The sequence below is a fragment of the Eschrichtius robustus genome, chromosome 13 (assembly GCF_028021215.1).
Source record: "Eschrichtius robustus isolate mEscRob2 chromosome 13, mEscRob2.pri, whole genome shotgun sequence".
NCBI classification, from domain to species: Eukaryota; Metazoa; Chordata; class Mammalia; order Artiodactyla; family Eschrichtiidae; genus Eschrichtius; species Eschrichtius robustus.
The window spans coordinates 58,543,009-58,831,366 of record NC_090836.1 but is presented as its reverse complement, the minus strand read 5'-3'; the positions used below and the strand labels follow the sequence as shown (position 1 = coordinate 58,831,366).

The window sequence follows — 288,358 nt, the reverse complement described above, 5'->3', positions numbered from 1 at the left end:
CTTCAAAATGCTCAAATGCTCAAAATGATCACTTTTATTGTGGCCACAAAAGTCTAATTCTGGAAGCAGTTTTAGCCCCATTTCTAAATCATTTTTTCTTTGGATAATGGAATAGAACCTTGATGGTTTATTGTGTAACATTATCATATGTACTCAAAGGTATGCCAACATATCTTTCCAACCTCCTTAAAGTATCTGTAAATGAAACCCCTTTCCTTTTTCCATCTCCCTAGAGCTCCATCATGTTGCAAATAGGACTGATTTTTATAATAATAACAGCAACAACTGACATTTACTGAGCATTCACTATATGCCAAGCATTATACTCAGTGATTACAATCGTTTTTAAATTTTAATTCCTCCAACTCTTCACAAGATAAGCATTATTATTATCTCCATATTACCTTGAAGAATAGGAGGCTCAGAGAGATTAAGTAATTTTTCCCAAGTCTCACATTTAGAATAGAACTGAGTGAAAAGCCAGAAATTATCCCTAAGCAAGGAAAGCTACTAATGATGGTGAAATTGGCATGATTTTATCTATGAATCCTGTGTTGTCTTAGCTTGTGTAACCCAGACAGCAGAGCCTGAGGCAAGGAGCTTGTAGTACTTCTACGTGATTAGGGAGTGCATTTCCAGCTGTGAAGGACAAGGAAAGTGAAGCAGAAAAGGAGGAGCCAATATAAGACTACATTATCAAGTTGGTAGCTGTCAAGTGGGACTGATTGTTCAAATCCACAGGCTCATCCTCCAGGAAGTCACATAAACAGCATCTCAAAACAGTCCATCTAGAGGGAGAAAGAGAGAAGAATATACTTACTAGCTGTCTCCTTTTGCAAAAGTTTGCCTCATGGGGCACTAACTCCATGCACTTCAGTGTTTTACATATGTGTGCCACAAGCAGAATCCTGTGGCATTCTTTATCTTGGCATTAACACCTCCCTGGGGTTGGAGATGAGAGGCACATGGTGCAGCCTGATGTGAGGCACTGTCAGCAGGAGCCCATATAGAACTGCTGGTATTAAAACAAGAGACAGATAAAGCTGAGAGGATCTGAGACCTCAGAGGTGTCTGAGACATATGTGTCCTTCTCTTCTGCAGGATAGAAGGAAGCAACTCAGTTCTAGAATGTTACAAGTGGTTGGGATGCCTATTAATGACTAAAACACAGGAAGGTAGTTGGTAACCTCACAAAGACATTGAAGCAAATTCTCATGCTGTAGTCCAGAAAGCAGAGCCTTGAGGCACCTTGGACAAACAGTAGTTACAAAGCACAAAAAGGGTCAAAAGTAGAGAAGAGGAATATAAGAATAGCCACTTAGTCATTAATCCTTCCCAGAAAATTAACCAGTGGGATCCAGAAATTTCATGGAGGTTCTCAAGAAGTGCACCCTCTTTCCTGGAGTGGGAAGTGCAACCAACTATGGTGTGGTTTCACCTGGGTTGGACCATCTGGGTTAAGACCATTGAACTACTTAGAATACCATTGCGCAGTTCCCTGACCTCGAGTCTGGTAGAGTGTCTTGCTCCTATGCAATGACTTCAGAAAACAAAATCCCCTTTGTTTTGAACTTAGCAAGATAATAACAGCCATAAGCCCAGCAGGAGTCTGTGACAGTTAAAATTAGTTTTAGTTAAAATTAAAATTTAGGGCTTCCGTTAAAATTAATGGTAAAAATTAATGGTAATGCCCTTGGTGGATAACTGTCCACAGACCTGAAACCGATCCCCATAGTTCTGGAGGAAAGTGATGTACCTCCCTGATGAGGGAGGTACTTCTGATTGCTAGAGCCTAAGCCACCTGATTATACCCAAGCTACAAGGGCAACTGGGAAAGTATCTGTCATTTTCAACTAATATAGTGGGTGGCAATCTTCGCCTCACAAATTAGAAAAATTACCCAAACATAGGAAGGGGGTTCAGATTCTAGATAGCCAAAAAGAATGTCAGGTGTCCGTACGTTTTTGCCCTCATTCCCTTTCCTGTTAACTGATTCTTTTCCTGATTCCAATGTTCTCCTTGTAGCTAGGTCCCTGATATTTCCTGCTAGACTTCCTTGATAGCTAGCAAAGTCAAAAGAACAAAATCATGCCAGACATAACCCTGCAGGTCTACATAATACTCCCTGCCTGGCCTTCCTTGGTTTGGTTGGTCCAACAGCTGCCCAAGCCCAGAATATATTGCTCTGCATTACAAATCTGCAAAACCTGCCACATGGAATCTGAATATTGGAACCACTAGCAGAAACAACTATGTCACACATAGTAATCCAACTCCCAAGTAGAGTTAAGGCTGATTTATTGTGATATAGGAAACCTGGGTTACAGCCCTTGCTCTCACATCAACCAGCTGTGTGACCTTGAGGAAGTGACTTAATTACTTTGATTTCCTAATCTGTTTTTTAAAAAAAATTTTTAAAGAAAACAAAGAAAGAAAGAAAAGCCGTTGGACTTGGGATAGGGGAAAGAAAACTAACACATGGGAGTACTGATAATGTACAAGGAGTTTTATTTTCAGTCTTTACAATAAGTCTCCTTAGACTGACTACTAGCCCTCCTCCCTTCTCATGTCACCATATATAACCTTCTTATCATTTTAGTGTATATCCTACCACAGTTTTTCTATGCATGTAACCATAGAAAGCATATAATAGTGTTTATATATATATATGTTTGTGTGTATACTTTTCTACAAAAAATGATGGTATCATTCTGCAAGTATCTTTGTGCAGCTTATTGTTTCATTTAACAGTAGATCTTGGAGATCTAGGTAAATAAGTACATAGAGAGCTATCTCATTCCTGTTAGCTCCTGCATAGTATTTCACAGCATAGAGATAACAAGTTTATTTATCCATTTCCCAACTGGTGGATATTTAGCTTGTTTGCTGGTAGCCCACGTTTCTATTCCCAGCTTCTGTAGATGAGTTCTACAGACTCTTTTAGCTCAAAAATTCTGTGGCATGAAGGAAATGAAATGAGTGTGAGTCTGAGGACATAATAATTCACTTCCAAACAACTCATTTATTAGGCAGTGAATTAACACCAAATTGTGAGATATATATGTTACCATTAAAATAAAAGAGCGAAAGAGACCAAGCAAAAGGATCCAAACAGGTCCAAGCAAGGATAATGTCTCTTTGGTAACTAGAGATAAACCAGAGTCTACTTTGTGTTCACTTAACTGTGTGACTCAAGGCTTTGCATGGATAATCTTGATTATAGCAGTTTAGTCCATGATAGTTGAGGCTTAACATGATACCATGCAATATACTGGATAGTACAGATATTATATTTTTAATCCTAATAATTATCCTTTAGAGAAGATAGAATTATCTCCATTTTATTGATGAAACCACTGAGGCTTAGAGAGGCTAAGTAATTTTGCCCAAGGTCACAAACTAGTGACAGGACCAAGTTTCAAACCCAAATTGCCGGACTCCAAAAGTCTGCCTTCTTTCCACTGTCTATCGTCAATTCCTTTTAACCAGAGTTAGTTCAGAAAGACCTGTTCATAAAGAATGGGTTCTCCAAATGTAAAATAGATAGCTAGTGGGAAGCAGCCGCATAGCACAGGGAGATCAGCTCCGTGCTTTGTGTCCACCTAGAGGGGTGGGATAGGGAGGGTGGGAGGGAGATACAAGAGGGAGGAGATATGGGGATATATGTATATGTATATGTGTAGCTGATTCACTTAGTTATACAGCAGAAACTAACACACCATTGTAAAGAAATTATCCTCCAATAAAGATGCTAAAAAAAAAAAGAATGGGTTCTCACCTGCTGTAAAGGCTGTCAACACCCTGTCCTGTGCTTACCTCCTCAGCTCATCTCCCACTCCCTTCCCTGCCCTGCCCTGGCCCTGGCCGTAAGTTACTTAGAGTTCCCCCAAACACATTGCTATGAACTTCTACACATACTATTTCTACACATACTATTTCTACACATACTATTTCTCCTTTCCTGGAACATTCTTCTACTCTTTGTCCAGGCAACTTCTGCTTATCTTTCAGCTCAAACATCACTTCCTCCAGGAAGCATTCGCTGTAGCATCCCCACCTCACACTTGCCCAAGATTAGGTTAGGGACCTTCTCCTAGGTTCCTAGGTTTCTAGGATCTGTGCTTTGTGTTTACTTTTCTTAGAGCACTTGACATAATGAATTATAAATATTTGCTACCTGCCTGTCTCCCTATACCACAAAGTGAGCGCCTTGAGAACAGAAACCACAGCTTATTCATAATTAAATCTCTAACTCTAGCATAGTGTACAACACATGGTACGCATTCAATAAATGTTTGAATATGAAATCTTAGAGTGATGACAAAAATGAACCTGGAAGTGGACTCTTTAGCTCCATATGTGCTGATTGCCCCAAGACGGTCACCTTAGTCTCCCCAGTGCCAGCCTGTTGACCTTCCTAACGCCTCACTTCCTGAGCTTGCAGAATTTTTTTTTCTGCGTATGATAACATGGGAAGATTTGACAGATGGGGTCGGGAAGCCTGGGGTTATGAAAGCCTGGGAACCTTAGAGACAAAGTCTCTAAAGACAAAACAGCCCTTCCTTATGTGGAGTCCAGATTTATTTTATCTACAAAAGATGGTGCATTCCTCCACTCCACATGAAGAAAGAAATGGGAGCTGAATTTTATTGGGGGAAAAAATTAATTGATTGTAGAAAAAAAATAATGAAGATCCCCTGGGAAATGTCAGGAAAATACTTCATTCAGTAGTTTTAAAGAACAAAAATCAAAAGATCCAAACCAGAATGTGTGAAACATAAACAGATTTTGCAGATGATAAATTTCTCCCCTGTACACATTTTTCTCATTTCAGTTACACATCATCTGATGAAAAGAATTTGTTTAGTCCAAGTTTGCCAACACAGTTTTTGTTTTGACAGTTCAAGGAATGTATCAACTTTCTCTAATGGCCTTTGAAGCCCCGAGATGTAGAAATTTGGTATTCTAGACAATGTTTAAAAAGTATTTATGGAACTGGAACTTACAACTTGTGTTAACTAAATATTAGGAAGAAAAAATACAAAGTGGAATCAGAAAGGAATTAACATACACTCCAGAAAGGGTTGACATCTCTGCCTGATTATTCAACTATCATTAAAAATAATAGGTAGTAATAATTATGGCTACCTTTTACTGAGTGCTGACTATATGCTAGGCACTGTGCTAAATTCTGGCAATGCAGTAGGAAGCAAAACAGATATGTCTTGCCCCTGGATAAGTAGATATTATACAGATAATTACACATATATGTATATATAATTATAAAGGTTAGTAAGAAGAGAGTTTAAAGAAAGAATAATAGGGGAGACTACTCTATATTAATAATCAGGGGAGACCACTTTGAGGAAGTGATATTTTAGCTGGGACATGAAGAAAGAGTCAGCCAGGTAAAGAGCTGAGGGAAAACAATTGTAGGCAGAGGCTAAAGAATATGTAAATATCTTGACATTGGGAAGAGCTTGGCCTTTCCAAGGAACTGACAGAAGGCTGTCTATCAGTTGTTTTCTTGTTGGTTCTCAGATCAATTCCTGCCCCTGCCCCAGGCCCTGGAATGCTGGCATAACAGGGACCTGACTCTGCAGGTTGTTTAAGGCTGTCTTGTCAGATGGCTCTGCTGAACAGAGTCAACAAAAGAGACTGGTAGGAGATTGGAAGGTGAGCAAAAGGGAGAAACTAGGATATTTCTATCTCTTTTTTCTGGCTCAGGAAACCCTCTCCAGCAATGGTGGTGTCTCCTCTGTGGCTTCAGAGTTTTTTGGCTTTGGGGAAAACATGATGATAACCCTGTCCTTTGTTTTGGGATTAGAATAATTGACTGGGGACACAATGCTTACAGTTTAATTGTACCTCCTTGTGCACAGGGGTATAGTTGTGGTTAAAATCACCTAGTTGCTTCCTTCTAGAAGGTAATAAGTTTATAAGAAACAAAAAAACTAACAAATTGGAGCATTCACACATTAAAACCCCATCCTTCTATTTTCCCACTAAAAGAGAGAAAAAAATACTGTGACCCATTTCTGGAACAGCTTGCAAAACTATCAAAGTTTTGGTCAGTGCAGCCAAGGTTTTTAACAGTGACTCGCATGATCAGAAATCCACATGGAAACAGCTGTCTGAATTTTTTTTTCTTTTTTGGCTAATGGTAGTGAGTGGAGAAGTCTACCCTTGCATAGGAAAATTGCATGTGACCCAGAGTGAGTTGAGTGTGTTACTTATACATTTATAGTAGTCGTTATCATAAATTGGGCAATGATTCTATTCTAGCATCTATACTAGATACTTTACATATAATATTAAGTTTTCATGATAGATCAAAATTACCCTCAAGATTGTAGTATTATTATCTCCATTCTGTAGAAGAGAAACTGAGGTTTGAGAATATTAGGAAACTTACTTAAGGTGAAAGAGATGGTAACTTTATACAAATTTATATCTGTTTGACTTTAAAATCCACAATACTGTACTACAGTATAGTATCTCCTTTTTGTCAGTAATCTCACAATAGCTCAGTTTCGTGGTGGAATTAAGCATTAAAAAACTGTGGTTTGACTTATAATCAGCTTTAAATACAACCAGTAATTGAGCCAAGACTGCTAATATGTGAATTGGTGGCAATGAGGTAGAAGCAAAAAGGCTGTTAGATCCTATTGGTCTATGCATTTATTGAGGAAGTGAATAGATCTTCAAAAACTTTTTGCTGTAATTGTTGTTTTAAATAAAAATTTTCAGATGTGTTGCACTGGCTCCCAGCCAGTCTTGGATACCTTGGATACCCTTTGAGTATTATGATCAATGCCGTCTTTATCACAGAAGGCACATATGAGGATGTTTGGTGCTAACTCCAACTAACTGCAGTGGTTCTCTGGAGTACTGTGCAAAAATCCCTCTAGGAGTGAATCAGCAGAAAAGAGGGCCTTGACATCTATGGAGTACTTTGGAGTACAGTGGATGCGTAGGGAAATTTATACTTGCCATTTCTACCTTAGCAACCCATTGCTGGTACTGAAAAAATGCCTTAATGCTTTGAGTTTCCTCCTTCTACAGGACTTCCCAGGCCGGTTCCTCAAACCCTTTCAAAACAAGTCATTATAATATGTGATACTGGATGTATGGTTAAGGAAAAATATATCTTTTTTTTTTCCTTTGTGTTCTCGAAATATAAAGCTAGGAAGAAGAAAAGAGGGGAGTTTGATAATGTTTGCCGATAGACCACACACAGGGTGAATGACCTGACACCACACACACTAGACCTGGAATAGCATTTATTCAGAGAAACTTACAGAGGCAGGGAGAGGAGCAGATGTGCAGTTCCTTGTTTGCCAGTTGCTCTCTGGGATAGTACAGAGTGATCACCAGGACTGCAGTCTAAACTTTGGGCTAATAAGCTGCATGCTTAAGGAAGCGCCAGTATCAACTCTGATGCAGTGAGGGCCTGGGGTCCAAGCCTTGTTGGGCTTCCCCTGTTCTCCCATCTCAGCATTTATGGCTGGGGCAGCACTAGGTCCTCTTTGGAGTGAACAAGAGGTCAGGTACAAGTCTTGCAGTCTCAGATGTCTGTGTGTGGAACCTTGGCCTCCAGTCCTGTGCTTGCACCTCAGTATTCTCTCAGGACATTTGCCAAATGGTCCCACCCTGCAGGAAGACAACTCTCACTCTGGGAGGCCTGCCAGGGGGTAGTCCAGAAAAATTAACCTTTACCTCTCGCTGAAGCATAAACCTGAAGCCCTCTGAGGACCAGGTAGAATTGAGAACACCTTGTTAGAATGTTTTGTTGGGTCTTTACCAACACATCAATTGTCTTGGCCTATACTACTTGCATTGTCATCCTATTGATCAAAAGAAATCGATCAAATCAAAAACATTCATTTCATGCTTAGAGTCATTCTCTCCGGCACTTCTCCTGTCTAAATTCTTAGTCACTTCATTATAAGCAAATATGATTTTTCCGATAGCCTGAGCCATCTGTTCCTTTGACTTCCTTTCCTCTGGTGATTTTGTCCTCCACCCTACCTACCCCAGCCACTCATTCCCATGATCATATTGTAAATCTTGTTATTACCAATAACTGCGGCTCCTTTATTGTCTCAGTTTCACATCCCTATCTCTTATCTTTCCAGTTCACTCCCTTTACATTTCAACTTTAACCATCCTTTGACCTCATCAGGACTTCTAGTGTGTTAGTCCTGGTACCTTTTTCCTGTCCCTCACCCCACTTTCACATCCCTCCTTTCCCATCTTAAAGTCTGTGACAACCACTATCATCATTTCTGTGCATGTACAGAAATGCCTCTCCCTCATATTAACTTGGAAAAACACAAACCTGATGAAATCTAACTCTCCACTTACTATGTACAATATATGGCTGAAGGCAGCCACACTTCCTTTTGATTAGCCCCATTTTAAATTCATAACTACAAACATCAAATGGACCTAATGCTGCCTGGCAATATCACTGTATTTCCCTGGTCCATTTGTCATTCAACTTTCTTAAACAACCATTTGCCATCTTTTCCTCAAACTCTTAACAGACTCCCTCCTCCATCTTTGCCCTCAGATGATAACCTTCCTGCCTGCTGCCTTAAGAAAACTGAAGCACTGAGAAGAGTATTTTTTCAGGCCCTTTGCTACACATTTACCCTGTAGCAGCATCTGTACCATATGCATTACCTTCCTGCCTCTTCCCAGAGATGAGCTACCCATGCACCTAGCTAAGGCCAGAACCTCCAGCCCTTTCACATGTATGCAAAGATATTACTCCAGTATATTTCTTCCAGTAAATGTCTTCTCCTTCTCCTGCAGCATTATATTTTTCTTCCTCTCTGGATTATTCCCATAAGCTGCTAAATATTATATTATTTCTTTCATTGAAAACAAACAAATAAATCTCTTGGTCCCAGTCACTCCTACAGCTACTGTCCCATTTCTCTGTTACTTTTAACAGCAAAATTCCTCCAAAAATTGTTTATACCTCCTCTCTCCAATTCCTCTCCTCCCCTTGTGTCTTGAATAACCCACTGCAGTCAGGCTGTTGCCCCCATGATTCCATTGTAACTGCTCTTATCAACTTCACCAATGACTTTTACATGATTAACTTCCATGGTCAGTCTCAGGAGCATTTACCATATTCTTATTCTTCTCTCTAATATATATTCTTCACTTAACTTCCAAGACACTACATAATCTTGGTTTTCTTCACACTTCACTGGTAACTTCTCATTTTCCTCCACTGATTCCATCTTTTTTTCCCAGACTTCTTAACGTTGGTTATTAACAGAGTTCAGTCTTTGGGGCTCTTCTCTTTTCTATCTACATTTACTACCCTGGTGATCTCATCCAGTCTCTGTAAGCTTTGTCAGCATGGGTCTGGGTTGACTTACACTCTAAGGCTTGTTTAGTCCCTAAAAAGGAGTCTTGACTGAATTCTCCAGGTGTCTACTCTGCCTCTCCACCTAGGTTGATTGGAACTTGAACATCTCCCCACCAAGTGCAAGATCTGGTAATTGTTCAGTTTATTCTCTAGTAATTAGGGTTGCCAGATAAAATACAACAGGTACATGCTGATACTCAACAATTATTTGTTGTTTATTAAAATTCAAATTTAACTGGGCATCCTATGTTTATATTTGTTAAATCTGGCAGCTCTATCAATATTTGGTTTTTGCCCATCCTTGTGGAATCTTACCCCCTATATACGCTTAACGTAGAGTTCAATCAAGAGCTCAAGGGACCCCTCTGCAGATTTGTGGAGATCTAGTTCTCTAGGTAATTTTTCATCTACAGTACTCTGTCCTACAAATTCTGCCTTAGCCTCCCCAAATTCCAATCTTTGTCTCTTCAACTCACTAAGAAGACTGTGCTCTATTTGGGCGCCCTCACTCTTTACCGCAGTCCAGAAAGTGTGCCCAAGTAAAAAGCCAGCAGTATTGTAGGGCTCATTTCATTTGTTTTCCTTCTCCTAGGGATTCCAGTTCTGGGCTGCCTATTGTCCAATGTCTGAAGACAATTGTTTATTTTGGTAGTGATAGTGCAGTACCATTTACTCCATCATGGACAGAAGCAGAAATTCATGTTTTGTCTTTTCAATTTTCTGGTGGTTTTCTTTCTTTGCTGTCTAGAAGTTTAAGAATTTTATAAAAACTCAAATTTAGCAAACTTTTTGCTTTCCTTTAATGCTATGAAAGACCTTTTCTAATAAATTACTATTAAAATTTCATCCATTTTCTTTTAGTAATTGGTTTACTTTTTTACATTTAAATCCTTGATTTCTCTGGATTTATTTTGATGTAAGGAGTGAAGGTAGTATACAGGTTTTTGTTGTTGTTTTCAGCTAACTAGAGTAGAAGATTAAAGACATTAATAAATTTGTGGACCCAATGAGAGGTGGATTCTATTTCCCCTCTCCTTGAATCTGATCTGTCTTAGTGATGTCCATGGCCAGTAGAAAACAGCAGAGGTGATGCTTGCCAGTTCTGGGCTTAGCATTTGATAGCAGTGATAATTTCCACCTTAGTTTCTTAGAGCCCTAAGTTGTCATGTCAGAGGATAGATCACCCTGCTGGAGAAGTTGTATGGAGAGGCCCTGGGGCTACCTGGAGAGAGAGGGGAGCCAAGAAGAGCTCAGTCTTCTAGCTGTTTCTGCCAAAGTTCCGGGCATATGAGTGATCCTCTCTTGGACACTCTAGACTAGTTCAGCTGCTAGCTGAATATCACTAAGTGACATAGTCACCACCATGTGGAGCAAAATAATCACCTAGCCACATCCTACTCACATTCCTGACCCAAAAATCACAAGATATAATCAAATATTATTGTTGTAGCCACTCGTTTTAGGGTAATTTGTTATGTAACAGTTTTCCAGTTGTCCCAACAAGATTTTTGTTTATCTTTTTTTCTATTCATTTGAATTGTCGCCTTTATCAAACGCTAAATTTTCTTTTGTAGGCCTATTTATTTCTCAATTTTCTATTATGTTTCAATGATCTTCTCTTTATTATTCCTTTACCAGTTCCAAAGTGGTTCATTATATAGTTTTATGACATATTTACTATCTGGTAAAGTCAATACTCTCTCATCTCTCTTATTTTTGAGAATGCCTCTGTTAATGTGTGCATTTTCAGATGAGATTTTATATAATTTTGACAGGTAACAAAAAGTTTACTATTAGTATTTTGTTTGGGACTAAATTACACTTCAATCTAAATTTAGAAAAAATTAACATGAAATTTAGAGAATTTTCATTTATTCATCTTCTTTTATGAACCTCATTGGTTTAAAAGTTTTTTTATATATAAGCCCTCTACATCTTCTTGGAAATTTTCACACAAATATTTTATCATTTTTGCTATCATAAATAGAAACTACTATTCTTAATTTTCCAGTTTATTATTGCTTGAATATAGAAAAAATTGATTTGTGTATTAATTAGAAACTATTCAATGGCTGAGAGTTCCTGTTTCTCATAATTATGCATTTGAAATTTGCAGGTTTTCTATGTATAAAATTATATCATCCACATAAAATCATAATTTTGCCTTTCTTTCCAAAATCAATCTTTTTCGGTTTTATTTCTGTATTGTAAGCTGCATGAGGGCAGGGATTTTTGTCTCTTTTATGTACTGCTATATCTCTAGTGCCTATAGGCCTGACACATGGTAGACACTCAATATACATTTTTCAATTAAAGTTAATATAGTACAATAATTAAGAGCTGGAGTCAAAGTGCCTGGGTTTGAATCCTGGCTCTACTACTCGCTGGTGTTAATCAAAATTTCAGAAATGGAGACATGATTGAAATAGAAAGGTATTTATTTGGAGTTTATTAGAACTGCACCTTGGAAACACAGATTCAATAAGCACTTGAATTGTGTTCTGCTGGCCTGCAAAATGGAGGAAGCATATAAAGGCAAAAAGCTGCAGGGCCACAGTTAGTTACATAAGTTGTTTGTCAAGAATTATAATTGGAGCTGGCAAGAAGTGACAGTGCTTATTAAGCAAGGATTGGTTGAGGTTTGAAATGGTTGCATAGTTGCAAGGGGAGACCTTGAGACCATAAAGTTGCAGCTGGCAGGTGTTCTTCTGAATATGCCTGATGGTGTCCTTGGGTCTGGTACAGTTCAAAGATATTCAAGTTCTCAGTGGTGCAGGGTCATGTCTGAGACCAGATCCTCAATGGCTACCCAACTCCATTTTTGTGTGCCTTAACTGTGATTACTCCATTATAATTTCAATTTGCCATCATTGGATATGTTACTACATCTCTGAGTTAAATTTTCTTAGCCTCAGTTTCCTTCTTTATCAGTAATTTGGTGTTGCAATAGTATCTACCTCATAAAGTTGTGAAGATTAAATGAATAATACATAAAAACTTCTTAATGGAGTACTTGAAACATAGTAGGTTCTTGATATATTTTTATCTTTCCCATATTTCTCATGTCTGTTCTTAGTTATAGAATACAATAAAATAATAGTAATTATAGTAAATCACATTTGCACAATTAGGAAAGCTTATAGAGTTGCACCATTAAGCATAATGTCATTTGTTGGTATGAGATAGAGATTTTTTAAATATGTTAAGGAAGAGTAGGTATACAAAATCCTATTATTAAGATTTTGATTTAGAATATAAGATTTGGTTAAATTATTTATTGAGATAATCATGTTATTTCTTCTTTAACCATTTAATAGAGTTTATATCACTATAGTTTTTAATATTGAAAAATTATGTTCCTTAGGCATTAGGAACCCAAATGGCATTTTCAGGATTAAGGTTTTAAAAAATATGCTTATCACAAAAGCACAATTTTATATGCTTCCTTAAAAAGTAATAATCAGGACTTACATGGTGGCGCAGTGGTTAAGAATCCGCCTGCCAATGCAGGGGACGCGGGTTCGAGCCCTGGTCCCGGAAGATCCCACATGCTACGGAGCAACTAAGCCCGTGCGCCACAACTACTGAGCCTGTGCTCTAGAGCCCATGAGCCACAACTACTGAGCCTGCGTGCCACAACTACTGAAGCCCGCGCACCTAGGGCCCGTGATCCACAACAAGAGAAGCCACTGCACTGAGAAGTCCACGCACCACAGCAAAGAGTAGCCCCCGCTCATTGCAACTAGAGAAAAGCCCACACGCAGCAACGAAGACCCAACACAGCCATAAATACATAAATAAATAAATAAATTTATTAAAAAAAAATAAAAATAGAAGTATACTTCAAGTTTTCCCCCAATATTTCTATTGTTATTGGCCACAGCTTACTTTCTTTTATTATATATTTTATCATCATTTTCATATACTGAAAATCTACTAAATTTTTTTCTGTAATAATTTCAATTGAATAAATTTGGGTTTTTCAGCTATACGAATATACATCACACATATGGACAACTTTGCCGACTTCCTTTTCTTTTCCAGTACAAACACTGGAAAATTTGTACCTCCCTTTTCTTTTTTTGGTCCATATGCCTTGGCTGGGACTTTCAGAACAATAATGATATATAAGTTTAATTGTGGCCACCATTTGGTTGCTCCAGCTTTAATAGGAATTCTTCAGGTATTTTGCATAAAGTTGGCTTTAAAATATATTAAAAACTAATTTGGAGGGTATGTACTCAAAAGAATTGAAAGCAGGGACTCAAATGGATATTCAGTATTCATCAGTGTTCATAGCAACATTATTCACAGTACCCATAAGGTGGAAACAACCCAAATGTCCATTGATGGATGAATGGATAAACAAAACGTGGAGTATACATACAATGGAATATTATTCAGCCTTAAGAAGGAATGAAATTCTTATACATGCTACAAGGTGGATGAATCTCAAAGGCATTATGCTAAGTGAAATAAGTAAACATAAAAAGACAAATATTGTGTGATTCCACTTATATGAAGTATGTAGAATAGTCAAATTCATAGAAACAGAAAGCAGAATAGGGATTACCAGGGGCTAGGGGGAGGTGGAAGTGAGAAGTTATTGTTTAATGGGTACAGTTTCAGTTTGAGAAGATGAACAAGTTCTGGAAATGGATGGTGGTGATAATTGCGCAACAATGTGAATGTACTTAATGCCATTGAACTGTACACTTAAAAATGGTAAATTTCATTTTGCATATTTTACCACAATAAAAAATGTTTGGAAGTATTTATAGCATTCCTTACATTTTGGAGTAGTTAAAATGATGTGGGGATTAAAGTGGCATCTGTTCCTTGAAGGTTAAAAAAACTCACCTGTGAAACATTTTTTCACATGTCAATTTTTTCTTGATATCTGAAATTTTTTCTTGGATATGAAACAATTGTCAACTTTTTCTGAGGTTACTGGTCTAATTTCTATCTCTTTTTCAAAGAAAATACTGGTAACTTTTTATTTTCCTAGTAACTAATCTATTTTATCCAGTTTGGGGGCTAGCCAAAGCATTCCCTTATAATTCTTTGAATTGCCTTGGTATATCTTGCTGTTTTCCCATTATCTCTTAGTAGTTTGTGTATTCATTAATTCTCCATGTCCCCAGTAAAAAAAAAAAAAATAGGCTTGATAGTCACAGACATACACACACACACACACAAAACAGTTGTGCTTTTCAGTTCTAAAGTTTCCATTTTATTCTTTCTTGTATCTTCTGTTTCTAATCCTAGACTTTCTATTTTTAAAAAGATTTGTTTCACTTATGTTCACAATTGCTTGTTAAAGTATTTTCATGATGGCTGTTTTAAAATCCTGTCAGACAACTCCAAAGTCTGTGTCATTTCCTTGTTGACATTTGTCAATTGTCTTTTCTAATTCAAGTTGAGATTTTCCTGGTTCTTTGTAGGACAAGTGATTTCATTTCTATCCTGGAGATTACTCTCTTTCCTCTTTAATCTTCTTTTGTGCAGGTAGTCATCCTGTTTATGTTTGCATTTGTTAAATGTGGACAATTACAATACACTACACTTTTTGAAATGCTGTTTTGGCATTTCACTTTTTCATACAAAGAGCCTTTCTGAGAAGCCCTGCATACTTCGGCCACCTTCACTGTCCACTTCATAATTTTTTGTTTACTGCTCTTATTTAACTTTTAACATCTCTTCTTTTAAGATCTATAAATATTTTATTATTTATCTTCTCCCACTAAGGGTTGACCCAGGCCATTTTCATCTGTCCCACCTAATCCAGCTATGTTCTCAGCAGCTAATTAGAATATAGGTATTTGGCTTTTTAATATTCCTCAAATCTTTCTGAGATATGAAATCTTGCAGGGGCCATTAGGCTCCTTCACCCTAAGCTCTCAGAGACAGCCTGGGATTCTAACTTCCCTTCCCAGTCAGTTCTTTCCCATAGCCCCACCATCCTTCCTCCTCTAGGGTCCCTCAACTGCCTTCCAAAGAGGATATTTGTACCCACACTCAGTTTAGCAACAGCTGTTGCTAGTTAACTTATTCAGATGGCTTCTTCTAGAAGAGTGATGTAATGGCTTCTAAATATTGGACAGAACTTCTACTTTTGAGCACTGTGAAATTATTCAACTGGCAAAGCAAGCAGTAAAATCAGAGTTAAATCACTTTCTCACCTACACCTAGGCTCTAGACTCTAGAGAAGGAAGGCCAGTAGGGCTACTGGAAGAGAGGGCGGGGAGAGAGACTCAGAACTCCAGACTGTCCATGGAGTGAGAGCCCAAAGACCCCTGGAAAGCTCCACACCTCAAAAAGATTGGGGGGATATTAAAAAGTTAGTTAAATACATATATTCTAATCAACAACTGAACCCAGCTAGGACTAGGTGGGATGTGAAAATGGCCTGGGACAACTGTAGGTGGGAAAAGAAAAATAGTTAAACAATCGTAGAACTTGAAAAAAAAGATGTTAAAAATTCAGTGATAGGAATAATAAGCAAATGGACAATCTCCTCGCTTTCCTAATTTTAAAGTGAACAGTGAAGTTAGCCAAAGTATGGCTTCTCAGAGAGCCTCTTTGTATTAAAAAATGAAAACATGTCCAAACAAGATTTTTAATAGTATGGCATGTTATAATTGTTTACATTTAACACATTAATACTTTTAACATAAAAATGAATAATATGATTGTGTCCTTCAAGAAAAAATTCTAGATTTTATTGATATTAAAAAAAAATTCATACCCAGGATGTAGTCTTCTCATTTTAAAGTGTCTGATGAGCATTCCATTCTTTCAGACCTGACAGTGGAGTCTTTGGATCTGAATATGTAACCTTAATAGGAAATGGAGGCCTTTTACATGGGAAACTTGTGTCAGAGAGGGCCTCCTCCCATCCAGCTGGTCCAGTAAGCAATGTGTTGAGCAAGGTGAGTCTGCTTCTCCCTGTTATGCAGGCAGGAACTTGTTTTAACTGTGCTTCCCTCATTAGGCAGACCAGTGGCCTGTTGGGGGCTGAGTGCATGAGGAAATAAAACTACTATGTAGGACTTGGCCTACAACCTTAAACCTGTTTTCAGGCGGACTACATGACAGGTGATGGAAGGGCAGTAGGAATGGGAGGAGAGGAAAATATTTTTCGGGGAGGAGGAAATGAGGGCCTAAGTCCCTAATAGGTTGAGAGAATGAAGCCTCTGATCTGTAGACTGATGGGTTGCTCTGCTGGGCCTGTGCCTCAGAGATGGATGTGCAGTTGTGTGCGTGCAGTATGTTTATAGGATAGCACTGCAGCTGTCTATGTGTCTTTGTCCTTGTGCCTTCAGCTTCTTGCCTCTGTTCCACAGGGCATCTTAACGTCTGGACGCTGCCCAGCTCAGTCTGCTTTCCAGCCCCCTTCCTGCTCTCCCATCTTGTTTCTGTTAGTGGGCTTGGATATTTGATTAAAGAGCTCTGAGAAAAATCCATTTTTTTATTCATCAACCCCCAAAATTCCTCTGATTGTCTCTGTCCTTATGAAACCTGGTCCCAGGAGACCTGATAACCTGGCTTGCACTGAGAAGGCACAGTCCCAAAGTGTTTGCATTTTAAGAGGCAACAAAGCTTCTTGTCAAACGGAGCAATCTCTAATTGTATAGTTTTAGGCATCAGTAGAAAGACTGTCTTTGGAGAAGTTTGCAGGGAGAGATCTTATTGGTGTTTAGAATTTTAATTTAATAAATAAATCATCATTTCCTATCTGTAAAACGCAGATTACAATAGCATCTATACAAAAGAATTTTTGAGGTATAAAGTGAGAAAGTGCATATGTCTAGCCCCGTGCCACATACAAAAGTAAGTGATTGATAAATGTCTGCTGCTACTGCTGCTGCTGCTGTGGCTTCAATTATTCAGCTCTGCCTCTGCACCGGGCACTGGGCCAGGCAATGGGGAGACCACCAAATACAATAAGAACAGAATCATTCTCCAGACCCCCAGGAACTCAACCTAAGGAGAGATCATTTGCATTTGGACAGCTTAGTTCACTCTCCCCAAAAATGTTCTCTTACATATTACCTCACTTAACTCTTATTTTTTGCCAGGTATGTGTAATTTTCTTAGTTTCCAAGAGACCAGGAGATTCCAAATGACTTGCCCAAGGTCCACACCCAACGTGGAACAGATTCTTTTAAGTGAACATGACTCAAAGCTCTGTCTATCACAGCACAATACATTCGTTACAAATAATCCTTACCACATTACTGAACTCGGGGGCCATGGGAGGGGAGAACCAATGAAACCAAGAGAAAACTCAGCAAAATTTTTTACTCAAAGCAGGCAGCTGAGTTATGGTTCAGAAAGTATGACCAATGTAAGTGTAACATGATAATAGGAAATCATCAAAAATGCTTCTTAAAACTGATTTTATTCATGCTGTTACATTGGAGGAGCCACGTGCCAGTCTCTCTCTCTCTCCCCTCCTCACTTTCTGTGTGTGTGGTGGAGGTTAGTAGAGGGATACTCAGCATGAGTAGACAGTCAAATAAGCTCCATGTTGCAGTATATCCTTCATAAAAGTGAGGACTTAATTAATTCAAGAGTACACCTGTCATTTTAATTATGATTCTGTCAATAAATTTTAGTGCCTATGAGACGTGCTGAAGTGAAATTACATTTCACCTTTCCTGGCAGAGTAATGAAAGAGGACGACCTCTGCAGTCACTGACTCTATTCCCCTTGCTTCCACGTGGAACCTAGATACCAGAAGCCGGGATCTAATTAAATTGTGTGCTTTGTTCCTACATATTTCATGGCTTTTGCTCCTATTGAGTATGAGATCTATTTTTCTATTTAATGGTTAACTGGTTATGGCTAACATATACCATTATATTTTCGTGGTTCATTTTGGCAACCCAAGATTTGATCTTCTCTTAAAGATCGCTCTATTGTTCAGTCCCCTTGAGGGTGGAAAGGTGACCATGATGGTGATAGAGGAGGAGACTGCTGAGGGGAAAGAAATTTTCCAGCAAGTGTAGGGTAGAGACATCTGGGTCCTTCAGCGCGGCATTTGAGGAGCTCTGAGAGTGCAGCCCTGAGCACCACTGGACTGGGAAGTGGTGGCAGTGGGGTCTCCACTACAGAACGCCCCCTCCAAACACACATATAGTGTGGGTGGGCATTCCTGATTGCATGGCTTCAGGCTCTGTCCTGCTGCCTTTCCACAAATTCTGTGAACTGGCTAATATCCTTTAATATGTTCCTTTCTTATTTAAACCAAGCCTAGTCCCTTACCTACAGTCTGTGGATTGCTCTGTAGCAGTTAAAAAAGAACTTGGTAGGTTATACACACTGACATGGAATCCCCAAACCATTATTATGTGATAAAAGCAAAATGCAGTATCACCAAACAAAATGGCACATTTCTTCATGTATGTATACATTTGTAAATGTGTAGAGAACTTCTGAGAGACTACAAATGCAAATGATAATAGTGGCCACCTCTGGGGAAGGGAGTGGGAGAAATAAGTGTAGACTTGTGTCTTTTACTCTGTACACTTTTTCTTGTATTTTTTACAAAAAGAATGTTTTCAAGTATTGTTTATGTACTCAACACAGCAAAACAAAACAGGGAAAATAAAATCAGTGGGCCTGGGACTTCCCTGGTGGCGCAGTGGTTAAGAATCCACCTGCCAATGCAGGGGACACGGGTTCGAGCCCTGGTCCAGGAGGATCCCACATGCCACGGAGCAACTAAGCCCGTGTGCTACAGCTACTGATCCTGTGCTCTAGAGCCCGCGTGCCACGACTACTGAAGCCTGCGTGCCACAACTACTGAAGCCCGCGCACCTAGGGCCCGTGCTCCACAGCAAGAGAAGCCACTGCAATGAGAAGCCTGTGCACCACAACAAAGAGTAGCCCCCGCTCGCTGCAACTAGAAAAAGCCCACACACAGCAATGAAGACCCAATGCAGCCAAAAATAAATAAGTAAATAAATAAATAAATGTATAAAAAAAAAAATAAGTGGGCCTGAGTATAGCAAATAGAGAACAGGAGTCTCCAGCTCATTACCAGCTTGATTCCATTGAACTAATATTATAAGCACTGTACCATGTACTAAATGCAGCATAGATGAAGATGAATAAGAGAAGACCCCTCTGCTGTCAGCGAACCAGACAAACAGACACACAAACAGATAAATACTATAATGTTGTAAGTGGGAGGCTAGCAATACAAAGAAGGTTTGTGGGGAGCCCCCGCTAACCCACCCCAGGAAGCACGAAGGAGGCACAGCAAAGATTTCCTTGAGAAGGTGACACCACTCTCCGAGTCTTGAAGAGTAAGAGAAAAGAAGAGAAGGAAGGATTCAGAGTGCGTTTGATGTTATACGAAGTACAAGCAGCATTATAATTCCCCTCTAGCTCATCCTCAACAAGCTGTTCCTCCCCACAACATGAACAAGACAGCCAAAGAAGACTGCATCAGAGAGAACTGTAAACAAGTGGCAGCACATCAGAGCATTCAATCTGAGACTAAAAAGCGACAGGCGGCACAGGCAGGTCCCAAGGCCAACTTGGAGACAGCTGACCAGGAGTAATGCAGAAACCAAGAGGCTTCCTTGAGGGCAGCATTGTCATTACTACAGTCTTTTCCAGGCAGTGTGTGGGCATTTACTAAGAGTTTACTGTGTTATAAACTCTATTGAGGCCTTTGTACAAAGATCACAGGATCAGGTTGCATAAGCTCTGATGGGTAAACCAGCTAATGCTTCTCTTCCTCACCCTGCACCCTAATACCTGTGACCTTGTCCCACCTTCTTGTTATTGTCTACCTCATTCCTTATTCCTTTCCCTCATGGTTCCTACTTGGGGCTGTCACAGTGCCTTTCAGTAGTCAGGACCTCCCAAAGCCTTCTGGCTAACCCTACTTCTCAGCTCATATTGAACATCCAGACTTTTCCTTTGTGTCAGAAGCCAATCTTGGACACTACCAGTATGACTTATCTAGGTCTAGCTAAGTCTTGGAGCCAGTTTGGTAAAGTCAGCCTTCCAATGTGATGATGGAAGATGATGGTTTGACAAGTAACTCCCTCCAGGTAAGAGATGCATATATATTTTTTAAAATTTATTTATTTATGGCTGTGTTGGGTCTTCGTTTCTGTGCGAGGGCTTTCTCTAGTTGCGGCAAGCGGGGGCCATCTTCATCGCGGTGCGCGGGCCTCTCACTATCGTGGCCTCTCTTGTTGCGGAGCACAGGCTCCAGACGCGCAGGCTCAGTAATTGTGGCTCACGGGCCCAGCTGCTCCGCAGCATGTGGGATCTTCCCAGACCAGGGCTCGAACCCGTGTCCCCTGCATTGGCAGGCAGATTCTCAACCACTGTGCCACCAGGGAAGCCCGAGATGCATATTTTAATCAAGTGTCCAGGGCAAGCAATCTCTTACCCCAAAGACGGACACCAATACATGGGAAATTTAATCACAGTATTGCCACCCCCTGCCCCGCCCCACCATTCTGGTCAGAATGAATCACCTGGGCTGTGTACCTGCTGTTCTAGGTCATCCTCTTGTCCAGTCCAGTTAGGTGCCTGTAACTATCCCCATCCTGGTGTGTGAGCTCCGTGAAGGCCTCCAGCAGTAGAACTCAATGAAAGTCAGCTTGAGCTCACTCATCCAAAAAAATTTTGAACTCCAACTGTGAGCAAGATACTGCTAGTTCTGGGGACAAAAAGAGCTGCTCTGAAGGAGCCAGTCCACTGTGTGTGACACAGTTCTGCTTCCTGCTTTTGAAGGGTTTATATCCAATGGGAGAGAAGAGATGGTTCAGGCATAAATAAGCCCACCGTGAAGCCAGACACATATAAATAACAGTGCTTCTCACATCACAGCAACAACTCAGCTGAGTGAAATATATGGACAGGCCCCTGGTATTGGAAGAACAGTCTTATATTCAAATGGAATGGTGGGGTTTTTTTTCTCTTAATTTTCTATTTTATTATGAAGCATTTTGAACAGTAAAGATACCAATATAGAAAATATCTTTATTTACACCACCTAGATTCAGTGATTATTAAACATTTTGACATAAACATCTTTCTGTTCTTTATAACTATTTATGTACTTAATATTATTTAAAAAGATTCCACCAAGGCATCATGCATCATCAATGAAAAGCAAATTTGCATCACACACTCAAGTACTGCATCAAGATATTTCCCAATTACTTCCATTTCTTTCAAATGACAAGGTCACCCCATTTAGGCAGTCTCTGCCTATATGAAGTCTATCAACATCTTTACTAGGGCCTTGTGCATATCAGCTTTAAATTGTGTATTGGGAAGAGTCCAGTGGACCTATCTGGTTAAGAAATATAAGGAATTCTCAGGAAGGGATTATCTGGTGGTATCATGGCTAGTCTCCCACATTAAGAGAGTGCATTGACAAAAATCTGTCTGTCATTTATGTTTCTTAACATAAATTTCAAAATTTAGAAATTATATATCCCAGAGCACAGTTGGGGTAGAGGCTATACCATTACCCCAAAACAGTACCATTGCCCCAAATAATTCTTCAAAACCACTCAATTTAGCCTATTTAATAGTCCTTTGATATTTAAAATAAAAATGGTGAAGCACTTTTTAGTGGTTAGGCATTGTTTTAGCTTCTTTTAATTCATTAATTCTCTTAATCTTTACTGTAGCTCATAGAGGTAGGTAATATATCCTGAGGCTGTGGATGCTGGGCTGAAGTAAGTAACCTGGCCAAGATGACACATCCAAGAAATGGCACAGGCAGGATTTCAAACCAAATCTCATGGGGCTTCAGAGCCCACGGTATTACATGAAGAGAGATGGCACAGATTTTCACCCTCAAAAAAAATACACAAAACTCATTCCTGCCAAAAATGGTAACCTGAATCTAATCAAGAGAAAACAAACCAAACTGAGGGACATCCTTCAAAACAAGTGAAATATACTCTTCAAAAATATCAATGTCATGAAAGACAAAAGCTGGGGAAATGTTCCAAATAAAAGGAGGCTAAAGAGATGTGACAGCTAAACGCAACATGTTATACTGGCAGGGGAGAATGTTATAAAAATGCTACTGGGACACCTGTCAAAATTAAGCACAGAATGCATTTTAGGTGATAGTATTAAATCAACATCAAATTTCCTGAATTTAATCTTAGTCATTATGATTATGAAGGAAAATATCCTTGCTTTTAGGAGAAACATTTCTTTCATTATTCATAAGACTGATCACTTCTAACATACCTACAGATTACTTGTAATTCCTTTATGAATATCCTATTGTTATCTTTGGGCAATTTAAAAATGAGGGTATGGTATGACTAGATTGATTTCAATTTGTTTTTATTTTTTTTTTAATGGAATTTATTGCCTGCATATTGATTGGATCATGGAACTAAGGAAAAAATTGGAACAACCAGGCTGGAGGAAGAAAGAACTAGCATTTGATAATGTCATTTTTTAAAGATTTGGTGGGTTTCTTTAGTATGAACCCCCCGGCCCTTTAATCATTAACTGCTCTCTGTAAGGGCTATGACTACATTTTACCTCATTAAGTGCCAATTACACTCTTAGTTTTCAAACATGACATTTGTGCCTAAATTCAAACTGTTAAGTTTATACTAAAAATGCATTAGTTTGCTTTTAATTTAAAGCCTACAGACTTCAACTATTTTAGGGGTAAAAGAAAGAAAATCCCATTACAAAATCGTAAGTTAAGTGGCTGTGGTAGGGCAGGGGAGGTAAGCCAAGCCCTGTAAATATAATCTTCTGTGGCTCACCCTGAGGAATATTTCTCCACGAGGCCAGACCTGGCTAAGACCCCTCCTTGGTAGTCCAGCAGTGCTTCTCTGGCACTTACTTAAAACATTTGATCATCTTGTCAGGGACCATCTTGGGTGTCTGCTACCCCATGAACTACGTGTGTCCCAAGGAAAGATACTGAGACATTTCCTTTGATCTCCGTTGTCTAACCTAGTGCCTGGCATTCAGATGGAGGTCTATAAATATTTAGTGGATTAATCTAAATTTCTTTTTTTAAAAAAAGCATGTCCATGTGCACTTATGTGTGTCTCTGTGTCTATATCTAAAAGTCGGGGTTTAGGTAGAATTCTAATAAGTGATCTAGTTTCATGCCCTACAGTAGGACAAAAAATTGGAACCAAAAAAGAGCGTATGTAGTCTGCTTCTAGAAGAGAACATTCACAGCAGCAATAAGTAAAACCCTAACAGAGATGAGAGAAAGAAAACTAGGAAAAGTATGATTCTGGAGGTACTTACTGTAATTTATGTCTATAAGGACAATGCTGATTCACAAAAAGATGATTAGATTGTACTCCATATACTCTGGTTTAGCAGGCAGCAAAATATATAATGTTTTTAAAAGTCAAAAGAAAAATGTTATAGAACATTTAAATTGTGGGAGGTTTTTTTGGACATGTCATCCCTGTCCAAAGTTTAATAGATGGGCAACAGCTATATGTGCTTTTTATTACTTGTTTTTACTGAACACTCATGGTTCCTGCTTTTTTTTCTTTTTAAAAAATTTTTATTGAAATATAGTAAATTTACAAAGTTGTGTTAGTTTCAGGTGTACAGCAAAGTGATTCAGTTATACATATATATAAATATTCTTTTTTTACATTCTTTTCCATTGTAGGGTATTACAAGATATTGAGTATGGTTCCCTGTGCTACACAGTAGGTCCTTGTTGGTTCTCTATTTTACATATAGTAGTGTATATTTTAATCCCAAATTCCTAATTTATCCCTCCTCCCCTCCCCTTTGGTGACCATAAGTTTGTTTTCTATGTCTGTGAGTCTATTTCTGTTTTCTAAATAAGTTCATTGGTATCATTTGTTTAGATTCCACATATAAGTGATATCATATGATATTTGTCTTTGGCTTACTTCACTTAGTATGGTCATCTCTAAGTCCATCCATGTTGCTGCAAATGGCATTACTTCATTCTTTTTTATGGCTGAGTAATATTCCATTGTGTGTATATTTATATATATGTGTGTGTATATATATATGTGTGTGTGATATGTACACACACACACACACATACCACATCTTCTTTATCCATTCATCTGTTGATGGACACTTAAGTTGCTTCCATGTCCTGGTTATTGTAAATAATGCTACAATGAACACTGGGGTGCATGTATCTTTTCAAATTATGTTTTTCTCTGGATATATGCCCAGGATTGGGATTGCAGGATCATATGGTAGCTCTATTTTCAGTTTTTTAAGGAACCTCCATACTGTGGTTCCTGCTTTTAATTTTAAAGCAGATGAATTAGAACATTTTGTATTTCTCCCTTCCAGAAAGATCCCACAAAACAATGAATTACTTTTGTGGCCCTCAACCAAGTTTTGTCAGAAATGAAACACGACTTCCCTCAGGCACCTTTGCAACCTCCCTGAGAAGGGATGAAGGAGATGGGCCACCTCCTTCCCCTCCTCCCACACACACCCAGTCTGTAAACACTGCAGCCGCCTGCATAGCAGAGGCAGGTCAGAAAACAGGGCTTCCCAGCCCTCAGTCCTCTTCTTACACCGCTAGCTCCCGGCCTCCCGACTTCCCGAAGGATGACATTCTGGGTACAAGCAGCCTTTGTCAGTCTCCACTGGCACAGGAAGTAAACACCTGGGAGTCACTGGGGTAACAGATACAGAAGCACCAACACTTGGCCGCAGAGCAGGTCATCCAAACAGCTTCATGGGGTCTCAGTGGGCCTCTGCCTGCATTTCCAGCACAGCACACCATGAAGTCCTTGGCCATGCCTAAGTTGTCAGAGCTCGGAAACAGCTCTCCTGGCCACCAAGTTCCTAATTCCCTTGGCCAGAGGTCTTATCCAGAACTCCCTGACTCTGGGGTCCAAAGCTTCCAGCTTTCAAGGATTCCACGCTGCTGCCCCCAGCCCAACCATTCCTGCTAGCTGGTTCACCGGCTCCCAGTCAGCTCTCAGAGCCCCACCAGGGAAACTGGGGGGTTGACAGACTCTTTGGGTTCTGCCCAGTTTCTCAGTGCTTGGCCCCTCTCTGAGGAATCCAGCCTCATCCTCCCCAGCAAATCCACCCTCTCTCCTTTGCCAGAGGTCTGTGCACTGCAGAGCACTGCAAAAGCCCACTGAATTCGATTTATTTGTCTGTGTTTTAAGACAGAGAACCATAAACTGTTTCACTCATTCACTTAAATTTTAAGGACAAAGTTTGTGAGACTTGTGGGAAGAAAACAAAAACAAAACCTACATTTGGGTCTACATTTTGGCCATTGTTATGAAGAAAAATATGAGAAAGGAAAAAGAAGGTAACAGAAGAAGAGAAAGGGGTCAGGACAGATTAAAAAGACATAAAGAGATTAAGATGGCAAGGCAGAGAAGAGCAGACATTAAATAATTGAAAAAGAAAGGACCATACACCTGCAGACTAGACATACTGATGAAAACAGTCAGAGAGAGAGAGAGAGAGAGAGAAAGCCACAGAAAAACAAAATACTGTCCACAGAAGTATAGCAGTTCCCTGAGGAAAGGTAATATGTCTGTTTGCTGCTCTTTTCTCCAGAGCCAAGCACAGTACCTGACATAGAGTAGATAGACACTCAATAAATAGTTGTTGACTGAATAAATGAAAAAGTGAGACAAAGAAACACATAGAAGACAACAGATAGGAAAGAAGTCTGTGTGGTCATTAAGCACAGGTGGACCTGGGTTCAGATCTTGGCTTTGTATCTTCAGATTTTTGTGATTTGGGGTAATGTACTCATTACTTTTAATAGTTTTGCATCTCGATATCTTAATGTGTCAAAACAAACTATGTTCCAGATATTTCGCTATTTTTTTCCTATATCCAACCACCCTTCCATGCTCTGCTTTGTGTCTCTGGGGCTGCGACTCTGCAGACCACATTCTGGCTTTGCCAACTGGCTGAGAAGGAAGAAGGGATTTGTTCCTCCTGCCTGCTTCCTGTTCCTTTTTAAATGACTAATACATTTTCTATCTCCTGGGTGGATCCTGACTGAAACAGGGTAACACCGACTTCATGGAATTGTGAGCCTAGGTGTAGAAAGCGCTTAGAATATGGCCTGGCTGTATTAACAACCCAATAACTGTGAGCCATATAATACATAGAGACACAGCAGCACATTTGGACAGTAATACTGAAAGTGACACAGATGGGCTTTCATGGAGCAATACCTTACCTTTATGACCTTTGAAGACTTTGACAGGTGTGCTCTGCCTTTACAGCTCCAGGCACAGATAAAGTAACCAAGTCAGATATCATATGTCATTGAATCTAAGACACCATTGATTGTCAAACACACCATTAACTCTGTGTATCACTAAGAAAATAAAAAATCACTACCAATTAAGCTATGGTATATTATAGTTTGTGAGGCTCATTCTGATATTATAAGTATTAAAATGTGAAAAAAAATGTGTGCCTTAGAATTGATGAAACATGGTATAGTCAGCCCTCTGTATCTGCGGGTACCGCAACCGTGGATTCAATCAACTGTGGATCAAAAAAAATTTTTTTTAATTCCAGAAAGATCCAAAAAGCAAAACTTTAATTTGCCGTGTACAGGTAACTATTTACATAGCATTTACATTGTATTACTGTAAGTAATTTAGAGATGACTTAAGGTATATGAGAGGATGTCCATAGGTTATATGCAAATACTACACCATTATATACAAAGGACTTGAGAATCCATGGATTTTGGTCTCCGTGGAAGGTTCTGGAACCAATCCCCTGTGGATAACAAGGGACAACTGTATTTACATTAAACTATGGTGAACTTTAGGTAACCCTTGAATGGATCTATAGTCATTCTTTATTTCTACCTCTATACCAATATTAAAAATACACACACACACACACACACACACACACACACAATTAGGAAAGGTGAAGAAGAAGAAAACCATGTCCTGGCCCTGCATGGATCCTTATTCGAGGGTCCCTGAGGAAGCCAACAATTGGAAATTGGCCCCAACAAAATAGATCTTTCCTTTGGTTTAGTCTGCCTGTTTGTGTTTTTGTTTTTTGTTTTTTAATAGATCTTTATTGGGGTGCAATTGCTTCACAATACTGTGTTACTTTCTGTTGCATAACAAAGCAAATCAGCCATATGCATACACATGTCCCCATATACCCTCCCTCTTGAGCCTCACTCCCACCCTCCCTATCCCACCCTTCTAGGTCATCGCCAAACACCGAGCTGATCTCCCTGTGCTATGCTGCTGCTTCCCACCAGCCAACTATTTTACATTTGGTAGTGTATATATGTTGATGCTACTCTCACTTCGGCCCAGCTTCGCCCTCCCACCCCATGTCCTCAAGTCCATTTTCTATGTCTACCTCTTTATTCCTGCCCTGCAACTAGGTTCATCAGTACCATTTGTTTTTTTTTTAGATTCCATATATATGCGTTAGCGTATGGTATTTGTTTTTCTCTTTCTGACTTACTTCACTCTGTATGACGGACTTTAGGTACATCCACCTCACTACAAATAACTCAGTTAAGTTTCTTTTTATGTCTGAGTAATATTCCATTGTATATATGTGCCACATCTTCTTTATCCATTCATCTGTCAATGGACATTTAGGTTGGTTCCATGTCCTAGCTATTGTAAATAGTGCTGCAGTGAACATTGTGGTGCATGTCTCTTTTTGAATTATGGTTTTCTCAGGGTATATGCCCAGTAGTGGGATTGCTGGGTCATATGGTAGTTCTATTTTTAGTTTTTTAAGGAACCTCCATACTGTTCTCCATAGTGGCTGTATCAATTTACATTCCCACCAGTAGTGCAGGAGGATTCCCTTTTCACCACACCCTTTCCAGCACTTATTGTGTCTAGATTTTTTGATAATGGCCATTCTGACTGGTGTGAAGTGATACCTCATTGTAGTTTTGATTTGCATTTCTCTAGTAATTAGTGATGTTGAGCATCTTTTCATGTGCCTCTTGACCATCTGTATGTCTTCCTTGGTGAAATGTCTATTTAGGTCTTCTGCCCATTTAACTGGATTGTTTGTTTTTTTGATATTGAGCTCCATGAGCTGTTTGTATATTTTGGAGATTAATCCTTTATCTGTTGTTTCATTTACAAATATTTTTTCCCATTCTGAGAGTTGTCTTTTTGTCTTGTTTATGGTTTCCTTTGCTGTGCAAAAGCTTTTAACTTTAATTAAGTCCCATTTGTTTACTTTTGTTTTTACTTCCGTTACTCTAGGAGGTGGGTCATAAAACATCTTGCTGTGGTTTATGTCAAAGAGTGTTTTTCCTGTGTTTTCCTCTAAGAGTTTTATAGTGTCTAGTCTTACATTTAAGTCTTTAATCCATTTTGAGCTTATTTTTGTGTATGGTGTTAGGTAGTGTTCTAATTTCATTCTTTTACATGTAGCTGTCCAGTTTTCCCAGCACCACTTATTGAAGAGGCTGTCTTTTCTCCATTGTATGTTCTTGCCTCCTTTGTGGTAAATTAGGTGCCCATATGTGCATGGGTTTATCTCTGGGCATTCTATCTTGCACCATTGATCTATATTTCTGTTTTTGTGCCAGTACCATACTGTCTTGATTACTGTAGCTTTGTGGTATAGTTTGAAGTCAGGGAGCCTGATTCCTCCAATTCCGTTTTTCTTTCTCAAGATTGCTTTGCCTATTCAGGGTCTTTTGTGTTTCCAGACGAATTGTAAAATTTTTTGTTCTAATTCTGTGAAGAATGCCATTGGTAGTTTGATAGGGATTGCATTTAATCTGTAGATTGCTTTGGGTAGTATACTCATTTTCACAATATTGATTCTTCCAATCCAAGAACGTGGTATATTTCTCCATCTGTTTATGTCACCTTTGATTTCTTTCATCAGTGTTTTATAGTTTTCTGAGTACAAGTCTTTCACTTCCTTAGGCAGGTTTATTCCTAGGTGTTATATTGTTTATGTTGCAATGGTAAATGGGAGTGTTTCCTTAATTTCTCTTTCTGATTTTTTGTTGTTGGTGTATAGGAATGCCAAAGATTTCTGTGCATTAATTTTGTATCCTGCAACCTTACCAAATTCAATTGATTAGTTCTAGTAGTTTTCTGGTGGCATCTTTAGGATTTTCTATGTATATCATGTCATCTGCAGTGACAGTTTTACTTCTTCTTTTCCAATTTGTATTCCTTTTATTTCTTTTTCTTCTCTGATTGCCATGGCTAGGACTTCCAAAATTATGTTGAATAAGAGTGGCAAGAGTGGACATCCTTGTCTTGTTCCTGATCTTACTGGAAATGCTTTTAAGTTTTTCACCATTGAGTATGATGCTTGCTGTGGTTTTGTCATATATGGCCTTCATTATGTTGAGGTAGGTTCCCTCTATGCCCATTTTCTGGAGAGTTTTTATCATAAATTGGTGTTGAATTTTGTCAAAAGCTTTTTCTGCCTCTATTGAGATGATCATATGGTTTTTATTGCTTAATTTGTTAATGTGGTGTATCACATTGATTGATTTGCGTATACTGAAGAATCCTTACATCCCTGGGATAAATCCCACTTGATCATGGTCTATGATCCTTTTAATGTGCTGTTGGATTCTGTTTGCTAGTACTTTGTTCAGGATTTTTGCATCTATGTTCATCAGTGATATTGGTCTGTAATTTTCTTTTTTTGTGATATCTTTTTCTGGTTTTGCTATGAGGGTGATGGTGGCTCCGTAGAATGAATTTGGGAGTGTTTCTCCCTCTGCAATTTTTTGGAAGAGTTTGAGAAGGATCGGTGTTAGCTCTTCTCTAAGCGTTTGGTATAATTTGCCTGTGAAGCCATCTGGTCCTGGGCTTTTGCTTGTTGGAAGATTTTAAATTGTGGTTTCAATTTCATTACTTGTGATAGGTCTATTTATATTTTCTAATTCTTCCTGGTTCAGTCTCGAAAAATTGTACCTTTCCAAGAATTTGTCCATTTCTTCATGGTTGTCCATTCTATTGGCATATAGTTGTTTGTGGTAGTCTCTTAATATCCTTTGTATTTCTGCTGTGTCAGTTGTGATTTCTTCTTTTTCATTTCCAATTTTATTGATTTGTGTCCTCTCCCTTTTTTTCTTGATGAGTTTGGCTAAGGGTTTATCCATTTTGTTTACCTTCTCAAAGAACCAGCTTTTAGTTGTATTGATCTTTGCTATTGTTTTCTTTGTTTCTATTTCGTTTATTTCTGCTCTGCTCTTTATGATTTCTTTCCTTCTACTGACTTTGGGTTTTCTTTGTTCTTCTTTCTCCGGTTGTTTTAAGTGTAGGGTTAAATTGTTTATTTGAGATTTTTCTTGTTTCTTGAGGTGAGATTGTATTGCTATAAACGTCCCTCTTCGAACTGCTTTTGCTGCATCCCATAGGTTTGGGGTCGTCAGGTTTTCATTGTCATTTGTTTCTATGTATTTTTTAATTTCTTCTTTGATTTCTGTAGTGATCTCTTGGTCGTTTAGTAGCGCACTGTTTAGCCTCCATGTATTTGTGTTTTTTACAGTTTTTTTCCTGTAATTGATTTCCAATGTCATAGTGTTGTGGTCAGAAAAGATGCTTGATACGATTTCAATTTTCTTAAATTTCCCAAGGCTTGATTTGTGACCCAAGATGTGATCTATCCTGGAGAATGTTCTGTGTGCAATTGAGAAGAAAGTGTATTCTGCCACTTTTGGGTGGAATGTTCTATAAATATCAATTAGATCTATCTGGTCTGTTGTGTCATTTAAAGCTTGTGTTTCCTTATTTGTTTTCTGTTTGGTTGATCTGTCCATTGGTGTAAGTGGGGTTTTAAAGTCCCCTACTATTATTGTGTTACTGTCGATTTCTCCCTTCATGGTTGTTAGCATTTGCCTTATGTATTGAGGTGCTCCTATGTTGGGTGCATAAACATTTATAATTGTTATGTCTTCTTCTTGGATTGATCCTTTGATCATTATGTAGTGTCCCTCCTTATCTCTTGTAACAGTCTTTATTTTAAAGTCTATTTTATCTGATACAAGTATTGCTACCCCAGCTTTCTTTTGATTTCCATTTGCGTGGAATATCTTTTTCCATCCCTTCACTTTCAGTCTGTATGTGTCCCTAGGTCTGAAGTGGGTCTCTTGTAGACAGCATATATATGGGTCTTGTTTTTGTATCCATTCAGCCAGTCTGTGTCTTTTGGTTGGGGCATTTAATCCATTTACATTTCAAGTTATTATCGATATGTATGTTCCTATTACCATTTTATTAATTCTTTTGGGGGTTTTTTGGGGGTCTTTTTCTTCTCTTGTGTTTCCCACCTAGAGAAGTTTCTTTAGCATTTGTTGTAAAGCTGGTTTGGTGGCGCTGAATTCTCTTAGCTTTTGCTTATCTGAAAAGCTTTTGCCTTCTCCATCGAATCTGAATGAGATCCTTGCTGGGTAGAGTAATCTTGGTTGTAGGTTTTTCTCTTTCATCACTTTAAGTATATCCTGCCACTCCCTTCTGGCCTGTAGAGTTTCCGCTGAAAAATCAGCTGATAACCTTATGGGGATTCCTTTGTATGTTATTTTTTGTTTCTCCCTTGTTGCTTTTAATATTTTTTTCTTTGAATTTAATTTTTGTTAGAGTGATTAATATGTGTCTTTGTTTTTCCTAGGGTTTGTCCTGTATGGGGCTCTGTGCTTCCTGGACTTGGGTGACTATTTCCTTTCCCATGTTAGGGAAGTTTTCCACTATAATCTCTTCAAATATTTTCTCAGACTGTTTCTTTTTCTCTTCTTCTTCTTTCTCTTCTTCTTCTTCTTTTTCTCTTCTTCTTTTTCTCTTCTCTTCTTCTTCTTCTTCTCTTCTCCTTTTTCTCTTCTCTTCTTCTTCTTCTTCTCTTCTCTTCTTCTTCTTTTTCTCTTCTTCTCCCTATAATTCGAACGTTGGTGCATTTAGTGTTGTACCAGAGGTCTCTGAGATTGTCTTCAATTCTTTTCATTCTTTTTTCTTTATTCAGCAGTTATTTCCACCATTTTGTCTTCCAGCTCACTTATTTGTCCTTTTGCCTCAGTTATTCTGTTATTGATTCCTTCTAGTGTATTTTTCATTTCAGTTATTGTGTTGTTCTTCTCTGGTTTGTTTGTTTAGTTCTTCTAGATCTTTGTTAAACATTTCTTGTATTTTCTCAATCCATGCCTCCATTCTATTTCTGAGATTCTGGACCATCTTTACTATAATTACTCCGAATTCTTTTTCAGGTAGATTGCCTGTTTCCTCTTCATTTATTTGGTCTTGAAGGTTTTTACCTTGCTCCTTCTATGATGTGTTTTTTTGCCATCTCATTTTTTTTTTTTTTATGAGTGGGATTTTGTTTCTGTCTTATTGATTGTTTGGCCTGAGGCTTCCAACACTGAGCTTTGTAGGCTATTGGGTAGAGCTGGGTCTTGGTGCTGAGATGAGGAACTCCGTGAGACCTCACTCCAGTGAATATTCCCTGGGGTCTGAGGTTCTCTCTTAGTCCAGTGGTTCAGACTCAGAGCTCCCACTGCAGGAACTTTGGCCTGACCCCAGGCTCATGAACCAAGATCCCACAAGCCCTGGGGTGGCAAAAAAAACCAACAACAACAATAACAAAGTAAAAAATAAAATTAGACTAGGAAACTAACAGATATGTTAGGAAGAATATAGAAATAAAAATATAGATGAATTAACAACTGGAAGGTACATCAGTACCACAAGAGTGTAAAAGAGGAGAGGGAAAAGGAACAAAAAAGGGGAGGGGGAAAGGCCTTGGCTGTGGAGGGCGGGACCTAAGCAAGGGTGAGGTTTGGGCAGTGGGCAGGGCCAATGCTCAGGACCCCCAGGGCTGGAAAAGGCCCTGGGGGCTGTGGGGGGTGGGGCTTAGGCTCGAGGAACAGAAGGGGCCCAGGCATGCCCCCCCCCGCCCCACCATCTCAGAGGGCAGGGGACCTCACCTGGGACCCCAGCAGGCTTCCTGGGCTCCAGTGGGTGGGGCAAATGCCCTCCTCTCCTCTCCTGCTCCTCCGGTCTGGGAGGTCCCCTCCTGCCTGCCTCTCCTGATCTCCCTGGCCTCCCTCCTATGCCCCCAGGACCCACGTGGCCTGGAGGGGGCTTGGAAGGCAGGGGATCAGCCTGGGAGCTCGGCAGGCACCCCATGCCTGAGTGGGCCAGGCGATCGCCCTCCGCTCTTCTCTTGCTCCTCCCAGAGGGCCCCTCCTACCTGCCTCTTCTGATCTCCCTGGCCTCAGGGGCACTGATCCTGTCTGGCCTCCATTTCTTCTCCCCCCTCAGTCTCCCTATGTCCTACCGGTTCACTTTGGGTTTCCTCCCGTCTCCTTGGGCGCCCCCCTCCAGCGGCTGGCAGGCGCCCTAGTGTGGGGAGATGCTAATTCCGTGTCTTCCCACACCGCCATCTTTAGTCTGCCTGTTTTAACCAAGGGCTTACCTATGTCACCCAGCAAAGCCTTCCAGTTTTAAGAGCAAAATAACCTAGCACACAAACCACAGACAAATCAGAAGTTTGTTTTCCGTTCAAACTGAGAAGTAATGAGAACCTAAAATGGAAAGTGTCCTTGCTTATTAGCATGACCAATGGTTTGAACTAAAGTTATCCTCTGTTCAGAACGCTCTGTGGGCTTTTATGCATCATGCTTAAGCTTCAGTCCAAGTATGTTTCTAGAGTATAGTTATAATCAGAAAAACAAGGAATGCAAAAATAACACCTATGAGTCAATGGATTTCCTGCCACAAATAAGTTCTTACTCTAGCTGGCACTGCACAGCCCTGATCACATTGGGAAACAGCCTGGAATTGACTCCACGTCACGCAGATTCAAGACCACCTGTCTCCATATAAAATCATGGACCACAAAAAAGTGATGAATTGATGGAACATAGGGAAGGTGTGAGGAAGCAAAAGAGAGGGATGAGTGTGAAACTGATTGGCACTTGATTTGAAGAAGAAAGATGACTAAATGGAAGCTCTTCAGACAGTTTTCATTGACCGGGGTTCATTTTCTTTAATTTTCACACACTGGTCAAACGGGGAACTGCAATTCATGTCTTTCCCTGCCTCCAGCCTCTGACTTGATCTGGAAGTGGAAAATTGGAGTAGAGCCTTAGCCTCTTCTACAGCTCTGTTCACTCTGTGGGCAACCCTTGTTTACAAATCCTTGCTATGCCTCTCTGTCTCAACTTTCAAATTTTTTCCTAGGATGTGTAAAGAAGAAAATTCATCCCCAACGTGTATGAATATTAGAAAGAGGAAAGTGTGGGCTGCAAAAGGGGGAGGAAAGGGACCTAGTGGACCAGTGTGGAAGTGCTTGTTTCACGGAGATAAGCTTCTCTCTCAGAAAGCCTAAAAAAATTGCTGGAAGAACACTGAGAAGAGGCACGGAGAGGGAGGTAGATTAATCAGGTGTTGTATGATGTGTCCTGTGTATTGCATATTTACTATGTAACTAGCATTGTGGTGGACACTGGAGATGCAAAGGCCAATAAGAGAATTCTAGCCTCTGGGAGCTCACAATCTAATCAATGTGTAAACAATCAACCCAATACTTTCCAAAAATAAAAGCAGAATTGATGAGTCAGGACCCACAAGAATAACAGAGGAGGAAGTTAATTAAGAGGCAGTCACCCCAGGGCCTTTGCACTTGTAATTCTCTCTGGTTGGATGCTCTCTCCTGAGATATCTTCATGGTTCACCCTTTCAGCCATGCTCAGAAAAGGGCCAGCATCAGGGAGACAAGGATAAGATGGGTGAATCTATAGGGTCTGTGGCATCCCTAAGATCTTCTGATCAAAGACCAAATGTACCAAATCTCTTACCATATTAATCAACAACTTCTTTGCTCACAGCACTTACTTTCCCCACGTGTGTGTCAGCTTTCCTCTGTGCTAAATCTGTCATAGGTGATCAGTATTTCTGATCATGTATTCTGATGTAAGGCCCTAACAGAAACTAAGTTGAGTCCTCTCCTTGGTGACTCAATAACAATCATGGTCCCTCTGTGCAGTAAGACTTGGCCCCTGGAGCTCCAGGCTGCAGTTCAGTAGTGAGGCTCTCAGTGGAAGTGAAGGACAATGACATGCTGATGTTGGCTGGCATGGCTCACAAGAACCAAAGGTTAAAGTTTTAAGAATTTTGTAAACCAGTTGATGACACATTTTGTAGCTTGAAATCAGCCATGGTGGGAGTATTGAAACCATAGAAATTAGCCAGCAGTACACAACAGGTCTTCTTTTCCTTGTTTGTTATGTATTTACTAGCACACCATTGCTAAGGATGATCCTTCTAAATTGCAGGGAACAGCTTTGACCAAGTGGTTCCTTTAGCAAAAACAAGACAAAACTTGTAAAAGGGGACAGAGAGCAGTATCCTTCTTGATCCTGACCAAGGACGAAACCCCTCATGTGCTCCATGCTCAACAACTGCCTGAAGCGGAGGTTGGCAAACTTTGTAAAGGGCCAGATAGTCAATATTTTCAGCTTTGCAGGTCATCTGGTCACTATTGCTACTATTCAACTCTGCCTTTGTAGCACAAGAACAACCAAAGACAATGTGTAAATGTTGGGTATGGCTGTGTTCCAACAGAATTTTATTTATGGACACTGAAATTTGAATTTCATATCATTTTCATGTGTCACAAAATATTATGCTTCTTTTGATCTCTTTTCAATCATTTATAATGGTAAACTCCATTCTTAGCTCACCAGTTATACAAAATCAGGTAGTGGGCTGGATTTGGCCCATGGGCTGTAGTTTGCCTAATTATACAAAGTATAGCCCAGGGGCTACACTTTGCCTTGAAGTATAATATTGTATAATATAATAGTGTTGAAGAAGGAAAAGATGATCACCAGGTCTCAATGAATAGAAATAACAACTCTCATTATTGAGTAGTGTATGTACCAAGTGCTACCCTAAGAGATTTATATACATTCACTCATTTAATCCTTAAAATGATCCAAAAATAAACACTATTATTGAGGTTTAGGGAAGAAAAATACCATGACCAAAGTCACACAGTGGGAACATGGCAGAGATGGCTGGGGTTTAGACCCGTTTTTCCCTAATTTGAGACTTGTACTTTTAGCCTATGCCACCCTTGTTTGAAATCCAGGGTCTTGTGTGCAGGAAATAATCTGGAGTACTTACCACCAATTCATGTATTTACCGTCCTTCAGCCAGTCGCTTGCAGCTACTCCCTCTTTCATTCTTTTCTCCCCATTCACAGGCCCTAGAAGCCATTCAGCAAACTTATCCCAGAAGAACAATAAGATGAGCAAAGTCACTTGCAAGTTTATCTTTTTTTAAGAACTCCGTAAAATATGGAAGTAGGTTGAGTAGCACTTGCAATATATTTTCAAAAAATCAGGCTAAAAAGAGGCATCTGGGTCGTGTGAGGATGGAAGTAGAGACCCTGGCTGGACTTTGCCCTTGACTGGGAGGACAAAGCTAGGAGTTTTGCTTCACACCATTTCAAAAAAGGGAAAGAAAACTAATTCTTGAGAGGACAGTGACTCCTGGCGGGAAAAAAATTATTGTATGTGTGTATGTGTATGTATTTATGAAAGTAATATTCGTAAATAGGAAGAAAACACAAATTATAAGGTTAATTTATTCCTGGGAGATTAAATGTCATAATTTCTGTAATTATCTTACCACTACTTTAGTAAAAAAGAATTCAGATGAAGCAAATTTAAAATGTTAATTTTTCATTTTTGTATTTTATTTTTTTGGTGTGTTGGGTCTTTGTTGCTGCACGCAGGCTTTCTTTAGTTGCGGGGAGCGGGGCCTACTCTTCATTGCGGTGGCTTCTCGTTGCGGAGCACGGGCTCTAGGCGCACGGGCTTCAGTAGTTGTGGCTCGTGGGCTCTAGAGCGCAGGTTCAGTAGTTGTGACGCACGGGCTTAGTTGCTCCGCAGCATGTGGGACCTTCCCAGATCAGGGCTTGAACCCATGTCCCCTGCATTGGCAGGAGGATTCTTAACCACTGCGCCACCAGGCAAGTCCTAAAATGTTAATAGTCTTAGATCTAAGTGAAATGTTTCACTATTAACAAAACATTTTTAAATGCCTAAAACAGATAGTATGACTGAATAACAGATTTTTATGTAGAACATAAATAACTGTTTAGCTTGAGTTCTAAGATAGATCAGAGGGATGGTGACCTGGGTACAATTGAGTGGTGTCCTGACAATGATTTTCCAGTTTAGGTCAGCCCTGACCACAGATGATCCTTCACCTGGCCATTAATTTTACTCAGCTTTGTAAATAAGCCCAATCTGTCCTTGCCAATACAACTCAGAAATCCAGGCACACAGTTAAAGGAAACTTTGGTTCAACCGTGAAGACCAGGCTAAACATTCACTGGTTTATGGAGAAAGCTGATTTGTCTCCTTTAGAAGCGAGCTCTTTACATAATAAAATGCCGTGCCTGCTTAACCTTGAAAAAGGTCAAGCTACCGGTGATGGAGTCCAGGCTTCAAACAAAGAACCAGATGTCAGAATGGTAATGATCAAGAAGACGGATGGTATCTAGTACTGCTGAGAATTTGGGGAAACAGGTACAAGCATGCACTTTTGGTGGGAGTGTAAATTGGTGCAACCTTCCTAGGGGAAAATTTGGCGACATGTAGAAAAGCCTTTTTGAAGTCTTTGACTTAGAAGTTCCACCCCTAGAAAGTTACCCTAAGCCAATAGTTGGATAAATGTGTTAGGATGAACAAACAGGATGTTAACTGCTGGCAAGTTTACGGTACTGATAAATTTGAAATGACACAAACGTAGTCATTTAAGAATTTGGTTAAATAATTTGACATATCTACACAATGAAAACCATGAAGCCATTAACTAGAATGATATGGATATATATTTATAGACATGAAAATATAGATGTTTATATGTTGGGAAGTGGGGAAAAAACTATGTGTCCTCTGATTCTTTGTGGGGTGTGTGTGTGTGCACGCACAGAGAAAAAATCTGAACAGCACAATTTTTACAGCAGTTATTTCTCAGCCTAATTTTAAGCTTTATATTTTTCTGTACTTTCTGAATTTTCAGGAATGAGCATGTATTATTTTTTTTAGAAAAAAAATTTACATAAGAAAAAATTCCCTAAGAACTAACTAGTGATATCTGGTTGTCCTCTTCCTTTAGTTTTAACCCTCCAGTTAAAATTAATTCTGATCCTGCTTTTTTCATGACATCTGCTAGTTGGACCTCTACCTCGGGCTTCTCAGAGGTTGAGATATTCAGGCCATTTCCATTTTTTCAGGCCCTTAGCATATATATATATATATATATATATATATATATATATATATATATATATATATATATATATATATATATATATATATATATATATATATATATATATATATATATATACATACAACCTAGTAAGGGCCCAATACCACATCATGGTGCTGTGGTTTCTCTGTTGCCTGAAGAACCAAAGTTCTAGAAACAGTGATTTGGGAGCTGTGACAAGATGACAATGTCAATCATGGGGAACCCCAGTGCTAGAGGTGGACCAAGGAGCATTAGACACCTGCCTATGTTCAGAGAAACATACAAAAACAGATATAGACCAAGACCACACCTGCACTAATGTGGCATCAAGCTCCAAACTGAAAGCAGGAGTTATGTCAACTTTTCTACATAACTGAGAGACTAGGCCCTGCCCAGATGCCACATTTGAATGATTGGGCAGGCAAGGCTTCAGCACTCTCAGCAAGACAGAGATGGATAACTCACAGTGATTTCCTGGGGCAGAACACCAGCTGAGCCAACCACAATAACATTCCTTGTTTTGCCAAATTCCCCTGTAAGCTGGACAGGAGCAGACACTGGGAACTCAGAGTACTCAAGCAGTTACCGTGGGCAACTGAGCAAGGGTGACCATCACGGAAGAAGAAACAAATTTAAGATACTCCAAAGCACCTCTGCAAGACATGTGATCTATAGGTGGCATCAGGAATGGGCACAACACGCAGACGAGTCTGGCAAGTGGTGCCACAGACAGGGCAAAGGCTCTGGAAAACAATTTTGTTTGTTTACTTTTGAACATTCTGTTCAGTAACATCAGTGTCCATGCAAGGCTTCTCCCTTATTTTACTTATAAATTAATTTATGTAATAAATTATGTTATTAAATAATTGTTACATAAGTTAATTTCCATTTATTCCCACCACCACCCTCATGCTCCTTTCACCATAGGCAGTCATTTTAATGTGTTTAGTGTGGATATTTTTATTTGCAGGTGTTTTTGCAGAATGCATAATGTTTTGTGTTCATGGATTTATTTATTTTATTTTTTTTTGGCTGCGCCATGTGGCTTGTGGGATCTTAATTCCCTGATCAGGGATTGAACCCACGCCCTTAGCAGTGAAAGTGCAGAGTCCTAACCACTGGACCACCAGGGAATTCCCCATGGATTTTTAAATTACATAAATGGTTATGTTAAACATCTCATTCTGTTTTCTCCCTCTTCCTCTAAATCACTAAATATTAGCCTATTAATATTAGCTATATGTTGCTATATTCCCTATTGCTGTATGTATATCTATTGCTGTATGAATATATAATCCATTTTTCCTAACTGCCATCTCATGCCCAGTCATGGGCCTCCACAACGTTTTACCCATCTGCTTTCCCAGGGATAGACAGACACTCACAAACAATATTGCAATTAACACTATTGTATATGTCCTCTTATGGACCTCTGTGAGAATATCCCTGGCACATATACCCAGGAGTTATATTGTTGGAACGCTGAATGTATGTATACTTAATTTGACTAAATTCTGCAAGATTGCTTACCAGAATGGCTGCACCAATCTCTACTTGCATTAGCACTGTGTAAAAATTCCTCTCTCCACATCCCCAGGGCAGGAACCATTTACAAGAGGTAGGTCTCCATATGGAGCCCTTTCCTTTTAGATTGTGGACTTTTTGTGTCTTGCTCCCAGACTGAATGCCTGAGCACAGCACTTGAGGAACTCCTGGGAGTTGGTACTGAGAATACTCGTTGCTCGGGCGCCCTAGAAGAAAGGTGGATTAATGTGCCTCACTGCTATTCAGTCATTTATTGAGTGCCTACTAAGTGCAAAGCTCCATGCTAATGGATAAAATCTCATGGGATCTGTACCTTTTTTTGGATTTAGGAATTCGTGGGAAAGAATGACATTAATTCAAATTCCGACAAATAAATAACCACAAGCATGCAGTGTTATGAATGAGAATGTCAGGATGCCGTGGGGAACCTTATCTAAACAAGAATGAAAGTGCCATGACGGAGGGAGTTTTCAATACTGTACCTTAGCTTCCAGAAGAGTACTTGACACTGGTTGGCCCTCATTAAATATTTGCTGAATAAATGACTAAAAGAATAGAAGGTCAAGGTTCGGGTAAGGCCTTCCTAAGAACATAATGTTTGAACCAAGCCTTGGAAGGTGAGCAAGGGTTAGTCAGAGCAAGGTGATGGTGGTGGTGGTAGTGGTGGTAGTACCAGGAGCTCTCCCAGGTAGAGAGTTGGGGAAGAGTACATAATGACAGCAACAACTGAACCCATCTGTGGAAATACCCTCACATTCCAGACACATGTGTTCTGGAATGCCCATCCCTCTTCTCAGCAAAGCTGTTGGGACGAAGTTCTGACCTGTGAGCAGGGTCGTAGGCAATAAGAAACCCTGCAGCCACAGGGCAGAAGCCAAAGTTTCTATACAATAAATTGGTGAATTTTTTTGCAACATAGTGAAAAGAGAACAAGTTTGGAATCAAGAAAGACCTGAATTTAAATTTTCCTGCTCTATCTCTTAGCAGCTAAGCAAACGTGTACGTTACGTAACCTCCTGTTGTTTCCTCATGAGTAAAAAATAGAGATGATGACACCAACTTTATAGGGGCTTTGAGAAAATTAAATAAGATATGTTATATCTATAAGATATATAATAATGATATATTATTATAATGATAACGGCTAACTACTGCTGAACACATTTGCTGAGCTCTTTTTTTTTTTTTTTTTTCACACACACACACTGTATTTTATTTTTACAAGAGATAAATAGACTGACACCAAGCATTGTACATGGGTGCTGAGCTCTTTACATTATCTTTTCTGTCTTTGTGCAGTTTATTTTCCAAGGAAGATTTCACTCGGAGTAATCTGTTTCCTGAGAGAGTTGAGGAAGTCTCTTGGGGTCTCTTGAGAATCTAGTTGAAGGTACAGTGATTAAGTAACTCAGTCCAGATGAAAAGCCAAAAGTTTTCTATCTACTTTTCCCAGGCTCCCTTCTCTTTCTCTCTGCCCCCCGCCCCCCAGTTCTTCAAGTTTTTAACCCTATGATCTCTCCGAGCACACAGATTTTCAAGAAGCATACTAACCAGAGACGAAAGGGATTTATTTTGCAAGAGAGTCTAAATATCTTGGGCTTTCAGCCAGGAACAGAAAGGACTTCTGGCAGTATGGAAACGTGCAGACCCAGGGAGGGAAAAGAAATCCTCAGACACAATAAGGAGCAATTCCTGACCAGATTTGTGGAGACTCCACCCATGCTCTCAGGAAAAGGGCTATGGCTGAATTCTAACAAAGATTCATAGCATCATTATGCTAAAGGAAAATTGCTGAAAACACACACACAAACACACGCGAAATGGGAGGAAAGAAGATGGAAGGGAAAATGTAGATGACTTAGATTAGATTAGGTGCAGTTTACATTAATGAGATGCTAGGCAGGAATTGAGGGAATTGTATGACAAGTTATGAAAATAAAATCTAAAATAAATCTGAAAGAAAATCTATTTTTCAGGGAAGGTATAAAAACTAAAGAGGTTGTATTTCCTCATGAATAAAAGTATATTTCCAGCTGGGAATGATTCTTTAGAACAAATAGTAAACAAATCCTTTCCATCTCTGATTAGGACACTCCTTTTTCTCCTGAACTGGAGCTCCACAAACAGTGAAAGGTGTTTGTGAGTGAGTGTGTGTGTGTGTCTGTGTGTGTGTGAATTACTATCTAGATAAATGTGTGCTACATGTCATACTGATTTTCTGGTAATTCAACACTAATTCCTGGCAAAGCATTCTGGGAAATTCCAGACTTATGAATGCTTTTCTGGAAGGTCACAATCAAGTGTGTAGAAATCCAACTGTATTTCAAACAATTCTTACATTCTTTTTAAAAATCAGGAAACAGTGCCACTGCATTACTTTTTCTCCTCTTCAAGTTAAGTGCCTTTCATTAAACTGCTAGTATTTTAAGAATTTGACCTAATCCTCAAAATACCTCAGTAGGAAATGTGACAAGTGTTACCACTACAATTCTCCAGAGATTAAAAAGAATGCACTTAACAGGTCAGTGGTGGAAGTGAATATAAACACCAAATTTCATTACTCATAGTTTAGTGAGAAATCCATGACATATGATCGTTTTCTTGCCTCTAGAAATCAGAAATAAACTGTGCTTCATTTAACTTTAAAACTTAATTTTCCTTTACAAAAATAAAAGGAAGCTATACTATTAGATTTCTTTTTCATACAGCACCAAATCATTCAGTCAATTCAGTAAAGTAAAAAAGATACAATCTCATTCAGCTGGCATTAAGTAAGTAAAAATAACCTAAATTTGGGTTAGTTAGCTGCAATGAGATAAAAAAGTGCTTCCTCCACCTGAATACTCTTGTTCTTTCCCACACTGTCACTTCTCCAATTCCATGTGTTTTATTTCTGTTCATTTAAGCTAAAGCTAATGGATATTTAGTACTATGAACTACTACTAAAAAATAGTAACAGCAAAAATAGTAAAAAACAAAAAAATGGGCAGAAGACCTGATAAGACATTTTTCCAAAGAAGGCATACAGATGACTAACAGGCACATGAAAAAAATGTTCAGTATTGTTAATCATTAGGGAAACGCAAATTAAAACCACAATGAGATATCACCTCACACCTGTCAGAATGGCTATCATCAAAAAGAACATGTTGGTGAGGATGTGGAGAAAAGTGAACCCTAGTACAGTGTTGATGGGAATGTAAACTGGTACAACCACTGGGGAAAACAGTATGGAGATTTCTCAAAAAACTAAAAATAGAGCTACCATATGACCCAGCAATTCCACTCCTGGGTATACATCCAAAAAAAATGAAAACACTAATTTGAAAAGATATATGCACCCAATATTCATAGCAGCGTTATTTACAATTGCCAAGATATGGAAGCAACCTAAGTATCCATCAACAGATGAATGGATAAAGAAGAAGTTACATATATATGTGTGTGTGTGTGTGTGTGTATATATATATACATATACATATATATATACATATATATATATAGGAATACTATTCAGCCATAAAAAAGAATGACATTTTGCCATTTGCAACAATATGGATGAACTTAGAGGGTATTATGCTGAGTGAAATAAGTCAGGCAGAGAAAGACAAATACCGTATGATATACTTATATGTGGAATCAAAAAATAAAACAAACTAGTAAATATAACAAAAAAGAAACAGACTCAGAGAACAAACTGGTGGTTACCAGTGGAGAGAGGGAAGGGGGGAGGGGCAAGATAGGGGTAGAGGACCAAGAGGTACAAACTACTATGTATAAAATAAATAAGCTACAAGGGTATACTGTACAGCACAGGAAACATAGCCAATATTTTATAATAACTTTAAACGGAGTATAACCTTTAAAAATTGTGAATCATTATGTTGTGCACCTGTAACATATAATAATTGTACATCATTTAACTATACCTCAATTAAAAAGAGAAAAAAGTAGTAACAGGGAGCATGAGGATGTGCCCATCTAGGCTCATTGCCTATAGAAATGGGTATTACTACCATTCCCACTTTACAGATGAGGAAATAGGCTTAGAGAGTGTTAAGTAAGTTGCACAATGTCACAGGCTAGTAAATGTGGAAGAGCAGTGTCCAAACCCAGGGCTGTGCAAAGTTCAGGTCTCTGGTAGGCTTAAAAACTGACCATTTGCTAACTCTTTCTTATAATTAAACTGTTCATCAAAGTATGACCCCTCCCACGCTTATCTGCACTTCAATAAGGACTTCGTTAGAATGTAAACTCCATCAGGGTAGGGACTTGGTCTATTTTGATCATAACTGCATCCCTGGTGCTTAGCAGCTAGTAGGTGCTCCATAATCAGGGCCCCTCTCAGAAGAGCTCCACACTTGGGGTTAACGCTCTGTGGTCGCCATCTTGAAATTCTTAATAATTTTACCTTTGAATTTGTATTTTATGGGTGAAGTCTGATGGGACAATGAAACTTGGGCAGGGCACTTGGAGTCTCGGCTCAGCTCACGTGTAGTCCCAATTCCGGCCACCTCTGCACCTCCTCGCTTCCCTGAGTTCTTGGCTGTCCACTCTCCACTCTCTGTGCCTGGGGTGGGAGCTCGGTTACGTGGTGGGGGTGAGGGGGACTGTGACCCAGGCAGGGGTCTGGACGTGGTGTTAAGCCTGGATACGAGTGGCCGTGGTTTCTCCAGGAGGAGCTTGGGCAGCAGCCATCCTGCCCTGGACCCGCGATGCCACCGCGCATTCAGAGGGCAACTGAGGCGGCAAGGCTCTCGTTCACACCTGATCCAGGTGCCAAGTGCACGCTGGTATGGAGGTTGCAGCGCCTCAGAGGACGTACCTGTCCCACCCAGGGCCCGACGCATCAGGCACGGTGCTGCACAGCAAGTCTTAGAGTGGGGCCCTACGTGCCTGTGAGAATCTGCGTTTCCCCAAGAGCATCCCTGTACCTGAGGGAGCACACATTAAGTAGCAAAATTACATTAAGTAAACATTAAGTAAAAAACACCATGACAGATCAAGAGAGAAACCACAAAAGAAGGAAAAGTTTGTTTTAGTACCTTTAATGCCAATGTTTTCCTGTTTTTTGAATGGGGCCACACATTTTCATTTTGCAAAGCGCCCCACAAATTATGTAGCTAGTCCTGTCAATAATTATGTATTAGGTTAATGATTTGGACTCTTGGAGGTGAATGGAATAAAGCACTAAGATCCAGAAACAGTGGCATCTTGGACCAGGAAGTTCTCCTTTGTATGATATTTTCAAGGGAAAATGGATAAGAAATATACACCCAAGAACTTCTTGACAATCTCAGCTAGAAGGGGCCACTCAGAGACATCTAGGTGATGTCTCCCACATGACAACTGCGGCTTCAATGGACGAATTTACTTGTAAACATTTATTATTTACCCAATAAAGTTTTAAAGTCAGTTTGACTGCTTTTTGGAATGGGTGTGCCATTTTCTAGTTTGGATCCATTTCCCATGACACCCACTGTCTCACATTTGACTGCTTTCACATATTCTCTCACACTCTTGCATGTGAAGCCTCGTCCCTGAAACGTTTGTGTGTTTTATTCCTATTTCCAATATCACATGTAGAAAGAGCTGCCGTGATCCCTTTTAGGGCTGAAATTCTATGAATATGTTACCAAAGAGAGTTTATAAATACCATGAAGTCTCTGAGAGGAGTAATTATTATGGGATGTGATATTTTTATATTTCTATAAATATAAAAATACTGGGGCTTCCCTGGTGGCGCAGTGGTTGAGAATCTGCCTGCTAATGCAGAGGACGCGGGTTCGAGCCCTGGTCTGGGAAGATTCCCACATGCCGCGGAGCGCCTGGGCCCGTGAGCCACAATTACTGAGCCTGCGCGTCTGGAGCCCGTGCTCCGCAACAAGAGAGGCCGCGATAGTGAGAGGCCCGCACACCGCGATGAAGAGTGGCCCCCGCTTGCCACAACTAGAGAAAGCCCTCGCACAGAAACGAAGACCCAACACAGCCATAAATAATTATAAAAATAAATAAATAAAAGATGACTATTAAAAAAAAAAATACTGGACTATGCACTTTTTTTTTTTTCTAGGACACAGTTTAGCCATGGTAGTCTAACTGCTAAAACAAATCAGCCTCAACAATCAATGGCTTAACACAGTAGTGTGTTTGGTTTGGGGTTTTTTTGCACTCATGTCATAGTCCAATGGGGCATGATTTACTCCACACAGTCATTCAGGATCCCAGGTTCTTCCATCTTGTGATTTCTTTATCCTCTAAGTCCTCAGAATCTTCCACTAGTTCATCAGCATTTGGCTGGCAGGTGGGGAAAATAGCACCCCTGAAGGAATGTGAGAGAAGTGTTTAGGGGTCAGGCCTGGAAGGGCCAGGCATTTACATGCATGAGTGTGAGCGAGTATGTGACAGTCAAATGTGAGACAGTGGGTGTCATCGGAAATGGGTCAAAACTAGAAAATGGCACACCCATACCAAAAAAAATTAAAAACCTTACTGGCTAGATGATAACTTGTCTACAAGTAAATTCGTCCATTGAAGCCACAGTTCTCATGTGGGAGATATCACCTAGATGCCCCTAAGTGGCCCATTCTAGCTCCGATTGTCAAGAAATTTGGGGGTATATAATATTTTCTTATCATTTCCACCTACATTCTACTGGTCTGGACTCAGTCACATGGTGCTACTTAACTGCAGGGAAAGTTGACAGCTCACATGAACTTTACCTTCTAGTGAAGTCCTTTCTGAAATTCGGATAGGCATGAGATTTAAATACAGGCAATGGTCAGTGAATGGTCTATTTTTGAGCCTGTCGCCTACATTTGAAATTTGCTCTACCCTAAGTTTAAATCCTGCTCTGCAACTTTACTAGCTGTATGACCTTAGGCAACTTATTTAGCCTTCTCAGCCTATTTCCATCTATCTGTGTGCCTAGGAAAAAAAAGAAACAGGGTTTGCTGCTGCACTGGGCTCATCTTTGTTATTACAGCAAAGATCATGTGGCATTTTCTTTGTATATGTGATGACTGGCACCTAGGAAGTATTCAGTAAATATTTCCCAAATGAAGAAAATAAATGAGGAGGGGTTAATTGTATTCCTTCAGCAAAAGAAAAGTTCTGATCTGGGTAGATTTAAAATGAGAGGGTGTATTATGTATAAAATAAGGTACAAGGATATATTGTACAAATGGGGAATATAGCTGATATTTTATAATAACTACAAATGCAGTATAACCTTTAAAAATTGTGAACCACTACATTGTATGCCTGTAACTTATATAATATTGTACATCAGCTATACTGCAATAAGAAAAAGTAAAATGAAAGGTGGTGTTATTTAGAGAAAATGAGAATTCAGGGTGTTGACTGGAGCTGTTGATTTGTGTTTGTCCTCTGATCCAATGACTAAGTGGAAGATGTGTGTACAAAGTCAATCTTCTCTACCCCATTTATTTTTCCTCTTTTAGTGAATTGCTTTTCTCCCTATTAGATTCCTTTCTGCTTATGTTTGTCCATTTTCCAAAGAATATACCAAAGGTTTTCCAAATTCTGATCTTGCCCTTTCTGTGGTGTCATCAATTGCCTTAAAAACACTTCCACTCTGCAAGACATTAATGGCTCAGCAGAGCATAATAAACTTCAGCTTGGCTTTAGGACAAATGTCAAACAGATACACACTTCAGTGGCACATTTTTCATAAAATAAGCAGTCCCCTAAACTGGGAGAATACAAATGCAGTACCCTTTATCATAGTAGCAGATATTTATCTTGATCTATACACTCGAGTGTGTGCCAGAATTATTCCCTTTGCATTTTCTCATTTCCTTTAAATCAGTTTCATTTTTTCCTCTGAGTGCTCATCCTACCTGTCTGGTGCAAAGTTTCATTAGACATTATTGAAGCCTGAAACTGCTTCCTAGATAAGACAAGAAAGCAGGAGAATTCTTAGGACCCAGAACTGGGGAGAAGGTCTTCTAATCTCTAGTATATCCCAGTTCCTCCTGAGTTCCTCGTTGCTCAAACCAAAGTCCAGATGCTGTCAGCTTCCCTGTCATGCATAGGGCATCTTTGCCTGTGCTCAATGCCTCAGTAGTCCAGCCTCCCAAAGACACTGCGTGGCCAACCTATGAGGAGACCTTGTCTGTGTAGAGGTGTTCAGGGAGTCGAGGTTGGGAGTTGCTGGTGTTAAGGAATACAATCAATGACTATTAGTAAGGTTTGGTGTCACTACTTTGATTAGTGCTAAGGCACCATCAGTTTTACCCAGATTGCTTTTGCAATGTCAACATGGTAACTCTACAGACAGACATCAGCTAAATTAATCTTGCCAAGGAGTACTTTAGGGAGACAAATTTCATAGCTCCTAAGAATCTAAGTTCACACCATGGTGAGAAGGAGTCTGAATATAACCTGTATGATGTTAGAGCAGGAAAACCAATGCCGATTGGAATGGGGTAAGCTCAAGCCCAGCATGAGCAAGGAGCCTAAAGAACCTTTTACCCAACACCCAAACTTGGATTCCTCCAGTTCAATACTCCCACTTGCTTTTCTGCTCCATTTCATTGATCTGTCATAAGAATTATAATTATGTAGTTATATTACATTATTGTTTCCTAATCTAATTATAGTTGTCAGCTCTAAACATGAAAGTAGCAGGAACAGACTTCAGAAACTCATACATTACTTTCTTTACCCACAAAATAAATGTGGCCAATTCATAAAGAGTCAAACTTCCTTTTCAAAAGGATGTTGGATTTCAACCATTACCAAATGTTGTTGTGTAAAAGTCTCACTAAGAAATTAGATTTCACACCCTAGATCACTTGGTAATAGTAATAATAACAACAATACCTTGTATGTGTAGCAAAGCAACTGTACACCAGCCAGTTTGGTCATCATCACAACTCAGTGTAATGGAGATAAAATAGCTTATTATTAATCCCATTTTGCAGAAGGGAACACTGAGAAATTATGTGATTTGCCCACTGTCATATATTTATTAAGTGACAGAAATGGGACCATAACATAGGTCATTGTCTAAAAGCCTTCAATCCTTTCTGTTCTCTGTTTATATGCATTTGACTCTATTAACTTACATTGTTTTTATTTTCCCATTAGCTCAAGGGCAACATCTTAGTAGAACATCTGGATTTAATATTCTTTCCACAAACTCTTTGGAGTCTGTTCATTTGAATAAAGGGTTTATGTCAACAGTTAACCCTTCGGACTGCCTTTCAGGAAAGCAAAGGCAAGACAGTACGGATCTGGAACTGACATTTTTTAGTAGCCAGGGAATAGAAATTACTTTGTATTTCTGGGAATGAATCAACTGCAGTCAAGATAGATCACTGAAGCAACTTTTATCTGTCTTTAAGCACCAGCCATTTCCAGAATCCATAAAGGAAGAGTCAGTCACTGAGATTGTATGTTTATGTCATAACCTTGATCAGGCATCAACAGAATGGAGAAGGTTTAGGAAGTCCCGGATTCTAACATGTTTTCAGGGCCTGGCAAAGACCTGGAGTCTGAGCATAGTAGGAAGACCAAGGGAATATCAGTCTTCTAATTGAGAGAGCGGGTGGAGGGCAATGCAAGGATTCATAGGTAGGTCTATAAACAGGCCTTGTTCAAGGGGATAGGACAACAAGATGGGCGGCACAACAGGAAAATGGCTTAAGCCAAGACCTCTGTCTTGAGCCCCTTATATTCTATTAGGGAAGATATGACCCAGCTAGCAGGTGTTATAGCCAGGACTGCAACATAAGCAATCTAGCTTTAGAGTTCTCAGGCACTTAATGGCCCATGGCATAATTGGTAAGGGCATGAAGAGAAGTGTTAATTGAGTATTACACAAGAACAGAAAGAGGGAGAGAAGCAGGCAGACGCCATTCTGCCTGGAGGGAACAAGGAAGGCTTCATAGAGCGTGCATTTGAACTGGGCTTGGATACCGGGGAAAATTTTGATAGATGGAGAAAAGAATGTGAATGATGGAAAAACCCCACCTAAAATAGTTTAGGCAAAACAAAAATGTTTTTGGCTTACATGTTTGAAAAATCTAGGGATAGTTCTGGCTTTGAGCTCAGCTTGATCAGGGCTCTTTAATAGCATTGTAGGGGAGGAAAAGAAAACTTTTTCCTCTACCCTCCTAGGTTCTCCAGCTGGAGCCCTACAAATTTCACTGACAAAAGAAAGATTAACGAGAGAAAAACAGAGTTTATTAATATGTGCAGTGTGCATATACTTCGTGAAAAAGACTCAGTGATGAGTAACTCAAAGGGGTGATTAGAACTTGGGGCTTACATAGCATCTTAACAAAGAACAATACATTTGTAGAGAAGTGACAAGACAATGGAAAGGTTTTAGGCTTCCAAGGGCAGCAAACTCTGGGAAGGTAAATATAGGAAAACTAATGGAGGAAGGTTTGTTTGTGTAGGTCCATCTCGGCGCCAACTTTCCATCTCTTCATGGCCATAAAACTTCCCCAGAAGAGGAGATTTACGGCAGTCTTCATTTCTCAGAAGTTTCTGCTTTTAGTCAGATAAGGGAAGCTCCAGGAAGGCTTCTTTTGGCATCTGTTGATTCTCATTTTCCTCCAGCTCAAAATAATCCTTGTGCCAAAATGGCATACTTGGTGGTGACATAGCTTTTCCCCCACAGCCTTTCCAGGACCTGGTTTCTCACTCTGTCTTAGCTTTGCTCTTGGCCATGTTGGCGTCACCCTCAGGCAGACCCCCTTCTCCTAGTAGCAAGATGGCTGTAGCAGACCAATGGCTGGGCAGACCGTCTCCAGGACTGCATTCTTAACCACTACACCAGACTTCCTCTTGTGTAAAGGAGCCTAGACTTTATCCACAGGAGAGAGAGTTTGGTGTGGAAATAATAAATAAATAAGTAAATAATAACTTATATATATTATAATAAATTATACATAAAATAAATAAATAAATAATCAATCAATATGTTTCTGTACCCTAATATTAGAGTATATGTGTTCAGTAGTCTGAATTTACCTTCATACTTGCTCTAGCCTCAAGCCACTTTGGCCTACATGGGTATGGGGTTGGGTGGGGACTGAACCTATTTGAACAGGCATCAACTGACAAATGGTTTCCCAACTCAAAATGGTTCCAGAATTCCATCCCCCCCCGCCAAGAGGAAACACATTCAGAGCCATTCAGTGGGAAGCCACAGGACCTGTCAATGAATTCTGGAGGTCCTCTAGTAGCAAGGCAGACCAAGTAATCAAGACTTGTGATAAATTTGCAGGCAAAACAATAGAACCAATTGCTTGAGAATTGAATTTGATGAGTTGAAGTTAGGCTTTGAGAATTTACATTTGTTGAGTTAAAACAAAAACAACAACAACCACCAGCAAAGAAACCCTGTGCATGGCAGGATTCTGTAACTAGTTTCTCTTTGCTCATTTCATACACACTGATTAGCTAATACAGCCAGATTAGCCCACCCTAAAGATTTTTTAATGGCCCGAATTGTTTTTATCCAGTTGTGTGGTATTTTTTGTTTCATCTACAGAGAGGAGCACCAGTCTACCAAAATTTTCTCATTCCACAAACAGGGAGCCACTTAAATGCACAAGGACTCTACCAAGTGCTGAACACAGTTTCTGATCTCCAGTGGGCAAACCAAGGAGGAAGGAATGATTGGTCACTATGGAATCACAGCTGAGAGTAAGTACGGTGGCTTGTCCCCTTATAATATAAAGGGGATAAGACTATGCCACCCCAAATATGCCACTTTGGCATAAGGGTTATTTTGAGCTGAAGGCAACTGAGAAACAGACACAGAACAAAGCTCTCTAGCTTCCGTCCTATTTGCCTAAAAGCAGGACATAAATTTCCCTTCATGAAGATGTCCTCCCTGCCCAACACTCTTGTACCAGGAGGGGTAGAGTGATTCTTAGTCACTGGAGACAACTCTAGACCCTTAGCCCAGAGATGGCACTGAGAGGAATCTGCCTTACAAACCTTACAAAAATGAACAACCCTTATCTTCCATTAGCTTTCTCATATATTTACCTTCCCACAATTTACTACTCCTGGAAGCTCAGATCCTTTTTCTTTTGTCATGTCTCCACATTTATCACTCTTTGTTAAAATGGTACATAAGCCTCCAGGTCTATCTGCCTCTTTGGAGTTTTCGCTTCATTTCTGTGAGACCTCCCCTATTGATATGAAATAAACCTTTTTCTCCTGATAATCTGTCTTTTGTCAGTTTCTTTTTCAGGGCCTCAGCCACCAAACCTAAGAGGGTAGAGGAAAAGTTTTTGTTTTTCTCCCCAACCAATATCACATATTCAAAAAGCTCTGTTTATATCCTGAAAAGGTATATGCTCAGTTAACGTTGGTGGTTGCTTCATGCTCAAGAAATATAAAACATTGGAAGTCACAGATATTATCCTTGATTCATTTCTGGCTAATGCTACTCTTTCCTAAAAGTGGCCTCTAAGTTAGCTTCAGCAGCCTATAAAGCAAATTATCATGATCTCTTTCCTAACCTTTTTTCATATTTAACTTTTATTGGGAGCTTAGTGTGTGCTGAGCCACCAATGTAAGCTAAGCACTTTCACTATCCCTATTTTACAGATGAGGAAAACAAGACTCAGAGATGTGAAATAACTCCCTCTAGGTTACATGGCCTGCATGACTAATTATTATGTTATACTACCTCCCTAGTGATGGAATAAAGATGGAAAGTAGAGGAAAACATAAGAAAGGAAGCAAAGGAAAAGAATCTATAGAAATGCTCTCTTGTTGAACAATGCCTTGCATTTGGCCGGTACTTAAATATTTGCTGGATGAATGATTGACATGAAATAAAAAAATAAAATAAAAATAAAATTATATGAACAGCCAATGAGGCCAGTCTTCTCCTGGCCACAGCTCTTTAGCTATGTCAATATTATCAGAAACAACCAACTGGTCATCCCACCCTGAACTTTGTAAATATTGATTTCCCATCCATTTACCTTTAAGGCATCTTCCTTCAGGTAATCACATGAAATTGCTCTGTGTGTCACATTATGTTTACATCTTTCTCTTCCTCCTCACCCCGTATAATCTAGGTGATAGACCAGCTGGCTGAGTAGGTTAAAATCCTTTTCTGCTCCACTCTTAATGCAGCTCTGTGGTTTTGTTCTATAAGCAAGATTGGATGGAGTGTTTGTGAAAAAGCAGTGAAATCTCTTGGAACAAAATGTGATCACTTTTGCAATCATTCTGCCCCAAAGCACATTTATAAGCCAGTAAGTTCCAGGTTGTTCCTTTCAAATTTTCGTTTCTGTCAGCCAAGCACAGAGCTCTGGAAGATTAGATTGTTTTAAAACAATTTGAATGTCATTTGCTAACACTATGTGCTAATTTCCCTGGGCCAAGCATTTCGGGTTCATTCAGATTAAGGATTTCCATTAGCAGTTAAGTCAAGTCTCCTGTCCTTGACCCTATAATTAAGAGAGATGAGGCTGTGACCCTGGCCTGCATTTCTACATAGGTCAGAATTCAGTCTAATTGCCTGAGGAACCTCTATAAATGTTAATAGAGAACCCCAAAGTTACTTCCAGTTCTCTGAAGAGCAATTTCAAACAGTATATGGCTTTGCTTATGGCCCACAGACTTGCATCAGATACCCCTTAGATCACAAGTTGGCAAATAACATTCTGTTCGGAAGTCTTGCAGTTTTAGAGAGCTGAGATAGAGAGGTCATCCCAAGAGGTAATATGGTCACTCCTGAATGTCCTAAAAGTAGGGGAAGGTTGGTCATGTGGGCAGTGTCACTCTTAGAACTGGGCAGCTCTGTCCGCTGGCCTGGGCCCCACTCAGGTCTTCCTCTGGGCAAACCCCTCTCCACATAGTGAGGGTGTCCATGAAGCCAAGGAGATGTGTCTGCCCTGAGGTCAACCCTCAGCCCCAGAACATCCTCTCCAAATGGCCTATAGCAAATGCCAGCCTCTTCCTTGAGTCTGTTCTCCCAAAGATAGCCATTGCCATATCCACACCCCTGGGCTCCAGAAATGGCCAAGGAGTGGCTACTGGGTAGGCAGGGACAGGGACAGATCTTGGACTTGATGACTGGGGTGTCCCTATGGATGCTCACATAGGCCCCCCTACCTACCCCCCACCCCCCTGTAGTGATGGTTAGAGCTGTTGGTGGGAAGAAAAGGGGAGTAAGACAGGCTTGAGTCCTCCATTTGTACTTTTGCCCTGGGCTCTGCAAATGGCAGGAACAGGACTGTAGGGGGAGAGAGGAGTGAATTAGTTGGATCACCTCAAATTTGCAGGTTAATGAATCTGATTTGTATACCATAACATGCTAGCTCTCTAGAAGTCAGGCTTATGCAAAACCCACCGCTCGTGACGACCTAGAGGGTTGAGATAGGGAGGATGGGAGGGAGGCTCAAGAGGGAGGTGATGTGGGGATATATGTGTACTTACAGCTGATTCACTTTGTTGTACAACAGAAACTAACACACCATTGTAAAGCAATTATACTCCAATGAAGATATATTAAAAAAAAAAAAAACCCACCTCTCAAGCAAGTGGTGCACAAACCGATGGCCAGTTTTTTTGCAACGAGAACCAAAGCTGGCAGGCCAACTGGGATGTTCATGCCATTTGATCAAGTATTCATTCCCTATAGGAAACTCTATATGGAAAGCCAGATTATAATCAAATGTGTTTTTATCAAATGTGGAGTCAGAGGAACGGGAGTCAAGAGCAAGGCCCGGGCTTCAAGTTAATATCCTCTGAGATCCATCTCCGGGTTTGGGGATACACCTGCTACGTGGCCCCAGTGCTTATAATGCCAGCTTCTTAGCAGCTTCTCCTAAGAACAATGCTAAAGACTCACTGACAATTTTTCTGTCTTTGGATCATCTGCAGACAACCCCGTTTGGTTTATGGACCACAAATCCTACCTTCACATTTATTAATTCCAACGATTAATCAAACATTTCTTTTCCTTTTAGACAAGATTTGAATGCACTTTTAGGCTTTGTTTTTCCCGCTTGGAATTTATGCCTTTTAATGTGAAATTTTCAGAAAGAAAATCTCAGTTGATGCTGTAGTGGACTAAATACCAGTAACAAGCCTGGAAGAAAGTGTAGGAGTCTCCCTTGACCATGAGAAGACTGACAACTATATAAATCTTTTGAGAGTTATTTCCATCCCTAGCAAGGACATGGGAAATTTTCAGTTTTTATTAAAATTACTTACCAGAATTTTTCTTGTCATGTCCTTGGCTTATAATCTGGAATAACTTGCGTTGGTTATTGTAAATCATGTTTTCCTGTATCCTGGGTTTGAAAGCAAAAATGCAACAGAATTGGTCTTCAAGCTTTCCATCATCCCTTCCCTGCCAATGCCTCCATCCATTATTACCTTTTCTATTTCTCTAGCCAGAAAGAAACAGACATTCCGGAGTGGTTCTCATTCTCATAGACAGGAATACACATGAAGTCTGGCAAATATGTCACGTGATGTCTCCATCTCAAAGTTTAAAAGGTGTTCTGATGTCTGTGTTCAAGGTCTTATAAGAATCACAGAGAATTAAATACCCAGAGCAGATCAATATGTGTGTGTGTGTATACATGTGTGTGCACGTGTGTGCATGCATACATGCACACGTTTTGATTCCCTTTGTTACATCTGGGGATATGTGTAGGTGTGTGCATGCCTGTGTGTGGTTGCACAGGCACTGATTCCCTTTGTGCTTGGTACTTCTAGGGATATGTGATAGAGGCTGGAATGTAAGTGCTGGCAGATGCTTGACTTTCCTCAACTAGTGATGAGAAAAGGAGGAGTAGGAAGACACAGTCAAAGGGAACCTGATGGTTAAACATGGGGTGAGTGAGTCCAAGTTTTGTGAGCCAGATGATGTGTTTCTGAATGGAATCGATTTTCAGGCTGTCCAAATGTACACGGCATATTTGTGAAGAGAACAGATAACCCCCACTTGATTCTAAAGCTGTCCTCTGACTCAGCGTCCACATTTACACTATGGTAAGATTTTATAGCTCGGAGCATCTAAACAGCTCAGAAAACTCTGTCTAGACAGTTGCATGCTCAAGATTGCCTCCTCCTTTTATTTACATTGTTCTCTCTTCTTGCCTACTTACGAATCTTAGGCCATTGTGGGGCCTCACATCTTGCTGTTCAGGGAGGTTGGGCAGAAGCCAGAGGGAATCAATCTAGATGAACGTGCTGACAGAAGAGATGCTGGCAGTGGAGAGACCTGTCGACCACAAAACCCAGCAAATTCTGGTCTTTGAAGGGGGAGAGTGTGTTTGATGAAAAATGTCCCAATAGATGCAGAAAACTGAGCCCAGAAAACAACAACAGTAACAACATTTACAGAAAATTTAATCATACTTCTAGGCTTGGCAATGAATGATATTTCCGTACAAAATAATGAAAACCCAGAATCTGAATTGCTATAAAACTTTGATATAAATATATTGCAGGATGGGGTAGAAGGTAAGAGAGCTAGAATCCTCATACACTTTAATGTCTAAATTGATGAACGATACCAACGTGTGTGTATTATTTAGAAAAATGGACCCAGTTCAAGAATAAAGAGCTTAAAGAATAGAAAATAGTTGCCTTTGGAGAGTGAAATGTGTATGCGTGAGAGAAATGTAGCTCCAGCAGTAAGCTTACTAGTCCCATTCAACTTCTGAAACCACATTCCTGTATTACTGTGATAAAACAATATTTAAAATAATGGAACTTTGTCCAATTCCATAAATCACAAATGCATTGGGAAGTCAGCATTACTAACTTCTCATTCCCTGTGTAAAGGTAAAGGACCACAGCATTTCCCAGCCTGCACACTCCACAATTTGGAGCCCTCTATGCCTTGCAATCCGAAAACACTGTAACTGAGACAGTGAATTCCCCTGGGCTAGAGTCTCTATGAAGGTCTGTTTTCAACATTCCTGGGTTTTCTGCACACAGAGGCTTCATATACAGGAGATATTACTGATAGTTTTGTTGAAGGAATTATTTGCTAACATTGAAATAATTTGCAATGTGACAAATATTGGCAGTAAGAGGCTGTTTTTTTTTTTTTTAAACATCTTTATTGGAGTATAATTGCTTTACAATGGTGTGTTAGTTTCTGCTTTATAACAAAGTGAATCAGTTATACATATACATATGTTCCCATATCTCTTCCCTCTTGCATCTCCCTCCCTCCCACCCTCCCTATCCCACCCCTCTAGGTGGTCACAAAGCACCGAGCTGATCTCCCTGTGCTATGCGGCTGCTTCCCACTAGCTATCTATTCTACATTTGGTAGTGTATATATGTCCATGCCACTCTCTCACCCTGTCACATCTTACCCCTCCCCCTCCCCATATCCTCAAGTCCATTCTCTAGTAGGTCTGTGTCTTTATTCCCGTCTTGCCACTAGGTTCTTCATGACCTTTTTTTTTTTTTTCCCTTAGATTCCATATATATGTGTTAGCATACTGTATTTGTTTTTCTGTTTCTGACTTACTTCACTCTGTATGACAGACTCTAACTCCATTCACCTCACTACAAATACCTCCATTTCATTTCTTTTTATGGCTGAGTAATATTCCATTGTATATATGTGCCACATCTTCTTTATCCATTCATCCGACGATGGACACTTAGGTAGCTTCCATGTCCTGGCTATTGTAAATAGAGCTGCAATGAACATTTTGGTACATGACTCTTTTTGAATTATGGTTTTCTTAGGATATATGCTCAGTAGTGGGATTGCTGGGTCGTATGGTAGTTCTATTTTTAGTTTTTTAAGGAACCTCCATACCGTTCTCCATAGTGGCTGTATCAATTTACATTCCCACCAACAGTGCAAGGGGGTTCCCTTTTCTCCACACCCTCTCCAGCATTTATTGTTTCTAGATTTTTTGATGATGGCCATTCTGACTGGTGTGAGATGATATCTCATTGTAGTTTTGATTTGCATTTCTCTAATGATTAATGATGTTGAGCATTCTTTCAGGTGTCTGTTGGCAATCTGTATATCTTCTTTGGAGAAATGTCTATTTAGGTCTTCTGCCCATTTTTGGATTGGGTTGTTTGTTTTTTTGTTATTGAGCTGCATGAGCTGCTTGTAAATCTTGGAGATTAATCCTTTGTCAGTTGCTTCATTTGCAAATATTTTCTCCCATTCTGAGGGTTGTCTTTTGGTCTTGTTTATGGTTTCCTTTGCTGTGCAAAAGCTTTTAAGTTTCATTAGGTCCCATTTGTTTATTTGTGTTTTTATTTCCATTTCTCTAGGAGCTGGGTCAAAAAGGATCTTGCTGTGGTTTATGTCATAGAGTGTTCTGCCTATGTTTTCCTCTAAGAGTTTGATAGTGTCTGGCCTTACACTTACATCTTTAATCCATTTTGAGTTTATTTTTGTGTATGGTGTCAGGGAGAGTTCTAATTTCATACTTTTACATGTACCTGTCCAGTTTTCCCAGCACCACTTATTGAAGAGGCTGTCTTTTCTCCACTGTATATGCTTGCCTCCTTTATCAAAGATAAAGTGACCATATGTGCATGGGTTTATCTCTGGGCTTTCTATCCTGTTCCATTGATCTATGTTTCTGTTTTTGTGCCAGTACCAAACTGTCTTGATTACTGTAGCTTTGTAATATAGTCTGAAGTCAGGGAGCCTGATTCCTCCAGCTCCATTTTTCGTTCTCAAGATTGCTTTGGCTATTCGGGGTCTTTTGTGTTTCCATACAAATTGTGAAATTTTTTGTTCTAGTTCTGTGAAAAATGCCAGTGGTAGTTTGATAGGGATTGCCTTGAATCTGTAGATTGCTTTGGGTAGTAGAGTCATTTTCACAATGTTGATTCTTCCAATCCAAGAACATGGTATATCTCTCCATCTATTTGTATCATCTTTAATTTCTTTCATCAGTGTCTTATAATTTTCTGCATACAGGCCTTTTGTCTCCTTAGGTAGGTTTATTCCTAGATATTTTATTCTTTTTGTTGCAGTGGTAAACGGGAGTGTTTTCTTAATTTCACTTTCAGATTTTTCATCATTGGTGTATAGGAATGCAAGAGATTTCTGTGCATTAATTTTGTATCCTGCTACTTTACCAAATTCATTGATTAGCTCTAGTAGTTTTCTGGTAGCATCTTTAGGATTCTCTATGTATAGTATCATGTCATCTGCAAACAGTGACAGCTTTACTTCTTCTTTTCTGATTTGGATTCCTTTTATTTCTTTTTCTTCTCTGACTGCTGTGGCTAACACTTCCAAAACTATGTTGAATAATAGTGGTGAGAGTGGGCAACCTTGTCTTGTTCCTGATCTTAGTGGAAATGGTTTCAGTTTTTCACCACTGAGAACAATGTTGGCTGTGGGTTTGTCATATATGGCCTTTATTATGTTGAGGAAAGTTCCCTCTATGCCTACTTTCTGCAGGGCTTTTATCATAAATGGATGTTGAATTTTGTCGAAAGCTTTCTCTGCATCTATTGAGATGATCATATGGTTTTTCTCCTTCAATTTGTTAATATGATGTATCACGTTGATTGATTTGCGTGTATTGAAGAATCCTTGCATTCCTGGAATAAACCCCACTTGATCATGGTGTATGATCCTTTTAATGTGCTGTTGGATTCTGTTTGCTAGTATTTTGTTGAGGGTTTTTGCATCTATGTTCATCAGTGATGTTGGCCTGTAGTTTTCTTTCTTTGTGACATCTTTGTCTGGTTTTAGTATCAGGGTGATGGTGGCCTCGTAGAATGAGTTTGGGAGTGTTCCTCCCTCTGCAATATTTTGGAAGAGTTTGAAAAGGATAGGTGTCAGCTCTTCTCTATATGTTTGATAGAATTCGCCTGTGAAGCCATCTGGTCCTGGGCTTTTGTTTGTTGGAAGATTTTTAATCACAGTTTCAATTTCACTGCTTGTGATTGGTCTGTTCGTATTTTCTATTTCTTCCTGGTTCAGTCTCGGCAGTTTGTGCATTTCTAGGAATCTGTCCATTTCTTCCAGGTTGTCCATTTTATTGGCATAGAGTTGCTTATAGTAATCTCTCATGATCGTTTGTATTTCTGCAGTGTCAGTGGTTACTTCTCCTTTTTCATTTCTAATTGTATTGATTTGAGTCTTCTCCCTTTTTCTCTTGATGAGTCTGGCTAATGGTTTATCAATTTTGTTTATCTTCTCAAAGAACCAGCTTTTAGTTTTATTGATCTTCACTATTGTCTCCTTCATTTCTTTTTCATTTATTTCTGATCTGATCTTTATGATTTCTTTCCTTCTGCTAGCTTTGGGGTTTTTTTGTTCTTCTTTCTCTAATTGCTTTAGGTGCAAGGTTAGGTTGTTTATTCGAGATGTTTCCTGTTTCTTGAGGTAGGCTTGTATTGCTATAAACTTCCCTCTTAGCACTGCTTTTGCTGCATCTCATAGGTTTTGGGTCATCATGTCTCCATTGTCATTTGTTTCTAGGTATTTTTTGATTTCCCCTTTGATTTCTTCAGTGATCACTTCGTTATTAAGTAGTGTATTGTGTAGCCTCCATGTGTTTGTATTTTTTACAGATCTTTTCCTGTAATTGATATCTAGTCTCATAGCGTTGTGGTCGGAAAAGATACTTGATACGATTTCAATTTTCTTAAATTTACCAAGGCTTGATTTGTGACCCAAGATATGATCTATCCTGGAGAATGTTCCATGAGCACTTGAGAAAAATGTGTATTCTGTTGTTTTGGGGTGGAATGTCCTATAAGTATCAATTAAGTCCATCTTGTTTAATGTATCATTTAAAGCTTGTGTTTCCTTATTTATTTTCATTTTGGATGATCTGTCCATTGGTGAAAGTGGGGTGTTAAAGTCCCCTACTATGATTGTGTTGCTGTCGATTTCCCCTTTTAGGGCTGTTAGTATTTGCCTCATGTATTGAGGTGCTCCTATGTTGGGTGCATAAATATTTACAATTGTTATACCTTCCTCTTGGATCGATCCCTTGATCATTATATAGTGTCCTTCTTTGTCTCTTGTAATAGTCTTTATTTTAAAGTCTATTTTGTCCGATATGAGAATTGCTACTCCAGCTTTCTTTTGATTTCCATTTGCGTGGAATACCTTTTTCCATCTCCTCACTTTCAGTCTTTATGTGTCTCTAGGTCTGAAGTGGGTCTCTTGTAGACAGCATATATATGGGTCTTGTTTTTGTATCCATTCAGCCAGTCTGTGTCTTTTGGTGGGAGCATTTAATCCATTTACATTTAAGGTAATTATCGATATGTATGTTCCTATTCCCATTTTCTTAAATGTGTTGGGTTTGTTATTGTAGGTGTTTACCTTCTCTTGTGTTTCTTGCCTAGAGAAGTTCCTTTAGCATTTGTTGTAAAGCTGGTTTGGTGGTGCTGAACTCTCTCAGCTTTTGCTTGTCTGTACAGGTTTTAATTTCTCCATCAAATCTGAATGAGATCCTTGCTGGGTAGAGTAATCTTGGTTGTAGGTTTTTCTCCTTTATCACTTTAAGTATATCCTGCCACTCCCTTCTGGCTTGCAGGGTTTCTGCTGAAAGATCAGCTGTTAACCTTATGGGGATTCCCTTGTGTGTTATTTGTTGTTTCTCCCTTGCTGCTTTTAATATGTTTTCTTTATATTTAATTTTTGATAGCTTGATTAATATGTGTCTTGGCATGTTTCTCCTTGGATTTATCCTGTATGGGACTCTCTGTGCTTCCAGGACTTGATTAACTATTTCCTTTCCCATATTAGGGAAGTTTTCAACTATCATCTCAACAAATATTTTCTCAGTCCCTTTCTTTTTCTCTTCTTCTTCTGGGACCCCTATAATTCGAATGTTGGTGCGTTTAATGTTGTCCCAGAGGTCTCTGAGACTGTCCTTGGTTCTTTTCATTCTTTTTTCTTTATTCTGCTCTGCAGTAGTTATTTCCACCATTTTATCTTCCAGGTCACTTATCCGTTCTTCTGCCTCAAGTTATTCTGCTATTGATCCCGTCTAGAGTATTTTTAATTTCATTTATTGTGTTTTGCATCGTTGCTTGATTCCTCTTTAGTTCTTCTACGTCCTTGTTAAATGTTTCTTGCATTTTGTCTATTCTATTTCCAAGATTTTGGATCATCCTTACTATCATTATTCTGAATTCTTTTTCAGGTAGACTACCTATTTCCTCTTCATTTGTTAGGTCTGGTGTGTTTTGACCCTGCTCCTTCATCTGCTGTGTGTTTTTCTGTCTTCTCATTTTGCTTATCTTACTGTGTTTGGGGTCTCCTTTTCACAGGCTGCAGGTTCGTAGTTCCCGTTGTTTTTAATATCTGTCCCCAGCGGCTAAGGTTGGTTCAGTGGGTTGTGTAGGCTTCCTGGTGGAGGGGACTAGTGCCTGTGTTCTGGTGGATGAGGCTGGATCTTGTCTTTCTGGTGGGCACGTCCACGTTTGGTGGTGTGTTTTGGGGTGTCTGTGGCCTTATTATGATTTTAGGTAACCTCTCTGCTAATGGATGGGGCTGTGTTCCTGTCTTGCTAGTTGTTTGGCATAGGGTGTCCAGCACTGTAGCTTGCTGGTCGTTGAGTGAAGCTGGGTCTTGATGTTGAGATGGAGATCTCTGAGAGATTTTCGCCGTTTGGTATTACATGGAGCTGGGAGGTCTCTTGTGGACCAGTGTCCTGAAGTTGGCTCTCCCACCTCAGAGGCACAGCCCTGATGCCTGGCTGGAGCGCCAAGAGCCTTTCATCCACACGGCCAAGTACGTGGGGAGTTTCTTGCCTTTTGGGAGGTCTGACGTCTTCTTCCAGTGTTCGGTGGGTGTTCTGTAGGAGCAGTTCCACGTGTAGATGTATTTCTAATGTATCTGTGGGAAGGAAGGTGATCTCCGCGTCTTACTCTTCCGCCATCTTGCCCCGACCCCCGAGGCTGTTTTTAAAGGAATGTACCCTTCCAATTGCCACTGGTGACCATAAGTTTACATTCTAAAGGAAGAGGAAAACAAAGTAGTGAAATAGCAACTCTTGGTTTGAAGAGAAGGGTAATAGCCCCTTGGGAGTTCACACAATTCTTCTCTTGAATTCAGTTGCACTTCTTCGTTGTTTACTTGCACATACCTGGTTTCACAGAAGTAATAAAAGATTTTTATTTCTCTTTGTGCTTACCTTTTAGTTACACACCAGAGGCCTTACCTGAAACTTGAACACTGGGGAGAGGCTGTTCCAAACAAAACTACCAAAGCTCAGAGCCAGAGATTCCCTGGTGACAAAGGCTTTTAAATCCAGTCTAAACGGAGAACTGCATAAAGCAGCAGAAGGGTCAGCTGCAAGAGGTGCCCTGCTGCTCAGCACAGGGTAACCAGATTCCCTGCCGTACGTGGGGAGAGACACCAGGAGCACTACCTTCAGCCAGGTGAACGAGGCCGATTCTAAACCCAACAATCTCTGGGTGGGGTTGGAAAGTTATTCCTGGGGAGAACAATACCAGGCACTGGGCTTGAGGAGCACTCCCAACCTGCATGCCAGGCACCCCATCCGCCAGCTCTGCAGCGCCTGTGGCTCAGCTCCAGGCCCCCTGCCTTTCAGTCCACGCTCCCAGGCTCCTCTGTCTCAAGAAGATAAATGGGGACAGAGATACAGTTTGGTGGCTACTGCTGTCACTGCTGCCTGTGGAACTGTTTGAAATATCAAAGAACCATTACAAACCCAGAGTGGCAGCGAGGGTGTTGAACATACACTCATAATGGACTAGAAATCAAAGGGTCTGTGTTCAGTTATCAGCTCCACTACTTCCCAACTTATAACATTAGTCTAGTTACCAACTAGTAAATGTCCGCTACAAAGCAAAAGCTCCATAATTGTTTGTTAATAAATGTTGAAGTCACTTAAGCTTTTTGGGCCTCTTCTGCTCTACAGTAAAAATAAGGAGGTTGGTATGTTGGTAATAATGATGCCTACTGTTATTTACGGAGCAATTACTGTGTGCTGGGCACTGTTGTGAATTAATTAAATCCTTTAGTTGTCACAAAAACCATATCTCCTTCTAACATACAAGGAAATCAGAGCACAGAGAGGCTAAGTAACTGGTCCAAATTTATTCATTTGGTAAGAGGCAGAAGCAAGAATCAAAACTTCAAAGCCCATGTGCTTACCCACTTTGCTTTTGTCAACTTCTAGCTTATATTATTATTATTATTCTCATTTTGTCAATTGTTATCATCAATGGGAAGATGTTTGATCTCTTCTTGCAATTCTATGTATACTGCCTGTTATTACTTCTCATAGATTGATCCTCCATGTACCCATCAATACTTGAGCCTCCAAACATTGCTGAAAAGCCTATTTATAATCCAAATATGAGAAATCAGGAATTTTGTACCTACCTGTGGATACAGTATAAAGTGAAGAGGGATAGCAAGTATGTTGGATGACAGAATCACCAACCAAAACATGCTAACAGGCAACATAAAGGAGCAGATCTAACAGGATACAAGGACTGGGATTATACATAGCTGTGTACTGCTGAACCAGCTCTCTGAAATGGGAAGACCTGATATGTAATTCCCCTAAGCAACCTTACGGGCCAAGAGCTGAGGTATGCAGAGGAGCCCCAGTCATGTGGGAAGAAAAGCACAGGACTTGGATTTCGATGACTGAATGGCTGTACAACCCTGGGCAAGTCTGTTTACCTCATTGAACCTGCCTCCACTTCTGTAAAATGGGGATGTGTCACGTACCTCACAGGCTTGTCATGAAGATTGAATGGGATGACAAGGAGAATACGTGGCAAACTTTAAAGACTTGCTACTCAAAGTGGTGCCACAGACCGGCAGCGTCAGCATCACTCAGGAGTTTGTTAGAAAGGCAGATCTCAGGCCCCGACCCCAGATTTACTAAGTCAGAATCTGTATTTCAACAGGCTCCCCAGGTTAGTCATAAGCACATTAAATTTGAGAAGCTCTGCTCTAAGGCACCAAATAAATGTAGCCTGTTGCAATTTGGGGCTCTGTTTTCCTTACATATACCACCAATGAAATATAATACGGCCAAATTTCAAGGACTGGGTCTTCTCAAAGGCTTCTACATCCTCCTTTCCTGGGCCCTGATGAGTGTGCCCGGTGTGGGGCTACAGTTGCCACCCATATGACCAAGCAGGTTATTCCTAGAGAGCAGTTCCATTTGCTCAGGAAAGGATCACCTGAGAGAGGCATTGCCTTGTAAAATCCTTGGCCATTTTTGAGTTAGGAGAACCAATAAAATGCAAACCCACATATTCATAACTGTCTCAGCCCTGGGAAAGTTGTTAAATATGAGACTGAAGGGGTGTAGCAGCCAAAGTGGAGTTGAAGTGGATGCTAGTCTTTCCTGCCCAGAGTCCCTGAGAGCAGCAGCTAAAGGAAGCAGCTCAGAGCGGGAGGGCTTCTTGTCATAAATTTGTCTTTTATTAGATCCCTGTTGTGTATGGGAGACATGCAACAGGGTTGAACATGTTAAACTGGGTTGAAAACTCTATCAGCTCCCTACCTGTTAAGAGATCTTTAATTGTGAAACTGCTAGGACACCGGGGGTTGGATAGATAGAATGTAAGGACTCCCTGATGTTTGACTAGTTAGGGGGTTCAGGATATGCTACCCCAAAACATAGCACCTTGGGATATTGAATATTTTAAGCTGAAGGAGTTTGAGAAAACAGCCCAACAGGACTTCTCCCCACTCCGCCGCTGTCCTCCTTTCTCTGAAACACTGGCACAAGAACCCCATGTGAGAGGCGCCCTCCCTACACCCTAAGGAAAGGAGCGTCCTTATCTCAGCAAACAAAGTGACACCACCAGAAGAATCTGAACAAACAGGTCTCACTAAGTTTCCCCCAGTTTACTACGATTACCTCCTGTTCTTTGACCTAAAATATTTCTCTTCAACTGTTCACTCTTCATCAAACCCAGCATAAAAATACTCAGGTTTAACTATTTCTTCAGGTCATTTCCTTATGAAGGCTCCCATATCATGTAAAATGTATACTAATACATTTGTATGCTTTTCTCCTCTTTATCTGTCTTTGTCGGTTTAATTTTCAGACTCAGCCAGGGACCCTAAAAGCGTCAAGAAAAACGTTTTTTCCTCCCTTGCACTAGCTTAACTCCATTTTATATGTATAGATGCACACAGGCATCACTGTTACTTCTTTAATCATCACTGTTACCATCTTCTCCATCTTCCATTTCCCTGGTCAAAGATTAACCAAGTGAACACACAAATTTTAATAATCTGTCAAAATGTCATAATGGAAGTGGAATGATTCCATTTGTAAATCACTATTGACAAAACTTTTTTTTTTTGCATTTCAAAAGTGCAAAATTTAGGTGTCCTAAATTTGGTTTAAGAAACAGTCTCGGGCTTCCCTGGTGGCGCAGTGGTTGAGAATCTGCCTGCCAATGCAGGGGACACGGGTTCAAGCCCTGGTCTGGGAAGATCCCACATGCCACGGTGCAACTAAGACCTTGTGCCACAATTACTGAGCCTGCGCGTCTGGAGTCTGTGCTCCCCAACAAGAAAGGCCGTGACAGTGAAAGGCCCGCGCACCGCGATGAAGAGTGGTCCCCACTTGCCGCAACTAGAGAAAGCCCTCGCACAGAAACGAAGACCTAACACAGCCATAAATAAAATAAATAATTAAAAAAAAAAAAAAAGAAACAGTCTGTTCCAGAAAGTCTATGACTAAGACATGAATGACAAACTAAAACACATTAATGAAGTATTAGTGCACAGACTTAAATAATTGTGCATTGTTCTAAAACTTCAAAGGCTGGAGATCTCTGCTGAATAGAAGTGGATCAGGGGAGGGAAAAATCTCCCAGTTGGAGAAAGTCTCAACTGGAGAATATCCCAGTTGGGATTATGTGCTCCTCAGGAGTTATACAATTCCAAATTGTTTGTTTTAGCTCTTACCACAAAAGAAAATGGAAGCAAGCACACTGGCAGGGCCAGTAGTGCCCTCTCCTTGAGCAGCGATTATCTGGTGTAAGGCATGGAGAGTTGCCTGGGAGGACTTGGCCATCGAGATCCTCCCGGGCCCAGAACATGGGAGAGCTGTGTGTCTCCTGGGACACATTTGCACTTCCAAAAAGCTTCTACATGAGTTGATTTTACTCTACCTCAGAGGTAGGATTATATATATATATAGCACTATTCAATAACAGTTGAAAGTCTGTCAGAAGGTGCCCATACATTCGCATATATTTATTTACATTCTGTTCTGAAATCTACATTCACCTACGATTCAAGCATCTCTGGCCATGGGGTGAGTGCCCAGGGTCTTTTAAATGAGACACAAAGGGGCTCATCCCAGGGAAAGCAAGTAGAGATCCACAAGTTTGGTTCTAGGACAAAAAGTAGCCTCCTAGGAAGTGTTTTTAATAAAGTCCAACTTTCAGATCATCCGCTGATCCACGTGATTCAACCAAGGCTGAGTTCTCAGAAGAGGAGGCTGCCCAAAAAAAGCTACCTCAGCACAGATTCTATGGAAGACAAGCACTCCGGTGGCAGTGGTGGCAGACACAGCTCTCAACACAGGCTTGGCAGAGGCTGTCGAGGTGCAGACACTGATGGCCAGTAACAGCAGAACCTTCAATGGCCGTCTGTGGTATCAGTGGGCGAGCCACTAAATTTGGCAGTGGTAGTGACCAAGATAACTCACCAAGGTACCACAAAAGAGAAAAGGAGAATGGCAGCTGTCACATCACAACTAAGGATGACCACTTTGCACGAATGGCATACCCTCAGGGACTCTGAGAACTATTTAAGATTGAATTTAAGAGGAGTGAGATTGGGGGTGGGGTTGAGTCCTGCACAGCAGGTCACATCAGAGACAAAGAAATACAATGAACTTTTGCTTCCCTCTCCCCAGCCCAAGACTGGTGGGATATGGAAAACAAAGGACAGAATAGTCCAAGTTTGTGGAAGAATGAGCAATAAATCTGAGATTCAGCCATCCGTGCTCACCGAAGGCCCAAATGGGGAACTTTTAACAAAATACCACTATTCAGTTGGCAGCATTTACTACTCAAACTTATAAATTTTTTTGTCAGATTCAATTTTATTTTTGATTCTCTCTTCTCCTCCGGACAGATTGGCATTGCTTATCTCCAGTAAAATATCATATGCCAATTTTAGCACAATTAAAAAATGATAATAAAATAATAAATAAAATGCATCATATGAAAAATCATAGTACTATAATACTGTCATTTGAAGAAAAAGTCAGATTTTCAGCCACCTCAACTACTGCTAAAACCACCGCAGAGGCTGATAAGCCACACGGATGCCAAGAGCACAGGGTCCACCATTCTCCAACTGTGTTTTCTGTTGAACTTTTCCTAATAGAATTCTCATTCATGCTCACTTCTTCATTAATGGATAACAGTGCATTCTTCAAGCTCCATAGTTACGTTAAATGGGGGATGAGAATCATTTCTATCTGTCAGAAATATGGGGATCAAATGAGACAAAGAGGTTTAACTGAAGATATAATTTCCTTCCCTCCCACATTCCCTACTTAGAGAATCTATCCACCACTACCTCCAGCCTAAAAGGGGCAGCCCTACATGCCACATGACCCTCTTACCTGGCCTCAGCTGATTAGATGCCAGTGGACAGCTAAGCCAGGCTGGACCAGTCAGAGTCTCTTTCACAGGAATTTGAAATTTGAGAGACTGAGTCATTTAGCCCTGGAGAGCCAAGCTGGAAGTTGATGGAGACTTGGGGTCTGAGATTACATTTAGGAGTAGCTATAATGGGTGCAAGCAAATGAGTGGACAGAGAACTGGCCTGTAGAAAAAAGAATGAAGTGGCCTTTCAGAGAGAAACAGGCAAGACGCTGTGCGTTCCCCAAAAGAGGAGAGATGGTGGGAGAAACTTCTAGTAACTCTCTAGTTCCCATAAAGCTCAGCTCAAATTTACTCCCTACATTTGGTGTGTAATTCTTCTATATTCTAATATAATAAACCCACTGTTATAGTTTTAGTTTAGTTCCTTTAAGTTTTTGTTGCTTGCAAAAAAAAAAAAAACAGGAGAGAAATAATTGTAAGATCGTAACATGGAAAGCACCATACAAATATGAGATTAATTTTGTCTTTGATTGTCACCTAGGACATAGCAGCCATTAGGGAAAGGAGGAATGGATAAGCAGCCTGGCCTTCCAGGCAAGAGCAGCTCCAGATACCACCTTCCAAACCCTGAAAGTGACCAACACCCTCATAAATAAGGTATCGGGATCTGGAGTCATCTTGATTAGGGCTGAGATTCATCACAATTCTTTTGGCTATATGGCAGAATCCAAATTTAATCTACTAAAGCAAAGTGGAAATGTGTTAGACCACCTAAGTGCTACATCCATGGAAGGGGGCAGAGGGAAGGGGAGCAGATACCAGGCTTGGAAATCTGTCCTCCTATCTCAGCTCCACTTTCCTTTGTGTTAGCTTCATTCTCAGGCGAGCAATCCACCATGATGCTGAGAGGCCCCAGCGGCTCCAGGCTTACTCCTACCAGCTTAACAACTCCCATGGAGAATACCTCTTTGCTTATAGTTACAGTCAGACTCCCAGGGATGGTTCCCATGGGCCTGATTTGGGTCACATGCTTACCACTAAACCAATCGCGGTTGCCAAGGGAATGCAGCATTTTCTTTGCTCAGGCTTGGGTTCTTCTCTGGAGTGAGGGAATGGTGTCAACCTCACCTGATTCACAGGGACTGAAAGCTGGGCAAGGTAATTGCAAAAAGAAAATCGGTGGGTGCTACAACCGAAATAAGGAGGAAGGCATTCCGGGAGATACCATGAGCATGAGCACATGAGACTTAAAAATGAGAAGTAAGCTTTCTTTAGAAAGGAAAACCTCTCTATTTTAAAATGGGCAGAGTGACCAAAAGACTTGTGGGCGTTTGTTACATATGGCTGGCCCTTGCCCACTGCACAAATGTTTATCAAGCCTCTACCACAGAGAGAGAGTGCAAGCGGTACCTTTGGATGAGTCAGTCTCTGTCCTGAGGCTCAGCCTCCTCATCCACAGTCTCATCGCCAGTTCCCTGAGTCATCCCGTGCCCCACCCAACTTGTTTTGCCTTTCCCACAGTTTCCTTGAATCTTCTGGGACAGATGACCAGCTCTTGGAGCCGAAAAAGAGAAGGGGTGTCTTTCAGAAAGAGGAGTGCCTCTCCCGTAAGTAAAGCTGGCAGAAGAGCTGGCTCAGGTGGGTGGAGGTGGTAATTATTCACTTAGCAGTTCCTGGTGCATTTAAAATCAGCTTCTTTCTTTTTTTTTTTTTTAATTAATTAATTTATTTGTTTTTGGCTGCGTTGGGTCTTTGTTGCTGTGCGCGGGCTTTCTCTAGTTGCTGTGAGCAGGGGCTGCTCTTTGTTCCAGTGCGCAGGCTTCTCATTGCGGTAGCTTCTCTTGTTGCGGAGCACGGGCTCTAGGCGCGCGGGCTTCAGTAGTTGTGGCACACAGGCTCAGTAGTTGTGGCTCGCGGGCTCTAGGCACATGGGCTTAGTTGCTCCGCGGCATGTGGGATCTTCCCGGACCAGGGCTCAAACCCGTGTCCCCTGCATTGGCAGGTGGATTCTTTTTTTCTTTTTAATTAATTAATTTATTTATTTATTTTTGTCTGTGTTGGGTCTTCGTTTCTGTGCGAGGGCTTTCTCCAGTTGCGGCGAGCGGGGGCCACTCTTCATCGCGGTGCGCAGGCCTCTCACTGTCACGGCCTCTCCCGTTGTAGAGCACAGGCTCCAGACGTGCAGGCTCAGTAGTTGTGGCTCACGGGCTTAGTTGCTCCGTGGCATGTGGGATCTTCCCAGACCAGGGCTCGAACCCGTGTCCCCTGCATTGGCAGGCAGATTCTTAACCACTGCGCCACCAGGGAAGCCCAGCAGGCGGATTCTTAACCACTGCGCCACCAGGGAAGCCCGAAAAATCAGCTTCTTTCTTAGAAAAAATTGATTCCTATGTAACTGCTACCTTTCTCCATTGCTCTGTTTAAACACACACACGCGCACACACACACACACACACACACACACACACACAGAATACTTATCACCCTTTTAAATCCAGATAGGTCAGATATCTCTTCCTGCTTGAAGCCTCTCCTTTTCCTCCCTTTAATCCTCTTTCTCATTTACCTGAGAGGCAGGATGTATCACCCCTTCCCTGTACTCTCACAGCACAATGCCAATGTCACAGTTACAGCGCTTTTCATATTGTGTGATGGCTGTCTGGCTAGTCCACCAGACAGTGGATGCCTCAGAAAGGTCAGGAAGGATGCCAGGCTTCTGTTGTGCCTCCGCACTGTACTCAGAGTCTGGCAATAGAAAGTCCTCCACAGATGTTAAAGTGAGTGAGAGAGTGAGAGTGAAAATGAGCAAACTGTTACAGAGCTCAGGGGTTGAATATGTGGAAGATCATCTATACTGGAGTATTTCCTTAGAGGTAAATGGCCCTCCATGAAGTGATTAAGAACCTTTTTCTTCTTAACATAATCTTGAGTAGCTTCTCTACGGTAGATAATTGCAGAGACTGCTCCTAAGAGCCAAGAATACCTACACTAAAAGGAAATGATTTTCCGTAATTGTATAGGATGAGAAGCTTGAGATCTTACAACTCACTTCAGGGGAAGACTACAGCAGTTTAATTACTGTCATAATTCATTCAATGTTTGGATACAGTATGAAACATTCATTGAAGACTTTACAATTAATCTGCAATTAATTTAGATACTTACATAGTTGTGCTGTACAGAATAAAATGCAGAAGTATAAATATAAATGATGAATAATAAGCCATAATGGACTATTAGGGTCTGGAATCCTCTAACAGACAATAGACCATTTGACTTTCTAGGTTCTATTGGAAGTCATTTAGGGATGTTTTAGATGTGCTGGGAGAAGAAAATAATAACATTCTGTTATTCCAAATAATAGCAAAAAGTATCACGATGAAAGAGTGAGAGGAATTCAAATCTGTTTCAGTATGTCATCTTGCCATACTCCTTGGTAAATGAGAGGCAATGTTTCTATTTACTCACCTTTCATTTAACAAATGTTGATTGAGCATCCGTTGTGTGCTACATGTTTTCCAGTTGAAGAAGATGGTGGAAGGAAATGTAAGTAACTTACTCTAAGTATGATGGTCTGAAGCTCATTAAAGGAAGTGAGAGTTTCTAACTTCTTACTTACTCTTTCAAAATAATGTCTTCCCAGGGACCATCGTTAATGATTCTTGTACTTGTACACTTTCCACTTTACAAAGAGGTTTTACATAAATATCTCATGTAGGGTCCACAGTAATCCTTAGTGTAGGCAGGACTATTATGGATCCAATTTTGCAACTGGGGAAGTGAAATAAAGTATCCAAGATGACACCAATGGCGAGTTATCGAGCCAGGACCAGGACCAAGTTTCCTGGCTCTGAGTCTAGTTCTTTTCTCAGTTATTCTGCATTTAAACAGGAGGTCAGACTGGTGCAGCTAAAAATGGCTTGAGAATTCAACTCTGGCAAAGACATGTTATCAAGAGTCTTTCTAAAATGTGATCTTGTTTATATTTGTATGGGGCCATGAAGAAATTGAAGGATTGAGATTGTGATCTTTGGCATCCATCCCTTCCTCCAATAATACATCCTAAGAATTGACAAAGACTTTCTCCATTCACAGAATCCAGCCAAGAAGAGAGGGAGCTGTATATGGAACACTGTTGGTAAACTGGAGGTTTCTAAAGCTGTGCTTCTGCAAGCTTTAAACAACCACTCATCACAAATGCACTAGATTTTAAATCCTTGGATGCTTCTTAAGAGCTCAACTGGCTCTTTAGAATCAGACACAAAAATCAGTCACATATGTCCTTGAAGAAATGAAAACCAAAACACTTTTAGCTTTGCCAAGTGAAGTTTTTCCTGAAGTGTTCCTCAGAGTGAGGTTGATATTTAGCATTCTTAAGTGAGCTGTTAAGCCCTGGTGCAATATAAATAGATGTAACTTAGTGGCTGGTGACAGGAGATTCCCCTCATGTCTGTCCCTCTGCCCTCTATTCTGTATTATGACTAAATGGACTCTAATAAATCCTATCAGCTCACAGGGCCTGGTAAGTATAAGTATCACTTACCAGAGACATTAACATGTTAGTGCGTTTTTGGTGGGTCATTATCTGTGTTGGTGGTCTTTTGCAAACTTCAAAGAGTTGTGAAGAAAGGAAAAAATTTCCAAAGGGTAAAGTGATGTAATGCTACTGACTGAATTGTCTCACTGTTGAATTCACATGCTTGTTACTGAACCAAACTTGGGTCCATTCACCTGACATTGAAGCAAAGCCAATCTACTGACAACAGTTGTGGTGAAGGAAAGTACAGCATTTATTGCAGGGTTTATCTGCAATCAAGGAGAATGGGCAGCTCATGCTCAAAGATCCAAACTCCCCAATGAATTTTAGAGAAGGGTGTTTAAAGACAGTGTGAGGGAGAGGGTTGCAGGGTGCTTGATCGGCTTGCGTGCAGTTCTCTGATTGGTTGATGATGAGGTAACAGGGTGATGTTTCGGGAATCTCAACCATCAACCTTCTGGTTCCAACCAGTCTGGGGTTTACGTGCTGGTGGTCAGCATGCAATTAACTTCTTCCACCTGATGGGGGTTTTAGTATCTGCAAAGCAATTCAAGAATAGGGCTCAGGATATTATCAATAGCCCTTGAGGAGAAACTAAAGGTCCTTGACTTTGTTTTATGGCTAAACTATTATTTTTGTCTGCTTGACTGTTTTCCTTTGTTTCTGCATTTTCTCACTTCTCTGATTAAATTTGCTCTTTGGAACTCGGAGAAGGCCTAGGAGGCTAAAGCTTTTCTGTAAACAAGAGGTGAGGGATAAGGGGGTGGTCTGTCCCTGGAAAGGCCCCTTCAGGGTTCTGCTCGGTTTTATCTTGAAGTCTAGTCCCCAGTGTGATGGTATCTGGAGATCTGATTTAGGGAAGGTAATTAGGTTTAGACAAGGTCATGAAGATAGGGCCCTCATGATGGGATTAATGCCCTTGTAAAAAGAGAGACCAAAGAACTTGATTTCTCTATCTCTCTATCTCTCTCTCCCTCCTTCGATATGCATGCATTAAGGACAGATCATGTGAGGACACAGTGGTCTCAGCTCAAGAATACAGCCCTTACCAGACACTGAGCCTGCTGGCAGCTTGATCTTAGACTATCCAGTCTCCAGAAGACTGAGAAATAAATTCCTGTTGTTTAAGCCACCCAATCTTCAATTTTGTATGACAGCCCACTCTTAATAAGATATGTATATAGTGGAAGTGGATTAATTTAACACCAGAAAATCTGGCTCACCTCTTATCCTTGCTTAACCTATTTCTGCCTCAGTCTCCTTATCTGTAGAGTGGGGAACTGTGAGTAACTCCCCTCATTCCCAACATCACAAGGTTCTTGTAAGAATCCAGTAAGAGGAGGTTTGTAAACTGCCAACAGAATTGCTTTGTTGCTCTTCTCTTGAGGATCTTTAGTTTCATGATTCAAATAACATGTTGTTGGGAATCTGCCACTAAAGTTGAAATTGAAAAATTGTGTAGGAACAATAAATAAAAATAAAAATGGAAGAAGAGGTAGGTTAAGAGCTCTACAAAATGTTTTTATTTTTAAATGCTGGAGGTCTGAACCCATACATGCTAATTGTTTTAAGTGAATTTTTATGGTGTGGTAGTTTAAAAAAAAAATCTGACAGAGCTTGAGTTCCTGTATTAGAACTCAAGAAAAATCGTTGTAATCTAACTTGTTATGTGTTATTGTATATTTTATAGTATTTATATTTTATATCATATAGTATTCTTTATGGTATCTGGAAGCTACTTAAATTAATGCACAGAATTGAACTCATGTTATCACAAATGACACCTGTGGCAGCATGTGATATTTCAGCCCAGCTGTTATGGACTTCATTTCTTACTTTTTTTAAATAATTTTTTTATTTTAGGACAAATTTAGATTTATTTTGAAAAATTATGAAGCTGGTACACAGAGTTCCCATAAGCCCCACACCTAGTTTCCCCCATTATTAACATCTTAACATTAGTATGGTATATCCGTCACAGAAAATGAACCAATATTGATACTGTACATTATTATTAAGTCCACACTTTATTCAAATTGCTTAGTTTGTATCTAATCTCCTTTTTTGGTTCCAGGGTGCCCTCTAGAACACCACATTTAGTTACCATGTCTTTTTAAGCTCCTCTTGGGAATTCCTTGGCGGTCCAGTGGTTAGGACTCTGCACTTTCACTGCTGTGGGCCCAGGTTCAATCCCTGGTCCGGGAACTAAGATCCCGCAAGCCATGTGGCATGGCCAAAATTTTTAAAAAACATAAAAAAGCTCCTCTTGGCTGTGGCCATTTCCCAGACTTCCTTTGTTTTTGGTAACCTCCAGAATTTTGAGTAGTGCTGGTCAGGTATTTTGTAGAATGCCCCTCATCTGGGATTGGTCTGATGTTCTGCTCATGATTAGACTAGGGTTATGGGCTTTTGAGAGGAATACTCTTATAGACATTTTAATCCTGTGAATTTGGGAATACTCCAGTAGAAATTCAGAAAATTCTCTGGCACAAGGAAAAATTTTTTGGCCTGAAGCAGCCCTATCCACAGTGGACGTCTAACAACTGGAGAAGTGCTGTAAATACAAAAAGAAACTTACATCAAAGTCTATTCTAGTCCTAACTGATTCCAAGAAGCCACAGATTGCCACAGGTCTGTTCACTATCTTAAATCCTTTCGTTCTGAAGTCTTTCAACACATCTCCTGTAGTAAGTTTTCTGTGGGGAAAAGACTTTCAGTTTTTTATGGATTAGTGGGAAAACAGTATTCATTTTACAGAAATCTCCTTATAGGCAACATTACTCAACTAGATATCTGAAACCCCCATATTATCCTGAACATATGTGAGTGAATAAGAACATGGGATTTATGTGCCGAAAAGAACTCCTGTAACTTGGCTACTGACCAGTATTTACCAGTAGAAGAGTCAAATTAATGGAGTCTCTCCTACACCAAGCCCCTGGGATGTTATTTAAAAAATGGAGTGGCAACTCCAGTATCTAGACTGAGGTCATGCTGGGTGGGACAGGCTGATACTACAATTCAGGAGAACCAAGTGTGAGTTTGAATCTAAGAAACTGGAGGAATCCTGAACTCCCAAGAATTAACTACCTTATTTAAGTTTCTACAAAGGCTGTGCTGTTGGGCTTCCCTGGTGGCGCAGTGGTTAAGAATCTGCCTGCCGATGCAGGGGACACGGGTTCGAGCCCTGGTCCGGGAAGATCCCACATGCCACGGAGCAACTAAGCCCGTGCGCCACAACTACTGAGCCTGTGCTCTAGAGCCCACGAGCCACAACTACTGAAGCCCACATGCCTAGAGCCCGTGCTCCGCAACAAGAGAAGCCACCGCAATGAGAAGCCCACACACTGCAATGAAGAGTAGCCCCTGCTCGCCGCCAACTAGAGAAAGCGGCACGCAGCAACAAAGACCCAACGTAGCCAAAAATAAATAATAAAATAAATAAATAAATTTATTTTTAAAAAAGGCTGTGCTGTTAGTAAAAGGGAAAACAATTTTCCAAATATAGAAAAAATATAAACATTATGTAAGACACATGCATATGCTGTATCTGCAGTTTGGTTTTTACAGTTGATGGAATGCCTCCGTGTGTGAGTGTTCAGTGACTCAGTCCCTTTATTTTATTTTATTATTTTTTTTAAACATCTTTATTGAAGTATAATTGCTTTACAATGGTGTGTTAGTTTCTGCTTTATAACAAAGTGAATCAGTTATACATATACATATGTTCCCATATCTCTTCCCTCTTGCATCTCCCTCCCTTCCACCCTCCCTATCCCACCCCTCTAGGTGGTCACAAAGCACCGAGCTGATCTCCCTGTGCTATGCGGCTGCTTCCCACTAGCTATTTTACATTTGGTAGTGTATATATGTCCATGCCACTCTCTCACCCTGTCACATCTCACCCCTGCCCCTCCCCATATCCTCAAGTTCATTCTCTAGTAGGTCTGTGTCTTTATTCCCGTCTTGCCACTAGGTTCTTCATGACCTTTTTTTTTTTTTTCCTTAGATTCCATATATATGTGTTAGCATACTGTATTTGTTTTTCTCTTTCTTACTTACTTCACTCTGTATGACTGACAGACTCTAACTCCATCCACCTCACTACAAATACCTCCACTTCATTTCTTTTTATGGCTGAGTAATAGTCCATTGTATATATGTGCCACATCTTCTTTATCCATTCATCCGATGATGGACACTTAGGTAGCTTCCATGTCCTGGCTATTGTAAGTAGAGCTGCAATGAACATTTTGGTACATGACTCTTTCTGAATTATGGTTTTCTCAGGGTATATGCCCAGTAGTGGGATTGCTGGGTGGTATGGTAGTTCTATTTTTAGTTTTTTAAGGAACCTCCATACTGTTCTCCATAGTGGCTGTATCAATTTACATTCCCACCAACAGTGCAAGGGGGTTCCCTTTTCTCCACACCCTCTCCAGCATTTATTGTTTCTAGATTTTTTGATGATGGCCATTCTGACTGGTGTGAGATGATATCTCATTGTAGTTTTGATTTGCATTTCTCTAATGATTAATGATGTTGAGCATTCTTTCAGGTGTCTGTTGGCAATCTGTATATCTTCTTTGGAGAAATGTCTATTTAGGTCTTCTGCCCATTTTTGGATTGGGTTGTTTGTTTTTTTGTTATTGAGCTGCATGAGCTGCTTGTAAATCTTGGAGATTAATCCTTTGTCAGTTGCTTCATTTGCAAACTCAGTCCCTTTATTATCCCACTGTAATCTTTATAACTATTCTGTTCTGTATAACAATAACAGCTTATATTTATTTAGAGCCTATCTGTGCTTTACGTATTTTATCTCATTTAATCCTATCTATCTATTGCAGATACTCACTGTCCTCTTCTATAAATGAGGAAATTGAGGCTTAGAGAACTTAAGTAACTCGCTCAAGGATACACAAAGTCAGGATTCAGGACCAAGGCAAGGACTGTTTGGCTCCAGAGTAAGTCTCAGCTCCTACTGGGTTAAACTACCTTTGTGTCCCTAAGTTATTTCGAAATGCCTTTTGTGTCAGTAAGGAACATGTCTTTTCTTAATAGCTCTTGTAATTTCCATCCACGTGGCACGTGTTTAATCACATTTGAAAATAAGGAAATGGGGACTTATTCCTACTGATTACCACTGTCATGGGCGAAAAAAATATCCAGCCGCCTCATCCCACTTGACTCATAGGCTAAACACGGTTCTGGGACCCAATTCCACTGTATGGAGGAGTCTCACCCGCACAGCACCAAACCATTCTCAGACACTAGCGAGGTGTCCAGCAACTCAGCTCGGTTCTCGTACTGTCTCTTGGGGCACAGCTGCAGATTCCACCAGCCGAGGGCTCAGTCCTACAGGATGGCCCCCCCCCCCGCCCACTTCAGATGCCAGATGCAAACCCAGGTTATCATGTGTGCTTCTGACCTACCAGCTATAGATTAGAGTTGCCCCCATCCCCTGCTTTGGGTTTGATTAATTTGCTAAAGTGGCTCACAGAACTCAGAGAATCATTTTACTTACTAGATTCTGTGTTTATTATAAAAGACTGTAACTCAGGAACAGCCAGATGGAAGAGGTGCACAGGGTTAGGGGCAGAGAAAGGGTGAAGAGCATTCATGCCCTCGCCAAGGCTGCCAGTCTTCCCAAATCTCCACGTGTTCCCCAACCCATAAGCTCTCCGAACTCTGGATTCATTACATAGGCGTGATTAATTAAATTATGCCACTGGTGATTGAAATCAACCTCCAGCTCCTTGTCCCTCCCCAGAAATCACGGGTGGGACTGGAAGTTCAAACCCTCTAATCATCACATGATTGGTAGTCCTGGCAACCAGCCCCCATCCTTTTGTGCCATCCAAATGTCACCTCATTGACAAAACAAAAGACACCTTTATCTCTCTCAGCACTTAGGGAATTCCAAAGGTTTTAGGAGCTCTGTGCCAGGAACGGGGGACAAAATCAAATATACATTTCTTATTGTAAATTCCAGTATCACACATGCCAACAGTAAGATAAGCCATTCAGCAGCCCTGCTACCTGAAGCTAGAGCTAGAGTGGCTTGAATCACCATGTCCTAAAATATAGTGTATTAATGAACATTTTAAGGTATAGGAAGGTCAACAGATCAGAAGATGATCACCATTGAAAAGGTAGTTTGTTACAGTTCCCAAGAGGAGGGGACATGCCACGCCTTGGGGGACCACACTGGGAAGCACCAGGGTCAGTCAGGAGGCAGAGGGAGAGGGAGCAACCTTGGGCAGAAGCCTTTATTGTGGTTTCCTCGGAAGGAACAGGTGAGGCAGGGGAAACAGGCTTAGGACTGGCTAGTTGTTGAGTAATCGTAGCAGGCTCTGGGCTATAGGGGCTGTCCCTAGTTGTCTGGTACATGGCCCTGGAGTGATTAGGGCAGGTGGATAGTGGCCCCCAGTACGAGAACTTGATAAAGGAGGTGGTTGAGGTGTGAGCTCCAGATTGGCTGGTTTGTATTTGAAAATCGCTGGTGGGCAAGTTGTTTACTATCATCTCTAGGAACTGGCTAACCCTGGGAGGTGGAGTTCCATGAGGGTCAGCAAGACCCCAAGATGTCAAAACATCAGAATACAGAAAATAAAAGATATAGCTGATACACTCCAGCTAGAGGATTTCCGGCTCTTCTAAGTTGGGAAGGGCATACAAATCTACCCATAAACCAGGTAGAAATATCCAAAGCTAATTCAGCTATAAACAATGGAAATGGGTCTTAATGCCCTGTAAGAGAACCCCTTATATGTAGAGGAAGAACAACAAAACAAATCAATGACAACTGGAAGATCAAATGCAACTATCTGAGCCTAGACTGTCTGGGTTACCTTAAAGGACCTGTCACAAGCTAGTGCTTCCCACGAGGATGCAGAAAGTTAGCATCCATCAAACCTTACAAAGTAGAACTGCAATTATTTTTCTTAAACCCAATTTATTAGCAAGCTACATTCTCTACGCTAGTATATGTAGTGTGCATGCGCGTGCACACACACATACATTCACATAGCAATAGTTTGCCTAAATGGGAGCTCAGCATCGGACGCCACCCACCCCTCCCCCCAACAACACACCTATGGTTATCACAAATTCTCAAGAGTCTGTGTTTAGTGGGTCCAAGTTGACATGGCTGAAATAAGCCTTTTTGTTTTTCTCAAAAGCACTGAGACACATTAAGACAAAGTAAAGTTAAACCTACCCATTTTGACTTCACAGCTTCCTTAGTAACAGAAGCAGTATTTTCAAATCCAACAGTGCTGTTTACTCCAGGAAACGTTTTCCTCATAGTCATGGCAAAATCAAACACCACATTATCTCAAGTTCCAGCAAACACTTTATTCTCCTCATTAATGTCTCAAAACCGTTGGAAGCCAAAGCCTGGAAAAAGCCCTTTGGCAATAAATGTGAATGTTTTACAAAGAGAAGAAAAAAGTTGCAAGAGGTTACAAGTTTCCGTTAACTGTATTTGAGTATTTTTCTTTGGTTAAAGTCCCCAAACAAACTTGAATAAATTAGACACAGTGTCGATAGAAGTAAAAGAAGTAGTCTGTAAAGAATATCCCAGCAAAATAAGGATCCGTTGAACAGTCAGCTAAATCCTGTCAGAACAAGGGGGAAAAGAAAAGAGAGAATGATTAATGTAAGAATTAATTGTAGCTAAAGTTTATTTATTTATTTATCTATTTATTTATTTAATGGCCCATTTCTTTCTCACTGAAAAGAAAAAGAAAAAAAGAGAGCTTACCGGTGCAGCTACCCGGAAATGGTATGCGCTGTCAAAGAATGGGGCTGCAGGGAGCCTCCAAATGTGCTGATATCCCTAAATAATGAATGAAAGAGACATCCATTTCATAACTATATTTTACACTCAAGTTGGAAAGAACATAGGCTGAAAAAGCATTCCTTTGACTGCTGTAGGAGAGGTATTTGTGACAACAGCTTTTGATGGTGTTGCTGGAAAAGTCTGCAGCTTCTGAAGGATGCACAGAAGATGCTGAACAAAGCCCTGTGATCAGAGTCAGCAAAGGGAAACATTCGCCTGTGGCTCATGGCCTCTCTCTCAGTGAGGAACAGAGGCTGTGCCACAACTGTAGGCACACTTCTAGGATGGGGACAGAATGCCGAGGAGCTGGAAAACGTTACCTGTGTCATCTCCTGGGAGACTTCTTGGTGGCTTTGCATGCCTTTGGCTTCCCTTTTACTACGGAAACACATATTTCCAAGGGTGAACTTGCACTGGAAGACTATCAATGGCTCTGTTGTGCTTCAAGAGACAAAGAAAAGAAAGGGCAAATGGAAAAGAAGTTACCAGCTCCCACTAGGCTACATCTTGATAAGAAGAGGGACTAATGGGAACATAACTTGGAAATCCATTCAAAGTTCCAAATAGGCATGTTATTACACAAAGCTCACGGATGCCAATATACTAGTTCACATCTCATTATAACAGAAACTCAATCTCAGATGACTACTGTTATGGACTGAATGTTTGTGTCCTCTCCAAAATTTGTATATTTAAATCTTAACCTCTAATGTGATGGTGTTAGGAGGCAGAGCCTTTAGAAAGTGACTAGGTCATGACGGTGGAGCCCTCATGAGTGGGAATAGTGCCCTTATAAAAAGGAGCCCAGGTCTCTCGCCCCTTCTGACATGTGAGGACATAGAGAGAAGACGGCTACCTATCAACCAGGAAGTGGACGCTCACCAGACACCAAATCTGTTAGTGCCTTGATCTTGGACTTCCCAATCTCCAGAACTGTGAGAAATGAATGTTTGTGGTTTAAGCCACCCAGTCTATGGGATTCTTGTTATAGTAGCCTGGAACTGACTAAAACTAAAACTGAGATAACATATGACAGTCTCTAAAACCTAATCTCATGACTTAAATCACCTCAACATCAGAACTTCTTATCTCCCTAGATCTTAAAATAATTTTTGGATGTATTCCTTCTCTTTTCACTGGCAGCTGAATTTGCTTCCATCTGAAGTTTACAGGATTTCAGATTCTGCAGACTCCTGCTCTGGGTAGGTATTGTTTGAATCAGAGAGGCAAACAACACAGGTAGGGATGTGCAGGTGAGCCCCGTGAGGAATTATAAGCTCTTCAAGCTATCAGGGTGGAAGACCTGTCAGAAAGAATGGTTCTTCTCTGGAGGCTGGCCCAAGAATCATCATCAAGAGGGTGAGATCCATCTGTCTTTGGAAACAATATTTTTGCACAAGTGGAACAACCTACAATCTCGGTTGAGTATGTGTGTTATTTTAAGATCACCCATGTTAGAAAAAAATGGTTCTTAATCTAAAAAGCCTGATTTAGTGGCTCAAGATGACCTTCTGCCACTTCAGGGGATATACCACTTCACTTATTTCCCTCCATCGAAGCTAGGAACGAATGAGGAAACGCTGTTCCAGGTTGCTCAGGGAGTGCTAGAGAATAGTACATTTAGCTTTTGCTCTGCCTGTAAATATGGTGGGTTCTGAGCCATGGAATTTTAGCTGCTTGAAACAAACCTTTCCAAGGCAAGCAGTTGGCTTGTGTCATTAGCTCATTGTAGAAGCAAAGTGGATGAGAGAAGGAGTATGAAGTCTGAGTGAAACAGAGGAAGAGATGGGGTGGGGAGCGGGGAGGGACTGATGGAGGAAGAGTAACAGAGCTGGGGAAGCAGAGGGAAAGTGGGGAGGACAGAGGGAAGGGAGAAGAGAGGAAATGTGGAAGGGACAAAGGAGAAACTAACATCAAGAGACACAAAATAAACACCATCTATCTTCACGGTGAGTATCTCACTGCGTAATTTCTGCAAAAGTCTTAAAGTACCATAATTATTTTAAATAGCTGATAAAATAGATTAAATTAGAGTTTTGTGATTGTGGGAGGAAAGGCAGTCATAATATGAAGTGCCTGCTATGTGCCAGGAAGGGGCAATGTTCTTAAATATCTCATGTCACTGGGGAGGCAGGAAAGTGATGGTTGAAAGGAAGGGCTGATTTGAAGCCCAGCTCCACCACTTACTCGCTATGAGTTTCGGGACAGGCTTTTTGACCTCTCTAAACTAAGTGTTCCCATCTGAAAAGGGTTGTTGAGAGGATTATATGACCCAGTAGTAAACTGTAGAGTGTCTGGCATATAGTCTGTGCTCAGCAAATGGTAGTTATTAATTTCACTGTTATTATCTGTGATTCTCACAGCAGCTCTCCTTGTTATGGTATAATGTCAAACACATCTTACAAATGAATAAACAGTAGCTCAGAGAGGATAAGTGGTTTCCCCAGGATTACAGAATTAGTAAGTGACAGAGACAAAATCTGAACACTGGTCTTCCCACCTCCAAACTCTGACTTCTTTTTTTCAACTCCCTTCGGGGAGGGGGTGGTGTCTGCATTAGCATTGCTCCCAGAAGCTCACAAAAATGTGCAGCCCCCCACATCCAGGGGCCAGGGCCACACTATTACTCTAGTTCCCACCCCAATTCAAAGGGACACAGCCAGGGGCAGACTGAGAGCATCAAACCCAGGGTCACTGTCACTTTGTAGGTATGAGTATACAGCACAGAGCCTTTCCATTCCACTGGAGGGAGCCTGGAAGGTCCCAACCTTCATTTTGAAAACCCCTCCCTCAAGCTGGCCTAACTCTCAACCCAACCATTATTCTTTAACTGATAACTTTCCACCTCCTAACTTATTGATCAAATTGTGAAGGAAATTCAGTATTGTTATTCAAATAATGATAAAAACAGAATTGTCTTTTACAGCTATGCACTTACTTGATTTCCAGAGAGAATTTGACATTGGTGGGTGTGTACTTATTAACAGGAATATGGTAATTGTAATTTCCAGACCTAATTATGGGAAAAAAAATACAAATCAAAATACTCAGGAAAGGGTTCAAAAGGCTTTTTTCTACTTTTTGTATACTGTGTAAACTGTGAAATATTCTATAATACGTAACAGATACAGAAAATCAAGTTTAACATGGCATAGTTTCATGTTTTTCAAAGACATACCTGTCAAATTTCAAAGTGATCTCTTTTGGATCTTACTATATATGAAATATACCACAAAGATTTATGGTTTGTTAAAATACACAGAAGAAATGACAGAAAGTCAAATCCCAGACCAAATGCACAAAACTAAACAAATAGGAAATGACTTCAGTTCCCCTTAAGGAGATACAGATTTCAGAAGACAAATGAGGCAAAGTCCTCAAACTAACAATCCCTCTGGAAAGGAAAATTGGAAATAATAAATACCAGCTTTTTTACAGTAAACCACTCCCTTTTAGGCAACATTAGCAGGAAATATCATGTACTTTCAGAACTGGAATCAACTAAAATTATTATAGTCCTAATTACCATTTAGTAATGGAGAAAACTGCAAGACAGAAATGCTTATACAGACATTCCTCCTGCCCTTGACTAGGGATGCTTGGGGAAAGGGGGGAGTTCCATTGATTCATATTGTAATGAAAACTCTAGCAAAAAGGCTTATTGTATCTAATACAAGTTCTTATGACTGGCCATCCCTTGAATTATATGGAGAAATAACTTAAAACCAGATAAATGGGGAAAAGAGCCAATCATTTTAAATTTCCATTAATGAATATTAAACTGGGTTGTTAAAAATAAGAAAGCAAAAATAAAAGCAATAGATCTGAACTGGGATCAGGAGGGCTTTGTCCTACTGGAGGAAGCTTAGGTAAATAGAATTCATTTCCTACTATGTGCCTCCCAACATCTGTGTGCTTTCCAGGAACACAACTCCTTAGCTAGTAAGTATCCTCATCTTACAGATGAGAAACAGGTACGCAGGGAGAATAAACATCTTGTCAAAGTGCTGGAATTTGAACCCAAATCATCTCACTCTTCATCACATCATTCTACCAAACCAATTATGTCTGTCTCTGACTTTTTCAAGCTCACTGAGCCTCAAGTTTTGTAATGGCAAAATGGGGATAATACCAACCTCATGTGATTTTGTGAGAATTCAATAAGATAATGAATGTAAAGGTCATAAACAAATCATAAAGCACCATACAGGTTATTTTCAAAAGTCAGGACCATCAGCCTGAAGCTTAAGGTACATTAGGCTGAAAAAGAAATAAGGCTGAGAATCCGTAGGATTTGTGACACCAATTCAAAATACACAGCCTTGCCTTTAACCTAGCAGGCTTAAATATTAGCAGGCTTAACTAAACCAGTAAATACTGATCAAATAAAGAAAAAATAACTCCTTATTCTTAATGACTACAACTTGCATATTGTGTTTGCTGAAGCTTCTATGCTTGCCCTCTATGCGTCTAGATGCATTGTTACCTTGATGCAGGCGATACACTAGAGATGAACATTGCTGATAACTTCTGCAGTACCCAGATTTTTTTCTCTTAACTGAAAAGGTTAGGATAAGCTATATTTTTTCAGCAATTAAAATAATGATATCCCTTGTTATTAAAATATACAAATGTCAGGTCACTCATAACTTGGAGCCATCAGTAATGTCTTTCTTTTCTATAAAATTAACTAACAGCTCTGTGCCTATGGTATGTGGCCTCAGAGAGTCAGCCACAGAGCTGCCCCCTAAGCTTTTAGCTTTGGACTTACCCATTAAACCAGGAGACTGTAATCTTTGGAGCTGTGGTTTATTGACATTTGCTAATACCAACCATTTTATGATTCCCTCTTCCACCATACAACAAATGTGTTTTCACTTAAGGAGCAATGTAAGCACACATCGGTTTTACCAGGTAGCATTAGCTTTCATTCCAGTCTCAAAAACCCAGAGCCCTGAGTAAATTCCAGAAACAATCAGGGGATAATGGGGAGGCTTACCCACCCGCACTGGAGGCTTCTACTGCAAAACCGACGATCTATTATTTGCTGGATTTCCATAATCTGAATAGAACTGATGGTTGTATCAATCCCTGAATTGAGAAGAAATAAAGTAAACTCTTCTGCAGAGAAAAAGAGCATTGTGCTCCAGCGCAGGCTCCAAATTGCAGAATGTGAAACAAGAGTTTCCTAGATAAATGGAATCCATTTGCATTCAAATGGGGGAAAAAAAGGAGAAGAAAGGGGAGAAGGCTTTTGTTGTTGTTACAGTAAATTTTAAGAAAACTAAAAAAAAACAAAACAAAAAACAAAAAAACAAGCTCCAATAGACAGCCTCATAACATCCAAAAGAATGCCTGGATCATGGAAGTCCTACTAAATTGAAATTTATTGAAAATGGAGAGCGCAATGTGATATGCAGTCTGGCCAATAAAGAAAGATTCAACAAAAATCAGAAAACAGAAAACCAACTAAAAATTTAGCAGAAGAATAGAAGAAGAGAGCAGGAAGTTCAAATAAATTATTAAAATCCATGAAGATCAACCAAAAGGCCTAGCGGTATGCAACCATTTCTAATGCCTCCTTAATGGTTAGGCAGCCGTCGATTATCGAAACGTAATCCCACGGGTGTTTGTGGCAGAGTGCAGCCTCCTTCCCTGTGCCTTACTCCAGTAATGCTTTCACAGCTTGCTAGTATTCTGCCCGGCTCCACAAAACCAAAGAAGAAAGTCACTTAAATATAAACTTACAGTCGCTCCCCCAGTCAAGGTTGGTTAGCGCCTGTCCTGCCAAGAATGATGTGCTCCTGTCTCCTGAAGAGGAAAAAAGTCTGTCAGTCTTGAAGCTTGTTCGGGATGAGAAGAAACCCAGTGTGTGCCCTAGTTTGTCTCTGTCAGTTGAATGTTTCCCCCACCTTTCAACCCATCACATCCCTATGCCATTTCTTACAGAGCTAGTTTACTGTCACCCTTCTCCAAAAAGCCATCTGTTTCGGACTGAATTATGTCCTCCAAGTTCTTATGCATGAAGCCCTAACCCCTGGTAACTCAGAATGTGACTGTGTTTGGAGATGGGCCTTTAAAGTGATAATTAAATTAAAATGAGGCTGTTAGTGTGGGCCCTAATCCAATCCGAGTGGCATTCTTATAAGAAGAGGAGATTAGGACATGAAGAGGCCTGCTTGCATGGAGGAGAGACCTTGTAAGGACACAGAGAGAAAGCGGCCATCTTTGAGCCAAGGAGTGAGACCTCAAGAAACCAGACCTGGTAGCACCTTAATTTGGACTTCTGGCCTCCAGAACCGTGAGAAAATAAATTTCTGTTGCTTAAGTCACCTAGTCTGTGGCATTTCGTTATGGCAACCCCAGCCGACTAAGACACCATCCCGGATTAGATCACTGCAGCTCACAGCTCCCCCCCTTCCACTGCCATGGCATGTATTATTACTGAATCCTCTAAGTGGTGATCAATCAGTAATATCTTCTCTATCACTGTACCAAAGGGCACATTATCTCTGGATTGTTACTTTCCACGTATCTTTGCCCTTTCTCAACAACTCCAGAATAGGGAACCTCTACTAACATTCTTTGAATAATCTATAACTCCAAGCATAATGTGATCCACTCAGGAAAAAAGCGAGCTTAAGTTAAAAACTGAGCTGCAGCCAGCTGAGGAGAGGGCTCAAATCACTGGTATGGGGCCAGAGCTCGCTTGTGGGGAAGGAAGCCAGGGGAGTGGTTATGACCCGTCAGAGCCGAAAAGGCATTTTAAAAGCAATATTGAAAAGGTAACCACTCAGATGACTGTTGTTAAGGCTATGGGAAAAAAATGTATCTTTTTAAAGTGGATGGTAAAAGCAACCATTTAGTGAGTTGTTAAGCAAACCTAACAAAAGAATTTTAAAGTTTTTGCAGTCAGTTTTTAAATTTGCAGATGTTTTTTCAAGTATATGTACTCTGTATTGCAGTCCTTCATTTTCATTAAATATCTATGTTTTTCAATATAATTTTGGGCAAAACACAAAGATGTTAACCTTATTTAACAAGAGACATAAGTTAAAACAATATGTGCTGCTTTCATGGGAAAGAAAAAGAGACAAGAGCTAAAACAAGTTTCTGTATGGAATTTCAGGGTAGAAAGCAAAGCAACGGTGCAGACTTCTGGGGGTTAGTCGCTCCTAAGTATCTGTCCAGGTTAGTACTTCTCACACTAAGTGGAAGGGCTGGTTCACTTGTCTAGAACTGTGAGCTTTTGGAAGAGTGCATCTTGTTCACTATTGTATCCCCACATAAGGCAATGCCAGGCTCAACTGTGGGACTCACTACACATCTGTGGAAGGATGGAAGGAGGAGAGTCAGGGAAAGAGGAAGGAAGAGAGGAGGGAAAGCCAATCATGTATCTTCTAGAAAAATGTTTCCTCTTCCACACTCAAAGGAGACACCCCTAGGGGATGGGTACAGAGGGATGGTAGGAGTGGACTCGGGGAGCTGGGCTTCTTCATCCTGTTAGCAAATGGGAGTGAGACAACTTGAAGGCGAGGCAAGTTTCCTGAAAATCCTCCCCAGCGTGATGCTTCCCTTTAAGAAGAAATGGACCTTGATATATGGTGATTTTCTAGAAAATTGAATATTTCCCTTTACCTAAAAATGTATGTACTGTCTAAAAGGCCTCCAGATTTCTTGGATTCCAGCTATTCAAATAGTAATTTTCGAGCACATGTCTCCTGCTATGACTTTTGCTTATGACTGCTTCCATAGAAGGCTCATTTACAAGGCAAATGAGGCATAAAGAGAAGGGGAAACCTGACTTCTCTATCCTGTCTGTTTTCTTTCCCTACCTTTTGTTCTATTTTCCTGCTGAATTTTCAGGAAAAAGGTCATTGTAAAGTCTGGCAGTAGAACTACAGAGTTGCCTTACTTCCACAGAAGTGTATTTCTGGGTTCCTGGAGACATAGAACCCTGTGATAAGATTTAGCATCTAATGGGATAAAGTGTTTTTTAACAGTAATAAAAAGGTGAAGTTGAGGAGAGATAATCTTGCAGCTTAGAATTATGAAAATGGCTTTTCAAAAGCAGGATTGGAAATAAATTTTGAGTCTCCTGTAAAACACCTCCACTTTGTCACTTCCCTGAGGCAAGACTACTCAATTCCGAAAGGCTGGTTATTGGAAAACCATAAATTCTCCTGTAGTCATACAGGGGTGGCTCTCATTTTACAAGTGCCTTCCAGCAATATTCCCTATAAAGTTAATATACATTCCCAGTGGTTTCCATCGTAAAGTTGGAGATATATTTCACAGTCAGCAGATGAGATCTCCCCATAAACTAAATTAGAAACTTCTGGAGAGGAGAGACTTAAGATGGTGTCCAACCAAAGTATATCCTGTCGTGGTAGAATGTGTGTATTGCACTACTTGTAAAACTGCGCTGATGGCTGCGTCCCAATACATCTTGGATACCTTTCTCTTTCATGATTGAAACAGGCTCAGGCCAAGAAAAAGTCAATGAGCCCAACCAATCGACGACTGAGTCCTTTAACACGGGGAAACATTTTCTTTCAATCATTGACTCTTCTCAGAGGTCTGGTCTCCAAATCAAAATAAGCATGAATTACAGATGCCTTTTGCTTTGTGAGATTTTAAAAGTCTTTACCAAATCTCTTAAAATCTGTAGAACTCCACTGATGCTTTTTCCCACAGGCTCTTAAGTTTTTAATATCTAACTCTGCTGCCTATTTAAATCTTTATTGGTTCCATAGATTAAAGTCTGATGCATCACACTCAGTTCCTCAGAGTAGAAGGTGAATATTTTGAAATACCCACTTTCCACTTCCTATTAGTCTTACGCAAACCTTTTATTAAGTGTGAGAAGAGGGGATAACCTTTCTGAAAGACATTTTAAGCAACCAACTTAGGCCCAAAGGAAGAATAATGGCTTGAGCTTAGCATGTCATAAAAATGCTGATTTCCCTGTACTTATTTTACTAGTAGTCTTACGCCTCAGGAAGGAGGCTCATAAATGTGTTCTGGGGCTTGGTAAACTATTAGATATTACTCCACATCTCACTGAGAGTTAGTCTAAGTTCTTTTTAATTAAAAAATTTTTATTCTTAAATTTGTAATTGGCCTTAAATGCCTCAGAGACATCTTGTTGAAAAGAATATTTGCCTGGTTTTCTCTTCTTTTGGATTTAGGAACCCTGATGTTATATGTTGCCCTGGACAGAGGCAAAAGATGGAGGAGCACCAGAAGAGAAATGCTTTTCTTCAGGCCCCCAGAAATATCCCACACTGGGCACAACAGCTCAGTGGCTGTAGGCACACAGCGGAATATTACTTAGCCATAAAAAAGAGTGAAATAATGCCATTTGCAGCAACATGGATGGACCTAGAGATTATCATACTAAGTGAAGTAAGTCAGACAAAGACAAATATATGATATCACTTATGTGTGGAATCTAAAAAGATGATACAAATGAACTTATTTACAAAACAGAGACTCACAGACATAGAAAGCAAACTTATAGCACCAAAGGGGAAAGGGGAGGAGGGATAACTTGGGAGGTTGGGATTAAAATATACACATTACTATGTATAAAATAGATAACCAACAAGGACCTACTGTATAGCACAGGGAACTATACTCAATATCTTGTAATAACAAATAATGGAAAAGAATCTTATATATATTTTTATCTCACTTTGCTGTACACCTGAAACTAACACAACATTGTAAATCAACTATATTTCCATAACATTTTTTTTTAATGGCTATAGGCAAAGGGGAGGGGGCAGAGGGTGCTGAAAGGGCTTTCTAGAGCCATAGAGTAGATACTTTCCGCATCTTCTAGAGTTGATCCCAGGTACATGCACACACCAAGCCCAAATAAGTGGAGGCAGAATGGTGGGGACAGGGGACCCAGATTTCGATTTCTACTTTGCTCATAATTCACTGCAGAATCTTACGCAAAGTCCTGAGCCTCTATTTCATCAGTCATAAAATGGGTAAATTGGTATAAATCAGAGATTCTCCTGACCTGGGGACTTTGGAATCCCAGATGATTACATAAAGGGGTCTGTGGTGTTGGCTGTGGACTTGAAAAGTAACAATCTCTCCCATAGATTTGTACCATTTTTCAAATGTTGCTGTTGAATTAACAAAAATAATTCAATTAAAAGCTTAACAGAATTTATAGTTACATTCTCCCTCTACGTACTTTCTCAAATAATTGTAAAAACATAATGGATTCATAATCTCAGGGTCAAAAAGTCAGGGAGCCACTGGTGTAGCTGCTCTCTGACCTTCTATGACTCTAAATCCCCCAGAGTTTTCAAGTTTCCTGAAGGTTATAGTAAATAGAACATTTAAATCCTTTCAGTTTTTTTTCTTAAGTTGAAAGAGGGAAGAGGGAACAACTTTCCCAGTGTGTCAGAGAGCCTGATAAAGCAGAATTTAAACTCCATTTTTAGCCAGAGAAGCTGATAGTTGTGTCTAGGAGGACACAGCCAGACACCTTGGAGCAAATCTTCTTTCTTTGGGAGTCTCTTCAGTGTCTCTCATCATTATGGAAACATAAGATGAGCAGACACTCATTGTCCCAGAGAAGATGGCAATAAACCTTCATGTGGTTTGATAAGGGCTACTCTTCCCAGTATCCCCTTGATGTGAAGAGCTGGTTGCTATAGGAGTGAATTTGCTCAAAGGTCAAAAAACTTTTCGAAAATGAAGATTGGGCCAGTTCCCAACCTCTTCCTGTTCAGGATTCATTGTTATCCACCTCACATGGGTGAGATGGTCTCATTTGAGGACTGTTCTCAGAAAATGACACCAAGGTGGACTCCCAAGGTAAGGAAAAGGTTTACCAGCCACAAGGTTCCATGTGCTTTAAAAAGGGAAGGAAGGGGGCTTCCCTGGTGGTGTAGTGGTTAGGAATCCGCCTGCCAATGCAGGGGACACGGGTTCGAGCCCTGGTCCGGGAAGATCCCACATGCCGTGGAGCAACTAAGCCGGTGCGCCACAACTACTGAGCCTGTGTTCTAGAGCCCGAGAAGCACAACTACTGAAGCCTGTGAGCCACAACTGCTGAAGCCTGCGGGCCTAGATCCCGTGCTCCACAACAAGAGAAGCCACCGCAATGAGAAGCCCGTGCACCACAACGAAGAGTAGCCCCCACTCGCTGCAACTAGAGAAAGCCTGCGCGCAGCAACGAAGACCCAATGCAGCCAAAAATAAAATAAGTAAAATTTAAAAAAAAAAAAAAAAAAAAAAGGAAGGAAGGTTCTGGGGGATTTCTGAGACAGTAATGAATTTTTCCATATTTAAAACTATTGAGGATATGATCACTGAAACTGAAAATTTCTTCCTTCAAATTGAACTTTTATCCTCACTCTGTAGTGATGCATCTGTTCCCAAGTTCAATGAAAAATTGCTTTCATGAGAAAAACACTACAAGCGTTGCCTCCTATAGGTGCGGGGGATAGCTTAGCTTCCTCATTGGAAAAAAAGGGGATAATAACAGTGCCTTATCTTTCAAGCTTGTGAGGACTAAAGGACTTACTCATGTAGCCTACTTATGACGGTGCCTTGCATACAACAGTAATACCTCATTCTGTGGTGTTACTGATGATGGTGATGATGATGATTTGTAGAAGTTATTTATTCAAGCCTCGAATATGAAATAATATCAAAGGAAATTACATTCCTGCCCCCAAACTTCAACCACTGACCATAGTCTACATGTCATTAGTCATCAGGTCTACTCAAAAATATTCTGGCTCATCTTCTTCCAGGCATGTGTTGGGTCTGCACTTCACCAACTGTTTTTAAATTAGACATGACGAATGTCACTTGCTTTGGCCAGTAACATGTAAGCAGAAGTGACTTGTGTTACACCCACATGGAAGCTGTAAGAGCCAGTGCACAATTTGCCCCGTTCTCTTTCCACCTCTATAGAGACTGTGGAAATATATACTGAGAAGGAGTCTCTATCAGCTGAGTCCTGAATGGCATGATGAACAAGATCCCTCTTTTGACCGACATTTGACATATAGAGAGAGTCAAATAAATTTTTGTCCATTAAGCCACAGTGATTTGGGAGTTGCTGTTACCACAGCATCTTAACTGATAAGTCACACTGATATGTATGTATTGTTATTATTAGCATCATCATCATCATCATTATTTTAGACACTTGTTAAAATGTGTATATACAGAAGGAGATTTCTAGAAACAATAATAACTTAGTATACATTGGGATGTATAGTATTTGATCTTACAGAGATAATTACACTTTTAGTCCTTGATCAAGTTTCCATAATTTTATTTATTTATTTATTTATTTATTTATTTTTTGGCCGTGCGGCATGCGGGATCTTAGTTCCCAGACCAGGGATCAAACCCGTGCCCCCTTCAGTGGAAGCGCAGAGTCCTAACCACTGGACCGCCAGGGAAGTCCCAATTTTTTTAACATGAAAATTCTGTTACTTAAAGAGTATCAGTGTGTGTCTGTGTGTCTGTGTGTGTGTGTCTGTGTCCCAAGGAGGAAGAAGAAGAAGATAATCTGAAAGTGGAAGCCTTTTTCAGGGACTTAAAGCTTACCCTGAACTCATTAGAATCTTCAAAGCCTCTTACATTTTTGCCCTACTTGGTTTGGGCAGAGAGCCCAGATGCCACATCATTTTATAAGTTCTAAGTGAGCCAAAAGATCTACCCATCCTCACATAATTACTTCTCTTGTGCTACTATTACTATCTTGGTTGGCAATGAACAAATGAGACCCTTTCACTTGAATCAACCAAAATTTCATCCCTGGGTGGGGAACTCAATATTATAAGTGATTACAAGTTTGTGTATTTGTGTTTTCAAAGATCTTGCCACCCCAAATAGAAGAGTGCAACCATTAACAGACTATCCAAGTAGATAGTGAGAAGGGAAAAACCTCAGGTTCAAAGCACTAGTTACTCTTTGAACATTCTTTACCTGCCCATGGCCTCTGATGGGGCTCCTTCTCCTTGGGCTGTCTTTGCACAGGGCTTGAGAGGACTCTTCTTGTTCCCCAGATGGGACAGCAATAAGTCTCCTGACATGGCAGGATCTCACAGAAAGTGATCTCTGGTACTTGGAAGGGGGGTTGTGCGGTTGCCAGAGATGTATTAGGTGCTGCAAGGCATTGGACAGAGGGGAGGAAAGTGACGAGGTTAACCTGAAAGGCTGGTTCTTCTATTGACAATTCACATGAAACCCAGGCTGGGTTTGAGGGTGAGGAATGTGACGATCTTACCCAAGGGGGAAGCTGTGGGTGGCAGAGCCGGATCCTGGGAGCTGGTGAGGTTGCTGGAGGAGGAGAACAAAATAATTAATGAAAGAGGCCTTCAAGAATCCTTCTCCCCAAAGGAAAACAAGACTGGAATTCTCACCTCGAAGGGAGACTTGGGGTACATCGGTCTTGATCTTTTAAGCTAAGTATGTAAAGGGAGACTATTGTCAAGCCACTGTTAAAAAAAAAAAAAAAAAGAAAGAAAGAAAGAAAGAGTTATGTGGCAGATTTGATGCCCATATATCTCACACAACCAGCTGGCCAGAGATGTCCTCTCCCAGGCCACACAGATGGGAGAGGAGGGGGCGGGCGGCCAGGGCTGACAGAAGCACCATGGAAGCCAGCACAGTTCTGCTTCTCAGCCCTGGTGAGAAAAAGCCCCCAATCTTCCTGGAGCTCAGAGGCTCCCTGGCTACTCCAGGCTGACGGATTTTTCCACAAAGCAGCCCCCTGGCCCTGGCAAGCTGTCTCAGAAACGTCTGTCACTAGTGGAAGATTACAAGAGGAAGCAGGAAGCCTCACTGGAGGCAGCCCTATGCTCCTTGCAGGCAAAACTCAGAGCAGAGTTCATATCCCCCTGGTGGAGGGCGTCCACACTGTGGTGTTGGGAAATGAAAGGCCACACAGGTTTAGTCAGCAGTAGGTGCCAAACCCTTTGGCCGCTTCTGACATCTTCCTGCTGCCTGTCTTTTCAGAGCACAATACACCAAATTGGACAGAGGAAGGAAAAAAGTACAATAAAGCATCCATTTCCACACTACATGACTTCAAAATAATGAGTGTATCTTTCCCCCCAATTATCAGAACTTATATAACCAAAAGGAAGCTTACCTTAAAGGTCCTGAGCTTTGGGAAGCTCTTCCCAATATTGCTCACACATCCAAACACTCAGCATTCTCCTCTTTCGAGGGTGTCTCTAGAACTCTCTCTACAATCCCGCCGTGTGCTGGGCCTGACACAGGGGACCTTACTTGACCTCTTGCCGGCTTGATGTCACATCTAGTTCTCTAGACTCAACTCCTCATTAGTATTGATATCTTGTTCCCCATCAAAGGTAGTGGATTTACCATCATTAAATATACACAAAGAAATGTGCCACACATTTGAATTCTGCTCATGAAGAAAGGATCCCCAGAGTGTTCTCAGCAGCAGCTGGTTACTGCCCAGTGGGCACAGCCCTGCCTGGGAAAAGTGGTGCTGAGCTCCAAAGATGCCGTTAGACAGAATCTGTGGCGTCGCCCTGGCAACTACTTGCTGTGGTCCAGTCTCCCTGACTTTGTTCTCCCACATTTCCCATTTTCTATCTCCCTATTACTAATCCTTAAATACTCTTTCTGATTTGTTTGCCATCTGCATCATTGCATGGCCCGGGCAACTTCTAGGATCATAGAATGAAACGGACATCTGCTTCTTTCTTTAGGGTTTTAACCCTTCTCAGGTACACCATAGGCCGGAAACAAGACAATAAGCCCAATACCTCCCATTTCTGGTCTTAGAGGTCAACAACATTGGAATTCATAAGACCTGATAAGCACATTTAAAAAGCAGTCTCTTCATATCAAAATTAGACTTCCTATAAGCTTTGCATTGGATTTTCATGGGAATCTGTGTCTCTAGAGAATGTTAAGCATGTCTGTGAAAAGTAGATGCTCACACTCTCCTGAGTTGGGAATCCCAGAAGAAGACAAGTTCACTTAGGAGAGCGAGAAAAGTACACCAGCTTCTAATGGGAATTCTATGTAGTGGTGTCAAATACTTGGGGATGCTTCCTGCAGTGGGCAGTAGCAAGTGAAAAGTTAAAATGCTGAGGGGAGAGAAGGGTACAGAGAGACCCACAATGTCTCCTATAACTGAGAAGCTGCTTTAGATCAAGGAACTGGAAGCATCCTTGGGACCATCCCTTCCTTACCCTCTGAGGGTAACTGTATTCTCTGAGACAAGGCTCAGAAGCTAGTCCTTTTCCACACTAACAAAGCATTTTTGGAGGGATAGATAAATACCCCTTCCACCATGTAAATAGACCAAAAACAAGAAGGCGAGGAGGACACAGGAAAGATGACCAGGGCTCAAAGGCTGAGGAGCCATCATAGCAGCAGCACGAGCCTGAAGACCAGAGACCTGATAAAGACTTCTCATCCCAGTAAAGGATGACCCCTCCTCCCTGCAAAGGAGGGATGGCAGTCAAAAGGCACGCGATGCTTGCATAGCAAATGTATTTGCTTTAACTGCTTAGTACATTTGGCTACAATTTCATCATATTGCATATCTTGGGGTAATCTCAGTCTCTTTTGGTATAAAATCCAGAAGAATTCTGATAATATGAATATCCATGGGAGAGTGGATTGTACCTACTCACTCTTTTCACCTAAGTAGATAGGAAGGAGAGCAAGGATTTTGAGAAAGTTATTTGCAAGACTAAAAAAGATACACACACACACACACACGAAAGGCACAGGGAACTGGTAAAAAATACCAGTTGATTAAAAAAAAAGATCATCCTTCATCTCATATTTAAGAGCAGAAAGCCTGTGCTTCTTTTCTTCAAAGTATGAGTTTATAAAGGGCTCCCGTATCTCTAAGCTAAATCGAAGGCCAATGCCTGGTTTAAAGGGCTCCTTGTCTTCAAAGTAAATAGAAAGTCAGTCCCCAGTTCATGTGCGAGAAAAGGAAGATGGGAAGAGAAAAAGAGCTTGACACAGCACAACACTGATGTTTTTCTTACCAAAATGCCATCACAGCAATGAGAGTTATAACCAAGGTCTGGAAAACCCAGTTAGGACACGACTGTTTTTTTCCTGAAAAAGAAACCTATAAAAAATTCAGCAATGAGAAATGAAAAATCAGTGATACCAACTTTGAGAAGGATGCCTGAAGACTCATTCCCCAGGGGATCTTTGCTGCTCCCTTCAGCCTACATCTCCCTCCTCCTCTGCCTCTGAAAACGAAGTCCTTTCAAAGCCAAGTTCTTCCCTTTTCTTGGCACTCCAGGCTACACTCTCTCTTCCCTGCAGGACAATTGTCTGTGCCATTCATTTAGTGCTTATTCTTGAAGTTTTATGAGAGAAGAAGACCTACCAGACAATATACTGTCAGAACCCAGAGGTCCATTTCTTTTAATAGGACACTTTTGAAAATCAAAAGGTCTTCAAGACATAATAGAATAAATTCCAATGGAAGAACTTCAGGCAGCATGACAAATTGTAGAAAAGATTTTTGTGGCATGAAATACTATTAATTACTCCTTAAATCATATACAATTTTTTCCAATGCTGCCACCTATTTTTGAGGACTGTTCTGGGCCTATGTCTTATTTATTCTTACATCCATTCAACAAATATTCATTAAGCACTACTATGAGCAACGCTATAGGGGGATATGAAAATAAGTAAATTACACTCTCTAGGAAGTGAGTGAGACAAACCTTTAGGACTGGTACATGTTGGCATTAAAAACTTGCACATAAGGAATGAGCCAAGAACCATAGGAGAGACAGCTGGGCAACTGGTGAGGAATCTCGCTGGACATACAAGAGGCTTTCTGCCCAGTTAAATATGGTGCTCCTTAAATATGAGTTTCCTACTAATGCAATAGAGAGTATTATGTTTGCTTCCTTCTTGGGGTACAGGATTGGAAGGGAATTGGAGGATGGTGGTAGTTAAGAAATAGTTTAAAATTGGTCTTTGAATTTCTTGGGCAGGTTATCTGCATAAAGAAAATGTTCTTCAATGTAATATCGGGGTGGGGTGGGGAATTAACCACACCCTTTTTAACAAGTACCCAAATTTTAGGGCTATCATAACTGAGTCATCCATAAGTGCAGTAGGAAGCCACTTTGAATACCAAGAAGTGGATGGTTTATACCATTCCTACGTCCCACTGGAACGGTTTTGAGGACGTCCTAATAGTGTGCTGTGCAAAGAAAGAACTCAATGAAATTTGTTGAATTGATTAGAATTAAATAGTATTAACCTCAGGATAAGAGTTTCCCCCTCCAACCTACTCCCCAAAGCTGCCAGATTATTTTAAGTCTCCATGCTTTTGCTCAAAATCCTTTGACCTCGTATAGGAAAATGGCCTGAGACCTGGGGTCAGACCTGGCGTCAAGCCCTGAACAAGTCATCTAAGTGTCACTGATCCTCATTTTCCTCATCAATAAAATAGGAAGGATAAAATCATACCTGCCTACATTTCAGAGTTATTGGGTGGACCTGATTAACAGAGAAATGTTTCTCAAGTTCAAGTCTGCATGAGAATTACTATGGGGCTTGTTAAAAAATCTAAACGCCCTGAAAAATTCTGATTCAATAGGTTTCCATTTAGAGTGAGGTGGGGGGCTGTGAATCTGAAAGAAGTGAGATAATGAAAAGTATCTGTGTTTGCTAATATGTTTAGAATAGATAACTAGTAAGAACCTGCTGTATAGCACAGGGAACTGCAATTCGCTGTACAGTAGAAACTAACACAACATTGTAAGACAACTATACCCCGATTAAAACAATAAATAAATAAATAAATTTAAAAATAAACATACTCATTGAGATGATACATCATTTATTCAGTATGATCCATTTGACCTCTATGTTACTAATTTTCATAATACCCTGAATTGTGGGGGGAGGCGGGCTCTCAGAAGAAGCCTGTGTTTGTTCCTTCCCTCTCTCCCTCCTCCTCCACATACTCAGTGAATTTTTACGCGAACCCTGAGGTCTTTCTCACCTCGCCCCAATCATCAACACATAGCAAGAATCACCCACCTACCTCTTGGAAGTAAAGAAAGAGAAGGAAAGGAGAGGAACCCTTTGGATTGGATGAGACCTTAATCTTCCTCCAGAACGAGCATCATCTTGGCCAGCATTGGCCCAGCCAGGCTTCTCACCACCGGGTAAAGCCCACCAACTGCTCAAAGCCAGCACTTTGCTCATTAAGGCCCCCACCCAACCCAGGAGGACCACTCTCCACCCATACACTTGTGTTTCAATGCTCCAAGGATTTTGGAGGCTTTGAGGAATAAAGGTTACCTAGGGGGTTGGTGTATGGAAGGGAAAGTTAACCTCGGAGAAATAGCCAAAACCTCCTAGAAAGATAGTACAGGGAGAGCAAAACACCACCATTACTTGTATTTTATCAGGCTCCCTGGAAGACTCTGATACATGCCAAAGTATAAGAACCACTGAAATAGTGGGTTTGAAAATACTAAATAGCGGTAGACACTTATATAGCACTTATGTGCCACACACTCTTCTGAGTGCTTTATGTATACTAATTTATTTAACCTCACAGTAATCCTCAACTACTCTATAAGACAAGTACTGTTATCATCCCTATTTTAGAGATGGGGAAACATGAGTCCCAGGAAGGCTAAGTTCCTCACTCAAGATCACACTGCTAGTAAGTCACAGAGCCAGGATTTGAACCAAAAAACACTTGGTTCCAGAATCTGTGCTCTTAACCCCAATGCCATGCTGCCTCCCTTTTCTGCCTGTAAAGAAAGGATACACTATACAACTTAGATATTATTGTTATTATTCAAAAAGTCTTCATGGCTGCCAAATGAACTCCTTAACTGGTGATCCAGAAACTGAGCCTAACTTATATTTTCAGCCTTAACTTCTACTCTCCTCCCTAACAAACTCCCACCTAGTCCTTCAAGGAAGCTGGTGCCAGCTCCCAGACCTTGGCTTGTGCCATTCCATCTGAAACCTCTCCAGCAGCACCTGTCACTTTCTAGCCAAAGCTTACGCCCCCTTGAAGGCCTGGGTCCTATGATACTCCCACGGTGCTCTGAGCCTCTGCAATATTTATCACATCCGGGTACAACTGTTCTTTGTATTCTCTTCTGATCTTCCCTGGCTACCTTAAAGTTCTTTAGAAGGGGCCACATCTTACTCACTTTTGCATGCACAGGGGTGTAACTGTGCCCCAACTCCCCCACCACCCATACACCCAAGACACTGAATCTCTTAATGCTTTAAATTTAGATTGTGAGCCTTCAGGGAATATTTTCAGACTGGGCTGTCCATTCATTCATTCATTTGACAAATATTTCTTGAGTACCTGCTCTGTGTCTGTCCCTGGGGACACAGAGTGAGGAAGGCTGACACAGAGCCTATTCTCATGGACCGTATGTTCTAGTTAATATTCTGAGAAAACTGCAAAATAAAAAGATTCTGTGTGTGCAAGATGGGCGCTACAGAGGTTGCACAGGAACCAAATTGTACCAATCAGGGCCTCCATGGATGTAGATACAATTCCCTCTATCCCCTTGCAAACTGGTTAGTACAAAGAGCACCTTCCCTACACAATATTTTTAGTATTTTGTGTTTATTGAGCAACCTGCTATGTGCTGGGCATTGTGCTAAGGGCTTTCGCTCATTTAATCCTATCAATACTCTTTGTAAGGTAGATATTATTATTATCTCTGTTTCCCAATGCAATTAAGTAAACTTGCCCCAAAACACTTCTACATAAACATTTATCCATGTATTTATGCCTATTGGTATACCAAGAAGCTTGTCCACAGCATAACATTTTAGTAGTTTTTAGTAGAATATTAAACTTTCTAAACCTTCTTAGAATAGTTCAGTGACGTACAACATGAGGAGTAGAGAGTAAATTGGGACAATGGCCCAAACATCAGGTCAGCCCTTAACAGGATATAGATTAAGGTCATAAATATCTTCCTCCGGGAAAGGCCACCTTTGGAAAACTAGTGGATCTGAGGGAGCGAGCTGAGGTTCACAGCTATCTATGAATGGCAGCTAGGAAGAGAGTATTGCAGCTTCTCCCTCACCAACACTTCTCTGCAATGGAGAGGGTGTCCTTTAAGTTAATAAATGATTAACCTTCACCTTTAATGTAAATGTTATCCTATTTGATGAAATGCTCTATTCATTAATAAAGCTGTCACATTTTAACCTTTGCAAGCAAGTGAATACCTAGTCTCCATTTGCATATGTAGTACTAAATATCAAAGGGAAAAGAGGGATTTGAGGATTAACTGACATCCCTTTGAGATCTTCTGGAGACAAAGATAAGGGCCTGAATCGAGTCAAGGCATCCACACAGATCTTGCAGCCCAGGGTCATCTGCTGATGAATTTCACCTGATGGGGACTATGTACACAAAAAGTGGCAGAACAATATTTCTGAAATGAACATGTTCTATACTTATATCTCTAAACTTCTCTTTGAAAAACCAGTTAATATCTATTAAAAGGATAATATTTAAATGCCTGAAGTGCATAAGGATGCCTAGGGAACCCATCAACAAATAAATGAAGAAAAAAATTCCTGATCAATTTTTCTAAAGACTATTTGAGTAGAAAATATCATCTCTGTTCATTATAAATTTAAGTCTATTTACCTTGCTGGTTTTTTTGGGAATGGTCCTTTTTGGAGAAGATGCACTAAGAGCTCTGCTAAATTTGCTTTAAAAAGAGAAAGAGAAAATTAGTTTTGATTCAAATGCCTCTCTAAGAGTTATATGACAAAGGCCCAGGCTGTCACTAACACAGCAGTATGCTTTTTTTTTTTTTTTATTCAGTGGTAATTTAAAAAAGGAAAAGTCAAGGCAATTGAGAGTTCTTTTTGTGTACAAGAAACTTAGTTAAGTATAAATAAATGCATTAAAAGTTACATTTCCCTTTTTCTCAAAATATATCCCAGAAAATGTGCACGTACCTGCTTAAGTAATATAAAAAATAGAATAAAGGTTTTTTCCCTGAGGACCAAACATGGTTTTCTAAATTTAGAAATGGCCAACTTTCCTCCTTAAAGGAAAGGCCACCCTTTTGTTAAAATGTAGCACTTCCTATAATCACTGCTCTTAAACAGATGCATTATATTTTGTTTTATTTTAAAAGCAGCAACAGAAAAAATAAAATTATCACATAAAACAACTGTGTTCCAAAACATTCTGAAAGAAGAATAGGGACTTAAGTAAAAGAAAGTGATGGTTGCTGCTTGGTAGAACAAACCATTCAGACTGATCTAGTTATGGAAAGACCCCATTCTCTCCTTTCTCCAAATTTCTATGGCAATCCCGGAGGTACCTGATTGAGCTCACTTCACTGGCGGAGGACTTCCAACTACTGAGCCGCTTTAGCCTGGCCAGGTTTCTGTTCCATATTTCTAACTCTTCTATTCTTTCTTCAAGGTTGTTGGTTAGTTTGCAGAGCTGCTTCACTGCACCCACATTTTCCATAAAGATCTGGTCCTAAAAATGAAAATAATTCAGAGCACATACAGTTTGAGACCACTAGACAACTGTCCACAGCCCATCCAAAGACAATTGGAAAACTCTATTGAAAACTGCTACATACACACACACACACACACATACACACCCAGCCTCAAGTTCATTCAAGATAAATCTGGGGGCTTGAAATTTAAAGTGGTCTTGCCAAACTTCTGGCTATGTAGTAAAACTGCTTATGTTCAATTTGCAATAAAATGGAAATACGTCCTTGTATTCCAAGAGAGAGCATAGAGCTGAAGGACACTGTCAAGTTTCGAATCCAAAGATTTATTTTCAGTGGCCATTATGCTCTATTTAAAACTCATGTAAAGAAAGTCAGAACAGGCTTCTGAATGTTGATTTGTGTTTGCATCACTAAGTCATAAGGAATGACTCCAGTTCTCCCTGGTAAAATGTGCATCAAATTGCTCAAGTGAAGGAGGGAGGAAAGAAGACCTGGCCTTTTCTCTGAGTTCTCCCACCTGCTAGACGTGAGATCCTGGGTAAAATATAACAACTTCTCTGAGCTTCAGTTTCTTCATTTATAAATGAGAGGATGATTCTTGAGGTGTTGATTTCTGTCTTAATATCCCATAAGCTATTACATGCAATTCACATTTTAGCTTAAACAAAATTTAAAACAACAGCACTTAATTCTTCCTATTCAAAGAAAGTTACTGACATGTCAGAAAGAGCAAGAAAGGAGAGATCAACCAAAACCACAGGGATCCAGACACCCCTTCCCCCACCCACACATGTCAGTTGTCTTGGGAACATGTGTGTCTGTCTCTTAGCCATACAAAAATCCTGGAAAGCTCTCATCAACTCACCCCAATCCCATGACCACTCCTCTTCCCCACCTCCCTCTGTTTACAAGTTTAGAATGTCACGGCGCTCTGTGGGGCTCATAGAGGCTGGTCCACTGTTGTAAAGTGATGAGCTCAAGGCCAAAATAGAAAGACTGTTTTGTGGCTGGGGATCAAACTCAGGGCTGTGTGTCTTTGAGATTCTCATCATGCAAACCAAAGTTTTCTGGGTTTCAAACACTGTAAAGCAACCACTCAGAAAGGATCCAAAAGCTGAACGTTATAGATTTAAGGCTTAGTTCATAGAGTTTAAAGGCATACATACTGGTGTAAAACACACTGGTAAAGGTAAGTATATAGTCAGTTTAAGAATACTCTAATACCGTTATATAATGGTGTATAAATCACTTAACTCTAGCATAGAGGTTAAAGGACAAAAGTATTAAAAATAACTATAGCTTCAATAGTCTGTTAATGGTACACACATAAAAAGAGGTAAATTATGACACCAAAAGCATAAAATATGGGGGGGGGGGGGGAGTAAAAGGGAAGAGTTTTGTATGTGATCAAAGTTAAATTGTTATTGGCCTAAAATAGACTGTTAAATCTATAAAATATTTTATGTAAGCCTCATGGTAATCACAAAGCAAAACCTACAGTAGATACACAAAAGGTAAAGAGAAGAGAATCAAAGTATACCACTACAGAAAATCATTGATTCACAAACGAAGACAGCAAAGAAGGAAGAAAAGAACAAATGAACTACAAAACAGCTAGAAAACAATAAGATGAGCATTTAAAGAAGAATTCATACAAATCTTTCTCAAACTCCTCCAAAAAATGGAAACTCCATCCACTACAAACTCATTTTAAAAGGCCATCATTACCCTGATACCAAGGCAAGATAAGAACATTACAAGGAGAGACAATTACAGGTCAATATCCCTGATGAACATACATGCAAAAGTCTTCAACAAAATATTAGCAAACTGAATTCAACAATACATTAAAAGAATCATATGTCATGATCAAGAAGGATTTATTCCTGGGATACAAGAATGGTTCAATATATGCAAATCAATCAATGGGATACACTCCACTAACAAAATGAAGGATAAAAATTATATGGTCATTCCAATAGATGGAGAAAAAGATTTTGACAAAATTCAACATCCTTTCATGATGAAAACTCTCAACAAATTAAGTATAGATAAAATATACCTCAACATGATAGAAGCCATATATGACAAGACCACAGCTAACATGTACACTTAATGATGAAAAGCTGAAAGCTTTTCCTCTAAGGTCAAGAACAAGACAAGACATGCCCACTCTCCCTGTTTCTATTCAGCACAGTACTGGAAGTCCTAGACAGAGCAACTAGACAATAAAAAGAAATAAAAGGCATCCAATTTGGGAAGGAAAAAGTAAGACTGTTTCTGTTGAAGATGATATGATCTTGGATACAGAAAATCCTAAAGACTCCATCAAAAAATAGAACTAATAAGTGAATTCAGTAAAGTTGTAGGATGAAAAATCAACTTACAGAAATAAGCTATGTTTCCATACACTAATAATGAACAATTTGAAAAAGAAATGAAGAATCCCATTTACAATAGCATTAAAAACAATGAAAATACTTAGGGATAAATTTAACCAATGAGGTGAAACATCTGTACACTGAAAATTATTAGACATTTATGAAAGAAATGATGAAGACACAAATAAATGGAAAAATATCCTGTGCTCTTGGATTGGAAGAATTAACATTGTTAGCATGTCCATCCTACTCAAAGCCATCTATAGAGCCAATGCAATCCCTGTCAAAATTCCAATGGCATTTTTCACAGAAATAGAAAAACTAATCATAAAATTGGTACAGAACCACAAAAGATCCCAAATATTCAAAGCAATTCTGAGAAAGAACAAGGCTGGAGGCATCACACTTCCTGATTTCAAACTATAATACAAAGCTATCATAATCAAAACAGTATGGTACTGGCATAAAAATAGATACATAGACCAATGGAACAAAACTGAGAGCCCAGAAATAAACACACACATACGGTCAGTTAATATTTGACAAGGAAGTCAAGAATACTCAATGGGGAAAAGATATTTTCCTCAATAAATGATGTTGGGAAAATCTGATATTTACATGCAAAAGTAAGAAATTGGACCTCTATCTTACACCACTTACAAAAATTAACTCAAAATGTGTTAAAGACTTAGATGTAAAACCTAAAATTGTAAAACTCCTAGAAGAAAACATAGGGAAAAATCTCCTTGTCTTGGCAACCATATTTTGGACAAGACCAAAAGTACAATCCACGAAAGCAAACAAACAAACAAACAAAAGTGGGACTACATCAAACCAAAACTTCTGTGTAGCAAAAGAAATAACCAATAAAATTAAAAGGCAGTCTACTGAATGGGATAAAATACTTGCAAGCCATATATCTGATAAGGGTTTAATATTCAAAATATATAAGGAATGCATACAACTCAATAGCAATAAACAAACAAACAAATATTCCAATTTAAAAATGGGCAGAAAACCTGAATAAATATTTTTCCAAAGAAGACATACATATGGGCAACATGTACAAGAAAAGACACTCAACATTACTAATCATCAGGGACATGCAAATAAAAACCACAAAGAGATATCACCTCACACCTGTTAGGATGGCTGTTATCAAAAAGACAAGAGATAACAAGGATCTGGAAAAAATCCTTCTGTTGGTGGGAATGTAAATTGGCATAGGCACCATAGCAAACAGCTTGGAAGTTATACAAAAATTAAAAATAGAACTACCATATGAATATGATCCAGCAATCCCATATCTGGGTATATGTCCAAAGGAAATGATATCACTATCTCAAAGAAATATCTGCACCCCCATGTTCATTACAGCATTATTCACAATAACCAAGATATGGAAACAACCTAAGTGTCCATCAGTGGATGGATGGATAAAGAAAGTGTGTGTGTGTGTGTGTGTGGGTGTGTGTGTGTGTGTGTATATTATTCAGCTATGATAAAGGAGGACATTCTGCCATTTGTGACAACATGGATGGACCTCGAAGGTGTCATACTAAGTGAAATAAGTGAGACACAGAAATATAAGTACCGTATAATATCACTTATATGTGGAAACAGAGAATAGATTGGTGGTTGCCAAAGGCTGAGATAGTGGGGGAAATGAGGAAATGTTGGTCAAAATGTACAAACTCAGTTTAGGATGAATAAATTCTGGGGATCTAATGTGCAGCATTTTGACTATAATTAACAATACTATATTATCTACTTGAAAGTTGGTAAGAAAGTAAATCTTAAATGTTCTCACCACACACACACAAAATGTAATTATATGAGGTGATGTGTATGTCAGCTAACCTTATTGTGGTACTCATTTTGCAATATGTAAGTTTATCAAATCATCATGTTGTACACCTTAAACTTACCCTGTGCTGTATGTCAATTTTATCTCAACAAAGCTAGAAAAATTCAGCTGTATGGGAGGATAGTTTATTTACATAAAACAAGATTGGGGCTTCCCTGGTGGTGCAGTGGTTGAGAATCTGCCTGCCAATGCAGGGGATGCGGGTTCGCGCCCTGGTCTGGGAAGATCCCACATGCCGCGGAGCAACTAGGCCCGTGAGCCACAACTACTGAGCCTGCGCGTCTGGAGCCTGTGCTCCACAACAAGAGAGGCCGCGACAGTGAGAGGCCCGCGCACCGCGATGAAGAGTGGCCCCCCACTTGCCACAACTAGAGAAAGCCCTCGCACAGAAACGAAGACCCAACACAGCCAAAAAAAATAAATAAATAAAATAAATTAATTAATTAAAAAAAAAAACAAGATTGGACGTGAATTGATAACTGTGGAATCTGAGTGAAATGTATAAATGTGTTTCATTACTATTCTCTCTCATTTTGTATATGTTTGAAATTTTTCATTAAAAATGTTAAAAAATAAATAAATCACAAAACAAAAACAAAGCGAAAAAAAAAATCTCCTGACAAAAGCTGTTCTAAATTTTCTAATTCTGGTATAGATTTTCCTTTACTTCTAAATTTGTTTTATAAAAATAAGGCAGAAATCGTGAAGATAAGAATGACTTTCTATGGTTCTAAACCATAGTAAATGTCACATGACTATTTACTGTGTTTAGTAGAAAGCCTTATAGTAGAATTATAACTGTAATATTTAGAGTCGGTCACATGGTCGGTCGATGTCCACCCAGCAGTCCAGCACAGGTTCCCAGCCATCATCTCTGACTCCTTCCCCACAGGAAATCCATCACACAGTGCTGTCAGTTCAACATCCTAAATCTCCTGAATCTACCTACTTCTCTCCATCCTCACTGGCACTACCATACCTAATAGTATTTTTAATTTTTCTTGGCAACTGGCTTCCTTCTTTCCTCCTTCTTTTTAAAAAATGTTTGCTTGATACAGTAATTTGTGATTTAGCTCAAACCAAAGCAGACAGTGGAGAATGATATTAATGTCCCCTCTAAACCACAGTCAGTTCTTTCTGCCATGTCTCCCCACAGGAGTTTTAATGCTGCTAATGGCATATAAGCGATGGCTGCAATTGTCCAGTTATGTGTCAATAATGATGAAAAGCCAGCTCTGATTTCTGCAACTCAAATATGCCAACACCATACATCTTCCAGGTAGATTCAGCGGGCAAGAAGATAATTCATGTGTTTTCCTATCTAAGAGGAAATAGAGGTGGAGAGGGAATTTACTACTACCTTCCTGATAGTAATGATGGCCCTGACTTTATGGATCCAATCGGAGGTTACCAAAAAAATTAATTTCTAGGACATGTTATTGGGATTGCTTCTTATTAAAAGACTTCTGATTTCTTGTCCTCTATCATCACAGTAAAGTCAGTACAAATATGTTCAAAAACATAATCTAGAGTTTTCTGAAAATAACCTTTTCAGTGCAAGTGGTAAGGTCTCCATGGGTTCTTTCAACCACGAATGTGCACATAGATGTCTGAGGAACTTTTTCTAAGTGTCCAACTCGCAGATAGAGGTTCGTATTTGTTAGGACAGAGAAGGGCATAAGGCTGGGGCATTTTGAAACGCTTCCCCATCTGACACCCACTGTTGGCTAAGAACTATTTTATAATTGAATCTAATCAATCAACTCTGTCCAGTTATTATTAACCATTTCAAATGGGATCCACTACCTCAACTAAAATGTAGCTTTATAATTGTGATGTAAAAATGATTAAACCAGCTTGCCACCAAAAATTGCTCATGAGATTGGGTTTGGGGGCAGTGGCAACTGCTTCAAATCACATGAGAATTTTCACCCACTGTTTAGAAGACTTGCTTTGGGGTGAGGGGACCTATGGACAGCGTGAGCATGTTTTTTGAAAGGACACGTAGGGCAGTTTGGCAAGTATAAGTGCACAGGAAAACAACAGGGAGGTGTTTGTGAAATCAGAGACATTATTTAGCTTAGAGTGTGTCTCTGTTGAAGGCTCTCCTTTCACATAGCCCCCTTCACACGCTGTGCTCTAATCATATTGAACCTTGTGCCGGTCACAGAGCATGGATCATGTATCCCCTCGTCTCTGGCTGCTCCCTCTGCCTAAACCAGCTGTCCTCCCTCTCCGCCCACCTCCCTTTCACTTGGTGTCATGTTTACCAGTGTTATAAACCCCTGGAGACACGGCCTGCCTCTCGTCCACAGCGGATTCTCCGGCACAGGGCAGTAACACAGGACAGACTTGAAGATTAAATGAGTGAATATTCTCACAGGGGTGATGCATGCCCTGAGGCACTCATAACCTTGCTCTCTGGTGAAATTGAACAGACTGGCCAAATGTCCAGTTTATTTTTTTACCTGAGGTTTTCCTCAGAAAAGCAAAATCTGTATTCCAAATTCCCTTTCCACGTTAGGAAATTCAGGTGAATTAAGGAAAGAAACACTAGTGCTCAGCATCCTCAGTGCGATGGGCTAGTGACTCTCTTGTAACCCGCCACATGGCCTCCACTGATGGAAACAGATGACCGTCCCTTCAGTTCCCCTTCATCCCCTAGGAAACACTTAGACTCTGTAGAAGGCAGTTTGCAAGCTCCTGGGTCCCTTGCAGGACTGACGATAAATGAGCCCCAACGCTGGGGGGGCGGCCAGGCAGGGGACTTGATTTCTCCTCTCTTTGGGAACTACAGCTTGTCCTCTGTCCAAAAACACTGAGTAAGGGTAACAAAGCCTGAGAGCAAAGAATGCTTTGAGAAGTTGAAATAGGCTCTTCTTTCTTTTCCAGTGAGAGTCACAGACTTGAAAATCTCTCCTTGTGGCATCTGATGTTGCATGGACTGATATTTTCATGATAAAATCATGGGACTAAAACAGCCTGTAATTGAGTATTATGAAAGTGATTGTCAAAGGGAGAAAATCTGTCTTTTAGCCAATGGGTGTGCCTGGCAATTGTTTAGGCTTTGGATAAGCTCAGCTTTAGATCTTTGTCCAAGAGTTTATTTGTGGACAGCTCACCAGGCCTTGACATGGATTTAAAAAAAACTAGAATCCTCAAACCAGAAAAGCAGGCTGCTGAGATGGTGTAGGAGCTCAGACTTCAGCTGAACTTCCCACAGATCCCTGGAGGTGAGCTTTCCCTCCCATGCAGAGTTCTCTTGCAAAGACGACAACTCCTGGGCTCATTTCCCTGGATGTTGTATTTTGACCTCTGTCTTAAATGGGGAGAGTACAAGTTCATAAAACTGTTTCAAATTATGTGTTTTAATTGTTGCCCTTTGTTTGCTTTAGAATTCTTGCTTAATTTTTGTTATCTCAGTTTAAATGTAATTTTCTGTGGAAGGGCTTGAGTCCTTTGAGGCAAGTTTCCAGTTGAACTAACACGTGGCACCGTTTATTGTAATTCTTTGATTTCTTCTCTTTCTGGGTGACCAGTGAGCTCCTTTTGAGGGCAGTGTCTTATGACTCCTCAGGGCCAACTCAGTACCTGGCACATGTAGCTCAATATTCAGTTAACGAACAGAATCAATAGTTCTTTATCAAGCACCTATGATGTGCTAACCACTGTCTTAAGTACAGGGAGAAAACAATTAGATAAGGTAGACAGGATCTCTGCCCTCATAGAGCATGTTTCCTAGTGGGGAGATTGGCCAAGAGCAAGTAAACCAGAAGTATATGATATAGTTTTAAGTTGTAATTAGCACCAGGAAGGAAACCATTGAAATAGAAAATAATTGTTACTATCTTAAGCCATTGGTATAGATTTGGTCTATTTTATCTTTGAGAGCACTGGGAAAAAATAAAATAACAGCATCAAGTGGAAAAGTATATTCTCATCCTGAAAAAGACAGGTAAGCCAATGGAAAACTGGGCCAAACAATTCATATAAGGAGAAATCTAAATAGCTAACATAAGAAAGAGATGCACAACTTTGTTACTCATCAGAGAAAGACAAATTAAAACAGTAAGATACCACTTTACCCCAATTAGAATTGAAAAATTTAGAAAGTCTGATAATGTCAGATGTTGATGAGGATACAGAGAAGCAGTCAGCCTCATGTGCTGCTGTTGTGAGCTGGAGCTGACCAACAATCTGACAGCATTTCATAGAGTTAAGGCTGTGTGTATCCTATACCCCACCTCCAGTATGCGTGCCAGAGAAAACCTCCCCCAGATTCACAAGGAGGCCTGTGTGAGAACGTTCATCACTGCACAGTTGTAGTCAGCAGAGCTGGAAGAGGCCATCACTCGAGGAGGAGAATGTAAGGACATATGCCAAGGAATTCCACGTATCAGACTCTGAGCAGATGTATATAATTCAAAGAAATTTAAAACAGATTCAAAAACAACACTAATAATGTTCCAGAAAGCCTGACTATCCAAGGATATATATGAAACACATTAGCGTGGCTGCCATTGTTGTGGGGAGCTGGATGGAAGAGGAAATGGGAATGCAGAGAAGAAAAAATGTAATAAAGAAAAAGAGCAGTACAAAGAAGAGGGTAGTACCTCCACTCTAAAGTTCCAATAATAAAGATGAAAGAGGAAAATCTACTGGAGAAAAAAAAAAATGAAAGGGATTTCACACCTTGAGAGCTACCACTCTAGTTCAAAGTTTCTTTACTTACTCTCAGTGCTCTTACTCAGTTTGAGTAGCTTGAAGGCAGTGACGGACTCTGAATATCTGAGACCGAGCTCAGTAGACTGGGAACTTAATGGATGAAGCCCAAGGGAACTAAACTATACCTACAGGGAGGAAGCAGTTCTGACCTAGTGGCCACATTTCACAGATGAAGAAAAGTCAGCATCATCAGAAAGGGACTGAAGTATCCTTAAAGACTATAAGAAATTACTAAAAAAAATAGTCTCTTTGAAGACTTTGGCATAAGTTCAGCCATTTTAACTAAATTCCACTTTGGTAAATAAAATGTGAAATTCCAGGTACTAAATCAGTGAAGGCCTGAATAAACGGGGCTATCTGATTTCCAAAGCATTGCCACCACCTTCTGACACAATATTTAAATTGCAGTTTTAGATGTCTGGAACAATGATTCTTTTCCCAACATTTTATTACTAAAATTTCCAAGCATACAGAAAAGTTTTTAAAAAATTGTAGAGTAAATGCTCATATGCCCCCAGACGTAAATTCCACAATTAGCATAGTGTTCTATTTCCTTTATCACACGTCTCTCCATCTGTCCATCCATCAACCCACCTTGTTTAAATGCATGGAAAAAAATAAATAGCAATTACTTTTTAAGAAGACATAACTACAAAAAGAAATTTCCCAAGAAAACAATAAGTGGCATATTTCTCTCTAAAATTTAGAAACAAGAGAATTTTCTCCCTGCTGCCAGTGTAAGAAGTTCCTGGGAAAGAAGATGATCTACAAACAGGTGATCAGTTGTTAAAATATCCAGAGTTGGTTTTAATAGCATATTAACTCTAATCCTTCGGCTTGGAGTCAAATCAATCAGTGAGTGCAAAGGGGAATACTAACCTCCTGTGGGGAACATCACTGCAACTAATGAATGAATTTTATTTCCTCTCTTGATGAGAAAAGAAGGGACTTTTAAACTAACTGCTGAGCAGGACCTTTAAAAAAAAAACCCATTTAGATTCTGGGCTGGCTATATGAACTTAAACGAATATAATTTTTTATAACTCAGTTTTTCTATATTTAAAAATGAAAAATAGTATTTGTAAAATACTCTATAAAAAAAAAATAAGTCATTTCAGAGACACCCAAAGTGGTGGTATCTTTGAGCGGCACCTGAAAAAAATTTATTAATGATTAACCATTTATCAGTTATACTATGTTGTGGACCTAAAAGTTGTGGTCCTAAGAAGATTTGCATTAAAAAAATTCATTTATGAAAGCAACTGTTTCATTGGGGGAAAAAGTGATTAAGGTAGAATTTCAACTCACCATACTAAAGTTAGTTTACTGCAGAACTGTAAAGAATAAAATAATTTGTTTTGAATAGCTTTAAAGATGACCTTATAATCCCCCAAACTGGCTGAGCCAAGTTCTGGACAAACTTTTATCTGATGCTGAAATTCATGCTCTTAAACTGGTGTGCCATATACTATCAGGGAATTTCTAATCATCAAAATCAAAGAGATTTTGGTAAGGTTCATTTTCCTCCCATCTCCTCCACCTCCTCCCCATTTCCTTATCGATCCTCTCTGCCCACTTGGCTTTTTGACACTGTGTTTGCCCCCATGTTCTCCTCCTACCTTCACCCAATCCTTCAGCCTTCCCAGGGCCTCTCCTCCTATAGACCCTCCTGGAAGTGTTCTGCTGTCTTTAGCCCTCTTTGTTTCTCATCCTACATGAACTTGAGCGCCTGCAGGGCCAGGCAGGTAACAGGAAGCAGAGATGTGAGGCTGCCCAAGCCCCTCTGGGGGAGTCGCTCCTCAGCACCACGTCACCAGATCTGATATTTCAAGGGAACGGGAAATCCAAAATTTGTGTGAAGATCTCCTAATTTCTAAAGGTAAGCAACACATTTGAAAAATTTTAAAACACTGTGAGGGAAAGATGTCTGCAGGCCAGACTGGGCCACAGGCTTCCCATCTGTGACCTGCGTCCATGACCTTTTCCTTATGAATTAATATCTTCACCCCTGTCTGTAGCTCCCCCTTGACCCCCAACTTCTCTCTCATGTTCCACACTCCCAGTCACCTCTGGATGTTTTCATCTGAATGTTCAGCTGACATCTCAAACTCGAAACTGAACCCATCTTTTCCCCTAGAAAACCACTTCTCCTTCAAACTGCCTTATGTTGATAGAACCACGTCTCTTCCTTTCACTGAGATTCAAAAACTCATGCATTAACATAAAGTCTTATTGAGAACCCACGAGGTATCAGATACTGTTCTAAACAACACAGGGTTGACGAGGCACATTCTCTGACCTCAAGAAGCTCACAGTGCAGTGGAGGAGACACCAAACAGAGAATGACAACACAATGTGATGGATACTCTAGAAGCTGTCTATCCAGAGGCCTAAGGCAGTGTGAGGACAGGAGCAATCCAGCCATCACGGAATTCATTAACTCAATCAACCAAGATATGTTGAATTCCTCCAGTACTCTAAGCCCTGGGGTTAACACCTCATATAAAGTGTTGGAGGTACAGTTTTGAAAAATATAGAAGATTTTTTTGTTCTCATACAACTACCCGGGGAGACTGGCAAAAAACAAGTAGGCAAATAAACAAGATCATTTCAGTTAGGGACAGAAGTCTCCAGGCTGCTGTGAGCAAGTCTGCAGTGTATCCCCTGCACAGAGACCCAGCTGAGGGGCAGGATGAGGTCTGCGCCAGCCAGAGGGAGCTCCTTTTTCTCATTACTGCAAAGGCACTCTACACCCTCGCAGTGGCCCTGGATCTTACAGAGTGAAATCGAGTGCCATGGAGACTCTTTTAGACAAGGTGGTCAGGGAAGGTCTTGCTTTGCAATCCAAATGATGAGATCATCTGAAGGGAGAGTCTTCATGGCAGAGAACAATCAACAGAACAGCTCGAGGCAGAAACAAACTTGGAGTGTGAGGAACAGAAAAAAGGCTGGCGGGGGAGGAGCTAGGAACAAGACTGTGCCTGTGTGTGCAGATACATCATATTCTGAAGGTGTTTGGGGGTTGGGGGGTATGAGTGTTAGGAAATGAGTCAGAAAGAGAAGATTCCATCCAGATTGTGGAGGGTTATAATAATAAGCCAATGAAGAGCCAAAACTGGGAAAGGGAGATTATAGGATCAGAGATTCGTTTTGTTTTGTTTTTAAGGAAAATGATTCTACTGGCAGCTAGCAGGTCAGTTAGGAGGTTGTTATAATAGCTAGGGATAAAAATGGAGAAAATAAAGAGAATAAAGAAGGAATATGATATACAAGAGATAGTACCTAAGTAAGAACAGCAGGACTTGCTGTCTAACTGGACCCCGTGGATGAGAAAAAGGAAGGCTTGGGAGGCCTCTTGTGATGCTCTCCCCACTGCCGCCAGCCACACCCTCAGTCCCCACGGTCCACCAATGTCTTCCTTCCCTTGTCTCTCAATCTCCCCCCTTCCTTTCCATCTGAGAACACTTGCCTAGTCTCCAGATAGCCTCTCTCCTTCCTCTGAACTGATGTGGCACTTTATGCATCCCACAGATTTATTACATCTCACGTTGTAACTTAGAGCATTATTTCTTGTGTACCTGTCACATCATCCTGCTTAGACTGTCAGCTACTTGAAGCCAGGAACCAAGTGTTATTTACCCTTTCATGACTCAAATAGACAATTCCTGCCACATTATGATTGCAGGAAAAATAGAATCAATGAGTAAAAAGTAGCCACATACTAGGTTATGGCAGAGTGGCTTGTGACATGCAGTCTTAAAAACACGCACATCCAGATTATTCAAGGCTAGTGAACCATAAGATGAACCTCATCTTTACATAGACTCGGTTGTGAAGGCAGTTCTTACATTTATTGTAAGAACTGTGAAGGCAGTTCTTACATTTATTGTGTGTATTTTTCTTACACCAAGTACACCTAATAATAATGCTCAGGAAATGTAATTACCTGTTCCCAAATAATCACAGAAACAAATTTTAAAAGTTGCCAAGTAAAGAGATAGATGAACACGCCAAAAAGCAGAGCCCCAGTGGTCGAATGCAGGAGGAGACGAGGGTGTCCACTCTAAGGCCCCCTTGCTCTCAGTATCAGCCCCGAGTCCTTTCACTCTGCCTCCCATGGCTGAGCTTTCACTGGGCCACGCGAACCATGAGAAATTTATGAGAAGCAGTAAATCACCCCGTATAAGAGAAGTTTATCTTGCAAGGTCATCTCTCCTGTTAAGAAGAGAAAGAAAAGTGGCTTGTACCAACTTTGGCTGACATCGCTGATCTCCAGCGTTCACTGGTTGTATGGACAGTCTGTAAAGATCCAGCCATTCTCTTTCCTATTTCGGTACCACGTTGCAAAGTACATGTGGAAATGATACAGCAGTCACGGAGCACAACATTTTAACATTTCCATGTTCTAGTTTGCATTTTAGCTTCAATGAGAATTTCCTTATAAAAAAGAGACATCTGGGGGAAGAGAACTGGAGTGCAGAGGGAGAGACTGTATCTTAATTGGATCTCCACCTGTTATTATAGCACACAAAGCCCGGGAAATCCTAGCGAAGGTCTTGAAAACCAACAGCCCTGGGCGCGGCAATCAAGGTTGCCACGGTGCCCACGTGAATAAGGAAGAGTCCAGGAAAGCAAGAGGTTATCTGTACATCCTTCTTATCAGTGAACAAAGAGCATGGGACAACAGGAGCCACGTACCCTGCGTTCTTAATGAGAGAATAAAGGGTATTCTGGGAAGTACTTATAACGTAGAAGAGGGATATTCCACAGTGTTGAGGATTAAACCAGCAATTGAAGTCTATCCACAGAAGTGAGCCAAAGAAGAAAGCCGGCCTTCGGAGTATGGAGGTGTGGCCTTAGTGACGTCACCATAGATTGTATCACTACAAGATCCTGTTACTAAGAGAATCGCCCCTTTTCCATTCTGGACTCCTGTCAGTTTTACTTATTTATAAACTCAGTGCCCCCTTGGCATGGACTGCTCCTCAGGTGATGAATGAACCTGGCTGCCTGGAACGGGAATGCCACCCCCCGCTTTCCCAGGTCTCTGCACTTGGCTCCCTAGGAATGAACTTGGGGTGTAACCTCCCCTGGGAAAGTGAGGGGTTGGCCCTCGGAACTCCTGTTGCTAATCATCTTGACTGTCTCCCTTCAACTCACCTGGGAACGGGAAGACACTGGGCCAGGGGAGAACTAATTATTTTGCTGAACAGTGACAGTCCTAAGGCCCCGGGCAGGCGTTACCTACACAGGAAACAGAGAAATCTCCTTCCTGAGTGTTCTAGGGAAGGGCCACACCCAGAAGTGATACAGCTGCTACCAGATGAAACGCCAAGAGCCCCACCTTGGCAGCCTGGTGACACACTCCCAAGGCCGTACCCTGAGGCTGACAGCTGTGCCTCTGCTCTTTTCTCTCAACCTAGGAAGCTTATGAAAATGCAAGAGAGTGAGGGTGACTTTATTTTACAAATACCTCTGAATATATTTTATATTTTAGTATATATAAAATAGTTTATATTTTAAGCAAATTACAAAAAAAAAACTTCAGTGTTTTATTCTTAAAAATAAATTTCTGGGGAATTCCCTGATGGTCCAGTGGTTAGGACTCAGCGTGCTCACTGCCGGGGCCCCAGGTTCGATCCCTGGTCCGGGAACTAAGATCCCACCCGCTGCATGGCATGGCCAAAACAATTTTTTTAGTTAAAAAAAGATAAATTTCTGATGGTAACACCTCTCAAGGAAGTGATAGCCTCGGTGTGAGAGACCAAAGAATTTCTTCTGTGGAGGACGTGGTCCTGGGAGACAGGAGGAAGTAACTCGACTTCCGCCACTCGGCCCTTGCGGCCCAGTGAGCAGGCCATCCGGTGCTGTTATCGAAGTATTTGTTGTCCAAGAGCTTGTAGGTAGAAGACTGTGGAAGGGCCCAACATGAAGACATACCCTCTACGTTGCTACTCCAAGTGTGCCTTGCTGACCAGCAGGACTGGCAAAATTGGCTTCACCTGGAGACTGGTTAGAAATTCAGGATCTCAGGTCTCACTCCATTCTTGCTTAACCAGAATCTGCATTTTAATAACTCCCCTACTGATTCGTGTACACTTTGAAGTTTGGGAAGCACTGCCCCGAGGAACTGACAAATTACGAATCAGTCTCCACTCAAACATCTCTACCTACTGCCCTGAAAACCCCATGCCTATCAGCCTTCCCTCCCTCATCAAATATAATAACGTGATGTAAAGCAAATCAGCCGCAGAGTGAATTTGCAAACCTCGCAAAAGATGCAGGGTTTCACAGAATTAATAGACGTGATCTCGGAGAACCACTCAAATCACAACCAAAGCATCGGCAAGCGAGGAAATGGCAGGCTTAGACTCCTTAACAAGCGAAGAGGAAATAATCTACAAGGATGGTGACATTCGAGGAAATAATCTACAAGGATGGTGACATTCCTTCAAAAGAGAATGATTTGAATGTCAAAGAATTCTGACAGGCCCCTGAGGAAAAACGATGAGGCTCATGGATATCTTTGTAAAAATGACCCACTTTATGATTGTGCTGTGAAAGTCAAACATATAGTTTTGTTGAAAAACTGTGCTCCAAAAAAAAAAAATTCAACACTTCACTCAGTCTTCAATCTTTCTAAGGGGAGCACATTGTTTTAATTATAACTTAAATGATATTATGTGAGAGAAATGGCACTTTCGTAAGTTTTAGTTCCATTTTTCAAGACAAAGTCTAATCAGAACTTGCTGTCACTATTTCTCCTGATGTTTGGTCCTTGTTTGAAGGGCACTTCTGCTAAGTGGACTGTCCCAGGGCCAGTGTTCCTCCAACAAGACTCACTGGACTCCAGTGCTTACTGTTGCATAGTCCTTTTACCTTTTCCCTTATGAGACTTCTTTTTGGTACCTATGACCAGTGTGGGATAACTGATACCTACCTACTCCACAACTCAGTGAAGAATTCTTTTCTACTGTCCCGTTTCCCGGTTGGATGTTCCGTGCATTGTGATACCACAGAAGGGGGTTCGCCCGTGGGGTTAGAGCTCTAGGGTAGGTATCTGTTCAGGGTTACCTTATCCACCATGAGGAAGTTCTCCAGCATCTCTCCATTTTCACAGGTGACATGGCCAACCTCCCTCACGGCTCTGGGCAGGATCTCTTGCACCTCCTGGGCGATCATCCCTAGACACAAACACTCCAACAGGTTTCATCAGGAAAAGACCTTTCTGGAGAAAATCCTCCCAGGCCTACCTCAGAATGGGAACACTGACAATGACACAGGATGTCTCTGCAAATAGATGCTTATCCCCCCTCAGCATTTGCTTTGATCTACGAGGCGCTTAAAGCAAAGGAGGAATTTGGAGCCAAGGACCACTAGAGGATTAAAAGTGGGAGTGTTGTTTTCTCCAATCTTTCTTGAGACTCTGAGCCGAATGTTGGAAGGGGTTAAGTACCTTCAGATCCCTGTACATAGACGTGAGGCTAGGGCATCGGATGGATTTTCTTTCTTTTTCTGCAGGAGGGCCCTGCCCTCTGAATGGTCCTTTTTTCTTTAGAATTCCTGGACGAGTATGAACATCACTCTGCACTTCCCTGACCTGGACCTGCCTGTCCTGCCACCTCCCCTCTCTATCTCGATGCTGCCCAGTGCTGCCTCTCATACAGTTTGCGCTGCCATCCGCCCCTCGGCCCTCATCCCATGAGCAAGAGGACGCCAGTGAAAAGAGACAATGTATTCAAAATCCTCCACCAGTACCTTAGGGGGCAGGAGTGGGGATGGGGGTGTTGAGGAAAGATGACAGAAATTTCTTTAACTTTTCCTGTTCTGGTGATTATGGCTTTCACAGAGGACAAGTTAGACCGACAGGATGTTGTCAAGTGCCATAGCATACAGCCTCCAGATGAAGAGGGAATTAGAACTTTAATAGTTGACAATATAAAATTAAGAAGGGAGTTTGTGTGTGTACCTGTTTGATGGGCAGTGTTTATTCCCATCGCAGATGCGAATTCAGGCTTGTAGTCGTATTCGACAATCCTCATTTGGGCTATTCTTCTCAGCTGCTCATTTGTGTCAACCTAATTTAATTAAAGAAGATCAGATTTCACCCGCTTAGATATTTGCTATTCAAATCAAGGCCCAGAGTGACCCAGAGAGATGAAGAATGTTGGGAATGGGATTGTCCTTTCCTCTCGCCCAAACTATTTTAAGAGAAATTTATGTTTTTCTCCTCCAAGAAGCGAAAGTTTCAAGGTCACGTCGGCGGCTTCCATCCACTGACTTATAAACTGAGCCGGGGTTTATATGGCTAAATTACAGGGCAAAACTGCCCTCATTCACTACTCTGGCCTCACTTCTGTCCACTGAGAGTTGAACCGTCCTTCTGAGAATGGGGGTTGATCACCTTGGAGAGAAAAAATTTCTATCCAGGATGGCAAGGTATCATTTCCAAATGAGTACACAATATAAGCAGCTAACAAATACAGGCCGACCTTGTATTTATAAATTAAAAATGCAGTGCTTAGTTTAAGTAACAACCTATTAAGAAGGGGTATATCGTATATCATTGAATTGCTTATGGACATCTTGCTGGAGAAAATTGTTTCAAGTGGCAGTTTGCTAGCCCGGATTACCCATCTGCTGGTCCCTCAAAATCCAGGCTACATTCCTACAGATGGCTTCTCCCCCAGACCACTCTGGTCAGCGATGGTGTCCTCCTTGGAGCCAGCCACTCTTACAGGTAGTTAAAAGCACTCCCAACTGTCACTGCAAGTTCCTCAAACAAAATTTCACTGGGTCCCAGCAAAATGATAAAAATAAAGACAATATAGTGGATTTTTCCTAAAGCTAAATGTGCTGATTCAAAGGCTTCCCTTTTGAGTTTTTTTTTTTTTTAATGAATTCATGGTAATAGCATGATTGATTTTTTTTTTTTTTTTTTAAAGAACGGTAACTTTTTTTTTTTTAATTATTTAATTATTTATTTATTTATTTATTTTTGCCTGTGTTGGGTCTTCGTTTCTGTGCGAGGGCTTTCTCTAGTTGTGGCAAGTGGGGACCACTCTTCATCGCGGTGCGCGGACCTTTCACTATCGCAGCCTCTCTTGTTGCGGAGCACAGGCTCCAGACGCGCAGGCTCAGTAATTGTGGCTCACGGGCCCAGCTGCTCGGCGGCATGTGGGATCTTCCCAGACCAGGGCCCGAACCCGTGTCCCCTGCATTGGCAGGCGGACTCTCAACCACCACGCCACCAGGGAAGCCCGAGCATGATTGATTTTTTTTAACAACCTTATTCCACAAGTAAAAAGTTGGCAGTCCTATGCGGGTCCTTAAATTTTCTTTTAGAGAACATAACTGGATTATGAAACCAGTGGTCTCTTGGCAATTAAAAATATACCGCCTGGACATTCATCCATATGTTGGAGCAACCAGAAATGCTTTTCTGTTGTTTTAAGAAACTCCTGCTTTGGCCCTGAACCCCTCCCTGGACCCACTCTGTCATGTGAGCAGGAAGGTTCCTCCAATATCATAAAGGTTCTCTGTCCTTCACCAGTTTGGTGGGTTATCAAATGTTGTGACTTTGTGCTTAACTGGATAAATGGACTAACTTTACTTCAGGTACTTGTTGGGGAGTCTAATTTTGAGCTCACTGCTGTTTTGATCATTGCTGTTATCAAAAGCTTGGTTCAGTTCTTTCACTCATTGCTTCATTTGACTAATATTTACCAATCGCCTTCAACATACCAGGCACTACCCTGCGTGTTGGAACTTTAAAATGATTGCCTTTTTAAAGTTCATGGTCTAGACAGGCATACAGATTCGTCCAATAAGATTATATTACAATGTGAGAAATGCAGGGTGATGATGCAGTTATGAACAGAGAATCATGGCAACTCCAAGGAAGCACCTAAAAGATTCTCAGGGGACCGTAAAAGAAGGCTTCCCAGAGATGGTGAAGCCCAACCGAGATCTTGGCTTGTTTCAGTTCTCAAACACGCTCTGCCCCTTTCACTACAAGGCCCTTGCTCAGGGCATTTCCCTGCCTCAGAAGCTCTTCCCTCCCACTCCCCTACCTCCGCCTCCCTCCATTTAAAACACCTCTTCGCCAGAGAAGGATTGCTTGACTTCCAGGACTAGGAAGTTTCCCTCTGCCTTATGTGCTAATGGCACCCGTTCTTTTCCTTCATAGCATTAATCAAAGTTATCACCAGACAACTAGTGAGTCACTTTTACTATCTGTCTTCTCCTACAGAAAGAACACCCCATGAGGGCAAGGACATATTTGAGGCCATGATTTTCTGTTCGTCACCACATCACCAGTTTCTAGTACAATTCCTTGCGTGTAGTAGGTGCTTAACTAATATTTATAAAATAAACTAATAACTTTAAGATAGGAGTTAGTCAGGGAAAGATGAAGGGTGGGGAAGAGGGTGGAACGGGTAAGACTAAGATAGGGATGCTGGGCAGAAAGAACACCATAAGCCAAGTCCCGAGGTAGCAAATCCCCTGAAATGCCTGCACAACCAAGGCAGGGTTTGGCGTGACTAGACTGTGAAGATCAAGGTCAGAGGAGGGAGGGCCTTGCAGGCCATGCTAGGAAGGAACAGTCACAATCTCATATTGTCCTGTGCATACACCTGTCACTCTGAGCTCCTTCATTCATTCAACAAATATTTAATGAGTAGCTACTATGTGCCAGACACTATGCCAGGCCCTGGAGATTCAATGAGTTTTTCTCATTTGGAGCTTAAATTTTAATGAAAGTTCCTTTCCCGAGGGTGACGCCTGTGTTTTGTTTGTCTTAGGACCTGCATAGTGCCTGGCACAGTGTCTGACAGGTAACAGGCACCCAAACTTTGAAGGAAGGAAAGAAGGAATGAAAGAATGGAGGTAGTGAAATGGCAGAACAATCCCTGATGCTAACAGAATTGAAGGCAGGGGGTCAGTCAGGAGCCGGCTAGCCTGGCCCTGCACTAGCCAGGCCCTGCCCTGTTCCCCACTCCCTGCACTCTGGGAGTCCCGGGCCCACTTGCCTGCTTCTCATTATCCCCTTGGTTCCTGCATGAGGTCCCATCAGAGACCAAAGCAGAGGCAGTGTCAGTTCCTTTGCTGCAAGGGGAAAGCAGAGGAGGATGTGCCCTTCACTCCAACTGTCCAGGCTACACAGAGGGAAAATGACCCCTGCTGTCTAAGTTGGATCCTTGACTGCATTTTTCCCGAACTCATATTCCTGGACGTAGCAGTTAGGTTCGCTAGTACTACTACCACTGTATTCCAGACAGATTTTTGGCCAAACAAAATTTTGAGGGTTGGCTTGGGGACCTAAACACCTTCTGTAACAATCTTTTTCTAAGAAAATGCTCTTGTGATTTCTAATGCTGTGTTGTAGACTTTCCAAAGCTAAATATAAACTGCTTGTATTGCATGCTCCCTATGGCCTGTACTCTTGGCCCAGGAAAAACACTTGAGGCAAGGACTGTGCCTCCTTGGAATCCTCTACTAAGAACTGTACAAAGGCCACGACTCAACACCATGCCTTGCTCATCAATGTGTGTTAAGAGGCTAGTAAGTGAATTTGGGTGTCTAATCTGATCTTGCCCACGGCAATTTTGGAAAGTTTTGACCATGAATGCAAAGGGCCATCTCTGTCATGCTGCCTCACACCCAAGGTTTCTATATCTTAACTCAAGCCTTTCACCGCAGAGAAGACACTGCAGACCGTGAACTCCAGTCCGTTCAGGAAGGGAGATCTCATTACCCATGGCCCACAGACCGGACTATCAGCCTCCCATCAGGAGCAGCTTGAATGGCACTGGCTCACCCTGAACTTCTGCATTTGGCTTGTGGCCCTGAGGGGAGACTTTGCATGTTTGACTTTCTTGAGCTCTTCGCACATTTGTCTTTAACTAGTACACTGCTTGTGCACTTGGGAGAAATTACCTTTGAGCATTTCACCTTAACTGATCTTTTTTCCCCTGGCTTTTCTTTTTAGCCGTTTGCTGCCTTATTTTCAGCCTTCACCACAGAATTTGACTGGTGCATTCAACGTTCAACTTCCTTTTTTTTTTTTTTTTGCATTGACATTGCTGTTCTTCACGCCCCTTTGGTTTGCAGCATACCCTTTTCACCCTAATTTTGCTCAGTTTCCATTGTAAAAGCTGCATTTCCTCTCCAGTCTATCATCACCTCTGTAAACACCAAGTCTGGGTAAGTGAAACTGCTCTTCCCCGAGGCTGACCTCATTTTCCAGTGCCTCCGTTTCACAGGTTTCAGTCACATCTGCTTTATTGTCTCTGTGTCTTAGATGTGTGTCCAGATGAGCCCCAGAGATCTCCTCCAGGCCTCTGCATGCAGAGTGCTTGCGTGCTTAATATCCGCAAAGCCACCTTCGCTGCCTTGAGCGAGGAGACGCAGAGTCAGGCACGGCAGCAACGGATGTTCATCCTCCCAACACGGTATCAGGCAACATGTTTGGCCACTACAGTTGTCTCACAGCAGCTAATTCAGAAGCCAGCTCTGGCTGCCGTGCATCCTTAATGGGAAATGCCTCCAGTCCTACGCTTGCAATCAGGTCAACCAAAGGTTCACTTCCCAGCACATTTGGAAGAATGGCCTTCTTTTTAAAAGTTGGAAAAACTGAGTCAGAGAGAGGTGAAGATGAAGTTTACACATCTGTCAGCACCATCATGTCTCTTGTCTGTAATGGTGAATGGGATAGACAAGATTTCTAGAAACATGTATTTCATAAATGTGGACAAATTATTAAGGAAAAATATATTAATGTGAAATAATTTAACAGATGAATTACATGTAATTTGCATTTTTTGCAAGTAAATAATAGTAATATCTATTTGCTTAGCCTTATACAGCTAAAAAATGTTTCCCATATATGAGCTTAGAAAAAGCTCTTAACGTGCATGAATATGGGCATTCCCTGTTCACAGAATGATAAATAGAGTCATAGAGCGTGTCTGGGCCAAAGTTCCCGGGCGAGTGGGTGCCAGAATCAGGACTAAAACCCTGCCTTCTAACCAGAGACCAGCTCCTCTTTATTCCCTCCTGCTGCTGTGAGCAGGAAGGGGATACGGGAACTTCATGTCGAGAGCCTGGATTAAGTGACATTTCACTTCATGGAGAAGTCTTCCTAGAGGCATTTGAGAAGTTCTAGGGAACCTTGTTATTTTGAGACAATATGTTTTCTTCAAACCAAGGAACACCATTTGAGGACGTTTAGTGAATGAAGTTCTGGGGAAAGCCCAGTGGTAGCAGGAGTGGTGGTGGAGGACTTTCCCCACTTGTCATCTTCCATTTACATTTAGATAAGGCCTGGTGGAGAACTGTATAGCCAGTTGCAGGATAAGTTTGAGTTGGTGTGATCTGAAACGCAGCCAGTTCCTCTCTTTCTAAAAGGCAGAGGCACGGTATCTAAGACTGGTATCTTGAAATGTATGTGAGAACCTTCTAGCCCTGAGAGTTCCCATCAGGCTAGGAGGTCACAGCTCTTCTAACATGAACCGCAGCTCCGCAATCAGTATAAAAGTCTACAATTACGACCATTCTTTGGAATCCTCTCAGCCAACGAGGACATTCCTTGGCTGGCTTAGAAAAACCAGTGCAGATTTGCACTGGGAAAGAAATGCAGTCTGGAAGAATGGCCAATGATTTACAGATTAAGTTTCCTATTAACTAAGAAAGAATAAGGAAAGGAGGTTTAAAAACCATTCTGCCACCGCTGTGAAAATGTTTACAGGAGAAGCAGTGTGAGTGAGAAGGTGGGGAGGTGGCAGAAGCGCTGAATGGGACACAGAATTGAATGGTGGAACCAGGAGTGACCTGGCATCGTCATCGGGATCCCTTAGGTCTTCATAGCAGTTGTGACTTTCCGAGGTGATTCAGTACTTACTATCTCAATGGGTTAAAAATTATAAAAGACTCGGTGGGTTCAGGCAGAGAGGCACCATTTCCATCTTAGATAAAGACACTGAGTTTCGGCGAGGTTAGGCGTTTTATCCAGGCAAGTCCGAAGTGGATGAGCAGCCTCCCGATTTCGAGGCCTGATTTCTGATTGCCACTAGGCGCCTGCCTCACCACAGAAGGAGAAAGTCTTGACCCATAACCTGGGGAAACGGGATTGCCCGAGTGAGGCGTGAGGAGGTGGAGTTTCTCTAACTGCTCCTCAGAGAAGGATGCTGAGTGGGGAAGACAATGGCTGGCAGGCCTGGTGCCAGGGACTCTGGGAGGAAGGGGCTGGAGAGGTCCAGGAGAAACATGGGCAGGAACTGGACTGAGACAGCGTTTGAAAGATGAACGGGGAGATGGAAGTTCGGAGATGGAAAGGAAAAGGCCAGCTGCAGCAGCTGACAACGGAAAGGCAACGGCCTGTGGAAAATAACTCAGAGACTTCCTGCTTCTGAAGCCAGTGCTATGCTGTCATAGCCCACTGCTCCTGGCAGGTAAGTCCATTCTCTTGGGTAGGAACTGCTTTACAATTTCAGCAGAGATGCCTAACGACTCCAACACCCATAACTGTTAAGCAGCATGTTCGTCTCACACCAACAGGTGACATGGAGAGATGCCTTGTGCCAGGCGTGTCAGGGGCCAGGAGGGCCCAGAACTCCTGACTCGGGTGTCAGAGTAGGTGTCGAAGGCCTGCCCCGTGCTCACCTCCTGGATATTCTGCTTCGCCCGGCTGTCAGAGGGATGCATAATTGTCCCCATCACTTTCATGTTGCCACAGACAACCAGGGCTTCGTCCGGTGCATCTGTGTTTATGCCCACTCGACCATGACAAACAACAGATTCTGGAACTTGTCCTCGCTGCCATAATGCATCAATGTCATTTTCAAATTGCCCAGGGTTGGAGGCCTGGAGAAAATACATAAATATATTACAGTTAAAGTTATAGATGCAGGAATAGATGATCGCTTTATTCCTCAAAGGAAAACAGAATGTTAGCCAAGTCTTTCACTTGAGAATCACATGTTGGATGGGACACTCTGACATATCCGAATAACTGTGACCCCAGGAGAGCCAGGGAGGCTCCCCTATCTGTTCTGCCCCCCACCAGCAGAAGCTCAGCATGTCATGGTTTGCAATGTCCAGTCTCTATATGGAATTGAGAATGTATCAGTTATAATAGGTGGATGATAAGGAAGAAGAAGAAAACTCAAAATGAGTATTTTTTCAGGGAGAATAATAATAATGATTTAAAACCAGAATATTACATCAGAAAATATTACAAGTTTATTAAAGCTCAGATAATTTCAGAAAAACCCTTGCATTTAGCTAGCCCTTCCATAGTTTCAAAACACCTTCATGTTTATGATTTCATACACAGTTGACAAGCAAATGACAATACAAATATATTTAATACACCTCAGCTATTCCCTAAACACAGATGATTCTGACAGAAGAACTGTAACAGCTGCATTTGTTGTGTGCTAATCCACACCCCAATTCTATGAGATAAGACCATTATCTTCCTTTTACTGACGCTGAGACTCTGAAAGAATAAACAAATTGCCCAAGGCCACAAAGTTAATAAGTTCCAGAGCTGCGATTATGCTTCCTTTGATTATTAGATAATGATTCTAACTTTGAGTTTTGTGGTATTGCCTAAAAAACCCCTGGCTAAATTCAGTCTTCAAAGAGAATCCAAGTGAATCTATTAGACTAGAGAAAGTTCTGGAGATTTTACTGTTAAATAAATTTTTTTGCCAAAGAATTCTCCACTGTACTGCCTTCCCTCCTCCCCATTTCCCCGTTGCCACTGAATATATTTCCACATATCTTTAAGTAGGGATCTATGAATCCATCAAAATCCTCACAACGAAATTAATTTGTTTTTTAAATTATGACCTATCCTTCTCTTACTCTCTTGGTATTATTTGAATGTTTTTACCATAGGCATGTGTTACCAATTTACAAATAATAATTAAAAGAAATCTCAAAGTTTAGATCTAAGTTTGGGTTCAGTTAAAAAACTTAGGTGTGTGCAACTTCCTGTTTCATTCCTACCTGTCTGAACCCTGAGCTGCTTGGAAGACTCAACTATTGACACTGGATAGACAAAAGCAGGGAAAGAATATAAAGTAACAACTTTGAACATTATTTTGTGTGAATTCACTTGAACAAAGAGCTTTTCTGCAAGATCCCTAGAGCCTCCTTGGTTGTGAATGGCAAATTGGCTTTGACTCAAATCCTTTTATAGCGAGCAATCAACTAAATCCAAAGGTATGCCATATAAAATGTTGATGTATTTTCCTCTGCTCTGAACATAATGAGCCACTTCAAGGAAACAGAATAGGACAGTGATGGATTTTCTTTTTCTTAATGAGCTTTGGGATAATTATTATCCTGTTTGTACCCTGACAGTACTGGAATGGCAGATATAAGTAGATTCGATTTTGGGGAACAATTACAACCATCTCACTTGGATTTCATCAAATGAAAACTCAAATCCCTAAAACATGTTCAAATCATTTTGGAAAGGGTCACAGATCTACAACGTTTTAAATATAGAGCCCTAAGGAGGAGTCCTCATCAGTAATGGGAAATGTTATTATAAAGTGTGTGAACTTACTTCCCTTCTCTGGTATCCAGAATGTTAATGGGTCAAAGCAAACTGAAATGGAATCACAGAAAAACATTCTGGAGTCATGAAGTTGTGTTCAGATGTGGCCCAATAGTGGTTGATTGCTATCAAACATCAGAATGAATTAAAGTTTCTAAAATACTTTTATTATTTATCCCACAGCCTCATATATTTAGGGAAGACCCGAACATTCTAGTCTATGTTGTGACACAAACTAGCTGTGTGACTTTGGGACAGTTACTTAACCTTTCTGTACCAGTTTTCTCCCCTGAAGAATAAAGATAATAGTGTCTTCTTTACCTATCTCATGGGGTTGTGGGAATTAAATGAAATCACGTATGCATGAACACTTCGTAAAAATGAGGATGAACAGTCTCAAGTTCATCCTCCACACACTCTGCTGTGCAGAGTAACAACCATTCAACCTACAGTCAATGAATCTGCTCTCCTCAGTGACGCATCTACAGAGCTGCACAATTCCGAGGGAACTCTGTTCACAAAGAATGCAATGTAAATGGTGCCCCCTGCAGATGCCTGGAATAGGAAACACTAGTAGTAATTTGAGGCCATTCAAGTTTGGAATGGAAAGCTGGAATTTCTTTGCTTTACCATTGTTCGGGCTTCTAAAGAGGAGTCAAAGAGCATAATAGGAAAGCTTGAGCTGAGGAAGGCCGTTCATAGGAAATTCATTCTTGTACCTTTTGAAAAGACTATCGAAAATGGGCCTAGAAATGCTATCTACCGATGCTACTCTAAGTGTGGTCCACAGGCCAGCAGTATCAGCGTCTCCAGGAAGCTTGTTAGAAATGCATATTCTCAGACATCTCCAACCCACTGAATCAAAAATTGTGGAGGTGGGACCCAGGTATCTGTGTTTTCACAAGCTCTCCAGGGTATTCTTATTCTCCATAAAGTTTAAGAAGGACTTCTTTATGTCATACACTACTTCCATGCTACTATGAAAGGGGTCATGAGTTACCCCTTCCATTGTTAGTAGACGGTTCTGTTGAATCCCAACTGCAGAGTGAAACGGACATTGCTCCACACACTGATCCCTTTGGGTAAATAAAAATTCAACTGAACTCCAGAAGAGGGGTGTGTGTGTGTGTGTGTGTCTGTGTGTGTGTGTCTGTGTGTGTGTGTGTGTGTGTGTGTAGCTCTAGTGTGTTGGGAGGGGGAAGGGAGATTTGTGGTCAGAAATGGGCAAGAGCCAGTGAAAACTGAGATGGTACCTGAAATGGCTCTGCTCTCCCCCAATACCTTGCCATCCTTGCAACTGCATTGCTTCCCTTGTCTCTCCTGACCCTTGGTGTTGGTTTCCCACCTTCATGACCCTGCGGTTGCAGAGCAATAAGGGAGGACTTTTGGGGGACCTGCCCATTTCTATTATTCTGGAAAATAACTGGAATAATTTATTAGTTTTCAAAACTAGGAAACCCTGGCGTGTCTTTGAAAGGCAGACAAAAATAATCATCCCTCCTGCTTGCAACACTTCAAACCAGGTTTAATTATGTGTTTTAGAAGAAAAGTAGAGCTGAAGGAAAGCCTAGTCATTAACAAGGAGAATCTGAAGGAATCCTGCTGGGGAATGCTCCCCAAAGCAAAGACCTGGGAAATAAATCTGTTCTTTGGAGTAAATTTTAATTTCCATTAAATTGGTCAGTTTATACAGTATGGGACCAAAATATATTTCCAAAGCTGTTTTGATTGACAACCCGGATGAATAATTGCTGGGTCCTGCCCACCATCCTCTCTCCAAGGAGAATTCTGACAAGCCTGGTCTCCTGAACCCCTCCTGGAGCCCTGAAATTCATCTACTCCAGCCTTCATACAATTGCCCTTATGTTAACTTCTGCTATGAGGAGAAATGACTCTTAGGTCTCAAAATGAATCTGGATCTGCTGAATGCAATTTGCAGGTCTCCATGTAATGTGGTCAGGTCTTGCGGTGTCTTAATTGTCACGTTTTTCTTCTTCATTCTAGAACTCAAACTAACAGACCCAGACCATGACCCAAGAGGGCACATCTAGCTTTTTTATAGAATGTAGACTGGACTGCCCTCTGCTCAACCCATGACACATATACCTGCTTAGTGCCCTCTAGAATCTCAGGGGCAAGAAGTGTGCTCTGGGGACATTTCTAAAACTCACTGATTCAACCAATAATGCCATTTCTTAAATTCAGTTTTTCTCTTGGTTGGTTTAAACATTATATGATTAAACAAACTCAAAAGTCTGCATTCATTTTCACTCAGCATTTTGGGGTTAGAATGAAATAATATCAGTAAGATACTTCCAGTTTGAGGGGAAGATATTATTACTATCATTTTTTCCTCATTCTTAAGGTAACCCTTGTGTTACCCAGCACACATATAGAATAGGGTATTCTCTTTAGCCAAAAATTATGGCTGGAAGAAAGCCATTGAATCTGGAATGCAATCATTTTTTTAAAATAAAAACGTAGTGAATAATATGATACCAAATCTATACTAATTTTGTTTTTTTTTTTAGTATTCATACTTAACATAAATTGCAGAAACTTTCAACTTCTCAAAGTCATCATTATGAGTGAAATTATTGTGCTTTGGATACGAGAAGGTGCCCATTAACAGAGAGTTCCAGTAACAGAAGGTCCAGGGGTGTGGCCCCTCTCACGATGCTGCTGTGTAGACCTGCACGGCAGCCAAAGTATAGCTTTGCAGGGGCTGTCAGCAGGAAATGGAGAAACCTCAACACCAGGTAAATTATTTAAAGTATGCAGGTGACTAGCAGACTGCCTGACTCAAGCATGAATTCCACAGCTCAGAGAGGCACTTTCATGATATCCAATCTACCCTAACTCTGAAAAGAAAGGCATTGTCTGTCTTTATTCCTTCCTGTGAGGAATCGGAAAAAGTAAGCAACCTAGGTTTCCAGACTTGACTTAAATCGGATTTGTTAGCGCAGCAAAGCAATCCCAGATTACATCAGGTAAGGCGTCAAAGACCACTCTGACCCCTTCTGAGGGAAGGGCAGGAACCTCTGCCTTTGGCTCATGACCAAAGGAGGGGACCCCACCTGCCTTTGCCCCAAAGGAGGCTGTTTTGCCGCAGCTTAGATCAGGCCCCATAAAAACACAGCCCAGGGCGTGCATGCTGGCAGGCACATAGCCGGCCCTCACCATCAGTGTTTTACCTCATTTCCATCATTACTTTACTTCCATTGAAACTCTGAGACGCAGTGTCAAGAGTTCCGCTAATAGATGGCTTATTTTTTATTGACTAGAAGAATTACACAGAGGGTCCTTTGTTTCAGAATAGCTCAAGGCAAGCAAGGGAAGACTCACTTCCCCAGATGGGCAGATCTTGTCCCCAGGCCGAAGTTTAACAGCGATGTAAGTGGACGTGCCCATCGTAAACCATTTTCCCTACTGGAGTGTGCATGTCCCCCTGTGCCACTTCAAAGATCTGTAACAAAGCAGTCCCTCCCAGGGCTGCGAGGCCTGTGGTTACCTGTTACCTCATGCCCCTGGCATTCTCTGTGCTGGCCAGCCTGGCCCCTCACAGATGCAGCTACAGCTGCCAACAGCTTTATGTTTTTGTGGCTGCCAAGACTCCCGTCCACAGCTGTGACCAATCATTCATTCAGCTAAACGTGCTGAGCCATTACTACGTGCTGCGCAGTGGCCCAGATGTCCCCGGGGTCACCAATCACTTTGGGGCATGGAACGCCTTCCTACCTCTTTCCCTACCCTGTGGGCTTTGGGGTCAGAGGAACTGGTTTATAACCCGGGCTCCATCATTTATCAGCTTTGTGCTCATGGATGACTTTCTCTTCCTCCTAAGCCTGAGCTCCTTTGGGTATAAAGAATGTAATGTAAAAATGAAACAATGTAAAATGATGTCATATAGAAATTATTTAGCCCAGTGCCTAGAACATACTGTAAAAACCAGGGTTTCTCAACTGCAGCACTGCTGGCGTTTGGGGAGGGATAACTGTTGTGGGGACTGTCCTGTGCATCATAAGGTGTTGAGCAGCATCCCTGGCTTTTATCCACTAGATGCCAGTAGCACCCCCACTTGTGACAACCAAAACTGTCTGCAGACATTGCCAAATGACCCTTGGGAGACAAAAGTTCTGGTTGAGAGCCACTGCGTAAACACTAAAAATAACAGTATCTGCTATTGCTATCATTATCTTTGTCATCACTGGCAATTAAGAAACTGCATACTTCATGCATTCCACTGAATATGCAAAGTCTACTTACAGGTGAAAAAGCATGTGGGATCCAGAAAAGTCAAAGAACTGAGCTTACCCTTACAATGATCCGTTCAGAGACGTGAGCAGACAACAGGTAGAACTGGTCTTGGTTAGCAGCATACAGTCCGACCACCAACATGAAGTATCTAGTTCAGAAATAGCAGACCAATGCCAACACATCAGGAAACAGAGACATAATTTGTGCAATCGAATGCCACCCGACAGTTAATAGTGAATTTACCCAGATGGGTTTGCGTATTTAAAGATTTTCTCTTCTGCTCTAAGTTGCCCCTCCTGCGAAACCAGAGAGGAGGTGATTCACTCGCTGTTGTCCTGGGTCTGCCCTTTGCCCGGCTTGAGGGATGTGTGAGCTGTTTTGCAGGCCCAAAGCAGCCTTCACTGAGCAGACATCCTGCTGGGGGCCTGGGATCAGCCCATCTGCGCTGGCCTGGTGCAGACCTTACTCTGCTGCATTCCTGGGCCCTCCACACAGCACTGCTCCCGCACACTTGCACAACAGAAAGCCACCTTCCAGGTCCCCTCATCCAGAGCCATCCAAGCCACACATCCTAGGCCATAATGGATGGTGACCCAGCAGGGCTTGCCCAGCCACACAGGCTCCTTCCCGCCCTGATCTGCTCTTGGCCATGGAAACTGCACCTTTCACATCCTCTGGCCATGACTTTAGTCAAAGACCAGAACCCTCCCTTCCGATTGTTATCAAGGCAACGTTCCTCACTGTGATTTTAATTGCTTCTTCATGTGTACCATTAATGAGACATTTTTAAGATTAGACTATTTCTTTCTGTTTTTTTATAAAGCATGATGCATTTTTAAAAAAAATTTTATCAAGAGGGAAGAGAAATGGGAACATATTGTATATGTATAACTGATTCACTTTGTTATAAAGCAGAAGCTAACACACCATTGTAAGGCAATTATACTTCAATAAAGATGTTTAAAAAAAAAAAAAAATTTTATCAGAGTATAGTTGATTTACAATGTTGTGTTAGTTTCAGGTGTACAGCAAAGTGAATCAGTTCTACATTTACATATGTCCACTCTGTTTTAGATTCTTTTCCCATATAGGTCATTACAGTGTACTGAGTAGAGTTCCCTGTGCTATACAGTTAGGTCCTTATTAGACCATTTCTTGAAAGTCAAAATAAAAACTATTCCTATCAGAAAAGCTTTTGCTTTAAGAACTGCATAAAAAAAAAAAAAAAAAAAAAAAACACTTCACCAACTTCTGTAACACTCTGAAGTCTCTAATCCCTAGAGGGCAAGAGTTCTCCCCTTTATCTAAAGCAGGTCAGTAATAGTAGTAATTGTTATGATGATGATGATGATTAGCCATCACCTACTGGGTGCTCAAAATGTGCCATGCACTGGGCTAAGCAGTTTACCTACATTATTTCATTTAGCACCCCGAAACAACCAAAATATGGATATTGTCCCCATTTTACAGAATAGGAAACCTCAGAGAGGTTAAGTTCCATGCTCAGGGTCACCCAGCTAGTAAATGGCAGTATGAAATATTCAAACTCAATTCCCTCCAACTCCAAAACCTATGTTCTAAAACCAGTGGTTCTTAAACTTGCATGCATCAAATCACCTGGGGGCTTGTTAAAATATAGATTGCTGGACCCCACCCCGAGTTGTTGATCCCGTAGGTTCTCGGTGAGGCCTGACAACTTGCATTTCTAATACGTGTCCAGGTGATGCCATCTCTGCTAGTCCTGGGACCACATTATGAGAACCACAGGTATAAATCATTAATGCAAATTTATTTTCTTTTCAAAAAAATGCTACAGCAGAGCTGCAGGGCTCGGGTCATTAAACTAGTGGCCAGCACACGGAATTCAAGAAATGCAGTCAATCCTCAACCCGCGGCCAGCCTTGAGACATGAACATATGGTCCCTCTAGAGGATCAGGGAGAGAATCAAGACAAGATGACTGGGCGCTGGGCAGGAGAGGAGGCATTGTGGGCAGTGAGGATGGAAGAAGAAAGATGTCTAAGGGTAAATGAGATGGGTCAACAAACGGAAGGAGTCAGAGAAGGGAGGGAAGCAACTGAGGGAGGCCCGGCCTGCCGGCTGGTAGGACCAAGAGGATCAGAGGGGCCGCTGGAGGGCCCTGGGCCGTCAGGTAACGTAACCAGCCAGCCTGAGGCATACACACCACACCAGTACCTCTGGTCAGGGTTTGGCTTTCCCTTCTTTCTCATGTTATTTGCCGTGGTTTCGCTGAAGTGTAACCGGCCCAGCGTTACTTTGGTTACCTGGTCGGCCAACAGGTTGATTCTAAAACAAACAACAAAAATACCGAGAGACTGTAAGAGAACACAGAGTCTTTGATCATATGGGACTCATTCTTAGCTCCTCAGGTATGTTCAGTCCCCCGCTCTCATCACACTGTGCAGGACACTGATTTTTAGTAAATTTAGTAAACACTGATTTTAAGTACCCACAGCCTGGTCAGGAATGGCTGCCAGGGATTAATTCTTGAATAGTTAGAAACGTTCATCCAGCAGCAGCTCAAGCCCGGAGTTTCGGACTCTTAAGGGTCACACACTCTCCCACAGACAGGCTCTCTGACCGCGACAACAGGAGAAAAGCTGTTTCACCTGTGCCACGGTTGCTAGAGCACTCGCCTCCTGACTGAAGCGGTTCCTCTAGGTTCCTCACGAACTCCTTCGCATCTCCTTCACGTATTTGCCCTCTCCTGACCTGGCTGTGGAAGGCAGCGTGCTCCTGAGGAAGAGCACACACAGCCTTGCAGCGAGGGAGACCCGGATGCACCAGGCAAGATCAGCGCTGTCTGTACTGCGGCTCCTGCTTGAGCTTCAGGCTGAGCTCCCGCTGGCCTGTCCAGGCTGTAAGACCATCTTCTTCCCCCAAATAGGATTGACTCAGGGTCAAATCATCCCAGCCAAATCAGTCGAAAAGCAAATCCCATTCATTCTATAGGGCAACCTCTTGCTTTACTGCCATATTGCTTTGGACCACCGCATTGTTTTGAATAATCCCAGTCCTGTATGCTTTCTATTTTGGAACCCATTAGGCAATCTATCAACACTGCTTTAAAAAACAAACAAGAAAAAATGAATTGTAAGCACAGCATGGATCCAGAACCTTGAAATCAATTCAATCAGCATCACGCTGATTTAAATGAAAAATTAAAAGGAAGATCTAATCATAATCTATCTCCAGGAACCCAAGTTGTTAGCAAGGTTGTCAGTAATAAATGATCACATAAATAATGATGACCTTAAAGTGGAGCTTTTTATAAGACTTTTTTTGCGATTATTTCAATGTATTTTACCTACTTTTGTTGATAAGCATGTGTTCATAATATTAACATATTATTACTAATTTAGATCCTACAGCAGAATTCATTTTAAATAAACAAAATAAATTTGGCAATAGGCCTTCTTCCCAAAACATTCACAAGGGAATTCAGAAAAGAAATTCTTACTTAACAGGATTGAAAATCTTTTTGCTTCTATCTGCTTGGGACTGTTCAATAGCAATTATTTGATTGGTGGCCTCTACCTGTGTAGAACAACAAAAAGTAATTACTTAATAATTAATTTCTTTATTAATTAAAAAGTTCATTAGTAAATAATTTTCAAATACTTAAAGTTTCCCAAGGCATCATGTTAGGCACTTTGCAGGAGGGGCAAGTCGCTGAAGGGATGTAGGGCACCTTAAAGCAGTGTGTTACTGGTGAGAAAAGAAAGAAATACCTGTAGAACTAAACAAAGAAACACAGGACAACAGAGGATTTCAGGTAAACAGGGAATACAGAGTGGACTAGTAAAACACAGGAGCAAGGCAGCTCAAAGGATACATGTACTCATTCATTCATTCATTCTGTCATTCATTTTATAATTACTTGTTGAGCACCTGCTGTGCGCCAGGCATTGCTCTAGGCATCAGAGGTGAGAAGACGAGACTAACAGAAAGCCCAGCCCTTGCAGAGCTTGTATTCTAATAAGAAGAAACAACAGAAAACAATAAAATAAATAAAATATAGGAATGGCATTTATTCAGTAGTTGCTACAAACTCTTGTTATTAGTGAAGAGAGTGGCAAGGGCCTGGTGAGATCTGCCCTATCATATATGGCTTGTAGGTATTTGCATAGTAACAAGTCTTTCCGGAAAGCAACTGGGCCACCAACATCAAGTGTTTTAATACCGATCGTATGTTCCATGTGTAACCCCTCTTGTGGAATTTATCCTCATACAAGGATGGATGTACCTGGCTGTCCACTGCAGTTTTATCAATGACAATAAAAAATTGGAAATAAACAAAATTTACTATAATACAGGAATTAATACGGTAGTATCTCGATATAATGGAAAACCATATCATCTTTGTAAATAATATTTTATAGACTTTAATATTATATAATGCCATTTTCACAATATAATATTACCAATATGAGATTAATTTTAATAATAGAAAAAAATGAGGAAAAACTAGGCTACCAAGTGGTGGATCCCAAATACGAATGAATTTTCTCTCTTCCTCATACTTTTCTATTATGTTCACAATGGACTCATATTAATTCCATAATCAGAAAAATATACTTTGTTATTGTTTGTTGTTTGTTTTATTCTGGTTTGGTTTGGATTGGTTTTCTTTTAGAGCTTGGTTTGGAGCAAGATCAGCTGATGTGTTCAGCAGTCAAGCCCCACTTTGGGAGACTCAGTGCCTGAGCCCAGGTCAGAAAAAAAATATGCAGATAATGGATGTTCCTCACCCTAAGGAGCTGGATCTGAGGCAATAATGTAATAAATACTCGTTGATCGCTCAGCAGTCATCCTACCTGCTTTCTAATCCCAGCTCTAGCATTTAATATTTTGGATGAACTGTGTGACTTTACTGGGCCTGGTTTTCCCCTCTGTTAAACTAGAAAAGAGGGGGCATTGACTAGATTAGCTTGGCTTTTTTAAGTTAGAGACCTCTTTGAGAGTTCGGTGAACACTATGAACTTACTGCATGTGAAAATGCACCAGCATCAAAAGTAATAAAATAACTACACTCAGCAAAAGAAATGCAAGATTTATACACTAAAAAACTTTAAAACTGTAGTTTGAAGTGAGGTTCTGCCAGATTCTGAGCCCAGGTTTAAGAAATCGGCAGCTTCCATTTCCTGTGTCTTGGAGCATTTATTCTTAGAAGCCCTCCGCCATGCTGCGAGGAAGCACAAGCTGTCCTACAGAGAAATCTACATGGAGAAGAGCCAAGGCCTCCCAGCTACAGCCCCCTGTGAGCTCCTGGCTGATGGCCAGCACAGACTTGACAGACACGTCAGTGAGCCATCTTGGAAACTGGATCCAGGCCCAGATGAGCTGCCCCAGCTGATGACTCCTGAGCAGAGGTGAGCTGTCAGAGCCAAGCCCTGACCAAGTTGCAGATGTGTGACCCAAATCAATGACTGTTATTATTTTCAGTTGCTAAGTTTGGGGATAGATTGTTATGCAGCGACAGACAACTGGAACACTTAGTAAATGCTGGCTGAATTAAATTGAACTAAATAAAAGACTTACCTTAATCCCAAAAGCTTTCAAGTAAAACATTTCTATTGGCTTTGGACCCATTTGGGTTTTGACAAATTTTGGGCTTCCCCAAACTTGGATGTGGATGGTGATCTGAAAATGGTTCTTCTTTTGGCAAACAAAAGCTTCATCTGCTGGTGAAAAATTAAATCCTTTGTCTGTAACAACTCGATAGCCTATATCAGGTCTATGAAAAGTGGAAGCAAGAAACCGGTTTTACAAATATTTTCTACACATTTTCTTTCATGAACAATATTAATTATAATTATACAAATATTTCAGGAAAATATATTGTGGAAAGTACCTTTTGTTATATTTAATCAATTTTCGTTAATTTTCACCAAGGAAATGAAAATAGTATTTCAGAGTACAGCTGGCTCTCTCCCAGCTTTTTATGTTCACGAGGAAGAGGCACAATTCCTGCCAAATGGAAGCATTGTTTCCTCAGCCTGCCTTTTCCCTTTGTGCTCCCTAGACTTTTTTAATTTGACTCCACTGTACAATAGGAAGGCGTAGGCTAGAAGTTGAGAAGTTAGTACATTAATCAGACATACGAAATACCTGGGATAGAATTCATCTCTTTCCTCCTTAAAAAAAAATCTCTAATTTCATCAGCAACACCACACTCAAACGAATGAATGAATGCATATCACTCAGATGAATGAATGTTCAGCCTCCTGGTAGTCATATGGAAAAAGCAGACTGGTCAGAACTACCAGCAATAGCTTTAAACCAGAGTAACCAGAGCCAGTCAGACTACTGATTGAAAACATGTTTTCACTAAAGTATGGTCATTTCCTTTTTATCTTCCTGATCTGATAATAGCACTGAATACCTACTATGCTGTTTACTTCTGCAAGAAAAAAAAAATGGGATGATGGTGGGGTGGCTGATCAGACTGTTGCTTTATTTGTTTTATCAAATCATTTTCAATAGCAATACTTTGTGTATTATATGTTTATTTAAATACTTTTAAATGTTAATAAAAATAAAACCTATTAAACGTGTAACATTATCAAGTAGAGAAGAAAATATAAAAGTTGAAAACTCCTTTGGTAATTTTTTCCATATACGTTGTAGATATGGAACATGATTTTTAATGCATCAAGTTTCCTAAATGTTCCTCAGGAAGGGAGCTCCTTCCTCAGATAACACACAGAGGAGGGCAGTACTTAACTGCTTTGCTAGCTCTCTGTCACTCTGTGAATCTTTGCTTCCTGGGATCTCAATTTGGATGGCTGCCATTTAATGAAAAACATCGAGTTTCTAAATTTTCCTCTAATTTCAGAGACAGAAAATATGAATGGGTCTCCTGGGAAAAGAGGGTTTGTGTTCTTTGCAAGTTAAGCACCTCACCAATGGATCAACTCACTAGGTCACTGATTACCCTCAAGAAGCTGATCAAAGGCCCGACAACCACAGTGCCCGCCAGCAGCAAAGGGAAAGACCACTGAATGAAGGATTTGATAAAGACCACATGTCTTATGCCATCTGGGAACTTTATATTGACTCAGGTTTCTAGAACTAATCTGTAATTTGCTTGTGGAAAGGCTGGATGGATTGAATTGTATACATTTTACTACAGAGGGTAGTAAGAACTATCTTGGTTGAGAAAAATAAAAGGAAATATCTTTCTGTGATCTTCCATGTTTCACTGTCAAAAACTCTAAGGAAAGAAGGTAAGATTTGCAGCTCATATATGAGCATTAGCCCAAAATTTAGGGAGAGCTGTAAGCAGAAACTAAATGAACCCATACAGTTGAAGAGTATTCTGAATCTTAAACACAAATCTCTGGTTATAGAAACTATTCTACCTACCTAAGAGTAGCAATTCTGTTTTTGATATCAAAGGTTAATTATAAAGTCAACTAAACTGGCCTATTAAAAGCTCTTTTTAACACATGTTGTAAATATCATTCCCCCCAAAAAAAGATGTAATAAAATTTTAATCCCTTAACTTTATTGCTTTTAGGTTATTTAGGAAAATGATATTTTTGTAACAAGTTAGACATAATAATCTAAGAAGAGACAAGTGATTTTCTGTCTCAGTGATGTGAGTAGTGAATTCACGATGGCCTGAGTTCTAATCCAGAAGAATATTGCCTTCCTTTTTTGCTTAAGAAAAGTGAATTACGGCTAAGCATTCAAAATAAATCTGCCTCTACACCTTTGAGTTGATACTACTTGTGCTCTCCTTTTTTTCCAGATCAGTGGCGCATAGATTGGCTGTCCAAATAAACTTTAAAAACCTACTCAAGTAAGAAGAGAGATAAATGTTACCTTGAAAACTTGATCAACTCAAATACATACAGACTAGGAAGCATTACAGGCTTCAATTAAAATACTGTGTATATGTGTGACAGTTTCATACCTTGGTTCTCGTACTTAGGATAGAATATGGAAGAATCGCCAAAAAATCATCAAATGAAGGCTGACTCAAAACCAAGATCTATGGATCCTTCCTTTCTTTTTATATTGCACACAGTGGCAAAGATACAAGTTGTGACATTTCAATGAAACAAGTAGCAACTTGCTTCTTTTTGTCTCCTATTAAAGAAACCAACTCCCAAAGTCTGTTTAAATCCTTAGATTTTAGGGAAAAGATTTCTTCCGTCTAGTTCATCCAACATAAAAGTCCTAGTGATAAGTTTTGCTCTTAATGAAGCTATATTTGAGTTTGGAAAATACCCTGAAGACCCTCAGGTTTGTAGCCCAGCGTTTCTCATTTCATATTATGTTTATTAATTGAAAATCCTATTCTTTAACCATTAACACGCTTCAGTGTTTCAAGAAGGCATTTGTAATCAATGAAAATTCTAGAAGAGTTGGGTAGGTAAATTATATCCTAAGGAATAAAGAGAAGGCTTGAAGGATGTTTAAGAGCAATAATGCATAAGTCCACATTTATTTCTTGAAACTATAATGGCATAAGAATAGGATGAAAATTTTCCAGTTTAAGGATATTTTGTATGGTTTGATTTCAGTCTCTTAATATAAAGCCACCATCAGCTATGATCGCTGCAGGCTGTATTGACAATAAATTGACAATACTGATTTGCAGCATAGATGTTGGGGCAGCTAACAATTTAATGTGGCCCCCCAAAAGTATTCTATGGAATTTTTTACTAACTGCAGGATTAAATGTTAATGATTTGGGAAATCTCCATTTTCCAGCTTTTAGTTTAAACTGGGCATGTGATCTCAGAAAGATTCCCTCTTCCTCTATCATTTAGTGGGTAAATTATGAGTTAGAATTACAAGTCTGGATTCCTGAAGGCCAGAAACCCATGTCCCAACAATTTATTGTTAAAATGCAAAATATAAGGAGTAAGACACACTTTCTGACTGATGCATCCCATTTGGTCAGGGGTGGCATCAAAGCTCAAATACTTGGATTTAGTTTTGAGAGTTAGCACTGCCTTTCTCCCCTCATTCTCCAGCCAAGCACAGGGTTCCTAAGGCCACTTACAGTTTTTCATATTGACTGTTTAATAAACTATGCCAAGGAACGCTTCGGTATGGCTGCCACTTCAAAGCAGGAGAGCACTGGTCCACAAGCATCATGTTCTGTCTCTCACTGTCGTGGTCCTGCACTTCGCTGCTGTGACTCCTGCTTGTCACTGCAAAGAAATCGGTGCATTAAATCTTTCCTCCAAGGCTGTTTTTCGTAGACTCACAGACAGCTGCATGGAGCTAATGCATAGGCCATGTATGAGGCAGAGGGACCGTGTGGGGAGTGACAAGTGTTGGGAGGCAGGGGGCATGTGGCTGGCCTTGTTTCCTCATCTGTAAAATGAGCAGCTTGGGGTCAGTGATTCTAAGGTGCCGCGGCAAGCACTTGTTAGAAATTTTTCCCTCAGTATCTATCTACCCTATTTCTGTCACGGCATCTCCTCACTCCCAGTTTGTGTGATTCAGGTGAAGTCCTCTCCAAGCCCAAGGAGGGTAGGGGACGCAGGATTGATCAATCAAACTACAGCATTCACTATTTGCATCAGTAATTGCACCAGGTAGACACATGGCCTAATTCAATCCAAGCAAAGTGGATCTCAGCATTTTAGGGAAGACGGGTTCAAAGATGCTGATTCTTTTCCATGAGGTTTGAACCTATAAGTCACATCCCCAAGAGCTGCTGGCACCATTTTGGGACATGAGGGAAAAGCCTGTCTGGGAATGAAGCCAGCACGGCGGAAGGCAGAGTTGAGAATGAAGGGCACCCAGTCCTGATGGCATGATTTGAGTTCTGGGATCCACTCCTAAATCTTGGGTTACAGGAGCCAGTAAAGCCCCTCATTTTGACTTTTTGTTTGTTTTGTTTTTGCTTAAGGCAGTTGGAGGGTTTTTGTTTTCGTTTTTGGTTTTGTCCTTTGTTTCTTTGTTTTTGTTAATTGCAACCAATACACGCTAATCTATTATAGGTCCCTTGCGGCACCAAGATTCTGTGGTCTCTAGCTTTTTGAACTTAGATGAGTTATTTATTCACTTAGTGTCTTACTTCCCTCAACGGCAAAACGGAAATTGAAACAGGTGTCCTGCCCATCTTGCAACATCACACAAGCAGAGAAAATATCATAATACAAGTGAAAGGACTTTCAAAGCTAATACCAAGATAAAGTAACACAGAATATCTTGTTAGAAGGTAGTATTAACTATATGAAATTGCTACTTTTGTATATCAAAAATGGTCCAATAACAGCAATTTCACATGTGCAAGCCACTATTTTTGCATAATCCTTGCAAGTTGTTTGTCTAATTTGAGTTTGTCTAATTGTACCAAATGGTACAATTCAACCGCAGAAGAAGTTTATGTAAATTCCATTAGGATGTTTGCTGTTTCCCTTTTCTGTGAGCTCCCCTACCTTCACTCATGCCTGATATCAGGAGTGAAAGGGAAATTGTGTGTGTACATAAGATCAGGTGTCGGCTGTAAGCAACAACACAGGATATGACACCAGCTTCTATACAGCGTGTGCACTTAGCCCACAGCTTGGAAAATGCAGGGGCATATGGCTGGTTTTTCCTTCACTCATCTAGCTTTCTTTCTTTATACTTTTATTGAGGACTTCTTAAGTAAATAGCAGAGCTGCTTCAGGTTATTTTGGATCCCAAATGTCACAGAAATTGTGTTTTTCTTGGGGTATCACTATTACCAGTCACCTAAGCAGAACATCTGTTTTGGGGGTTTTGTAAATAACCGTTATGGAAAAGGATTTTCTCAAAATCCTGAAAAACTTTTTCCCAGCTAAGAATACAGGAGGTCAAGGACTTCCCTGGTGGTCCAGTGGGTAAGATTCTGCACTCCCAATGCAGGGGGCCCGGGTTCAATCCCTGGTCAGGGAACTAGATCCCACATGCATGCCACAACTAAGAAGCCCGCGTGCCGCAACTAAAAAAAGATCCTGCGTGCGGCTACTAAGACCCGGCGCAGCCAAAATAAAATAAAAAGGATACAGGAGGTCAGCAATGCAAGTAGCTCTTCATGCCCTCACTCCTCCACAAGTTACCTGGCTCAAAAGCTTTTCAAAACAAACAAACAAAAAACCTTCCATGGTTTGCCTGCTTATACCAAGTTCAGAGAAAGGGAGAAACTAGTTCTTCCATCTTTCCTTCCTCCCTCCTTCAGCGGAGAGAGGGTAAAGGAAGTTCAAGAACTTGGAGTTTGGGATCAGAGGGAACTGGGTTTGAATCACAACTCTACATTTACTGGCTACACAATTAGGAAAATAGTCTAATGTCTCTAGGCTTCAGTTTCACCTGCAAAACGTGAGTAACAGTATGATGCCTCCCAGGACTGTTGAAGGAATTCAGTGAGTCATGTCGGTAAGTGCTTAGCACAGTGTCTGCCACCAGTAAGAGTTTAAACAGTGGTGCCTTTGGTTAGTATTAGCGGCACTGTCATTATCACACGTATCTGTTTCAACTCAGGTGACTCAGTTATTCCTAACAAGCCTTGGCAAATACTTCTGTTCTTGGCCTCCACAGTAACTCTATCTGATGTGAAATAATTAATGTCATGGGCCTGAGTGAATACCAGCTAACTGGGACCCTTTCCTACTCAAGTATGGCAGTAAGGTGCCAGGGGAATCAACCAAAGGTCAGCTCCACTCCTCCAAGTGCTGGTAGGGAGGGTGGGCAGTGGGTAGGGGACATTGTCCTCAAGGATAAAGGTATTTCCAGACCTTTCCCATCACAGCAGCAAGATTTTCGGGGCAGCCACTCCATAGGGCTGACATAGTCCTGGCTTCCCTGGGAGCTAGCTATCAGCTGGTGAGCCCCAGGGATGGCAATCTGGGACCACAAGATTAATGATAATAATAATAATGATATCTACTGGTCCTGTGTGCTTTCTGTGCTGCAGGCGCTGTCCCAGACACTTGGCATAGTTTCTCATCAACTCGTTAACTCATCTTCAAGGTAAGGATCCCTTTTTTTTCAATAAACGTTCATTATTGAAGTATAACATATATGAAGGAGAGTACACAGATCATTAGTACACAATTTGATACTTTTTTATAAAATGAATTATACTAGGTAACTACCACTAGATCAAGAAATAGGACACTTCCAGCACTCTAGAAGACGCACTCATGCCCTTTTCTGGTTACTACCTTCTCCTGCCTAGGAATAATCACTATTCTGAAATTCAACACCATAGAGGAGTTTATAGAAATGGTACAATATGATATGTACTCTTATGTGTTGGCTTCTTTTGCCCAACATCATGTTTATGAGATTCACTCACTGTTGTTGCAAATGGTAGTAGTTTGTTCATTTTCATTGCTGTGTAGTACTCCACTACATGAATATACCACAGTTTATCCCTGATGGCCGTTTAGGTTATTTTAAGTTTATGGTTATTATACCTAGTGCTGCTATGAATATTTGGGGGGATGTCTTTTAGTGGGCATGTGTATACACTTCTGTTAGGTATATTCCTAGGTGGGGAATCACTGGGTCATTGGATATGTTTTAGTAGATGCAGCCAAACAGATTTATAAAGTGGTTACAAGGTAAGGATTCTTAATCCCATTTAACAAATGTGGAAACTGGGGTTCAAAGACCTGAAATAACTAGTCCAGCGTCACAGCTGTTATGTGGAAGAGATGGGATTCAAACCTTCTCTTCTCTTCATGCTACACTGAGGATTTCTTGAGATAATGTAACAGAGGAGAGAAGCAGAAGTATGAAGGTAGCAAACTGCCCAAGTCCCAACTTTTTGGAGAAAATTCACAGCTTGCATTTGAATGTCTTTCAAAATATTTTCTTATACATTACTTTTTTAAAAAGTCTTAGAAATGGGTGAAGTAGAAATTGTGATTCTCATTTGATAATCAAGACAAGTCAGGCTTGAAAAGTCCCCAATTACTGGAGACATGAGACAGATATTTTTCCTGACTCTACTGTGTGACTTCAGCCCATGCACCTCTCACTGTGGACCAAAAGGTAGGACTCTGGGGCTGAAAAACCCTCATGCATTTGAAGTTCAAACCATATGAGGCTATGAGCCCTCTTTTATTTAGAGTTTGGATCAGGTGGGACCAGGAACCCTCTCGTATTTGGGGTCCAGACCACGTGGGGACAGGAACCGGCTGGCAGGAGCCTGCCCAGCAGCTCCATTCTCTCTAGGCAAATTTTACATTTTCCCCCAGCAACCCAGTAATTCTACATTGTGATCCCTGTAAACGGGGTTCTTGGCATCCTTGGCCAAAGTGAACTGCTGGGGAAAAAGTCACCGGAAAAGTCTTACTAATTGATTTAGAACATCTTCCCCCATCTAAATCCTGCCCATAAGACTAACTCCTCCTTCCACTACCCGTATGCCATTTCCCCAGGACCTTTGCAAAACCCTTGGCCTCTGCAACATCAAATATGAGTTCTCCACTGGAAAACTTCTGCTGAAAACATGGCATTTGGATTGGGTCTTTTGTTGTTGTTTTTTTAATTCCCCTGGGAACCTGCTCATTTTTCATTCTGGAACTGTTGTCTGGAGCCAGTTATCTTTAGATGGCTTTTCAGTGACCTTTGAATAGGCTTTAAACAAGGGATGCAAGATTTCCTATCTGTTGGAACATTTCAGTTACTTTTCTATGGCTGTTCTCTGGAGAGGGTGAAAAATCAATGCCCTCTCTAGGGACAGGCCACAGAACATCACCACAGGATGGAGCTTAACTCTGAAATAGCCAGGAGAATTTGAGGAGCAGTCTGGTTTGATGACAAAACTCTTGGAAGGTTTGGGTGACTTGCCCAGTACACTGAGGGAGCTGTTGCATCTGTGGGAGAGTGAACAGATGGTCCCCTCATCTGGCTAGAAATTTACTCAGCTTTCTGTATTTGAGAAGCATAAAGAAGCTGCAGGCAGGATGCAAGGATACCTGAAGAAATTAGAGTAACCATGCATAGGAAGGTGGATGGAGAGCTCTACATTATCCAGAAACAAGGCTTGAATTAGCATTTTGCGTTTCTAAGGTTGAATAAGAAAAATCAAGCAGCTGCCGGCCATGGTGGATACATGCAAAAGATAAGAAGGCAGTAGAGGTTTGGTTTATACGATGGCTGCATGCCCGGTGCGGTGCTACCACAGCATGCCTGGGGGGTTACGATCTGTGGGACATGGCCAAGTGACGTCATCGTCCACTGAAGGACCCTCACAGCCCATGATGGAGCTGAGGCCAGACGTCCTTGAAAGGACCAGCAGGCTCCACGGGACACAGAGGACCAGCTCTTATCGTGTGGCTGTGAAAGGCAAAGGCAGCAACCGGAGCAGGGGAGAAAGCCACAGGCACCTCCTGTCCGGGCAGCATAAACCTCTGGAGTGTAGGGACAGTAGAGGGAGGGGAGCCTCGAGAGGGAAATCTTGGATTCTTGCCAAGCTGATGCATGGGAGTGAAAGAGATATGACTTGGTACCCTGTATTTGGGGCACTATTCTCACGGCCTACATTAAGTATTTATAGTGGCTAATAGCACTGGCATGGAGGATTCTCCTTTCCCCTAATAAGTGTCACAGCGTTTATTCTGGAGATTCAGAAGTTCAAGCCTTCAGGCTCAGAAGCCTCAGTTTGTTCTCAACTTGATCAGGTCTCTAAGCTCAAAACATGGTATGTCCCATGATGTATAAGACAAAGAATGAGGGGGGCTGACCACTTGGGTATCGTATAATGCTGCTGAAAGACTTCTAAAGTGATTTTCCAGAATTTCAAAGATCTACTGGGAACCTGCTAACTTGAAGCAAGTGCTAGGGAAGCTCAGCTTTCTACCTTCCTGCTGCCCTGGAGAAATCCTCGAAAGCAGGGGTCCCCAACCCCCGGGCTGCGGACCGGTAAGGTCCATGGCCTGTTAGGGACCAGGCCGCACAGCAGGAGGTGAGCAGCGGGCGCGCGATCAAAGCTTCATCTGCGGCTCCCCATCGCTCCCCAGCCCTCGCATGAGCACCTGAACCATCCCCATCCTCCCCACCCCCCACGCATGGAAAATCGTCTTCCACGAAACCGGCCCCCGGTGCCAGAAGGGTTGGGGACCGCTGCTCTAAAGTCCTGCTTCTCCGAGTACCTCCCATGAGGCAGCAGCATTGGCATCGCCTGGGAGCTTGTTAGGAATGCAGAATCTCAGCTCCCACCTCAGGCGTGCTGAACCAGAGTCTGCACTTTACCAAGATCCCCATGTTACACGTGTGCACGTTTGAGTTGAGAAGGATTGAGCTGAACGAAGCAACGAGCACACCAGCGGGCTCTTGTAGGCGCTGCCACACGGCACGGCTTCCCCAGGCCTGGAGCCTTGGTCCTCTGAGACACAATTGCCCCTAAAACTGAAGGGACCAGCATCTCATCTCCACCAGAGAGACAATGGCATCTCTTCCCAGGAGCACCTGTATGACCCTACCTAACACTGCATGAAACATTATGTCAAGAGGGGAGAAATAAATTCCCAGAGCCTATCACTGCCCTTCTATGAGAGAGAAACTAATTTTGTAGGGCTACTCCAAGGCTGGGGAAAATCCATGATTTAATGGCAGCGACAGGCCCCGGATTGGCTCACTTGGTCTGGAGTGGTGGTCCCACACGTGACAGTCCCCGGAGTCTTCCAGCGCCTGTGTGCACTTTCTCTTCTTGGTCGGTGGCAATGAGGGTCTAAAATTAAGAACCCAAAATAAGGTTAGGATTCTTCTTTTCTCTCCACGTCACAGTTAATCAACTTTGATTTCCCAGGACTCTGCTCTGGGCCTTTTCCTAAGACTAATTCTAGTTAGTTAAGGTTCCTTGAGTCCTACTAGTCTGCAACACCAGGTGGACACATGGAGTGGACGGAGCAAGCTCCTATTCTATGAGCCCTACTAAGTCTGAAACTTAGTTTTTCACTATCCAGTGGACCTGGGATTCACCTATTTGAAAAATAAACTGACAACATTTCCAAAGGCAGAGGACTCATTGAGACAAAGACAGAAGATACTTAAAATTTAAGGGTATATTTTATACCTGAAAATGTTTTTCACGTAGAATTTTATCACAGCTTTTGATGGCCTTTACTCTTTTTGCCATCCTCTAGATCCAGAAGGAGGAACGAAAGAGAGGAAAGGCGGAGAGGAAGGGAAAGAGAAGAAAAGAATACTAATTAAGACAGTTGACAGATTATTTTTCAGGGAGCTCATTCACAGATCACTTGAGTGGTCTAGCTGAGGCTGCAGATGCAAACAGTGCTTTCTCCAGCACCCAGAATCTCCCTGTACATTTCTGACATTTTAGCTTTCCACTGAATGAGGACCTTGGGTTCAGTGGATTGTTAATTAAAAGTTGGTTTAAAGCCAAGGGCACTGGGTGTCTGATATATGTCTCAACACTGCCATCTCGTGGAGAGGACTCCACAGTTCACTCTTTACCAGCACCTCTGGGGAGAGGCGCTGGCTGGTCTTTCATAACTCAATATCTTGCCCTTTACCCAGGACTGTGGCACAGAGGCCGCGGATGGTAAGAACAACCAGTTCCCAGATGGGAGGACACAGACTGGTCCAGAGGGGTCCTGAGATGACGGGCGTCTGGGTAGCAGTTGTGAGAGGCACTGTGGGAATGCGCAGAGTCGCTCATTTCAGACGAGCCCTGCGGCAGGTGTGCAGGCAGCATCCCAGGAGCAGCTGCCGAGTGGAGGAAAGCAGCTGGCGTCCCCCCGGCGGCAGGTGTCAGAGTCGGGCAGCACGCACCTGGGGGAACACACAAGTGAGAAAGGCCCCTCTTTCTCACCACGCAGAGTCCTAAAGAAGAGAAGCAAGTGCCAGACGTGCGGGAGGGAGGTGGGTCCCACTCACCTGTGACCTGCGGAGGAGAGCAGGAGTCTGACGCAGAATAGGGTGGGGTATCTGGGAGCTGGCGTTGCCTGAGGATTAGAGACATGCATTCCTTTTGTTTGTAACTTATTCCATCATTATTTTTTTTTTTTTCACAAACTGGTAGCAGCCCTCCATGTACAGCACCCCTAGGGAGGGTTCCAGGTGCTCCTGGGGGCCAAAGCCCACCAGAACATGCCCAGTGTCATGTTGAGTGAGCTCTGAGTCAAACAGACCCGGGTTTGAGTCCCAGCTCTTCCACTTCCTAGCTGTGTATCCATGAACAAGTACTTAACCTCTCCAGGCCTGTTTCCTCACCTATAAAATGGGAATAATCATTATGCCTTCCTCATAGCATCATAGTGAAAATTACATGAGATACCGTGTATAAAGCCCATAACATACATCCCCAAACACAGTGCGTGCTCAACAAAGCTTAATTAACATTATTGTGGCTTCTTAACATTCTCAAAGCACTTACGCCAGAGAGATGGTTGGGCTAAAGCAGTATAAAATGTCACCACTAAAGCAATGGTTTTCCATCTGTGCTCTGGGGAATCTCAAAGCTCTTGGAAGGAGCTCAAGTGTTTTACAAAAGAAAAATTTTAAAAGCCTGGGGGAAATATTTTATAACTTTTTTCTGTTTTACATATTGAGGTGCAAGTAAAATTTCATTTTGAAAAATGAGTACCATCACTAAGAAAAGTGTAAAAATGTCTGTTCAAAAAAACCCTACGTTTTCTGTTCAAAAAGTTTCTTATGGCTCAGAAACTCTGTGGTTCTAAGTTATATATAATCACCACCATCCTCCAGTTGATTCTCTTGCTAGAGAGTAAGCTATCATATTTTTCTTGGTTCATTAAGATTTCAACATCATGCAATGAAGAGAGAAATCTGTTTTTATTATTTACTAGAAAACTTATGTTTTCTCCTCAAATTGGTCCTTTATAGTTTATTCACTTTTTATTAATAAGGGAATAGAAAACATACATTTCCCTTCCTCCAAAAACTCCACCGAAAAACTCCACCAAAATGAAACTCCAAAAACTCCACCGAAATAAAAGTAAAGGAATAAAGAGGCATAAACAGAAAAAGACATAGAGTACATGAACAGAGACTACAACAGACCATATTTCAGTAACAGTATGGCAGACAGAAATAGGATGGATGGTAACTGAATTAGCAGAAGGGAAAAGCTGCTTGGGGATGGTAGAGGGGATGTAGGAACCAACAAGATATTGTCCAATTTGAAAACAACTCCAGAAAAGCCCAAGACATTGGCATCACCAGCAGTTTCTGAATTCAGGGGTAAGGTAGAGCTAAAAGTGAAAGAATTGATTGACAGTTTAATTAAAGAACAGCTGGACCCTTAGATCAACTTCTCCCACCTGTATAGTCAGGCAACTACCTCTATCATCCCAACAGAAACTGGAAAGTTTTATTCTCTGGAGAAATGGATCCAGGGAGATTGTAGAGCTATTGGGCGAAAAATGGAAGGACTCATTGAGCACATCCAGGTGAACAAAGCTCCCAGGATGCGGTGCAGGATTTACAGAGCTCATGGTCGGATGAATCCATACACGAGCTCTCCCTTCCACCTTGAGATGATCCTTACTGAAAAAGAACAGATTGTTCCTAAACCAGAAGAAGAGGTTGCACAGAAGAAAAGACATCCTAGAAGAGACTGAAGAAATGAAAACTTATGGCCCGGGAATAAATGCTGCAAAAAAATAAACGCAAATAAAAGCAGACAAAAAAAAAAACTCAAGAAAGAAAATATAATCGTAGTAAATTATATGTGAACACACAGTGATAGTAATGTAATCCCTGAATATAAACCTAACCAAAACTTCTTATACAACTTTATGATATTGGGAGGCTGGGGATAGAAGTGGGTGTTGGATATGATATAAGAAAGTTAAATCCTCCTGGAAGATGATAGTAAGTTCTTAAGATGTATAAAGCAAGAACAGCAATATAAAACATTATTCAGATAAAAGGTGGTAGAAACATCTAAAAGAGTTGGAAAGTATCTGTCTCTGGGAGAGCCAAACTTAGGGACATGGGGAGGAGCAGGGCAAAGCATTACTGGTTTTCATTATAAGCCGTATATATGGCACCATTCAACTTCGTACCACTCTACGTGTATAAATCTACAAATTAGGACTTCCCTGGTGGCACAGTGGTTAAGAATCCGCCTGCCAATGGAGGGTAAACGGGTTCGATCCCTGGTCCAGGAAGATCCCACATGCCGTGGAGCAACTAAGCCCGTGTGCCACAACTACTGAGCTTGCACTCTAGAGCCCGTGAGCCACAACTACTGAGCCTGCGCGCCACAACTACTGAAGCCCGCGCACCTAGAGCCCGTGCTCCGCAACAAGAGAAGCCACCGCAATGAGAAGCCTGCGCACCACAACAAAGAGTAGCCCCCGCTCGCCGCAACTAGAGAAAGCCCGCACGCAGCAACGAAGACCCAATGCAGCCAAAAATAAATTAATTAATTTTAAAAAAATCTACAAATTAAATTTTGTGATTGACCCTGTGATCTCACAATTCCACATTCAAGGTTCAAGGCAGTTGTTTACTTTCCTTTACATTTGCGGCACCACTGAATTCAATAATGTTAATGAAAACTGAAAATCACAAGCAAATTATCAATACACTCGAGAAATATGGCATGGCACATCACAGACTGGAATGCATGCTCCACCCAGCAGGTCCTTGTGGAGAAGCAAAGGTCCCTGTGTTGAGTAGCAGCAACATGTGTTGGTGGTTTTAAAATGAGAATTTAGAAGTTTAAATACTTTCCTTACAGTTTACTCTCCCTTCCCAAACTCAGTCTGGCTACTCCTTTATTTCATTGCATTTCATGTTCAATGCGTTTTACTGTATTGGGAGAAATTTTGCATTCTTTTTCAGAAAATTTCACGTAAGATTTAATGATAGCTACCTTCAAAACTAAGCAAATTGTTTAAAACAAGGGCAATGATTAACCTTAAGAAAAACACTGTTGCCTGAGACTGTTTCTAAGCAGTTAACTCCTCCCTACTCACAATCATGATGTCAGCAATGCACATTAGACTGTTTTGGGCCTTCAGTGCTCTGAAGTTTCCTATTATGCTGAAGGGATTTCCATGAAGGGACCTAGAAATTGACAGAACCATTGGTCACTCCTTGAGGGGCTGTCTCTATCTCTACCTTCTACAGGAAATGGTTATAAAAATCAAGACATTCTTATAAAATGATTTTATAAAATGAATAATTTGCTTTCTAAATCCCTTCCTCTCAGACACATAACTTGCTTTTGTTTTTTGGAGGATGAATGGCAAAGTGTGGTCTCCTGGGGGTTGAATGCCATGCAAACCAAAAGGAGTGCAAAATAGACTTTTCTCTCCAGCTGGTTGAGGTTAGCACATCCATGACATCTGCATGCTGCACCCAAAGCAGCAGGATTTCTTTCAGATTGCAGCCAGGCTTGATCAAGGATTTACTGAGTACCTAGTACATGCTCATAACTCTACTAAACACTAGGCAGGACTGCAGGACTCACAGTATTAAGACACAAGGCTTCCTGTGAACACCAATCTGGGACTATTCACAATTCAACAGTCCAGTCCTCAGTTTTCTCCAATGACTCCCCTGGGGTCTTCACATACAAATTACACCTTCTCTAAAGCTCTACTGCACAGTGATATCAACTCAGCACAGTGCCTGGTACAGAGTTATTACTTAATAAATATGAATTACTGCTTTTTACCTGACATATGGCCATAAATATGTTATTTATATAAATTCATATATCAAGAGAGGGCATTCCTGACCACCAATCTAACATGGTAGCCTTCCCCCACCCCTCACTTTCTACTCCCTTGCCTTACACTTATTTTTCTTCATCTTACTGAATGACTTTATACTATACGCCATTGTCTTTCTCTTCCCACTGGAGTTGCATCACAACAACGGAGCACCAAGAATGAAGGGATGGGAATGGCTCTCCCCAGGAGCAGGTGATAAGGAAATGCATTGCCTGCTGAGAACTTAAAAACAATACTTAAATCCACAGAAAGTCAATCTGCTGTTTATCATTATTACCACACACCACCAACTCAAAGAAAAATGCCTGGGTGCCCTGCAGGGCAGACTGCTTTCCACCATATTGCCCTTGGTAAACTATTAGCAGGAACGTATCTGTTTTGTTCACTGTTGTACCCCATCACCCAATTACAGCATAAAAATAGTTGTTACTGAAAGTATTTTCTGGGGCTTCCCTGGTGGCACAGTGGTTGAGAATCTGCCTGCCAATGCAGGGGACACGGGTTCGAGCCCTGGTCTGGGAGGATCCCACGTGCCGCGGAGCAGCTGGGCCCGTGAGCCACAACTACTGAGCCTGCGCGTCTGGAGCCTGTGCTCCGCAACAAGAGAGGCCGCGATAGTGAGAGGCCTGCACACCGCGATGAAGAGTGGCCCCCGCTTGCCACAACTAGAGAAAGCCCTCGCACAGAAACGAAGACCCAACACAGCCGTAAATAAATAAATAAATAAATAAATAATTTAAAAAAGAGAAAAAGAAGTATTTTCTCCAGTTTTTCATGTGTATGATTCATGTCCTCCCATGCAGACATTCACTTAAGAGCGTGTCTTAATACTGTGTGTGTGTGTGTGTGTGTGTGTGTGTATCTCCTGCATAGTGCCCACTGGTGAGCACGTAGTAGGCACTTGATAAATACTTGATCAAGCTTGCATAGGGTTTGTACCCACTACCCAGAAGTTGGGATGGGAAAGGGCCTTGGCAGAAATGTCATCAGTGAATAAAGTAGCCCAAGAAAATCATTTCATGACAGGGTAGCGGAAGCAAGAAAAGCAAGTTGCCACCCCTCCCCTTCGGCTCTATCTTGGCAAACTGCAAGAACCCTGACCCTCTCACCACTCCCCCCTGCTGCTTTAGAAATAGACAACCTTTATGGAGGACCTACTCTGGTCCAGGCACTGAGCTAACCCTTGCAGGTGTTGCTTCATCTAATCTCTGCTACCACCGTGTGAAAAGGTACTATTACTGCCCCTACACCACAGGCAATGAAACTGAGGCTTGATGAGGTTAAGTAACATACCCGAGATTATTCATCTGGCATCTAGTCAAACTGGAGTAAAGTGATCTATCACCAGAGTGTATGCTCTAAAGAACACAATGTTTTCAATACAGATATTTAAATATCCTAATCAAATTAATTACTATAAGTTATTTCATTTTCTACAAAATCTTTATAATCTAGAAGTCACTGGTAATGTTTTTCGCCCAGGATTCTGTTTAGCTTTTCTCCTGCTGCATCCGTTTGTACCCAGAAATCAAACCGGTCAATGAACTCAGCCTTTAACAAGCTCATCTCATAGAATTATGCGGATTACCTCACTCCCTTTCGCAACATCACGGTAAAGAGTTTATCAGCCCCACTCTACTGGTGGCCGAAGTAAAACACGCAGCTGGTCATTGACGCCTAACTCATTTTTCCTTCCAACCTCAATAAGATATGTCCTAAGTGAAACCCAGAATATTAGATGCTTAAGCTCAACCATTAGAATGAAATGACATGAAACCTGCAGTTGATTCCTCATGGACCTAATATGTCTCTAGGTTCCCCTCCTATGAAGTCACCCATTCAAACTTGTGATTAGCTGTCACCTCAGTGTCTTCAGCTAGTTCCCTCTTACCCCATCTGCAGCACCTCAAGGCCAGCCTAAAGCTCGGTATACTGTCTCCCCGCACTGAACACACTCAAACCAAACTGTATGACTTGGTCTGGGTCTTGGGAGGTGGTCGGGAAGGAGGCATGTGCAAGTGACCTAAAGTAGGGCTTCTCAAACTGTAATATGCCCTGTGAATCCCATGGGGATCCTGTTAACACTGCAGATTCTGATTCAGCGTTTTGGGGGCGGGGCCTGAGGTGCTACAGTCCTAGCTCCCAGGCGATGCTGCTGCTGCTGCTACAACCTGGCCTGCACTTTGAGTAAAGGAAGGAAGCAGGTGAATCTCTGGGCATTTCTGAATGAAACAAACCTGTCTTGAAGATTCACTGGTGACTTTTCCGGAGCCTTCCCTCTTCTACACACACACACACGCACACAGACACACACGCACACACAGACACACACGCACACACGGACACAGACACACACACGGACACACACACACACAGACACACACTTCTTGTCCTTTTTCACCGCAACCTCCAGGAATTTATGCTTTCCCCTAAATCTCTAGCCTCCCGCCCTCCAGGCGGCACTCCATACCTGGACATTTCCCGGTGTGTCCAGCCACCACAGCTCACCTGTGTGCCTAGTAGGTAACAGGCTGGCTAACCTAGGGGATCAGAGAGGGCTTTTGCCTGCTCCTACTCCTCCTGGGCAGACAGCTGCCCTGGACTCCACCACGCAAGGAAATACAGGGTTAAGAGCAATTGTCAGGAATCTTCCCATCCTGACAGAACTGCCCCCGGTTCAACATACCAACTAGATTCAAACGGAAGGATGAGAATGTCCTGAGCAGCACATCCCAATGCTCATACGTGGGTACATGCTCCCAAAAGGGGCCCATGGCCACATAAGTTTGAGAACACTGCATAACGTTTCCCTTTCCCAGTTGCATATTAGCACATCAAAGGCCCTGAGAAGTCCTGCAGTAAAGAAATACATTTAATTTTGTTTAAGCCAGTGAGTCACATACTTATTACTGATCATGGAACTTTCTTTTTTTCCCACAGCATCTCGGGGGACCAGTTTTCCATAGAGCATTTAGGGACATCTGTTTCACAGAGCAAATAATTCCATTTTTTAATATATTTGAGATTTGAAAATCTGCCTATGAGATTCAAATTTGCTCCTAGAAATTTTACAGCCTAATGTTCTCTTAAATCGCTTAAAGGGTTGTCATTGATACTTTTAAAAGGCAGAATTCATGGGCAATATAGTAGAGAGGAAGTAACGCAGGCTTTGTAGTAAATTCATGTTTGAATCCCAACTCTGCTATTTATTAGCTGGGAGCCCAGGCAAGAAAACCTGCATCCCAGCGCTGTTGTGAGGAATGCAACTAACCTGCAAAAAGAGAGCCTGGTATTTATAAATACTCAACACTTGGGGTATTTGAATACATTGTACAGATGCAATGATCATTGGGCCAGCCCAACAAATCCATGGTCACGGACTGGGACTGTTTCCACTTGTTCTCTCTTGGATTTCTATTGCAGCTCCACTTAACTGCATGCACCTGAGCCGTTTTTATCAGGCAATAGCAGCTTATCTGATCATAGGACTTTTCTTTAACGGGCCTGAACTCTGACAATCTTTGCAAACTATGGCTCAGGATCCATTGTGAGTCACACCTTTTGGCAGATAAATGTAGACCCACTTCATGTATTTCCCTGAGAGTCACGGAGTCTGAAACATCCCCTAAAACATCAATTAATCCAAAAGACAAATGTAGAAGAAAGGGCAGGTGTTCTAGAGCCAGGCATATTTTAATCCCAGCTTTGCCACTTACTGACATATGAAGAGTTACTTAACCTCTTTGCACCTCAGCCTCTTCATGTGTAAAATATGGATAATACTGTGCCTATTTGGAAGAGTTGATAAGAGAATGAAATGTGTAAAATCAAATATGCAATTAAATGAGTAAATATGTAAAGTGCAAAGAACGATGCCTAATACTTGGTAAATACTCAACAGTATTAACTCCTTCCTCTACCTCACTTACAAATGCCACACACCCACTCCCAAGGGTAGAGATTGAATCTGATTGGGCAAACCATGTCGGAATCTCAGTAGCAATCGCCTATAGGGAGATATCTCTGGTCTTGCTGGAAGGACCATTATTATCATGGAGACTAAGATCATATGATAGATTTCTGAACTCCCAGGTAGAAGGACAGCTCTTCGAATAAGACTTAAGACTTGTTCACTTTTCCCCACAAACAGCTAAAGTACTTTATGCCAGTTATAAAAGTGATCCAGATGATTAAACAGAACCCTGATGGAATCAGGTCTACCTTCTTTTGAGGAAAAGTCTTGTAGGGGACAGAAACTGACAACTTCTGGCAGGTTTTTTGTAGGCAGAGATGGTAAGGATGTACCCATTGCCCACCCTTCTCACAGGAATTCATGGCAGCTGTGTGGATGGATTGAGAGGAATATGAAGGCAGGCACAAGGGCGATTAGTGCCTGGGTTCAGCCCATGCAGTGCCTGGAGCAGAAGAGCCAGCTCAGAGTGTGGGCTCAGACATGTGGCAACCCACCAGTTGTGTGTGTGTGTGCGTGTGTGTGTAACTAGCTTGCAAAATGTTGAGCCTCCCTTCTTCCCCATGGTCATTTTGGCAAGGATGTTTTTGTTGGCAAAGAGCAGCAAGAGCCAGGTACCAAAATACCTGCAAATAGGTTTCCCCATTACTATTGAGATTCACATCTTGTTCCACTCTCTGTCTTTCATGAGGGAGAGAAGGAAGGGCATTTACAGAAATGTCAAGGTAGGCTCAATAACAGATGGAGATGACAGAAGAGGGTCAGTGAACTTAAAGACAAATCAACAGAAATTATCCAGTATAAACAACAGAGAGGAAAGAAAAAGATTGAAAAAATTAACTGAGCCTCTGGGACCTGTCTACCATATCAAAGATCTAACATTTGTATCATTGGAGTCCTAGAGAGAGGAAAGAAAGACACTGGTACAGAAACATAAATGTGAAGAAATAATGGCTAAAAACTTCCTAGAGGTAGTAAAAAAACAAAAATTTACAGATTAAAAAACTGAGCAAATCCCAAACAGTATAATCTCAAAGAAAACCATGCCCATATCCAGCCATGTTATAATAAACTTGCTGAAAACCAAAGATAAAACAATATCTTGCAAGTGGAGAAAAATGATATATTACATACAAGGGAACAATGATTCAAATAACTGCCTATTTCTCATCAGAAACCATAGAGGTTGGAAGACAGAAGACAGTGCTGAGAAAAAAAGAACTTAACTGAGGACTCTGAATCCACAATCATTCCTGAGGACTTTGGCATTCCTTTCACAGTAATAGATAAAAGAAGTAGACGAAAATCATCAAGGCTATAGAAAACCGGAAAAACAATGTCAACCAACTTGACCTAATTAGCATTTATAGAACACTTGACCCAACAACAGCAGAGCACACATTCTTTTCAAGTGCACATGGAACATTCACCAAGGTAGACCATATCCTGGGTCATAAAGCAAACCTTAACAAATTTAAAGGAATTAGAATTATATAGAGTATGTTCTCTGTCCATAATGGAATTAAACTACAAGTCAGTGACAGAAAAATACATGGAAAGTTCCCAAATATTTGGAAATTAACCCAATTCCAGCCACATAGAGTTAAAGAGGATGTCTCAAGGAAAATTAGGAAATATTTTGAGCTGAAAGAAAATCAAAATATAGCATATCAGAAATTGAGGAAGGGTCAGCTCTACCCACCACCAGAGCCTCCCATCAAGCCTCCTAGATAGCCTCAACCACCAGAGAACAGACAGCAGAAGCAAGAAAAACTACAATCCTGCAGCCTGTGGACCAAAACCCACAGTTACAGAAAGATAGACAAGATGAAAAGGCAGAGGGCTATATATCAGATGAAGGAACAAGAAAAAACCCCAGAAAAACAACTAAATGAAGTGGAGATAGGCAACCTTCCAGAAAAAGAATTCAGAATAATGATAGTGAAGATGATCCAGGACCTCGGAATAAGAATGGAGGCAAAGATTGAGAAGATGCAAGAAATGATTAACAAAGACCTAGAAGAATTAAAGAACAAACAAACAGAGATGACCAATACAATAACTGAAATGAAAACTACACTAGAAGGAATCAATAGCAGAATAACTGAGGCAGAAGAACGGATAAGTGACCTGGAAGACAGAATGGTGGAATTCACTGCTGCGGAACAGACTAAAGAAAAAAGAATGAGAAGAAATGAAGACAGCCTAAGAGACCTCTGGGACAACATTAAACGCAACAACATTCGCATTATAGGGGTCCCAGAAGGAGAAGAGAGAGAGAAAGGACCCGAGAAAATATTTGAAGAGATTATAGTCGAAAACTTCCCTAACATGGGAAAGGAAATAGCCACCCAAGTCCAGGAAGCGCAGAGAGTCCCATACAGGATAAACCCAAGGAGAAACACGCCGAGACACATAGTAATCAAAATGGCAAAAATTAAAGACAAAGAAAAATTATTGAAAGCAGCAAGGGAAAAACGACAAATAACATACAAGGGAACTCCCATAAGGTTAACAGCTGATGTCTCAGCAGAAACTCTACAAGCCAGAAGGGAGTGGCATGATATACTTAAAGTGATGAAAGGGAAGAACCTACAACCAAGATTACTCTACCCGGCAAGGATCTCATTTAGATTGGATGGAGAAATCAAAAGCTTTACAGACAAGCAAAAGCTAAGAGAATTCAGCACCACCAAACCAGCTTTACAACAAATGCTAAAGGAACTTCTCTAAGTGGGAAACACAAGAGAAGAAAAGGACCTACAAAAACAAACCCAAAACAATTAAGAAAATGGTCATAGGAACATACATATCGATAATTACCTTAAACGTGAATGGATTAAATGCTCCAACCAAAAGACACAGGCTTGCTGAATGGATACAAAAACAAGACCCATACATATGCTGTCTACAAGAGACCCACTTTAGACCTAGGGACACATACAGACTGAAAGTGAAGGGATGGAAAAAGATATTCCATGCAAATGGAAATCAAAAGAAAGCTGGAGTAGCTATACTCATATCAGATAAAATAGACTTTAAAGTAAAGAATGTTACAAGAGACAAAGAAGGACACTACATAATGATCAAGGGATCAATCCAAGAAGAAGATATAACAATTATAAATATATATGCACCCAACATAGGAGCACCTCAATACATAAGGCAACTGCTAACAGCTATAAAAGAGGAAATTGACAGTAACACAATAATAGTGGGGGACTTTAACACCTCACTTACACCAATGGACAGATCATCCAAAATGAAAATAAATAAGGAAACAGAAGCTTTAAATGACACAATAGACCAGATAGATTTAATTGATATTTATAGGACATTCCATCCAAAAACAGCAGATTACATGTTCTTCTCAAGTGCGCACGGAACATTCTCCAGGATAGATCACATCTTGGGTCACAAATCAAGCCTCAGTAAATTTAAGAAAATTGAAATCATATCAAGCATCTTTTCTGACCACAATGCTATGAGATTAGAAATGAATTACAGGGAAAAAAACGTAAAAAAGACGAACACATGGAGGCTAAACAATACGTTACTAAATAACCAAGAGATCACTGAAGAAGTCAAAGAGGAAATCAAAAAATACCTAGAGACAAATGACAATGAAAACACGACGACCCAAAACCTATGGGATGCAGCAAAAGCAGTTCTAAGAGGGAAGTTTATAGCTATACAAGCCTACCTAAAGAAACAAGAAAAATCTCAAGTAAACAATCTAACCTTACACCTAAAGAAACTAGAGAAAGAAGAACAAACAAAACCCAAAGTTAGCAGAAGGAAAGAAATCATAAAGATCAGAGCAGAAATAAATGAAATAGAAACAAAGAAAACAATAGCAAAGATCAATAAAACTAAAAGCTGGTTCTTTGAGAAGATAAACAAAATTGATAAGCCATTAGCCAGACTCATCAAGAAAAAGAGGGAGAGGACTCAACTCAATAAAATCAGAAATGAAAAAGGAGAAGTTACAACAGACACCGCAGAAATACAAAGCATCCTAAGAGACTACTACAAGCAACTTTATGCCAATAAAATGGACAACCTGGAAGAAATGGACAAATTCTTAGAAAGGTATAACCTTCCAAGACTGAACCAGGAAGAAACAGATAATATGAACAGACCAATCACAAGCAATGAAATTGAAACTGTGATTAAAAATCTTCCAACAAACAAAAGTCCAGGACCAGATGGCTTCACAGGTGAATTCTATCAAACATTTAGAGAAGAGCTAACACCTATCCTTCTCAAACTCTTCCAAAAAACTGCAGAGGAAGGAACACTCCCAAACTCATTCTATGAGGCCACCATCACCCTGATACCAAAACCAGACAAAGACACTACAAAGAAAGAAAATTACAGACCAATATCACTGATGAATATAGAGGCAAAAATCCTCAACAAAATACTAGCAAACAGAATCCAACAACACATTAAAAGGATCATACACCACGATCAAGTGGGATTTATCCCAGGGATGCAAGGATTCTTCAATACACGCAAATCAATCAATGTGATACACCATATTAGCAAATTGAAGAAGAAAAACCATATGATCATCTCAATTGATGCAGAAAAAGCTTTTGACAAAATTCAACACCCATTTATGATAAAAACTCTGCAGAAAGTGGGCATAGAGGGAACCTACCTCAACATAATAAAGGCCATATATGACAAACCCACAGCAAACATCATTCTCAATGGTGAAAAACTGAAAGCATTTCCTCTAAGATCAGGAACGAGACAAGCATGTCCACTCTCACCACTATTATTCAACATAGTTCTGGAAGTCCTAGCCACGGCAATCAGAGAAGAAAAAGAAATAAAAGGAATACAAATTGGAAAAGAAGAAGTAAAACTGTCACTGTTTGCGGATGACATGATATTATACATAGAGAATCCTAAAACTGCCACCAGAAAACTGCTAGAGCTAATTAATGAATATGGTAAAGTTGCAGGATACAAAATTAATGCACAGAAATCTCTTGCATTCCTATACACTAATGATGAAGAATCTGAAAGAGAAATTATGGAAACACTCCCATTTACCATTGCAACAAAAAGAATAAAATACCTAGGAATAAACCTACCTAGGGAGACAAAAGACCTGTATGCAGAAAACTATAAGACACTGATGAAAGAAATTAAAGATGATACCAACAGATGGAGAGATATACCATGTTCTTGGACTGGAAGAATCAACATTGTGAAAATGGGTATACTACCCAAAGCAATCTACAGATTCAATGCAATCCCTATCAAATTACCAATGGCATTTTTTACGGAACTAGAACAAATCATCTTAAAATTTGTATGGAGACACAAAAGACCCCGAATAGCCAAAGCAGTCTTGAGGCAAAAAAACGGAGCTGGAGGAATCAGACTCCCTGACTTCAGACTATACTACAAAGCTACAGTAATCAACACAATATGGTACTGGCACAAAAACAGAAACATAGATCAATGGAACAAGATAGAAAGCCCAGAGATAAACCCACGCACCTATGGTCGACTAATCTATGACAAAGGAGGCAAAGATATACAATGGAGAAAAGACAGCCTCTTCAATAAGTGGTGATGGGAAAACTGGACAGCTACATGTAAAAGAATGAAATTAGAATACTCCCTAACACCATACACAAAAATAAACTCAAAATGGATTCGAGACCTAAATGTAAGACTGGACACTATAAAACTCTTAGAGGAAAACATAGGAAGAACACTCTTTGACATAAATCACAGCAAGATCTTTTTTGATCCACCTCCTAGAGTAATGGAAATAAAAACAAAAATAAACAAATGGGACCTAATGAAACTTCAAAGCTTTTGCACAGCAAAGGAAACCATAAACAAGACGAAAAGACAACCCTCAGAATGGGAGAAAATATTTGCAAACGAGTCAACGGACAAAGGATTAATCTCCAAAGTATATAAACAGCTCATTCAGCTCAGTATTAAAGAAACAAACACCCCAATCCAAAAATGGGCAGAAGACCTAAATAGACATTTCTCCAAAGAAGACATACAGACGGCCACGAAGCACCTGAAAAGATGCTCAACATCACTAATTATTAGAGAAATGCAAATCAAAACTACAATGAGGTATCACCTCACACCAGTTAGAATGGGCATCATCAGAAAATCTACAAACAACAAATGCTGGAGAGGGTGTGGAGAAAAGGGAGCCCTCTTGCACTGTTGGTCGGAATGTAAATTGATACAGCCACTATGGAGAACAATATGGAGGTTCCTTAAAAAACTAAAAATAGAATTACCATATGACCCAGCAATCCCACTACTGGGCATATACCCAGAGAAAACCGTAATTCAAAAAGACACATGCACCCGAATGTTCATTGCAGCACTATTTACAATAGCCAGGTCATGGAAGCAACCTAAATGCCCATCAACAGACGAATGGATAAAGAAGTTGTGGTACATATATACAATGGAATATTACTCAGCCAGAAAAAGGAACGAAATTGAGTCATTTGTTGAGACGTGGATGGATCTAGAGACTGTCATACAGAGTGAAGTAAGTCAGAAAGAGAAAAACAAATATCGTATATTAATGCATGTATGTGGAACCTAGAAAAATGGTACAGATGAGCCGGTTTGCAGGGCAGAAGTTGAGACACAGATGTAGAGAACGGACATATGGACACCAAGGGGGGAAAACTGCGGCGGGGTGGGGATGGTGTTGTGCTGACTTGGGCAATTGGGATTGACATGTATACACTGATGTGTATAAAATTGATGCCTAATAAGAACCTGCAGTATAAAAAAACAAACAAAAAAAAAGAAATTGAGGAAGGCAGCTAAAGCCCTATGGAGAGGGAAATGTATAGCATTGAATGATTCAATTAGAAAGCAAAGGATGACTTTAAATCAAGAACTAAGCTTCCACCTTAAGAAACTAAACAAAGAGGAGCAAACTAAACCCAAAGCAATCAGAAGGAAATAATGAGTAGAAATCAGTGAAATTGAAAACAAACACAATAGAGGAGATCAATGAAACCAATAGACACTTATTGGAAAAGGTCAACAAAACGTATACATTTCTAAAGAGACTAATTAAAAGAGAGAGAGAGAGAGGAAAGTGATTACCAATATAAGAAACAGAAGAGAATATCAGTACAGACTCCTTAGAGCCTGTAAAAGCCTATAAAAGCATAATAAATACTATGAACAACTCTTTGCCTATAAATTTGACAATGAAATGTATCAATTCCCTGGGGAAAAAAGAAAACAAGCTACCAAAACTTATTTAAGCAGAAAGAGATAGCATAAATAGTCCTGAATTTATTGGATAAACTTAATTCATAGTAAGGTCTTCCAACAAAGAAAGCTACAGGCACAGAAGAGTTCATGGTGAATTCTATCAAACATTTAAGGAAAAAATAAATTCAATTCCACACAATCTCACCCAGTGAATTTAAAAGGAGAAAACACTTCCCAACTAATTTTAGAAGTCTATCAATATCCTGATATCAAAGCCATAAAAATACAGTATAAGAAAACTGGAGGGACTTCCCTGGTGGCACAGTGGTTAAGAATCTGCCTGCCAATGCAGGGGACCCAGGTTCAAGCCCTGGTCTGGGAAGATCCCAGATGCCGCGGAGCAACTAAGCCCGTGCGCCACAACTACTGAGCCTGTGCTCTAGAGCCTGCGTGCCACAATTACTGAGCCCGCGTGCCACAACTACTGAAGCCCGCGTGCCTAGAGCCCGTGCTCTGCAACAAGAGAAGCCACCGCAATGAGAAGGAGCCCGCGCACCACAATGAAGAGTAGCCCCCGCTCGCCACAACTAGAGAAAGCCCGCGTGCACCAATGAAGACCCAATGTAGCCAAAAATAAATAAATAAATAAATAAATTTATTAAAAAAAAAAAGAAAACTGGAGACCAACAGATGCAAAATCCTCAAAGTAATTTTAGCAAATTGAATCCAGCTATACATAAAAAGATAACACTTTAAAACTAACTGAGGTTTATCCCAGGAATACAAGGTTGGTTCAGTATTCAAAAATTAGCAAAGCTGGGCTTCCCTGGTGGCACAGTGGTTGGGAATCTGCCTGCCGATGCAGGGGACACGGGTTCAAGCCCTGGTCTGGGAGGATCCCACATGCCGCGGAGCAACTAGGCCCGTGAGCCACAACTACTGAGCCTGAGCGTCTGGAGCTTGTGCTCCGCAACAAGAGAGGCCACGACAGTGAGAGGCCTGTGCACCGCAATGAAGAGTGGTCCCCGCTCGCCGCAACTAGAGAAAGCCCTCGCACAGAAACGAAGACCCAACACAGCCAAAAATAAATAAATTAATTAATTAATTTTAAAAAAAATTAGCAAAGTAATCCACCATAATAACAGGGGAAACAAACATATGATCATATTAATAAATACAGAAGTAACATTTGACAAAATTCAAGAGCCATTCATGATAAAATAATTCTCAGCAAACTAGGAGTAGAAGAGAATCTCCTTGACCTAATAAAGGGCATTACAAAAAAATCTTACAGCTAAATCATACATAATAATAAAAAATTGAGTGATTGCCCTCTAAGATCAGGGACAAGACAAGGATGTCTGATCTCTCTATTTCCCTATTCAGCATCATAGCCAAAGTCCTACCCAGTTCAATAAGGCAAGAAAAAATATTCAAAGGCATACAGTTTTGAAAGAAAGACATACAACTGTTCCAATTTGCAGAAGACATGATTGTCAAGATATAAAAAGCCAGGAAATCTACAAAAAGCTCTTAAACTAGTAAATGGCTTCATTAAGATTTCAGGGCCCGGGAATTCCCAGGCAACCCAGTGGTTAGGACTCGGCACTTTCACTGCCGGGGCCTGGGTTTGATCCCTGGTCGGGGAACTAAAATCCCTCAAGCCATGTGGCCAGACCAAATAAAAAAAAATTTTTTTTTAATTTAAAAATTATTTAAAAAAAGATTGTAGGACCTAAGCCCAAAATATAAAAACCAATAATAGTTCTGTATATTGGCAATGAATAATTGGGAACTAAATTTGAAAAAAATTTAAAAACCACTATTACTTACAATAACTCAAAGAAAAACATGAAACATTTAGGTGTAGATCTAAACAAAATATATACAAGATTTGTATGCTAAAATTGTAAAATGCTGATGAAAAAAAGCAAACAAGGCCTAAATAAATGGAGAGGTATACTATGTTCATGGATTGGAAGACTCAATTTTGTGAAGATGTCGATTTTCCCCAAATGGATCTCTATACTTAATACAATCCTAATCTATACCCCAGCAGCACTGTATAGATATAAACAAGCTGATTTTAATATTTATGTGAGAAGTCAAAGGAATTAGAATAACCAAAACAATTTTACAAAAGAAGACAAATTTGGAGAACTTACACTATATGGTTTTAAGACATGATAAAAGTACAGTAGTCAAGGTAACGTGGTACTGACAAAATAACAGATATATAGATCAGTGGAACAGAATAAAGAGTTTAGATATAGATCCACACAAATATGGTCATCTGATTTTTTACAACAGTGTAAAGACAATTCAATAGAGAAAGGTTATCCAGCAAGGAATTCTGAAAGTAACTGGACATCTATACACAAAGAAATTAATCTCAACGTATATCTCAAAACTTATATGGAACTTAACTCAAAATGGATCATAGACCTAAATGTAAAACTAAACTTTTAGACAGAAACAGGAGAAAATCCTTAGGAACTTAAATTAGGCAATATCTATATTTCTTAGAAATAAAGAACAAACCACATAAGAAAAATTTGATCTATTGGACATCATCAAAATTTAAAACTTCTGCTCTGGGAAAGACATTGTTAAGAGAATGAAAACATAAGTTATAGACTTGGAGAAAGTATTCATAAATCACATATCCAATAAAGTTCTTATATCCAGAATATTTAAAGAATTTTCTAAACTCAAAAATAAGAAAACTTTAATTTTTTAAAATGGGCAAAAAATTTGAAAAAAGACTTCACCAAAGAAAACATATGAATGGCAAACAACCACATGAAATAAGGCTCAACATCATTCGTTGATAGGAAAATGCAAATTAAAACAAAATGAGATACCACTATAAGCCTATTAGAATATATAGCTAGTGGTAATGTAAAATGGTATGGCCACTCAAGAAAATTTGGCAATTTTTATAAAGTTAAGCTTCCACTGACAACATGACCCAGCAGACTATCCAAGGTATTACCCTAGAGAAATTAAAACTCTTGATCACACAAACACCTGTGAATGAATATTTATAGAAATTATTCATAATTGCCAAAAACTGGAAATAATCAAAAGGTCCCTGAAGGAGTGACTGGATAAACAAAGTCTGTTACAACAATCCAACAGAGTTTTTCTCAGCAATAAAAAAGAATGAGCAAAGACGTTATGCTTAGTGAGAGAAACTGGACTCATAATTATATATACCATATGTATGGCTTCATTTATGTGACATTCCGGAAAAAGCAAAACTATAAGGACAGAGAAAAGATCAGTGGTCACCAGAGGTTAGGGGTGTGTGTTGGGTTTAACCACAAAGTGGAAATGTAGGGGGAACGTTTCAGGTGAGGGAACTGTTGTGTGTGGTAATCATGGCAGTAGTTGTACAACTCTATGAATTTGTCAAAACTCACAAAACCATACACAAGACAAAAATGGAATTTTATTGCATGTAAGCTTTTTAAAAGAAAGCTGGTATGGCTTTATTAATATTAGAAAATAAGAGCAGAAATCAATGACATGGAAAACAGAAAAACAATTAAGAATATAAATTTAACCAAAAGCTGGTTCTTTAAAAGGTTAGGAAAACTGATAAACCTCTTGCTAGATTGATCAAGAAAAAAAAAGACATGAATTACTGACATCAAGAACAACACTTGTTGTTCACTATAGATTCTACAGACATTAAAAGTATAAAAAGGAAATATGATGAACAACTTTATGCCAGTAAATTCAAAACTTAGATGAAATATACAAATTCACTGAAAGATATAAACTGTGTAAGTTGATAACTACTAATTGATAACCTGAATAGCCCCATATCTATTAATGATATTGAATTGGAAGGTGAGGGCCTTCAGATTAAAACTAAATAAAACAAAAACAAAAACAAACAAACAAAAAACTCCAGGCCTAGCTGGCTTCACTGGTGAAATCTGCCAAAGATTTATAAAAGAAATAAGACCAACTCTACTCAAGCTCTTCTGGAAAAGAAAAAAGAAGGAAACACTTCCCAGTTCATTTAATTATTTCATAATTTTAAAAACACCAAATGGAGGGACTTCCCTGGTGGTGCAGTGGTTAAGAATCTGCCTGCCAATGCAGGGAACACGGGTTCGATCCCTGGTCTGGGAAGATCCCACATGCCACGCAGCAACTAAGCCCATGGGCCACAACTACTGAGCCTGAGCTCTAGAGCCCACGAGCCACAACTACTGAAGCCCATGTGCCTAGAGACCGTGCTCCGCAACAAAAGAAGCCACCACACCACAACGAAGAGTAGCCCCCACTTGCTGCAACTACAGAAAGCCTGCATGCAGCAGCGAAGACCCAACGCAGCCAAACATAAATAATAAATAAATAAATAAATTTATATTAAAAAAAAAGTCAAACATAAAAAAAAAATACGACCAAATGGAGAGCAGCGCTCTCATTACTTACAAGGCCGCCAAATCAAAATCATTGCCCAAGAACTCCTCCAGCAGACTTGTATCCAGGGTTGGGTTCCCCAGAGTGCCACTGGCCCCTTGAGCTGCAAAGGCAAATTGAAAATCTTGAGATTCATGAATTTTTCAGAATGGCTAACCGCTAAAATTTCAAAGCAACTAAATGGCATAACGCATTTATTGAGAGTGTGGTCTTTCTTCCATTCAAATATTTCCTTCAGAAATCTTTTTAGATGTTACCCTCCTCGAGCAGCCTTCCCTGACTGTCCAAGGCTGGCTTAGGTGCTTTTTAATGTGCATTCATTAACATCATGTACTTTGCCTTATACACTATTATAATTGCTTGCTTTGGTGTTTGTTCCTCTATCTAAAGTCTTTAAGGGCAAGGACTGTGTCTTTTTTATTGTATCCACAAGGATCTATGTTATGAAAAAGGCAGCAATTAACATTTATTGGCTAGCTGGCTGGCTGGCTGGCTGGCTGGCTGGCTGGATGAATGGATAGACTGATGATTGCCTGTTGGTCTGATAGATTACTTCCAGTTAAGCTCAACAAGAAGTTCAATATCTTGCTTCACATTTTTGTTAGACTTCCCAAAATGCAACACAATAGTTCTGTCCTTTTTCTTGATTTACAAAATGAAAATAAGCCTATTGGTTTCTTTCTGACCATAACAAAGAAACTAGAATTTTTAAAGAATATAAAATATAGGGACTTCCCTGGTGGTCCAGTGGCTAAGACTCTGCACTCCCAGTGCAGGGGGCCCAGGTTCGATCCCTGGTCATGGAACTGGATCCCACATGCAGCAACTAAGAGTTCACATGCTGCAACTAAAGATCCTGCATGCTGCAACTAAGACCTGGCGCAGCCAAATAAATAAATAAATATATATATAACAAAAAAAAGAATATAAAATATAAAAATATGTTATAAAGAAGACAAAACAATCTTTCTTTGCAGATAACATGACTCTATACCTAGAAAATTCAAGAGAAACAACTGACGATTAGAAATGATCAGAAAAGTCAATAAAGTAAATGGTTAAAGTTAAATATAAAAACTAATTATTTTCGTATATACAAAAAATAACCAGTCAAAAATTCAGATAAATATAATGAAAAAAAGAGAAGATTCCATTCAAAATAACAAAAAGCCTAAAATATCTAAATATATATTTAGGGACAACATATTTTTTAAAAAAGCTAATAAACTCTATGAAGGGTCATAAGAAGAGATTTCAATAAATGGAAAGAACTTCATTGTTCTTAGACTGAAAGATTCAATATTGAAGTTTTTACTAGACATTATTTATGATGTCTACCAAATACACAGTCATTTTCTGAGAACTTTCCCCTTATAAAAACAGTCTCCTGCAACCCTTACAGCCACCTGAATCAGAAAGAAAAAATCCATTGGTTGGCCAGTGACCACTTCAGTTATTTCTCCCAAAATTTAAACCAATAGACTTTAAAGCTGGTGATTGAGATTAAGTCACTTAATAGCTACGGCAGAGGACTGGAGTGATAGTCTAAATATTTCTGCCAGGTCCTTTACCCAGGTCCTTCATGATTTTTTACCCTTAATAAGGCTGGTTGTTCCCCTTCTACTCTAATTACATGACAAAGTCCTGTATACATCCAATAAACCCTTTTGAATTGGTTTGTATGTTGTCTGAAATCAAATAATCCTCAAGGAAAATGTTCTGAAGTTCATCTGGAAAAATAAATATATAAAGATGACCAGAAAAATTAGGGAGGAAGGGGGTAAATAAGTACTGAGAAACACACAAGTGAACACATCAAAGGAACACAAACAAGTCCAGGATATATCAAGAAATATTACATATATATGGAATATATATATTTTATACTTATATAAATATTTTATATATATATATTATATATATATACACACACACACACACACACGATAGATGCATGATAAGCATATCCTTTGACACTAGTGAGGAAAGATTCATTATTCAATAAATGTTGTGGGGAAAATTGATTATATATTTGGGAGAAAAAAAACCTGGATCATTTTCCTGCTTCCACACCAAAACTGCAGATAGATCAAAGATTTCAACATAAATAAACAAAACCATAGAAAGAAAACATCAGTGACTATTCTTATGATCTTGACATAAAGAAGGTTTTCCCAAGCATGGCATGAAAGCCAAAAACTATTTTTAAAAAAAGATTGATAAAATTTTACTTTATCCTTTTTTTGAGGGGAGAAGAATTTTTCACATTTTACTTTGAAATAATTTCTATCCTAAAGAGAAGCTACAAGAATACAAAGGAAGTCACATATACCCTTCACTCATATTCATCATTATTAACATTGTGCTACATTTGCATAATTCTCTCTGTCTCTGTCTTGTCTCTCTGTCTCTCTTTCTCTTTCTCTCTCTCTCTCTCACACACACACACACACACACACACAAAACACATAGATACACACCCACCTATACATACCATTCTGAACCATTTGAGAACAAGTGCCTTTACCCGTGAATACTTCAGTATATATTCCTAGGTACAGAAACATTATCTTCACAACCACAATTAAATTATCAAAATCTGAAAACTTAACATTGACACAGTTTTATTGTACAATCTACATTCCATATTCAAATTTTGCCAATTGTCTCAATAATGTCATTTATAGCATTTTTTTTCTGGTCCAGAATTTAATCCAGCATAACATAATACATGTAGTTGTCATGCCTCTTTAGATTTTTTTTGAAGTGTGTAGGCTAACTGTTTTACAGAACGTCCCTCAATTCTTGTTTGCCTCATATTTTCTCAAGGTTAAATGCAAGTTTTGTATGTTTGGCAAGAATATTACACAAGTGATATTATGTCTCTCTTAGTGCCTTATATCAGGAGGATCATAGTGTCTCATTATTGATGTTAATTTTCATCCCTTGGTTAAGGTACTATCTGCCAACTTTCTCCACTCTAAAGTTACTACTATTCTTTTTGTAATTTGTGGCAAGATACTTTGAGATTGTGCAAATATTTTGTTCCTCATTAAATTTTTATCTAATAGTTTTAGTATCCATTGGTGATCATAAGCATTTTAATCCATGAAAAAAGTTAAAGACAAACTGAGGAATATTTTCAATATACATGAAAAAGAGTAAATATCCATAATATCCAAAATGTTCTTTCAAATCAATAAGGTAACAGCTACACCCCTATAGCAAATAGTAAAGGGCTTTAAAAGGCAGTTCATAAAATAAAAAATCAAATTGGTTAATAAATGCACAAAACATGTTAAACATTACTAAGAAACAGAATTTAAAATATGAGAAAATTTTCTTTTTGCCTACCAAATTGGCATATATTCAAGGAATTAATAAAATCCACTGTTAATGCTGATGGAAATAAGATAACCCTCTTATGCACTGCTGATAGGAGTATACATTAAATAATCTGTCTGAAAAGTGTTTAGCATATGTTTCCAAAAAAAAATGAATGTGCATATATACTTTGATCCAGAAATTCCATTTAATACACTTACGATAATACACTTAATATAATAACAGAAAATTGAGAATAAATGACCCTTTTTTTTAACATCTTTATTGGAGTATAACTGCTTTACAATGGTGTGTTAGTTTCTGCTGTATAACAAAGTGAATCAGCTATATGTATATATATATATATATATATCCCCATATCCCCTCCCTCTTGCGTCTCCCTCCCACCCTCCCTATCCCACCCTTCTATGGGGACACAAAGCACCGAGCTGATCTCCCTGTGCTATGCAGCTGCTTCCCACTAGCTATCTATTTTACATTTGGTAGTGTATATATGTCAGTGCCACTCTCCCACGTCGTCCCAGCTTACCCTTCCCCCTCCCCGTGTCCTCAAGTCCATTCTCTACATCTGCGTCTTTGAGAATAAATGACCATTAATTGACATTCATTCAATGAAATATCAATACTCTGCAGCCATTTAATAAATTCTACAGCGTTTCAAGAGAAGGTGGCTTGCAAAATCTTATACCCACCCAATTTGTTTTCAAACGTAAAGGCAACAGACAATTCCAAAATTTAAAAGTTCAGGGTATAAAGCCCCCATGACTTCCTCTTGAAAATAACTCCTTGACAGTGAAATTCAGCCAAGCAAAAAATGAATCAAAAGAAAGAACTCAGAAATATAGAAATCAAAGAGGAAAAACTATGATGAACAGTGAATTCATATAAATATAGGATTTAAACTGAATATCTGACGGAATTATGGTTGCAGATCAAAATGTAAAAGTAATAAACCCTTAAAAAGGAAAAAATATCAGCAACAAAAATTAGAAGGTAGGGAGAGGGAAAATGGGAAGACATGTGGTATTATTATTCATACCTCAGAGTTCATCTTCATTACCCTAAACCTGAACCATTTAGTAAAAAAATAACTATTCCAACTTTGTAGTAACTTTTAAATCCCCTTTCTTAATCTTGGAAGACTCCTTTAGAACTGATATCTCTAACAGTAAAGAAATAATTATTTAAGTTCTGTAATTCCTTCAGTTTCCCTTCTTTTTATCCTATTAAATTCAACTAAAATTAATATTTTATATTATATTTAATATTTTCTTTAAATAGTGCATGTAAGCTAAGATCCATTTCTTACAAAGTTATTTCTACTATCTATCTAATTATCCATCCTTCTATCTGTAGCTATTCATAGAAAGATGATGAAATAATATTCCACCACAGTTGACACTAGTTAGATGGTAGAATTTAGAATGAGTTATCTTTTTTTTTATAAATCCCTATTATACACTTCAGAAAATTATTTTGCACAATTTTGCACAATTTTGAATAAAATGATTTTCTAAAATAAGTAGGAAATCAAATTGCTAAAATAAACAAAAAATATAGAAAAAGTCTAAACTGACAAACCCTGGAGTAAATAGAGAAAATTTCCACTCATGACCATCCCCCTACCCTTGCATAACAGATAAAAGTACCAATGGCATCATGGGTCATGCTTCTCAAACTTTAACAAGATGATAATTCCTCTGCCATTTTCACAATTCTGGAACATAGACAAAAAAGAAAAGTACCCAAATTTTTTTATGAAGCCAGCATAAAACTGATGCCAAAAGCTGACAGAGATGAGATGCATAAAGAAAACTACGGACTAATATCATTTGTGAATAATATACCAAAATACTAAATAAAATGCCATCAAATAGAATTTAACATTTCCATTAAGAGAAAAATTCATCAAGAAACAAAAAGATATGAAAAAAAAAAAAAGAAACAAAAAGATAATTCAATATTGGAATTCATATATCAAAGGTAAAATAGTATTTGACCTTCTCAACTGATGCCAAGAAGGCATTAAACATTCAATATTGATTCCAATGAATACATGCTTAAGATTATATATATTTATACACATACATATACACATATCTATATCTCTCATATATGCTTAAGATTATATATATTTATACACATACATATACACATATATATTATATATATTTATACACATACATATACACATATCTATATCTCTCGTATACATATATGTGAGAGAAAACCTACATTAAATAACAGCATCACGTTCAATGGTTAAAAAATTAGAACTATTTCCGTTAATATTAGAAATACGTATTTTCATTACCTTGCTATTACACAATATGTCAACACCCCTAAATTAATCTATACGTTTAAAACATCCACAATAAAAAATGTCTTAAAATAACAAAATGATTCTAAAGTGTAATAATGTAAAAATGCCCAGGAAAATAAAATCGAATAGGATCTGAAACAACTGGTGTTTTTTTGGCTTTTGCCAACAGTGGTAAGCCAAAAGTTTTTTCTTTCATCGTAATGAAATCTGAAATAGATTATCGATAATTTAATAAGAACTTTATTAAACTTTGTGGACTTTTTTTCCAGGTATAATTTAAATATGCAATACTTCAGCTGTCTATCCTGCACACCCATATCCCTCATGTAATCCAGAGCCTTGAATTCTTCCCATGGGTAAGGTACCTTTGCACTAGATCCCTGCACTGGTTATAGGAGGTATAGGAGGGCCATTTCATCTTTATCTTTGGGCTTGCTAATTCATCCAAGGGCATTAAAACAAAATTTTAAAAATCTTGAGCACTTCCCAAATGGTAAAAATTGATGGGTGCCAGAGACAGGTGGAAGGGAGGGAGAGAAAAAGAGAAGGGAAAGGGAAGAGAAGAGAGATTGCCAACTCCATTCAGTGACATGAACTCAGAGGGAAATGGATGGAAGATATTTTTAAAAGTTGAGATGGTCAGAAATGACCTCATAGTGGAGTTTTGTCTTGAGCTAGCCTTTGAAGGGAGAAAGAGCAAGACAAGCCTCATTCATTCTTTATTAAGCACCTACTGTATGCCAAGCACTATACAAGGTTCTGAGGACACAGCCATGAAAAAAATTAACATGATCCCCTCAGGAGGCTTGGATTCTAACGGAGGGAAAGGTAGCAACAGTGGGGAAGGACTTACATGACATATGAGAAACAATAAATAAACAGGATCTTTTCGGGTGGTGATGAAAACAGAACAGAGTGGCATGATAGACGGTGGGGGAAGGAGCTCCTTTCAGTGTGGAGGCCTTTCTCAGGAAGGAGCCAGCCATGCAAAGATCAAGGGCAGAGCATGCCAGGTAGAGGGAACAGCACCGCAAGAGCCCAGGGCTGGACTGTGCTTGCGTGTTTGAGAAACAAATCAGTCCAGTCTGGCCAGAGCACAGGAGCACGGGGCGGGGGGCGGGATGCGGGGGGAGAGGAGGTGTCCAGAGCAACGAGAAGCCTTTGGAAAGTGAAATAATATGCTTTAATATGCTTTTATAAAAGGTCACTCTGGTTGCTTTGCGGGAAAGGACTATAAGGGAAAAAGAACGGAAGAAGGGAGGTCAACTTGAACACTATCGCGGTTGTTCAGGGACTTTCAGAGGGAGTCTGGAGTTCTTACTCTGGACCAAGCAAAAGGAGAAGTACTTTGCCCGACCTCATCAATCCTCATGACAGCCCTAGGGGGTGGACATTAATATTATTCCCAGTGTACAGAGAAGGCAAAGTGATTACACAGGTTAACTAGCTTGCCCAGGGTTACACAGCTAGTAAGTGACCTGCAGGGAAGCCAACGAGACCTACCCTGATTCTTGAGGGTGTTCTCACCCCCAGCCCCATTACTCCCCCGCCCTCGCCCCGTGTTCCTCTTCCTTCCCCAACAATGCCAGCCAACTGGAGAAAAGCAACTTGCCTCTACTACTTCACTGGGCTTTGGTCAAGCCAATTGCTAAGAGAAGCAGATGGAGGAAAAGATCTGTTTAGTTTCCACTGAAGCCCCTGCTGGTGTCCCATCTGCTTTATACAGCACCACCCCCAGCCCAACAAACACATACACACAGTTCCCCACATACAAGTAGGAAGTGGCCCAAAGATTCTCAGACCTGACCTTTGTGCCACTTGCTTTACATCACCCACCCTCTCCAACCTCCATCCCCAGGTAGAAATAAGAGATGGTCCACATCCACCCTCTCCAACTTCCATCCCCAGGTAGAAATAAGAGGTGGTCCACAGCATCCAGGACCTGCCCGTGTGGCTTGTGCAAACCTCTTAATGAACAAGGAGAGATGAGTCCTGGAGTAGCTGGCTTTCTCTAGGACTCCAAAGTCACAGCTGTGCTTTCCAGACCCTTAGGAAATTCCTCAACAAGATAAATCCACAGTGTCAGATAAAACGGTTTTCAGGAGGCTCTGCACACACAGGGCAACTCTCAAAAGCCTCTTAAAATAAATCGCATGCTTTTAAAAATAATCACTTTGCTCTAAATGTCTTAAACGCTGGTTTATAACACCCAAACCTGCAAAGAGTGTGTCCTCGGGCATCCCATCCCGTCAGGGAGGCTCAGTTTCAGACCTCAATTCCACCCTTTTCTACGTTTCTCTCTGTGGCTGGGAAGGGCTGTCACAGTCTTGCTCACAAAAGCAGAAGCTACCCAGGCCTCCGGGGAGTGCCAGAGAACTGCTCTAGGAAACAAGGAACCCCCTTCTTCACCCTAGTTCTCTGCCTTCCCTTCCAGGCACGCAACAGCTGCAGAATGGTCACCTGTCCTGTACCCTTGGCCTTAGGCAGACAAGAAAAAAGTACGTGGTTATGAGGATCAATCCACCAGGGACGCCACAGACAAATCTAAGTTGCATCCACAAGACCCGCTGACAGACATACACATGCCTTTGGGGAAACAGGGCTGTTCCAAAGGTATGGATAGGGTGTGCCCAGCAAGGACCTCCCTTTCTGCTTCCCACACACCTGCCCAGCCACCACCCCCCAGTCCTGTGTAAGGACACTTCTTGTTTCCACCCTAGGGACTCCCTTCCCACATCACTTCCCCAAACCCAGACACCCCCCTCCCTTCTTTATCTACTCTTTTGCCCTTTGTGCCAAAACAGCACTGCCCAGAGTATTCAAACGACAGGCAAGATGACAAAATTTGTCTGTTACAGCAGCTCTAGGTTTCTTAAAGATTCTAAAAAGCCACAATGAGTGTCTCCCCCTTCCCCCCTTGATTGCCCTTTAAAGTTAAACATAAAGATAGTTTCCCTCTGATGTGCCAGTGCTCATGAGGAACTGGAGCAGAAATGTTCATGGCTATTCCAAAGAAGGAGGAGGGGGGAAGCAGAGGAGAAGTTGGAGGAGAGGAGGAGAAACCAGACACCCATTTGCTAAGGTTACTTTTGTCTTGAAAATCCACTGAAAATAAAACTGGATTTAAAATCTAATGTCAGTGGTGAGAGCCACAGCCCGTTCAGTTAGCTAGTGAAGATAACATTTTCCCAGAGACATTTCCAATCATTAAAAGACTAATTGTGGGCTTCCCTGGTGGTGCAGTGGTTGAGAATCTGCCTGCTAATTAATGCAGGGGACACGGGTTCGAGCCCTGGTCTGGGAAGATCCCACATGCTGCGGAGCAACTAGGCCCGTGAGCCACAACTACTGAGCCTGCGCGTCTGGAGCCTGTGCTCCGCAACAAGAGAGGCCGCGACAGTGAGTGGCCCCCGCTTGCCACAACTAGAGAAAGCCCTCGCACAGAAACGAAGACCCAACACAGCCATAAATAAATAAATTAAAAAAAAAAAAAAAAGACTAACTGTTTCACTCATTTATTCAGCACTGACTTAGAGTTCACCATGTGTCCAGGAATAAAACCGGGGACGAGTTCACAGTCCAGCAAAAGGGACAGGAAGATCGGCCGCAGCAGCAGAGGGTGATAAGTGCCGGGATGGCGGTGGGCATCCTACTGCAGGAGCCTTTCTGTTAGGCTGGCCGGGCTGGGGCAAGGGCTTCCTGCAGGTGACACTTGAGAGGAATTTTTAAGGATAAGCAGAAGGTGATTTTAAAAAACATTCCAGGAACTGAAAAGAGTATGTGCCAATGAATTCATGGAGTCAGCAGCAGGACTCCCGTGGAAATGAGTGTGTGGTCTGGCCAGAGCTGGGAGGCAGGTGAAGAACGTGGCACGGACAGAACAGCGCCCTTCATGGACCCCACTGCAAGCTCTGGGTACTTTTATTTCAGCCACTGTAGAAATTACATGTTGCGCGTCTGTTTCTCCACTCAACTTTAAGCCCCTCCAGGGTAGAAATTGCCTCTTTTTATATAGATCCTACACACTCAGAACAAGGCCTGGAATGTGGTAGTTATTCAATAAATATTGAATTTCTCAGATGAGTAATAACATTTGAATGGATAAATGTGATTATGAATGCTGGAAGGTGTATCTGGAGAAACTGGCGTATCTCAGAAACCTGATCATGAAGGTTCATAGGTATCAAGGTAAGGAATTTGCCTTACAGGTTATGAAGACGTTGCAATTTTTCATCAGACGTTATCAGGTTTATATTTCTGAAAGGCCTTTCTGCCTGCTCTTGGGAGTGAAGCTGGGTGAGACTAGAGCAAAGAGACTAGTCAAGGACACTGCCAGCATTAGCCTTCCCTCACTAAATCACCCAACACACAATCAACGGGCACCTGCTATGGACCAGGCACAGTGCCAAGTGCTAGAGACACAAAGACAAGGGTGCCTTAGTAGTTAAGGGTCCTGGTTCTACAATCAGGCCTGAGGTCAATTCTGGCCGAAATGTTTCCCAGCTGTGCAACCTTGGGCAAACTACCTACCCTCTCTGTGCTTCAGTTTCCTTATCTATAGAATAAGGATAATAAGAGCATTTTCCTCATGGAGTTGTGAGGATTAAATGAGATAATGCATATAAGGTGCTTAGCACAGTTCCCAGCTCAATAAATACTACCCTTTGTCATAACCATCAGTTGCTGTGCTCAAGAGGTTCATAAACCAGTGAGAAAGACTGACATAAAAGCATACCATGGCAGCTCGATGTGACAGCTGAGTGTACACAGAGCATTACGGGTCGCCTAAATGACTCAACAGGAGCAAAAGGTTGCCAGGTAAAGCTTCCAGGAACAGGGGTCCATGAGGCTTGAACTGTCCTCAGGGGCAGATCCTGGGGCCTTGAATGCCATGAAATTCTGATCTGGTGCAGTGGAAGTGGGGTCAGGAAGGTGGAAGAGTGTGCAGTGGTGTGCTCGTACAAGCTTGGGCACATCTCTTCCCAACTCCATATTTAGAGTTTTCACATTAGTAACTTGAAATCGGCTATAGTGGGAAGATTTACACCATGGAAATTGGTAAATATTACAAACTGAGAATTTCTGTCCAAAGATTTGGTTGTTAAACATTTACCAGCATACCCCTGGATGTGAGTAGTATTTGAGAGGAGAATCCTACTGGACTTTGTTACTGATTGGATTCTCCCATCTCTGTTTTGGTGGCCGGGTAGGAGTTGGTGTTGGTGCCTTGAGATAGGAAACAGGAGAGAGTTGGCTGAGGAGCCTGGAAGGAGCTGGAGGGGTTCATCTGCTCCAGGTCATGTCATGTCAATCCTGTTTTTGCACTCTTGGAGAGGGAAGTGAACTGCAAGGCACTGCCCCCAAGAAAACCTCCACCTAATGACCTGGAATCCCAGGAGTCTCCCCAGTCTTCCTTGTATAAGTAGTCCTGCATTGATTCAGGAAGAAGCTAATCAGTTCTTTCAAGCAGAGTTAACATGACCCATTGTTGGAAACAGTGACCAAATTAAAAGACTGTCTCTGGACTTTAACATGGTATGAATCACCTGAAATTTACATGCCCGATACTCACAAGATAAAATGAAAATTAACCTTTATTCAACTTGAGTAAATAAATGGTTCAAGCACATTGTGTAACAGGATGGCAACACCCACATGGCTTTTCAATAACTGTCACAGATGCAAAATTCTAGAAAGGATTGCTGAACACTTGGCTGCTGGCCTCTGAGAACAGCAGAAGACATCCAGGAGCCTGCAAGTGCCCACCAAGAACTAGTGCTGTGGAAAAAAAAAAAAAAAAAAAAGAACTAGTGCTGTGGATGGACTTCATCTGCTTTCCTGACAAGCAGATTAGGAGCCTGTGCATGAAAATGTATTATCTTGATTTCAACTAGACACTTAACAAAATTGTCAATTCACTCATCCAATAATAACTATTTAATGAAGTGCGTGTGCTAGGCACTGGGATACAACAGTGAGCAACACTCAGTCTTACCCTCAAGCCAGGGGACGGGAGCACAGACAGGAAAAAGGCAGGACTAACACAGTGTGGTACGTCAGGCCCAGGAGACACATAAGAGGACCTTCCAATCCAACTGGGGGGAGGGCAGTCAAGGATGGCTATACTTGTAGCTAAGACGGAGAAAGGTAAAGGAAATTACATTAGAATTAGGTGAATTTGTATCTGGGAGAACAACTGAACCCTAGCATGCTAACCCGGAGAAAATCCTAAAATGTACTATAAAATGACTCTGCTCTCATCCTTCTCAATAATGCTATTTGTGATTTGGACAAGTATAGAAAAGGCAAACCTGCCACGTATGCAGATGGCCTGAAGGAGATGAACAAGGTGAAAATACAGTATAAAGGAGTCAGGTCACTAGAGATTGTCACACTGAGTGAAGTAAGTCAGACAGAGAAAGACGAATATCATATGGTATCGCTTATGTGTGGAATCTAAAAAAATGGTACAAATGAACCTATTTACAAAACAGAAATTGAGTCACAGGTGTAGAAAACAAACTTATTTGTTACCAAAGGGGAAGCGGGGGAGAGAGATAAATTGGGAGATTGGGATTGACATAGACACAGTACTATACATAAAATAGTTAACTAGTAAGAACCTATAGCACAGGGAACTCTATTCACTACTCTGTGATGACCCACATGGGAACAGAATTTTAAAAAAGAGTGGATATATTTATATGTATAACTGACTCATTTTGCTGTACAGCAGAAACGAACACAACGTTGTAAATCAACTATACGCCAATAAAAAAAAAAAAGTCAGGTCAAATCTTGGCGACTGGATTGATGGCTGACTCTGACACGATGAAATTTAGTAGATTAAGCGTTCAGCTTTCCATTGATTTTTTTCCATTATGTAAATATGAGATGGGGAAACTTGGCTTTTGCGTAAATAAGTGATAGAGACATCAGTTTAATTTTGTCATCATGAAGAAGTATTGGGGAGACAAAGAAACTAATGTAGGGTTATAATAATGAAAGCACTGAGGACAGAACTGGGAGGGTAAGGTCCCTGTTCCTCTAGGCACAAGTCCAATCTTGATGACCTGGGCCCCATACCTTAAGAGGAATGTCGACAAATAGTAGGGTGCCAGGTGGAGATCCAACAAAGCAGGAAAGAATCAGAAGTAAGCCACATGAGAGATGGTCAATGGAGAATAATAATAATAATACTTGGTAAATTTGTTGAGCACATTTTATGTACCAATACCTTGCTAAGAATTTTACATTTACTTTCTCACTTAATCCAAACAATAATTTTACTGTCAGGTAGGTCTAGTACTACTCCCATTTTTCAGAAGAGCAAACAGCCTCAGCAAGCTTAAGTAACTTGCTCAAGTTGCAATAACACAGTTGTTATTGCAGGGGTTCTTACTGTAGTGTTTTCTACTATAACATAACGTACATATTCCTGAACCACCTTGCCTTCTACAAAATCATGCAAAATAATGAAAGAAAGTTGGGATGGAGCAAACCAGTCAAAAACTAATAAAAACAATGACATTCCTAATAGAAGTTTAAAGGACACATCAAACTATAATTAATATTGTTAAGTACTTCAGAAAATATAGGAATTTACCCTTTATAAAAAGGTTGTTGGAAGAGTTATGGTTGCTGAATTATGAGGGCAAGGGAAGAGGGAGGAGGCCACTGAGATTAGGATAACTGGTTTAGATCAATTACATTAGAACCTATCCTTCCTGGGCTCAAGGACTCTCCTCCTCTGTCTGAACAGATTAAGCTTCTGTCAGGAGGAAAGAAGGTGGAACGGCTGATGGTGCCTGCCATTTATAACTTAGAAATATAGATCTAAGATCTTTCAGCATTAACATTATTACAATTCCATGTGACTGTGTCCTGTATTGCTTTTTCACAAACCCAGCGTCGCTCAGTGTAAATAATAAATGACGGCTGGTTGGCTCGGTACCTTTGAAGATCTGCCCTTGTCGCACAGCTTCTGGGTGAATAATCTAACAATTGGTAGGATTTAAGGTAGGAGAGGGAAACGGTCTGTCTACTGCATTAGGTATCTCAATTTTCATGAAAGTATTTCAGTGTCTTCACTAGCTGATTATCAAGTTCATACTTCTTCTCCTTTTAAATTAATTAGTTAAAATATAAATCAAGCAAGATCCTCTGGCCTTTCGGGGAGGCTGGGGATTCATTTTTCCAGGAGTTTTGGAACCTTACAACTGAGCCTCCTCCCAGCCCTTCGACATGAAGGTTAAACTTTTACGCTTTGTCCATTTTCTCTTCAAAAGCACATACTAATGTTAATACATACAGGAATAATAAAACAAAAGAAGAGAAATAAAACACAATCAACTGAATGTTAACCAATATTGATTTTTAACCATGGAAGACAAATTTGGGAAACTGAAACTGAGCACATTTCTTTTAAATGGTATAGGAATTCATCAAGGGCTCTCATTTATTTTATGCCCAGGGTTTGAAGAATTATTGTTGTGATTTGTTCTATTAGAAAGTCTAATTTTGCCAAAGACCAAAATGGAGGAGGAGGAGGAAGAAGAAGGAAGAAAGAGAAAGCGAAGGATGAAGAGGAAGACATCCCAAAGGAAGGGAAGCCAAAGAGGAGACACCACACACAGGCTTTACCGCGGAGTTGGCTCATCTGCAACAGGCAGTGTTGAATATTAAATCAATGCCCCATGGGCAGACCCTGCACAAATTCAGGAAAATATGACAAGGAAGCTGCTCACCGTGTGGCTTTCAGGGTTCCTGCCTGCCTCGGCAATGCCTTCCTTCCTACCAACCCTCATAGGGAGGGGACAGCCCAGCAGAGCACTGGCTGAGGGCTGAGTCTTCAGCCAGGTGTAGGACAGGCTCATGTCCTCTCCAATGCAAGAAATAAAGGAGGGAAATCCAGAAGACTTTGGATCCTGAAAAGAGACCAGCCTTGGAGTTTTTTTATTTATTGACTCGGCAAGTATGGTTGAGTGCCTGCTATGTGCCAGTCCCTAGCTGCTGAGGCTACAGGAATGAATCAGACATAGTTCCTTCCTTCTAGCTGTCCACAGGAGATGGACACAGAAAAAGGCAATACATGCTTCGAAGGGTGAAATGCAAAGTTCTATGGAATATGGGCTAGCCCTGAAGGGAGGGTGCCAAAGCAGAGACCTCGAGAGTGAAAAGCAGTTATCCAGGTGAAGAAGGCAGAGGGCGAGGGTGTTCTGGAAGGAGGGAGCCCCGTGTAACCTGGAGGCAAGAAAAGCAGGAGCTTTGGGAAATTGCAAGTCAGGCAGACTTGGCTTAAATTCCAGGTCTTGAAACTCTCTGGGACTGTTTCCTTATCAAAAAAAGGAGGTGGGTTTTACCACCTTAAAGCATTGCTTGCAGACTAAAAGTGATAACATATATCTATAATCCCACTACTAACAGATTCTCTCCCTGACCGGACTGTATTCAGGCTCCCCTGAACTTTTCAATGAGGTCTATTTCCATGTTTCTCTCTTCGTTTTCCAGTTTTAGCAAGAATCATGATAAATCAGTTTAACCAGAATCCCTCGTCCTTCATATCTGATCACACACGATATCAATCGAGTTCCTCATCCTCCACCGGCCCCCAGGTGGTGTCAGATCACCGAGCCTACTTTCAGGAAGAATCTTGTTAGGCCAGTTTATGAAGAATCTCCCCCTTACCCTGCTCCTTGGCTATAATTTCCCACTTGCTGTATTTGGAGTTGAGCCCAATCTCTCTCTCCCACTGCAAAATTCCATCCCAGTGGTTATCGCCTATTATGACAGTCCCTCCCTTGAATAAAGTCCTCCTTATCATGCTTTAACAAGAGTCAATGAATTTTTTCCTTTAATATTACTACTGCTTGGTAAATAATAAGTATTCATTCCCTTCCTATTCCTTCTCTGTTCCTCATCCCCACCCCCAAACACAGGAGTCAGAAGAGTAAACCAATGGCTTAACTCAGGGAAGATCAGTTTCATCAAAGTAGGAGGTTAGGGGAAAGCCTAAAATATAGGCACTTGCTGGTTCTGTTCTGGAGACGGGTTGGGTAGCCAGTGGCCAGTAGAGTATGTAGTAACTAGAGTTAAGTGAGGGAGAGGATAAAAAAGAGGAGTTTTCTCCAAAGATCTACCATGTTGACTTAAGTATTTTTCTGACATCGAGCCCTAGAATATGGAAGCCAATAAGCCAATACATGTCTTTACCCACTTTTTCCTTTGGAAAGGCAAAGTGGTATGTAGATGGAAAGAGCTTTGGGCTTGGAAGGAAAAGACAAAGGTTTTGCCACCAGCCCTGTGATTTTAGACACATCTGTCAACTTCTTTAAGGATCCGTTTCTTTCACCATAAAAAGTCTTCCTCTCAGGGTTGCATGAGGGACCAATGAGTTGATGGAAGTGAAAGAGTTTGTAAAATAGCAGACTCTATAAACAAGCATAATACAAATGGAAGAGTGAGAAGGAAACTTCGAAGATGGGTTAGGAAAGAACTGGCAAAATAAGGAACTGTAAAAATTGGTGGCTGGGTATGGATTTTTGGGGTTTTTTCCCAACATTTCCATAAACAGCCAGTAAAGGGAGAGCCAGGTCCTGAGCATGGTTTACAGCCCTGACGTCTTCACCACCATGAAAGGTCCACTCAGATCTTCACACAGAAGCCTGCTTCTCCCAGGGGAAGGGAGAGATATGTGTGTGTGTCTGTCTTATGCTCATGTAGATAAAAAGAAGAAACAGTAGTTCTCCAAATGCTTCTTAAGGCACAGCACTTCTTGAGATGTGTGGATAATAAAGTGTCCCTCTTCTGGTCCCTCGGAATTAGCCTAGTCACGCTAACAGCTAGCTCTTACTCTTTTATATTCGGGCACAAAAATCATCCCAAAGGACATTACTCTCAGCAGAAGAACCTTGACTAGTTGTCACCTTGTAGAATTTGTAAGAAATATTTACCTTGTAGAATTTATAAGAAATAGTTTGTAGGTGTCATTTCTGCCTCTTCCTGCATATAAACATCTTATGTGACTTAACAGATTTGTTTCAAAGCAGCAAGCTTCTCTAACCCACACGGGAAGAAAAAAAAGAGGATCATTGTCTCCACACTTTGCATCCCTAGAATCCCACTGCACACACAGAATGCATATGGGCCGAGAGAGTAAAATTCCCATCAAGATACTTCGATCTGCTTTTGTATTGTTTTAATATGCACGAACAGAGAAATAGCTATGCAAATTTAAAAAACTGCTTCCATACATGCTTTTATACGCTTTTAAAAATATAAGTTCAACTAGGATATTTTATAGGATGTTAAATAGTAATATATTCTTTTGATTCTTTTGGGGTTCCCAACCTTTACTTACTGATTATCCACAGACAAAAATAATAGAAGTAATTAAAAGCTTTGATACCTTTCAAAGAATTAGGGAATTTAGTTTAGTTATGTGCCTCAAAGCCAGCCTCTCAAACCCTGCCAATGCATGGTTGAATAACCTGTTTGAGGTCAGCGGTTACCAAGGTTAGCAGATAACATTTTTCATATGCATTTTACACCACCCTAGCCTTTTCCGAAAGACAACTGACAGATCAAAGAACTAGTTTTCTTACAGGTAGAGCATCACAGAATAGAGGTAAAATGAAACAAGTTCTCTCCTTAAACTGAGTTTGCAGTGTCCCAACTTCAAAACCTCTTACGGATTTACTATAAAATTAGGATAAATGCTTTAGACTATTCAAGAACAGACAATGATAACAACTTATTCCTTTCAGCTTTGATTCAATCTCCAAACAAGGAATGCCCACTAAACCTTAAAGATATGGTATTAAGTTTCACTGTTCTGTTTTTTTCTGAAAAATGTTGATTTCAAGACCAACATGGAAAAGCTGAACCTTTTGCAATAAAAAGAAATACTCAGTACTTTGTCCTTTGTTGCTTGGCAACTAAAGGCTATAAATGGATTTTATGATTATAAAGGCTCTGGAATTAATGTGAACATGTAAAAGTTGTAATAACTCCCTGGGGACAGGAGTGTTTCTTTGAAAAAAAAGTACGAATATATATATGTAGTTTTTACTCATTCTTGTTTCAAAATAAATAGAGCAAGCAATTTTGTTTCTCCACACTTGCAAATGTTATAATAAAAATCAATAACTATCATTTATTTCATCATTTCAATATTTTTATCATTAATGCTCACAACGCCAAGAGGTAGGTGTTATTATCCCCATTTTACAGGTGGAGAAAACTGAAACTTTAAAATGTTATGTTACTGGCCCAAGGTCACAAAATTAAGAAGCAGAGGAATCAGGATTTGAACCCAAGTCTGCCTGAACTAAGGCTTCTGCCATCAAGTGCATACCATAGAGATTTCTAGGAAGCATATTTCTCGGCTTCTAATACTTGAGGATATTGATCACTTTAATCCCGTGAGAGCGATACTATTTCCAATTATCAAGTCATATGATGTTAGCCTTAGAACACATTACTCCCTGTTGCTTTACATGACAATGGTTTCTTATATTGCTAATACCAAGGTGTCAAATATTGGGGTACCATCTTACTGGATTTTTTGTCTTGAGTCTGGGTACCAAAAAGGACAATATTGAGAGTTAATATTTTCTACTACACTTCTGAGCAAACCCAGCTTCCTAAATTCCCTCTGTGGATTCTTGTTTTGCATCAAGCAGTACTACAGGTCAGTGTTGGTGTTCATATATCTTTGCATTCTTATGAGTAGCCTTATCTTTTGAGTTTCTGTAGCTGCCTGCTCCATGAACGTAAACCATTGCCTTTTTACTGCTAGCCCTTCATCTTATGGTGCCAGAGCTGGGCTTTGCCAAAAAATGCCAGATGGCACTAAAGTTCCAACAGCTCACATTCCAGAATAATTTCATCTATAGAATGCAATTACATGCACATTGTCACACACACACACAAAGGCTCTGGTTATTTTAAGAGGAGCCATAAGTTCCAGCTAACTTTGCAGATGTTCCCTTGCAACCTGTTTGGAGGACACTGCAGAGTGGCGAGGAGCACAGGTCTTTGGAGAAAGACAGACATCTGTCCAACTCTAAGCTCTGATACATAATAGCTGTGTTATCTTGGGCAAGGTACAAACCTTTTCTGAATCTCTGTTTCCTCATCACTAAAATGATGATAACATTATCTGCCTGTTCATTTTGTTGTACAAATTAAGAATTAATACAGCTAAAGGCCTTTGTACAAGGTCTAGCATAAAGTCAAGCATTCATTAAATGGTAGAGGTTTCCTTACTGATCACAGATGGCTTCCGGGAGCTCCATTAAAAGAATAAACATTTTTCTTAATTACAGAAGACTGATAATACTATTTCATTGGGCAATAACTGTAGGTCAGGCACTATTCAAAGTACTTCACGTATATCATTTTACTTAATTCTCATTTTTCTCCTATGAAGTAATACCTGCTTCATTTAATAGATGAGGAAACAGTCTCAGAGAGACCCAGTCATTTGCTAAAGCAGCATCTCGAGTGCATGGTAGAGGAGGGATTTGAGCCCAGGGAAATCTGGATACAAAGCCTATGCTCTAACTACTATTTCGCTCATCACCACACATGCAAGGCTGGTGTCGGGAGCTCAGAGACAGTGTGTGTGACGTGCATCGGTGCCCAGTTTCCAGAGCTGATATGGGTGGTCTGTGAAATGCAACCTCAGAAATGGGAAGGATGCTGTGATCAGATAAACTCCAAGATCATTCCTGCAACCCAGGGTCCATTACCTTGACTGGTTTCCTGGTGCCTAGATCTCTACTTTTGTCAAAACTAGAGCACCTACTCTTCTGTTTGACTCCTAAGGTCTCCCAGTGACTCCCAGGTAATGATTCTGAATCTCAGCTATAACCCGTTTTGAGTTATAGCCTGAACCTCTCACGGAGGGACTTGGGTTTTGAATTCTCTCCATCCCCAGTTAGCATCTGTGCCATGTTTCCTGCTGAACACCACACCACCTCCACTCCCTTCCTGCTAATAAAGAGTTCTTTTTAGGGGAAACAGAGTTATCACACCTAGGGGAAGATATCTGCCATGGGTCACAGATCTAAGAGTTATCTAAAGAAAAAAATGTTTATGAGGAGCTGCGATTTCCCCCCCACCAGAGTTGATTCTGATATTAAAATATACATAAGAAAAGGAGCACAACCTTTGTACAATACAATAAAGGTGCCTGCTTTCTATCAGAAGTTTTGGTCAAGAATTGCATTGACTTAACACATATTTAACAAACATTCCTTTTTTTTTGTAACAGCTACATTCAAGACAATAAGCCTGCAAAGATAATGAGACAAAGTCAGGTCCTCACCTGGAGGTACTCACTGTCTTCTGGGGAGATAGACAAGTAGACCTATAAACTAAACCTCAGTGCGAAAGGTGCACATCCAAAGGTAAGGACAAAGTGCTCGAGAAGCATGGAGAATTTTGCTTCACAGGATGAAGAAGTAGGAAAGTGCATTCGGGGCAAACGGCACAAACACCCAGTGTTATAAAAAGGTGTTTTTAAGAAACCATGAAAAGCTCAGTATAGCTGGGGTATAGAAACATTAATAACAATACTGATGATGATGATGGTGATAAACATAGTAATTGAGGTACTGTTCTGAACCTCATGCATATTGAATCACTGAACCTTCACAATAACCTTATTAGATAGGTATTAGTAGTATCCAATTTTATAGATACAGAACTGAGGCACAGAGAGATTAAGTAACTTGCCCAAGATCACATAGCTAGCAAGGGGCAGAGTCAGGATTAGAACTCTGGCCTTGGAACAAGCTCCTATCCACTACATCAAACTGCCTCTCACAACGGTGAGGATGGGGGAGTCTCAGAGATAAGGACACTGAAATGTTACCTTGGGACCATATGCTAAGCTCAGGCAATGGAGAGTCAACAGAAATGTTTAAGTAATGGCATTCACGTGAGCCAATAGTGAAGTGGAAGGTGGTCAGCTCCGGGAAAAAAATTAGGAGGCTCTTGCAAGAGATGAAGATCCAAAGGGGAGGCTGCAGTTGAAAACATTTAGCAACAGTTTGGTAAACAATTAGCTGTAGAGCATGGGAGGAGTCCGTAAGGGTGACACCCTAGTTTCTAGTTTGGGAGGTTTAGTGAAGACCAGAGGGGGTATAGGAAGCAGCGAAGACTGGAATCAGGGAGGGGAAGGATAATGAGTTCCACTTTGAATGTACTGCTTTGATGAAACTAAGGGACACTCGGGACATACAAGTGTACATTAAACATCTGTAACTATAGGTCTGGAATGTGGCAAGAGGGTTTGGGGAATGCTGATCCATGGGAGTAAATGAAACCATTCAGGGTGAGTTTTTGGTGCTCAAATGAAACAGTTTCCAAAACAGGACCCTGGGGCAGAGAAGGAGGAGGGTGTACGAGCGAGCGCTCCTGAGAGGTAACAGAGACACTGGATGAGAATCAGAGGCGAAGATGCCATGGGATCAAACAGGAGAGTTTCAGTGAGCAAACACCGATGAAGAGAGGACACCAGGAGGATGAGGGCCGATGATATTCAATACGATCTAGCAATTAGGAGAAATCTCAGAAGGGTAAGTTGGAGCAGAAGCCAGAGAAGATTGGGTTGAAAAGTGAATGGGGGGCTTCCCTGGTGGCGCAGTGGTTAAGAATCCACCTGCCAGTGCAGGGGACACGGGTTCGAGCCCTGGTCCGGGAAGATCCCACATGTCGCGGAGCAACTAAGCTCGTGTGCCACAACTACTGAGCCTGTCCTCTAGAGCTCGTGAGCCACAACTATCGAGCCTGCGTGCCACAACTACTGAAGCCTGCGCACCTAGAGCCCGTACTCCACACAAGAGAAGCCACGGCAATGAGAAGCCCACTCACAGCAACGAAGAATAGCCCCTGCTCGCCGCAACTAGAGAAAGCCGGCGTGCAGCAACGAAAACCCAAAGCAGCCGAAAATAAAATTTAAAAAAAAAAAAAGAAAAGTGAATGGGATGTGAAGAGAGTGGGTATTTTTCAGAGTTTGGTGATGAAAGGGAAGAGAAAGATTGATGAATGTTTGGAAGGAGAGGTAGAGTCAAGGAAAGAGATTTGAATCTCTTGCTGACCCACAGATAACTTAATTTCACTACTGTTCCCCTGAGGAAGTTCTGTGACTCTCTCCCTTCCCTTATATACATCAATTTTTTAAGGTATCTTTTAATGTAACCTAATTCCAGAATCTTTTTAGAAGCAGATAACCAACAGATGATGATCCACTGCCAGGGGCTTCCTCCTATCAAACTGGGCACCACCTGGACCCCTGGAAGCATCTCTTCAAATGCCACTGATGTGGCCCCAGGGATAGAAGGAAGCCCAATGCAGAGGAAATAATCACTTTTCCTGGCCAGTTCAACTGCTCAGGAAGAAGGCATCTGATTTTCTATATCCACCATTAAAACTGAGAACAGACTTTTAAGAATTTGCTCCCTTTCTGGTTGCAGTATAGTTTTGGTGTAAATGATTACTGCTACTGTTACAGCTCAGAAGATGAAGATGAAACAGGGATTTTTTTCATCATTGCTTTTTTTAAAAAAAAAAAAAATTTTATTTACTTGGTTGTGCCAGGTCTTAGTTGCAGCAGGCAGGCTCCTTAGTTGCAGCTCGTGGGCTCCTTAGCTGTGGCATACGAACTCTTAGTTGAGGCACGTATGTGGGATCTAGTTACCGACCAGGGATCAAACCCGGGTTCCCTGCATTGGGAGTGCGGAGTCCCAGCCACTGCGCCACCAGGGAAGTCCCTCATCATTGCTTTTAATCATGCTATCAAATCTCCCTTTCCCATCCCTTAACAACATTTTGAGTAGAATCTGTTCCTAGACTCTTTGATTGTTAAAGCATGCTCCAGTCCAGAATCTCCCGCCTGGTTCAGAGCACACCCTCCTCAACTGTGGGTTGCTCCAGGCGGGGCAGGTGAGAGAAGCAGCCAACAGCCTGGGGCTAGAGCAGAGCTTCTAAGCTCTTGTGGGCCATAGACCTCACTGATCATCTGATGAAAACTACAGAGACTTTCCCTATAAGTACGTGCCTACACATATACACATTTCCACCCAATTTCAGAGGGTTCAAGTCCCCTCCAGAATCTCATCCCAAGCTAAGGACTCTGAATAGAGAGTAACTTTTTTTATGTCAAAAAATGTAAATTAATATCAGGTAGTGGTGATAGGGACAGTCTGCAGATGGATTTTTTTTAAAACTTCCTAGCAGATAATTTGGCAATACCAAAGACCAAAATTAAAAAAAAAAAAAATAGGGCTTCCCTGGTGGCGCAGTGGTTGAGAATCTGCCTGCCAATGCAGGGGACACGGGTTCGAGCCCTGGGAAGGGGAAGGTCCCACATGCCGCGGAGCAACTGGGCCCGTGAGCCACAATTACTGAGCCTGCGCGTCTGGAGCCTGTGCTCTGCAACAAGAGAGGCCGCGATAGTGAGAGGCCCGCGCACCGCGATGAAGAGTGGCCCCCGCTTGCCACAACTGGAGAAAGCCCTCGCACAGAAATGAAGACCCAACACAGCCAAATAAATAAATAAATACATACATACATAAAAAAAAAAAAAAAAACTATGTTCCAACAATTACATTTTGGGGAGATCCATACAAAGTTAATAACTAAGGGTTTGGGGGGAAATTGTTATAATGGTATGTATTTAACAGGGAAAAACCTAGCACAAGCCTACATGTCCAATGATAAGAAATGGTTAAATTATGGAACATCTCAAATAAAGGTTTTCCCATATATACCTGGGGCCTGAAAATGGGAGAGGTGTTCTCCTTGCTCTTCATCGCTGCTTCCGGATCAGTTTTCTTCCTCCCTCCTTCACGAGCTTTGGTATATGCCAGTGACCAGGCCACCTCCTGCTAATAATAGCATCTACCAACCTCTTGGTCACTATTCCTTTCTCACCGAACATTCAGCATCTGGTACCTCCCTCCCTCTAACACCACTCCTGCCATAGCTGCTGGTTGCTTCAACATCCACCCAATAATATCACAGCCTCTCAGGTTCTTAAACTCCTCGCCTCTATCCCACCTCAGCCACCACTTCCCATGACCCTCTCCTAAACCTCGGCATCACCAATAACTGCACCATTCTCTGAAATCTCAGTTTCAAGCGTCATGTTCTTTTGACCAGCTTAACCTTTCCACTCACTGACATTTATACCCCTACTCTAATACCTTCACCTACTGAGATCCTCTGCTCATGAACCTTATCCCCACTTTTCCAAACCTCCTCATCCCCCTTCCACTCCTTTGTTACCCAGCTTAAATTCCAGGGTCCATCACTCTAATTACTCCCTTGCAAAGACTTGTAAGTCTCTTTTCTTCTTTCCACCTGTGGAACTCACATGAGAAAATCCTGACTTCAGTTAAACCCAATTCTTCACCCACTCCAAGACTGCACCGAGTAGCTGAATGTTGCTGAGAAAATCATACAAATGTAGTGACTAACCTCACTTAAAGTAATTAACCACAAATCTCACATGAACATGGCACTGACTAGCATCCTTACTATTTCCTGGTCGATTTGCTTTTTACTCTATGTAGTGAGTTGAAAAATGGACCCCAAAATGTATGATCACCCAGAACCTGTGAGTGCAAACTTACCTGGAAAAGGGGTGTTGGCAGGTATAATAAAGTTAAGTGTTTCAAGATGAGATCATCCTGGATTAGGGTGGGCCCTAAGGGCAATGATGAGTGTCCTTGTAAGAGAAGTGACAGATACAAGAGACTCATGGAGAAGGTGACGTAAAGATGCAGGCAGAGATGAGAGTGATTAGTCTACAAGTCAAGGAATACCAAGGAGATCGTCAGCACCACCTGAAGCTACGAGAGAGACATGGAGTGGATTCTTCCCTCCAGCCTTCAGCGTTTGTGGCCTTGCCAACTCCTTGATTTCAGACTTCTTATCTCCAGAATTGTGAGAGAATAAATTTCTGTTGCTTTAAGCCACCTGTTTGTGGTAATTTTTTATGTCAGCCCTGGGAAATTAATACACTAACTAAGAAGATCATTTCATAATTTATCCTTCCTCCTAAAGCCCCCAACAGTCCCCTACCACACTCCCACCACCTGTGTTCACAGGTAAAGCAGAAGCAACCTGTCTCAGCTTCCCACCCTGAAACCTACCACACTACCTGCATGTGTTCCAGATACTCCTCTTTTCCTCCCTTGCCAGACAGTAAGTGTTCCTGGTACCTAAGGGCAAGGTATCTGCTCTCTCCACCCCATCCTCACCCACCTTCTCAAGGTTCCCCTCCCACAATTATCCCCCTCCCTCTTCTGCATCAAACGTTTATTCCTCCACAATGAATCATTCCATCTGCACATCAAGCTTTCGTATCTCCCGTCTTAAAAACAAAATTATCAAGTAAAAACCCTCTTGCCTCCGCACTTCCTCTGGCTATTGCCACATTTCTCTGCTCCTGGCACAACAGGACTTCTCAAAAGCATTATCCATATTAGCCACTCACCTTCCATTCTCTCTTCTTCCCCTACTGCATGGAAACCACTTGTCACGGTCACCCACAACCTTCTTTCCCAAATTCTATGCTCAATTAACTGGCATTTCAGAAACATTTAAAACATTTGACCACACCCTCTTTGAAACACTATTCTTTCCTAGCTTAACACCACACTCTCCTGGCTTTCCTCCCACCTCATTTAACACCCTTTGCTGGTTGCTCTCACTTGGGTCCCTAAATGTTATCGTGGGGCCCTCTTGTCTGTCTCCCTTCTTGGTGACCTCATCTAGTCTCAGGGCTTTAAACACCAACCATACGTTGATAACTCCCTGATTGATATCTATAGCCCAGATCCCTCCCTTGGGTTCCAGATTCAAACATCCAATTGCCTCCTCATCACTTCTGCCTGGTTCTCTAAAAGGTAGCTAAAACGTAAAGTGTCCCAAATGAATTCTTGATTTCACACATATGCACGTGAACACACACACACACACACACAAAAGTGCACTTCCACCCATTATTCCACAGCTGAGTACATTGTACTAAATCCACCAATTATTGACACCAAAACCTAGGCATCACCCTTGATTCCTCTGCCTTCCTCACCCCCACATCCCATCCATCTGCAAGTTCTGCCTGTTCTCCTGCTTAAAACCCTCCACTGGTTTCCTATCACACTGAGAATAAAAATCCAAACTCTGACGTCATCTTCGACAGCCCACCCGATTGTCATTCAACACTGTCCCTTGCCCCTTTCCACTCCACCCCTGCCCCTAACCACTCCAAGTTTAGGGACTTCACACTGGTATTCCCTTTTCCTGGAATGTTCTTCTTATGGAGGATTATGATTCTATACCCAGTACATAGTAGGTGCTCAATAAATAATAGTTATTATTAATTAGGTTGTAGATCAAGGGTTAGCAAACATTTTCTATAAAGAGCCAGATAGTATTTTAGATTTTGAGGGCCATAAGGTCTCTGCTGCCACCATTCAACTCTGCCGTCACAGCAACCAAGCAGCCACAGATAATATTTATTTATTTATTTTTTAAAATTTACTTGTTTATTATTATTTATTTTTGGCTGCGTTGGGTCTTCATTGCTCCACACGGGCTTTCTCTAGTTGCAGCGAGCTGGGGCTGCTCTTCATTGCGGTGTGCGGGCTTCTCATTGCGGTGGCTTCTCTTCTGCGGAGCACGGGCTCCAGGTGCATGGGCTTCAGTAGTTGTGGCTCGCGGGCTCAGTAGTTGTGGCTCATGGGCTCTAGAGCACAGGCTCAGTAGTTGTGGCACACGGGCTTCAGTAGTTGTGGCTCGCGGGCTCAGTAGTTGTGGCTCATGGGCTCTAGAGCACAGGCTCAGTAGTTGTGGCACACGGGCTTAGTTGCTCCGCGGCATGTGGGACCTTCCTGGACCAGGGGTCAAACCTGTGTCCCCTGCACTGGCAGGGGGATTCTTAACCACTGTGCCACCAGGGAAGTCCCACAGATGATACTGAAATGAATGAGTGAATAAAACTTCATTTACGAAATCAGGCTGCAGGCCAGATTTAGCCTGTGGGCCATGACTTTCAGAATCCTGTTATAAATGAATAAGTAATGATAAGAAGAGATGTTTCCATCTATACTCCATGAAAAAGTCCATTATTAAAGAATAGAAAGAGTATGATCCCATTAAAAAAAAAATACACACAAGATCAACACCAAAATGTGAACAGCTGTTATCATAAGTGGTGAGATTACAGGTGATAACTATTTCTTGTTTCATGTTATCTATTTTTTCCACAATTGTCCATGTATTCAATGTTTAGCTTCCAAGATATTGTGGAGTCTTCCAGAAGCTGACTTCTAAATCCCAAGCTGAAAAGATGACAACGTCAATAACACCAAAGAAGGTGGTGTAGTCTCCTCTCAGAAGCGTTTGTCTGAGTGATTTTGTTCCCGGATCCCCTACAGTTGCTGATGACGTTGGCAGTTCTCAAATGTAGGGTGTGTGCAGGTGACAGAAGTTAGCTCTGACCTAGTTACAGCACATTTTAAATTCTAATGAAATTGCCTTCACCTTGGGGATCCCAGCGTGAAAGAAGAAAAGGGTTTTTTTTTCTTAATGGCACCAAGCCCACGCCTCTTTGTTCTGGATGCTTCATGACAAGGCAACACAATTTCTAACCACCTGCCAACATCAGATAGAAGTGTTCAAATAATTATAAGCAGCTTGCATGATTTGGGTTGTTCTTCTTGTCCTTGACGTATTCTCATTCCCAGTCCCCTAGAAAGTCCATAGTGTCTCCAAACAGAAACAGAGGTGGCCTCATCAATAAACAAGGAGAACCTGCCTCTGTGGGATAATTTCAGCGTTTCTAGGACGCAACATGATGTCTAAAATTCCATTAGAGATCAACCAAACCTACTCTTAGAGAAGGTAATCTTTTTGACTTGTATGATCAAAATGACTTTGTGTTCTGTGAAAGCACATTGAATACAAAACTCTATAGAGAGGTAAGGTGTCATCAGATCCTTTGCCATTTGTACCTTCTGTGCAAACTCAGGTTTTATTGGGACAGAAGGAAGAGGGCATAAAGATGCTGGTTATGTGAGAGGGTGAAAAATTGGTGGTCTTAAAGTGAAAGAAAGACAAAGATTGAGAGACTGGCCGGAGGCCAAAGATACCCTTTACCTGCAATACAGTCTTGCCCAGGGCCAGCCCTCTACACTGCATTCAGCTGCTCAGAGCTTCTGATTCCAATCACAGGAATTCAGAAACATCAACCAATCAGAGTTGGTTTCACTTTTGGAGAAGTAATATACAGGAACCACATAAGACATTTACGACTTTACCTCTGGTAATAATGGAATCTGAGGCTTCCCACAAACTGGCAGCTCTTGTCTCATGGCCTCTGTCTGTTTTATTCACTGAACCTTTCTGCTACTTTCTGCTTTGCTTACTGGGCAAGTTTTTCTTCTTCCCATCTTTGAACTTGCTGGGTGCTCCAAACCTAGAGTTCAAACTGTTGAATAGAATAGTCTGTGCACTGTTCTTCATTCATTTATTCTATAAAGATTACTGTCTACTATGTGCCGGCACCATTTGGGCACTTTTCCAAGCTACATCTCTCTTGTGCTCAACAATTCTACCAACCCTCCCTTGAAGCCTCTCTAGATCCATTCCATCTGGGTCAGCCCCTTGAGTCTCTGCTTTTCTGCTCCAAAATCTTCAGCATTTTCTTCATTTTCCCGAAAACTTGACACCTCCATAATATTCCTGTACAGCTCATGGGTAGCAGATGTTTTTGCCTACCCTGCATCCCTACCACCCTACTTTAATAATAGCTAACTAGAATTTTAAATCTTAAGCAGAGAGAGGAGGGCAGAAAATACTTTGAAGCTTGTTTGACAGCAGCTTCCTGAAAGGACTGTTCTTCCTCTTAGATCTCAGGAGCTGTCCAGTGGTTCCTGCCCATCCAAAGCTTCTGGTTTTAGGAGCTACCCCTCACCCCCCAAACTTCAATGGGTGAGTGGGAGTTTCTTCAGGTAGTTTCTCTCTTCTGCTTTCATGTGATCTCTTCAGGAGAGTCAGCCCTCTGTGTCTGCAGGTTCCACATCTGCAGATTTCAACCAACCGAGGATGGAAAATATTTGGGAAAAAAGATCCCAGAAAGTTCCAAAAAGCAAAACTTGATTGTGTCACATGCTAGCAACTACTCACATAGCATTTACGTTGTATTGGGTACTATAAATAATCTAGAGATTATTTAACATGTACTAGAGGATGTACATAGGTTAATATGCAGATACTACTGCCATTTTATGAAAGGGACTTGAGCATTTGGGGCTTTTGGTATCAGAGGGGATCCTAGAACCAATCTCCTCCCGGATTCCGAGGGACAACTGTATGTAGTTTTTCCCACTCTGCTCAGTCAGGGCAGGTATCTCCTCTCTTGCTTTCGTGATAAGCCAAAAAGCATTTGAGAACCTACTTCAGGACTTTATGAAGAGGATGAGCTAAACAGCTTCTCACCAATTTAGAAAATTTCTTTTTAAAGATTAAATATAATGAACAATAAAATATTCTCAAATTAGTTTTTCTAAACTGTTCTAAAAAGCTGGGAAATAAAAGATGAATCTTGATATCACAGTAGCCCAAAAGAAATACCCATAAGGAACCAAATTAAGAATGTAAGGTCACAGCTATGGAAAACAAGTGAGGTAAACTGAGGAATGGGATTTTCCATACTTCATTTTCTATTCCTTTTTTACCCGGGGGGTTGCTGTAAGAAGTAAATGAGGTAATGAATGTAAAGTGAATGGAACAGTACTTCATGCATGGTAAATGCTCAGCAAACGTTATTAATTCTGGCGCAAACTTAAGATAAACAAAGTCTAAGTAAATGAGGTAATGAATGTAAAGTGAATGGAACAGTGCTTCATGCATGGTAAATGCTCAGCAAACGTTATTAATCTGGCGCAAACTTAAGATAAAACAAAGTCTAAGTAAATGAGGTAATGAATGTAAAGTGAATGGAACAGTGCTTCATGCATGGTAAATGCTCAGCAAACGTTATTAACCTGGGGCAAACTTAAGATAAAACAAAGTCAAAGTTAACTAACTTAAAACTTGGCTAGTGTTAAAGGATATATATTTTTAAAGATAAATTCATGACTCATAGAAATATAAGATGAACACATGCCAAAGATTTTTATATACTTCATGAAGAAAGCAGGAAGATGTTACAAGTGGTTCAAGGAGAATTCAAACAGCAGATCTAGATCTAGGTACCTAGATAGATAAATAGAGATAGATCGATAGATCTATATAGATAGAGATAGGTAAGCAGATAGATAATCTAAATCTGGCTATGCCATGGAATGAATTTACAAATAAATGGAAAACTGGGTTTTACTGAAACTATTGATCCCCAAAAGGAGACAATTCATTTACATATCTATAGACAAAATTCATTGCATTGATATCAATTATCTACAACTTACAGAGTTTCAAAATAGCTCTAAGACAATAAAAGGTGAAAATCCCATAGAATCTGATAGCCCAAAGGACATGATCCAGGCATAGTTTTCTATGGAAGACACCTAATAATCTTTTTTTTCATCCATTTCATACAATTTTTCTTTACACAGAAAAGAAACTCTTAAACAGAGGAGTTTTGTGGAATTAAACCCAGTCTCCTTTATTTAAGAAAAACTGACTATGACATCATGCATTCCAACTTTGAAGCACTGAGATAATAAAGTATAAAGAAGAAAGTAAAAATCCCCATATTCCTACCACTAAGAAATAACTACTGTTAATACCTGTAGTGTATTCATCCAATTGTTTCTACATATATAGGTGTGCATGTATGTATATATAGCAACTGTTTTCAGATCAGTTTTAATAAACTTTGTTCTAGAAAAATACATATATATATTCAATTGTATTATATATACCAATTTGTAATCCGCTTTTCCCCTTTATATCATAAACACTTTTCCTTATCATCGTCATTTTTAATAGCTACAAAATATTCCATTATATGAAAGAACCATAATCTATTTAACTAATCTACCACTATTAGAATTTTAAATTGTAACCAATTTTTAATTATTAGAAATAAAATGTGCCTCTCCTCTTACAACCTTTCTCTTGCAGTAGTATCAGCTTTGCTGAAAAAGCCAAACATTTCGCATGGTATCTGAGTTTCCAGTGGATGTTGGGATCCCTAGAGAACCTGATCCACCTCTTCTGCTTTAGCTAATGGGCCTACCTATTGCATCAGTGGCAGGCAATAGAATGAGGTGTGCCAGCTACCTGGAACCACGCTTTGTTCTTGTCATCTTCCTGAGACACACCATAAAGAGTCAGCATGATCAGCATGAGCTCTGATGTTCAAGGCCATTTAATTCGTGATGATATTGTCAGTACAGATAGTTTTTAATACGGAAGTGTTCATAAGAAAAACATATATTATTTAGGATCCAGATTCTTAGAATGTAGAGTCTGAGAAAGCAAAGAAAAATTAGCTTTCAGGTGGGTAATAAATCACAAAAACTTTTCTTGCTTTTCAGACCTTGATTTTTTTATATGAGTTTGCATTTAATTAGAAGCTGACATATCGACAGGAGCACAACATAGAACAACTGGCCCTCCTCATGAGAATATCAGATCCAGTCTTGCTGTCCTCATTCTAAGGAATATTTGAGAAAGGAAATCATAATCTAAAGGAAACGTCTCAAAGCCCTCCAGGCTATCATTTAAAAGTTGTGGTTGTTGGACTTGGCACACCGTCAGTGATCGATATTTGCTAAACAGATAATAAAAAATTGACAACCAGCTGTGTGACTTTTGGGGGGAGGGGAATCACTTAAGTTAGTGCTTCCATTTTTTTATTTCCAAAGTTTACCATCTTTTCCATTTATTCATTCAAAGATAATGTAAGAAAAACACTGACCATTTTATTCTCTTTCCATGGAGAAATTACTCCTCCCTAGTTAAAAAGGTTTCAGTGGGGCTTCCCTGGTGGCGCAGTGGTTAAGAATCTGCCTGCCAATTCAGGGGACATGGGTTCGAGCCCTGGTCTGGGAAGATCCCACATGCCGCGGAGCAGCTGGGCCCGTGAGCCACAATTACTGAGCCTGCGCATCTGGAGCCTGTGCTCTGCAACAAGAAAGGCCGCGATAGTGAGAGGCCCGCGCACCGCGATGAAGAGTGGCCCCCACTTGCCACAACTAGAGAAAGCCCTCTCACAGAAACGAAGACCCAACACAGCCATAAATAAATAAATAAATAAAATTAAAAAAAGAAAAAGGCTTCAAAAGGAGCCAGAGTTTAGTTTGGGCTAAGAAAGATACTATAATAATAATAATAATAAATCAGATTTTGTAATCAGCTATACAGAGGACTTGTGGAAACTATATCCCCAAAGACTTCTCAAAATAGCATAAACAAGGACAGTATAGTGACCCTATAGGTATAACAGCACTTCCAAAAAACAGAAGGTAGACCAGATGAACTTTTCAGGTCTTCTCTAGCTCTGGAAAGAAATCAAGTAGACTTTGTGTATTTATAAAATCAATTGATGGTTCCTCTAAAATAAAGCAGATATAACTGTAGCTTGGAGCTTGCTACCTACTGCTCAAATGAAAGTTACACAGGATATAAAATCAGGCAACAACAATCAAGCAACATTAGTGTGCCTACTGTGTGACCCAAGTGGACACACTGACTTGGGCACTGTCAGAGATAGAACATGATGGGATGGATCATAGGGCTGAAATAACACAATAATTCTCTAGGTCTTATATTCCTTCTTATCCCATGTGGCAAAATCCAAGCCACAGAACCTACTGTATTGTACTAATTCCTTCTGATAGCGACCTAAAATCTCACTGTTTCTTTGATATAAACACTCTTTAGTGTTCGATACAATATGGTGTTGGGTCAATTCCATTCAATCTTTAAACGTCTAGTATTTGTCACTTTACTAATCACAAGAAATGCCAAAAGCACTTTCTCAATATGCTAACTGCCCTCTGGATTCTGTGAGTGAGCTGGTCTGCCCTCAGTTATTCTCATACTCCCTCCTGGGAAATACCTGGAAATGTGCAAAGAGCTCTGGCAACATTTCCCTTCCCATGGAAGTCTGAGCGTGACTAACTGATAAGGAAATGCAGCTGCACTAACATGCAGTCTCCCAATGGCTCCCTAAAAGGTGTCACAAGAAGGCAAGCCTTTCCTGACATTTTCAGCAGACCCACCATGAGAATATCAACCCAACTAAATATGAGAAGTGGTACCACTATTTCAGGTTTTTAGAAAAAAAAATCTTTGCAACCATGTCCTATAGTAAGCCTTCGCTTGGGGAAAAATATATTTAACCTCAAAAAAAATCATCACTCAATAGTTACACTTTTTTTAAAGTGTTGTGAAAAACAAAGAACGGAATGGGGGAAGAGGTGTTCCTTTACTGTTAGGCTGTTTTGTATTTAATTATATTAACAGAAAAACCATCTTAAGTAAACTCTTACATTTCTCCTGTGCTGTATTCAATAATTTTAGAGATAAGAAAAATCTAGTCTTATGAAACATAGGGATTAGAAAAAAAATCTAGCACAGGACAGGGACAAATTCTACTAACATAGGTATGCTGACCTCTTGGTTCTTTCAACAACTAAGCTGTAAGATGGAAATCCTGAATTTTTAAAAATCACTGCCTATACCATTGATTTTTTTTGCTACAAACACAGCAAATAAACCTGCACTTCTGACTTCAGGACAGTTAGTACAATAGTATTTCTTTCAAAGCCCAAGTGAATTCCAAAAAGGTGAGACAGTGATAGTAAGCAGTACCGTTTCTCAGATGTTGGAAATGGGCTTCTTACCTTCGAAGAACTGCTGTAGGGCCTCGTTTTCGCCTACCACATCCATGGTGCCGTGGTCCTGGTAGTTACTTCCGCACAGAATGATTATCAGACCTCAGGAACTAAATGCTGTCCTCTCAGCTCGAAGCCTATGCATGCTCTTGAAAAATGTTCATTTTCTTTTTATTGGAGTGAAGCATATCTTCAGCCATCAAACTGTGCCCAAAAAGATGGTTAAGTTTTCAAATGTGATCATAAAACCAGAAGGATATGTAACCACACAAAAGGAAAATTCATGAAGAGGGAAGTGGTAGAAAATCCATCTCTCTTTCTATAGGGAACTGTTTCTGCTCTGCCTTTCGTCTTTGTTTTAAGGACCTTTGTCCTTAGTGACACATGTAATTACATAAATGGGCAATAAATACATAGCCTTATCTCCTATTTGTCCTTTTACACCGATATATTTATTTCTCTTCCTCTATCAACCAGATCGATTTAGCTACAACCTAGCAAAGATATAGGGGTTTTTTTTTCACCTAGAGAAAGAGGGCAAATCAATATAATCACTTTCATAGATACCGAGGCTTGTGATAATGAAAAGTTAGGATTTGTTAAATATTTCCAAATCTACTTGCAGTGAAAAAAATTCCTTGATACGCACCTTGTCCATTTCCTCCAGTTTATTTTCTTTGAAAATATAAACCATAAAGTATGAGAAGTCCCTCTAATGAGCAATAAAACTGCATTTCTGATTTAGTAATTCTTACAACCAAGTATGTGGTTCACTCCTAGCTGGTTTTACTCCTTAATATAAAGGTATATCCAAATAAATGTTTTGTTTTCACTATTTAGTTATTAACTTATCTAATAACAGACTAAAAGGAATACAATTAGGAAATTAAACTTGTCCTTTCAGCTCCTCCCTGTTTCCTTTTTCCCCGACTTTTTATTTTGAAAGTTTTTAACCTATAGAAGAACTGAAAGAACAGTACCATAAAATACCCTATACTCTTCGTCTAGATTTACTAATTGCTAATATTTTCCCACTTTTGCTTTTTGTCTCTCTCTCTCCCTCTCTCTCTATATATATCCTTGTCATTTTTGGTTGGTTGGTTTTTATAACACTGACACTTGTTTAACAGTCCTGGAGCATTGTCTTATATAATGTCCCACATTCTGAATTTGTCAGATCATTTCATTTTTGTTAGAATTGGTATGGGTGATGTGGTAGACTTCCTAGTAAGTATTTTAAAACTTCACACATATAAACTGTTTAAACAAAAAAATTAATTTTATCCTGGGGAAAAAAAAGAGGCTTAGAATCCTATTTTGAAGGTTATATTGGGCCCCAGATCTTTAAGGACAAGTCATCAAGTTGCTTCAAGAAATAGATTTTCTATTTGTTTCAGTTCAACTTGTGCTAAACTCTCTGCTGGGTGCAGGAAATAAAAAGATGTGTAAATTATGGTCCCTGCCCTCCATAGGCTCAAATGTAGGGCATGAGAAAAATACAAGGAACTATAACTCAAGGCAGACTCTGATAAGAGCTGGGGAAAACATCCCAAGAGAACAGAGGAAGGAAAGGTTAATTTCATCTGGGAGGATCTGGAAAGGTGTCATAAAGAGCTGGGATTTGAAGAGACTTAAACAACGGACATGTCTTTAAAAACATGAGCAATGGCTTGGAGGGAAGAAAGCCCAGGTACAGCGACTGAAGTTACAGTGTATGGATGGTGGAGTGAGAAAAAAAGATGAGAAGTAAGCTGAAGAAGGGTTTGGGTAGATTTTGAATGTTATTCTAAATCTGAATTTGATTCCATGCATATTCATTCTAAGCATATCTATTGATATTTTCTATTTGGGTAGTTGTGGTGCATGATATAATTAAGTCTAATTTAGAAAGAAGCTGTGTTAGAGTGTGTTGATTGGGGCAGTAACTAAATTTACACCAGCTGAGAAGCGACTGTGAATCCAGATAGGCAGTAACAAAGCCTGAAGATGCTATAGAACCAAGAAGAGTTGGCTACCAACTGGATATGGGGAGCAAGGGAGAAATCAAATGTGATTTTTTAAAAGAGCTTCTATGCCTTTAGGTGCAGGATGAATTAAGATGTCTAAAACATGTAGCCTATGTTTTAGCTGGAAGCTCCCAGCCAAGTTTTCTGGAGGCCGTTAGAAGTTAAGTCACTATACTATATCCTCTGCCAAATGATGATTCTGGATTCTATCCAACAGTTCACCCAGAGACTTCACATAGTCAGCAGCAGAGTAATGAGTGATAGGAAAGAAATTAGATTCCATTTAATAAGCTGAGAGACAAAGGTTAGAATTGGAGTCCCAAGCTCAAATAATTATAGGACCAGGCAGGTAAGTGAGTAAAATGGGTCAAAATAAGCCAAAAAACAACCATGAGAGCATATTTATAACCGACAACTGACCCTTAGCTGTGTCTCCGTCAGGGAGACACTTAGGGGTGGTGGAGCAGAGAGCAAACCAGAGAGTACATGCCCTAAGGGTAGAGCCGCCCAACAGTGGAGTCACTCAGCTTTCTCCACATGCTGCCACTCAAGGATATGGACTCAGGGTTCTTGAAAGGGCCAACTTTAAAAGAGAAGCTGGAGATGCAGATTTTAATTTTAAATCTCATTTTTAAATGTTGCAACGAATATGTTTAAAAACAAAACAAACAGAACAATACACCAAAACATTGTCAAGGACAAATAGCACACATGTGAAAGGGCAATTCAGCCTTCAGTTTGCAACATCTGGGTTGGAGGCTAAATTATAACAACCAACAGGGTTTGAGGAAAGCAAAGAGAATTTGGAAGCAAGATGTTGGAACGGCTAGAAAATATCTCTGTATTAATTACTGAGTCCAGAACACATAGCTGAGCACAATGCAGCTGGTGGCAACTGGGATTTAAGTGGAACTTTCTCCCTCACAGTAAATAACAAATATTACCCATATTTCCTTGATTCTGGTCTTTACCTCTCCAATGGTCTAAGATTTTCCAGTTCTATTGGGCATCCCATTTTGCACAAATTCAGTGGAGATTCATTCTCTTGAATAGCCATTTAACGTAGTTGTCATTTGGATTTGTTTTGGTATTGACATTTCCTAAGAACATCAATAGATAAATAGATCAAAGCTGAGCAGCTGTGGTTAAATCTGGGGATGTAATGATGGGAACCTTGTCTCTCTTAAGACTGTCCCTGAGACTGATAGCTCCAGAATTCTCGTACTCATATCACAGTCCTTCCTCTTGAACTCAAGAGTGTTTGTGGGCTTGTACTTCCTTGACAGCTGCCTTTGGCAAGGGTTTCTATTCTTTAGCAAGCTTGCTCCTCTTCTCTGATATTTTTTTCCATTTTAAAAAGTTTCATGCATTGTTTTCCAAGCTGATTTTTATTATTTCTCTGTTAACAATAACCACTATGGAAACTTAGTGAGTTTGGGTTGAGTTTGGGTTTATGGATTTATTTTTCCTTTTTTTTTTGGCCACACCATGCAGCATGCAGGATCTTAGTTCCCTGACCAGGGATCGAACATGCACCCCCTGCAGTGGAAGTGCGGAGTCTTAATCACTGGACCACCAGGGAAGTCCCTGGATTTATTTTTCTAAGAAGCCACGAGAAGACATTAAGTAGGAAGTGACATTCTGATTTTTGTTTTTAAAAGGATCATGTTGGCTGCTGTCAGTGATTGTAGAAGGGCAGGAGTGGAAGCAAGTACACCAAGTAAGAGATTATTGCAGGAGTCCAGGTGAAAGATGATGATGGCTTGGATGGACTGAGTGGAAGTAGTGGACAGAGAGAGGAGTGGATGGATCCAAGATATGTTTTGGAGATAGTTGATGGGACTTGCTGATGGATTGGATTGGGGTGGTGGTGACAGAAATGGAGAAATCAAGAATAAGCCCTAGATTGTTGCTTAAGCAACTGGGCAGGTATTCAGCCATGTTAGATTTGAGATGCCCATTTGAAATCCAAGTGGAATGACTGTGTAGGCAAATGGATACAAGAGTCTGGAGCTAGGGAAGGATTAATGCCAGGGTTGGAGATACACAGTTATGAGCAATGGTTACATAAAGTTTTTAAGACCGTGAGCCTAAATGAGACGATCTAAAGACTATTGAAAGAGAAAGGGGCCCAGGGCAAAAATCTCAGGATTCCAGTATTTAAAAGCTGTGCTGAGAAAGAGCCAGCTAGAGTTTGACCAGAGCTGTCACAGAAAACTCCCAATTTCCAACCATGACTTAGAAAGACCTACACAGTCGGACCCTGCTTAACCTTCCAATTTTCTCTTACCACTCTTCCTACCACCAACTGCACACTAGCTCTTCTTGCCGTTTTTTGTTTCTTCCTCAGGGGTTTACACCAGCTTTAAAACGCTCTCCCTACTCTCCTCCCTTCTCAAGACCGGATCTCCTCAGAGCCCCGCCTAAAACTGTCAAGTCCTAAATGTGGCCTTTCCTCACCACCTAATCTGAAGTAGTCATTCATTCCCTCTAGCCATTATCCCATTTTAATTATATAGAGAGGACGTGTCCCATCTTTTAACATTTGTCTTTTTGTCCATTTCTCACTGCACTGAGAGCTCCATGAGAATTCGGACCTTGCCTGTCTTGCTCACTGCTGCTCCTGTAACACCTACAACAGCTCCTGACACATATAAGACTCTCAAATATGTGTGAATGAATGAAAGAATGAATGGATTTAGTGTGGAGGAATTCTCTTTCTAGAAGTTCTACAAATTATAGATATTACTGGGTCTTTATTTGCCCACATGTCAAAGACAAGAAACTTAGCATCTCTTTAAGATGGTACTGCATCCCATGAGGAAAACAAAAAAGTATTTTCTAGTACAAACGTTAAATACAAATACATATTCACACTGCTTTGGACTGTTTTAAACATCGTGCCTTATAGGAAAAAAAAAATCTATGTAGGGAAAAACAATGAAGAAAATCTTTGAGAATAAAAGCTTCTGAATAAAAGCAAACCCATTTTAGACTGAGTGCACAAAACAAAAAAACACAGGATTTACATGGTGGTGGTGGAAGTGGGTAGGTTGGTAGTTGCAACTTCTTTCCAGGACTGAACAAACCTTTGTTCTTTCAGTGTAGATGCTTAGTCAAATGCTGTGGGTTTTCAGAGCTGGGAGAGATGCTTGGCGAATGCTTGATCCAGCTTTATGGAGGAGGTCAGAGAGGAGTGGCCACCTGCTTAACCTCTCAGGTTTTGGGGAACCAAGCCTTTTGGGGACCAGAATGTATGTCTTCTGAGCAACTCCCAATCCAGAGTTCTCTCCACTGGGCCAGGCTCTCTCCCCAGCTCTGAACTTATAGAAATGTATCAAAGCCTTTCCCTCTTTTTTCAGAATCGGTAATCAGGGTGATTAAATTCTGTGTAGAAATGCTCTCAAGAATCTAATTGTTAGTCAGCACCCTAACTCTTCCCTCTCCTCCACCTTGTCATTCCAACTAGCTCCTCTGTAGTCAGTCTTTTTCGTAGGTTTTCCTCTCTCTGTCATAGTAGCTCAGGGCTCAGTGTCATACTGCTCTGACTCCAAAGTATCCCTAAAGCTCTCGTCTGATCTCATGGCTAACTACTCCCAAATTTATCTGCTGGCCTGTCCGTATCATTGAATTGAGACCTGTATATCCAATACCTACTTAACATTTCCACTTTGATCCTTAACAGGCATCTCAAACAATGTGTCAGACACTAAATTCTTGTCTCTATTCCACCATGTGTAATATGCCCCATCCCAGATTTCCTCATCTCAATAAATTGCAGCAATAGCTAAAGCCAAAAGCCTAGGTTTCAGAACCGATTTCTCTTTCCTTTCCTTCTTCCAATTCATCAACAGGTCCTGTTATCCCTTTTAGTTTTTGGAATTCAGGTTTATATAATTGGACTAATCATAATCCTTGGTTTGTAACACCCCACTATCATGGTCTGTGCATGATTCTATTAATTCATTTGTTCATGCATTTACTTTAAATGACAACTGAACCCATCATCCAATCCAGGGACTAGAACATTATCAATGATTTACTCATATATTTGCGGCTCCCAGTTCTCTCTCCTTATCTCCCTCTCATCCAAAGGTAACCCTATCCTGAACTTTGTGTTTATTACTATCTTGTGGTTTTTTATTAATAGTTTTGTCTCATATACATAGATGCCTAAACAATTCGTTTTAGTAGTTTTTGAACTTCATGAGAAAAGTATTATGCCATGTGTAGCCTTCTGAGTGTTTTACTTTTTCATTCAATTTATGTTGCTATGTTCCATGTGAGCACACAATACTTTACCCTCCTGTAGATGGACATTTGGGTTTTTCCCAGGACATTATTATATATGTATTCTGGGACACTTTGTGCAAGTATTTCTCTTGAGTATATGCCTAAAAGTGGAACTGCTAGGCTATGGGCAACTAATGTTCAACTTTTCAAATGAATGGTTTTTCAGTAGTAGATACACATTGACATTCCCATTAGCAAGATATGAGTAATCCTATTGATTGAAATTCTCTTCAAAACTTGACTGTGTTGGGCTTTTTAACTTTTGCTAGTTGGATAAATTTAAACATATCACTGAGGTCTTCACTTAGTTTATCTGATTATTAACAGAAATTAAAACCTCTTAATATGTGTATTGGCCCATATGCACTTCCAGTTCTGTGGAGGACCTGTTTCAGTCTTTCATCCATTTTTCTGTTAGGTTTTTTTCCTTATGGATTTGTAGAATTTCTGTATATATTCTTAATATTAATCTATTATTGGTTATGAGTTTTGCAAATTTCTTCTTACAGTTTACAGTTTGGCTTTAATATGTCTAAATTAACAATTTATAACAAAGCACTATTTTCTTTTACATTTATTTATCTTTCATGGTCTCTTTTGCTTCCAGTTTAAGAAGTCCTTCTTAAAGCAGGATCAGGAAGATATCCACCTACATTTTTTTTTTTTTTTTTTTTTTTTTTTTTAATGGCTGTGTTGGGTCTTCGTTTCTGTGCGAGGGCTTTCTCTAGTCGTGGCAAGCGGGGGCCACTCTTCATCGCGGTGCGCGGGCCCCCTCACTATCGCGGCCTCTCTTGTTGCGGAGCACAGGCTCCAGACGCGCAGGCTCAGTAATTGTGGCTCACGGGCTTAGTTGCTCCGCGGCACGTGGGATCTTCCCAGACCGGGGCTCGAACCCGTGTCCCCCGCACTGGCAGGCAGACTCTCAACCACTGCGCCACCAGGGAAGCCCCCACCTACATTTTTGAAATATGTTTCAACTATATTTTCTACATCAAAATTTTTAGTTTTAACTATATTTTCTACATCAAAATTTCTGAAGTTCCAGGACACTTAAAACAGTTGTTTTTATGTATGGTGTGAAGAAGAGATCCAATTCTGTATATTCCTTTTTTGTCAGCTCTACTTAATAGTCCTTTCTATCATTGATCTACCATGCCTTCTCTGTCAATATGAAATTTACACCTATGCATGGGTCTGCATTGGGGCTCTCTATTCTATTCCACTGGCCATTTTTCCTGTTTCTGCACTCACGTCACACTCTTAAATACTTCAGCCTTATAAGAAGTCCTTCTCACAGGATAAATTATTCCTCCTTTTTCTTCAGAAGTGCCTTGGTCATTCTTCATCCTTCACCACGTCACATAAATTTCATTTTGTCAATTCAAGGAGAAATGTTGGGATTTAGTTTGGAGATGCACTAAATCTATATATCAACTTGGAGAGAATTAACATCTTTTTTTTTTTTTAATGTGATTTTTCAGGCTTTACTTATTATTTATTTATTTTGGCTGTGTTGGGTCTTCATTCCTGCATGCAGGCTTTCTTTAGTTGCGGCGAGTGGGGGTCTGCTCTTCGTTGCGGTGTGAGGGCTTCTCATTGCGGTGGCTTCTCTTGCTGCAGAGCACAGGCTCTAGGCGTGCGGGCTCAGTAGTTGTGGCATGCGGGCTTTGGTAGTTGTGGCTTGCAGGCTCTAGGGCGCAGGCTCAGTAGTTGTGGCACAGGGGCTTAGTTGCTCCGCGGCATGTGGGATCTTCCCAGACCAGGGCTCGAACCCATGTCCCCTTCATTGGCAGGCAGATTCTTAACCACTGTGCCACCAGGAAAGCCCAACATCTTTTATATTGTCTTTCTATCCATGAACATAGGATCAATCTAGTCCTCCTTATTGTCTTTTAGTAAAGTTTTATAACTTTCTGCACAGAGGTCTGTGTACAGATTACACAATAATCTTTGGTTAGATTACTTAGCACTTTAGAATTACGTTTGCAATTGTTTGGTCTTAAAAAGTCTATTTTCTAATTGTTTGAGGTTGGTGTATGTAAGTATAATTCACAATTATATACTGATCCCTTATTTAGCCACCTAATAAGTTGATGGAAGATTTTTTTTATTTCCTATGTAGACAATCACATCATAAGCAAATAAGGACAGCTTACTTTCTCCTTTCCAATCATTGTATCTTTATCTTCCTCATGGTGCTGCACTGGCTAACATTTATAGTACAATTCTGAATAAAAGTGAAGACAGTGGTCATCTTTATCCTATTGTTCGCTTCAAAGAGAATGTTTCTGATGTTTCCTCTCTTAGGGTGATGTTTATTATAGGATGCTTGAAGATACCCTTTACCAAGCTGAGAAGCACCCTTTCGTCTACAGATTACTAAAAGTTATTAATGAGCATTTTTATCAAATGTTTTTCTCCATCTATGGATCAGATGTTTTTTCACTTTTATTCTGTAAATGCAGCAAATATTTATAAATTCAGTTTGCCTTTGCATATATGTTCACGACAAAACGGGCTATAATCTTCCTTTTCTGTATTGCCCCCATCTGGTTTTACTATCAGTTATATTGGTTTTTGATGTAGGAGACATACTTATTCTGTTCTCCAGAATATATCTAAGATTAGAATACCCATTCTTTAAAGTTTGGTAAAACCACCTATGCCTAGAGTTTTCTTCACGGGAGGATTTCTAACTACTTCCTTTCCTTTAATAGCAGTAGTACTGCTCAGACTTCTGACTTCTTCTTAACCAAAATATAACACATTTTTCCTAGGAATTTTCCCTTTTGCCTAAATTTTGAAACTTATTGCCATATTGTTTATAACATCCGTTAGTATGTGCAGTGACATACACCTTTTCATTCCCAGTATGGGTTATTTGTGCATTTTCTCTTTCTCCAGGATAAACTTGCCAGAAATTTTTGTCTGTTTTGTTCATCTTTTCAAAGACTCAATAGCTTTTATGATCTTCTACTGCATTCTTGGTTTCTCTTTCTGCTCTTATCTCCTTCATCTTGTTCTCCTATAACTTCTTTAACTGGACACTCAGCTCATTTAAAAAATATAAATAAGGATTTAAAGCTATAAACTTTTCCTGGAAGCACTTTCTCTGTATCCTTGTAAGTTCTGATATTATTAGTCAGCTCTTAGTATTTTTAAATTTCTCCATTTTTATTATTTCTATTTTCTCATTAAGTCTTCTTGGTGCACTCAATTTTTAGTATTATGTAAAACCCATCTCTATGTCTAATAATATTTTTGTCCTATCATGTTTTTTTCTGATAACAGTACAACCACTCTAGCTTTCTTTTGGTATTTTCCTGGTATCTTTTTTCCATTCTTTTATTCCAACATTTCCATGTCCTTATGCTTTGTTTAGTTATCATATACTTTAATCCAATTTGACTATCTTTTTACTTACTTTTTATTTCCATATCATCCTCTTTCTCTACTTGGTCTCTTCACTTTTAATTATCTCCATTTTTCATCTAACAAGAACTTTAATATATCCCCATGCTCTCTGGTCTTCTCCCATTCCCATTGTGTTGATATTGTAAAGAATTTTAGTTCTAGATTGTTATGGATATACTTGAAGTTTTAAAATTTTCTTTAGCCTTACTTTTTTATTCTTTTTATCAACAAACTTTCTCTACGTATCTCATCATTTTTCTTCCCAAATCTCAAAGCATCTCCTGGATTTGTTTCTCTTTTAAATTTAGTATTTTCTCCAAAAGTGTGTCATTTTTTAAATTTACTGGCCACGCCATGCAGCATGCAGGATCCTAGTTCCCCGACCAGGGATTGAACCTGTGCCCCCTGCATTGGGAGTGTGGAGTCTTAACTACTGGACCGCCAGGGAAGCTCCCTAATTTTTTTTTTTTTTTTTTTTCTGGCTGCATTGGGTCTTTGTTGCTGCACACAGGCTCTCTAGTTGCGGTGAGCAGGGACTACTCTTCATTGCGGTGCACAGGCCTCTCATTGCAGTGGCTTCTCTTGTTGTGGAGCACAGGCTCTAGGTGCATGGGCTTCAGTAGTTGCATCACGCAGGCTCAGTAGTTGTGGCACGTGGGCTCTAGGGCATGCAGGCTTCAGTAGTTGTGGCGCATGGGCTCAGTAGTTGTGGCTCGCAGCTTCTAGAGCGCAGGCTCGGTAGTTGTGGTGCATGGTCTTAGCTGCTCCGCGGCATGTGGGACCTTCCCAGACCAGGGCTCGAACCTGTGTCCCCTGCATTGGCAGGTGGATTCTTAACCACTGTGCCACCAGGGAAGTCCCCCCAAAGTGTTTTTAATTTGCATCTTTGTGTGGAAAATCTTCTGAAGCTCTGAAAGTCTGAGTGCATGTTTATTATGCCCTCACATTAGAACTATCAAGACATAAAATTCTAGTTTCAAATTTCTTTTCATGTTCAATTTCATATTCTTGAGCTGGGCACGGTAATGATGGTTTCTGCCATACCATTCTCAAATATCCTTTTGTCTGTGGGCTTCCATCCATCCTGGTGACTGAGTCTTCTATACGTAAGGTTGACCAAACCTTTGAGACAGGACTGAAAGTAATACCACCTTCAGAACACCAGTTCTCTCATACACATCTGCTGTGAATATAAATTGGTTCAACTTTTCTAGACGGCAATTTGGCAATGCAGATCAAATATTTTAAAATACACATGTACCTTGCTTGACCCAACAATTTTACTTCTAGGCATCTATACGAAGGAAATAAGCCAACAATGTTCAAAGAAGTATACACAAGGATCCTCATCACAGCATTATGACATGAAAAAGAAATTTAAAACAAACTAATCTCCAAACACAATTAGTTACCATCCTATAATCAAAACCTTACATTGATCCAGATTTGTAGAATTTTTAAGTAAAAAAAAAAAGAAAGTATACTTTTTGTTTCAGAAATGTACACACATAGGTAGAAAATATCTGTAAGTCTATTCTTCAAAAATATTGAGTAGCTTCCTCTAGATGGACGGACTAAAGTGGTTTCTCATTTCTTCTTTTTGTTTTTCTGTACTTCCCTATACTTCTATCATGAAACTATTTACTTGTATAATTAATATTAATCAATAGTTTTTCCATACAATTTGTTTTACAATTTGAAAATGACAGATCGAGTGGCTCTGTGATCAGTGTATCCTTTGCAAGTATCACTCTTTCAACCCACACCCCTTCCAACTCCCCAGAGCACACATCAAACTCCTAATTTATCTTTATACCCTTTCAATGATTACTACAGTGCTCAATGTATATAAAGTATAAATACACTACATCAAGATGTTCAAGACTGCATCTCTAGAATAAAATGTGACTGTCCTCTATTAATCACCATAATAAAGGGATTCTTTAAGTTACAGAGAACAGAATGAACAAAAGTGACTTTCTTTTCAGAAGAAGTCTTTCTTTAAATAAAATCTTTTTTTCAATCCTAACATATAAAACAGACAAAAATAGAGTCATTCTAGTTGGGGGGAAGGAAGCTGATCCTGTTCACTTAGCCTTCTTGTCTTTTGCAGGCTGCTATGAAGTTTGAAAACTACAATTCAATACATTCAGCTGACCCTATGTATCATGTCAGAGCTAGAAGAGAAAGCAAAAACACACTCAATCTAATATTTATTTATTTAGCTTTTTTTTTTGCAACTATAAATTACAATCACCAGTACACCTGTAATTCTTTATAGTGTGTTCAACTAAAGAATAAGCAAACACAGCATAGGTCAGTTTAAAAGAAATCACAGTACTTCTCAGTGTAATTTGCAAAAGAGGGAAAAAGTCTTGGACCCACTCCTTGGAAGGAAATAAATATCAAGTAACCATAAAAATATTTAGTCATTTTCCAGGTCTTCAGGGAGGTTCATGCATGGTCCCAGGCAGAGCATCACAGTTCCTCTTTGAAATATCCCAGCTTTGCCAATGACATCTCTTTTCTCAACTGCATAACTTCCCAAAACATTTGATCAACTACACAGACAGAAAAGAGAAACACATAAATCATAAACTATTATCTTAATTATTTTTAATCTGTTTCACTGAAAATTTCAGATTAGCTGAAATGCCAGTCGGGCATCTCCTGATGATGTACCTAATGCTTAGACACGCTATCACTATTTCACACTAACTTCTCCATGTACTTGTGAGCATCCCAGTTTTATGAATAAATAAGCGGTATTTACCAATTTTGCTACAACGATTTGTTAGATACATCAATGACTGACTACCATTTTAGCCCAAAAGAAGGTAGGCATCTCAGTGTCCTGAGTAACTGGCAATGCTGCTGCCTTCTTGAGTAACTACACTCAGTGCTCAATTACACAAGAGTTATTATCTAACTTATGCATCTTCTTGCTATAGTTTGCTGTATCTTGGCCATTTTTCACTTTTCATTAAAACTAACAGAGTAAACAGGAAAAAAAGGAAAACAAGAGACAGTCCAGAGAACTTAGTAACATTCTTTGTAATAATAGGGAAAGATTTTGTGTATGGCTCAATTAGAAATAAAAATAAATGCAGAGGATGAACCGTAAATTTCAATTATCTGTGCTTCTGAAAGTCCCCTCTATAAGTGGGAAGAAATTTGCTCTATGTTTCAGATAATAAAAGGTCTCTCTCTGACATATGATCAGATTAGATTGATTTAGATCAGTGGTTCTCAACCTGGGAGAATGTGTCCCCAGGTGTGCATTTGGCAATGTCTGGATACATTTTTCATTACTAGCATCTAGTGAGTAAAGCCCAGGGATGCTATTAAACATCCTACAATGCACAAGACAGCCTCCCACAACAAAGAATTATCCAGTTTAAAATAATAATAGTACCAAGGCTGAGAAACCCTGCTTTATATTTAACTGCCTTAAATCCTTTTTAGCACAAGGCACAGATAATAAACAGATTGTAAAACTAACAATAATTTACTACAAACTCACTCAGTATACAATGTGTAACAAATGCTGTAAAGTGACAGAGTAAGAGGAACCAGACAAGATATCACTTTTATCACCATCACCACAACCACTCATGATCCCTTCTTCCTGTTTTCACAAAGTAGAGTACCTTTCATTCTTCCCTACAAAAACTTCTTTTTTAATTTAATTTTATTTTTTTATTCAAACAGAAAGTCACAAAAATTATAATCATCCTCATCAGTTCACTCAGTCCCATGTAATTAATTTTTTTTTCCATCTTGATCTTTTGTTAGCACTTTTATGAATTCATCAGTTTTCCATTAGAGTTCTGAAAATGCTCATTCATTCAGTTCAGCAGTATAGTCAGTTACCAGAAACTTGTACTTGTCAGTCTTTTCCAAGAATTCCTTGAAGATGAAACCCTTTTATAGGAACAATTTTGCAAAAGCATCAGAGTACACCCAGAACTGTCCGTAAATGACAAAAGACTTAAAAATGACCATGGTTAAAGATTTGATGAAAGTTCATAATAATGCAATTGACAAGGAAATTTAGTTATTTCTGAGATATACATTTTAAAGTAATAACTAGAATTGTGACTTATAACATTATACCAGAACATGTAAGATTTTTAGAAATTTCATGTAATGTCTGAAACATTTATATTAACATATTTCCATACAAATAACCCAAAGAAAGTTTAGTATTAGTTGTTTTTTGTTTGTTTGTTTGTTTTTTTATACTGCAGGTTATTAGTCATCAATTTTATACACATCAGTGTATACATGTCAATCCCAATCGCCCAATTCAGCACACCACCATCCTCACCCCACCACGGTTTTCCCCCCTTGGTGTCCATACGTTTGTTCTCTACATCTGTGTCTCAACTTCTGCCCTGCAAACCGGTTCATCTGTACCATTTTTCTAGGTTCCACATACATGCGTTAATATACGATATTTGTTTTTCTCTTTCTGACTTACTTCACTCTGTATGACAGTCTCTAGATCCATCCATGTCTCAACAAATGACTCAATTTCGTTCCTTTTTATGGCTGAGTAATATTCCATTGTATATATGTACCACACCTTCTTTATCCATTCGTCTGTCGATGGGCATTTAGGTTGCTTCCATGACCTGCTTATTGTAAATACTGCTGCAATGAACATTGGGGTGCATGTGTCTTTTTGAATTATGGTTTCCTCTGGGTATATGCCCAGTAGTGGGATAGCTGGATCAAATGGTAATTCTATTTTAAGTTTTTCAAGGAACCTCCATATTGTTCTCCATAGTGGCTGTATCAATTTACATTCCCATTGACAGTGCAAGAGGGCTCCCTTTTCTCCACACCTTCTCCAGCATTTGTTGTTTGTAGATTTTCTGATGATGCCCATTCTAACTGATGTGAGGTGATACCTCATTGTAGTTTTGATTTGCATTTCTCTAATAATTAGTGATGTTGAGCAGCTTTTCATGCACTTCTTGGCCATCTGTATGTCTTCTTTGGAGAAATGTCTATTATGGTCTTCTGCCCGTTTTTGGATTGGGTTGTTTGTTTCTTTAATATTGAGCTGCATGAGCTGTTTATATATTTTGCAGATTAATCCTTTGTCCGTTGATTCATTTGCAAATATTTTCTCCCATTCTGAGGGTTGTCTTTTCGTCTTGTTTATGGTTTCCTTTGCTGTGCAAAAGCTTTGAAGTTTCATTAGGTTCCATTTGTTTATTTTTGTTTTTATTTCCATTACTCTAGGAGGTGGATCATAAAAGATCTTGCTGTGATTTATGTCAAAGAGTGCTCTTCCTATGTTTTCCTCTAAGAGTTTTATAGTGTCCAGTCTTACATTTAGGTCTCGAATCCATTTTGAGTTTATTTTTGTGTATGGTGTTAGGGAGCGTTCTAATTTCATTCTTTTACATACAACTTCTTTTTTTAACAAGGAGAAAAAAATATGCTTGACAACTTAACACAAATCATCTGTTCTTCAGCTTAAATCATATTATCTACCAATAGGTATTCAAAAAGATTTAAATTTTATTAAAGTCATAAAAAGTACTGTATAGTTTAAAGACTGCTTTTATGCTCTGTGGCCTTTTGAAATTCAGCGTTAATTAGAGACAGGTTTCACCCCTTTTCTTTTATGCATTAAAACCTAATTATATGGGATTATAAATAAATGACTGTTTTCAATGTACTAGAGCTTGAAAACGCTAAACTAAGTTTTTATCAACACGACTGATTTTTCCAAAGAATTAAGATTCACTGGTTTACATGACAGAAAGGTAGTAGGCATCTACTAGTTTTTAAGTATAAGAAAATTTTCAGTGTTTAGAAAAATATAAACAGGAAAATTTCCCACAAATTCAAATACAAAACTGGCATGGACTTGTCCCTAGCCTAGTATCTGCTATTTCTGTTTTAAAACAATCATACATATTAAAAAAAAAACAAAAACAAAACCAAAAAAACAAAACAAAACACTGCTTTGGAGCTGTCAGGCCATATTAGTTTCTATGCCTGGTATTTAAGACATTCGGCTATAAAACCATAAGTAATCATGAAAGACTACATTAAAAATGCCATGAAAGACTACATTAAAAAATATCCAGGAGAGTCATGGGCTGACTCCCCTGGATATATCATCTGCATGTCTCAGCTGATTTACAACACAGTAATCTTTATTCCACTCAGAATTACACTCAGGACTGCTTTATTAACTCACACATGAAAGTAGAAAACACAGAAAAAAATTTATTGTTAGTGCCTTGTGGGTTCCAGTAATTAAAATAAACCTGGGGAACTCCCTGGTGGTCCAGTGGTTAGGACTCTGCACTTCCACTGCAGGGTACACGGGTCTGATCCCTGGTCAGGGAACTAAGATCCCACATGCCACGTGGCATGGCCAAAAATAAAAAATCTATTAAAAAATAAATAAAATAAAATAAATCTGACCATGTCTAGAGCTTGTTCATTTTTATTTCTTAAGGAGTAAATTCAATGGGCTTTATGTGCTTCTCTCACACTTACCATCTGGTTTATCATATACCCCTTAAAAGTTAAAACTGATCCTGCTTAAAACTCAAAATTACAGTAAAATGAGGCAAATATAAGGATTAAATACAACATGTTTAAAAGACGCATTTGTTCCCAAATTCTTCACACATTTTATTAGGCCTACAAAAGAGATTCAATATAAATGTACCAATAATAAAGTTTACTTGTGCTTACTATTATGTTCCATACTTTTTACTGAACTTTCATGCAAATATTTTATAATGAATTAAGAACACTCACCATCCTGCTGCTTCACAAGTCCCTGTTGAATATATCGAATATACGTGAAAAAGTTACATACAGAAGTGATCTAGGCCAAAAAGAAAAAAAATGTTAAACAGTCAAATATCTCACATCAAAGCAAGCTTTATTAAAATTTGTGGTTAATGAGGAGCAACTAAGCCCGCACGCCACAACTACTGAGCCTGCGCTCTAGAGCCCTCGAGCCACAACTACTGAGCCCACGAGCCACAACTACTGCAGCCTGCGTGCCCAGAGCCCATGCTCTGCAACAAGAGAAGCCACCACAACTAGAAGCCCACGCAGCGCAACGAAGAGTAGCCCCCGCTCGCCGCAACTAGAGAAAGCCCACGCACAGCAACGAAGACCCAATGAAGCCAAAAATAAATAAATAAAATAAATAAATTTAAAAAAGAAATTTGTGGTTAAGTTACTTACCCTGTATCTGCAAAAAGGAGAAATATAATAATAATTGCTTGAGTCCCCTAATTTAATTCTGTGTTTACAGGGCTTACTCTGACCTGTGAGAGCACATTTTCTGTAAAATAAGGATAAATTTTAGTTTTTTAAATTAAAAGCATTTTGCCCCTACCTTCTGGACAAGTTGTATATTCATTAAGACAACTAATATATGAGAACCGACCATGTACCAGGCACTTTGTGACGCTGGGCTATAATGATGAAAAAGACAAAATCCCTGCCCTTTGGGGCTTACATTCTAGTATAAGCTTACAGGCATAGCTTTAACCATGGTTCTAGAAATAGAAGCTAAATGTGTTAATATATGTCCTATCCTGGGGCAAATTTACAAATGAGTAATCAGCTGCAGGGAAGCTCTCAGCTTTCCATTGGGACTTCAACTTCTCTCTCAGTTGAAAAAAACTTAAAAGTGACTGCTTAAGTCTCAAAACATGTTATTGACAGCTTGCAGGAGAACAGCTTTCAGATGGGATACTTTTTGGTGTGTTGGGTTGGTATATACGCATTTAATGTGGCACCTAGGCCTAAGAAATACAAAGGAATAAGCTACCATACAAATACACTGAACCTTAACAATTACACAAAGGGTACACTACATTTAGACATACCAACCTTTCTCTTTGCATACTACAACATGTAAAATTTGGTATGAGAGGGCTTTCTGGCTGGGATTAGGCTGAAAGCCTCTTTTTTTTTTTTTTTTTTTGCCACACCACTTGTCATGTGGAATCTCAGTTCCCCGACCAGGGACTGAACCTGCGCTCACTGCACTGGAAGTGCGGGGTCTTAACCACTGGACTGCCAGGGAAGTCCCCCTGAAAGCCTCTTGAGAGCAGTGAATGTACTTTATTCATCTTTAAATGCCTGGCACCAAGCATGCGCCTGGCACACAGCAGACATTCAGTGACTGTTGGTTAAGTGACAGGCCACCCGTCACTCCACTGCTCAACAGGATCAGGCTGGGCTCACAGCAGCCCAGTTGTCAACCCCCTAAATGAGAAGCTTGACTGAAGATAGCTGTCATTCCTTGTCGATGCAAAATTAGTGTAGCTCTAAGTAAAATAAAGCAGCGAACAGCATTTTATACGACATTATAAATTATATAATAAAGAAAAATATATTAAATGAACGTTAATTTTCAGCTATACTTACCAGAAATATGATACAAATGTGCCTCCATATTAAGCAAACACATGGAGAATGTGCATTTAAAAGACGGTAATTTTGGAAGTGGCCATTCAAATCACAAAAGAATTCTTACCTTTTCAAAGAGATTTAGCCTCATTGTTCCTTTATTAGAAAATTCCTTTAATGATCTACAACAATATTTAAAAGCACTAACTACTAGCTTGGGGAGGATAGACAATCAAGAAATTTAAGGCACAAGTGTTAAAAGTCCTTGGAACTATACTATTTTAAGTATAATTTACACAAGAGAAAAAAGTAACCATTAAACTGATAAAAATCACCTTTTGGAAGCAGACATATACCTGTTTGTCTACTATTTTTCTAATTTTGAAAGGACTCAGGTAAAGTGGTTTTAAGCATCAACTTTTAAAATAATAAAAAAGTGTTTAAGTTATCTCATTTCTAAAGCCAATATATTTTTATTTGAGCTAGGATTCAACACTAAGTCTTCTGACCTCTAATTCCAATGTTTTTTTAACATGCCACACTACCTCAGTATCCCTTAACAGCTCTAGTCCCAAGATTTCAATCCTTGCTTGCCATTTTCACTTAGGGATGTCAACATGTCTAAATCTAGACCTATCATCTTGTTTCCAAAACCAGAGCCCTTCCTATTGATTTCCAAAAGTTCACAGCATCCCTCTAATCAGTCACCTCTAATTCCTTTTTTTCACGTCTTCCCTCTCCATACACTCACCATCCTCTGAACACACTGTTTTCTTGTTCCTTTATTCAGTCATATGTACTGTTCCTTATCTCCCCAATTCCACCCATGCTTCAAAAGCCCAGATCAAATCAAATCTCAAGAACAGTCCCTGATCACCACCAGTGGAATGATCTTGCCTTCCACAAAATTCTCCAAGCACCGTGCCATTCGTTTAGTGATTATCTTGGTAACCTCATCCACAAGAGCCATACTTCACGTTTCAAAAAAGAGGACAACGTCTTCTTTAGTATTCTCCACACAATATGCCCTGCAAACACCTTGGTTTCTGGCCCCATTCCCACAAGGACAACAATATTCTTAACGATGTAAATTATTCTCTAAACCTCATCTGTATAATTATTTTACTAAAATACTGTAAAAATCTACTTTAACTGAGATTCTGATTTGTTATCATTTGATATTTGCACATGTTTAATGTGTGATATATAATACAAGCATAAATTTAAAATCCTACAGTAAAAACTGCTATATTTAAAATAAGGTATAACATAGAAATTAAAAGTACAAAAAGTATTAATGACCAGGATAAAAATAACCCACGTGTTTGTTGAAGGACAGAATTTAGGAATGAAAATCTCTTCCCCAAAATTCAGAGGCCACCATACTACAGGTGTGGCATGGGAGAGTGTAAAACAGGACATAACTCTAGGTAGACGTGTGGCTCACAGAGCAAATACAGGACTAAGTTACCCGAATACCAACGCTGTGTGATGCTGCTGAGAGTGTAACGTGCGTAAAAGGAAACAAGAACTATACAACTCCTACGACTGGCTTTAACAGACCTAGTAGTTAATCTCAACCAGCTATTTCCTCCTCTGCCTGCAAAATGGCCTGATGGGATTCAATTATTACTTGCTGTGAGCTCTCTCGGGCTCTTCGGTCCCCTATACTGATCTAGTTCTTCACCACCAACTAAGCAGCTTCCTCAAAATCTTATGAAGTCACTTTTTAAACAGCTGTGGCAAACGTTTTATGTACTGTTGGTTTCAGTCTTTCCTCCTTCCAGGACCAGTTGGAAGACAGCTTGCCCTGCTACGAAATGTGGGAGTCACCCCTGAAGGTATACAACTGCCAAATATCTCTCACATATGGGAGACAGAGCTGTTTATTTACCAAGGTGAGAAAGTTTTATAATGAGAGTAGTAAAGGAGAGGACTAACCAAGCCTTCTGGTACCCTGTTTTCATGCTTGGTAAGACTTGGTCTAATTCACTGTCTTCTCAAACTATTTTTGATGGCAAGCCTCAAAAAGAAATAATTTACACAAAAGCCCAGAACACATAGCTATACATATAAGTATAACAAACAAAAATTCTGCTTATGACCCACTAAAGAGATTTCATAATCAACTAATGGATTATAACAGGCGGTTTTTAAAGAAGTTTCTAACACCTGATCTACCTGGATCCCACATATACGTTTGTAATTAAAAGGGCTCTCCACTGATGCTAAATGTGAAATCCCCACACTGCCCGGGGATTGGTCTTTGGGCTGCACAGACTTTAAATAGAAAACTGACAGGAGACTTAACACTTAAAACCAGAAAATATTAAATAACTACAACACATAAAATTTTAAAAACTCAGTATCTTCCCTAAGACATGGTTTTGAAAACATACTTTGGTCCTCCACATTCAACAGCAGATGCTTTCACAAATCGAATAGGTTGTAGTCCCACTGGTTCAATGCTTAGAGTATTGTTTTCCACAGCCTCCAGAACAGCCGAAGCCAACTTCAAAAAAAACAAAGAAGTATTAGATGCTATGCTGGCAGGAAAATATAAAAATTCTATTCTATAATAAACTAGTTTTTAAAAATTATTTTTCCCAAGGTCCACTAGATTTGCCTTAGCTAATGAAAAAGAAAGAAACCACATAATCTCGGTTTGAATTCTTTTATAATTCAAACATTGTTATGAAAGGCAATTCAGTTATAGCTAAATAACTTTTCTTATTATCTAGAAGGAGATTAAAGACATTAATTCCACACCACCCCTTACCCACAATTAACATCCACTGGTAACGTCACTGCAAAATGAATATCCTAATGCTTCATTTTGCTAAATTTATGCATTGTTTTTTCCTATTGGTCATTTATAACACAGTAATATGTGTTAATTATAGCTATATATTTACTGATCATGTATTTATGTGCACAAGAGTCTACAAAAGAATTAACTGAGTTATCAAATATTAAATGCCCAGATGGAGACGGTAGTAACTGATAAACAATTGATGAAAGACAAATTTCATTCTGGCAAGATTACTCATACTGAACAGCCTACCTAAAACCAGAGCCACAATGACTAACATATCTACATATCAAAAGCATTTTACTGTTCATCTTAACTTTTCCTTACAAGCAGTGTTATATAATTAAATCCTCTAAAGACTTAACATAAGACTCTTAGGATTAACTTTCTTAAACACTGATTAACAGGATATTTGTAGACAAACTTTCCACATGTAAGAACAAATTAAAATTATGACCTTACATTTGTATACTGCCTCGTAGTATTTTTTTTTAAGTTTTTCTGTCTACTTAATTCACTTCATTTTATCTTAACAATCCTGTGACACAGGCAAGGCAGGCATTTTTTCCCCTGTTTTAAAGATGAAGAAACTAAATAGGACTTCTTTTTAATCACATACAGATAAACCCAACAAACACCTTAGAGTGTACAGAACTTCCCTTGCACTGAACCTTGGACTAAAAATTAAGTCCTACCCCCTTACATATTTAATACTTCACTCCAATGCAACACACTGCAGCGTAAGTGATCCTCTGCTCAAATAAGGAAAGAGGTTCAGTAAGTGAATGCCAAGAAATTATTATGATCCTAATATGGAATGGAGAAAATGGTAAAATATGACACTTTATAACTTATTTATGTAAGAGATATTAAAATATGTAACATGACTTAGTAAAAGGTATAGGAACAACTCTAATGCTTTTCCGTTAAAATTTGTTTTTCATTACCTCACTTTTTGAGAAGGTTAAACATGGAAAAATATCTTCCTGATAGATTTTGTCTAAGAAAGGACATGTTCTGTCCATTATGGGCTCATCCTTCCAAGATCTGAATTCATTATACAGGGATAAGTCAGCCTGACAAAAGAAAACACAAAATAACTTTTTAAAAAGTACAAACATAAATAACTTTATAAAACTGAAACCTAATTTAAATATTACTGAAAAAGAAATACTCTTTATTTAAAATAATAATTGAACCATTCTTGATTAGTTATAATACACAGTAGTAATTTTTCTTTTTTTTTTTAACTGAAGTATAGTTGATTTACAATATTGTGTTAATTTCAGGTATACAGCAAAGTGATTCAGTTATACATATATTTTCCAGACTCTCTTCTATTATAGGTTATTACAAGATACTGAATATAGCTCCCTGTACTATACAGTATATTCTTCTTGTTTATTTTATATATAGTAATGTATGTCTGTTAATCCCATACTCCTAGTTTATCCCTCCCCCGTCCTTTCCCCTTTGGTAACCATAAGTTTGTTTTCTACATCTGTGAGTCTGTTTCTGTTTTGTAAATAAATTCATTTGCATCTTTTTTTAGATTCCACATATAAGGGATATCATATTTGTCTTTCTCTTTCTAACTTACTTCACTTAGTATGATAATCTCTAGGTCCATCCATGTTGCTACAAATGGCAATATTTCATTCTTTTTTATGGCTGAGTAATATTCCGTTGCAGCAATTTTTCTTTTTAAAAAACAATCCAAATTCCCAAATGACTAGGTGGCGCTTTTCAATGTATCCACTATGGTGTCCAAGGACACTACTATTATCCACCTCGCCAAAAAAAATAATAGTAATGTTGGAGCTTCCCTTAAGGTACAAGCGCACACTGTCCTGAATATACAAGATGATAAGTCTTTTGTGAAAATAATCAAAAAGTAATTTGGAGCCAAGTTAATTAAATAAAGTGTTTGAGGGGCTTCCCTGGTGGCGCAGTGGTTAAGAATCCACCTGCCAATGCAGGGGACATGGGTTCAAGCCCTGGTCCGGGAAGATCCCACATGCCGTGGAGCAACTAAGCCCGTGTGCCACAATTACTGAGCCTGCGCTCTAGAGCCCGCGAGCCCCAACTACTGAAGCCCGTGTGCCACAACTACTGAAGCCCGCGTGCCTAGAGCCTGTGCTCCGCAACAGGAGAAGCCACCGCAATGGGAAGCCTGCGCATCACAATGAAGAGCAGCTCCTGCTTGCTGCAACTAGAGAAAGCCCCCACGCGGCAACAAAGACCCAACGCAGCCAAAAAAAAAAATGCTATCTAAATTGAAAGAAATCAGAATTAAAGTTATGACTAAAAAAGTTTCTTAAATATTTAATAGAAACCAATGTGAATTTTAGATTTTGTCACATTCCGATTTGACCAAGTACTGAACTTCTCTCTCACTAGCATCTTTTTTATTAATAACTAAAAATGCAATTCAATTAAAATAAGTAACAACCTTGGTTATTCAATTTAATAAACTCCTGGCTTCCATGCAAAAATCTGAACAAGCACACACAGCTTCTTAATGAATAATGATGGACTTGAATTCACAATGTAAAATACAGCTTTTAAGAAAAAAATGGGAGAAGGCTGCTCATTAATTAGTGATCAATCCCCTTGGAAATGTTTTCTCATATGTAAGTAAAAACTATTTTACTCAGAACACCTCAAAATATTTCCAGTTATTATCTCAGTTATCTTTATAACATATCTTTTAAAATGATAAGGCTACCATTAGTTCTATTTTTTGTTGCTTAATTATCTGAATGAACTCTAGGACTACCCTATGGATATAAAATTCTGCTTCTCCCAGAATTTAAGTAAAAGCAATGTGCCATTCTTCAAGAAAATCACCTAAATATTTTCACACATTCTTATATTCATATTTTGCTAGAGCACCCTAGCAATAAATTTTGACTAGTCATATCATTAAAGCCACCCACTCTCCTTTATGCAACACATGACCGTTTGCTCCCTAAATGAAATATCGAGATTAAGAAACTTACCAAGTTTCCAGCAGGTACTCCAAGGTCAGCCAGGTAGAGAAGGGAAATGAAGAATCCCTGAAAGCAGCCAGCTCTAGATAAAGCCTCCCCCATCTTAATACTGAATATTTTGTACTAAAAATTTTGCTGGCAAAAACCATAACCAACACCTCAGTGATGAGAATTAATAAGTATCAACAGAGTCAGAGGGGACAGTCCTGGACGAGTTACCTCTTTGCAGTCTTTTACAATTGGCTGTATCACACTGAGGTCCTGATGACTGCCACTCATAGCACTGCTTGTACTTTTATTTCTTGTATGCCCCTTTTTAAAATGTGTCTTTCCACCGGGCAGAGGCTCTTGTGTAGGTGATGTTGGAGAACTGGACAATACAAGTGTCTTCAAAGCAGCTACTTCAGCTTGAAGTACATCAATCTTGAAAAGAAATCAACACAGTCACATACACTGAATATGTTTTATGACAGATGCAGCTAAATGTTAGCAATTTAGTTACTTTCAAAGATGAAATATAAGTTTAATCTGTATTCCCTATGGATTAATAAAAGGAAAGTAAAACCAAATGGTTTTTTTGAAGGTTTTTTTTTTTTTAAACCAAGTTTTTTGATGTTTCCATACAGTCTGGATTCAGCTGCTATTCACATCAGATGAAATTTTTTAAATTATCAAAATGTCTAACATTTCACTTATGTGCATTTTCAAAATCTTCAAAATATATTAAAAAATAGCTTATGATTAGTTGCTGTTCGTTCCTAAAATAGTAAAATCTAATAACATTTCAGTTGGCTATTTTTTAGTGAATTAAGAAAATAAATATTAACTTTAAAATGTGATTATACAATCCTTTTGATAATACATGCGATTCACAAGCCTTTAAATCATTTGCTTCTAATATAAATGGACACCAAACATTCATTATTAATTATATATATGTAGTAGCTATTTTCTTCTTTATAGTTTCCTGTAGTTTTAAAAATCTTCTAAAGTAAGCACTGCTTTTATAATCAGAACAAATCCAATAAATGTTAAGGTATTTTTAAAATAGTAATCACTAATTTCTTTACATTCTATAGTATTAAAAGCAGCAACAACTTACTTTTCCTTGTGCTTCTTTTAGCTGTTTTTCTGCTGTTGCCTGCTTGACATTTGCTTCTCTCACCATCTTATGAGCTTCCTGAAAAAGTTAACATCTCAAATTTTGGAAACAAAGTATTTAGCATTTGTTTTCAAAAATCTTTCAACACGTGTCTATGATTGAGGCAAAGCTACACTAACAAAATTTTGCCTAAAATTAAGTATCCAGCATAAACTGCTGAAATAGCAGTTGTCATCAGCCAGACCAACTATTAGGAATAAGGAATAGGTACCTTCTTTTAGTATCTATTACCACTGAGGCAGCCAAGTTGAGTTTGATCATTCTGATCAGTGCCTGTGTAAGGACTGCAAATGTGATGAAGGAAAACAGATGACCCACATGTCAAATCCAACTTCTTTGCAGTTAGGTTTTTATAATTTGATATATACACACACACACACACACACACACTATTCATTCATATTACTACTCACAGCAAAGACATACACAAGGGACAAGTAAAAATATTAACACATCAATAATGTTGCACTTTATAGGAATAACAGTTGAGAAACCTTAGAGCTTCCAATAAAAATATTCACAAAATGATATTAAATGACAATTTTGTGCAGAGCAATCTAAAAAGGCAAATCAGAGTTAACCCTTTAATAAGATCTTAACTTTTTAGTACCACAAATATGAAACTCTAGGTATTTAATTCCCCTTTATTCATATATCATTTATTCATCAAACACTTATTCATGACACCTCTTCATGAAGTACTGTTCCAAGTGTTGATAATACACTGGGAAAAGAGACAAGGTCCCTGCTCTTAAGGAGCTTACATTCTGATTACATTCTAGTAATCAAATAAAATATCTGAGTACAAATTCTGGATTTTATTCTAAATCCACTATGAAGCCTTATGGTTTTTTAAGGAAGAGAGTGACATGATCTTACTTGTACTTTAAAAAGCTTACTCTCCTGTATGGAATAATCCCTATAAAGAATAAGAATAGACTGGAACAGTATACAGGGTGCTCAAGATAATCCCCCAGGATGTAAGAACATGTATTTTAGAACTTCAGTTTACAGTTCATGAGAAGGAAGGAAGCGAGGGAAGGAGGAAGGAAGGAAGGAAATCAGCTTCAAAGACATTTAATCATTTGACAACAGAACCCTCACTAGGTCTGTTGATTGTTCAGGGGAGAGTAGAAGTTCTCCACACCAGAATTCCACGGTGGCACTCCCATTTGTCCATTTGCTCTTAGAGTACTGTAATGAACTGCAGCTTGTACGTGCCCAAGAACGTGAGTTTACAGATTATATTATTTTAAATAAGAGAAGCTTTACTATCAAAGCTTTATAATGAGATTAACTGTGAGAATATGCCATGCACAATTATGCTGGTTATCTTGTGTCAAAGTCTGTAAGAGCTATCAAATTTAATAATGAGGTAAGCCTTTTTCTTTTAAAAATAACGAATGTTTCAGCTGTGCTAGATTTTTCTGTGATGTCGCTGTCAATAAAATACTACTTGACAGGTAGTTTCAAAATAATAAACATATCTATCTGACCCACCAAGATAAGTGACATTTAAACTATGAATGCAGAAGTAACTCATGCTAAGGAGAGAATATTTGTTTAAATGTTTGGAAATGGACTCTGGTTTCATAAATAGCGGACTATGCAACTTGAAACAAACTTCCTACAGAGAACAATTTTTAAAAGCGGGACATTTTTTTAAAATTTCTTTGAAGACATTAGAGAGCTAACAAAATAGTGAAGAATCAGGGGACCAAAATGCAGGAGAACAGGCAAACCCAGGAAAGTGAGCTGGGATTTGGGGTGACTTGTCCCCTAGAGATATAAGGGATACACTGAAAAGGTATAACATACATGTTATTGGAGTCCAAAAAGGAAAGAGAAAAGAGCTAGAATGAGGCAGGAGCAGTACCTAAAATGATAATTCATAGGTTTTAGCAAATTGACAAAAGACATCAAAGGATATATTCAAAAGTGTTTGAAAACTTTTCTATCACTCTGTCATTCTGAAACTGAAAAATGATATAAGTATCATCTATAGGAGAAGTCAGCAAACTTTCTAGAAAGGCCAGATAGGAAGTAGTTTGAGCTTTGTAAGCCATATGGTCTCTCTTGTAACTACTCAACTCTGCTGCTGCAGTGTGAAAGCAGCCATAGACAGTAAAACAGTGAGTGTGGCCATTCCAATAAAAATTCATAGGCACTGGAGAGCTTCATATAGTCTTCAAATGTCACAAAATAGTCCTCTTTTGATTTTTTTCCCCCACCTCTTACCATTTGGAAATGTAAAAACCAATCTTGTCTCATTAGGTTGTACAAAAGTACATATAGGCCAGTTTTGCCCTGCAGGCTGTAGGTTGCAGACCTCTGATCTATACAAATATTCATGTCTGTATACTTACAAACTTTGAAAACAGAATTGTTTTCCTATCTGGTTAGCAGTGATTCAAATGAAGGGGATTTTCTTCTCTTTTTTAAAAAAAGTGTTTATTCAACATCTTCTGATTAACTTGCAAAAACAATTTGCTGGTATTAGAGAAGACAAAAATTCACTAGAGAATGTTCTGGAAAAGCCTTCACATAACTGGCAATGGGACTGAAAATTCAGTATAATGACTTATTACAGGAAAAGAAGTACTTGGTCCTTTTGGATCAGTATATCTGTGAGTCAGCAGCAGCATTACATCTAAATTTTAAAAATGGAATTTAGACCAGACCTTCATCTGGATCATAAATTTAAAGCAAGATTTCAAAAACAAGGTAACATATTCAATCACGCTGCTCTCACTAAATAAATATACACACACACAATATGTTTTAGTGAGAATAAAATACTTTTGTACTATTATAAAAAATCTAAGCATTTTTGTTATTTCACTCTTTTTAAAACTTTTGTGTTTTATACTGTATGTAACATTATATGTGTGTTAGTGTATGTGCATAATTTGTGAGTAAGTACATATGCTCTTAGAGCAGTGTCTAGTACATAGGAAACTCTCAATAAATAGTAGGTATCTTTATCATAATGAAGGTCCATGCTCAAATTTGTCTCTGTGGCTTGAGACAAATGGAAGTTCCATTTATGACTTTCATAGCACTTAAAGCAAGATCAAGGTCATGAATTTGAGTCCCAACTTTGCTCCTTACTCTAATTATGCCTCATTTTCTTCACAGACAAAATAACAATTTATACTATATGTGCCATATAGCATTGTTGAGAGAAAACTAAGCATATCATAGACATTTATTAAAACTGGCTGAAAAAATATAAAAACATCTTAAGACTACATATCTTTTTTTTTCATGTTAAGTGTAGACTACTTTGTAAAGCATTCTTTCAACCGACTTCATTTTATATTTTACATTATCTCAAAATCTAAAATACTAGAAGAAAAAAATATATATACACATATATACACACACATATATATAACTTTAGAGTCTTGTATTTGATACATTTAAGACTCAAGTTTGCTAAATACAAAGTATAATTATATTCAAGATTATTCATCATTCATAATAAATTCCTAATCTGAGTTTACAAGTTTACCAAAATTGTACAAATTGAGTTTATTCAAAAAAATCTTTAATTCTTAAAAAAACTACACACACATATGCATAAAATGTAGGCAGAAAACATCTTTTCGTAAGACAATGGTAAACTGAAATCATGAAGGCACAACTGAGACCACAGAAAAACTTTTTGCCCTTTTTTTCTAAATTCATATTGGTTTGAATACAACTTTCTTCATTACTGAAATCATCTTAAATCAGTGTAGTTTCTTTCCCAGAAAGTACACACAGTTAAGGCTATTAGCCATTGTTAGGTTGGGGATAAGTTAGGGATCCCAAAACTATGTTTTTTAGATAACTTTTTCATTCACTGCATGAACTGCATTTCTGGTACTTCACATGCTACTATAGAGAGGGAAAAGTTTGTTTGTTCTCCCCCTACTTCATCTAAGAAAATGCACATGTAAGTGCAGATGGATGGAAATAAGCAGGGCTAAAATTAAGAGCATGTTACATGTTACTATGTAGTGAATGTAATGATAATCATAATCTATCAAGTGTACATTCTACAGTTTCTATCAAATTTTGATCCTGTGGCAGGCTGGAAATAAAGATGTATGCCTTCTAACCTTCCTCAAATCATCCCCTATCAGAAGACTACCTCAAGGGTTTGCCATCTTTGTTATGGAATCATATAAAGATACTCTAAAGCAGCCCCTAAATAGTTGGTAAAATCAAAATTAAAATTTACCTCCTTTCTTTCCACATACACATTTTTAAACCACCTGATTCTGGTAACCCATAGTGTTTTTTTCTTTTCATATCATTTTAAGTTGTAGACTTTACATTTCTTAAAGATTTTATCTTTTTAGAGGACTTATAAATATGCATGAAGCTAAGCATATCTTTTTCAAGATTCCCTCATAAAACAATTCTATCAATATATAAAAACCATGACGTTGCTCTTGGCCAAGATGTAAACAGACCAACCTCAAATAGACTAGCTGTGAGTTCCTCCAATTCCTGTCCAAGTTGATCTCGTACTTTAGAAAGCCTCTCACACTCTTCATCTTTTAACTTCAGTTCCTATGAGAAATTGATCATTTTATTTTTTATTTCCAAAGTTCAAAGTTAGATTCAGCAGACTATACAATTTTTACTAATAAAATTACAAAATATTAATACTGCCCCCTCCTACAACATTCGCACTGAAAGTGTTTATTTAGCACTTGCTATGTGGAAACAATCAGGCAAATCTAAAATTACAAATAATTCTAATTCACATATTAAATTTTCATGTTTTTTCATAAAATATCCAAAGATTAAGTATAATTATTCATTACATGTGAAAATAAACAATTAGATAACTTCATTCTTTTTTCCTTAACTTTTCTCTGAACATATTTATTTCTATCAACCGAGGAATTTCTTCAATTATGCTGATTCATTTCAATAAATGTTCAGTGAAGTTTTTTCATGTTTACTTTAAAAATTGTTTACCTATAGTTTCATGTACCATACTGCAATTAGTCTAAAATTTCCATTAGGAGACTATACCCATTTAACACTGCAACCAGAGGCAAACAGTGTATATTACATTTAAAATTAAGAAGAATATTAATGACAAAAATCCTACATTTATACGTAACTCCTCAATAGGTCATAAATAGATGCTAAAAATTCCTTTATTAAGATGTTAAATATGCAATTTTATGTTACCTTAAATTTATCTTTCAAACTTAGAGATTAAAAAAAAAATCCAAACTCCCTATGTATCAGCCACAAATACAGTCGTGCTGTAATTGTGGTGGCAGCATAGTTTTTGGATCCCCCGACAATTCCTGACAACCAAATATTCCAACTGGGATATCAGAAGAACCAAATGACTACATCTTCAACAAAACTAGGTAAAAGAAAATCCCCACATATCTTAGACCATGAGAAAATGTGGCTACACTGCCCAGACCACAGGATCAGTCACTGTGTGGAAGGGAGCAGCTGTGTGGAAGGGACTACAGAGATACTCTATAAAGCCTCAGAACCCAAAAATCATTACAAATGCCCCAAAAGCAGAGGACTATACCCTTGGTAAAAACGGGAAGAAAACAAGTGTGAGAACAAATGGAGAAAAAGGGAAAGGTTTTCACAGGCTCCAAGTTGCAGATGAGTGCAAAAATCATACGCGGTACAGAGGCAGCAAACAGTACAGTGAAACTCTAAACACTCAGGAATCTCAAAGCATCCAGCAAAGAGACCTTTCCAGAAGGACAGAGCCCCACCATAAGGGGAGAACTCCTGGAATATAAAACCAAATTGCAGGACAGGAATAATGGAGATAGCGAGAGAGAAGGTTCAGATATTAAAGGAGGAAGGAGTGGCAAGGTTCCAAAGGAAACAGATCATTGGAAGTATTATTAGAAAAAAAATACCTTAGGATGTAATGCTAAGCACAGAGACACTAGGCTGATGGAGAAAACCTTCTTTCACTTTCATGGGTTTTCTTGTTATTAATTAGTGCCCTTTCTTTTCAGCTTAAAGAAGTCCTTTTACATTTCTTGTAAGGCTGGTATAATGGTGACCTCCTTTAGCTTTTACTTGTCTGGAAACCTCTTGATCTCTCCTTCAATTGTGAATGATAATCTTGCTGGGTAGAGTATTCTTGGCTGAAAGTTTTTTCCTTTCAGCACTTTGAATGTATCATGCCAGTCCCTTCTGGCCTGCAAAGTTTCTGCTGAAAAATCTGCTGATAGTCTTTTGGGAGTTCCCTTGTATGTAACAAGCTGGTTTTCACTTGCTGATTCTGATATTCTCTTTATCTTTAACTTCTGACATTTTGATTATGTCTTGGTGTCTCTTTGAGTTCTTTTTTGGAACTCTCTGTGTTTCCTGGACCTGGATACCTGTCTCCTTCCCCAGGTTGAGGAAGTTTTCAGCCATTATTTCTTCAAAAAATTCTCTGCCCCCTCCTGTCTCCCTTCTCCTCTGGGACCGCTATAAAGTGAATGTTGTTCCACTTGATAGTGTTCCATAGGCCCCTTAAGCTACCTTCACTTTTTTTTCATTCTTTTTTCTTTTTGCTGCTCTATTTGGCTGAGTTCTACTGCCCTGTCTTCCAGATCACTGATGCTTTCTTCTTCTTCATCATCTATCCTCTTGTTGAACCCCTCTAGTGTATTTTTCAGTTCTACTATTAGATTCTTTGGCTCTGTGACCTGTTTGGTACTTTCTTATATTTTCTATCTCTCTGTTGAAGTTCCCACTATGTTCATCCATTCTTCTCCCAGGTTTGGTGAGACCATTATTTTGAACTCTTTATCAAGTAAATTACTTTTCTGTTTCATTAAGGTTATTTTCTGTGGTTTTACCTTGTTCTTTCATTTGGAATATATTTCTCTGTTTCCTAATTTTGACTCTCTGTGTTTGTTTCCATGTATTATGCAAAATAGCTCCCTTTCCCAGTCTTGGAGGAGTGGCCTCATTTAAAAAATGAACTTTATTGTTCAAGTCCTAGCTCTTGGTTGCCTCTTGAACCTTTGTGACTATCTAGGCAGCCTGATTTATTCTTGACAGGTCCCAGTTGTGAGGGTTTGCCAAGACCTGTCAGTGTTCCAAAGGGCAAGACCTTACTCAGCATCTAGTTTCAAGCTGATGAGAAGCCAGACCCTTAGGCAGCAGCTTTTAAAGTATGAAAATATATACAGTCCCACAGGACCACAATTGAAAACCTCGCCAGCCTCCAGACCAGGTGATCTTGAGGTGTCCCCTTGGCAACAGTTGCAAAAATCAGGGCACCAGACAAGTGCTCAAGCTCCTTTCTGGTAGGTACCTGCGAGCTGTAGCAAGGCCAAGGGAGACAGCAAAGATGGCATCCCCTGGCCTACATTCCCTGAGAACATGCCATGCCCTTCAGAACAGGCTGAAGCTCCAGGACAAGTAAATAGGATTTTTCACAGGAAGACTGGGAGTGTGCTTCAGTCAGCTATCTATGCCATACCCTGGGGATGGTAGTCTGCCAAGAACTGTCTCTCCAACTGTTTCAGTCCCATGGGGCCCCAAAAACACAAGCCCCCCTCTGGCCTCTAGAGCCAGGCATTCAAGGCTCTGTGTGGACTGTGTGCACCCACTGGCTTTAGCAGGGCTGCAGGAGAGCAAGGGGCTGGCATGTGCCCACTGGCTTTCCTGAGGCTGTGGGAGAGCACAGGGATGCAGAACACTAGCAAGGTAGAGGGAGGGCGCAAAAATGGCACCTGCCAGTGCTTGCAAGATAGAGAATGCAAAAACAGAGCTTGCCAGCACTTCCATCCCCAGAGAGAGTCCCAATAAGCCCCTCCCGCTCTGGAGGATGCTTTAAGATTAGCAGATGAATGTCCTCACTTATGGTCTAGGCACTTTCCAAACTGCTGCTTTTGTGCTGGGTCCCAGGGTAAGAGAGTCTGCGTGTGAGCCTTTAAGAGTGAAATCTCAGTTCCCTACGGCCTTTTGGGTCTCCTGGACGTAAGCCCCATTGGTTTTCAAAGCCAAACATTTTGGGGGCTCATCTCTCGAGTGCAGGTCCCAAGGATTAAGGTGCCTTATGTGGGGCACAAACCCCTTGCTTCTCAGGGAGCAGCTCTGTGTTTGTGAGATCCCTCCTGATTGTGGGTCAGCTGCGCCAGGGGTGGGATTTCTGATGAGACTGCATGTCTGCCTCTCCTGCCTGTCTCTATGTGGCCTTTTTATCCTTTGTGTGGAGAAGCTGTTCAACTAGTTCTTTTTCAGAGGGAATTATTCCATATGTGGCTGTAGATTTGGTGTGTCCATGGGAGGAGGTGGGTTCAGGATCTTCCAACACCATCATCTTGAACCACCTTCTCAAGAAAACCTTGAACAAGGCTTACCTCTGAGAGACAGAAGTGGCTACACAGATACACCAACAACAACAGAAGGGAAAGCCCTGGAACATGAGACTGAGAGAGCTATCCTGGTTTATCCTACTCCTTCAAAGGAACCTCTTCCTAATAATCTTGGGAAATTCAATTCATTTAAACATGAAAAACAAACAAACAGAAGATATGTGAAGTTACCATAATAAAAAAGTTAAACATAAAGCCAACTATTGATACAAGGGAAAGAAAATCAGATAGGTATCAAATTTCAACAGCATTTTATGCTAGAAAACAATGGAATCACATTTTTAAGATACTCAAGGGAAAAAAATGTGAGTTGAGGATTTTATATCCAGCCAAAGTATCCTTCAAATGTCAGACCAGAGACAGAAAATTATAAAACTGTAAAACTTTAGAAAATATATCCCCCATGAGCCTGCCTGAGTTATCAAGTAGCACATGAGTTTCATGTAATCAAGAAAAAAACTGGAGAAGCTTTAACATTAAGAACTGGGGGTGAGAAGCAAATGTATTTAATTGTAGAACTACAACTAAAAGACAGGATTACACAAGAATGAAAAGACAAGCCACAGACTGGGAGAAAATATTTGCAGAAGACATCTGATAAAGGACTGTTAACCAAAATAGACAAAGAATTCTTAAAACTCAACAGTAAGAAAACAATCTGATTAAAAAATGTGCAAAAGATCTGAACAGACACCTCACCAAAGATATACAAATGGCAAATAAGCATATGAAAAGACGTTCCATATTACATGTCATCAGGGAAATGCAAACTACAACAACGAGATACCACCATACTCCTATTAGAATGGCCAAAAACCAAAACACTGAGAACAGTATATACTGACAAGGATGGAGAGCAACACGAATTCTCATGCATTGCTGGTAGGAATACAAAATGGTACAGCCACTTTGGAAGACAGCTTGCAATTGTTTACAAAACCAAACATACTCTTACCACACGATCCAGCAATCATACACCTTGGTATTTACCCAAAGGATATGAAAACTTGTATCTACACAAAAGCCTGCACACAGATGTTTACACATTCATAACTGCCAAAACTTGGAAGCAACTAAATATCCTTCAGTAAGTAAATGACTAATTAAACTTTTGTACATCCAAATAACGAACCATTACTCAGCATTAAGTGGAAATGAGCTATCATGCCATGAAAAGACATGGAGGAAAATAAATGCATGACTAAATAAAAGAATTCAATCTGAAAAGGCTACATACTGTATGACTCCAACTACATGACATTCTGAAAAAGGGAAAACTATGGAGATGGTAAAAAGATCAGTGGGCGGACAGGGACTGAGGGGCAGGGAGGGATGAATAGGTAGAGCATAGAGGATTTTCAGGACAGTGAAACTGTTCCATATGATACTATAATGATAGATACACATTATTATATTTTTGTCAAAATCCACAGAATGTACAACACCAAGGGTGAACCCTAATGTAAACACTAAAGTAAATGGGGGATAATAACATGTCAATATAGGTTCACCAACAGTAACAACTGTACCATTCTGGGGTGAGATGTTGATAGTGGGAGTGGCTATGCATATGCGGGGAAAGGGGATATATAGCAACTCTGTACTTTCCTCTCAATTTCTGCTATGAGCTTAAAATTGCTCTAAAAAAAAGTCTGTTTTTTTAAATGGGGATAAAGTTGAGAAAACAGTTACATAAATGTTATAAGTTTTAGAAACGTAAAAATAACACACACAAAAAAACACAACAAAAAAACCCCAACAAAATAGGAGAAAGGTGAAACTAAATTCACTAACTTCTTAAATATAAACTGGGAATAAAGGGATATAACTTGAGGCTCACAAATCAATTAGTATAAACCTAAACATATTTAACACCATAGAGATTAACATTAAGATAATACCTGTAACTAAAATTAAATGATAGAGGAGAAGGAAAGAAATAGTTACTAGATAATTTTATGGTATTGCTTATAGTAGGGAACAAAGTCAGTACCTAAAGAAAGGCTAAGAGAAATTCTTTGACTAAAGGTAACAACTAGGATGGAAATCAAACCTTCCAAAATACCAAATAGGAAAAAAAGGAAGACTGCACAAAGAAAACAAAGAGCACAGAGTGAAAAGAATTGTATTCCTAGAGTAGACATTTGAAAGCTATGTGACAGAAACAAGCCCCAATGCAGAATACTTATCAATAAATACAAATGTGTGTAACTCACTTATTAAAAGAAAATGATTTTCAGATCGGCTAAAAAAGCAAAATCCATCTCTATTCTCTATACAAGAGACACACCTAAAACTAAGTGATTCAGACAGATTAAAAATAAAAGGATGGATAGAAGTGCACTAAAAAATATAATACAAATAAAAACAAAACAGAGACCTCAATATTGATATCAGACTAGGCAGGGCAAAAGTCATTAAAGTAGATAAAGGAAACTTCATAATGCTAAAGACTACAACGCAAAATGGAATACTCCCAAATACAAAATACAAAAGTAGACCTAAATAAATAGGAAGAAAGACATATTATGTTCTTGAATAGAAAGTCATCATAAAGATGCCAATTCTCCCTGAGTTAATTTATAACTCTGTAAATGCATACGTTTAATTCCAGATCCTTCTGAACTCTAAAATTTCACAATGTTATAATTATATATGAAAACTAAGTCAATTCATTCAACATTTCCTACTATGTAGGTACTACAGTAATCCCTCAGGATACAAAACCAAGTAAGATACTGTCCCCTTGAGAAGCTTCCAATCCTCAGAGCAATACATATATCATTCACAAAGGCAAATTCTTGAATCATTCCCTACCATTTACCAAAGTAAACCTCACCCTGATACTAAAGACCCTCTACAATATGTGCTCAGTTTCCCTTTTCAGAGTTATTACCTTTGATCCATACTCTAAAACTAGAGTTAAACTGGTCTGATTCATTCCTGTTTCATTCCCCAATTTGATCTCATCCACCTGGACTGGGCATAAATCTCTGACTCTTTATCTTTATGCTTCTAGGTCTAAATCAATCTACCCATATGAACTCAAATTTGTATTTCATGGGAATACTTTTTAGAATGCCATTTGTACTTTTCATTATCAGTACCTTATACTGTAAAATAGCTATTCGAAATTCACTCCTTCGACAAACATTAATTTCATGCTAACAATGCATCAGGCATTCATCTAGGTGCTGGCAAGAGAAAAGGAATGAGGCCCAGTCCATGCTTTTCACAAAGCCATAGCCTACTGAGGGCAGCAAATCTTTAAACAGATTCACAAGGAAAACTGATAAGGGCTATCGTAGTGATGTGCACATATTAGAAAAAGTAGGAGCCTGCCAAATGTAAAGACTAAAACAGTGTATTCCACAGTGGCTAAAGATGGGGAGGGGTGGATGCCACAGTTAGATAATGTCAGAAAGTTAGGTTTATGGTGAGTCCAGAAAAGCCTTGGCTAAGAAAGTGGAACTTACTACAAAGAAAAGGGGAAATCATCCCAAAGGCAATGGGAAGTCACTGAAGGATTTTAAACAGGACAGTGACAATCAGACTGCAATTCAAAACAGTACCTTGAACAGTGTGGCTAGGTTTAAAAAAAAAAAAGACTGGAGACAGGGAAAACAGTTGATTACTGAAGTATTTCAGGCAAGAGACACAGACTTAAGAGTAGTAGTACTAGAGAAAAGAAATTTGAGGGATATTTCAAACGCAGAAAATCAGGACTCTATGATCAAGTAAATTCCATCAAATTTAAGACTCATTAATTTTAAGATGAACATTTTATACATCAAGAAAGAAAAAATGTTGGCAATGAAACTATGATCTGATGGGTTTTTTTTTTCCACTTAGAATTTTCATTTTGTACTTTATAGGAAGAACTCTTTTAAACTGATGGAGACACAAATTTTTATCCTATGTCATTCTCTTTTGTACCTTTCTCTTTGTTTTGATGTCCTATCATAGTGAGATCCTTTTAGGACATTTAACCCAGTAATTCAGCACCCAGCTCACATAATTCAACTGATTTAGTAACAACATGTACGGCTACAGGCAAGTTAGCACGCAAGCAGGCAATGACAACTCTTATGACTGCTGCCTAGCTGGGAGCAATTTTAAAACTCATACTGATTTCAGAGATGTTAAAATGAGGGACAACGTACAACTAAGGATCAATGAAACATCACCACGCATACATGTCTTTTCTCGCCAACTAGCACCTTAAGAGTAGGGTAAAGTCTAATTTATTTTTCCCTCTACAGGGCCTAATACAAGCTGTGAGAACTTTGGTCACTCAAGAAATGTTTGTTCATAAAAGAACACAGTAAATGTTTATAAGCATCCTTGGTCACAGTTAGTAGGGCCATGCTAAACATGGATCTGTAAGAGTATGTGTTTTGAATGACTTTCTCTGGCTGCAAGCTATTCCACTGGATTTTATTTTCTAAGTCATTTTCATTCTCTTTTAAGGAAGAATAATTAAAAGTTGAAAGTAACACCTTATATCAGTAGGTCTCACACTTTAGTGAATATAAGAATCAATAGGGTGCTGTACACCAGAAACTAACACAACATTGTAAATCAATTATACTTCAATTAAAAAACAAAAAGGAGGGCTTCCCTGGTGGCACAGTGGTTAAGAATCCACCTGCCAATGCAGGAGACACGGGTTCAAGCCCTGGTCTGGGAAGATCCCACATGCCGTGGAGCAACTAAGCCCATGTGCCACAACTATTGAGTCTGCGTTCTAGAGTCCGCGAGCCACCACTACAGAGCCCGCATGCCACAACTACTAAAGCCTGTGCACCTAGAGCCCATGCTCTGCAACAAGAGAAGCCACCACAATGGGAGGTCCGCACACTGCAACGAAGAGTAGCCCCTGCTCACCGCAACTAGAGAAAGCCCGCTAGCAGCAACAAAGACCCAACACAGCCAAAAATAAATAAATAAAATAAATAAATTTATATATATAAAAAAAAGAATCAATAGCATAGTTTATTGAAAATGCATATCCTCAAGCCTCAATACAATAATTTTGTTTCAACAGAATCTGGCGTAGACTCCGGGAATCTACATTTTAAAAGTGATGTACTAAAACCCAACTTCTGTCTCAGGATTCCACCAAAAGTTGTTCTTCAGCAATGACCTGTAGAAGGCCAAACAAGTGAAGGACTACATCACTACCCCTGGCATCCCTGCACCTGAAAATCAATAACCACATGGTTGCTCCCCCTACACAGAGTATGGATTTGTTGCTGGTAAGTGGTTACTCCACCAAGACTACATTTCCCAGACCATCACACATTTAAGTATCAGCATGAAACTGGTTCACACCAATGGAATGTAAATAAAAGTTATGTGTATCACTTCTAAGTCAAAGCTTTTTAGAAGCAGGTGTGCTTTCTCCAAGTTTTCTTTTCCCTTCACTTCACTGGTTAGATATGATAAGAAAACTCTAAAAGATTACAAAGATCCAAGACAGAAGAAACATAGATCCCCAAATTATTTCACAAAGAACTGCCTGTGAACTATGAACATTTGCTTTAAAGTGTTAAATGAATAAAAACGAACTTCTATTAAGTCACTAAAATTTAGGGGTACCTTACAAGAAGCTAACACATCCCTAACTAATATATTATGCATGTGTGTCTACTTACACAACAGTGTAACTGCATACACATGTATATATTCATTTAATCAACAGAATGTGTTGAGAAGCCATTATGTGCTCAAGACATAATCATGAGCAAAAACACATGTAATCCTTACCTTCATGAAGCTCAAAATTATTGAAGTGTATGTTTAAGTGTAGACTTCTGTGTTGGGGTTAACTGGGATGGGGCAGAGCAAACAATACAAATAAAGAAATAGAACTTTCACTCTCAATCAAGATAGAGTACCAGGGATCATATTTACCACGCTGCCTGACAGAACTAAAAAAAAAAGGAAAAAAATTGTGAAATGATTTTTAAGACATTGGACATCAGGCAAAAAAGATAGTGATCCTCCAGAAACGGGAAACAATAAAGTGAGGCCTATGATTTGTTCCAGCATTTCACCTGAAGAGATAAAAGCATTATTAGACAAGGATTAAATGTTATTAAACTGTATTTCATATGTTCAAGAAGCTAGAAGACAGACTAAACATGTTAAACAAAACAAATGAAATACTTAAAAGACCCAATCAAACTTTCAGGGATGAAGACTAACATGTCTGTGATAAAAAATACATTGTATAGAATTAACATATCAGACACTACAGGGAGAAAAAAGAAGAGTAGTGACATTGAAGACACAGCAACAGAAATTATACACAATGAAACACAGAGAGAAAAAAGATTTAAAAAATAAATGAATAGAGCATCAGTGAGCTGTGGGACAACTTTAAGCAGTTTACTGTACACATAATAGGAGTCCTGAAGGAGAGGAGAGATAGGGGAGGTAAGTAAATGTTTTTGAAGAAATAATGGCCCAAATTTCCCAATTTCTATGAAAACAAACAACCCACAAATTCAAGAAACTCCACAAATTCCCAGTTCAAGAAACGCGAAGAGAACTGCACCAAGGCATACCATAATCAAATAGCTTACAGCCAGTGATAAAGAGGAATATCACATCACATGCAGAAAAACAAAGGTAAGGATAACAGCTGACTTCTCGTGAGAGACAGTGCAAGCTAGAAGACACTAGAGCAACATCTTTAAAGTACTAAAAGAAAAAAACTATCAACCTAAAATTCTTTACCCCGTGAAACTATATTTCAAAAGCAAAGGTGAAAAAAAATACCTTTTAAAATATACAACAGCTGAAAATAATTTATCAGCAGCACACACATAACAAATATGTTAAAGGATGTCCTCCAAGCAGAAGGAAAATGGTATCAGATGGAAATCTGGATCCACATGAAGGAATGAAGAGCACTGGAAATAGTAACTATATGGGTAAATATGAGGATTCTTATATTTAAATCCCTTTAAAAAATAACCAGCTGTTTAATGAAAAAATAATTTAAATGTATTGTGGAATTTAAATAAAACATATAAAGAAGTAAAATTATGGCAATCACAGCACAAAAACTGAAAGGGGAAAACGAAAGTACAGTTGAGCCCTGAACAACATGGGTTTGAACTGCATGTGTCCACTTATATGTGGATTTTTAAAAATAAATACATACTACAGTAGCACACAATCCATGGTTGGCTGAATCCACGGATACAGAACCACATAAAGTCATATGCAGATTTTCAATTGCACAGGGGTCAGTGCCCCTAACCCCACTTTGTCCAAGGGTCAACTGCATACTTTTGTAAAGTTCTTATACTGTATGTGAGATAGTATAATATTATCAGAACGTAGAGAGTGATAAGTTAAAGTTGTATAGTACAAACCCTAAAGCAATCACTAAATTAGCAAAACGAAGATATACAGCCAATAAGCCAAAGGAGGTAAGATGAAATCACAAAAACATATGGAATTAATCCAAAAGAAGGCATAAAAGGAGAAAAAAAGGGAAAAAGAAATAGAAGAGACAAACAGAAAACAAATAGTAAGATGGCAGATTTAAACCAAACTGTACCACATTATATGTAAATAGTCTAACATAAACACACCAGTTAAAAGGCAGAGATTATCAGAAAGAATAAAAAAGCAAGATCTAATAATATGCTGCCTTCAAGAAAGCCCACTTTAAATAGGGAGACAAAAATAGGTTAAGAGCAAAAGGATGGAAAAATGGTAACTTTCTGGCCGCTCTTAAAAGAATAATCAGAATAAACAGAATGACTATTGACATAATTTTGATTCATGAGTTGCCAGTAATTCAGGAAGTATTTTCATATTCAACAGTCCTTTTCAAGTCTTGAGCTCTAAGTAAGTATTAATACTATCTTATACTCTTCATAATAAAATTCACCATATGCATGTGTTCACACATCATTATCATTTCAACTACCTCGACAGTACTTCTAAATACAACAAACTAAAAATTTCAAAAATAACTCCAAACTTGAGCTAAGAAATTAGCAATATATTCTGACCAATCAGTAACTACAATGTATTCCCAAAGATGGATATACATGTTCAATAGTTTACCTGTATATAAATTGTTATTTCACTTAATACTCTGTATTAAGATGAGAGTCTGAGCCAAATGACAGATGCCAAATATAGCCACATCTCACCACACCCCCTACCTTTGGGAAAAGATTAAGAAGGCTATTGATTTTTCTTTCTGATAAATATACATTCAACCAAAAATGTTTTAGCATATCTTCATGGATGTTTAACCATTAGCCATTCATTGAAGCATTATAAAGAGACATATATGCCAGGCATCGTCCTGTACTATTCTAGGCACTGGGGATACAAAAATCAATGTTATGCTCTTGAGAGAAAAGTCTGGTGGGGAGAAGATGGGAATATATGTTTGTAAAATGTCATAATATGCTGGAAATCATGTCATAGAATGTTTTCCCTATTGCCTCAATTTTCTAAATGTGCACTGGTCCATTTCACCTAGGTTGTGAAATTTATACACATAGAGTTGTTCGTATTATTCCTTTATTATACTTTCCATGTCTGCAGGGTCTGTAGTGATACCCTCTGTTTCATTCCTGCTGTTGATAATGTGTCTTCTGTTCTTTTTTATCAGTCTTATTAGAGGTTTGTCAATTCTACTGATCTTTTTAAAGAACCAGCACTTTGTTTCATTCATTTTCTCTGGTTTTTCTGTTGTCAATTTCATTGATTTCTGTTCTTTACTATTTCCTTCCTTCTGCTTGCTCTTGGTTTTATTTTGCTGTTCTTCTTCTAGTTTCCTTAAGTGGGAGACTAGATTGTTGATTTGAAACTTTTCCTTTTTTCTAATGTATGAATACTTAGTGCTACAAATTTCCCTTTAAAATTTAATTACAGACGCAGAAAAAGAATGAGATATAGTCACAAATTTGGGAATAAATAGAAATTTAAAAGATGACCAAGTGAGAAACAGAACAAATTACTAGGAGACGAAAATTCTCCAAGGTAAGGTACAGAAAATATTCAAACCCAGCTGAATGGCAAGGCACTATTACTAAAACAGTTCCTCAAAACATAATGACTTGGACTGAATGGCTTCAAGCAAATAATCACAAAGTCAATCACATACAGAGAGGAAAAAACCGACACATGGAACATAACTCACCAAATCTGCATTACAGATAATGCAAGACAGGGAACAGGCAATGTAGGGGGGGCACAAAAAGAACTTAAGAATCTCTTTTTTCTAGTTTGTACTCTAAGATGAGCTTCTTTACTACTCAATTTCACAGATTCCTAAATGCTGCCCAACAGGAGCTAAGACTGTGCATATGCAAAAGATAAGTGTAGAACTGTAATGATTTCACTTGAGTTGCCCCCCCCATGGATAAATATTAATTTTGAATATAACATATGGAAGAATAAAATATCTTTTTGCTTACCCTCTGAGCTTTTGCAAGTTCTTCTTTTAATCTTTCATAGCCCTTTTCTCTAACTTCCAAAACAGATGGGCTTCGTAAGCGGGACAGACTATCAGTACTCAACCCAAAAATATCATCACTGCCATCACAAGCCTCTGTTATGGTAGCACCCTGTAAAAACTCTCTCTCTGCATTACAGTTGTCCTTTCTTGTAGTTAATTTAGTTAACCCAGCTGTGATTCCAGAGGTAGAACAAGGTGCTGGGTCTGTAACATGGATGCTGTAAAGGAGAGTTAAAAAAACATCAGCATGTGCTTAAATATAACTGGCATAAACACACGTCTATAACTGCATTATCCAATCTGTTCACCACTATATCTAATTAATAGCATGTCCTGAGCCAAAGCAACCACATTTCAAGTCCTTCATAGCCACATAGGTCTAATGGCTATCATATTAAACAGCACAGAAACAGAACATTTTCATCATCCCAGAAAGTTCTATTGGATAGTACTACTCTAGAACAGGGGTCTGCAAACTAAATGCAGGATAAATCCAGCCTGCCACCTGTTTTTTAAGGCCTACAAGCCAAGAATGATTTTTACATTTTCAATGGTTGAAAAAAAACAATAATATTTTGTGGCACAAGAAAATTATATAAAATTCAAAATTCAGTGTCTATATATAAAGTCTTATTGGAGCTTATTCATTTACATACTGTCTACGGCTGCTTTCACACTTTAACAGCAGAGTCCAACAGTTGCAACAGAGACTGTGTAGCCCACAAAGCCTAAAATATTTACTATTTGGCCCTTTACATAAAAAGTTTGTGACCCCTGGTCTTGAGGATTAACATGTATTGCTCTTCATGAACCACCTTATATTATTCAAATTTTCTAAAACAATAAAACTTAAAATAAGTTAACCAAGCAAACTTCGTTTGTTTAATACAATACTCTAAAACAAGCATTTTGATGATCTCCTACCTGACACTAGATATTTCTGCACAATTTAAACGTCTGGGGGATGAATACACAGGTTGTGTAGGAAGGTCGGAAACATCTAAGGCATTAGCCTGGATAGGGGCGGAGCATAAAGCTGAAGGATGTGGCCGGTAGATGACACTTGGTGAGGTAGTCTGCTCTTGAGTTCCCGGTTCATACACACCAAGAAGGTCTGGAGAAGTAGGTGAAGCAAGGTTTACTTCATGGAAGCCTTCCAAGGGGTCATTAGCCATAGCAAATGCCTCATCATAGGATAACCTATGTTAAAACAAAAAGCAGGAAATTATTTTGAGATAGTGACATTTAAAATTAAATTAAGATGTATATTTATAAAATGTGTTTAACAGTCCATTATAAACTATAAACTTACAATGAAAAGAGACAGCAAAGGAAAGAAACTACAATCATTTAAAATTTATTAAGTGATCTCAGACTATAAACACTACAAAAGGCAAACAATCTGATTCAGAATAAACTTGAAAGTGATGGCTAACACTGTTACAATGATTAATTAATAAATATTTAACAATGAGGAATGAATAAAAATTTGCTTGGTATTTTTAACTTTGCTATCATATGTGACTTTGGTTAGAATAAGGAGAAGAGGCAGTAAAGATAGAGACACATGTGCTTATTAGTTCAACTAACTGTTCTGTTCTGCCTCATACTGGCTCTGACTTCAGATGAGTCAGTGTATTTTTCTTTTATTCTGAAATAATTTCAAATTTACATAAGAGTTACAGAGCTCCCGTATATATTTCACCCAGATTATGAAACTGTTAACATTTTCAAACCATTTGAGAATAGGTTTTAAGCATGATGCCCATTACCCCTTAATATCTCAGTGTATATATCCTAAGTAAACCATCACCAAAATCAGGATGTTAACACTGATCACTATTACCATCTAAACAACTGACCCCAATCAAAGTTCACTGATTATCCTAATAACGTTCTGGATAGGCCCAAGATCCAATCCAGGATAATGCATTACATTTCTCTAAGCCTTAAATTTCTCCTCTAATGGGATGAGAATGGGAATAATAATATTCCCTCCCTTCTCCAGGTTGCTGTGAGGATTAAGGCAGACAATCCACATAAAGTATTTAGTAGTGTACTATGTAACTGGCACAGAGTACAAATAAACATCTGTTATCAGTCAGCTGTTAATAATAACACGTATGCTTCAGTTTCTCCATCAGTAAAAAATATTTCATGCAACTACACAATTATATAAAAAATGTACATGAAAACTAAAAAGTATACCACTCAAGTTTTTCACTTGAAAAATATAAAGAAATCTTATAAACCTTTACTGATTTCCCACTGTCTACAGAACAAATTCCAAACTTGTTATCCAGAAAATCAAGGTCTTCTACGATCTGAATCCAATCTCTCTTCCCAATTTTTTTCTTTCCTACAATAGTACTTTGATAATCGTGACTAATACTTTCCCAGAACTTCGAAAAATTCCCAAACACAAGTACCAATATACCATATAATTTCATCATAAAATACAGAAAAAAAAAACCTCATTCATTAAACTGAAAAACTGTACTCTCTCATACTCAACAAAAAAAAAAGCATTGAAAATAAGACAAGTAAAAGTAGTAAGCTACTTTTTATCTAAGAAAGGAGAAAATACAAATTTATTTATATATATATAATTATATATATACTTTTTCATATGTACTTATATTTTAGAAATGGAAGGATACACCAAAAACTAATTAAAAAAAAAAAACAAAAACAGTTACCTTTAGGAAAGGGAGAGAACAGGAAGAGGAGACAGGCATAAAAGCTACACTTTTCCAAATGTACCCTACTTTGTTGATTTGAATTTGAACTTGGAACCACGTAAATGATAAAACAAAATTAGATTTTAAAAAAGAATATCTAAAAATAAAACAAATGAATCTAGCTGTGTACTGACATGGTAGTTTTAACCAACATCAAAAAGAACTATTTCAAACGATTTTAAAACATAGTAATAAAACTGTATATCCCTAGTGGAATATATTCTAAGGTCAAAAGGAAGTTAAAAAAATCATACACTATTTTCAGTAATCATATTAGTAAGTAATGTTGATACTGCTATTCTGAAACTATTATAAAAGATAAAACAAATTATATTAATATCATTCAAAACTAAGATTTTCAACCTATGAGAAAAGAGATACAAATACAAAATCAAGGAACTTAAAACTCTGAAGTCCTAAATTTGAATCAGAAATAAGAGGGGGAAAAAAAAAAAAAAAAGAGAAATAAGAGGGAAATTTTTTCTATTTAAAAAGATGTCTACCTTTATCCACTGAAAAGGTATAACAACAGCAACCAACTCAGGAGCAATGAGTACCCCTTGTGCCCAGAGTAATACCATTTCCTAGGAAAAAAGAACAAGGGCTCCTCGGAGAAATGGCTGATTCCAAGCCCGGGGCAGTAATGTACAAAAGGACCTTGCAACATCTTGTTTTACCAGGAAGCAAGAAAGCTATCAGAGACTACTGGAGTGGTATCAAAAGGACTCCCACTAAACAAAGATGGGACAATCTGAACATCAAAAAGGATAATACCTGTAAAGAACAAAAAATAATTCTAAACCCATGAGTTCATGATTATACTAAAAATAAGACAAAACAAAAAAATCTCACTGGTCCCTTTTGATCAGTGCTATGGAACAAATTCACTATTTTGAAAACCGGTAAAATAAAGGAAAGAATCCAGTATTTACCCTGACTTTCCTATACATTAAAGAACTAAATAGTTTATGAGGAAAAATCCTTCTTTTAAAAGCATCCCACTTAATAAATATAACTTTGCAATCCTAATGAAACAATGAGTCTAGGCAACACTTATCAATAACTATTAAAACCCTAAGGTAAAATCTGGGGCACTTTATAATTAATGGATCAGAACGACAGTACCTGAACTCACTGATGACATTATTATCACAAAAAGGGAGAAAATCAGACATTATGAGAATTATGTGGTAAAACAGGAAATGAACACTACTACCATCCATGAAGCATTCTTGCCCCCCTAATAAGAAAAAAAAGATCCCAATCCAATCAAGCCTTTAGGTCTTTATCAGTTTATAGGAAAGAGGCTAGAGGAACATACTAAAAATAACGTCTTCATCAGTTTATAGGAAATACAGAGCCTACAGGAACATATCAAAAATAATACCATATGGACAAAGACAGCAAAATCTAGACTTTGGGAAACTCTTACAGGATAAACCACCTGGTTTTTTCAATAAATAAAAGTGGAAAAAAAGAGGGAATTTATAGACTTAAGAGACATAATGAAATATAATGTATGGACCTTGTTTGAATTCTTATTTGAATTAACCAACTGTAAAATCATAAGACAATAAAGGGAACTTGAACACTGGATACTACTGATATTATTATGAATTTTTGTCCATTTTTAGAGATAATGGTATTATGGTTACATGAAAAAAAAAATCTTACCTTTTAGAGATACACACGAAAGTATTTATAGATGAAATAAAATTACCTGGATTTGCTTCAAAATAATCCAGGGGGAGAAGGAGGGTATGGGGAGCTGGGCCATCAAACTACCAGTCCCCCACAGTCACAAAGGATTATAGGGTGGTTTCTCTCATAATAACAGCTAACATTTACTGAGCATTTACTAAATATCAGGTATAGTTCCAGTACATGTACAGTTGAGGAAGCTGCAGCTTAGGGTAGCCAGTATTAAAACTTATGTCTGGGACTTCCCTGACGGTCCAGTGGTTAAGATTTCGCCTTCCAATGCAGGGGGTGCAGGTTCAATCCCTGGTCCAGAAGCTAAGCTCCCACATGCCTCACAGCCAAAGAACCAAAACATAAAACAGAAGCAATATTGCAACAAATTCAATAGAAGACTTTAAAAATAAATAAATAAATAAAACCTATGTCTGCTGGACTCCAGAGTCCTAGCTCTTCACCACCACACCACACTATTACCACTAGAATTGCTTTGCCTTTCCACTGTTAGATGGTTCATGTAAAAATGTTTCTCCTTAAGCTGAATTAAAATCCATCATCCCTGCAACATCCACCCTATTTTTCCTATAAACACTCAACTATTTCAACAAATATTCACTGCGAGTCTACTATGTGCCAGGCTCTGGGGAAAGAAGAGGATAGATAAATCATCTCTGCTCCCAAATAGTATCAATATAGTAGGAGACACTGACAGTGGCAATGATAGTGTGATAAATGCCATAGAATATGCAAAGGCTACTAAGAGACCACACAGGAGGGGCAAATAAATCAGAAGGAAAGGACTCCCAGAAAAAGTGAAGCCAAAGAAAAGACCCAAAGAAGAGTAGGAAATAATGAGAAAGATAAACCCCCTGGAAGGACTTTCCAGGCATGTCTAAGGTATGAAAGCAAAGTATTTATGGAAAATACAAATGTTGCATAAACTGGAGCACAGGCTAGGAACATAAGACCCAAACCTCAGAGTAGCAGGTCTGAATTCTGCTTCTATCAAGTTACTGGGCCAATGTGTGCCTAGGTTCTCTCATCTGGAAATCTGTAGCTCAGTTTTCTTCCTCACAGGGTGAGAATTAAAAGAGAAATGCAAGTAGTATTTCGCAGAGTAGAGCACCTCTGAGCAGTGCCTCTACCTACAACACACTGTTTAAATTACAGTCACTCCCGAAAAGGAGATTATTTTAAGATTAAATGTAGTCCCTTTATCAAGCGTGTGAAATTTCCATAAAATGTTTAACTTAGCTGGTAATGAGCTGCCAATCAGACTAATCTGAAAATCTTTTGCTCTTTCAAATAGTACACGGAAGCTTTAAGATTTATTTTATATTCAGAGTTCTTATAGGAATAACATAAACTATTTTTAAGCAGTAGTACTCTTTGCGTTAAGTAATAAGTAATTTAAAAAACTGATTTCAAACGGAGGTTATCCCAATTCATAAACTAAACTTGTCAAGGATCACTAAAAATGAGTAAAAAGGATGACAGCATTAAATTCTTATGGGTGAATTACCAACACAGCTTGGGTGGCTTTATTATTACTCAGCTTTAAGTAATAAAGCTGATTTCCAATTTAAAAAAAGTTGATCAAAACCATTTGTTTCTGATTTCTAGTATGCATTGCATGTTATTTCTTCTTTGCAGAAGTCAGAACTATCACAGCAAAAACAGCAGTCAATATTTACTGAAAGTTAACTATGTGTCAGTTAACTATGTGTTAAGAACTTCACATGTATTAACTCATTTAATGAAAGCCTAAAAAAAACTTAATGATTTATATACTTATTAAATATATTTTATACATATATTATTTTTAGTATAAAATAAGTGTACTTAATAATTTTTATCAATTATGTTTATTCTAGTTGGAATGGAAGATGTCTGCCAGCTTCAACTCCTCAGGGCAAATGCTGGTACTAAGTTCTGAGAACACAGATATGAAAATGGAGTAAAAAGAAGGTGCATAGCCTATCATGAGCCACTAAATGATTACCCTGTGGGTTGGGGGGAGAGGAGGAAGAGAATGTTTCAAGGAGAAATAAAATACAAGTTAGATTTGAAATGCTGAATAAGAGTCTGTAGGTGGGCTGGGCAAGGAAATACGACAGGACAGTCAAGGAATAAGGGTTTGGCACTAATGAAATTAACCAAAAAAAAAAAAAAGAGTGACAGAAAATCAGGCTGGAGAGGCAGATATGCGACAGATAATTAAAAGCTTCATTTAACATGGAAAATGCTGCTTGGAGTTTATCCAAGAGATGCTCGGATCTACGTTTTAGGAAGTACAGATGTACCGTGATGTCATTAGAAAAATGACTCCCGAGGACTTTAACTAGAGAGAGGAGACTAGAGGCAATTGGTTAAGAGGTTATTGCAACAGGCTAGGCAAGAGATTATGAAGGTCTGATCTAATGCCAAGATCACGCATTGCAAATGAGGGGACGGAGGCATATTTATCTATATATATGAAAAACATTCAGAACAATTCGTTTATATTTCTACATATACACACATATGCATTATGTTATTACATTCTATATGTGTGACATATTCACATATACATTATGTACATTATTCTGTTATTCCTCACAGCATCCCTTTGAAATGATTCTTATGTCTATTTTACAGGTATAGAAACTGAGGATCAGAGAGATTAATCTTGTCGAGGTCAAACAGTCAATAAACAACAGAACTAGGATTCAAGCCCTGGTACATCTGACTCCAACACCTGACTCCACTACATCTGAGAATCACTTAAAAGGTAAAACTGATTGGAGGTCAGGGGTAAGACTCAGATAAAGGTTACATCAAGACAGAGGATCTCTAAGGCAGTCTTACCCAACCAACCGTAAGAAGAGAACAATCCAAATAGAAGAATCCTATTTAATCTCTGAACGCTTGTTTAATTTCAGAAAGAAAAAACTAAAGTTTCTCTAATGCACTGCTGTCGAAATGAGCATTTGCTATTACTTTGTGTTCTTTCTATTTTTTTTCCTATATTCTCTTTGCTATCATCATTTCCTTATCTATTTTGCTGCCTTGCTGGGGTTTAAAATAAATACTTATTCAGCCCCTTATAGTTCTTGATGGGGAGGGGAGGAATAGCATATAAATAAAAATCAACAGAACCCTGATTCTACTATAGTGGCCTTATGATGTACTCAAAAACAGTGTGGATATTTGATACTAAGGAATTAGTGTTAATTTTTTAAAGTGTGTCATAGTATTGTAGCTAACTGCCCTTATCTTTTAGAGATACATACTGAAATATTTACAGATGAAATTATACAATTCCTGGAATTTGCTCAAAATAGTACAGGAGGGGGAATAATACAGGGAAGTATATGGGGCAGGACTGACCGTTGCTGATGGGCTAGATGATGGGAAATTTGAGGGTCATCATACTTTTGCATCTACTTATTGTATTTTAAATTCTCAATAATTAGAAAGTTTTGAGATTTATTCAAATACTATATAAAGGAAGAAAAAACAAAACAAAAAGGTGTATATATAAAAAATAATTTTCTCATTAGCTTTCCCTATAATTATAAAGTTGGTTTTCCAAACTAACATTTTGGTTGTAGTAAAAAAAAAAAATTTCACATTTACATTTTAGGAAGCAGGCTATGTTTATAAGTGTGAATTTAATTCATAACCCAAGGGAAATATTAGTCAGATGGTCTGTCAAGCTCACAATCTTCCCACTCTTATTAAAACAGACCACAAATTAATTTCCATTTACTAATTCCACAGGATTTAAACGTACAACCTAACATATTGAGAGATGTTATTTATTGCAGATTCTTAAAATTAAAGGTTTTCAGAAAATTCTCAGAACTTACTGGGTTACTATCACTGTATTTAATTACAAATTCTTGGAACAAAAACGTAAAAAATAATTGTTTTCCAGGTTTCTTTCTCTTAAAAGTGGAAGCCTCTTTATCTTATGTATGTAAGAATATGTGTCAACTAAATATTCAATAGGCACTGAAGTATATATTGACTGGATAAATAAACAATAAGAGTCTTTACAGAGGGAATAAATAGCAGAGCAGCGAAGAGTAGAGATAGTGAGTGACTCCAGGCCACCTTTAAAAATTAGAGATAAAACAGTAAGTACCCTGTAGCAAGATTGATGAAACTGAATTTCTAAAGTTTGGGGAAACCAGAGCATTTGATCAAACGAGCTTCAGAAAACTTTCTTTCTAGTTCAGATTCTGTTATTAACTGGCTGTGTGAACTTGGGCAAGTCACTTAATTTCTCTGAGCTTCAGTTTCAACATCTATAACAGTGGTGTTATCTCCCCTGCCTACATTTGAGAAAATCAAATGGCTTAACTGTCAATGTAAAAATGTTCTAAAGATTGTAAAGCATAATACAAATGTATAATATCTATAAAGATCTAAGAAGGAGTAAATGGTGGGGAAAATAACAAGAGCACAGAAAGGAGTCTGTCTTACAAAACAGAAGGGATCCTTGTTTATCCTAGATAAAGGAGAAGGAAGGGGAAAACAAGTCCTTCTGAGGTATAGTGTTCAAATATAATTCTCTTCCCAACAGGAAATTAATTAATGCACATTTACTTACTGTTTTTCTAACTTACTTTAGTTGTTCTTTTATACTTTATCCTGATCTGTCAATCAGATGCCCACAAACACTCAATACTATTATCTGGACACATCAAATGACAATTCACTTATTTAATTGGTTCTAAGCTATCATCAGCATGCTCCTTTACAGTTGTTAACTATAAGCAACAAATCTCTCAAACTTGAACTATTTCAATAATTTCCATTCTTTTCCCTCTGATCTAAGTAATCTTAGCTTATGGTTATAGCTATGGAATTTTGTGTTGTTGATATCCTAAGATAAACCAATTTTACTTTTTCACTTTTTTCTATATACAATTGAAGATTATGAAACTACCTCACTTAACTTTACGTTGAAAGGGAAAGCAGAAGGGAAACAGAGATGGCAAGTTAATGTTACCTGTTGTAAGTAACCCCTCCCTTCCCTTAGTCCCCTCAATTCCCACTTTGAACACTCATTTCTATTTTTACTGCTAGGTCAATTTCAACACATCCTAACATTTTTTCTCGCTGACCATCCATCACCAAACAGCACAGTACCTACTGGGTTCCAGGCCCAATGCTAAAGCTATAAAATGGGGTAAGATGAATTAAAGCCCTGCCCCCAAAGCATGTGTACACTAGAAAAAGACACCTCATTGTCAACAAACGTTTACAAACACAATGTAAATATCAAAATAAATACCAAAACAAAGGCATATACTCCATGCTTTGGAAGCATAAAAGAAAAAAAAGATACGTACTATATGGCAAAGGTAAGGACAGAAGTACAGAAAAAAAAAGAGAAACTAGCTAGAAAGGAGTTTTCAAAAACTCAGATATTTTATTTTAGGATATCAGGTGTATTTAGGTAATTCATTTAGTAACCAATTGACTACGCTTTGTTGAACTACATCTTGACTAGCACTATACAGGGCAAAGGTTTAGTTTGAAAAGGTACGCTCCCCTCAGAATATCCTCAAAGCTTTCCCTCAACACACAAGTATCTCTACCAACTCATCCTTCCTTCCTCCCCACTCTCCAACTATTCTAGCACTGTGTCTTATCTGGCACTCATTAAAATTACAACAACAACATATATATGTGAAAGTGCTTTCTAAATTTTGAGGAACTTACAAAAGATATGGAAATGATTACACAGCCTACCTTCCAGATGCCTTAAATAGTCTTTCCTTTAACTCCCACTGTGACTTGCAGAGTAGATACTCAATGAATATTTGATTTAAAAATCTCCAGCGATACATTAAGAATTACTTATTACACCAATATTAAGTATCTCATAAAAGCTAAATTAAAACCAATTCTTCAGTATTACAACCTATGCATGAAGAAGTAGTAGAGTGTAGTGGTTAAGATCATGGACATCAAAGACGAACTACCAGACTCCTAATTTAGTGCCCTCACTTAATTAGCTTTGACCTTAAGCATCCGTCACCATAAGGACCTTAAGCTCCATAACCTCTCAGTGCCTCAATCTTCCCAACTATAAAATGGGATAAAGTATTACCTAACTCCTAGGTCACTCTGAGAATAAATGAGCTGACATACTGTTTACACCAGCATCTGATACACCATAAGCTCTAGACTCTGTAGTAGTAGCAGCAGTGCCGGTATCACCATCATCAGAAAACTTGGATATTTTTTAACCAGAAATACAAATAATAATAACACTTTTCATCTATGTGTCTTCTTATAGTCACAAAGCTCTTTTACAGAAGGTGTAGTTCAGGACTGGAAGGAGCAAAACTGGTCGGAGTTCCATTTTGGGCAGTCACTCCCAGTGTTTAATCCTGGCTCTGCCATTAGTCAACTATAGGACCACTGACAACTAAGTAACCAGAGGCAAGTTATTTCACTTCTCTGACCCTCAATTTCCTGATTTGTAACATGCAACAACACCACCTATACTCCAGGAATGTGCTGAGGACTAGAGGAGTCAAGGTACTTGAAGCAACAAGCAGGATGCATGGCACACTGTTGCGTTAACATCTGTTTCTCTCCTCCACCTCCCACATGGAGTATCTCATTTAATTCTCATCCCACCATTATGAAGTTCATATTAGGTTGAGCCCTACTGAAAACAGCTGAATACTGGCAAATTCATATGGTTCAACCTAACACTACATCCATTTACAAATGGAGAAAATAAGCTCAGAGGTTAAATGCTTTACTCAAGGTCATATGCACGGTAAGTAATGGAGCTAAAACTTTAAAAATAGACAGTTTTTCATTAAAATTGGTTCAGCGAGTCCTGCTCAGAAAGGGAGGGGGAAAAGGGTAAACTAACTACAATAATACATGTGAAACTACTGTAACCTACAAGTTTTTGTTCTGCCATATCAAAAAACAAGATGATGATGTAGATTGTCTTCTAAGACTCTTTCAATTTAAAAAATTATTTGTAGAGTGTCTATGCGTGTGTTGCAGAGGTTGAGGGTTTAGTGAAAATTAAAGGAAAATAATATCATCAAAGGAAGCACGTGCATAACTACACCAATTCAAAAAGTACAGCTGGATCTAATTAGAAACTCCACGAATTAGCAAATTCACAAAGCAGCTGAACATCAAATATCCATCCTGGTGAAAAGTCAGCGGTATTCCATAACACAGATGAGGTGTTCGCCAAACACACAAGGAAGAGTTATACTAAATGTATCCACTTTGGTTCACAAAGGTATGTACCAATATATAATATTACTGAAATGGAAAAAGAAAAAAATGAAAAGGCTTTTCTTCTAATAGTAAGACATACACTACTGTAGTAAAACTGTATAACTGCTAAGTTTATTTCTATACATTCCACAAGGGCTTTAGGATTATATCACATAAACCATATTTAGGGTACCTATCTGTCCAAACATGAAGTGTCCTATCAAAATGCACGGCACTAGTAAATAAATAGCAAATGTTAACAGAACAAGGCCCCATAAAAGTGGTGGAATATTTACCAGTATCAAATATTTACTATGATTGGTCTACAAATCTATTCTGCCTCTTTTCTCCTTGAAGTGCCATTCACCATTTTTTTTTTCTTTAAAAGGGCATGAACGACAAAATACGAATGAGGATAATGAACAGAAACCAGGTCTCTCAATAGATTTACAATAGAACGGTTTTGTTTTTAATCCTCTTACCGGCCTCTCCTCCAATTATGTAATCATTCCACGGCAAAAGATTACATGGCTGTTTCCCTACCCTGCAAGGAATAAGTTGGAGGGGGAAACAGAAGAGTAGCAAACAGGTAGCCTCGGAATATGCTACATTTCCACGAAACTAAACTGCCTCTTCGGAATCAGTATTAACTGAGCGCTCTTAATTTTCAAGACCTTACCCTTTAGCCATTACAGATATATTTTTTTAAAATCCCATAACAATTGACAACTCTTCACGTGCTGCAGATTCCACCTACCACCATCACTTCCAGAGTCCATTAAGCTCCCTTTCCCCCGGGCGGTCGGAGCGAGTTATCCACGCTGGAAGGACTGTGTAATTACAATTACGTCTGTGCAGCTCGCCTCAACTCCCCGAAACAAAAGTCAGGCTGAACTGAGCTGCCTCCTAAGGCGCGATTCCGGGTGCTGGCTCTTGCCCACCAGGTTTCGCCGAAACCTCCCGAGGGTGACCTCTACGCCTCGCCTCGGTGCCCCGCTCGCCGTCTCCTAAGACCCCCGGTCCACGCCTACTGCCTCGCCCCGTCCAGCGCCGGCCTCCAGACTTGTTCGCGAACTCTCCTCACAGCCCCCTCCGCAACCCCGGGCCCCAGCTCCCGGCCGCGCGCGCCCAGCCGACAGGTAACCGGGCGCCGGGCTCCCAGCCTCAGCGCTCGGGACCGCGCAGTTAATGAGTAACGCGCCGGGGCCCGGGGGACAGGGGAGGAGCCGCCGCCGCCCGACGCCCACCAGCGGCTCCAGGGGGCGCCCAGATGCCCCGAGGCGCCGAGCCCCCGCCGCCGCCTCCGCCGGGGTCCCGGAGCCCGCGAGCCCAGGCGGGGGAGCGCGCTAGCTGGGCCAGGACAGTCGGCCGGGTCTCCGCGCGCCGCGCCCTCACCTGCACCTGCCGCGGCCGCCCCTCCAGGCCGGCTCGCGGGCGGCGGGCGGCGGGCGCGCGGGCACCGAGGGGGGCGGTGCTCCGCGCCCCGGGCCTCTCCCTCCCGCGGCCGCACTCACCTGACCAACCCACCGCGGCCGCGGCCGGCGCTCAGGGGCGCGTGCAGAACCGCACACAACGCGCCCCGAAGGAGTCACAAGCGGAGGAGAACTGCGGGCCGACGCCGCTGCACTCAGCCGCGGCGGGTGCACTACCGGGGGAGCCGCCGAGGGAGCGTGGGACTGCGCCTGCGCCGGGAGCGGGGCTGGGAGCCGGGAGCGGTCCGGCCCCGCGGAGGAAAGGCGGGGATGGGGGCGGGGCGGGCGTGGGGCCGGTGGGGCCGACGCGCTCCCGCGCCCCCTGGCGACAGCCGGGGCTTTCGCAGGTGCCCGGCGCGGGCCCCAGGTGCCTCCGCGGGCGGTTTCCTTGGGAACAGGGCGAGCTGGCGCTAAGCCTTGTTGCCCTGGGTTCTCGGGTTCACTTCGAGTGTATTGGGCTCTCCAGGAGTCGAAAAATGAACCTTCGATGTGAGTTGAGGACAGCTAGAACCAACCTGACACTCGGCGTGCATATGTACCTTACAACGTGTGTGTCTGTGTGTGGGTGTGTGTGTGTGTGCGCTCGTGCGTGTCTGTTGTCTCTGGGGGGATGGATGGGAGGAGGGGGAGTCTGATAGAACCTAGATCCCAGCATTCTAGCAGCTGCTAGAGCATTCGAGAACGTCGTTTCTGCACCTGCCTTCTCTCATCTTTTGTGTCAACTCTTAGATAACTTCCACCCCACTTTAGGTCCTCCAGAGAGGAAACGTGAAAATACAAACCAGGCTTCCGAAAATCTGATCCAAAAGAGGCAGTCACATCATAGTATGTGTCTCTGTTTAGTAAAAGAGTTACATGCAATTTGTGTGATATATATATTGAGTAGGACCCCCGCTCTGTATATTGATCACATTTATTAGAGGCAGTAAAGAAGAGTAGGTTATGTGGATGGCTATAGGAATCAGAATTCCTGGGTTTGAGCTTGGCACCTACTAGCTGTGTCAGTGACCTTGGGCTAGTTGATCTCTAATAGCCCCAGTAAATGGGGATAATAAGATTACCTACGTAACTAAGTCGTTAAGAAATTAAATGGCTTAATATATGTGAAATACTTAGTGTACTTCATGACACAAAGTGCCTAATGAATATTAGCTATTATTAATAACATCATTATTATCATCCACCTATAATAAAAACAGAAACCTAGAAAGTCATTATTTACTCTTTTATACTCCATCTCCAATATATCAAGTCCTATCCATCCTATTTTGCAAATAATTCTTAAATCTACCCCATCTGTTATTCACTGGGACTAGACATGACCCTACTCATTAATGGACTTCTAACTATTCTCCCTTACACCATGTCATTCATTCATCAAACATTTTTTATGCTCGATCTACGTGCCTACTGCTAGACATGGGAACAGAGAAACCATTACACACAATCTCCATCATCCAAGCACTCAAACATAGTGAAGAAAACAAATGTGTCAATAACAACTAAGTGAAATAAATAAACTCATCATACAGCAAACTACTTGGGTTCTCCAGTCTTGCCAAACTCCTTCGTACATGCTGTCTTTACATATGCTACTCCTTTTTCTTGTTATGCCCTGACCCTCCATCTTTTCCTTGCCTAGCTAATTCTTGCTTATCCTTCATTATTCTGCCCAGGCATCAATTCCATTGTGAACCCTTCCCTGTTCCTTGCTACCCAGCCTTATCCCACCCCAGTGTGGGCTAGGTGCCCTTTACTGTACTCTTATAGCACTTTATCTCTTTCTAGCACTTATCACATAGAACGGTAATTGTAGTTTTGTCTATTTCCTTATGAACTCTTTGAGAACAGGCACAAAGCCTGACATGTAGGAGGACTGGCTCAGAAAATGCAGAATGAATTAATGATATACATGTAGATACACTGTCTTGGTATATAAATGTTTAGAGGACAGGCCCTATGCTGTGTTCTACATAGGACCTAAGATATCGTGCATCTACAGGAAATAGTGAGCAATAGCCATGTGCCTGAGTCCCATGTTGGTCCACCTGTCATCCACAAGGCTCTTTGGAATGGACTTAGAGGTGTTTCCTCTCACATACTTCACCTGCTAGCACAGTTTGAGAATGAGAAGAGCAATCTGAGTAGTTACCTATAGTAGGACTTCAGTGTCCTTGCAGCACAGAGACCAAGATGCATTACGGAATGTTACACACTCAGAATCTCAGCCTGCAAAATGCATACAGTGTTGTAAGCATCCTAAGTTAGATTGCTCAGCCATACACTAAAGTAACAGACTCCCCACAAACTTTAAAAACATGATGATGGATTTTATAGTGTGCTCAAGTTTGCCTTCTTTTTCTTTCACTAAGATATAAGTTATATAATTAATGTCAAATAAAATAATATTTTTTTTTAATCTTCAGACTTTCCCATCCATATCTAGGGCCAGAAAACAAAGGACTGCAAATATCTAAAAATTTTAAATTGAACAAATCATTCTAAGGTTGTTATCCTTAGTTACAACTTTTATTGCTCGTTTGCCTCTGCTTTATTTTCAAAGTTCAGAAAATATTGTATGTTTACATGGTACTTTCTGGTTTCAAACTGACTTCAGATTAATTATCTCATAAGCCTTTTATAAAAAGCAATTTGATGTAGGTGTAAAGGTAGTTCATCTTTACAGATCGGGAGCTTGGACCACCAGAGTTAGGGCCCTGGTCTTCAGAACTCAGGGTAGTATCTACAAACAAATGAACTTTTTTAAAACGCTTTTTAAAAGCACACTGGGCTTCGTGTCCAGCAGTATGGCAGACTAGAGATTGGCTGATTCTCCCACCAAATGCTAGATTAAATATATAAAACATCTTATCAAACATATCAATAAGCTGACAAGAACATAAGAAACCCTCAAGGGCAAAAACTAGGTAAAAGCAAGAACCTAGACAGTAAATAATAACAATGCAAAATGAAACAAACAAACAAACAAAAGCTGGTTAGGGAAAAAATGTACCAAAAATAACCTATCATTTCCTTGTCTAGCAAAATGCTTACTTGTGGGCCAGTGCTTGTGTCACATAAATATTTGCTTTTGCAACTCCTGTACAAAGCAGAGTTGTCTTTAATGTATCTTTCATGAGATCAGTTGTGCACAACTCTGCATTTCACACCCTTTTTCTGATGTCAGAATAGGCAACTGAAAAAATCAGAGGGCTGAGAGAAAGGGCTGACAGAAGGGCTTAGACTCTAAAATGTATGATCCCCTACAAATGAGTCACTTTAACAAGCTACATATTTATAAGGAAATGTTTTGAGAATTGGCTTTGGATCCAGTTTATTTCACAGACACACAAATTGCCATCCGTTAAACAAATATTTATTTACTGCTTCTCTATGCCAGGTACATAAATAATTTGCAGTAAGAGGGAAGAGAAGGAGAGATGAGACACAACGAGAAGACCTCCTAGCTTCCCCACAATGTTTCAGTCCCAGGTTCCGGTCTATTCCTGAGTCTTCTTTCATCCCTGCCCATGGGTTCTGAAAACAATCCTTATATCCTTAAAATAATTCCCCCATTCTGCTTTGAATAGACTCCTGTTATTGGCCACCAGAAAATTTTCCTAAATAACATATTTTCATGGAAAGATTGGTTTCTGTTGCAGTTAAAAACTCAAAATAACACTAACTTAAACAAAATAAAGTGTATCCCTCTCATGTAAGTGTAGGCAGTGCAGGGTTGATATGGTGGCTCTCTGATCATAATGGACACAGGCTCCTTCTATCTTGTGGCTTCACCATCCTGAAGATGCAGCTTCTACCATCAAGCAGGCTGCTCAAGCTCCAGCCATCACATCCTTATTCCAGGCAGCAGAAAGGTGATAGGGGCAGAAAAGAACATCCCTCTATTTTAAAACACTTGCAGAAGTTGTGTACATCACTGCACTTACACCACATTGGTCAACACTTAACTATAAGTGATGTTGAAACATGTAGTCTCTATTGAGTGGCCACGTGTCCAGCTAGAAATCAATGGTTCTAATACTAAAGAAAAAGGGGAGAACAGATATTGGAAACAACCTGCAGTATCTGGCTCATCATCTGATATCAGACTTAGGATGGGAGAAATGGTGATAGGGTAGAACGTACAAATAGAGCAAAAGCATTGTAAGGAAAACATGATGGTGAACAGTGCACCTGGGACAAGCATAGGTAGATAGATAAGCCTGGAAATATGTGGGAGCCAGATTGTGGAAGATTTAAATGCCAGACTGAAGAATATGGAATCCGGTACAGTAGTCAGAAGAGAGTTCCTGAAAGATTTTGAGCTAGAGAGTGAAATGATCGAACCAATGCTTTAGGAAGAATAACATGGTGGCAATGCCTAGAATGTACTTGGGATGGCAGGGGCACAGTGATTTTATTTGGGGAAGTACCCTCCTACCACGTTCAGTACATGTGACTCAAGTAGAACTGAATTCCCACCACTTCAGGGGTGAGCATGTGACCCAGGCTTAACCAGTCAGAGAATCCTCCTGGTCTTTGTGATTAATTCATGATAAGCAAATGACACAAGCATGGCTGTTAAAAATCAATTCTGGGACTTATGGGAAATTGTTGGGAAAAGTGAATCTCTCTTTCTATGAGGATTGCTGAGAAGATTAAATGTAAGCCTGAGGCTGCTGGCAGTGATCTTGCCACCCAATGGAGAACATGCCTGAGAATGGAACTAACAGGGAGAAGGCAGAACTGAGAGATAAGAAAACCAAGTGTGGGTCCTGAGGACATTATTTCACTTCCTGGATCAAGCTGTGACTGAAGCTGGAGACCCTGAACTTTTTAGTTATATAAGCCAGTAATTATCTCTTAGCTTAAGCCAATTTGTGTTGCGTTTTCTGCCACTTGCGAATGAATATACAGAAATAAAGGCAAGCATGATAATTCCAAGCCTTAAAAGCAGTACCATCTACCTTTGTCATACATAGTATTAAAAGACTTGGTTCTGATAAATTTTATCTGTTCCAAAAACTCAAATCTACATTCAAAGAGAGGATGTTTGATATAGTTGGGAATGTTCACAATTATGCTATGAAATCTCTAAAAGTACTTACAGAGTCATAAAATTTTGGAGCTGGAGGAGACCTTTAAGTCATCTCACCTCATCACCTGTTTTCACAAATGAGGAAACTGAGACTCAGAAAGATGAGGTGGTTTATTCAAAGTCACAGAGCTAATATGTGCTGGTCTTGAACCCAGGTCTTTGGAATACTAGTCTGTATATTATCATTGTATCATTCTGACACTTCAGAACAGGACATCTAAAAAATGCTTTCAAATACATTTGAAACACATGTAATACGACGCAAACAACTTCCCATGAAGCAACATTTGAAAGCCTGGGCGTGCCAGCAATATTCACCACATTCTTGTGAGGATAGATGGTCTTTCTGTATAAGGTTGCTGTGACTCATGCCAGTATACAATTAAGAGAAACCAACCATGCTGTGTTGACCATTTATAACTGGACCTGTATAGTTACCTGAGCCAAAAGCAACCCTGTGTGTTTAGAATGGATATGAGGAAGGTCAACCTTCAACAACAGGGATCCACATCAGGGATCCTTCATTCTGTTGAATGAGATAAACCCAGTCAATTCCCTTCTCTTTGAAAATATGAATTTGAAAATAAGTGTACACAGGGAGAGTGATTATTCAAACTCAACTGGTAATCCAAAGCAGAATAAAGTATATCCTTTAAAGTATATCCATAAAGTATATCCTTTATGAGGCCTATTAGTCATCCTCATTATAGGAATACTGGGAAGCCACATGTCCTGTAATATCTAATAATCCTTATATCTTTGCAGTAATTCTTTTATGCCTTCATTCCCTTATTTACTGAGTGTCCCTTACATGCCAAATGCTAATTTAGATGCTGGGAATATGACAGAGAGTAAGACAATGTCCTGGCCTTTATGGCTCTTACATTCTAGTGCAGGAGACAGTCAATACAGGAATAGATATATAATAACATGTTAGGTAATGAGCCACGCTATGAAGAAAAATAAAGGAGGACTCATTAGTTCATGAGAACTTGGTCACATGGCCAAACATGGCTATAAGGAAGGCTGGGAAATGTAGTTTTTACATTGAAATTCATCTGCCCAGGAAAAGTGGAGAACTAGCAGTCTGCCACAAAGAATACTGGGGGGAGGAAGAGGGGCGAAGTTACATAGACTGTATCTAACACGTCCACAAATTAACAGATAATCCACCATATGGTTAAGTTGACCCTAAGGGAGTACTTGCCTGGTTGGTCACATAAACTATAGATAACTTGTATTTCTTGGGTCACTTTTGGGGAGTCTGAGACTTTCTACCTATTAAACTATGCCTTATTTTGATGTTGCCATTCATCAATATTTATTGCATATAATTAGTGTGCTAAATACCACTCAATTGAATGGATCACATAGTATTTCTGAGGTAGGAAAAAAAAATGTTTCTCCATTCTCTAAAGAAAACATCCCTGCCTCAGTACTTCTCTAGCACTACATATGTTATCTCAGCCAGTCTTATTTATAAAAACAATATCTTTTCTACTACATATACCAAGAGTTCTCATGAAAATGCCCTTGTAATTCAGTCAGTTAATACTATTGAGGGGCCGCCTACAGAATGCGGTTGGTGTACCACCAGCATCAGAATCACCTGAGGTGTTTGTTTAGCCCAGGCCTATGAATCAGAATCTTTGAGGACTGGGCCCAATTACTGAAATTTTTAACAAACATCGGAAGCAATTCTTATAATGCTAAACCTTAAGAATCAACAGTGAAGGATATGAGGAAAGTAAAAGGATACAAAAATGTCCCCAAACTACCATCTAGTTGAGATAACATAATATATACATAAAACAGTGACTTTTAAAATGTATTATGGAGAAACTTCCAGAATTAAAATGGTGGAGTAAATATAGCATCTTCTACAAGTCCTTCTACTTTCAGAAATTACCCAGTAGCAAAGATAATGACACACAAAAATGCAAAATCCATTTTCACTGAAAACAGGAGACACCTGAAACCCTGAACTACAATATGTGCAGAGGTACAGTGAAGGACAGGAAGACTGATAAAAAATGTCGATGGCTACAGATCTCAGAAAACATCAACAAAATACACTTCAACAATTGACTTAAGTTAGGGGCAAAACCAAAAATCCTTCATCTGAAACAAGGGAATCAAGTATGTGTATTGGCAGCAATGCCTCCTCTCAATTTGATTTATTATGAAAGAGAAGGAGGTAAAGCACAGTTGGAAGAGGAATCATTCAGACATGCCGTATATGCAGGAAGCGTTCTGTTGCTGAGGCAAGATGGAAAAGATGGACTCTGCAATGTGAGCAGCCCTGCAACCACCAGTTTCTCTTAGAAGTAGAAGCTAAAGGAACTCATCCACATAAACTTTGTGTCATGAGGAGAATTCCTATTGGGCTGGAACATGGTTGGGGAGGCCCCTCCTCAGCATAAATCTTTGGTAAGTTGCATATTTTGAAAAACTTTTCCTTCAAAGATGAGTAGTCAATCAAAAAGGAACCAGCATACAAAGGTACCATAAGAAAAAAAGAAGAGAATAGGAAAAAAATGGCAAATTAAAATTCTCATTAAAAAATGTTGCCATTAAGCAAAAGAAAATTTTAACCAAACGTACAGCCATAAATTTTAAAAGTTAAGGGTACAACTTGGAAGAGGATCTTTGAAATGAATTTCTGCTGTTTATGAGCTACCCATTCTATGGTATTTTGTTATAGCAACCCGAATGGGTTAAGACAGCAGGGTTATTTGTGGTGGCAGGGAGTTGGAAGCACTCTGGTAACTATCACCAGGAGAGTGAATAAGTAAAAAGTAGTAAATGCACATCATGGAGTTTTATGCCACATTAGAAGCAACTGATTAGAGGGCCACAAAGCAACATGGATGGATCTTAAAAACATAATGCTAAGAGAAAAAAAAGATATATGATCATTACCATGTACGTTCATTAAAAAAGTATATACATAAAAACAATACACATTTAACAAAAACACATTGAAAGATGCACATTTAACATATGTGAATGATTGCCTATGGGGGTATAGGAATATGAATAAAAAGGAAGAAATAAATAAGACTGAACTTGCATGCGTCAACTGTTAATGTGGCAAGCACTGACAATTATGATTAACTCAACTTTCCTAACTCTCTTCACTTGAAATTTTTAAAAATAAAGCAAAACCACAAAAGGAATTCAAATATGAATTGAAAGAAGTGGGAGGAAACAAAATTAAACTATCTCAAAAATGAAGGCAGACTTAGAAATAGCACAAAGGAGAATAAACACTTATTAAGGAAAACAACAAAAACAAAATAAAATATTTTTAAAGAGTCATGGAATACCATATTGAGAAAAGCAAGTAAAATGAAATGGAAATAAACAGTTTTAAAGGATTAGAAAGAAAATTATGTAAATGTTAGAGAGACAAAAGAAATTCAATATATGCATAATTAAGAAAGAAAACCAAGAAAATAATCTAGATATTGAGACAGAAAAAAAAGCTTACATAAATATTTTGAGTGACTTTCCAGAAATATAAGAAGACCTAAATCTATAGATAGAAGGGGCATATAGTATCCCAAAGAAAAAAATGGCACAGAATAGTCAAACTAGACATAATCTAGTAAAGTTAACGGATTTCAAAGCTAATGAAAATCTTTTGGATAGCTAGTTAAAAATGATCAAGATCTCTATAAGGGGGGAAAAAAATCAAAATCTGAACCAAAGGATTTTATATCCAAGAATTTGATACCAGAGAAACTTGTTCAAGTATAAATGTAATAGACAACATTTTTGAAAATGCAAGCAATATGGTTCTCATGGGCCCTTCTATAGGACATTAGTAGAGGATGAAATTTAGCCAACCATGAATTTAGAAAAAAATTTTAAAAGCTGGCAGTGATCCTCAAATCCATTTATCTGCAGAATTAAGTCTAAAGCAAATGTGAGAATTATGGTCAGAGAAGAGAGAGTAAATTTTAAAAAATCCTGACAATATAGCAATGAAACAACCAACAGAAGATGAAAGAGAAAAGAAATAAGGTAAACATTACCAAAAAATGTATAGTTAGTGAATGGGGAGGGGAGGAACAGGAAATATACTGCTCTCTGCTTTGAGTAATATCTAAAAATAGTAATAGTTATAAAGTTATTAAGCTATCCACTAGACCAAAAATACATGCCTTTCAAGTTCAAGAAACATGCATATACAGAGAATATACTGGCCATATACTGACAAAAAATTAAATGAGTTATATAAAACAAAATCATAACAAAAAATGACAAGTAGACTAAAATAAAACATAATTTTTATTTCAATAAATATAAAAAGATTAAATTTACCATGAATTGAAAACTTTTCTCAGATGGAATATCAAACCAAGCCCCAACTATGTGCTATATACGTAAGATAATGAAAACAAAGTGATTTAAAACAAAAATAAAATAGACAAAGGGATACCAAGCAAATGAAGCCAAGATCAAAATTATATCTCAAACAAGCTTAATTCAGGGAAAAAGCAATAAATGAGACAAAGACAAAGATTATTTATTTATAACAATAAAGTGTAAGCTGAAAAATTAAGATGTCACATGTAGGAACATCCATGCACCAAATAACATAGCATTCAAATTCATAAAGCAAGAATTACCGGAAATTCAAGAAGAAATCCACAGACACCATGACTAATCACATCATAAAAAATAACAAAATAAGTAAGGATAGAGAAGACCTAAGTAACATAATTAATATGGTAGGTTATATACATACATATATATGTATGTATTTATATACATTTATATAAAGGTATAAATATATATATATATGCAAATAATAATATATCTTCTCTTCATTTACCCAGGGACTAGTCACAAAAATTGACTATGTATCAAAATGGGCTTCAAACAGGCCTGGGGATTTTGTGTCTCAGCCCCCTTTTAGTACAACTGGCTTCTCTTTTATTTCCTTTACATATTGAACTTCCAGATGTATTAAACAAAAAAAAGTTTGAAAACCACTGTGACACACACACACACACACACACTTAAACAACAATGTAAAAATATTTATTTTATTTTAAATTTAAAATGTACGGTCCACGTGCCAAATGTATGGACTGGGATGCTATAAAGTAGGTGACCTAACTGACCCTGATTAGCTAGAACACAGACCTTTTCAAGGGCTGTCTCTGCCACTAAGGAATTTGAGAAGTCTGGTATAAACATGGATGTCTTTTATAGGTGGGGTACCTGTAAATGAAAGAGGGGGTAGGGATGCTTCGATACTAATTCAAGACAAAGGAGAAGTCTGATGCTCCTTGCATCATTCATCAGGCAAATTTGTGACTTGAGCTATACAAGAAAAATTCCTTTCCTGGTGTAAAAAAGGAAGTTACCATGGTTGTCAATATGTTTTGTGCCTGTGTTCTTAACCATCACCAGACTGGACAAAGACAAAGCAGTGTGTACAGTTTGGGTTTATTTTAATGAAATCAGAAGGCTAGGTTATGGGAACTTGTTAAGGAGTTGTTTTCAGGTCAAGGACTTTGGTGAATGAAAGGGCTCTCAGAGGCCCAACTTGCTCAACATGTAGGGACCCAAGAGATTGTGCTTTCTTTCTGGTCTGATGAAACATCTGAATATGCTGAGCTTGAAACCACAGGGGAAAGGAAGGGCTTTTGTTTCAGGAAGTGAAGATCTCTGGCTCAAACCAGCCATGCAAATTGAGCTCATGGCAACTTCTCTGAGCTTAATGGAATTATAGATTTGAGGAGTTGCTGTACTATTTTGGTAGAAATAAAGTCCAAATTTCAGAAGACACATATTTTGATGAATATGAACCATACTTTAAGTTTCTGCAGCTGCTTTTGATGTGCAAACCTCAAGATGTGTTTGGATTACCAAGCATCTCTCCTATCTGTGCAGCTTGGTTATAAAAGGAATTTAATTTCACAGACCCAAAAGGAAACTGTGTTATCAAAAAAGGCACAATTAGAATTTGAGAAGTGGCATATGAATCACAAAATTGTCCTAAATTTCTGTCCACATGGCTTCCTTTCATGAAACTGCTGAAATCCAGGCTGAAAGCAACTATCAGTAACGCAAATTTGGAGTAGAAATTCAGGATACACTTTTTGAATACAGTCCAGACATCTGAGGAATTGTTCAGCTGCATACATAACAGTATTGTCACTAACATAATCAAAATTAATCAACGAGTTTTTGCTTTAGGTAAATATCTTTCAGGACCAGAAATACTCTGACATCATTCCCATGTGAGATAAATGTTGCCAGACAGGCAGACACTTTTGGCTGCAAGGAATGGGCATCTGTCACCAATTGCTTGAGCCAGCAATGCCAGCTCAAGGCCCAGATGACTCAGATAATTATAGAATCTGACCTTGAGGCAATGATGTGGGAGCAGTGTAGGAAATATCTGAGTATTGCTTACCATAATACTTTATAAAGAGTAAATGAACAATACAAACTCTTAATTAGTCTGTCTCTTGGGGGTCTTGAAATTTCCAGCATACTGTGATTATGAGGCTTTGAGTAAGGCCTAGCCAAAAGTTGTGAGTCATCCCTAGTTTTAGTAGGCTACATGTGCATTTTTATTAATAGTGGCTAAATAATTTTGAAGGACTCTTTTTATATTATCCTAAAAAATCGATAATTTTGAATGTTATCAGGAGAGAATTCAGGCCACACTCATATGAGTTCCTCATTATCCATAAAATAGGAACATCACTATTCCAAAGAAATAAAGAGGACGTCTGGTGAGAACCTACACAGATACACAAAAAACAAAAAGGAAGTTACTCAAGCATATTGCAAAAGAAAATCATCAATTCACAAGGGGAGAAACAAAAAGAAGAAATGAACAGAGAAGAACTACAAAAACAACCAGAAAACAAGTAATAAAATGGCAATTAGTACATAACCATCAATAATTACTTTAAATGTCAATGGACTAATTGGTCCAATCAAAAGACATAGGATGGCTGATTGGATAAAAAAAGACCCATCTGTATGCTGCCTACAAGATACTCACTTCAGACTTAAAGACACACACAGACTGAAAGTGAAAGGATGGGAAAAGATATTTCACCCAAATGGAAACAACAAGAAAGCGGAGGTAGCAATACTCATATCAGACAAAATAGACTTTAAAACAAAGACTATACCAAAAGACAAAGAAGGGCATTACATAATGATAAAGGCATCAATAAAAGAAGAGGATATTACATTCATTAACATATATGCACCAAATACAGGAGCACCTAAATATATAAAGCAAATATTAACAGACATAAAGGGAGAAGCTGACAATAATAGGAGGGGACTTTAACACCCCACTTACATCAATGGATATATCATCCAGGCAGAAATTCAATAAGGCAACAGCGGTATTATATTAAATGACATAATAGACCAGTTGAACTTAGTAGATATCTACAGGCCATTGCATCCAAAACCAGCAGAATACACATTCCTTTCAGGTACACCTGGAACATTCTCCATGATGCATCACATACTAGGTCACAAAACAAGTCACAACAAATTTAAAAGGATAGAAATTATATAAGGCATTTTTTCACAACAGTATAAAACTAAATCAATTGCAGAAAGAAAAATGGGAAAAGCACAAACATGTGGAAACTAAACAACATGATACTAAAACCCAGTGGGTCAATGAAAAAGCAAAGAGGAAATCGGAAAATACCTTGAGACGAATGAAAATGGAAACACAACTTTCCAAAATCTGTGGAATGCAGTAAAATCAGTTCTAAGAGGGAAGTTTATCGCAATACAGGCCTTCCTCAAGAAACAAGAAAAATCTCAAATAAACAACTTAAACTACCACCTAAAGGAATTAGAAAAAGAAGAATTAACAAAGCCCAAAGTCTGCAGATGGAAGGAAATCATAAACATTAGAGAGGAAATAAATTAAATAGAGACCAAAATACAATAGAAAAGATCCATGAAACCAAGAGCTGGTTTTTTAAAAAGATAAACAAAATTGATAAACCTTCAGCCAGGCTTACCAAGAAGAAAAGAGAGAGGACCTGCATAAACGGAACAAGAAATGAAAGAGGAGAAGTAACAACCAATAACACAGAGATACAAAAAATCATATGAGAGCGGAGGTGCTACTATGGCTTCCAGTGGGGTCGGCATGACTGTTGCAAGGCTTGGCAAATGAAGCTCCCGAAATTCCAGACAATGTGGGAGATTGGCTTCAGGGCATCTACCACTTCGCTAGCAATACGAATGACTTCCGGAGGAACTTGATCCTCAATTTGGGACTCTTTGCTGCCAGAGTTTGGCTGGCCAGGAATTTGAGTGACATTGACCTCAGCCTGGGGTGTAGCCATAAAGACACATGGAACTCTTGAGCTGTACTCAAACCTTCCAAAAACGAAGCCTCCAATCTGTGACCATCACAAGACTTGCCCTGATGGCAGCTGAAATTTGATTCAGATGGGCACCTTACCTTCCCTGCCTGATTTCCTTTCCTTTGCTGAGTCCACTCAGAACACCCTTCTCTGGTCAGCATACAGGCTTCAGCTAAAGTGTTGTCCTCTGTCCTGTAAAGTTCTGTACATAATTCCTAAGTTTCTGCAGAGGGTGGTCTTTGCTCTTGTCCTGAGGCATAATCTAATGGTATTTTAACAAATAAGGTCTGTACACGAAGAAAAACATCACAAGAGAATACTATGTACAGTTAACAAATTGGGCAACTTAGAAGAAATGGACAAATTTCTAGAAACATACAAAGTGCCATGACTGAATCAAGAAGAAACAGACAATTTGAACAGACCAATCACTAGTAGTGGAATTGAATTTGTAATTAAAGAAAAAAAACCAAACTCCTAGCAAACAAAATTTCAGGACTGGACAGTTTCACAGGGGAATTCTACCAAGCATATAAAAAAGAGCTAATACATATCTTTCTCAAACTATCCCAAAAAATTGAAGAGGATGGAACTCCAAAATTCATTCTACAAGACTACTATTCCCCTGATACCAAAGCCAGACAAAGACACTACAAAAAAAGAAAATTACAGACCAATATCTTCTATGAATATAGATGCAAAAATCCTCAACAAAATATTAGCAAATCAAATCCAACAATATATAAAAAGGATCATACACCATGAATTATTCCAGGGATGCAAGGGTGGTTCAATATTTGCAAATCAATCAATGTGATACACCACATTAACAAAAGGAAGTATAAAAATCACATGATCATCTCAATAGATACAGAAGAAGCATTTGACAAAATTCAACACCAATTAATTATAAAAACTCTCATCAAAATTGGTATAGAGGGAACATATCTCAACATAACAAAGGCCACTTATGACAAACCCACAGCTTACCTCATAGTCAGCGGTGAAAAGTTGACAGTCTTCCTCTAAATTCAGGAAGAAGACAAGGATGCCCATTCTCACCACTTCTATTTAACATAGCATTGGAATTCCTAGCCATAGCAATCTGACAAGAGAAAGAAATAAAAGGTATCCAAATTGGAAGGGAAGAAGTAAAACTGTCACTATTTGCAGATAACATGATACTACACATAGAAAACCCTAAAGTCTCCACCAAATAACTATTAGAACTAATAAATTAATTCATTAAAGTTGCAGGATACAATATTAGTATACAGAAATCTATTGTTTTTGTATACACAAGAAATTAACTATCAGAAAGAGAAAGCAAAAAAAATTCCCATTTAAAATCACATCAAAAAGAATAAAATACCTAGGATAAACTTAACCAAGGAGGTGTAAGACCTATACTCTGAAAACTATAAAACCTGATGTACAAAATTGAAGAGGATACAAAGAAATGGAAAGACACCCCACGCTCTTGGATTTGAAGAATTAATATTAAAATGGCCATACTACCCAAAGAAATTTATAGATTTAATGCAATCCCTATCAAAATACCCATGGCATTGTTCACAGAACTAGAACAAATAATCCTAAAGTTTATATAGAACCACAAAAGAGCCTGAATTGCCAAAGAAATCTTGAGAAAAAAAGAACAAAGCTGGAGGTATCACCCTTCCTGAATTCAGACTATACTACAAAGCCACAGTAATCCTGACAGCATGGTGCCGGCACAAAAACAGACACATAGATCAATGGAACAAAATAGAGGGTCCAGAAATAAACCCATTCACTAAGGTCAATTAATATAACAAAGAGGGCAAGAATATACAATGGAGAAAAGACAGTCTCTTCAATAGATGGTGCTGGACAACTACGTGTAAGAGAATAAGATTAGAACATTTTGTCACACAACATACAAAAATAAACTAGAAATGGATTAAAGACCTAAATGTAAGACCCAAAACCATAAAACTCCTAGAAGAACACTCTTTGACATAAATGATAGCCATATTTTTTTGGATCTGTTACCTAAGGTAAAAAATAAATAAAAGCAAAAATAAACAAATAGGACCTAATTAAACTTAAAAGCTTTTGTGCAGCAAAGGAAACCATCAACAAAATGAAAAGACAACCTACTGAATGGGAGAAAATATTTGCAAATTCTATGACCAACAAGGGGTTAATATCCAAAATATATAAACAGCCCATACAACTCAATATAAAAAAAACAACCCTATCAGAAATTGGGCAAAAGACTTGAATAGACGTATTCCAAAGGAGACATACAGAGGCTAACAGGCACATGGAAAGATGCTCAACATCACTAATTGTTAGAGAAATACAAATTAAAACAACAATGAGATATCACCTCACACCTGTAAGAATGGCTATCATCAAAAAGCCTACAAATAACAAATGTTGGCAAGGATGTGGAGAAAAGGGAACCCTTGTACACTGTTGGTAGGAATGTAAATTGGTGCAGCCACTCTGGAAAACAGGATGGAGGTTCCTCAAAAAACTAAAAATAGAACAACCATATGATCCAGCAACTCTACTCCTGAGTATATATCTGTAAAAAAATAAAAACACTAATTTGAAAAGATACAAGCACTCGTGTGTTCATAGAAGCGCTATTTACAATAGCCAAGATATGGAAGCAACTCAAGTGCCCATCAACGGATGAATGGATAAAGAAGATGTGTTACATAATACAATGGAATATTACTCAGCCATAAAAAAGAATGAAATTCTGCCATCTGCAGCAATGTGGATGGACTTAGAGAATATTATGTTTAGTGAAATAAGTCAGACAGAGAAAGTGATATCACTTATACATGTAATCTAAAAAATAATACAAATGAATGTATATAGCAAAACAGAAGCAGACTCACAGATATAGAAAACTAAACTAGTGGTTACCAGTGGGGAGAGGGAAGGGGGGGAGGAGCATGTAGGGGTATGGGATTAAGAGAAACAAACTACTATGTATAAAATAGATAAGCAACAAGGATATATTGTACCACACAGGGAATTATAGCCATTATTTTGTAATAACCTTTAAAGCACTATAATCTATAGAAATACTATATCAGTATGCTGCATATCAGAAACTAATATAATATTCTATTATATTAAGTCAACTATACATCAGTAAAAAGGTAATAAATAAATATTTTAAAATAATAATAATTTTGTCTTTCCTATTTGGTCTGATCAGTATTTTACATAGTTTCAGGCAGATTTTGATTTTGATTTTACAGCAGGTCTATGTTATTAAGCTTCTCCGAGAAAGAAATCAAAAGAGCCCAAGAATAAAGAATATTTCATATTCTATAACAATAAAATCTACTGTTTAAAGGTGTTAGCTGACTCTTAAAGTGATGTGTTTATTAAAGTCAAGAAAATTGAAGATTTCAGAAATGCCATAGTTAACCATTTAAGGGAAAGTGGGGGAAAGGTACCAGAGAGATCAGAGGCTGTAGCAGGGCACTGGACCGTGAAGAAGACGAGCTGTCCTAGAAAAGAGGAAAAGCAGATGGAGTCCCTGTTGCTTCCCATAAGGGGTCATTACCTTCAAAACTGTCAAGGTGTCAAAGCATTTAAAAGATAAAAAATATATATATAAGGTAAAACAGTTTTCCTCTAAAACATACCTAAAACCCAAGGTGTTTTCTGATGTAGGAGATATGTAAAATTTCCCATGAGGTGGTGTTTTTCTTATCAATGAACACTTCAAGCCCAATGTTAGGGAATGCACAGTATCCTCCCCATGTTCTCACCCCTAGGCTATTGCCTGACTAGTTATATCTGCCTAAATAATAGAGGTAGGGAAACCCAGGCTGGGCAAAGTCAGAATGCGTAGAATTTCATTTCTGTATTTATTCAAGACATTTGTTCACTGACAAGATAACTCAAATGGAAAGGCTCTCGGCATATGCAAAAATGGAAAGAAATCTCCGCTCAGGGCTAGGAGTCACCTGTAGAGTAGCATGCCTTATCAGTGTTGTAGGACCTCCATTTGAATACCCAGCAGATCCCAGTCAGGGGCATAAGCCCAGAACTGCCAGACCCTGTGCAAAACGCAATGGGACATAATTAATGCAGCCGCAAGGATCAGATCAGTAAAGCTCCAGACAAGTGTGGAGACTGATTTTAAATAAGATCTTTCTTTTCAAATTATTTTTAACACTTTAGATTTGTCCTCCAGAAAGACTGTACATGTTCCTTAAAGATAATTACTATCATGTGGGAAACTGGGGACAGCTTGAATGTCCCTCGTAAGGAAACGGCAAAATAAATTACGGCATATCCATTCTCTGGAATCTTAGGCATTTGTTTAAAAGAATGAGTTTCGTCTCAAAATCCTGGCAGGGAAAAATGGCTATTTTTTTTTTAACAAAACAAATACCGGAACAATGTGTATATGATTCCATTTTTACAGATTTTCCATTTTGCAACATTTCCATTTTGCAAAGCAAGTTACTGGATGCAATCTTTGTGCACCTTCTCAGACTTCCTCTACTGCCTCTTTATTTCTGAAGGGAACCCCAACACCCTTATTGCACCCTGACCACAATCATTGCCTTTGCTGAGCTCCCTGAGATAGCTGGAGTTCAAGTTGGAACTTTGGGCCTGCATAGCCCTTGCTTCCAACACACTGAGTCCTATCAACATCAAGTCATCACTTGAAATGCCACACTGTGAAGCATGGGAATTGGCTTCCTGGGTGGCTGCCAAGAGCTGAAAATATGGAGAGTTACCCCGCTATGAGGTGAAACTTGGCCAATTGGAAGTGAAAGGCAGGAGGCATTTGAGCAGAAAAATTCCCTCCCCTTCCTCTCTGCAGTGGACCACTCTGAAGTGTGATTTCTTCTTGCAGCCCTTCCAGACACACCTGCTGCTCACCTGCCATGTCTCTACCAGGCCTATTGTGAAATGTGGCCAGAGCAGTGACACATCACATCACATTGCTTTGCATCTTTCTTACCTCACTTCCACTGTTTCCTCACCCTCACCATCTTCAGCTTGCATTTCCCAAGTAAAGAGGCCACATGTTAATCCTTGCCTCTGCTTCTCCAGTCTAGAGGACCCAAGCCAAAACCACGAGCAAACTAGATATTGAGGCTCTATATACATTTGTAGTGAATGTATTACACATGCGTAGACCTAACTCTTTGCTTGTAAATGCATAGAAATGTGAGAAGGATACACCTCAGACCTTAAACAGTAGTTCGCCTTTGCTTACGTTTTTTAATAAATATGTATTACCTTTATGTATTTATCTAAACAGTAAGTGAATACCATAAGATCATGCCATATTAACAAGCCTAGCATATGCTCCCCTGCTTTACTCCTTTGCAGGCAATAAATCATTGTATTTCTCAGGCAAAATGAGTCTATAATATTCTTAAAAATTTTAATCTGTGTGACAGTTGATCACACCCTCCCCCCACTCACACACTCACACACAGCCACCCCCGACACACACAAATACACACACTTCCTCCCTGCTGGCAGACTCCAGTTCTATTTGTATTCACTCTTCCAGTTGTTTCCCTTGTCACCTTGGGAGCATGAGGGACAAGCCAAAATAAGTCCAGAAAAGCAGATCAGAGCCATGATATCATGAAGGTCGTGTATTAAGCAACAATGAAGACTCCCACCCTCAAAATTCTTGGTTTGTGAGATAATAAATGTGCTCAGTGTTTAAGACACTTTAAATTGGATATTCTGTTAGTTGCCTTCAAACCATCCTGGGGTGACTGTTTATATGTATATGTATGTGCGTGTGTGTATATCTGACTTTATATACATAATAATATATAATATACTATAAATATTACCGTGAGATACAGGGTATCATGAGAGGTTATATTTGTCTTATTTACCTTCATGTCCTCAGCTCCTAACATGGCACCTACACATTGTAGGAGGTCAACAAACATTTCTTGAATTGAACTGACAAACTCCATTCACCTCAATCTGTAATTTACATATTATACATCCAGTGGGAGGTTATAAAATAAGAGAGAAGGTAAGGTACACACAAGAAAATCCAAATCACTTCTCATCCAAAAAGCTTAAGGCTCTCAGTAAAGTTAACAATAATCATCAAGCTGCATTAGTTAAATCATATCACATTGCACTGTCTAAAGGATGGCAGCAAACCGCAGTGAAAATTAAAAGATCAGACTCCTGTTTCCATATTATTTCTAGATATAACCAATTAAAAACAACTTTTAAAAGAATTCTGGTTTTGGTAGAGTAATCATAGTAAATACTTGAAAAGAAGCGTATAAATAAGATATTAAGACAAAGGAAATTGATGAGTCACCAACAAAGACTTCAGGTGGGTGGTGGAAGCAGCAGTTACCCGAAGTGAGAGCTATCATTTCGTGACCTAGATCAAGGCCCTTGTCCTAAACCCGGTCTGACAACCCTCCCCTTTAGTAGCTCCAGAACTGCAATAACAAAACTTAGTCAACTTTAAATTACAGACACAAGTGGGAAAAACAGTTGACACAGGCAAATGATATTCATATATGCAATTTTTATTATCCTGGTAAAATGTGCCAGGAAATATTCTAAGTGCTTGAGATTCAGCAGTGAAGCAAAGGGACAAAAATCCCCACCCACATGGCGTTTATATTCTAGAACTGGGGGGGGGGGGGGAGTGGGTTGGAAAGACAGTAACCAAAAATTTCAGAAATTCATTTTAGCCCTTAGTTTCTTAGCAAGGCTAGCTCTGAAAAACACTTGTTAAAGCAGCAGAGTCCTGTTGTTTTCTCCCCCCATCACTCTCTTTCTAGCCCCATCTGGCCCCTTTTGCACCATGCTTCGCAGCTTCCCCGCCCCAAAACCCTAACTACTTACTTGGGGCTGTGTGTCTGGTCAGCTGAATCTCAAGGTCTTGAGATGGAGTCCGCTCATCTGTTGCTATTTTGTTTTGTTTTGTTTCTAAAAAGCTCTCCAGATGGTTCAGATGATCAGCCAGCCTGCTCCAGTTCTCTCTCTCCTCCTTGTAACCACCCATCAGCATTTACCCAGTTTGTGTCTTTTTCCCCAAAATATGCTTACTGCATTCCAAGGTGGTGCTCTTAGCTCAAACTAATGTGTTACCTCAGTTAATAAGTTCATAATACTAAGGGTCTCTGATATTTGCAGAGTGCTTTTGTATTAACAGAGCATTTTCACATACAGTGGCCATTTTGTTCACCCTACTACCTCCAGAGATAGGGCAGGGCAGGTTTTGTCTCCCTGTTTTTAGACTAAACCTCAGAAAAGTGAATTGTTTGCCCAGGGTCATGCAGCTGGGAAGAGCAGACGGTATGGGAATCCTTCCAACCCCTGAACTATGCTGCATCCCTCTCCTTTGTGCTGTTCTCTCCAGATGAAAAATTGAATTATTTTGATAACATTTCATTACAGCACTAATGGTAGAAATGCCAGGCACCAGAGTGGGCTGATGGAAAAAGATTCTAAGGCACGTGTCTTTGCTATCGTAAATCAACTAGATAGATTTTCTGTTCCACCTTCAGGTAGAACCAATGCTGTCAGAATCAGTATCAAGTAATAGATATACGACTAATTAGACTAAGTAATACAGCCCGTGGGCCAGTGTTCATTGGCAACGGGCTACTTTCTGTCCCTTCGAGTACGGCTTCTGGCTCCTTCTCCTGCGTGCTGGCTGTCGAGAGCCAGCTGCCCCTCCCCCACACACCCCTCCACTCCAAGGGTCAGCATCCAGATAGCACCACTCTGCCCCCCCCCCCCATATCTGATATTGCTAGGGTGACCATGTAACTTATTGTCTGAACCAGAGCAATTTGGAGAGGAAAAGAGGGCGCTGCGTATTAATAATTATGCCAGGACAACAGGTATAAACCAGGACCCTACTTAACATCCCCCCAATAAAAGGTGAAAACTTTTTTTAAAAAAAACAACTGACTGAATTAACGTTTGTTATTCTTTCTTGGTCTGCATCTGATAAAGGTGCCAGTATCTACAAATGTATCCTATGTCACACGAAAAGAAAATATTCCTGAGAAGTTGCATGCTATAGGATGCATAGGAAAGCTAGCGAGTTAAGGAAACTTGTGAATGCTTTGGAAATGTAAAAAAAAAACCCTTTCATGACGCACCTTCCCATCTCTTAGGTAAAAGTGTAAAATTTAAATTTTCTATAACAGTTTCTTACTAGATAGTAATCTACACTGGCCAGTTACGTGTAGTAGAATATTTAAATCCCACACAAACCCTGTGGAGCAGCGTAATACGGGTCACTTCAGACAGGACTCTGCCTTGTCAGGCATCATCCTGGATCAGATGCTGCTGCCCACCCTAGCAACGAAATCCGTACTCATATTTTAATATTGTAAAATAACATATACTCGTTGTGAAAATATAGAAAAGTTAGAAGCCGGAAAACAGATCACCCACAATCACCACCTCTCAAGTAGCTATGATTAGCATTCTGGTAAATTTATTTCCAAATATTTATATCTATATGACTTTTTTTACTTAGTTGGGACCATACTATTATACATATAAAATGTATCCTGCTTTTCACTTAAATTATATTCCATGTATTTCCCGTGTCATTAAAAATTACTCATAAGCATAACTTTAAGCAACTGTACATTAATCTATTATGTGGAGAACATCTTGTTTCCTTAACTATTCCCAGCTTGTAGGGCATTTAGGTTGTTTCCAACTTCTTCTTCTTATAAATAATGTTACAATGAACACTTTGTACTAAAAGATTTTTCTGTACTTCATGTTATTTCTTGAAGCTAGATTCCAGAAACTGAAATTATCTTAAAATATATGAATATATTTAAGATTCTTGTTACATATTTCAAAATGCTGTCCAACAGGTTTTTATCCAGTTTATAAATATTTATTCATATTCAGAAATGAATATGACTCTCAGCAGCATAGAATATTTTCATATGTAAAACATGATATATGTTTTGTGTTTTGCATTTCTTTGATTTCTAGAGAGGCTTAGCTGTTTCTCTTATCCTGGATAACTAATTGTATATTCTATTCCATGAATTGTTTGTTCACATCATTTGCTCACCAGAATTTTTACTAAAATCACAAATTAGAAATATGTATAGCATACCTTTAAAAAGTTCTTTATGTTCAGACTTAATAAAAATAACAAAAAGATCCACTAAGAATTATTTCATGGGTTATGGAATGAGAATAACATACAATTTTCTATAGAGAAAATTTTAAACATAGGTATTTAAGCAACAAAATTGTGAAATTCAGTGAGATCTTGATATTAATTTCCAACCACATTGAGAATTGATAAAATTCTGAGCCAGGGAGGCAGCTAAGGCACTGCTCTCAGCCCTGGTCAGTGTGTCATATTCTGTATTCACAGTCTTAGTTTCCTGATTGCCCTCTCTGTGTTTGAATATTTAATCCTTCCTGCCTCCTGCAATAGAAACTGAAGCAGACGTTATTGCCATCCTTGCAGATAAGAAAACAGGGGTTCAGACAGATGGGTAACTTGCTCAAGACCACACAGCTGGTAAGGAGTCGAACCCTTTCTGATTCAAAACCTCATGTCCTTTCCATTAACGTGCCTTTAACCTGAAGTCAGATGTTTAAAGGCATTCAGGAAAACGAGGAAGCCAAGGACCTAAAAATTTACTGAAATAGCATCTATCAAGTATTAGAGATGTCTCAGCCAGACTATACTGAGCATCAGTAACAAAAATATTCATATGCTCTTCATTATAGTTTTCAATTTTTATAAAAATTCGTACCTATCTTCAGCCTAGTTCTTCTAGGTACTATTATATCTGAAAGTTAGTATAGCACAGTGAATAAGAGTGCAGCCTCTGAAATCCATCTGCCTGCGTTTTAATCCCAGCTTTGCCATTTGCCACCTTGTAGCCTGGGAACATTACTTAAATACTCAGTGCTCTCAGTTTCCTCATGTGTTAAAAATAAAAGCAAAAAACAGGGCGGTGATGACAATAGTACTTACTACACAGAGATGTGGGGAAGAGTAAATGAGGTAATACATGTAAAGCACTTTAAGTGGTGCCTGGTGCATGGAAAATATTTGAGTAATGAGAGTTGTTGCTGTCATTATATGTATTACTTCATTTAAACTCATTAGAACCCTGTAACCCGTGACAACCCTACTGTGATCCCCCTTTTACTGATGAGAAAACAGAGACTTTATACAAATTATGAAAGCATAACATAAGATGCTGTTCAAACCTTAAAAGGATCCCTGGCTCTAGGTGTGAACCAGATTTGAAAAACACAATACAATGTGTTTTCACATCAGTGAAATACAGAAAGTTAAGGGAAGTAAGTTATATTTTGCACCGAAAACAAAATTGAGTAACATTAGACACTAACATATAAAGTTTTTTGTGAACACTGAATGGGCAAGAAACGTTGCAGAGATTTTTAAATAGTTTGCTTTTTACCACGAAATCTTGGAAAAGAGACGATCACTAACCTACAGGATCGACAGGGATACTGACAGATGTTGCAGTCATCCTCCTTTGGGCTATTTAAATACCACTTATCCCTATTCTCAATAGGCTTAAATGCTTGATTCAGATGCCTGTGACTCATATTTGTAAATAATAAATGTATGAAACATATTTTGTGCATCAACATACACTTTCATTTTGAATGAAAAGTGCACATGCACACAAACACTTTTTTTAACAAATCAATCTTTATCCTGAGAACAACCATATATCAAAACCCTAGGCAAGGTCAATATAACTTCAATATTTTTATAAGCACTGTCCTTAAGAAATATGACATTAAGGGAAACAACTACACTCATCTTCTTCCTCCTATTTCCCAAATGTAGGGGAAGACCTTAGCTGAGGGATGGTCTCCTGCCGGCTCCTAGGAATCCCGGCCTGACTCAGGGAGACAAGGAAGCAGGGACTGGAGATGGCTGCAAACATGGAGATCTAGAAGAATTGCCAGTGAGTGGCAATCCATGTGTGAGAAGCCTAGAGAAAGAGGAGATGGTGGTCAGCGAGGAAAGAGGAAAAATACAGACATGGGGGGAAATGAGAGGAACGGATATAGATAGAGGACTAAAATGTCATGAAAGCCAGCAGATAGGTAAGTTCACCTATCTCAAAAGGAAATCAAGCTGCTCAAGAGATCCCTGGGCTGTAGAGGAGCCAAATGAAATAGTTTATTTCTAAGGGTACTGAACTGTTAAGTCTGAACCGAGAGGTATAAAGTATGGCTAAAAACACAAAAATAAGCTTCTTAGGTAGCCTGTTGCTTTGTGTTTACAATAAGTACACACTCCACTGGACAGCAAGCAATCAACTTATCTATATATGTAAACTTGACCTGTGGTTTCTCCAGCTTTTCATCTGCTGGAGTGATTTAATTGCTAGGATATCTATATTTGCAAATTTGCTGAAGTGAATGTTATCATCAAACAGCCTGGATATAACTTGAGTATTTCTTGTACCATTTGGCTTCCTAGATTCATTTCAGCCATCCTAGAGCTCACTGAGTTTCAAGTTAGTATTGAGTCTCCCTGAGAAGTGAAATAAATATTGTGTAGGGAGAAGGGAAGAAGATTCAGATGGGTGGGGTTGGAGAATGGGCCATGGGAAGGGATCAGGTTTGCTAATACACACTAGAGAGGATGGATCTTTTCTCCTGACCGAGACCCTCTGAACACTGACCCCCACAAAGTTCCCTGGGTCTGTGCTATTTCACACCTTTGTATATATAGAATGTAATCTCTCCCTGCCTGACAATGGTTTTTCTATACGTCTGTCTCCCCATCTAGACAGTGAATCCCTTAAAGGCAGAGATGGAGTCTTATTCATATTCGTATCCCTAGCTCCTAGCACCAAGCTCGGTGCGTGGCTGCGACTCAGTATCTACTTCTTGAATGAAGGAATCAAATACTTAGATACATTTTTTTCCCTTTTTTAACCTGTGAAACGTTTTTATTTATGAAACTTCCTTAAAGCCTATAAAATAAGGTGGAATGTGTTGTTTTGTGCTCAAAATCCCTTCAGCCCCTATAGCAGTCAATGGAAATTTATGTGATCTGATTATTTATAATGTCACCAAACCTCCAGAGTTGGACACAGACTGGAGGGTGGACCCAATTAAAAGAGACAGAGGGACACACAAGTACTTTGCACGCAAGTGATACATTAATATAAATAAATTTAAAGGCTATTAAAAATTTACATCATGGAATTAACCCTAAAGTAGGTATTCTTAATTTGGGGTCCATGGAGCCTTAGCAAGGCCAAGGATGGACTTCAGGGGGCTTATCTATGAACCACAAAAAAAAATCAAAGTCAGGATGAGGAATATGAATATGTGCATTTTGCGAGGGAGGTGATGCATAGCTCTCATTAGATTCTCAAAGGTGTCTATGATCCAAAAATAATGCAAAGAACAATTTATAGAAACATGAAAAGAAATATGCACAAGGATGTTCATCACAGCATTGTTTGAAAGTAAAAAACTGGAAACGATCTAAATGGACTTCAATAAGGGAGTGTCAACACATACCTAAAACGTGTGATACGCAACATACATGTCACAGCATATTGTTCAGTTAAAGAGCTGATTACCACACAGCACCATATAAGATCGTCTCACTTATGGAAAATAGTATGCATGTGTGTCGAGACATGGAATGGCTCTGGAAAGACCAAATGTTAATGGTTATTGTTGACTGATGGCATTTGGGATGTTCTTGTCCTTCCTTTTTACACACTCTGAATTGTTTGAATTGTTATAGCGAGCGTGTTGTCATCTTAACAAAACAATAATAGTATTTTCAGGAATTGGAGGAGTTATTTAGAGAAATGTAAGGAAGGCAGAATCACAATTGGCAACTAATAGAAATTTGGAAATTATTAACCTTAAAGTTGGCATCAAAGAGATCACTGATGCTCTCCAAGCAGACAACAGGGTAAGATAAATCATAAGGCTGACCAAGCATGGTAATTCCTGTGTCCAAGTTTAGGCGGATTCAAAGGAAGTGACAAGTGGTCTTGGAAGTTCCTGGTTCCATCTAGCTCACCATGAACTGGTTTTTCTGTGAAGACACAAGAGCGCCATACAAGAATAAGACGATGGGGACTTCCCTGGTGGCACAATGATTAAGAATCCGCCTGCCAATGCAGAGGACATGGGTTTGAGCTCCGGTCCTGGAAGATCCCACATGCCGCGGAGCAACTAAACCCATGCGCCACAACTACTGAGCCCGAGTGCCTCGAGTACTGAAGCCCACGCGCCTAGAGCCCATGCTCCACAACAAGAGAAGCCACCGCAATGAGAAGCCCTCGCACCACAATAAAGAGTAGCCCCTGCTTGCCGCAACTAGAGAAAGCCCACGCGCAGCAACAAAGACACAACGCAGCCAAAATAAATAAAATAAAATAAGAATAAGAATAAGACGATGTGTGTAAGAGGTAGAGGTAATTGCATATTATCACCTGTGGTTGAGCCAGTCAGCCTGGTATGCGGCAGGACCAGTTCCTGGAAGAGCTCAAACTGCTTATCATTTGAGTAGGATTAGAATCTTCTTTCCTCCTTCATGGACAAAGACCCACTTTCAACCTTATGTTTAAAATGTGAAACTTCATTTATGAGATTCAAACCCTTCTCAGAAAGACTATGTACGAATGCACATTTGCCAACAGTAAGGGCTGCCCCTTCGGTATTACTTCACTGAACCTCTCTGGTTTGCTGTCACAGGAATCTGCCTCAAAAGCTATGCATTTTCAAAATGTTCCTATGTTTGGTGCCCCCAGATTTTCACATCCTGGAGGAGTGCACCACAGTAATATTTGAGATGGGTGAGAGGAAGACTTTTCTTTTGTCAAGTGAGAGCACTATTATGAAAGGGAAAGCAGGTAATTTTAGGAGAGAATATACATCAGGAAATTGTGAGTCTGGAAAATGATTCACTTAAAACTATCCGTGTCCCTTTACCCCCTGGAAACTCTCATGTGTGCTCAGGGGTGTGTGTAGCCCAGTTTGAAGGCCAGTGCTTTAGTCCACCTCCTTTATTCATAGATATGCAAACTGCAGCCCACTGCAGTGGCCAAATCAAGACTAGAACCTAGGTCTTCCAAAATGCAGACTAATGGGGTTTCAGCTCTATCACATTGCCCTTTATAGTGATCTCGGATAAATCTTTTCCCTTGTTGAGGCTTACTTTTCTCACCTGCAAAATGAAAGGGATAGACTAGCCGATCTCAGTGTTAGATACCTTTTCTTTTTTCCTCCCATTCTCTAAACTTCTCCACTCTGCTCTGGACCCCCGAGGTGGGTATGTTTAAACTGCATCACTGGGCTCCCTTGACCTCTAGCTTCTGGTTGGGTGCAGCCAATGGGAGGCTCTGCCATGAGCTTGGAAGGCAGAAGGGGAATAAGACTGGACCATTTGTTCACCTGATTCCCCTGCTTGGTTACCATGGGTTGTTTGTATCCTGCCCCTGAAGGCCATAAATCGTAATATCAGGAGTTCCTTCAAATTTGTTCCTGTATCATTTTCATATACCCCATAATTTTTTAGTACTTCCTGACCTGACACCATAAAATGTTCCAGGGTCATCTTATATTTTCCTTGGGATCAATCATTTTGGCAAGAAGCCCATTACTTATTTGCTCAATCCTAGTACACACGTAAAGTAGTTTCAGAATTCCTGACCCATATCCCTGCAGGAAAAATTTTACTAACTAGAGTCTAATATTTGTGCACAGTTCTGTCTTTAGTCTTACATTGTAAGGTCAAAATACTGTTTTCCAAACTTAGTTGGATTTTCCCCAACTTCTTTAGTATGGTCATGATGTTCATTGGTAATACAATTGTATCCATTTGTTACTCTTTGTATTCTAATTTGGGCCCCCCCCCATTCTGGTTGATTTTAATTATTTATTTTGGGGGTATTTTGGTTCTAAGAGTGAGAGCCATACAAAAAAAGAATATCAGGTAAATGTCACTCCCCCACCCCTACTACCCCATTCCCACTTCCTTACTCTTTCCACTGCACTCCCGTAGCATCCCTCAGTAAATAGTCTCATTAGATTTAATCCTTCTTAGTTTCTTTTGCACAGATGAACAGATACATGTATATTTTGTTACCTCTCCTTGTGTCTTTCATGAAAGGGGGTGTGTTATAGCAACTCTTTTTTTGATGTTGTTATTGAGGTACAATTCTCATAATATGAAATAAATCATTTTAAAGTGTTAAATTCACTGGTATTTAGTATATTCACACGTTGTAAAACCACCATCTCTACTTAGTTCCACAACATTTCCATCACCCCGAAAGGAATCCCCATACCATTGAAAAGTTACTCCTCATTTCCCCCACCCCATGGTCCCCAGCAATGACTAATCTGTTTTCTGTCTCTAGGGATTTACCTATTCTGAATGTTTAATATAAATGGAATCATACAATATGCGTGACCTTTTGTATCTGGCTTCTTTCACTTAGCATAACGTTTTTGAGGCTCATCCACATTGTAGCATGTATCAGTACTTCATTTCTTTTTATGGCTGAATAATATTCCATTATGTGGATATACCACATTTTGTTTATCTATCCATCAGTTGAGAACATTTGAGTTGTTTCCACCTTTTGGCTATTGTGAATAGTGCTGCCGTAAATATTCATGGACAAGTATTTGAATATCTATTTTAATATGTTGGAATAGATACCTAGGAGTAGAATTGCTGGATCGTATGGTATTTTTAACTTTTTGAGGAACCACCAAACTATTTTCCACAGTAGCTGCATCACTTTACATTCCCACCAGCAGTGTATGAGGGTTCCAAGCTCTCCACATGCCTACCAGCGTTTATTATTGTGTGTGTTTGTTTGTTTTTTAAATTATAGCCATCCTACTGGGTGTAATGTGGTATCTCATTGTGGTTTTGACTTACATTTTCCTAATGACTAATGATGTTGAGCATCTTTTCATGTACTTAATTTGCCATAGATATGCTTTTGTATTTTGGTTTTTTTACCCAATACATGCTGGAAATCACTCCATATCAATTCACAAAGATTGTTATTTCTTTTGCACTTGCATAGTAGGTGAATTTTGTGGATTACCATAGCTTATTCAACCACTTGCTTAAGTATGGGCATTTAGGTTTTTTCCAACATTTTGCAATTTAAAATAATTCTGCATTTAATAACTTGGTACATATGTATTTTCATATTACTAGAGGCATTCTTCAGGGTGGATTCCTCATACTTCAGGTGGAAATGGGATTCCATGAGGTCTAGTAGAAGCTGAGTCCTGAGTGTGCTTTTATGCAACCCATTTTTGTGTTTTTAATTTAATCTAATTTTGACTCTATGTGAAAAACAGGATGAGAAGAATCATGAGTC

The 288,358-nt window shown here is 39.6% G+C and overlaps 2 protein-coding genes across 5 annotated transcripts; both read right to left on the bottom strand.

The window, feature by feature from the left end:
- Nucleotides 1-80,740: 80,740 nt before the first annotated feature.
- On the bottom strand, nucleotides 80,741-202,429 carry MYRFL (myelin regulatory factor like). Its single transcript, XM_068561076.1, has 25 exons — nucleotides 202,364-202,429; nucleotides 168,833-168,923; nucleotides 149,339-149,406; nucleotides 148,975-149,233; nucleotides 148,078-148,169; nucleotides 141,513-141,663; nucleotides 138,035-138,230; nucleotides 135,954-136,030; nucleotides 134,669-134,779; nucleotides 132,531-132,621; nucleotides 126,308-126,508; nucleotides 119,613-119,721; nucleotides 118,718-118,827; nucleotides 102,521-102,684; nucleotides 101,833-101,896; nucleotides 97,193-97,278; nucleotides 94,571-94,645; nucleotides 94,435-94,487; nucleotides 94,134-94,313; nucleotides 86,907-86,969; nucleotides 86,162-86,249; nucleotides 84,097-84,171; nucleotides 81,479-81,599; nucleotides 81,081-81,155; nucleotides 80,741-80,934 (listed from the first exon to the last, which is right to left on the bottom strand). The coding sequence occupies exons 1-25, from the start codon at nucleotides 202,407-202,409 to the stop codon at nucleotides 80,848-80,850; spliced, it is 2,733 nt and encodes a 910-aa protein (XP_068417177.1). The 5' UTR covers nucleotides 202,410-202,429; the 3' UTR covers nucleotides 80,741-80,847.
- Nucleotides 202,430-214,309: 11,880 nt separating this feature from the next.
- On the bottom strand, nucleotides 214,310-278,849 carry RAB3IP (RAB3A interacting protein). Of its 4 annotated transcripts, none has more exons than XM_068561579.1 (11): nucleotides 278,832-278,849; nucleotides 246,236-246,511; nucleotides 245,271-245,529; nucleotides 231,911-232,006; nucleotides 227,384-227,461; nucleotides 226,501-226,704; nucleotides 224,236-224,364; nucleotides 222,876-222,988; nucleotides 219,301-219,400; nucleotides 218,863-218,932; nucleotides 214,310-214,628 (listed from the first exon to the last, which is right to left on the bottom strand). In XM_068561579.1, exons 2-11 carry the CDS (start codon nucleotides 246,484-246,486, stop codon nucleotides 214,546-214,548), a joined length of 1,383 nt encoding a protein of 460 aa, XP_068417680.1. In that variant the 5' UTR covers nucleotides 246,487-246,511; nucleotides 278,832-278,849; the 3' UTR covers nucleotides 214,310-214,545. The 4 variants fall into 4 exon arrangements, with proteins under 4 accessions (XP_068417680.1, XP_068417677.1, XP_068417678.1 ...); XM_068561576.1 differs by lacking the exon at nucleotides 278,832-278,849 and adding an exon at nucleotides 272,943-272,960; XM_068561577.1 differs by lacking the exon at nucleotides 278,832-278,849 and adding an exon at nucleotides 258,516-258,672.
- Nucleotides 278,850-288,358: the final 9,509 nt, after the last annotated feature.

What these genes read in the sequence shown, in the direction of transcription:
- MYRFL (XM_068561076.1), bottom strand. Translation starts at nt 202,409, where the DNA reads ATGGATGTGGTAGGCGAAAACGAGGCCCTACAGCAGTTCTTCGAAG. An exon ending in AAGCCAAACCCTGACCAGAG is followed by an intron (nt 132,622 to 134,668) that starts GTACTGGTGTGG and finishes TTTCTGAACTAG; the next exon opens with ATACTTCATGTTGGTGGTCG. An exon ending in AAATTCTCTCTGGAAATCAA is followed by an intron (nt 81,600 to 84,096) that starts GTAAGTGCATAG and finishes TGTCTCTTGAAG; the next exon opens with CACAACAGAGCCATTGATAG.
- RAB3IP (XM_068561576.1), bottom strand. An exon ending in AACTTGCAAAAGCTCAGAGG is followed by an intron (nt 232,007 to 245,270) that starts GTAAGCAAAAAG and finishes AATTTCTCATAG; the next exon opens with GAACTGAAGTTAAAAGATGA. An exon ending in TAAAAGAAGCACAAGGAAAA is followed by an intron (nt 226,705 to 227,383) that starts GTAAGTTGTTGC and finishes TTTCTTTTCAAG; the next exon opens with ATTGATGTACTTCAAGCTGA.